General features: G+C 48.2%; 6 protein-coding genes and 1 long non-coding RNA gene across 23 annotated transcripts in view; 4 read left to right on the plus strand and 3 right to left on the minus strand.

Annotated features, from left to right (window-relative positions):
- Positions 1–47,912, plus strand: part of Cib4 (calcium and integrin binding family member 4) — a 63,299-nt gene extending 15,387 nt beyond the window's left edge. For both annotated transcript variants that reach the window (XM_001068424.6, XM_039113093.2), the window contains exons 4-7: positions 35,876–36,017; positions 45,276–45,385; positions 46,106–46,194; positions 47,718–47,912. In XM_001068424.6, the coding sequence (XP_001068424.2) occupies positions 35,876–36,017; positions 45,276–45,385; positions 46,106–46,194; positions 47,718–47,748 (372 nt within the window). In that variant the 3' untranslated portion in view covers positions 47,749–47,912. The remainder of the gene's footprint in view (positions 1–35,875; positions 36,018–45,275; positions 45,386–46,105; positions 46,195–47,717) is intronic.
- A 1,783-nt stretch (positions 47,913–49,695) lies between these two features.
- On the minus strand, positions 49,696–68,009 carry Cimip2c (ciliary microtubule inner protein 2C). Of its 3 annotated transcripts, NM_001109275.1 has the most exons (4): positions 67,868–68,009; positions 53,196–53,466; positions 51,714–51,826; positions 49,697–49,916 (listed from the first exon to the last, which is right to left on the minus strand). In NM_001109275.1, the coding sequence occupies exons 1-4, from the start codon at positions 67,939–67,941 to the stop codon at positions 49,772–49,774; spliced, it is 603 nt and encodes a 200-aa protein (NP_001102745.1). In that variant the 5' UTR covers positions 67,942–68,009; the 3' UTR covers positions 49,697–49,771. The 3 variants fall into 3 exon arrangements, with proteins under 3 accessions (XP_038968636.1, NP_001102745.1, XP_063118357.1); XM_039112708.2 differs by lacking the exon at positions 51,714–51,826 and having other exon boundaries at positions 49,696–49,916; positions 67,868–68,003; XM_063262287.1 differs by lacking the exon at positions 49,697–49,916 and having other exon boundaries at positions 51,748–51,870; positions 67,868–68,003.
- A 4,368-nt stretch (positions 68,010–72,377) lies between these two features.
- Otof (otoferlin) lies at positions 72,378–168,985 on the plus strand. 12 transcript variants are annotated; one of them, XM_039113005.2, is made up of 48 exons: positions 72,399–72,610; positions 93,455–93,513; positions 109,704–109,792; positions 115,967–116,066; positions 117,515–117,696; positions 122,716–122,760; positions 130,718–130,791; positions 132,001–132,127; positions 132,593–132,647; positions 137,889–138,020; positions 142,015–142,077; positions 142,514–142,598; positions 144,978–145,137; positions 146,606–146,792; positions 146,955–147,141; positions 148,845–149,068; positions 149,480–149,588; positions 150,041–150,221; positions 150,322–150,442; positions 150,885–150,985; positions 151,087–151,177; positions 151,291–151,407; positions 151,680–151,832; positions 152,110–152,299; positions 152,401–152,525; positions 152,867–153,001; positions 153,465–153,626; positions 153,787–153,906; positions 154,393–154,554; positions 154,679–154,841; positions 155,373–155,503; positions 156,566–156,595; positions 156,864–156,995; positions 157,366–157,432; positions 158,846–158,982; positions 159,079–159,213; positions 159,403–159,540; positions 159,816–159,943; positions 160,047–160,217; positions 160,828–160,988; positions 161,666–161,808; positions 162,117–162,205; positions 163,944–164,042; positions 164,183–164,424; positions 164,863–165,041; positions 165,141–165,241; positions 165,632–165,834; positions 167,996–168,133. In XM_039113005.2, exons 1-47 carry the CDS (start codon positions 72,532–72,534, stop codon positions 165,810–165,812), a joined length of 6,042 nt encoding a protein of 2,013 aa, XP_038968933.1. In that variant the 5' UTR covers positions 72,399–72,531; the 3' UTR covers positions 165,813–165,834; positions 167,996–168,133. The 12 variants fall into 12 exon arrangements, with proteins under 12 accessions (XP_063118623.1, XP_038968933.1, XP_038968934.1 ...); XM_039113006.2 differs by having other exon boundaries at positions 165,632–165,829; positions 167,996–168,132; XM_063262553.1 differs by lacking the exon at positions 167,996–168,133 and having other exon boundaries at positions 72,378–72,610; positions 165,632–166,254.
- Positions 168,986–169,357: 372 nt separating this feature from the next.
- Drc1 (dynein regulatory complex subunit 1) lies at positions 169,358–204,505 on the minus strand. 2 transcript variants are annotated; one of them, NM_001007009.1, is made up of 17 exons: positions 203,566–203,765; positions 194,780–194,867; positions 193,779–193,891; positions 190,506–190,689; positions 189,178–189,315; positions 187,696–187,782; positions 186,319–186,441; positions 180,527–180,666; positions 179,385–179,519; positions 178,661–178,896; positions 176,656–176,768; positions 175,588–175,677; positions 175,154–175,240; positions 172,472–172,743; positions 171,800–171,943; positions 171,356–171,458; positions 169,358–169,559 (listed from the first exon to the last, which is right to left on the minus strand). In NM_001007009.1, exons 1-17 carry the CDS (start codon positions 203,718–203,720, stop codon positions 169,503–169,505), a joined length of 2,265 nt encoding a protein of 754 aa, NP_001007010.1. In that variant the 5' UTR covers positions 203,721–203,765; the 3' UTR covers positions 169,358–169,502. The 2 variants fall into 2 exon arrangements, with proteins under 2 accessions (NP_001007010.1, XP_038968412.1); XM_039112484.2 differs by lacking the exons at positions 169,358–169,559; positions 171,356–171,458; positions 171,800–171,943; positions 172,472–172,743 and adding an exon at positions 174,579–175,102 and having other exon boundaries at positions 175,202–175,240; positions 203,566–204,505.
- A 12,975-nt stretch (positions 204,506–217,480) lies between these two features.
- On the minus strand, positions 217,481–255,679 carry Selenoi (selenoprotein I). The gene is made up of 10 exons (NM_001134754.1): positions 255,526–255,679; positions 239,856–239,924; positions 238,876–238,984; positions 235,120–235,194; positions 231,005–231,267; positions 229,456–229,564; positions 223,895–223,943; positions 221,504–221,684; positions 220,458–220,643; positions 217,481–218,897 (listed from the first exon to the last, which is right to left on the minus strand). The coding sequence occupies exons 1-10, from the start codon at positions 255,580–255,582 to the stop codon at positions 218,799–218,801; spliced, it is 1,197 nt and encodes a 398-aa protein (NP_001128226.2). The 5' UTR covers positions 255,583–255,679; the 3' UTR covers positions 217,481–218,798.
- A 190-nt stretch (positions 255,680–255,869) lies between these two features.
- On the plus strand, positions 255,870–266,507 carry LOC120103489 (uncharacterized). The gene is made up of 2 exons (XR_005505734.2): positions 255,870–256,015; positions 257,903–266,507. It is a non-coding gene; the product is annotated as an uncharacterized LOC120103489 (long non-coding RNA).
- Positions 266,508–277,526: 11,019 nt separating this feature from the next.
- Positions 277,527–286,826, plus strand: part of Adgrf3 (adhesion G protein-coupled receptor F3) — an 11,424-nt gene continuing 2,124 nt past the window's right edge. The window contains exons 1-10 of one of the 2 annotated variants that reach the window (NM_001414912.1): positions 277,527–277,632; positions 278,881–278,941; positions 279,301–279,441; positions 279,823–279,999; positions 280,472–280,690; positions 282,326–282,535; positions 283,204–283,347; positions 283,499–283,695; positions 284,244–284,423; positions 285,234–286,607. In NM_001414912.1, coding sequence (NP_001401841.1) covers positions 277,543–277,632; positions 278,881–278,941; positions 279,301–279,441; positions 279,823–279,999; positions 280,472–280,690; positions 282,326–282,535; positions 283,204–283,347; positions 283,499–283,695; positions 284,244–284,423; positions 285,234–286,607 — 2,793 coding nt within the window. In that variant the 5' untranslated portion in view covers positions 277,527–277,542. Of the gene's footprint in view, positions 277,633–278,689; positions 278,942–279,300; positions 279,442–279,822; positions 280,000–280,471; positions 280,691–282,325; positions 282,536–283,203; positions 283,348–283,498; positions 283,696–284,243; positions 284,424–285,233; positions 286,608–286,826 lie in introns of those variants that run through there. The other variant, NM_001106712.2, reaches the window with a different exon arrangement.

Genomic DNA, 286,826 nt, shown 5'->3' on the forward strand with positions numbered 1-286,826 from the left:
ACCGGGCTGAAACCTACACTCCATGTTCCCAGGACAGACAGGCAGGCAGGCAGATGTGTGCATGTACATACACACACACTGCTTTTGTAGTAAGACCTCAGTTTCTTCCTATGTAAAATGGGGGAGCAGTGGGGTGGCTTGGAGGCCCCTGGCTCCCAGCAGCCTGCATCTCTCAGCACTATCCCATGTCTCTCTGTTCCTTAGGGACAGTGGCTTGAGAAAAGACCCTTCTCTCCCCTAGGACAGCCTGGTCAGGCCCAGAGGTACACAAGAAAGATTCTCCCGTACTCTGAGGTTTTAATTAAAACTTGTCCATGGTTTGTGAGAGGCAGTGTTGGAGCGATTGCAGCCCTCAGACTGCCTTAGGCATCATTTGAACCTCGATGGAATAGTGATCTCAGTTGTCATTATGCAGTGAGGGCACGCCTTCCCTTATGTCTGGGACAGGATGGGCTCTGAGGGTCAACCTGTCACAGAGATGAGGCTCAGGGCCTGGGAGGAGAAACTGGCTACTGAGTGAAGATTTTTTTTAATCATTCAGCCAATGTTACATGGTCCCTCTTAAGTGGCAGTCCAAGCCCTTGGGTATAGAGCGGAGCGGGAAACCAACACGTGTGTGTGTGTGTGTGTGTGTGTGTGTGTGTGTGTGTGTGTGTGTGTGTGTGAGAAATACAAGAATGGAGAAGGTCAAAGAATGAGAAAGTATGGGCAGACGTAGAGCTGTCCAAGGACTGCATAAATTTTCAACAGTAACAAGAAGATAATTTCTGCACAAGGAATGATCTCCCTGCCACCAAAAAGGTCCAAGCAGGGCGTGCAGGAGGCCTCGGCAGGGGTATTCTGGCATATACGTGGTACCAAAGGGAGACTGGACTCGATGCTTCCCCGGATCTGTAGTTCTGGCTCTGGAGTAGGTCTTTTTCTTTGGGATCACATGCCACAGTGTGTCTCAGACTTTACTCCAAAACTGCAGTTTATTTTGAGCGAGGACTACAGATACCGACCTCCAACTTTTCCAAGTAAGGACATTTAAAAAATTATGTCAGCCATAATCACCATCGATTCACTTAAAACTTGTTAATTTTAGCCAGGCCTGATAATGCATGCTGTAATCCTAGCATTTGGAAGCTGGGAGCAGGGGGATGAGGGGTTCAAAACCATTCTGGGCTACATAAAACCCTGTCATAAAACAATGATACATTAAAAATAAATAAATTAATTCAAACACACATACAGACACACAGACACACACTTATACACACAGACACACATATACACAGATACACACATGTACAGAGACACACATAGACACACAGACACATACATACATACCCACACAGACACACATTCACACATACACACACATACAGACACACATACAGACACACATACAGACACACACACACATAGACATACACAGACACACACAGACATACACAGACACAGACACACATTCACATACATGCACATACATACACACACAGACAGACACACACATACAAAGACACAGACACACACACAGGCACACACATTCACATACATACACATATAGACACACATACAGAGACACACACATTCACAAACACATACACACACAGACACACATTCACATACACACACACATATAATACACATACACACAGACACACACAGACAGACACACACAGACAGATACACAGACACAGACACAGACACACAGACACACAGACACAGACACACAGACACACACACAGACACACACACACAGACACACACACACAGACACAGACACACACACACACACACACTTTTGGTCCTTATCCTCTCCACTATCAGTTGTCAGCTGCCATGTTACTGGCCTCAGGCTGGACCTAAGGCCTCACTCGAGTGCTTTACAGACTCCAGACTCTATCCGCTCTTGGACAGGCAGAAACCTTGCAGCCCAGGAGCCTTGAGACCCACTACCCAGAACCTTTTCTGAGACAGGCTTGGAGAAGGAGGCCTCAGGGAACTTTAGAGATAGGTCTGGCGTGGTTAGGGGACTTGGATGATCTCTAAATAATCCATTTTTGTGTTCTCACTTTGTGCTTCATCACGGAAAAAGCAGGCCTGTCCTTTAGAGAGCGAGGCATGAGAAGGTTCCGGGTAGCAGAGATAACGGGAAAGGCCTGTGGACAAAGGCGCCTACTGGTTGGGACACTGTGCCCCTTTTCCTGTGGGGTTTTGTGCTCTGTTTGTCTGCTGTATTTGATGTCTTTAAAAGTCAATTAGCTCAATGTTTCTCTTCCTGTAAATAACGAACTTGCTTTCTGTAAACACTGTGAGTGTGGCATGGTGTGACTCGGATTTCTGGTTTTCTGGTCCCCTGTCTTTGTGTCCACCTGGGTTGATGAGTGACAAAGCCTGAGAGAAAATAGAGTGGTCTTAAGGAAAAAAGGGGGCAAAGGCTTGCCCCCATCCAGGCCATCTCCAGCCTCTCTCTGCCCCACCCTACCTCCAAGTACAAAGAGACCTTTAGATTGCTCTACTGAAATCTCAGCCCTAGACTTCCTCTTAGAGGTGTTTAGCTCTCTGCCCTCCCCATGACATCCCCCCTCTGTCCCTCCTCTCATGACTTCCCAGTGTGGTGAGGGAACAAATTTAAGTAAAGGGCAAGTTGGTGTTACATAGTACGTTTTGTTTATTTTTTAATAAAGATACTTGCAGCAGGCGACTTTACTGAGAAATGAACTTTATTTAGTCCAGTCTTGGAAGCTGTAGGCTGCAGTGAGGGGCCATCCCGTGGCTGTGCACACCACAGCAGGGTCACAAGGATAACTCTCCTCCCTGCTCCTTTTTTAAAGCCACTAGAATTTACTTACAAGAGCCCCAACCGAGTGGGGCACTACCCACCAGATACCCAAGCAGAAATTTCCCAAAAGCCTCACTTTTGGGCACTGTAGTAAAATGAGATCCTTAACATAAGGATTTGAGGGATTGAACTCCTTTCCGTGAGCAGAGATGGGGGGCAATTGTATCCAGACCATCAGGAAGAGTTTCCACAGGATGGTTGTATAGGGTTGAATAGGGTTATTTCAAGCTGAGCTGTGAGGTGAGATGTGGAGAGTTTTCCTGTCTCCACAGTCTCCTTGTTACTGTTTTTCTGCGTATAATAATTGTTTTTGTTTAGTTTTCTTTGTACATATCATTAACTCACCGCCGGGGCTCCACCAATTGTCTAAGTCTCCGAGAGTGTTCAGAAGGGTGGGTTTTGTACGCTTCATTTTCTCAGGCAAGTTTTTCTGGCACCTTATAATTGCTGCGGTCGGGGCAAGGTTGCACTTTGAACTCAGAATGTGTCAGCATCGCAGGTGACATCGCTTCCCGATCCTTCCGAGTCTTCCCACATCTCCCTAGGATTGGGTGCTTCTCCCTTGACTCCCCTTGCTTTGGTGGGATCCATTTGTCAGTGGCTTTCTGAGGAAGAATACTGGGAGGTAAGTGCTTTGACCCCTCACGAGTCTGAGAACATCCTTCTTTTCCCTTCACACTCGACTGAGCATTTAGATGAAATTGGATTATAGATTGGAAACCATTTATCTTCAGGATTTGAAAAGTATCACTTGACTGCGTTTTTTGCTTTTACCGTTGTTAACGAGAAGTTCAAACCCTTTCTGTTTCCTTATTATATATGCGTGTGCGCATGCGTGTGTGTGTGTGTACATGTGTTAGTGTACATGTATTTGTGTGTGTGTCCTTTTACTGTTGTTAATGAGAAGTTCAAACCCTTTCTGTTTCCTCATTGTGTGTGTGAGTGTTTGTGTGTGTGTGTGTGCGCATGTGTGTGTGTGTGTGTGCGCGCGCGCGCGCACGTGTCCTTTTGTTGTTGTTTCTTTGTTTATGCTCACTTTCTTTCTGAAAGCTTGTCTCTCATTCATTGGCATCCTGTTGTCTGGGTTACAGGTGCACACAGCCATGCCTGGCTTTTTAACACAGGAGCTGGGAGGTCAATTTCAGGAAGACATGCTTGCAGAGCAAAGGACCCTTACCTACTAAACCATCTCTGAGCCTTACCTGGTTTGTGATAGTCTTTCGTTGGTCTGGTGCTTGTCCATGAGTCTGGGCTGACTGTCCAGCAATCTCCAGGGTCTGCCTGTCTCCATCTCCCCAGAGCTGACTACAAGCACAGACCACCATGTCTGGCTTTTTGACATGGCTTCCAAGACTCAAACTCAAGCCCTCAGGCTTCCTCTTTGGACATCTGCCGACTCTGCTGTCTCTCCAGCCCTTATCTCTTCTATCTGGGCTTCTTCGACTTCTATCTTTTTATTAAAGGAACTTTTCACTCTTCCTCTTAAGCATTTGACTTGCAGGAGCGCATTTGTGTTCACTACCCCCACCCCTCTCTCTTGAACCACACCCCCCTGCTTCTCCGTATCTCTGATCCTCCCTTGAAGAACTTTTTGCCATTTGCTGTCAGAGTCCTTGCCTTTCATGCCAGAGGCCTTCTTGGATATCTGGTAATCGTTTGCTCATAATGAAGTGTGTGAATGGTTGCCAAAAAAAATCTGTTTCAAAGCTTGAGCCCGTGGGTGGTGTCTGTCAATTGGAGTGCCAATGGGGAGTGAGCTGTAGGGGCCATTTTTTTTTTTTTTGAGGATTCCCTAGAAACACTGGAGCATTCTGTGAGCCAGCATCCTAGAGCCAAGTTGAGAAACGGGCTGCATGGGTCTGAGTTTAACATCCACTTATTTGCTCAGTTCTCAGTCCTTGGTGGTGTCTGGTGTCCCCCAGAAAGGTGCTAATTGGCTCTCACAGGAGAAAAGCTTCCCTATCTTTGATAAGACTGGAGGCAAAGTCCCTCGGCATGCATGCGGTGTAAAAGGCTCCCAAATTCTAGACATTCTGAAACCCTTGCCAGCAGCCTTCCATGCAAGCTGCCCCTAGTCACAGCACTACCAGGGCGTGCAGACCCAGAACCCATAGAACCCATAGAGAGCCAGCCATTGTCGCCTTTGATTGTAGGCTCAGGTCCTGATTTCTTGTCTCTCTCTAGCATTCACTCACAACCCATCCATCCCCTTCCCTGCAGGTGTGCCTGTTGAATGCCGTTCCCTGCTGGTGTTCAGTGTTTACTTGTATCTCCAAGAAATTTCTTTATTTCCACTGCAGTGAGTGCCAGAGGGCGTGAGGCTAGGTGCAAGTGTTCATTGCTCCTGGGTAAAATAGAGCATCACAAACACCAACCCTACTGTCACCCCGGCATCTCCCACACATGGCAGCTGTCATACCGACTTCTGTCTTCTCCTCGACCCTCCGCACCTGCCGAATGCCCCACTTTGATGTCCTCAGAGCCCCGTGCCTGTATGGTTCTCATTCCTACAGTCAGGAGGGCGCTGCTCAAAGTCCCTACAGAATGGTGCTGTCCTCTCCTCTGCTTTCACTACCAGAGGGGGGAGAAGCATGGATAAGAGACTCGTGTGCGTGTGTGTGTGCGTGCATGTGTGTGTATGTGTGTGTATATATGTGTTTGTGTGTGTATGCGTGTGTATATACGTGTTTGTGTGTGTGAATGTGTGTATGTCTGTGTGTGTATGTGTGTGTATATGTGTTTGTGTGTGTGTGTGAATGTGTATATGTCTGTGTGTGTATGTATTTGTGTGTGTGTGTGAATGTGTGTATGTGTGTGTGAATGTGTGTATGTCTGTGTGTGTATGTATTTGTGTGTGTGTGTGTGTGTGTGAATGTGTGTATGTGTGTGTGTGAATGTGTGTATGTCTGTGTGTGTGTATGTGTGTGTATATGTGTTTGTGTGTGTGAATGTGTATATGTCTGTGTGTGTGTATGTATTTGTGTGTGTGTGAATGTGTGTATGTGTGTGTGTGAATGTGTGTATGTCTGTGTGTGTGTATGTATTTGTGTGTGTGTGTGAATGTGTGTATGTGTGTGTGTGAATGTGTGTATGTCTGTGTGTGTATGTATTTGTGTGTGTGTATGTGTGTGTGAATGTGTGTATGTCTGTGTGTGTATGTATTTGTGTGTGTGTATGTGTGTGTGAATGTGTGTATGTCTGTGTGTGTATGTATTTGTGTGTGTATGTGTGTGTGTGAATGTGTGTATGTCTGTGTGTGTATGTGAATGTGTGTGTGTGTGTGAATGTGTGTATGTGTGTGTGTGTATGTATTTGTGTGTGTGTGTGTGTGTGAATGTGTGTATGTCTGTGTGTGTATGTATTTGTGTGTGTGTGTATGTGTGTGTGTGAATGTGTGTATGTCTGTGTGTGTATGTATTTGTGTGTGTGTGTGTGTGTGAATGTGTGTATGTCTGTGTGTGTATGTATTTGTGTGTGTATGTGTGTGTGAATGTGTGTATGTCTGTGTGTGTATGTATTTGTGTGTGTGTGTGTGTGAATGTGTGTATGTCTGTGTGTGTATGTATTTGTGTGTGTGTGTGTGTGTGTATATGTGTTTGTGTGTGTGTGTGAATGTGTGTATGTCTGTGTGTGTATGTATTTGTGTGTGTGTGTGAATGTGTGTATGTCTGTGTGTGTGTGTGAATGTGTGTGTGTGTGTGTGAATGTGTGTATGTCTGTGTGTGTATGTATTTGTGTGTGTGTGTGTGTGTGTGTATGTGTGTGTGTGAATGTGTGTATGTCTGTGTGTGTATGTATTTGTGTGTGTGTGTGTGTGAATGTGTGTATGTCTGTGTGTGTATGTATTTGTGTGTGTGTGTGTGTGTGTGTATATGTGTTTGTGTGTGTGTGTGAATGTGTGTATGTCTGTGTGTGTATGTATTTGTGTGTGTGTGTGAATGTGTGTATGTCTGTGTGTGTGTGTGAATGTGTGTGTGTGTGTGTGTGAATGTGTGTATGTCTGTGTGTGTATGTATTTGTGTGTGTGTGTGTGTGTGTGTATGTGTGTGTGTGAATGTGTGTATGTCTGTGTGTGTATGTATTTGTGTGTGTGTGTGTGTGTGAATGTGTGTATGTCTGTGTGTGAATGTGTGTATGTCTGTGTGTGTATGTATTTGTGTGTGTGTGTATGTGTGTGTGTGAATGTGTGTATGTCTGTGTGTGTATGTATTTGTGTGTGTGTGTGTGTGTGTGTGTGTGTGTACAGAATGCCTGGTACAGAGGCGTATGCATGTACCCTTCTCACCCCCTCACCTCAGCTCCTTTTGTTGGGGGGCTCTGGGCAGAGAACAGGGTGTAATAAGCCACTCCATCTTTGCAGAGCTCAGATTCTAGATCTTAGAGCCCAAACCTGGCGCCCCAGTGGTCTTATAACACCTCTTGTGGGTGTAGCTCCTCAGAGACAGCTCCAGTCAGACACACATCAGACAGACATTCTCCAACAGTGTTAGCTCTTTCATACCTCCTTGGGAGGTCACGGAAAAGATTTTCTGCGGGCTAGGTATGTCTCAGGGCAACATGCCCTGCCCACCAGGAAACCAGGGGAGCTCCTTAGTATGTCCTAGGGCCAGGCTGGGGCAGTGGGTGGGTACTTAGGGAACCTGTACGTAGACTTTCCTAGGTGCATCGTGCTCTGCTGGATGTTTATGCCAAGACAGGCTAAGGAAGAGTCTGTAAGTGGAAGCCTCACTCCATCCTGCTGAGTCCTGAGCCAGAAGGGGGTCTTTGGGTCCATTGGTTCCTTTCCCATGGGAGGTGGCACAGGTATATGAGTGATTTCTTCAGTCCTCTGGGGAAACTTCGGTTAGGAAGGAGACTGTGCCTGGATGCCAAGGGTCTCCCTGACCATTTGGCAATCGACTTGCTCACAGCCGTCTCGAGGCTGCCCCTGAGCTTGCACTAATGAGGAAGCCGAGGTTGGCAGATGAGAAGGGGCTCACAGGGTGTTGCCCCCTCTCCCTTCCTGAGGCTGAAGCCACGCTCTATGTTCTGAATTCCTCCAAACCCTGAGAAAAACATCATCAGAAGGTCCCTAGAGCTTACAGAACTTCCCAACACCCAGGACAACCCCTCGAGTGCCATTGAGTGATCTCGGTGGCAGCAGGAGGGGACAGCTGGGCCCGGGAATAATCCTCAGACTGTATTTAGGCCACTGTCCTGAGCCCCCGTCATCCCCAGCTATTTTTCCTGGCATGCTATAAAAAACATAAATTTAAAACAGCAAAGGATTTTATGGGTGCAAAAATCCCAGTGCCTAGCCGCACAGGCCTGCCCACTGCCCTGGGTCACATGGCTTGAGTTGTTCCATAGTCTGCCTTGTTGGAATCTCACTCTGTGAAGCCCCCGGGTGTCTCCCTATCCTAGAGACAAGGAAACTGAGCAGTCAAAAGCCCACCCCAATGCCACCCTGTCTGGAAAATGCACTTAAATCCAAGAATCCCATTTGCTTTATCTCCTATAGAAGGTGATACCAAGGTGAGCAGGTAAATAGATGTCAAGAGCAGAAATCAGGATGAGAAAGTTACTGGCCTGGGATAGACTCTGTAGGATGCAGTCTCATCCTCAGAGACACTTGTGTGTCTCTGCGTTGTTGGGGCTTCTATGTAGATCCCTGTGTGATAGCAGGGTCCCTCCTTGTCTTAGCACCCAGTCTCTCTGGCTCCTGGGGCAGGCCTGGGAATTGTCTGATTCTCAAGTCCCCAGACTGGGCTCCACCCCTAGTACCCAGACTTATGAGTGGGACAAATGTTCCACTGAGAAAAAAAGAGAGAACAAAGAGCCTGCTGGGCTCCCAGGCTCCCCCTGAAGCCCCACCTCTAGGGGCCTGAGGTCACTTGGAGCTTTTCACGAATCCAAGACAAGCAGCTGGATCTCAGAGATAAATAAATACTAAGGGTCGACCAGAGACCCATTGCCTCTCCAAATGGAACCCACAAGCTCAGTTCTCTGCTCCCTCAAGGGCTGCAAGGCACTGGTTCACTAGGCAGAGCTCAGGCCGGCTGGCTGCTCTGCCTGGCCCCCAGCAGTCCAGAAACTTGAGCTGCGCCCAGCAGGGTCTAGCACATACAGCACCTCGTTTCATCTACAAGGTAACTTTCAGACGGAAGTGGTACCCTCCTCTGCAGCTGGGAAGATCAAAGGGGTTGAGCAGCTCACCAGTTGGGAGGAGCACTGGAGTCAGCAGTCCCAGCCTCCAAGTCTTGCTCCCAAGGCCCCGCCCCGGCCCCAGTGGGAGGGTCCTGGCTCCGTGAAGTCGAGTCGGAGTTGGGAGGGCAATTTGGCAGCTGGCTCACTCCCTGCATTTTCAAGCATCATTAGATCTTTTTTTTTTCCTGACAACTTCATCAGTTAGCAGGGCTTGGAATTGGCAAAAATCCTTATTTAGACATTCAGCCAAAGAATTAAGGGGTTTGTTTCAGAAAAAGCTCAGTACTGTAGGAGGCCATCTCTGTTCTGGGCTGAGCAGCCGCAGAGGGGTGGGGTCTGACGCCCAGGCTTGGCCTTGTCACTGGGCACTCTGCAGTCTCAGGTACATCACTGGTTCCCCAGGCCTCAGTTTATTCATCTATCAAGTGGACCCACTCCCACCTCATGCCTGATAGCAAGAAAAACTTGGGGAAGGCAAAAGAAAGGGCTGGGTTCTAGTGTCAGCTTTTCTCAGCTGATTTTCCTCTGCTGGAGATGGGGGTTGCACAGAGATACCAAGGGACACTTTTCTCTCATTCCCCTGGGGGAGTTTGTGTCCTATAGGCAATGAGTGTCCCCAAGAAGAGAGTAATGGCTAGAAGTTCCCACAATCCACCTGGTGCAATTGCTCAATTTGTCTTTCCCCCATCTTGGGGCTGGAGTGGAGGGGTCAATGTCTTCAATTGCACAGGTTGGGCCATTTCCCGGTCTCCTTGAATGTGACATTTTATTCTAGCATCCATCCCCGGGGAATTACACGCTGTTACTGTCTCCAGAGACAGGTAAATTGGGGCATGGAGTCACTCAGGGATCTGCCCACAGCTACGCAGCTAGAATCTGGCAAAGACCAGAATTCAAATTAGAATGTGTGGTCAGGGTCTAACCATCCTTGCCTTTTCCCGCTTAACACTTCCTGGAGGATTTTCCCCAGCCAGGCCTTTAACTGATTCTATCGTGATTCATGATTCCTTAGTTCCCAAGGGCAGAACAGATCCTCCGTGCTGTGAAGGATTGCCTAAGAGGCTATTGGTATTACAGAAAAAAAAGCTTCCGGGCAAAGCACTGAACTTCTCAGTGTCCTTGCCTTTAAGACAGGAGAGATGCATCCTCTCTGTAGGTTCATGTAAGGACCCTGTCACTCTGCATATATTGCTGTGCTTGCTGCCCACCCCACACCCCCATGAAAGGTTCTGGAGTTATCTTGTGATAAACACTACTGGGAAGGCTAAAGGAACGGGAGGCTATGCAGAGGAAGGGTCGACCCAGGCTTCTGAGGTGGCAGGGGCACCCTGTGACCAGGCTGAGACAGGTATTGTGTGTGTGTGTGTGTATGTGTGTGTGCGTGTGTGTGTGTGTGTGTGTATGGAAGAGAGAGAGGCATGTGCTCAGCCTCTCTGTATTCTTCTATGTGTAAGTATGCCTCTCTGTGTATGCATGCTTCTCTGTGTATATATATATGTGTGTGTTGCCTCTGTATGTTTATTGCCTCTGTGTATATGTATATATGTATGTGTGCATGTGTATATATGTGTGCATGTGTATATGTGTATGTATGTGTGTATATGTGTATAGCCTGTGTATGTGTGCATGTGTATATATGTGTGCATGTGTATATATGTATGTATGTGCGCATGTGTATGTATGTGTGCATGTATATGCATGTGTGTGTATGTGCATGTTTGTATGTGTGTATATGTGTGTAGCCTGTGTATGTGTACTGCCTCTGTGTGTATGTGTGTGCATGTGTATGTGTATTGTCTCTGTGTGTATGTGTGTGCATGTGTATGTATGTGTATTTATGTGTGTGCTGCCCGTGTGCATGTACGATCTATGCAAACTCTCCTTCCTGTATGAAGACAACATACTCTCTTTACTGTAAGATTTCCCAGAAGTAGTGAGGGAAAAGGCAGTTAAGGGCCTAAGTGGGGGACCTATGGGCCAGGAGGCTTGCTTGTCCAGCACTCCAGACCTTGTCCTGCCCTCAGAGTACAAGATAAATAGGCCCCCTTCAGCTTTTCAAGAGTGCTAGTCCCCAGGGCCTTCTCAAACCGGGCTGGAGGCTATTCCCCTCATGTCTTTGCTGATAACTTCATCTGTGCTCCCAGAGACCTCAGACTGGTTTAAAAATAGAAAAAATAAACAACATTGTTCCTCATGCATCCCCCTTTCCCTTCAGGCTTGCTAACGAGGTGCTGGCTGGGCCTGCCAGGGCCCTGTTCCCAGGGTTTTTGACCCTCTGCCTGCTGCCACCTCCATGGGGAGTAGATGCCCTGCAGCATTGAAGGGCTTCACGGTGGCCTGAGCAGGATGTGAACAGGCAGGGACCACACTATCTGCCTTGTGTTGTTGGTCACATTGGCCCTACACAGAGGGAGGTGGGGACATCTCCCAGGTGTGGAGGGACGGCCTCAGCTATGAAGGGATGGACCTTCTGGGGGTTTCTCCCATTTTTGGCTCTAGCCACAGACCCTTTCAGCAGGCCCATAGCCCTCGGTTAAATACTGGCACTGCCTAAGATTTGCCAGAACTCGGGTTTGCCATTTTTGCATCCCGACTTTTTAACTGGCAACCCGTGTCACTCCTCAGTTTGCTGAAAAACAGACCACTAGGGAGGGGGCCCATCTCCTATTTCTCACAAAAGAATTGGAGAGAAGTAGGTTTTCCCAAAAAGTCACAAGGAGGGACTCAAAATTACAGTATCCTGCCAGACAAAAGACTTGGGACCATAACCGCATGATGTGCCTGATACCTGCAGGCAACCAGGCTCCTGGTGGGCACCTTGTCCTGGCAGTTGGAGCTGAGACTTGGAGCAAAGGTGATCTCTGAGTCCTGCACTCTGAGCCCAGCTAGGTTCTGGAAGGGAGGCCAGCCTTTCCCTCACTCTGCCTGAGGGCAAACGTCAGAGGTAGGTGGTGGCTCATCTAGAGTCAAGAGGACTGAATCAAGGACCTGTGACTACAGCACAGCTCCTTGGGTGGCAGAGAACATCCCCATCAGAAATGCCTTCTCTCTGGAGGTGGCCAAAGGGTTCTGCTTCATACTGTCCCCAACTGCTGTCTACCCAGAGCCTGTCTTTGTCCGGTCCCATAACTCCCATGAACTGATAACTACAGGGATTGGGGGGAGTGGAAAGTGGGGGGGACGGGGGCAGCCAGAGGAACAGCTGGCAAACATCTTCGGTGCATGGACTGGCTTCCTCTCTACAAAGCAGAGCCTCATCTCACAAGCTGCCCTTCCCTCCTCTTTGCCAGGCAAATGGGACGGGAAGAACTGCCCAGCAGATGATATGACCCATACTCCTCTCTTGAGTTCCCTCGTCCTTCCAAAGGCCCCTGAGTACCAGGGAGCCATGGGAAAATGAAAGGAGAGTGTGTGTTCCAGGATGGGCACTGAGTAGATCAGCAAAGGCCCAGTTAGGCTCCCGGGACACGGTGGAAAAACACATCAGAAATGCTAACTGGGTCCTCTCTGCCTTTTGTCTTGGAATGTCTCTGGAAAGGTAAAACCCAGATACCCTGAGTTGCAAATGACAGAAATGGGTTATGTTCCAATGACCTTCCCTTGTCACCGAACTCTCTTCTCAGCAGGACTCCAGTTCCAGCTGCCACCCTTACAAGGCTACTAGAATGTTTAGGGTCAAAGACTTCAGCCCTAGCAACTCTAACAAGCCAGGCTTGCCTGCCGCACCTCAATGTAGGGATTAAAGACACAAATAACAGTGAAAAACAGGGTAAGAAGACTTACTCAATGGAGCTGCATTAGGAAACAGAACAGTCTCTTAAGATTCAAGCTTAAACAAAGCAAGCGGCGTGGGTAACCAGGCAGGCATGGATCTGACCACGCTTGTTCCAGCTCCACCTTTTCTGCAAGATGATCAGATAAGTTGTCAAAACTGTAAAACCTCCTCCTAAAAGACAAGCTACCCTCTGTCTGGCACCAAGCCTTGGACATCCCCACACCCCATGATGCCTCCCTGGACAATTCTTACTTCCTAGGTTCTATTCTTTCAACAGTCTGAGAGCCAAAGGGAGGAGGCCAAGTGTCTCTCTTCAAAGCGTTCTGCCAGGATGGTTGGAACAGAAGGGGTCACCAGCCTGTTCCTCAGTCTGGGGTCCAGCCTTGCCTGAGCCAGGCCTTTGTTTACAATCAAACAAAGCCATAAACAACCATTAGGAAGGAAGTGGGCTTGCTTGCCCAGCTCACTTCCTTCACAGTGCTCTTGTTGTTGTTTTCTGGTTTGCTTTTTATTTATCATTAAGAGTAAAACACAGTTTAAAAAAAAAAAGCAAGCCATTCCTTGGCACCTACTACCACAACCTAAGTTTTCAATTTTATTTTCTCTTGCTGTCTCTCCCCCTGCCCAAGCTCTATTTTACATGGTAGATGCACTGAGATGCAATTTTATTTTGTGTTTTTTTTCTCCCCATTAGGCATAAATGCCTTTTTCATGTTGCTGAATAGCTGACGAGATTGTGGTCTGATGGCTGCATAATTGCATTGGGTTCTAATTGACCAAACAAACCTTCCCTCCATGGCGGAACAGTAACACTCTTTCCAGGGGTTAGTTATTTTTCTGCTACTATAAATAACATCACAGTAAACATTCTTATGTATTCTTTTCTTCATTTTGGGGGGAATTATTTTCTGAGTCTAGACATCCAGTTTCTCCTTGGAGGCAGTGAATAGCCAGGGCAGTCCACTCCAGAGATTAGAACAAAGTAGCCATTAAAATGAAAATTGTATTGACTGTGTAGCGACATGGGAAAACATTTGTGCCTTGCAGGGGATAGCTCGAAATGAAAAACCCGGGTGTTTAAATAGTCTCAACTCAAATCAACGTGAAAAGATAGAACCCTGCGACTAGAGACTTCTCTTTTCCAGTGGCCGTCACTGGGAAAGGTCACTCTGCAGGTGCTCTGTCAGTCCCTAGCTTTCTATTTGTTGTCTCTGATCCATTTTCTCCAAGCTTTCGTGGGGACCTGACAAACAAGTACATCCTCAGATGTGCTGTACTAACAAGACCCTAGCGTTAGGCTGGAGTCTGCAACTTCAACATCTCTTACAGTGTAGACACACACACACACACACACACACACACACACACACACACACACACACCCTCCGCCTAAACCTGCTATGCCACTGTCCAGCTAGTCCTGACGTAGAGGAAAAGATTCAGGAACCGTATGTCTGTATGGGACAGATTAGCTCAACTGCCCACTGCACCCAATGCTAGCACCCAGTGGACACTTGCCACTTCTTGCCTGGTTCTCCATGACTTGTTTTGAGACTCAGCTTGACACCTCCACACACCTTCCAGAACACGTTGGGAAAGCACAGGTCAGAGATTTTTTTTTTTTACATTCAAGATAATTACCCATAGCTACTCCAGGGTCACGGTAAAGCAATGGTGGGATGGCAGAGTTGGGCAGGGCCTGGGATGTAAACCTGCAAAGAGGTAGACTTTCTTTTTTTCCTTGTTGTCTTTCTTGGGCCAATGGGGGAATGGAGATGGCAAGTAGTTCAGAGTTCTGAACCAACAGCAGGCGTCTGGCTGGGCCCTTATGGGGCATACTGGTTTTCCGTTAACGACACAAGCAACAGTTATCTGAGAAGGGAGGCTCTCACTTGAGGAAAAAAAGCCTCTGAAAGCTTGGCCTGTATGTAAGCCTGTGGAACATTTTACTAATTAATGATCAAGTTGGTAGGCCCACCCCCTGGGCAGGTTGCCCTGGAGTGTGTAAGAAAGCAGACAGAGCAAGCCATGGGGAGCAAGCCAGTAAGCAGCACCCTTCCATGGCCTCTGCATTAGCTCCTGCCTCCGGGTTTCTGATTTCCCTGGATGACTGATGCTGTACAATGAAAGCAAACACTCCCCAGCCCCAAGTTGCTTTTGATCATGATATTTTGTCACAGCACTAGAAAACTAAGACACCAGCGACCAAGAACAACTTAGCGGGAGTGGGGTAATGTCCTCAGGGTAAGGAGAAAACGGATAAGAAGTTGGGGGCTTTGGTTGTTGTACTGAAAAGTCCTTTCTTAGGTTCATACCTTATGGTGTTTAGAGAGCCATGGAACAGGAGGCAAGGTGGAGAGGGGACTGGTGTGGGGGCAAACACCTATGGTCCTAGAACTTGGGAGGTGCAGGCAAGATCATGACACTCTCCAGAACATCTGAGGCTACATACCTAGGCCCAAGCCCTGCATGGTTTTATGAGACTTTGTTTCCAACACACACACACACACACACACACACACACACACACACACACACACACACACAAAATCAAACACAAATAAATACGGGCATCGGGAGTTTTGCATTTTTTTTTTAATTTGAGCTTTGTTTATTTTGGGGCAAGGTTCACATTGCAGGCCAGGCTGACTTCCAACTTTGTGAAGATTCTCCTGTGCCATCTTCCCAGGGGAGAGGATTATAGGCATGTGCCACCTTGGCTAGCGTACTTCCATTTTTATCTGTTGATTCACAGTGAGGGCAAATTAGATATTGCGATACAGACACATCTTACAGAGTTGGCAGTGACCGGGCTCTCAAGGTGCCCTGGGTCAGGTGATCCCCAACAGTTGCAAAGCAACAGCCGCTCCCATCCAGATGCTCCCAGAGGGTGCCTAGACCAGCTCTACCACTGCTAGTAGACCAACAACTCCCCAGGCAGCAAAAGGCCTGTTCTGGAAACTTCCTACGGGTCCTACGTCCAGACTGGCCTCAGGCAGCTGGCTTCCTCCTAGTATTTAAACAGACGGCTTGTGAACCGCAGGTGCAGAGTGCATCGTAAATGACTTTTATATTGGCCACCCTGGGCTTTGTTTGTATTTTCTCCAGAAACCCGGAGAAACTGCCATTAAGCTCTCAGCCCGTGCCATAGGAACTGGCCTCTTTCACCTCACCGTGCCACAGTGCTAACACTGAGAAGCGAACCCTACACCCAGAGTCGCAACCTGCTCTGAACAGGAACGGCAGAGGCGTGGAGTTGCAGTGGCTGTGAACCACTCTCCCACCAATACCTCACTTTGTGGGGTACACGGCTCGCCCTCCTCCTCGCCTTTCCTGTGTCTTCCTCTAGGGGGCGGGGCATGAGGAACAGGGATCGGGGGCTCTCGCTTCACCTTCTGTTCTTTCTGCCTCCACTTCACATTACTCCAAACAAACACTTGGCTTCTTAGCAGAGATTCATAAACACTGCCTTGACCAAGCCCTGCAGTAACCACTAACCCAGAAAGCTGGGGAGGGGTCGGGTGGCTGCAGAGCAGGCTCGCATCCATCCAACCCTCCCTTCCTCTCTCTCCTCTGCCTGGCCTCCTCAGCTCTGCCTCCTACAGAATCTTTGGGCCTCACACCCTCCTCTTAGGCAGTAGCTCTTGTCCCTGGGCAAGTCCTCTGAGCAGAAGGCTGTCTCACCCACAGAGCCCACCCTCCTAGGACCAATGGCTTCGATGTTGGTGGTAATTTTCTCCCCACGGTCCCCATAATGAGATAAAATGACAAAGCGATAGCGTTGAATTTGACAGCCATTCCCACAAACCCTGCACTTGTCTGGGGGTTCCAGGCAGAAGTGTCTTTGTCAGAAGGCAACCGATAGAAATGCATTTATTTACTAGATGTGGCAAACCTTGGGAGAAAGGAGGAGGAATGGCAGTTATTGGGTATGTTTGAAAGGGAGACAGTCTGTCAGAGGAGGAAGAAGCCATGGGGAGCAGGGTACCTATATGATATAGGCACGGTGCTTTTGTAAGGCCCCACTGTAGCCCCAAAGAGGAGAGAAAAGGGGGTATGGAGGGATGTCTGGGCTGGAGCCAGGTTTTCAGATGGGTGTCTGTTCTGCGCAGGGTGACTTTCCCCTGCCTGTAGCTCTGTCTCTCCTTGCTGGGTGGAAGGCTCTGCCCTGGTATCGGCAGGAACCACCATCCACGGAGACAACCCAAGGACATCCTTTGTCTTGCCTGCCATTTCCTGGTGTTGCGGTGATCACTAGGGCCTTCTGTGTTGTCTGATGGTTGGCCACATGGAGACTACCTAATGAAGGCGGGCAGAAGGACCGCTGTGGTTAAGGAATTGAGATTCCCATTAAAGCTCCCGTTTAGGCTCAGACCTGCCTGCACCAAGTGCATGCCTCTGCTCCGACTGCAGAAGGAAACAATACACAGACAGGTTTGAAACCCGGGAGCTGCATCTTGGCGTGCTGGCTTGGGTAGCAGGCTTGGCTGGAGCTCACACAAAAACAGTTCTGACTGTGGCAGGACGAACATGATACTGATGGGAGACTAGCCAAGTGGGCTGGGCTGATAATACATTATCAGCAGCCTGCCGGTACCAGACACAAATAGGGTCTCATTCAAACGGCATTAAAACCCACGAGCAAAGTTCTCAGACCCTTTTATAGATGGGGAAATGGAGAGGCCCTGTGGTCTACCCAAAGTCACACCGCTTGTTTTTGCTGTTTTTATTGTACAGAGTCTTGAATATTGTTTAATATGTTGTGTGACACTGTGGGGTTGATTCACTAAAAATGCTAATGAAAGCCATATATAGTGATGCATACCTATAATGGCGGGATTCAGGAGGCCGAGGCAGGAAGGCTGCAAGTTCCACCTTAGCCTGGACAACATAGGGAGACTTGGTCTCAAAACAAGGTAGTGTGCAAACAGACACTTAGCTATAATATGTGGAAGGCTTGTGCTCTGGTTTACAAGAGACGTTAATAATCAGGCAAAGGGGCACTAACTAGCTGATCTCTTTCTCTCTCTTTTTTTATTCTCTTGCCTGTTCAGGTTGTGCAAATAAAACAGTGAAACTGCGGAAGCTGGTCAAAAGCTGCAGCGTACTAAAATCTCATAGAGATCAAATTCAAAGTTATTATGGGGCTGGTGAGATGACCCAGTGGGTAGTGGGATGCTTGGAACTCACATAATAGAATCATGGGATTTATTCTTTGTCCTTCACATGTATGCAGTGTGTGTGTGTGTGTGTGTGTGTGTGTGTGTGTGTATGTGTGTAAAATAAACATAATGAAAGTTATAATCTGCTGGTCATGGTAGCGTACCAACCCTTGGGAGATAGGGTAGAGGCAAGAGGATCATAAATTTGAGGTCATCCTTAACTATGAGTATAACTTGAATAGTGAGTTCAAGGCCAGCCTGTGCTACATGAGAACCCAGGTTTTAAAATGTGATTTATTTATTTTTAATTTTGCGTGTATTGGTATTTTGCCTGCATGTATGTCTGAGTGAGGGCATCGGATCTCCTGGAACTAGAGTTACAGATGGTTGTGAGATGCCATATGGGTGCTGGGAATTGAACACTGGTCCTCTGAAAGAGCAGCCAGTGCTCTTAACCACTGAGGCATCTCTCCAACCACATGAGATCCTTTCTTTTTTTTAAAAAAAAAAAAATGTGGGCTTTTAAGAGACAGTCTGCTTCCAGAACCTCTGCTTGGTTCACTGTGCCCAAACCTTCCACAGCATGAGGTCCAGGTCCTAGACGGCCTCTGAAGATTCAAGCCCCTTGAGCTCTTCCTCAGGGAAGGTCTAGGGCAGGAAGATCTTCTGGAAGGTTCCTCGGGGAAGCATTAGATAGCTTTGGGCCTGGAATCTAGGCAGAGACTTGTCTGCTGGGACTGAGCCAGGCGCAGGCCTTGTGAGCCCACAGTTGTTTAATAATATTTAATGCTTTTACTGCCTAGCTTGCCTATTTGTTTCATCAGTGATCTGCCTCCAGCTGCCGGCAGGACACATCCCCAGCTCGTCCCTGCCAGCCCATCTGTCACCAGAAGACAGCTTCCACAGGACCTTTAAGAAGGATGAACTTTTGAGGCAGAGACTAGTGGGAATGGTGCCCCGGGGCCCCGGCCATAGAAGAAGCGTGTCCACCTGCCAAAGCGTCAACCTGGGAGTTCTCACCCCTACCCTCCACCCCTCTTCTCTCTCGTGTTCCCACTCCCACCCACCCTGAAACGGGCGCACGAAGTCACGCAGAGTAGTCAGGGCCTCTGAGGGACTTCAGGGTCCAAGTTCAGCCCTGCTATTGTTCCTTTCTCTGTAGCTTTGCTGTCCAGTATCACTGGGGGGAAGCCTGAAGTAGGAGAGAGCCCTCAGGCTCACTCTGTGGTCTCTCCTCTCCAGTGTCTCCAGGGATCTGACTGCGTCTCCCCCTCCCCCGACTGGCCTCAGTCCTTCCCTGATCTGTTTCTTCCTGGTCCTCCCTTCCAGGGCTGTTGGTCTGTCGTCCCTGTCAGCACACACTACACTGTCCTGGCTTGAACCATCATGCTTGACCGTGTGTGGTAGTCCTGGCTCGTCGTCGCCCACTGCCTTAACAATTTCAATTACCTATAGCCAACCGTGGCCTATCAAGGGTGGGATTTCTGTGGTCTGGAAGGAAATAGTTCCGTTTTGATTCATTTATCTTTTAAATTTTGTCTGTGTGTCTGTCTGTGCCCATGAGTGCAATTGTCCTCAGAGGCCTGAGGTGTTAGATGCCCCATGTCAGGAAAGTTGCAGTTAATTGTAGGTGCTGGGAACCAAACTCAGATCCCCTGCAAGAGAAACACATGCTCTTAACCCTTGACCCATCTCCCTGATGACCAGAAATAAATGGTTCTTATGTTTGAAAGAGCATGCCGTTTTTTTGAGTACCCCGATGGAATCTTGCTTTCCAGCTGGGGTCACAACTCTTCCCTATGCCCAGCGAATCCACCCTGTGTGTCCTACCCTCCTTCTGAACACCCAGGAGTGATCTCAGTTGTCTGAGCTACTTAGAGGTACCCTGGAGCTTGTGTAAGGCTGCAGGTCTATCTTAACTTTCCATTTCCCCTGAGGATAAAGGGCTATGGGGCCTGGTTTAGATGTCTCTTCCCATGTTCTGTGTTTCTGGAGAGACATCTGTAAGAATCAGTTCGGGGACTCACACACACATTTGCTACAAGGATATGAGTTCAGATTATGAGCTTTGCAACTTCATACCCACAGGTAAAGTGGCATTTTCACTAACACTGGCCTGTCTCCTGGGCCCCTGACAACTGACAATCCCAGCAGGGGATTCTGGGTAATGCCCCCCCACCCCCCCCATGTCCTGTTTAGGATTACAATTTTTGAGAAAATTTCTTGGGTTTACTTAAATATCCAAAGGTCTTAAAAACTCTGTACAAAAAACACCCGCAAGGCTCTTTAGGGCCGCAGCAGACAGCCAGGGTCTAGTTCTTCACGTGAGCCCTGCTTTCTTACTGTCACACAGCATGCTAATGTCTACCTGTCTACTGTCTGCATACAGCAGGCGCTCACTTGTTGGGTTTGGGAACTGACTGTGTGGTTCTGACCTAACACTGCCACCTTCTGGTGGAACTGCTCTGGTGCTGAAGGGCTGTTCCGAGTTCAGATCAGGAAGCTGGGATTCCTCCTGGGTAGAGGTTGTCAGAAGAGGAACTTCACACAGAAGGGTCCACGCAGCCCTTCTGCTTTCAGGGAGCGCAGAGCTCCATTGGCCTGTGACGCCCTTGTCACTACTTGTGCTATCAAGTTCCTCCATTCCTCTGGGACAGCTAACTCCCAGAAAGCAGATAGCTCATAAACTCTGCGGGGGATAGGTTCCAGCATCCACTGGCTGGTAGACTTGCACCCCTCCCCCTCTCCCCCCCTCCTCGTAGCCGTTTCTCCTCAAGGGGTGAAGGATCTTGTAAATCCTTATTTTAGTTATCCTTTTCCTTTTTCCTATAAGTGCTAACTTCCACATACGCACCGTTTTCACTAAAAACCCTCAACTTTTGATACGCTTTTGTTTTCATTTAGCTCAATGTGTGTTCTCTATTTTTTTTGTGGGTTTCCGAGTTGTTTAATCCAGTGTTGATTTCTAGTTATTTAGTTATGATTAAAGAACATAATTTGTGTGATTTATGTCCTTTTAAATTCGGTGACTTGCTTTTTAACTCAGAATCTGGTCTATTTTGTTCAATGTTCCAAATGTATTTGAAAAAAATGTATATTTGCTGTGAGAGAACATTCTAGAAAAATAACAATTACATCCTGTTGGTTGAGAGTCTAACCTTCATGACTTTGGGGACGTTTACCCCTTCTACTGTTAGGGTAATATTGACAGAGAAATGTTGACATTTCCAACTGTAATTGTATATTGTCTCTTTTCAAAGGATTTTTCATTCACTCATGTCCATATCATTCTGGTCTTCTTTACTCCTTTGCATAGATCCAACTTTCTTTCTGGTATTTTCCTTGTGCTTATTCTGTGGTACTTCCTGGAATGCCTTTTTCCAACTCTGGTCTGTTGCCACCAAGTTCTCTCAGCTTCGTTTGTTGGGAAAAAAATAACTCTCGTGCTTTCGTGGCTGGAGGACATCTTTGCTAGGTATAGAATATAGCAGGATAAGAACTTTATTTTTTTCCTTCAGAGAATTAAACAATGGTTTTCTTGTCGTCTAATCTGATCTGAAATCTGCTGTCATTGTATTTTTGTTCCAGCCTAGGTATTCCTTTTATCTCTGGAAAAAGGTTGGTTGTTTCATTTTGTTTTGATATATGTGGTTACAGTCTGCAAATAATTTCTTTTCTAATGTTTGTTTGTTTGCTTTGAGACAGAGATTCACTTTGTTGCCAGGCTGGTGTGAAACTCCCAGGGCTCAGGCAATCAATCTCCTGCTTTAGCCTCCCGAGTAGATGGCAGCTTCCTCCTTCTAGAACCTAGGTAGTGTGACTACCACTGTTACTTTACTGTCCGTGTCTGCCCTGTTATTTGAGTCACTGTGAACCCTGTTTCTATTACATTGTTTTTCTGCTAGTGTGACTCCCATCCAATGGCATTTTTACATGGCTTTTTTTTTTTTTCTTTTTAAAATTAAGTATGGTGAGTACCTAACGCTGAGGCTGCTGCTGCATTCTTGAGTTTGTTTTTCCAAATGTGGTTTGTTACTGCAACAGTTGCTCGTGGGATTTAGAAGGCTGGCTCTGTTCTCCTCTCACTCAACCTTCCCTGATGTCATTATCTTACAGGATCACGGTATACCTATCAAAATTAAGAAATTTGGAGCTTGGGAGGTAGGTCAGCAAAGTGTTTGCTGCTAGAACCTGAGTTCAATGCCCAGAGCCCACATTAAAAAAAAAAAAAAAAAAAAAAAGCCAGGCGCTCAGCCAGGCAGCATGTAAAGCAAGTCTACCAAAATCGGAATGGCATAGAGATTAGCATGTGGCTCCTGGGCAAACAGTGACACAGAAATATGTGAAGCAGGACATATTAACTTGTAATCCCAGGGCTGGGGAGGCAGAGATAGGCAGATCCCTGGAGTCCTAGCCTAAAGTCACACCTGCTTGGTTGGTATAGTCTAGGCCAATGAGAGACCCTGTCTCAAACAGACAAGGTTGATGGGCTAATGAGAGACTCTGTCTCAAACAGACAAGGTTGATAGGCCAGTGAGAGGCCCTGTCTCAAACAGACAAGGTTGATCGTACATGGGGACAACAGCTGAGGCTGTCCTCTGACCTTCACATACAGGCACACACATGTGTGAACAGTGTGCACCTGCAAACACATGAGTAAACACACACACCCTGAGGTTACCCATCAGTAGTTAGCTTTTGTCGCTCTCTACTTACTTACGGTAGATGTCACGGAGTTCGTGCTGATGCCTGTCTATCACACCTCGCCCCCTCGCTTACTCTGCACAGTAACTCATCCACCTGTGATTTATGTTTTGAACTCGGGCATGGTCTCAGAATCCCTGACCCCCATTACCCTGTGAGAAACTAACTCTCTGGATATCAGAGTATAGTGTGGATTTTTTTTTCTCTTTGCCTCTCCAGACCCCACCCAACTTGATCAGCGTTTCTGTTAGTCCGAGTTGTGGGCCACATTTTTGCAATGTTTTCATCTGATGCCGCCCTGGCCAGGCATCCCTCAGGAGCTCATTTTCATCCTGTTGCTAACTGCTTTTAATTTGCACCCAGCAAGAGCTCACTCCTGTGGTGTATGGTGCTGAGGCTCTGAAAAAAATGCATAGAGAGAAGGCTCCGGCGGTTGGGAGCAGGCAGGCACTGCTCTTGCAGAGGACCCTGGTTCTGTGTGCCCACAACCTATCTTAGGCAGCGGACACTTACGACTGACCCAGCACCTCCAGCCTGCACCATGTACACGTACCCACGAACAGACAGACAGACAGACACAATTAAAAACAAACTATTTATTTTAAAAATGCAAAAAGGCTGGATCTGCCCCCCTCAGTGGCACCATCAGTCCCTTCACCGTAAACCATTCCTTGTGAGGCCCAACCCCGCCCCTTAACGTTAGCGTCTGCTTCCCCAACCATTGGCTACCTCGAGCTCATCTGTTTTCTATGCCTATAATTCTGCGCTTTCCAGAACAGATTCCTACCAACATGTATTCCTTCTTCCTTCTACCTTCTTCACCCCCTTTCTTTTTTTTTTTTTTTTTTGGTTCTTTTTTTCGGAGCTGGGGACCGAACCCAGGGCCTTGCGCTTCCTAGGTAAGCGCTCTACCACTGAGCTAAATCCCCAGCCCCACCCCCTTTCTTTAATAGTTTTTTTGTTTTTGTTTTTGTTTTTTTTTGTTTTTTTTTTTTTGAGAGTGGGTCTCAGTAGCTCAGACTGGCCAGTTGAACTCTTAATCTTGCAGCTTCCGCATCCTGAGTGCTGGAGTTACAGGCGCTGTGCCAGGCTCAATATGTAGCCCTTTTAGTCTGATTTCCCTCGCTCAGCGAAATCCATTGAAGGATCGCTGGCATTGTGGCTTCTCCTTTCTCTGAGTCGCGTTCCGTCTTCCAGCGGCGTCTCAGCTTGTTTATCCATTCATCTCTTGAAGTGCATATTGATCGTTGCAGCTTGCCTTTTTATTCTCCTAATGATGTCTTTTGAACAATGTAATTTTTCAATTTTGGTATACTCAAATTTATGGAAGTCCCCCTATGGTTAGTGCTTTTGTGTGTTGTTAAACAATCTTTGCCTCAAGGTTAAGAAGATATTCTGGGTTTAAAAAAAAAGTTTCTGAAGTTAGACTACTAGTCCTATATTAGATTGTGGCTCAGCCTGGGATTGCTTTTGTGTTTTGTGTGAGGTAGGAATTGAAATTCATCATTCCCCAATGTCCCTGCCCACCAACCCAGCACCAGGGGCTGATACCTCCCCTTCTCTTGGATGCATAACAGTGCCTTTTCCACCATAGATAGGGGCACATCTGGTGTTGGAGTCTCTATTCCCACCTGGTTCATTTGTCCTTCATTAATCTCACACGGTCTCCGTCTCTGGTGCTCTAGTCCAGGTCTTCAAGCCTCGTAGGGTTGTCTTTGATGCTCTAAACTCTGCATCCCCACGGAGAGAATCAGCTTGTCAGTTTTCAGGAAAACAGCCACTGGAAGACTTTAACTGGAATTGCAGGAACGTCACGGATCAACTTGGGGAGAATAGGAATCTTATTATTGAGCCTTTCGACTCACGACTATGATATATATGAGAAAAAATGTTAAAGACACCAAGACTAGAGGTTCAGGTACACCCTTCTTTCAAGACCCGGGATCTGTCCACTCAAATGTGTGTGACCAAGTAGGACCTTACAAGCAGAGTTTCCTTCAGTGAGAGTCCTTTCCAGGAAAACTGAGTCCTCTATTCAAATCCGAGGGGTACTTCTCTCTGCCCGTCCTGACAGCTACTCCAGCCACTCCTGTCCTCAACAGGTGCACTCACATGTTTCAAACGTTTAAAAATGTTATCTGGACCCGTGAGTGTAGGTCCATGATCACAGCTGCCTGAAGACTGAAACAGGGGGGTCATAAGTTAAAGCTGCCTGGGCTACAGTGAGTTCAAGGCCAACCTGGGCCACCTATTGAGGCCATGTCTCAAAATAAAAGATTTTAACATTAGAAAAAAGAGGATTGGCATACGCCCTCGGGGTAGAGTACTTTCATCAGGCCCTAGGCTCAACCTCTACTACTATGGAAAAAAATGCTTATACATTAATAACACTTTTTTTTCTTGGTTCTTTTTTTCGGAGCTGGGGACCGAACCCAGGGCCTTGCGCTTCCTAGGTAAGCGCTCTACCACTGAGCTAAATCCCCAGCCCCTAATAACACTTTTATTTTTAGCATTTATTGGTTGTGTGTGTGCACGCACATACCACAGATGGAGCTTAGAGGACAACTTTTGGGGGTTCTTTCCTTTTACCATGTGGGTCCCAGGGATTGAAATTTTGTTATCTGGGTCTTGGGAGTGGTCTCCTGTAGTTGGCCTTAGACCTGCTTTTACCTGGTGAACTGTCACACAGCCAAATCATTTTAATAAGCGTTGACAACAGGTACTGTGAGCAAAAACAAAATAATATTCAGAAGTAGGCGTAGGGGAGTTGGTAACACGCTTACTACAAAAGCACACGGGTCTGAGTTTGGATCCCAGCACCAGGGTGTAAACGGCTCTGTGTCGGGAACACAGCTGTAGCTCCAGCTGATGCTGGACCAGGAGCCAGGCAGTGCCTGGAGCTCGGTGGCGACTCCGTCTACTCAGGCAGTGAGCTGCAGGCTCAGGGAGGGCTCTTGCAGAGGACCAGGTTAGGTTCCCAGCGCTCACAGGTAGATCACAACCGTTGTTAACTTCAGTTCCAGGCGATCCGATGCCCTCTTCTGGTCTCCCCAGGCTCCTACATACATGAGGTACAAACCATCCATAGGGAAGAACATATGTGAGGCAACACACATTAAACAAACAATAAATAATTCATAAAAAATAAGTTGATGAGGGCTGAGGAGATGGGTCTCTAGTTAAGAGCAACCCCCCCCACACACCACACACACACCACACACACACACCACAATACCACACACACACCACACACACACACACACATACACACCACACACACACACCACACACACCACAATACCACACACACACACCACACACACACCACACAATCACCACACACACACCACACAATCACCACACACACACCACACACTCACCACACACACACCACACATACCACACACACACCACACACACACCACAATACCACACACACACCACACACACACACACCCACATACAACCCACACACACACCACACACACCACACATAGCACACACACACCCCACATACAACCCCCCCACACCCACATACAACCCGCACACACACCACACACACCACACATAGCACACACACACACACACCACATACACACCACACACACACCCCCACATACAACCCACACACACACCACAAACACACCATACACACACCACAAACACACACATACAACCCACACACATACCACACACACCACACATACCACACACACACACCACAATACCACATACAACCCGCACACACACCACACACACCACACACACACACCACACACACACCACAATACCACACACACACATACAACCCACTCACATACCACACACACCACACATACCACACACACACACCACAATACCACATACAACCCGCACACACACCACACACACCACACACACACACAAACACACACACCACACACAATACCACACACACACCACACACACACACACATACAACCCACACACACACCACACACACCACACATACCACACACACACCACACACCACACACACACACACACACACCACACACACACCACAATACCATACACACACCACACACACACACACACACACACACACACACTATTTAAAATAGAGAGAAAATTTAAATGTATTTTTAAAGAGAAAATATCCATTGTTGATCTCCGACCCTCACATGAATATGCACACACGTGCAACCACACGTACACACGCAAAATTAGGTCAAAACAAAATTGAAACAAGGGATGTTCAAAATAGCCACCAGAAATTAAGATTTAAATAGCAATGAGAAAATTTAAGTGAAATAACATTGAGTTCTTTAAAAAAAAAAACCCACAAGGTCTTAAAAATCCAAGAACATCCATGAAGTCATCATTGAGTCAGTGGCATATTTTTATGAGCATTTTTTTCCAGCAACTGTAAAAATGCTCTTTTTGACTAAGCATTAACTGGAGAAATGGCGAGGGGATATTTTTAAGCTAAGTCCAAATATTTTCCCTCTGACTTTCATCTCCAAATCAAATCTCTTGTTCAATAACTTTGAGAGGATCTTTAAAAAAAAAGTTTAATTTTTCTTTTTTGGCAGGGACTGCAATCTTTTTTATCAACAAACTGTAGTTTCTGTTTCAAAATACCTCTGCCAGCGTGTGGGGTTGATTTCCATCTTCCTTGGTCTCCCCATGCGAAAAGGGGGAGACTGCACTGCGATACCTGTGTAAATGTCTGTGCTGACGTGTCTACACGCCCTGTGTTCAGAACGCCATCTCACTCCGGTACACATTGTTTTCAGAATGGAAGTATTACTTTGTCAATTGTTACCCCCCCCACCCCAAGACTGAAGACTTTTAAATGAGTGTGAAATTTAACCCAGGTGATAACTTCAGATGCACACCAAAATGAATGGGTTCGGGTTTCAGATTGTTAATGCTAATAGCATTAAAAAAAAAAAAATCTGATCCATGGTAAGCTAAAGGTCGGGGCCCTGACCTGGTTAAGAGTCCCTTCTGCAAGGCCTTCCTGGTTGTTCTTCTGTCTGCCCCAAGAGGGGTTGGGTGGAAGGATCCCTAGCCTTCAGTCATTAGCTCAAGGTAGAGAGCCTTCCGCATCCCCCAGGCACTGAGAAATCTCTCTGTGGGGCATCTCCATCAGACTATACCCGGAGCTGTGCAGATTCTCAGTGCTACCTCACTGCGGGATTTGTCTGGTACAGCAGCAGGCACGGGAGACTCTGCTGGGGCTGCTGGCGTTGTTGGGGTCGGAGCCTGGGCCCTGGCTCTGGGTCCTGAACATGGGGTTCAGGTTTAAATAGCAGGAGGTATGTGAAACTTAGCAGTCCTGGTCAGTGTGTGTCCCTGACTGTTACTGACCATTTGTCTTGGCTACAGGCTCGCCTTAAATGTGGGGTGACAAGTTGTCAGAGCCGGAAAAACTAACCTGGGAGACAGCTTCCTCCTCCGCTGGCCCCACCTTCACTTCTCTCACCTTTGGGATTCTTGAAGAAATTCCAAATCTTGGGGTCCATTTCTATCAATCCAATAGCCCAAAGGAGGGTCACCCATGTCTCTTTAGGCTGTCAGGCCTCAGCGATGACTGGGTTGACAGGCCCTGACTCTTTCTTAGAGGCTGCTCCGGTGACACCATCCTACCTCGGCTTGGCTGTCTCTGGAGAGCGGTGTCTCTTGCTTTGGGCTCAGGTTCCTCCCACAGCAGCCTGGTGGCCCCACCCGTCTCTCCTAGCTTCTCCCTCCTCCTCCTCCAGTTCTCACAGTAACTGGGGCTAGTCATTTCACTCCATTTCAGTCCAGCGTCCATTTTTTTTTTCACACTTTGTTAAGAAAATGGTTTTATTGAAAGTAAGAAGTTTTGGGGCTGGAAAGGTGGCTCAGTGGTTAAGAATTCTTGTCGCTCTTGCAGAGGACACGGGTTCATTCCTATTTCCCCACATGACAGCTAACGGTCCACGAGAGGGTGAGACAGTGCCCTCTTCTGCCCTCTGAGGGCAATGCATGCACAGGCAAGACTCACACATCAAATATAATAAAAAAAAATTACCCTCTGTGTGTGTGTGTGTGTGTGTGTGTGTGTGTGTGTGCATGCTTTAGTATGCATGTGGATATCCCGTGTGTGAGTGCATGCCTGTGTGTGTGAATGCTATAGTATGCATGTGGATATCCCGTGTGTGCATGTGTGTGTGTGTGCATGTGTGTGTGTGTGTGTGTGTGTGTGTGTGTGTGTGTGTGTGTGTGTAAGCTATAGTATGCTTGTGGAGATCAAAAGGCAATTTGTAGTTCTCTCCCGGGTCTTGGGAATCAAATTCAGGTCATGAGGCTTAGCAGTGAGCACTTTTATCTACTGAGCCACAGTATACCACCACCGCACACCGCCCCTCAGCCCTGCTAGCTTGCTCTTTAAAATCTTACTGTAATGCTTGGAAACAGAGCTATGTAGGGCGCTGGGTCTAGCTTGGTTGTTTTTTTTTTTAATTGACACACAATGTGCATATTTATGGGGTACAGCAAGTTTGCTTTATTTTTAATAGCTGTCATAACTGATTCACAGAGGAGAGGTGTATCATGGGGCGCATGCATTAACTCACGGCTCTCGGTTTTCATCCCCATCCAATTAAAGGCTTTTTATTGAACTGAGCTAGGAATCATGCGTCTTCTTTTATGGCAGCCCTCGGTTTTACAAGCTAATTGGAAAGCGTTACCTTTTTATATTTTTAAAATAAACAGACTCAACATCCGCCCACATTATTTGGGCAAATTTCAAACAGGTTAGGAAAAAAATCTGTTTCTAATATTTCCAGGTATGTCCATGTAAACACTTTTTTATAGAGCGATACCGCATGTTTGGCAGCAACAGCGTGGGGAAAACGCCACTTCAAAAGTCTCCCCAAGATGCCAGTTGTACAACGGAAAAGCGTTCGTGTTCCAATGAGTCACCTAATTTCTCTTGAGTAGGCAAATGAAGTTGCATTTCCTCTCGGTGAGCAACGGCTGTGTATAAGTTACAAATAGTATAAAATGTCATTAGCAAGATAATAGGTGGAAAATGCCAACCACCGCTTGACATCGTAATAGGTCAGCGCAGGCGAAACACTTGTTTGTGCAAGAAAAGCATGTAACCTGTCTACAGGTGCCTGGCTCGTTCGAGAGCGCCGTCTCAAGACAGCCAAGCTGGCCTCCCCGTGGTTGGAAAGATGATCAGCCCCTCCTCTCCCATCTCAGATCCTTGTCTATGTGTTGCCAGAAACGTCTGGAAAGGAAAATAAACCATCTCAATGACTCCTGCTGCAGTTCCCGAGCGTCTAGACAGACTATCCTGGTCACAGTAACCTGGAGAAAATCTCCTAGGAGATTAACACAGACTCGGCTTTTTTATTTGTTCCCCACCGGTCACGGACAGACTTTGCGTCAACGTTCATCATAAGTAGTGGTGTGGTGTGCGTGTGCCAGTTTGTGTGTGGGTGCATGTTCCTGTGCCTGTTTGCATGTGAGTGTGGGTAGGTCAGAGGTCAAGGTCAGGGGTCTTCCTCAATTACTTGCCATTCATTCATTCATTCATTCATTTTGAGACAGGGACTCTCATTGAGCTCAGAGCCCATCAATCTGGCTAGTGAACTCTAGGGACTCTCCTGTACCCAGCTCCCTAATGTTGGGATAACGAATGTGCTCTGCTACACCTGAATCCTCCCTCACGTGAGATCCAAACTGAGGTTCCCTGCATGGCAAGCGCTTTGCTAACCCAGTCACCTCTGTTCCCTCTGCTTTTGGGGGACGTTTGTCTTGTCTTGTTTTACATTCCCCCCTCCCAAACATAATATTTTGGTTGTGAGTCTAGCCTTTAATGGCTGAGCCCATAATGTTTTTATTGATTATTTGGGAATTTCATACAGTGTATCCAGATCACATTCACTTCCTACTCTTCCCAGGTCTACCCTCCTACCGTTTTCCCTCCCACCCACAAACGAAAAGAACAACAACAACAAGAAGCCAAAAAAAACAAAAAAAACAAAAAAACAAAAAAACAAAAAAACCCCACCAAGGCCAATTTGTGTTGCCCATATACTTAGAAAAATGAGAAATATTAAAGACTTGTATGGCAAGCACCCTACACACACAAAAGAAACAGACAGGAACAGACAGGGAGAGGGAGAGGGACAGGAAGCTATCCAGCAGGGGTGGAGGTGGGTGGGAAGGGAAGACTCCGTTTTCTCTAAGGGGTTAGCCACTGGGAGTTTGTTCTACTTTTTTTTTTTTTTAAAGATAGGTTTTGCTATATAATCCAGGTCATCCTTAAACTCATAGTGTCCCTTCCTCAACCTCCTACATGCTGGGTTTACAGGCCTGTACTACAAGATATGAGTAGAAATGGTATTTTTATTAAAACCTTACTTTATTATTCACTCTGTAACATCTTCCTCCTCTGGTGGACCAGAGACGCATGGCTGTTCCTGTGGTTCATTGTTAAAGGGAAATCTAGGAAGTCCAAATTAGAAATATCTGTAACAAAACCTTGGCAGCATGAGACCCCTCCCTCCTCTTCACCATCAGAAATACTTTCTCTGCTTTTTCCAAAGTTGTGTTGCATGCGCTATTATTCTTGCTGTCATCGACTGCCAACTTCTGGGTTTCCAGTCTAAGACAAGGGTGTGCATATTACAAGAATTCCTTTTCTGGGAAGATATAAATGTATGCATTCTCCTTATAAAGTCCCAGTGACAGGGCAAAGTACCTTCCCACCCAAGTCCAACCCAAGGAACCAATGAGCTTATAGGACAGACAGGGAATAGCCGAGGGGTTGCTTACAGGACCAGGAGTGACCCCTTCCATATTTGAAAGTCTTTACTCAGCGTGAGTGATGGCTCCCCATAGCCACACAGACCGTTCATTAACCTCCCCAGCTTTTGTACTCTAACACATCCCAAGACCCCTAGGTCATTCATAGTTAGGACAGAATTGCTGAGAAAAGTGATTGGAATCTCAGGGGAGGGTTCATGACTTACCCAATCTCTCCTTCTCTGAGGAAACATCTGTGGTCAATGGGCCCTATCATGATGGTTGATTGAAATCAGGCACCGCTGGTCTAATGAAGATAGTGACTGTTTTGCTTGGAGGATAGCACACTAAAGCCCCCAACCCTGTGTGTGTGTGTGTGTGTGTGTGTGTGTGTGTGTGAGAGAGAGAGAGAGAGAGAGAGAGAGAGACAGAGAGAGACAGAGAGAGACAGAGAGAGACAGAGACAGAGACAGAGAGAGACACAGAGACACAGAGAGACACAGAGAGACAGAGACAAATGGGGGAAGTGGGGAAGGGGAGGGAGAGGAGGAGGGAGAGCGAGAGGGAGAGATGGATGAAAGGGAGAGTGAACTGATCTTCCTAGTAACCTCTTCCTAGAGCCCTAACACCATCACCACCATCAAACCCATGAGTCCCAGCCAAGGCAGCAGTAGAGGAGGCCCCAGGGGAAGGAAGACTTCATCTCCTTCCCTAGCTGGGAATGTTGTTGGTGGAAAGCTCACTGGTCTGCCTTGCTCCGACTGAGCACAGGCACAGCATTGAAGGAAGGACTTCTTGTCTTGTCTGCCCGGATTCTCAAGCCTTCTCCATGTGACATAAAACTGAATTTCAAGTAGGAAAAGGTCTCAGTGCTGGCATTTTCTTGCTGTTCCCTTTTATCTGCGTTATAAACATTATCTTCAGTTGTAGATTCCTTGCAGGAGTCTTGTTAAGCCATATATCCATTTGCGAGAGGACTTAATGCAGTTAAAATTTGGTCACATAATTGATAAAGCCACTTAACTAGGGATTTGGGACATATTAGGAATTCAAGCCATCAGCATCAATTAGAGAGAGGGAGACCAGGTATTTCGGGGAAGAATTGGATGCTCCAGTCTGAAGCAAGCTTAGCTTTTTGAGTGGGTCAGTCTGGATTCCCTTGCATTATAGCCATTTCTGAAACACATATATGGTATATGAATGTATTTCTTTATAATACATTATATATGTGTATATATGTATTTGTATGTGTATGTATGTGTGTGCATATGTATGTGTGTATATATGTGTGGATGTACAGGTGTGTGTATGTATATGTATGTATATACAATGGACCCTTATAACCCGAAGTCCAAGATTAGGCTGTACACAGGTTGGTCTTTCTGAAGACTGGGAGGAAGGGCCAGTTCCAGCCTCTCCCTACCTTCTGTGGGGTCACTGGTGGTCTCTGGTGTTCCTTGACTTGTAGACGCTTCACCCTGATGTTTGCCTCCATCCCCATATGGTGTTTTCTGAGAACATGTATCTGGGTCCAGTTTCCCCTGTATAAGGACAGCGTTGTATGTCATGAGGGTCCCAACGCTTGTGATGTCACTTTAGAGAACTATGCCTGAAACTCTACCTCCAAATGAAGTCTTGATTGAGATACAGGGATTTACTGCTTTGACCCAGGAATATTGGGGGGCACAATTCACCTATAATATTGGCCTCCACTCAAACCTCCCAGATAGGACCTCAGAGGGTGAAAGCTTGTGTATAAGCACATACCATGCATGTGACACTCATTTGTCACAATTCTTAGAACGCTGGTCTTTGTTTTTGTTTTGTTTTTGAGACAGGTCTTGCTAGATGGCCCTGTCTGGCCTGGTACTCTGTAGTCAAGGCTGGCCTCTGATTCCCACATTCTCCTCCCTCTGCCTTCTGGGTGCTGGGATTACAAATGTATGCCACCATATTGGGCCCAAGTTTTTAGAACACTTAACGTGAGAGCTTCCCTCTTAGATATGCAAACGCTTGGTACAGATCTGGGAACCATGAGCACCACGTTGTGTAGCTGATTCTTCATCTTGCATGGATGAAATGCTACTGTTGTCACACATGAATCCATGTTTTGTAAGAACAACCCCAGGTGACTCGCATGCTTAGTAAAATTTGAGAACCACAGAGCCACCTAAAGGGACACACAATGTCTCATCTCAGAATCATTGATGAACAAAAGAGAACCACACATTTAAATGTATGACTGAGTTCTAGGAGGATTGAAAGAAAAAAATCTTAAATGTCGAAACTGGAGAAATGAAACCAGGGAGTTAAGCACTGGCTGGCCCAGTACAGTGTTAGAGAGCATGGGACAGAACAGAGCAAGTGGCTTTCAACTGTCCCAATGCTGTCCCAATACAGCTCCCCATGTTGCAGTGAGCCCCAACTATAAAATTATTCTCATTGCTATGTATGACTGTAATTTTGCAACTGTTATGAATCATTGTAATGTAAATATCTGTTTTTCGATGGTCTCAGGCAACCCACAGATTGAGAACCACTAGTATAAACCCTTAGTAGCTGTGTGTGTGTGTGTGTGTGTGTGTGTGTGTGTGTGTGTGTGTGTGTGTGTGTGTGTTTAAGAAGGGGTTAGAAGGGTGAGGACCTAACTCAGGGTGTCACATATTTGAGGCAAATGCCCACTGTTGTGCTTCATTTCCAGCCTAGGAACCTAACTTGAAATTTTCTCTACTGACTCTCGGCTGGTGCCCATCACAGATGACAGGCCGTTGCACTGCCAAAGCAGAGAGCCTAGGCTAAACCCCTTTGCATAAAACATGTAGCTCTGGAGAGATGCCTTATCATAGAAAAGGGAGCTAGAAACAAACCAGAGAACCACTTCATCTGATTAAAATATTGGAGGCCGGAGCTCTACTGTGCACACAGAGCTGCTCTGAGGGTTTACAGGGTCAGGTGGCTTAGTCGGGGTACATTTAAGAACAGGGATTTGAGGGAGGTATTAGGTATTAGGGTTTGTTTTGAAGTACAAGAGAGAGTTGGGAGTTTGATAAGGTTTGTTGTCAGGCAACTTGAGTACAGGGAGGGGTGGGGGCACTGAGCAACCGGAGAAAGGTGTCCTGGGAGCTGGGAATGGATTGGATGTCTAGAGAGTAAGCAGAGGCTATGTCAAAACAGAACTTGCTACTTTTAAAGTCGGCCAAGCACGCCTCCCTGTGGTTCCCCCTGAAATCTGTAGTGATTGGCTGTTACTATAATATAATACCTTCGGAGGCCATGTCAGAAAGTGATCGCACCGTTATAGTTTCAGCCCTTGGTCAACTGGCCCCACTGCTTTGGGGCCTATGGTGAGGCAACAGACATCCCTCCAATGTCCTCCCACCTTTTACTATGCCCCACCATTTAAAGCTTCTACGACCTCCTGGGGATCAAGCCTTTAACACACAGGCTTTGGGGGAGACAATGATATCCAAATGAGAGCAAACTCTAAGGAGATCTACCCCTCACTCAAAAGCCCTCACCACCTGCCCATTCCCAGGGCCTGGAAGAAGAGTTGCAAGCTGAAACAGCTAGCTGTGTCTGAGCTGGCAAATGGCTGCTGGGATGTCAAAAGCTTATGTGGAGGAGAGTCAGCATAGGAGGAGGCTCGTGTGCCGAGACCAGGGCCAGTTTGAGGAAACCAGAGTTGCTAAAATTGCATGGCTCTTGGTAATTTGGGAATCTAATTTGGGGTGTGTGTGTGTGTGTGTGTGTGTGTGTGTGTGTGTGTGTGTATGTGGCACGTGGCACTCGCATGCTTGGGAAAGGGTAGGGGAGTGGGGTGGAGATGTAGCCCAGGATGTCACAGATGCTAGCAAATGCCCAACTTCTGGGCTTCATTTCCAGCCTGAGACCCTAGTTTGAAAATGTCTCTGCTGACTCTGTGGGTAGTTAAGTAGCAACTAACAGCTCTCATTGGCTGAGTTATTTATCAGACGCCAGGTAATTTTCCTACTTATTCCTCATGGCAATCCTACAAGGTAGACATAATTATTATCCCTCTACTGCCGAGAGGTCTTTAACTCTGATAGGTAATGAATGACAGTTGTTCCCTAACTAATGACATAGCATTAAGCTTAGATCTACCGACTGCTACATCAATACGTTGATAGTGGGTAACTCTGGGGAGTCGATTATAGATTTTACTTTTTTACCCATTTCTGAACTTCTCAAAGTTGTAAATATAAAATGGAGGGAAATTCAGTAGCCATAAAAGAACTCAATTATGCAACCGAAACAGAAGCCATTGGAATGTGTGTGCAGAAGGAGGCATGTGTGAACAGAGAGATGTCAAGCAGGGCCCCCTTGTCCTGGGTGGTGTCCTCATCACACCTGGGGAGAGACAGGTGGGAGAGGCTCAGGGAGGCCACATCCTGACCCTCATAGACCTCATCTCCCCCACCCCTGCCATAGGTCAACCCTTTCAGAGACCGCATCTGCAGGGTCTTCTCCCACGATGACGTGTTCTCCTTTGAAGATGTGCTGGGTATGGCATCTGTCTTCAGTGAACAGGCCTGCCCCAGCCTGAAGATTGAATATGCCTTTCGCATCTATGGTAGGTACCTTGGTTGGGGTGATGGTGCCGAGTGGGGAGGAGAAAAGGGCCGAAGAGGACCTGCCGTGCCTGAAATCCAATCACTGATGGGGTGTGTGACTGGGATTTATTGGCTCTCAATGAGTCTATATCATGTTTCTTGAGTACTGTGAAATATCAAAACCGATTGAGAATCTCGGCTCTAATCAACAGAGGCTCCTCCCTCCATTTTGTCGGTTAAGTGGCCTTTCTTATTGCTGTGACCAACACGGCTGACAGGAAGCAGCTGAGGGGTGGGAGAATTTCTTTGGGCTCAGTTTGAAGGCATACAGGCCATTGTGGCAGGGACAGTGTGGTGGCTGGCAAGCAGCCCACAGGAGCTAGAATGTGCAGCTGCGATGCCTCACCTCCTTATGTGTTAGCAGAACGGCAATCAGAGATGACACAGGATGCCGGGTGGTACCATAAGCCTCCAGTCCTATCCACTTAAGCTGGGGACAAACTGTTCAAACACATGAACCTGGAAGGGTTACTTCAGGTTCAAATCATAATGCCATCCAAGGGTACTTGGAGTGGCTGGTTCGGCTGTTTAATGATTTCTCTCTGAGCAGGCCAGAGAGAAAAAGAAGACCCATGCAAAGGACTTGGGCTTGTCTGGCAGGAAGTTTGGATAGAACTGACAAGACTTGAACACTACAACCATCTCGGCACAGCGACTTCGTAGACTTGACCAAGTCATTTGGATTTCCTGAGAATCGCTTTTCTTATCTTGAAAGGAAAGATCATCTCTGAAGTGACTGGGATCTGCCCTTCATCTTGCAATGTCCCCTTAGCACACACAGTAAGATGCTCAGAGCTCTCGAAATCAGCCAAAACAAGAATGGAGGAAACCTTGAGACGCCCTCCACGTCTGTCTTTGAGGATATGGTGGTAACTCCTTTGCTGGCAGAGGCAGACTGGTGTGGGTCAGCACTGCCCTTGCTGTTTAAGTAGGCCGTGCAGCTTCTCCTGTCCTCAGACGTCAGTGAGCAGACTCAGGCAGGCTGAGGAAAGCCTAGACTTGCTAGGATTACCGGTGGCGTATGCCTGTAATCCTCACACTCAAGAGGCTGGGGCAGAAGACCACAGCTTTGAACTCAAACTGGGCTACATAGTTAAGACCTTGTCTTGGAGCCAGTGGCTAGTGCTACATATATACAGCTCAGTGGTAAAATGCTTGCCCAGGACAGGCAAGGCTCTGGACTTGACTCTCAAACTAAACAAACAAACAAACAACCCCAAATTCTCTGTAATTCGAAGAACCCGAATGTCAGGGTTGCAGTCTAAATTAAACCAAAAATGTCAGCACTGTTTTGGAGAAATATAACAGAACTCAGAGTCCCTACAACAAACATTTACAAGACTCCAAATGAAACCTTAAAAAAATGCCCTGAAATGTAAGAACATTCTTTTAAATCTTGCTGCAGCCTCCAGAACGGAGACTGACTCTGACATGACCCAGATACCGAAATCCACTGATAAAAAGTTTTAAAACAGCCATCGCAGCCGTCTTCAGTTCTTCAGAGAAAGAGAAGGCGACAAGGAGGAAAGAATGCAGGAGTGGAGAGGGGAAGGGAAGGAGGAGGAGGAAGATGAACTATAGCAATTGGCTTAGATGATTAGGGTGGCAGGCAAGCTCACATTCTGCTGTGAGACACCCAGGAAGGGTACGATTTAGTTCAGTCCAAAAGGACAAGACCCAAGAGTGCAGTTGACCAAGGACAGAGCAGAGAGAGAAGAGCCCTCCCTCCTCTGTCTTGTGTCCTAATGAGCCTTTGCTCAACTGGATGATACACCCATACCAACAAATGTGATTTTAGTTCTTACATCTATATTTATTTTTTGTTTGTTGTTTGTTTGGAGTGTGTGTGCATGTGTGTGTGTGTGTGTGTGTGTGTGTGTGTGTGTGAGAGAGAGAGAGAGAGAGAGAGAGAGAGAGAGAGACACGGGTGGGGGGCAGACAGACACACAGGTAGACAGACAGACATTGTGGTTAATTAGAGTTGCTTACATGATCATGGTTGAAGGGTTATTTACTGAAGCACGGGTAATTTACCAGTGTCTACACCATTGAAGAAAACTATCCCCTCTCCCCCATCTGTTAACTGTCAATAGCTCCTGACTCAGGGGCGAGGGGCGAGGCTTCAGGATGCTGCCCTCCCCCTCCCACACCACCAAGGGATCTCTCCTGCAGATCTGAATGTGACTTTCTTTTGCAGTTAACTGATTCAAATGCTAATCTGTTCCAGAAATTCTCTCACAGACACACCAGGAAATAACTTTTTTCTGCCTTTATCTGGGCGTTCCTCAGCCAAGCCAATTGACACCTAAGATTGACCATCACAATAACCATTTCCAGTAAGTGAAAGAGAATCTACACACACACACACACACACACACACACACAGAGAGAGAGAGAGAGAGAGAGAGAGAGAGAGAGAGAGAGAGAGAGAGAGAAGATGTGAAATCCCAGCAGAAAAAAAAATGCAGCTATGAGAAGGAATTAAATGGGTGGGGCCTGGTAGCTTCGCCTCATAATTCCAGCTGCTGGGGAAACTGAGGCCGAAGGATCACATGTTTAAGGTGTGCCTGGACTACAGAGGGAGTTCAAGGCTAGCCTGGGTATCTTGGCAAGTCTGTATTACAGCATTTATAAAAGTAAAGTGCTGGGATGTAGCTCAGTGGTCAAGCGCCCACTCAGCCTGCAGTAACCTTTAGGTTCATATCCCATTGCCAAATAAACCACAAACACAAAAACACATACAAGATCAAAAGCCAGTGGACGGCTCCGCTGGAGAATTGAGGAAACAGAGGAAAGGGTAGATCTGAAAACACACAAAGAAAAAAATCTGAATAACACAGAGGGCAAATATTGAGAGAATTACAGAACGGGGCCTCTGGGACATGCTGAGTTAGAAAGGTTGAAATGTACAACCAGTTGATCCAATTGGAGTCTTGAATGCAAAGGGTAAGAAAGATATTTGAAGAACTAATCACCCCCAGGTGTCTTAAATTTGGTACAAGACACAAATTCATAGTGCATGAATCCTGAGTCAAATGAAATCACAAACCCGTGTATGAGCTCAGCAGTCTCATCGGTCTGTGGGTCTCTGGGTGTGTCTGCCTGTCTGTGTCTGTCTGTATCTGTGTCTCTGTATGTGTCTGTGTCTAAGTCTTTGTGTGTGTCTGTGTGTCTCTATGTGTGTATGTGTCTGTCTCAGAGTATGTCTGTGTCTGTGTGTCTGTGTGTCTGCAAGCATCTATGTGTGTGTGTCTGCATCTGTGTGTGTCTACATCTGTGTGTGTGTCTTTGTTTCTTGTGTGTCTGTGTCTGTCTCAGAGTATGTCTGAGTCTGTGTGTCTGCATCTATGTGTGTGTGTCTGCATCTGTGTATGTCTACATCTGTGTGTGTGTGTGGGTGCACACACTCCTCTACAGCTTTCCCTTTCCTTATCCCCAAGCACCCCTAGGGAGTATTCTCTGGGTCCCAGGAGTCCTAGTTTGCTAGTCACTCCCATGGTTCTGTCAGATGTGGCAGCTGTGCTGACTGAAGTCCCTGTCAAGTTCTCTAGGACAAGACAGCTCCTCCAGCAGAACAGTGACCCAGCTCAGCCCTCTTATCTCAGCCAAGACTGAGTGGGTTGCAAGTCACAGAAACTTAGCTCGTGAAGCAACAGATAAAGGACAGTAGATCTTAGTCTGCCCAGCGTGGGTTAAGAAAAAATCACCCAAAGCTCATGGCTTCAGGTGCCACACTTCATGGTTTCAGGGTGCCTGCCAGGTAAGGGTTCAGGCTTAGCTTAATTGGGTCCTCTCGACTCTTCCCTTCTCCCCTTTCCTCCCTCCTCCTTCCTTCTCTTCCCTCCTCTTCCTCTTCCCCTTTCCTCCCCCTTACCTTTCCTCCCTCTTCCTCCTCCCTCCTCCCTCCTCCCTCCTCCTTCCTCCTCCTCCCTCCTCCTCCTTCTTCCTCCCTCCTCCTTCCTCCTCCTCCCTCCTTCTTCCTCCTCCTCCCTCTTTCTTTTCCCTCCTTCCTCCTCTTCCCTCCTCCTCCCTCTTTCTCTTCCCTCCTTCCTCCTTTCTTCCTCCTCCCCTTTCCTCCCTCCTCCTCCTCTTCCTATTTTTATTCTTTTTGTAATAGGGTCCCACTATATGGTCCTGGCTGGTCACCAGGCAGAAATCTACCTGCTTCTGTCACTCCAGAGCTGGAGTGGAAGTGTACATTACCACTTCCAGCAGGATCCCCTCTCTTAAAGTCTCTTAAAACAAGGCTCCAGTCAAAGTTCTCCCTAAGCTGCTTCTCCTCTGGAGAGCGCTGGCTGGGAAGCCCCTTCAGGCAACTGGCAGAGTACAGTTCTTGTTTCTTGGACCTCTGGCCTGGCTTCCTCCTGCCTAGGAGCTGGAGTCTGCCGTCAGCTTCCGAAAGCTACCCTTGGACCCTTGCCATACTGCCTTGCCAACATGACCACTTATCTTCAAAGAAAATGAGGGGGAATAGCCCTCGACTCATCTACTGTTAGAATGAAGTCTTCCATGGTATAATCTGACCATGAAAGTGCCGTCCATCCCATCACACACCTGCCAAACTCCGTTGGTTGGAAGCAGGTTAGTCTCCATCCAACCCAAACAGCACCAAGACGTGTAGATTATGGGGAGTAAAGGGGCAGGGCATGAGAAAGTGCACATGCCTGGCCTCATATTCACTTGAACTCCTGATCTCCCTGCCTCTAACTCCAGAGTTCTGGTATTATAGGCAAGTACATCAAACACAGCTCCAAACATCTGTCTCTGAGAGGTTTCTCTACTCACAAGTATGAAGTATGTCCACTATGGACCCCAGGAGAGAAATGAAGGCCTGGGATACAGCTAGGAAGCTGTCAGAAAGCTAGCTAGCTTCTCTGCATGGCTTCTAAGTAAACCTCTGTTTTCTCAGACCTGAGCGTCCTCGTCTGTGCCCACGGACTAAAGATAACTACCCTCGTGCCTACACGGCCTGCTGTTCAGACTCTGAGTAACAGGCACTGCTTCTCCCTTTCAGTCTCTCAGAAGGTGCTGAATGTCTCAGCCAAGCCAATGGTCTGATATTTTGGGTCAGTTACCTACAGCCAAAAGAAAAGCAGAGTCACATGAGTAAGCTGAGGCAAAGACACTTCTCAGGGACAGGAAAAGCTGGGCGCTGTGGCTCAAGCCTGTAATCTCAGGACTGGAGCAGGAAAGCTTCAAGAAGCAGGGGTTCAAGGTCATCCTTTTATGCATAGTGAGTTCAAGGCCAGCCTGAGATATGTGAGACGTCTTGACAAAAGAAAGGAAGAAAAGAAGGAAAAAGGGAAGGAAAAAGGAAGGAAGGAATTAAGGAGGGAAAGGAAGAAGGGTACTCTGCTTCTGTCCATGGTTTCCAGAGCCCAGGAAACAAAATCTCCAAACCCATCAGGGAGTAGATGCTCACATGGCATCCTCTAGACACAGGGACATCTTCGCTTAGCTTTAGAAATGAGAATGTTCAGTCCTCAGAGGTCAGAGTGAGTGATTGGGGCCAAGCTGGAGACCAGACACACATCCTACCACCACCATCACTGTCCCTGAATCTTCCTCCATTTATTTCCAAGCCCCCAAGGCACACAGTTACTTCCCTTTCCCAAGGATTTCCGAGCACAAAGACCAAACGCTCAACTTCTCCATGAAACACATTGATGTATTTACCTATTTAGGTATCCGGGACTCGTGTCCCAGGCTGCATCCGGTACACCCGGACAAGTCAAGGTTCTCTGTGTGATGATTTGTGAGTGTACACGGCTATCTGATCAGTGAGAGACAGACCAGGATCCGTGTGTCTAAAGCCTGGTACAGAGAGGCTGCTCTGTAAGTCTGAAGTGATGGTGGGTAAGGAAGGAAGAAGAGGAATGAAAAAGAAGAGTAAAGAGACAGACAGAAGAGAAGACTGTGTCAGCAATGGTCTTGGTCGTGATTCTCACAAGAATTCAAAGACTTCTCAATGCTCCTGACCTGATGGCTCTGAGCAAGACTCGGGGACCAGGCAAATCAGTGTTGCTAGGGAACATCCCAAACATGTAGACTCTCGGCCCTCTTACACCTTTGAATCAAATCTGCATCTTAGCAAGACACCCTCACCCCCAACCTCTGCCCCTAAAAAGTCTAGAAAGCCTTGTTTTAGTCTCCCCCGCCTCCCAAAGCTGACTGCACACTGAAATCACCTAGGAGGTAAAACAAAACAGGAAACAACTTGATCTAACGGTAGATCCTGGTCACTGGGCTTTTACAAAGCCCCCCTGGGTGTTTCTAATGGCAACAGATTTGGAAGCTCCTGCTCAGCTCACTGCCTCAGGCAGGACTGCTTCCAGCTACGGCTGGCAGTGTCTCTGGTTAAAAGTGAAGGTCCGTAGTCAGGCCGGTTCATAGCGGGAAAGGTGGCTCCAGAAAATACGCAAGGACCCAGAGTCCTTTAGGCTTCCTCTTCTGTAAAGTGTTGGTCTGAGACTTTTCCTATTGTCCTCAGGAGCACAAAATGGCTTCTGTGCCCACAGACTTCTCTCCTTTATTTTATCGGGGGTGGAGGGAGTGGTGTGTGGGGGTTGGGGATTGGGAGAAGGAAAAAAGATGAAATTTACATCCGAAGACACAAACAAGTCAACTCCTCGGCTCTCAAGCTTTCTTGGAACTCCACCAAGACCCTTCAGTTTATATATCACAGGCCAAAATGATGTCATACGGCCACCCATGGCTACGGCAGAGACAGGAAAGCCATGAATTTTCATCTGAACCCAGTGTCGCCTTGAACAAGAACGGTTTTAAAAACGGCTACTGGGTAAGACTGCAGAGGGGCTAGAGCATCTTGAGACATAGAACTCACTTCCAGGAAACAGTTCCATTTTGAGGGACATTCTCCCCCCACCCCATACTCCCCACCCCTGGGTGACCAATGCCACATCTCTTCCTAACAGGAAGATCTACTACTTGTCAGAGACCAACATCTGAGCCACACCTTCCTAAGACCTAACCCAATCACAGACATGCCAGAGGCTGGCTGAGACAGTGGAGGGAGCCTAGGGGAAATGTATTGAAAGCTTGCCCTTGGTCTGCAAGCAATGAGTGTTTTTTGCTTATAGCAGTTCTTTGAGGGAGCAGGTTTCAGAAAGAACTGGTGTCTGAGCCTTAACCATGCCATATGGTGTTGAGAAACAAGTGAGAGAAAGGCCCCACACCCACCCAGGTGGCCAATCACAGGCTGTGAGTTCCAAGACTGCTGGGTCAGCATGGAGGGCGGTCCAGCCAACGGACAGACTCCTGGCCCTAGCCCTCTCCCAGACTGCTCTGCCCTTGCACCCCCAAAGGACAGGAGCCATCCAGGACTACATTTACTCTAGCAAATTATTCTGTTTTCAGATGGCTTGGGACCAAAGCCATGTCATTTTCTGTAGTCTCCGCATGTGGGAGCCAGGCCAGCAGGATGCCCGGGGACACTGCAGGGGCTTGCAGACAGGCTGCAGAGCTTCTTACTGGCAGTGTGGTGTCACCGTGGCTGCTCCATGCTCCCTGTGCCTCCATGCCTTTCACCTGCTCCTCTGACTGACTTCCTGTGGTGTGCAGGAGTTAGGAAAGGAGAGCTGATCAGGGAGAGTACCCAAGAGCAGCTCCGACCAGAGCTCCAGCAAGAATCCAGTCAGAGAAGTAGTGTACCTTCCATATGTACAGCTTGCCTTTGGGGACAGACATTTCTTGGCTTTGCCATAGAAAGACTCTGGTACTAGCAGACTCTAGGACTCAGTTTCCCTAATAGCCCACTAGCTCTAGCTGCCATTCTTCAAAGTGGGATGTTAGAGTCTCTTGGGTTTTCATTTTTAGTTCTTAGCGATAAGCAAGTGATGGAGGATTAAGCTACAGCTAACAGGAACCTTCTGTGTTCCAGACTCAGGACAAGGGATGGTTAAGTATTTCCTATTTAACCTTCACATTATAGAGTTACGACTATTGTTCCCATGTTACAGACAGGGAAACTGAGGCTCAAATAACGAGCTGAGATGTTACACACACACACACACACACACACACACACACACACACAAACACAAACACACACACACACACACACAGAGAGAGAGAGAGAGAGAGAGAGAGAGAGAGAGAGAGAGAGAGAAGTTCACGGTGGCTCTAAGTCTCTGTGGCATTAGGGATCTAGGCTCCTCCTACCCATTCCTTTGCTTTTCATCCCCATGGTTACCTTATTGTCTCAAAGATCTTCCCAGAAGTCATTTTCCCTTCTGCTTTTATGCCATTCTTCAGATCTTAGCCATTTGGTCACCTCTTGCAGAAAGAGAGGCTGGGGAACACCGTGCTCCGTTGGGATAGATGGCTTTCTGTCATGAAGGCAGTTGTGCGTGGTAAACAGCACAGATTTCCTGTAGAGTCTGAATGGAAGGATTTAGTCATGACCGCCCATTGACTACCAAGGGCAAGTGGGCATTTGTACATCCATTTATTTTTGAGATTCTGCTCTGTGCTGGGCACTGTCCTCAGAATTAGGATGTTAAGCTATATGGAGTCTTACTCCAGCCTCTGGCCCTTTGAGGGTACAGTGGGAGTTCTTGAAGCCAACCCACTAGTGGTACAAGGTGTGAGAACTACCACGCCATTGATACGCACATGTACATTTACCATCACTACCAGCTGAGAAGCTGGGACCCATGTCCAGGTCACTCAGGCAGCTACAACACAGGGACAGAAGCCTGGGAAGATGCCCAAGGATTTGGGTTCCAAACCCAGGCCACCATCCACTCCTCTACTCCTTGCTCCTGGCCGCCAAATTACAACCTGGCTTCTGGGTTCTGAAATGGAGATCCCCATAGCATGAGATGTGGGGCCAGGTCAGTCTAGGTGGATTTGAACTTTGCTCTCCCATTCCCTGGTCCCATGGACAAGCCATATTGGAGTTGAACCTTGGTCTCCTCTTGGCAAAATAAGACAACAAAAAAAGTAGATGATGAGATGACTTAAAGCAAAATGCATTTGAGCACACAGTAGGCACGCAGCCAAATGCTTATAATTATTGCGATCACTATTGCCTTAGTACTGTCTACAGCTGGCCGTTCTTTGGCATGCTGAAGCCAGTTGGAGCTCCACGTCCCAGATTCTAGACCTACTTGTGGCAAGTGGGCCGTACTTGAGCTCTCAGAGGCTCATGGGAGTCGGTCCACCGGCCAGGGCCTCAGCCTCCATCCCTTCTGCAGATTTTAACGAGAACGGCTTCATCGACGAGGAAGACCTCCAGAAGATAGTACTAAGACTACTGAAAAGCGATGATGTGTCCGAGGACCTGCTGCAGGACGTCACTCACCACGTGTGTATCCAGAGGCTGAAGGGTGGGACCTGGGGCTCTGGCTGGTCACCCAAAGCCCCCGGATATCAGGCCATCTTCTTTGGAAGGGATCGTTCCAGAGTCCCCTGCAGCTGCTATGGGCATGGGTGGCACATGGTGCCCTGAGAAGTGGGCACACAGTGGAGAGAACTTTGTCTCAACTGTCTGTCCCTCCGATGAGAATTGTCTGTGTTCCCCAGAACAATGTATCCTGCCCTCCCACCCACATAGGGCACCAAGGATCTCAATGTCCTCTACTGCGTTACTCATTAGGAGGACAGTGCCCAGCTGTCCTAGGGACGAGGCATAGAGACAGCCCTGGAAACCTAAGATGGGGAACATGTGCTCTCAGGCTGTGAGAACCCCTGAGTATCTCAGGTCTGGATGGTCCCGCCTCCTGCTTGGCTCAGGCTTCTTACAATGCAGGGCCCATGTTAGTGTCTGACTGATGAATGGGGCCTACTGCTCTCCCTTTCACACTGGTACTAGAGGACCCCATGAGCAAAGTCCTTCCGGGAGAGAGCCCATGAATCCTCCTCCACCCCTACCTTAGCTCACACACCTTCACCTCTGTGAGGCAGGGGCCCTGAGACACCCTGACATGTGCTAGGTACTTCCTCTACACAGACCATTGTCTCCTTCCTCTTGAGGTCCATCTCCTGTCAGACCCAAGGCTCCTTTCAGACTCCTTTCTTCCTCCAGGTCCTGAGTGAGTCAGATCTGGACAATGACAACATGCTTTCCTTCTCCGAGTTCGAACATGCAATGGCCAAATCTCCGGATTTCATGAAGTAAGACATTCTTGAGGTCAAGGGTTTTCAGCAAAGGATCTCTAGTCTCCCCTGGACCAAGGGCTATCTCCGACTTCCCATGGAAGTCATGGGTTTCCGGGACTTTGCTGATTCTTTCAGAAATAGTAAAACTGAAGCTTCCAAGAAATCAGCTAACCTTGGAGAACCAAGACAGAGGTTGACAGGATTCCAGAGCTTGCAAACCATTTGTGGGGTTGGTGCAACCTCAGAGCCATTACCCCTGATGGCAGACATCTATGTGTATCTCTCATGCTGGCCTTCGGATCAGACCTGAGCATAGCCCACTATTACCCAGATACACTGGGAGATGACAAGAGAAATTGCCAGTCTTCTAGTTCCTTCCAGTTCAGGGTGAATGCATCATCTTCAGAGATGGTCCTCACTATGACCCAAAAGTCCCATAGAGTATGCCCGGTTGGCATCTGGTGACACTTGCCTTTGGCGCTTGTCCCTAACACTGCCCCTTGATCTCATAGGCCAGACAAGTTTGACGGTGAAGAAGGATGATGGCTCTTAAATATTTTACAAACCAACTCAAAACAGGACAGAACTGGGTCTAGCAGGAACCCTGGCTAATCTCTCTCTCTCTCTCTCTCTCTCTCTCTCTCTCTCTCTCTCTCTCTCTCTCTCTCTCTCCCTGACCCAGCTCTCCCTCCATTCATTTTTCTCCTACACACTTACCTCCCACTGCACGTCAGCAACCTCTGGGTTGTCAGACATGGCCTTCATGTGGCATGGCCTCCCAACAGCTTGTGTCTGTTTGATTTTGATTCAACTTCAGTTGAATTCAGCTCAATTCTGAATTCCCAAACGGGAATTGTGACTGGCCCAATGGGTCAGGTGTCTCCCTTCTTCCAACCACCTAGATAGACATGGCATCTCTAGATTCCAGGGCTGTGGCTAGGGTAGAACCTACAGATGCCATGTTTGAATCACCCCCATCAAAGGAAATCCCTCTCCATCCACAAGGGCATCACACAACATGGCCACTGGAATCCTATCTGCCCTGCAACTGTGTCTGAATCACTCCTGTTTCTTTGAGTAGGCTACCCTAAAATTCTGAAACCTTTGTGTTCTGGTGATGCTAAAAGAAGCTTAAAGAAAGTTTAGGAATTGGGGAAATAACTTAAACTCCTTGCTATGCAATCATGAAGACCGGAGTCTGATCTCTAGCATTAGTATTAGAAGCTAAGTAAGGTAGCATAAACTTGCAATACCAAGGCTAGGAAGGTCGAGACAGGAGAGTCCTTGGGCTCCCTGTCCCCAGCAAGAGACTTTGACTGAAAACAAAAACAAGGAGATGACACCTGACTGCTCTTTGGTCTCTACACGTGTACATATGTGTACATGCACCCTCATAGACACGCACATGTACACACACACACACACACACACACACACACACACACACACACATGAAGGTTTGAATTGGCTAGAACCATTGTCTACATACATGATAGGACGAGGTGGGGACCTCAGATGGCTCTGGGACTCTCTTTCAGCTCCTTTCGGATTCACTTCTGGGGGTGCTGATGTGAAGTCACCTGGTTCAGCAGCTTCAGGGAAGACTACCGGACACCCCTTCCCCGCCCCACCCCTGTATCCAGGCACTGTGGAATCTGATTTGAAGTATGACTCAACTCTGTCCCTCCTTCACCTCTAGAATATTGTTTACTAAATAAATATGTGTCTACCCATCTGTATCCACTGCTTTCTGAAAGCAGGGTCCTGCCCAGGGAGTTGGCGCTTCTTCTAGGGCTCAGATTTGCCAAAAACCCGGCAAGCTGGGATCTCAATCTTTTTGAGGACGGAGTTCAAACCTTGACCCATGTGAGGAGAAGACTAAGCCAAATGGAACAGAGTTCAGAAGGGAAAAATTTGTCCTTCCCTCCCCTGGAACCCACCCATGATCAGGATGCACACATAGCCATCATTCCAGCAGGCGCCTGGCTTCCTCCCATGGAGAAGACATCTTGGCCCTGCTTGCCACCCGTGGGCCCTGGGGATGGGACCATGTGTGACCAGCATTTAAGGCTTATTTGCTTTGCCATTCAGCCAAGCCCTGTAATGAGTTTGGCCACTCTGGGGATGCTTTAGGGTCCAGCTGTCTAGGGCCTCTGGAACACAGGAGAAGTTCATCATGGGAACCTGTGGGAGTTGCCAGATGGCTCTATCTGCCGGGCACAAGGCTTTTCTTATCTCTGTGGGCCTAAGGGGGTGGGGAGGGTTGGATAAGCACTGACTACACAGGAAGAGCTATTTTGCCATAGTGTGCACTCGAATCCTGTCTTTAGGTCTTGACTCCCCCATTCGGTGGCAATAGGGACCCATTACTCGACAGAGTCCCCTGGAGCTAATCCAGGATGGGTGGAATGTTGGGGCAGTGTAGTCCACTCCAGAACGATCTATAGGACTTTGTGTCCCACCCTCTGCCCTATCAAAGTTTCCCAGGATGTCTGAAGCAGTCATGCTGGGAGATCAGACTTTGACCCCTGAAGGTTGTCTAGCCTTATTTCGACCTTGGCACTCACTCCCTGAGATCATGCTAAAGAGTAGTTGAGTCCCAACTCACTACTCCAGCTCTTCAAGAAATAAGCTCAAGTACGTGTAGAGACCTCCGGTCAGTGCTGAATACAAGACATTGCCCGCTTCAAATGGCTGCCTCAAGAACTGACCTCGCCCACCCCTCTCCCCAAAACTGACCCTGCCCTCTCCCTTCTCCCAGCTGCTGCTGCTACCAGGCCCCTGGGATCACAAAGACTCCCTCTGTCTACACATGGGTGTGTGGTATTTGAGAAACCAGGACTGGGGAGCTCAAAAGACCTAGTTCAAATCTTGCCCATGCGATTTCCTTACTGTGCGCGCTTGGGTGACTTTCTCTGCATCCCAGAAGTTCCCTGACTTCATCAGTGAGGAGGGCGGATGATGCTTTCCTCACAACTTATCCCAATGATCAATTAAATGATGCCAAGACTCCAGGGAGAATTCTGGGTTATTTGGATTATCAATCAGATGGGACACCTAGGGAGTTAGTGATATACACCTTTGCAGTGCATGTGTGAGGGAGTTTCCAAAGATGATTAACTGAGGGTAGAACCCCCAACTCTGAATGTGAGTAACACCGTCCAGCAGTCTGAGGTCCCAGACTTGGTAACAGAACAGTCAGCTGAGCGCAAAATGAGGGAAAATGTTTGGGGGTCATGCCACCCACCTGGGTGTTCTCAATTGTACTAGTGAAAGAGGTCTCCATCCCCGAGTGGCCCACTCCGTCCCGAGTGGCCAGCTGCCTGGGTAGCCTTTTGAGCCTGACCGTTGTCATCCCCACCAGCCCCACCTGCCTTGACCTAGGTGCAGCTGGGTGGCCCACAGTGACTGGGTGCTGCTTCTTGGTTCGAATCCCTCGGGCTTAGTTAGCTTCTCCCCAGGCACTCAGGGCACCTTCATGCATGGTGACAGGATCCAACCGAGAGGCACACGGGATGGTTGTGGCTGAAGATTTTATTACAAGCAAGCCAGCCTGGTCAGACCAAGGTTTCCTGATGTCAGTCACCTGGTTTCAGGCTCTGAACTCGAAGTAAAGGTCCCGCCTTTGCCGCTCTTGAGCAGAAACTCTCTTCCCTGATGGGAAGGTCTGGTAGGTTCTCACATAGTCAGGGGATACTCTTAAAAGGTTCCACTTACTCTTCTCACTCAGAGGAGGCCTGAGGGTAAAGATGGGCCATCTAAGGCAGTGCACCCAGGAGGAGGGGAAGGGAGGAAGGGGGAAGGGGAGAGGGAGGGGGTGAGGAGGAGGGGGAGGGGGAGGAGGAGGAATGTTTGCCATAACCTCATGTACCCAATATAGCTTTGTGGCCCTGCAGCCATCAGCAGTGTGACATCTGCTGACTGAACAAGGACTCAGGAGAAAAGTGACTTAGATTCTGGTCCTCTCTCCTGCTGGAGACAAACCCATGTGACAGTGAACTGCTGCTACTGTTGTCCTCTTGGCTTTGTTTTGAGGAGTAAATGAAGCTCTGCATGTAAGGCACTTAGTGCATGGTAAGGAGTAACTCAGCCGTTACAGGAGATGCTGCTGGCTGCTGCTGCTGTTGCTGCTGCTGTGATAAAGATGGTGGTGGTGTTGGATGGTGCATGAGGTGGTGATGATGATGGTGAAGGTGATGAGATGATGATGGTTGTTAATTATGAAGATGGGTGAGCTAAGGGAGGTGATGATGATGGTGGTGATGATAATGATGGTGATGGTGGTGTTGTAATCCCAAAAGGCTAGAGACTCCCCAGGATACAGAGCTGATCACTGACCCTCCAAGCCACTTAAGATTAACTATCTGTCAGGCATGGCATGGTTAGTAGTGCAGACTACTGGGTCATTTGGAAAAGAGAGATACAAGGATCTGAAGATTCCAGAAGAGCCCATACGGTAAGATGCCAGGAGACCTGTCCCCAATAAAAGCTCAGGTTCAAGGGACCCACTGGCTCAGAACTGCTTTTATAGAGGGACAGTCAACCCAAAGGCTGAGCTGACTGCAACAAACATAGGTCTCTTCCCAGACAGGGTCTCCATCCAGCAGGCAACCAGCACAAGCTTCTGAGGTCCACACTGGACTCGGCTTACTGTCTTCTGTGTCTTACAGAGAGGCACTGAGACAATGTCAGCAAAGTCTATCAAACTGTGAGGAACAGCTGCTGTACCTACATCTGGATGCTGAGGCTGGGGCTCTTGAGGCAAGCAGGGGTTAAAGGTTAGAAACCCAAACCTGTCCATTGATCTCTTAAGTCTGCCCCCTTCCCAGACAGAAACAGGTAGGTTGCGAGAGTAGGGAGAGGAACAGGCTTGAGCTGGTCTCTAGCTAGGCACAGGTCACCTCCCTACCCAGTCATAAGACCCCTGGAAATAAACTTGTGAAACCTGTGCTTTGGTGGCAGGAGGGAGTGACGGTCTTTCCTTGGGGTGAGCAGAGGGGCTCTCCTGTAGCAGATGCCAGAGCTAGGCTGTAAGGCGTTTTCTTACTTTTTTATCCTGTCTAGTTAGACTTTTAAGATATTTCCAAGTCCCTGGTGCGGAATTAGGTTCCCAGCACATCCCAAGCTGGGTTCCCTAGGAGGGGAAGAGGTGTGGGTAGCAAGCTGATGACCCATCCCTAGTTCATGTAGTGTCCTATTCAGCCACCAGAGGGCAGCAGCGGCTCCAGCTTTGGGCTGGTGCAGCTTTGAGAAGGGTCTTTGCAGAGAAGGCAGCTGGCAGGTTCCCACAAGTCAAGGCTATGGAGTGTGCATCCGGTCAGGAAAACACTTCTTGATCCTCCCATGCGGGTTTCTGGCGTCTTCCCTCCCCCTGCCCCCAACTGCTGGACCTGGGCTCCTCTGTAATGGCAGGCACCAGTGGCTAGGTTAACTGTTTCTCAGGGTCATGGCTCCAGGGCTGGTGGTGGTTGGCAGAAGAGGTGCCCTGTGGGTGTGTGTTTGTTGATGGCAGAGAGGAAGAGAGGGACACTCACAGGTCGGTGGGTAGAGGGTACCGGTCTGGCTCCTTCACAGGCAGTACAAAGTAAGGAACACGGGGCACAGTGCCAGTCTTGTCTTGGTAGTACTTCCGCTGATGCTGGACTGTCTATAGCTCAGCAAAGAACACACAGTGGGTTGTTGCTGTGCCACCTGTTCCCAGATACGGCTGGCAAGGGGTGGAGCATCCCCATCCCACCCCAGTGTTCCTGGTTAGAGTCCGTTCCTCCGTCTATCAGGGATATTGGCATCACACAGCGGTTTTGCTACAGAGAGTAAACTGAGACCAAGCTGCTATGAGGTCTGAAATCCCAGCTTAAAATCTGCATGCCTAGACGCTGTCCATGCAAGCATGCTTATGCACACACATGTGCACACGAGCATGCTCTAAGCTCTGTTTCTCCCTCACTCCTGGAGCAGTGAGCCAACGTGGGGAGAAAGCCTGACACACACACACGGATATGGCCCCATGGCTTCCCAGAGCCTGAGACCATCTACTCATCCTGCCCTGGGGGAACTTCCCTCACTCAGGACAAGTCCCCTGCACTGACACCAGGCAGTGGCTGTGTCCTCCAGGGGCATAGCCAGTGAAGGGTGGGCTGACCCCTCATTCCCACAAGGAGACAGTGGGTAGGCATGCGCATGCTAACTCAGAGAAGCAAAAACACTGGGGTGTGTGTGTGACTGGGTCCCCCCATCTTCATCTTTCCATCATGTACAGTCGTGTACAGTGGGGCACACTCTTACAGGGATACTGGGAACAAGGGAACTTCAGCGGTGCCTTTGCGTATGGTTTCTCCTGGGGTTTGTTTTTGGCCTTTTCTTCATGTAAGAGGTAAGCGAGTATCCTTCCTGTGCTGGCTAGTTTTATGTCAGCTTGAATCATGCTAGAGTCATTTGGGAAAAGGGAACCTCTGTTGAGAAAATGTCTCCCCCAGACTGGCTTGTAGGCAAACCTGTGGGGCATTTTCTTGGTTGCTGATTGATGTGGGAGGGCCTGGATTGATGTGGATGCTACCATGTTTGGTAGGTGGTCCTGGATGTTGTAAAAAGACTGAGCAGCTGTGGGGAGCAAGCAGTGTTTCCCCACAGCCTCTGATCCAGTTCCAGCCTCTAAGTTCCTGTCTTAAGCTCCTGTCCCAACTTCCTTTTGTGGTGGACCGTGATGTAGAAGTGTACGCCGAAGAAATCCTTTCTGCCCCAAGTTGATTTTGGTTGTGGTTGTTTTATCAGAGAAATAAAATCTCCACCACAGAGCTATGGCGTCAAAAGACATTGGGGAGCAGAAGGAGGTGGGTAGGGGCCATCTCTGAAGGTTTCCCAGCTACACTGTCTGTGAGTGAGCAAGACAGAGCTGTGGAAATCCCTGCATACGAAGTCTCCCCTGGCCCCTGAAACTCTGGAAAAACAACCCCCTTCTCTGGCCACACAGGGCTTCCCAGGCTGGGACCAGGCAGGCGACCAGGCAGGCGGCTCACCTTGTAAAAGTGATTGAGCTCAGTGATTCGTCCGTTGTCCAGGTTGAATCGGCTGTAGGTGGGCTGGTGGAGCCAAAGATCCCAGTTCTGTGATTGATCAGTCAGCACCAGTGGGGAGTTAGGGGAGAAGATGGTGGGAAAGCGACCTCCACTGAGGAGCGCGTAGCTCTTCTCCAAGCCTGTTCTGCGGAGGTCTTGGAAGTACTTGAAGGTGGTGTTACCGTAAGAAGAGCCAAAGGAGGAAGCCACACCGGGGACATGGCCTTTATATCTGCAGGGACAGCGGGGAGGGGGTAGAGGAAGACACAACTTCATGACATCCATGGCTAGTTCCCAGGCAGGCCTCTGACGACTGAGGGTCCCCATGTCCCTCTGGCTGAGAAAGAGTCCTTAAAGAGCACCAGGATGCTTAGGTCTTTGGGGAAAGGTCACTCGAACAGGCCTCTGGGCCCCTGTGAACCTGAGTGAGCCTACGGGACCATCAGAGCTATGTGGGTCGTCTAGCTCCTCAGGGGCCGGCCAGAAGATTCTGGTGCTCTGTCCTCTGTGGTCATCTCATTGCCAGAGAAAGAGAGAATGGGAGAAGCTGGTGGAGTTTAGTGGTAAAACTCTGTGAATGCTTGGTTTTCTGCAGCACAGATCCAGATGAAAGTTCCTGCAGATGAAAGTTCCCTAAAGAAACTGCACTTCCAACTAAACTGTTTTCAAGGCCAAGGCAGTGACTGAACGTTGCAGGTCCTGAGCCTAATTGCATCCCGTCTTAGGCTATCTGTATCCCCCTAAACAGCTATATCTTGCTCAACTCTGTGTCTGACCTAATATCCAGTGACTAATAGGTAAAACCCTTTTGAATACATTAACTTGAAACCCTGTTTTCTACTAACCAAAAGGCTAAGTAAGAACACTGTCAGATAGCTTATGGAGCCTTTAACAGAGGAAACTTTGCTTCGAGCACCTACTCAATGTTCCCCCAATGTATTTTTAAAGTGTCTTGATTTATGACTTTGCTCTGTTACTATAAAAACTTCATCCAACAGTTACCACGTTGGAACAGAGAATTTGGGGTAGTTTAACTCTGCATTCCAGGCCCATAGACACTCATATTTGCCTCTACAATAAACGCTCTTCCTCTCCTTTGAGGTGAGAATTATGCTGTTGGTGGCAAAGGGTTTTGCTTTTTTTTAATTAAAAATTCTTTTTGAAATTTCATACAGGAGTACTGAATTTACATCAGTTCTATTCCTTCCCTTCCAACTCCTCTGAGATCCCTCCCACTCCTTCTCGAGATAAGTGTAGTTTTCTGGTTGACATTCCCATGGCCTCACAAGGTGCTTATTCACATCACACAGGGGCCTTGACCATGGGTCTGGGATGTTAAATGCCCTTGAACAACTCTTTAGATGCCAAGGAGGCTCAGCAAGAGGGACATAAGATGTGAAAGCAAAGTCTCCATGGCCCTTCTGAGATGGGAGAGCCTTGGCTACACGAGGCTAACAGAGGAAGGATACCCAGCAGTTTCAGACACAAACCAAATCTTTCCAGCCAACATAGGCACTCTTCCTCTCCACTCCTCGCCTTCCAACATCTGATTTCTCCTCCTGGCTGTTAGCACAGAGGACTTCTCCCCTCCACCCTGGAGATGTCACTTTTGAATATTCTGTACTTGTATCCACTTCCCTGACCATTCATTTGAATCTCTTCATCCTTCTCCATTCTTTCCCAGAGAGAGAGGGAGAGAGGGGGGGGAGGGAGAGGGAGAGGGAGAGGGAGAGGGAGGGAGAGGGAGAGAGAGAGAGAGAGAGAGAGAGAGAGAGAGAGAGAGAGAGAAAGAGAGAGAGAGAAAGAGAGAGAGAGAGAGGACACAGAGGAGACAGGGAAACAGAGACCAAGAGATGGAGGAAAAGAAGAGAGGTAGACAGACAGACAGACAGACAGACAGACAGGCAGGCAGGCAGGCAGGCAGGCAGGCAGGCAGGCAGGCAGAATGCAGGCATGTGTGGAGGCCAGAGGTGGCTCTTGGGCTCTACCATTGCTCTCCACCTGACTTTTTGAGACAGGGTTCTCTCACTGAATCTGGAGCTTACATGGTTAGATTTGCTGTCTAGTGAGCGCCATGGATCCTCTGGACTCCTGGTGCTCAAATTACTGGTGCGCCCTGCCGTACTTGGGTTTTTAACTTTATGTGGATGCTAGGCAACTGAACTCAGACCCTCAGCCCACCTCTGTCTTAGTAACTCACTGTCCTAAAGCTGTGAAGAGACACCATGGCCAAGGCACCTCTTATAAAAGGGAGCATTTAATTGGGGGCTTGCTTAGAGTTTCAGAAGATTAGCCCATTGTCATCATGGCAGGGAGCATGGCATGGCACAGAGAGCTATATACTGATCTGTAGACAGAAGAAGAAACAGTTGGCCTGGTGTGGGCTTTTAAAACCAGCTCCAGTGACACACTTCCTCACACCCACTCCAATAAGGCCACACCTCCTAATCCTTCTAATCCTTTTAAACAGTTTCACTCCTGGTGACTAAGCAGTCAAACCTATGAGCCTTTGGAAGCCATTCTTTTTTTTTTTCTTTTCTTTTCTTTTCTTTTTTTCAGGGGCTGGGGACTGAACCCAGGGCCTTGTGCTTGCTAGGCAAGCGCTCTACCACTGAGCTAAATCCCCAACCCCCTTGGAAGCCATTCTTACTCAAGCTACCACACTGTCTACTGTGTCTACCATAGACCTGCAGCCATACCACAACACAAAATAAATCTAGTCCAAAAGTCTGCATAATCTTTCAGTCTCAACAATGTTTAAAAGCACAAAGCTCAAGTCCCCGAGACTGAGACTAAAACGATCCCTTAATGATAATCTCTATAAAAGCAAAAGCAAAAAGCAGATCACACACTTTCAACATACAATGGCACAGAATACACATTACCACTCCAAACAGGAGGAAAGGGAACATAGTGAGGAAATCCTGGATTGAAGCAAGACCTAAAACCAGCAGGACAAACTCTAAATTCTGCATCTCTGTGTTTGATGTAAAAGCTCTCTTCAGATTCCAAGTCCTTCCAGCTTTGTTGATGGCAGCACACATTTCTCTCTTGGGATGGTTCTACTCCCTGTGAGCAGCTATCCTTGGTAAGTACCCCAAAGCTCTGGCATCTCTAACATCTTGAGGTCTCCAAAAGAATCCAGGCTATATTTCATGGCTTCACACAATGGTCTCTCTGGACTTCCATGCAGGGACACCCCTGACACACACCTGGCCTCAGTGGCTTTCCCTAGCTGCAGAGGGAAAGGTCACAACCTTTGTTGTGATAAAACCAGAACTGTGAAGCTGTCGACTTTGACTTACAGCCCTGGAGCTTGCTGCCCTTTGTTCAATTACATGTGCATCAGCTTTCCGTTGTTGATGGACTCCTTTACCGCTTAAGCTTTCTTTCGTTCCCTTTCACAGTCTTTTAAAGGTTGGGGCTCCGTGGGGGGTCTGTTCTGATTCACAGGCCTTCACCATAATCTAGCCTCAGAATCTTCAAGTACAGAGTGCTGCAAGGCCACCTGACATCCCAGGCCTATGGAGCCACTGCCATTCTATAGGTGACATGTCACCTCCCTCTCTGGGTTCTCTCTGTTATGCCTCCTCCTTTTCCTGAGTTCTTACCCTGTGTCTCCTGCAATCAGGATGTCAATCTGTCCATTTCACTCCCTCTGTCCTTCTCCTATTTCCTTTTGAGAAAGATCTCATTGTGTAACTCTGGCTGGATTGGAACTTACTATATAGATCAAGCTGGCCTCAAATTCAGAGCTCTGCCTGCCTCTACCTCCTCAGTGCCAAATGCATGTTACCACGCTCTGCCTCCGAGTGTTAATGGTCCCTTAGACTTGTCAGATACCATGCCTGAGGGCCTCCCTCTCCCCGCCCAGCTCTATCTGTTGCCTTTGTACCCTAATATTCCCTCCATCACCTGCATCTCTTTCTGTGCTGTTCAGAACGCTACAACTCTCCAAGCCTTCCACCAGATGGCGAGCTTCTCAGATGCAGAATGGGGCTGGGTTTTACTTATCTGAGCCGCTGGTTCTCCATAAGTGGTCTGGTATGTTGTGTGTGAGGAGAAAATAAATTGTTCATTAAACAGATAAAAAGATGAGCAGATAGTGCACCAGCAGCCATGGTGATGGGCGCAGTGGACCGTAGGTTGACAAACACCAGAGGGTCGGTGACCGAGTTCCAGGGACTCCTGTATATATGCCTTAAGACAACCACCCTCCATGAGAATTGATGTCCTACCACACGCCAGGTCAATCCCAGAGAAACCCTGATGGTACAAGGAACTATGGCTTGTCTGTTCCTACATTCCAGACACCCATCTTGTCCCAAGGGTTCTGTGTCTCCAGAGGCCTCCTTACCAACAGGCACAGGCCTAGAATTAGGTAGTAATAAATTATTTCCTTCTCTGTGGCTTCAGGGGGGAAAAGGCAAGAAAACCTTGTTGAGTAACAGACAGAGCTACTGGTTGATTTCCATTGTGGTGAAAATATCAGTCTCGTCCCTCTGGCTCCTGGTCTCGTCCCTCCCGCCAGTGGGCTTGGGATCTGATAGCAAGAATGCCGCCTGGGTCAGAGCAGGAAGTAAAGTAGCCACAGAGGAGGCCAGGCCACGAGACCCCATCACTGGCCTCACAGGTCTCTCCCTAGCTCCTTCACTCTGTCCTTTAACTTCATGGGATCTTGATACTTCTCCATCCGCTTCAGAGCTCTTTCTTCTGGGTTCTCCTGGACTTCCCGCTGACCGCCATGTCCCCTCTGATGTAGAGATTGAGAGCTCAGGAGTCTTTGTTGGCCTCTTCTGGGAGCATGGGTGGCCACTTTGGTCTCTCTCAGAAGACAGGCTCCTCCTCTGTACCGTGGCTTACTCCTCCTTGACCTGTAGTCCACCTTCTGTCTCCACTGTTTCTCTCAGATGAGCAGACAGTGTGTCTTCAGCAGGGATGATGTACACAGTTGGCTTCCTCCCTGCCATCTTCAGTGTCTCCTCCTCTCCTCACGTTTTCCCTGTGTGGGGAGATGCTGCCTCTCATATCCTACCCTTCCTCTGCCTTCATGTCTCTGTCTCTCGAAGGAATGACCCCCGAACTTCCGTCTTCCTCTCTTCAACCCTTGCTTTTCCTGTCGTCTCTCAGTGCCACCCACCCCATCCCACCACTGCTCCCTAAACCTCTACTGCTTTGATCAAGGCCATCTGGGGCCATCCGATGTCTTTGGCTCACACAGTCCCTCTGCTACATTTGGGCCAATGGCAATCCCTGTTAGGGAGGAAGCAACTCTGAGAAGCAGACACAGAGTTTCATGCTGTACGGGAAACCTCCCCAAAATACAGATTCAATAAACTGCAAAGTCCATCCCACTGGAGAGCTCCGGGTTCAAGAATCCACCCCAACAAGTACTGTGGAGAGCCAGTGAGATGGCTCAGTAAAGGCACTTACCACCAAGCCCAACACCCTGAGTTTAATGCTCAGAACCCACACAAAGGAGGGAAAGGACCACTCCCACTGGTCTCCCACATATGTGCAGCAGTGTCCACATATGTGTGCATGTACATACAGATACATTAAATAAATGCAATAAAAACATTTAAACGCCCCTCCACACACCACATCACATGTGGGAGTTGGAATGAAAATGGCTTCCATAGGCTCATGGGGATTGGCCTTGTTGGAAGAAGTGTGTCACTGGGAGTGGACTTTGAGGTTTCAGAAGCTCAAGTCAGGCCCAGTGGCTCACCCTCTTTGTTATAAATCAGGTGAGTTGAGTTAAACCAGGCTGCCTTTCAGCAACTCAGTTTGTATGCCCTTCCCGGGGGCAGCACTTTTCCACTGTCCTACCAGTTTCGTAGGAACATGAGCCATCTTTAAAGGGTCCCAGCCATCCCAGAGAGCTCTGTCTCCCTTCTTTCTCTGTCTCCTGCCCCCCCTCATGTCACCATTCCAAGACAGCCTTTTGCCCCACCCATGATAAACCTGCCTTAGATCTGTTGTGTGGTGTGATATCTTAGCAGCACACCTTGGCCCCAGCCCACCAAAGGTACCCCCAGTGCTTTATCCTAACACTCTTCCTGCTGCCCACCATCCAGATATAGGATGCTTAGCACCATGTCTGCCTGCACGATGCCCACCATGCTTCCTGACGTGATAACAATGGGCGGGACCTCTGAACTATAAACCAGCCCCCAACAAATGTTTTCTTTATAAGAGTTGTGGCTATTGGGTGTCTTCATAGCAGGAGAAACCCTAACAAGACTCCACACCACTACCAGAATGAATGAAGGGAGGGAGGAAAGGAGGAAGAAGGTAGGGCACCCTCTACAGGAGCGTGACCTGAGACTATCACCTCAGCCAAGTGGCCAGCCGCTCCTTCCCCTGCCTGAAGATGTAGAAAATACTCACCGGGCTCTCCCTAAAAGGAGTGTTCAATGACAAAACCCTGCCAACCACAGGGCGGTTCAAAGGGGAAACGGGATTCAGTCAGGGAGAGCGTCTGTGAGAGCGAGGGCTGCTGCTCTTCCAACCTACTTAAGAACACGACTAGGAATAGCAGCCAGGTGAGCGCTGCTTGCAGAGCAGAAGTGAATGTTATAAAACCTGTCAAGGCAAAAATAACTCGAGCAACGAAAAATGGACAGGTGGGTGGAGGGGAGGTGGGGGGCGCACTAAGAATGTCTCCCAGCAGTCAACCCATGACATGGAAGACGCAGATGCCACCGAGAGCACGTGGCAAAGTGACTCTCTCAGCCTTCCTTGGGAGCTTTCTCCCTGCCCTGCCCCCACACCCAGGGATCTCTGAAGGATTAATATCTTTTTATTCTGAGGGATTAATATCTTTTTATGAAGAGATGACATTTATCTAAAGTCTGCCAAGTCTTTTATTTCAGTTCCCTTCTCTTACATTCTAGTGAGATTAAATTTCACACTTTCATTTTGAAATAGTAAATAGGGTCTGATTGTATTTTTTTTTAATATAATTGCTTTTATAAGATTTCATGTCTGTCCTTTTTCTGGCCCTATTTTTAGACCTAAGGTGCGTTTCACCAAATGGTAACTTTGGGTGTTGGCTCTGGGAAGACTCACTGCTTTTTTTTTTTTCCTTTGTATATGCATCTAAGAGAGAGACAGAGAAGGAGAGACAGAGGGAGGTTAAAAGTCACTTTACTGTGAAGCCACTGTATGGCGGCACAATGCTAGGCTATGGGGACCATAAACTCCAACTCTCAAGCAGAAGTCATGGTGTCATGAGGTTGTGTCCTGTCTGCTGGGCCGGGTTGGTAACTAACAAATATCAGCTCTAACTCAAGTTGGATCATGGTCAGGGTTTTCATGAAAGGCCAAGGAGGAAGGCCCATTCTGTGGGTGTACTGGCCGAGCTCTGTGGAAGAGTTTCCTTTGGGAGTTGGGAGAAGGGCTTGGCTTTAGGAGAGCCACAAATCAGGAGATTGGAAAGGTCTGGTGGAGGGTCAGCCCTAGTCATGACTTATCTTGGTATTACCCATGGTTCTCTTTTCAAAGATTGACTCCTTTGGGGAAACTTCACTGTGAAAGACTTCCATCTCTCATGCCCTGATGATGCCTGGCTCCATCTCCAACCCTAACTACTCTGTCCATGATGTTCTTGCTCCACTTTCCACACAGAGAACCTGCCTGTTTCTTCTGCCCGGTGTTATAATTCTGCCCTGGCTAACACCACCCCCATCCAGAAAACAGCAGTCTGCTGTTTCTTCTCTATCACCTGCACCTGGATCCTGTTCATGCACTCCCCAAATCTTTCTTTCTACCACAACTATGCTCACACCAAGACCATCTCAAGTCTCCTAGAGTCTCTCTTCAGCCAAGTCCTGTCCCCACCTCTCTCCCCTCCCCCAGTCTCATCCCATGCACACCCCCCACACCCTTGCAGTAGCCTGTGTCCAGGTCAGAGCAACCTTGACACCATTACCTACTGCCCTCTAGACACCCAGGCCTAGCAGAGGTGCACACCACTTCCTCTGTCTGCAGGGCTGACCTTCTGCCCACCAGGGCATTTGCCTTCCACTCCCTTGGGAGGAGCCAGCACTCTGAGTTGGCCCCTAACCTCACCCTGTATCTGATGTGGATGTTTTGTGTTTGTTAACTTGTCACGGCTAATCATCTGGGAAGAGGGAGCTTCAACTGAAAGAATGCCTCCATCAGACTGCATGTGGGGGGATTTTCTTAATAAGTAATAGAAGAAAGGGAGCTGAGCAAGCGATGGGAGCAAGCCAGTAAGCCCAGTTTCTCTGTGGTCTTTGCTTTGGTCCTGCCTCCAGGCTCCTGTCCCTGCGTGAGTCCCCGCCTTGGCTTCCCTCAGTGATGGACTACGATTGGACCTGTAAGGCAAATGAACCTTTTCCTCCCCAAGCTGGTTCTGGTCAGTGTCTTATCACTTAAGAGAAGTTCGGAGGTTCGGAGGTTCGGAGCCCATGAAGCATTCCACCCACAGGGCGTTGGGCTTTTCAGAAGAAAAGAACACGGAAATGAGACTTATTCCTCTGACTCTTCTCTTGACACCCCCAAGCTCCCTGCATGCTCTTTCTGTGCTCCCTGCCTTCCCGCCCCCTCTGAATGCCAAGATATTTCCGTCTCAATAGAATAGAGGCCCCCACCTCCACAACTCTCCTCAGCTCTGCCTGGCTCCCCTTCTGAATTCTCATCTCTGCCAGGTGTATTCGTGTGCACTCGATCTCATTATTTAGCACTCAGGGGACACATCAAGAAGCCAGGCGTGTGTCCCTGGGTGTGTGGGCCTTCACAGACCCCACAGAGCTCCACAATAGAGCCTTCTGTTGCCCTGTGTGACCGAAGGGAATGGCAGGTTTTATAACAGGGCATCGGACAATAGCACACGCTCATCTCCTACCGAGTCCTTCTGTCCCTGTCTTTCATCAAGAGCCGTGTGTTTCTCCATCTACCCGTCACAAGCCAGGAGATGCTGAGCAGAGCTCTTGGGCCAAGACCACAGATGGATTCTAAGGCCCACTGTGGATCACTGTGTGCTGGTAGCAATCCTATTCCTGCCTCTTAAGAGCGCTGGCTGGCCCCATAGCTGACATTAAAATTAATTACCATGAGCATCAGGAATCCCTCGAGCAGCCTTATTAACTAATTAACTTGCTATGTTCCATGTGTTCCCAGTTCCTTTGCAGCCTCCTCTTCTATACCTTCCACTGAGGACAATATTGATGGCGTCCTCCCGCCCCTTCCCACACCCTGGCAGAACTGTGAGGCTCCCCACTGCCTGTGGCATTAAGAACAAAGCAGGCCAGCTTCTGGGGGTCGAGTTCCTGGCTGTGAACCTGTGTACAGAATACCATTCCAGGGGATGCCAAGTGTACTCCTTTTCTTAAACAACGCTATGAATTGAAAGCAGGGCCCCATGTCTGCTAGGCTCCTGCGCTTATCGTTTAGCTGCATTCCCAACCCAAGTACCTTCACTCCTGTGGAGCCTCTAGTGATTTACCCCTAGGCCATGCTCACCTAGGCTCATGCTCAGGGTGACTAACCTGTGCACATTCTATTGTATTTGGAGTGGTCTGAACCCTTGGAATATTTTCTCTATACTTGTTTGTGCTCCTGCCATTCCTGCTCAGTAGGTGATGTGTAAATATTTATTGGGTCAAATTGGCCTTCAGAGGCTCGTTTTTTTGTTTGTTTGTTTGTTTGTTTGTTTTTTGAAGAGCCCATCTTTTCCCTAGAAAAGGAGAACCTCAGATACAAAGCCCAGGTAATGCCCTGCCTTGTGTGAGAGTTATCTGCCAATTAAGAACCACCCCAGCTCTCTGAACAGCCTAGGGAAGAGGAGGAGGAAGAGGAGGAGGAGGAGGAGGAGGAGGTAGAAGAGGAGGAGGAGGAGGAGGTGGAAGAGGAGGAGGAGGAGGAGGTAGAAGAGGAGGAGGTGGAAGAGGAGGAGGAGGAGGAGGAGGAGGTAGAGGAGGAGGAGGAAGAAGAGGAGGAGGAGGAGGTGGAGGAGGAGGAGGTGGAGGAGGAGGAGATGGAGGAGGAGGAGAAGGAAGAGGAGGAAGAGGAGGAAGAGGAGGAGGAGGAGGTGGAGGAGGTGGAGGAGGAGGAGGAGGAGGTGGAGGAGGAGGAAAAGGAGGAGGTGGAGGAGGAGGAGGAGGAAATAGCCTTGGGGCAGAGGTGGTGAGAGAAGTAAAGGACCACCCCGGAACTAAGGTAGATGACTTGCCAGAGGACACTCACAATAGAACCTAGGAGGCCAGCATTGAGGTGGGACTTCCTGAAGGGGCAGAATCTACAGCAGGAAGGAAGTGGGGACTTACAGTCTGGTGCTTGAATGCCCTGTGCCCCCTGCTCCTGCAGCTGGAGTGCCACCTGTTCCTGCAGCTGGGGTGCCACCTGTTCCTGCAACCTGCAGCTGGGATGAGACTGACAGAAGATGGCTGCCTGTGAGCCTCAGTCAGATCCTGCAGTCTGCAACCCTGAGGCTGGAGCTGTCACACACAGGGCAAGGGTACACACCAACAGGAAGGTCCCACACCAGGAGATGCCTTTCTAAAAATGCTTAGACTGTCGCCTGCCCCTTCACTGAAGTCCTCCACACTGGAATCACCTGGGAGGGTTGGGAAAAACCTCATCCTTGTGCTTAGTCTGATCAATGGCGTCAGAACCTCTCTGCATAGTCCAAGGAAAAACACACACTAAAGCTCTCAGAGGATCTGACAGTGACACCCACATCCAGCTGAAACAGCCCTTGCTTTATACTCCATGGCGGAGTGGCCCACCTCGGAGGCAGCATCTCCCAAGCTCTGCCCAACCCCATCATGTCAACTCTTTCCCATCTCCTGCACCTGGCTCAAGAAGCCACAGGCCCCAGAGAGCTGGCAGGTGCAGGGAATGGGTCGCTGCTCAGGTGGCCTCGGAAGAATGGTTGCTAAAATTTCCAAAACGACTGTTATTTAAAAAGCTAGTATTAAAAGATAAATGAATAGATAGCTAGTATAAAAAATGGAGTTACTTAAACTTGCACTTAAACGAATGGTATGAAAAACTAAGTAAATAAGTGTGCAGAAGCCATTACCCCTGATCATATGGTCTGTACTTTCTCATTTCTATCTGTTAGATTTTACAGGAAGGATGCAGACAGAGCACTCTCTTTTCACGGAGGATTTATTTGCCAAGAGTATTTGACTCTTGCTATTCACTTTCTTCCTGTACCTACGAGCTGATGATGAAGTCTAACGTAAACTGTGTGCGAAAGACTAACAATAACTAGTGGTATAATGGACAATTGCAACACACCATAATTAACGTTATTTAAAGCTTATGAATTATTTAGCTCTGGAAGTTTCCATTCTTAATTTCAGACTGTGGTGGAACTTGGATGACTGAACTTGCTGGAAGACCCCCTCCTGTGTCACGGTGTGCCACCCGCCATGTGCTTTCCAAGGTTCATTGACATCTTAATAACCAGGAGGGTTTCTGTCACAGACCGGGGTAAACACGGCAAGTCCTCTAGAGTGAGCTTCGGAAGTGGCACGAGTGAACACACAAAACGCGTGGGTGGAGGGAGAGACCCAGGGAAGGTGCCACCCACCTGTGCTGATCTGCAGGCAGGCGGCAGACTCTGACAGGGACAGGTCTTATACCTCCAAAAGGCTTACGGTTCCAGGGCCTTGAACTCAAGAGTTCTTTGTCCGGTAAGTGTGACAAGGTGTAGTCAGATAGTGGGCCAGGTACATAAAGATATTATCTACAAAAGGTTCCTGAACAATGTGCCACTTAGGAACAGCAAGAAACAAAACAAGCCAACTTGATAGCTATCTGAACATTGTCATCATCATCAACATCGCCATCAACACCACTAACCATCGTTGTCATCATCATCATCGTCATCATCACCACCACCACCATCACCACCACCACCATCACCACCACCACCACCATCACCACCACCACCACCATCACCACCACCACCACCACCACCATCATCATTCTCATCTGGTGCTTCCCCTCCCCCAGCCCCCCAGAGCTTCAGGCTTTGAACACAGTAGTGGCCTAACTACCGATAACAGATAACAGTTACTAAGTACAGGGATTTGCACACATTGGATGATTTCCTTTCCTTTTAACCTGCACGCCATTATCTTCATTTACTTGATATCTAAGTAGAGCTTGTCAACAGAAAAGCAACGACAGGACCAGAACTCAAACCCAGGCAGGCTGGCTCCGGTGTCTGTCTCTCTCCCCATGCCCTGCAGAGTAAGGGGTACCTGTGCTGTGCTCCACCAGGACTCAGCGTAGATATTGGGATAGAGAAGAATGTTAAAGCCGAGAGGTCTTGTTGAGTAGCCCTGGGCAAGATGCTCGATCCTCCTCTTGGTTGCTATGAAGACCTTTTTATTTATTTATTTATTTTTAGGGGATGGTGCTGCGTGTGTATGGAGGTCAGAGGACAACTTTCCGGAGTGGATTATCTGTTCCTTTCACCGTGTGGGTGCCAGGTATTGAACTCAGATCGTCAAGTTCCCTTACCCACTGAGCCTATGGAAACCGTTCTACAGAGGACTCGTAAGGGACGTAGCACAGGGAGGACCTGGCACATGCTTGGTGGGGAGGATCATGGTGTTACTTCTGGGAACCAGGGACCTGGCTCTAGCCCAGCTCTCTAACAGTCACCAGCAGGAGGTCATGCATAGACCCCGTGACCTCCAAACCCACATCTGAAACTGCAGGGAGGTTGGCCGTGAAATCTGTGTGGTCCCAAGCAACCCAAACGTTCTCTGCCTGTAGATGAAACCACAAAGGGGATGTTTTAAGTGTCAGAAGAGACTGGCTGTTCCTTAAAATCTGTGATTAATGTTTGAAAAAGAACAGGAAAAAAATAATAATTATCCAAGTCAGGTAGGGAATCCTGGAGTCTTCCATTAAGTTAAGGAATTGCCACCGAGGTGGGAGAGACACCAGACGTCCTGATTCATTCCTCGCTGATGGAGACCTTTAAGGAAAGCATGTCTCTCCCAGAAAAGTCTTGACAGACATGGCTCAGCTGCTCTGCCCAGAAGAGGCCAGGCTGGACGCCTCCTTTATCATCCTTTACTGCTTCCAAAGGCATCATGGGTAGGATGCAGCACTCAAGGAAACTGTAGACTAACAAGCAAGCAGCCTGTTTAGAGAGGCACCGTGGGGGTTACCCTGAAATTACAGCCTCCAAAGCTTCTAGAGTGAAGGAATTGTGGGATAAGGCTGCTGGCACACCAGGGCTTGGCAGAAGAAGTTCTTCCAATAAAAACCAGTGGAGCAGTGGCTCTCAGCTTCCTAATGTTGCAGGCCTATAGCACAGTTCCTTGTGTTGTGCTGACCCCCACCATACAATTATTTTGTTGCTGTCTCCTAACTATATTTTTGCTACTGTTATGAATCATAATGTAAATATCTGATATGCAGGGTGTCTGACATGTGACCCCTGTGACCCCCTTTCACCCTCCCCAAAGGGATTGAGACCTACAAGTAGAGACCCACTGCTGTAGAGAGGTAAGAAAAAAAAAATAAAAGATCAATGTATAACGCCATACCTCATGACAGACAGCTAGAATGTGGGAAAACCACTGCTAGCCTTGGCCCCAAAGATGTTTGAACTAAATCTTAAGTGTTTACATGAGAGCCAGGCTGGGTGCCTTAAGCTTCTAATGCCAGCACTTGGGAGGACAAGGCAGGAACATCAAAAGTTCAAGGACCGTTTAGCTTACAGCCTGAGTTCAAGGTCAGCCCAGGTAACTTAGTGAGACTCTGTCTCAAAATGTAAAGAAAATCTGTTTCCGGGGGGATCCTGTAACACCGGCCGCACTCCCCAAGAGCACTCAATATCTTTTCCAAGTGAGGAAGGAGTGAATGGACAGCTGATCCAACGTGCCTGGCTGGCCTTGGGAAACTAATAGGCTTTGTAAACTAGTTTTGTCCCAAGGGTCCCATCCAGAGACAGGCCAGATGTTAGCCAGAGCCCCAAACTCTGGGGGCAACTATTCCACATGCACTGTTCCCGAAAACAATGGTGAAAACAATGGTAACATGAGAGCCCCTCTGTGCCCTGCTTCTTCTGCAGGAAAACAACTGAGTTTTATGTAAAATACACTGTGTTTGGTTGCTGCTGGTGGCTTTCATCCTGCAGCCTGCTCAGTTTGCAGAAGAAAGTATGTATAAAGCTCAGGTGGATAGTGTACACTACCAACTGTCACATAACTGCCCTGCCAGATTCTGCTAGGCATGCCCACCCAGTCAGTCCCTCCTTCAGTCAGCTTCCTGGAAAGCCAGGCACTCCCCTCCCCGCCCCCTCCTCACATTATTTCTCTGTGAGCCAGGAGGCTGCTTGCTCCAAACACACACATTTTCATATTCTCTTTCTCCTTCAGTCTGGCCCCATCCACAGCAGGTGGGCTAATTCTCAGCCATCCACTTCTCCAGCTCCACCACCTGCCTGCCAGTCTGCAGTTACAGCAGAAAGGCCATGAAAGCCAAGAAGGAAACATTGGCCAGGTGGGGTTCCTTGAAATCCCCAGACCCGGAGGGCGGAGCCTAGGCATTTGGGCACGTGTGTGCAGAAGAGAGGAGGGGGAGGGTTCTGACCCGCAAGTTCAGGTGTGTCAGGGTGCCTGGCGGCTTACCCGGGCATGAGGGCTGGTGGCACAAAGGTGGCATTGAATTCGGTCATTAAAGTGCCCGCGCTACGGAAGGCCATGGTGGATGCTGCGAGCCCCGGCGCGGTGGCTCGGCTCAGTCCTGCGGTAAACAGCCGGCCGGTCACCCGGCAACCACATGCCTGGCAACCCGAGTTCGTTCTGGGACAGTGAGTCCTCTTTGCTGTGTGCTCCCTAGACCTTCTCTGTCTCACAGCCCAGAGAAGACGCCGCCCCATCCTCACAAGGTTACTGTGTGGCTCCCCCAAGTGTCCCTGGCATCCAGCTTAGGTGTTCATATCTGCCGAGCTCAGAAATGGTGCAGAGATGAAAAAGCTGGACCAATCCTGAAGGGGCTCTGTGTGATCTTGTTTGAACCAAGAGGTCTCCCTCCATCTACGGAGCTCCAGGAAATGGCTTTAGTTCACTAACTTCCTCATTAGTCTCTCCTTTCTCCCTCTGAACATCCTTTCCCCACGTTCCTCAGAAAGGGTGAGCTGTGTTGGATAACTCTTGCCTATAATCCCATCGTCAGGGGCTGAGGCAGGAGGACTGTTAGTTTGAGGATAGCCCGAGCTATTTGGTGAGACACTTTCTGGAGAGAGGAGGGACAGGGGAAGGAGAAGGGAGGGGTGCCTGCGACAGTTTGAGTCTAGAATATCCCTCACATGCTCATATTTTGAGCCTTGTTTCTTGGTGGACGTTACCTTTAAGACAAAGACTCTTATAAGGAGATAGCCTTGGCTGGTGCCACCCTTGGAAAGTTATGTCTTGGTTGTGGCTTCAATCTGCCTTCTGGTCACTGAGATATGAACGGAGCTGTTTTCTCATGCCTTCCCACGTTGATGTATTGAAACCGTGAGTATTAAAACCGATATCTTAAATAAAGCTTGACTCCCTTAAGTTATTTTAGTGCACTGTTTTGTCCGAGTGGTGTGGAAGTAACTAGTACACTGTGTGGTTTACATTTGCCTCAAGTTCCTTCTGCCCTGAGATCTGTAGTGTAGGGTTTCCCTTCAGCCATCAAAGCCCTCAAGTCCACTTGAGGTTTGCTTTACATAAACTGGCTTCCTCCATGAGGTTTTTTCCACTCCCAGGCAAATCTAGGTCCTGTCAAGTGGCCAGCCAATATTAACCATCACGTGGTGGGTCTCTTCTCCTCGGCCATCCCACAGGGAGAGGCACTCCCTGAACAGCTGGACCCTGTAAATGGCAGCTGACGCAGACCACAGACGCTAATGAACTCACGGGATGCCGCGGCAATCAGAACTTGCCAGAGATGTCCTCTAACAGATGCCAGCGATTCTGGGCTGTGAGGAGCACGTGCTTGCAAGACACACACACACCCAATCAGAACGACCGAAGCTCAGCATGGCCAAGTAGCCACGGGTGTGACAGTGGCTACAAATCACTGAAGGAAATGTGCGGTCATAGCTACCGTTTCCCAAATTGCCCCGGGGGCACGCGTGCTGAGCTGAGAAAAATATTATGCCACGTTGTTTCTTTTTTTTTTTTTTTTTTTTGGTTCTTTTTTTCTATTTTTCAGAGCTGGGGACCGAACCCAGGGCCTTGCGCTTCCTAGGTAAGCGCTCTACCACTGAGCTAAATCCCCAGCCCCTCGTTGTTTCTAAAAGGTGACCCATGACTCTAAAGTGACGTGCTCCAGGAAGACTCTGAATGACCCTACCCTACAAGGTGAAGCACACACTTCCTATCCACTCATTGACCTCCCAGTTGGCCCAGTTTGAGGACGCATCGCCCTCCTACACCCGCTCTGGGCCACAAGCCCTCTCCATTTTCTACATGGACTCTGAATGGGAATGGCTTTGAGGAAGGTCAACGGGTGGAGTCACGCTATGCTAATTGGAATTGCTGTCCTCTTAGAGATGGGGAAACGAGTCTGGCAAAGCTTTTAGGGTTGCTTTGTAGGAGTTCCCTTCGACATGTGCAGGGGTGTAAGAGGCTCCATGAAATTCACCCTCCTTTAGAGTAGAGAATAACCAGGGATCCCTCGGGAAGGGAGTCTGCTAAGTAACACCGAGCCTTACAGACCAAGATGAATTTGCATAATTTTAAAGGGACACTAACCTTGTTTTTAAATTTTTTAAAGATATTTTCCTGCATTCGGTATATGCATTTTGGGGGAACTTTCTAACTCAGTATAGTTACAAATATATGTCATAAAGGTGAGCAGACACGGAGGAGAGAGAGGAGAAAGAAGATAAAGTACACAGTAAAAGAGAGCGAAAAGCCAGGAAATGATTAGGAAGCCAGGAAGGCTCTTGAATATCTGAGGTCACTCCACTAAGGGGGTTCCACGGGGTGACACCGTGCTATGAAAGTTTAGAACCTTCTCTCTTTAAACTTTCAAACCCTTTCATTCTATCTATCTATCTATCTATCTATCTATCTATCTATCTATCTATCTATCGTCTATCACCTATCATTTGTATGGAGAGGGCACATGTTCTCTCTCTCCCTCTCTCCCTCCCCCTCCTTTTTCTCTTTGTGGGGGAGAATGGGGGTACATGTACTGCAGCTCACAGAATATCAGTTTATCCCTTTCTACCACATGTGTCCCAGGGATCAAACTCCAGTCATCAGGTTGAGCAGCAGGAGCCCTCACTGCTGAGCCATCCGATCAGCTCAAAGCCTGTAGACTCTCCTGGACAGGCTCCTGAGCTTCCAAGCCCTGTCAGTATTAGTTGGACACCTTGCCACATCTTGAACACAAGACGTCCTATGAAGATTGGTGAAAGGGGTCAACAGGGGGAGATCTATGTGCAGCAACCCCAGGCCAGTGATACCTGGATCAGGAGCCGCTCAAAGGGGGTCCCAAAGCCCACCTGAGTGCGGATGCAGAGTCACTCCTGGGACTGAGTTCCTGATGAGCCAGCCTAGAAGGCAGGGGCAAGATGGAGGACACCCTGCCAATGATGGACACCCTGCCATCACTGCAAGAGCAATGATGTGTAGTCCCCAGGGTCAGGGAACCCAGCCCCTAGTGCCCCTTTCCCTACAAGCCCTTCCTGAAAGAGCAGACAGGCAGTCTTCTGTTGTTCCTTGGGTATCCCCCACAGATATCCCTCTGCAACCCCTAGCAGCTGGTTAGAGCAGCGAGCAAGATGGCTGTCCTCTCACCCGAAACTGCCCATCAACTGTATCACCTCCTCCAGTTCTTTGTCCCTGGCCTGGGATGGGTAGGTTGGTGTCCTGACTCTTGCACACTCTCTAGCTAACACAGAAGCCCCTGTGACCTCTCATTGGGGCATCTCTAGTCATGATCCTTCATTTCAGGACCAGCTGCCTGATATTCAAGACTGTGATCCTAGGACAGAGCACCAGAACCTAGCATCGCAGGGGCACAAACGGTGCAGGGCCAGGTGGTCAATCCATTGTTACTATTGTTACTAGGTGTGTGTGTGTGAGAGAGAGAGAGAGAGAGAGAGAGAGAGAGAGAGAGAGAGAGAGGGAGGGAGGTACAGGAGAGAGAGAAAATGTGTGTATGAGAGAGAGGGGGGGAGAGAGAGAGAGAGAGAGGTCTAGGCTATAGATGATTCTCCCTCCCTTTCTCCCCCACTTCCTCCCTCTCTCTTTCTCTCTCTCTCTGTGTCTAGATTCTAAGTAATCCCCTCTCTCTCTGCCTCTCTGCCTCTCTGTCTCTGTCTCTGTCTCTGTCTCTGTCTCTGTCTCTGTCTCTGTCTCTGTGTGTGTGTGTGTGTGTGTGTGTGTGTGTGAAGGTATATGGATGTGTTTGTGTTTATGCATGGAAGCTTGAGGTCAAGCTCAGTTGTCTTCCTTATTTATTTATTTATTTATTTGTTTATTTATTTGTTTATCCAACCTATTCACTTAAAGACAGGTCTCTTTACTGAACCTAGAGCTTAAAGATTCAGTTAGCTTGGCTGTATTAAACTCCAGGAATTCTCCTGTCTCCACCCTTCTGTCACCCCAGAACTGTGTTAGAATCCCTTGCCCCTGCACCCACCTTCAACATAGAAGTTCCTGGAATCGGAACTTAGGTCCTCATGCTCGTGTGGCAGACACTTTTCCAACTGAGGCTTCTCCCTCGCCCCTGGTTGAGGCACAACATGGTTTATCCAAAGCAGCCAGTCCCACCCATGTTCCCCAAGCCTTCTGAGCATCCACAACACTGGGGATTAGCTAGACAGAACAGGAGACACCATGGATACTACCCAAGAGACCACGAAGTTCCAGATCCCCATGAGAAGTGCCCTGACCCCACATTGCCCATCCTCATGTCCTTTGCACGCTGTTGGCTCTGAGTGGCCCAGCCTGCTCGACCCTGCCAAGTGGCAGGAGCTTCCATTCACAGAGCTGGGAGAAGACACCTGAAGCTGGACAGGTTTATCTGGTGCTGCTGAATAATGAATTCCTGGGCTACTGGCTGCACAACACACACACACACACACTACACACACATGCTGGGCTGACAACTCAAGAGGGGCGGGGCTGGCAGGGCTGCACGGCTCTGATGAGCTGAAGGAGCAGCTTGCTTTGGTTGCCTTGGTCTCTGTGGGCAGCAGGAGGAGGAGGCGGCAGCAGCCAGAGAAGAGGGAGGCGTGTGAACCACGCTCCGCCAGCAAGCTTCTTCCCGCTGCTCTGGCACTACCCAGGTTCTCTCCGCCAGTATGGCCCTGATCGTCCACCTCAAGACTGTTTCTGAGCTTCGAGGCAGAGCTGATCGGATCGCCAAAGTCACTTTCCGAGGTAAGGAAGCCCCTGTCTCAGGAGGACGCCAGTTCTGCAAGCTGGCTCAGCCCATGTTCTGTGAGTTGATAGGGGCGAGAGAAGACTGGGAGGAGGGGTAGCAGTCACAGTGGCTTCAAGGCTTTCTAAGAGTGGCCACCTGCCCCTGGCCTGACCAGCCTTTAGGCTTCCTATGGTTCCCCCCCTGGGCCAACATGCCAGTGTCCTGGCAGGGTATGGATTCAATGAGGCAGAAGTAAGGGTTTATCCCTGTGGTCTCACAAACCCAGGACTAAGGACCCAGCCCAGCGCCTTCCTGGGACCTTTACTACCACCACCCCAGCCTGGCTGCTGTCTGCTGAATAGGAGTCTATGCCTGAAAAGACCAGAGTGGCTGATAGAAACCATGGCAGCCAGTGGTACTCTACCCTCCAGTGTGATAAGGATACTCAGAGGCCTTTCTAGACCTTCTATGTTTCTAGACAGGGACATTACTCTGACCTCTCCTCTGTGGACTCCTCCTAGCCCCCTTCTGCATGCACGTGTGTATTATAATCTATTGTGTACCAAATCTGGGGACCAGAAATGTGAAGATGAGTGTGAGGCAGGCTCTGTCCTAAAGAGCCACATCTGGTCAGGTACGGGACGACACAGTTAGCAGGCACGCATGAGTGTGTGATGCAGAGCAGAAGGGGGCCTGATTACCCTGACCAAGACTGGGAGCTAGTAGAGAAGACTTCCAGGAGGAGGCAATGCTCAACTGCTGGCTGAGAGATCAGCAGAGGAAGCAAACAAAGAAAAGGATGGCATGAGAGGTATTGGGAAGAGCGTGCTCTGTGGCTGGGAACAGAGCTGGAGAAAGGAGACACGGAGACTATGTGAGCCAGAGCTCTGAGAGGGTGCAGAAGCTTGGCTTGGCTCCAATGAGCCAAGGAGCTGAAGCTGGGCTTCATCCAGGGCATCTGGTGGCCCCTGAGGATCAAGTAGAGAAATATAAGAGCCGGCTTATCTCTGTGCCCACCCACCTCTGCAAAATTCAACCTGCCTAGCCACTTGGACCAAAGTCAATGTGCCCCTCTCCAGTGTGGCGTCATCTCCCTCATAGAGGTCACAGGGAATGAACTATGGCCAAGGATGTACACTGTCCCTACAGTCTGCCAGGAGAGAGATACGAGACAGGGCAAGTCACTAGACATTCCAGTAGGAGCCTCCAGGCACCCTGCATCACCCACTCGGACCCTGGGCTTTCCACCTGAAGCTTGCTGTTCACAGAGCAGATGGAAGCCCCAGCTATGTCTATGGCGGGAGGAAGGCAGGCAGAAAGGATCAGAGAGTGGGCTGGACCACCTACTGCATTGCCTTGCCGGCCACCCCAGTGGCTGCTTTCTCTGCAGTAGCCTAGCTCTCCGTGTGCCACCTGCTGGCTTGTGCTGGCTTTAGAAAAATCCCTGTGCTCCACACACAGCCCTGGGCCTGATTCTTAGCCCTAGGATGCTTGGTGGCTACAGTCGTGACACCACAGACTGGACTGAGCAGGGCTTGTCTCCTTGCCAGAAAGAGAAACCAGGGTCCAGAGAGGTGGTCAGCGATCTAGTGAGGGAGAGGGACAGTGGCCCGAGTGTCAAGTCTTCATCCTGGCTACCCAGTCCTGTAATCTCTTTTGCCTTCTCCAGGGCCCACAAGGAGTGGGCATCCTGTCCATCAGAGAGTTATATTTTTTTCTTTTTCTCTTTGCAGGGGGCAGTGTTAGGCAATTGAACCCAGGGTCTCCCCCATACTAGATAAGCTCTCCACTGCTGAACCATACGTGTTCTTACCTCCTGTTTCTAGCCATCTACTCACTCTATAGCCCAGGCAGGCCTTGAACATGCACTCTTCCTGCTTCAGACTCTCGAGTAGCTCAGACTACAGGCTTGCCCCACCAGGGCCAGCTTTCACCTCTTCCTTTGAACCACCAGGCCAAACACCCAAGTATTAGGCTCCTTGTAATCCGTGCTCTCCTCATAGTCAGAGGTAGAGCTTCTGGAGCAAGAGGTGAGGGGCAGGCAGTAGGAACAAGAAAGATGCAGCCAGATTTCCAAAAAGAGAATGCTGAGACATTCACCAGGTGCACAGCAGGCAGTAACTACTGGCACCCCAAAAACACCAGCTAACACCACCATTTCTGAGGGAACTGACCAACAGCAGGACATGCTTTCCTGACATCAACAGTCCATGATCAAACCATACTGTTCTGGGGGGGGAATTAGAAAATAGAGCTTAATGCCCCTCCTCTCCAAAACTCTCCAATAAAACCGGCAGCAGATGGGGTGAGGGGCCAGCGTGGGACCTAAGGGTGAAGGAGAGGAAGGTCCTGCCCTGAGAAGTTGCAGAGAAACAAAGAGGCATGGACTCCACCCTGCCTCACCCAGCATGGGCCTCCCAGCAGCATATAGGATACAGTAGCCCATTGCACTGAGGGGCCTCCGGTCTGCCGGAGCCAGCTCAGGAGTAGGTCAGGTGCAGGATGCCCACTGGCTTCCAGTTTCTCTGTTCTTACTTCAAGTAATCACCAGAGCCACAGAATGCAGGGTGGGAGCTGTCTGTCTGTCTGTCTGTCTGTCTGTCTGTCTGTCTGTCTGTCTGTTTGCCTCTATGACTTCTGCTCAGCCCCCGTGATGCCCTGGCCCCCACTGCCAGATCCCAGTGGTACCTTGTCATCTCTACAGTTCTCCGCTGAGCCTTCTTGCCAAAACCCAAGGTTGAGAACCTTCCAGACTTTCACGTGTTCCCCTGGACTGCCTGCTGGTACAGGTCCTCTGTAGTTAAGGCTTCCTGTGGGGGTTCGTCTTTACACCCCTCCTCACACCCCAGCTTCCGTCCTACTACATTGAACGCTGATTCTCGAGGTGCCGAGTGTTTCCTGCTCGAGACTGTGTACTTCTTTGTTGTAGAATGAGCCCCATCCTCCGACTTACAAATGTCCATCTTGTGCATAGTTCAAGGCCCACCTCATGTGCCACCTCCTCCAGGAAGTCTTCCCCCTCCCTTCCATATCCTGTATACCCTCCTGGAGCTCTGCCATAGTTCCACTGTGTGCACAGTCACATTCTGTGAGCTCTGCTGCTTCCTGAGGATCCTCATGGCCGAGAGCAGATCTCAGCTGAGCTGCCAAGCAGCCACCATAAGAAATGACCTTCTTCTCTGAGGTCTCTGAGTTTTTTGGTTTATTTGTTGGTGTTTTGAGACAGGATCTCGTGTAGCCCAGGCTGGCCTTGAACTCACTGTAGCTGAGGATGAAAGAACTACAAGCATGCAGTACCGTGTACCACTCTTTTTACTGTTGGATGGGCTTAAAGTCTTCCACCATGGCCCCGTCACTGCTTGACTAAGTTCAATGTGTCACCAGAACTTTATGCTACAGAGAATACTCCGATGAAAAGAGGTCTCAGGGGCCAAGAGCTAAGAACACTAGCTCACCTTGCTTCTATCAGCCTCTAGCTCGGAGAAGCTTCAAGTTCCTTTAGCAAATGTTGGGGGTGGTCCAACCCAGTAACCATGTCACTCAGAGATGCAACAGTCAGGGAGTGCTTCCTGTAAGGGGAGGGAAGGTTGGCCTGTAAAAGCACTACATCTGCTTACATAGATACCGGAGACGTGAGGATGGGCTGTTGGAGAAAACTACTGTAGATGGAGGGACAGAGTGGATTCCCAGCCAGAAGAACAGCTGGGAGGCCAGACAGGTGGCTAGAGGCAGGGGAATGGAGGCGAGTGTGCCCGGAGGACAAGATTTACCCTAGAGGTTTTGTTATTTATTTGTTTTGTGATTATGACTTCTTTCTGGAACCATCTTTGCCATCCCCAGTAAGGGAGTTAGACTGTCCAAAGCCCCCATCCTCAATATTTCCCTGACTGCCTAGGCCATCCTAGCACCTCTGCTTTTGGAGAATGGGTGTTCCTCTTTCTGAAAGAAGAAGACAGAGGGGCTCCCCAAGAACAGCACCTGCATCCCATGTAGGTGTGGGCACAGTGCTGTACTTTGGACATAGATATAAGGAATGCAGTCCTAGCTTCCTTCCATTCCTCCAACACACCTGGGGACACCTGGGGATACCTGGGGGACACCTGGGGACACCTGGGAAACACCTGGGGGACACCTGGGAAACACCTGGGAGATACCTGGGAGACACCTGGGGAACACCTGGGGGATACCTGGGGGTCATCTGGGCAACACCTTCTTGCCTAAACCCCAGGGTGTTGAGAGCTTCTTCCTCCTCCTTCTACCTTTCCTCTTCTCCTCCCTCCTACCTCTCCCCCTTCCTCTTCTTCTTCCTCTCCTCCTCCTCCTCCCTCTCCCCCTCTTCCCCTGAGCAGATGCAAACCTGGTAGGGAGCAGATATTCCACCCAGAATGTTCCCTGGCCCTTTTGCTTTGATAGGAGAAGGTATTTTCATGCTATGAAAATGACTGTCGAATCATCTGCTACAAAGGCTTGCAGTGAACGCTGCTGGAAATGTACGGAGAGAAAGCAGACCTGCCAACAATTCCCCAGAGCCAAGGCTCACTTATCATGTCCATCTCTGCTGGCAACAAAAAAAAGCTACCTTCTCCTACCTACACCCACTCCTTGGTCAGACAAAAAAACACGGTAATAAAAGGCTTCAAATATATGCAAGAGGAGGGAGCATAGTCCCTTGCAGTTCTGACACCCTCTGCTCATGTCCCATCCTGGTCAAGATCTCCTTCTAATTCCTTTCAATTACCCTGAAAAAATCTATTATTTCATGTAGAAATATTCAAGCCATAGATATAAAAAACATATATTTTACTGTTCCTTAAAAATGAGCAATTTCTTTGCACTGCCAAGCACTCGGTCCACAGCAATTTCCTTTGTCTCCTCGATGTTGGGAATTGTTTTCCAGCTCAGGGAAAGCTGCTTCTGATGTGTCCTGTGAGTCAAGCAGTTAATCATCCGTTCACCCAGTCTTTCATTCATCCACAAACAGTATTTGAGAACCATCCATGTGCCAAACTCTGCTCTAGACCCTGGAGGGACAGCAAAGAGGGTGTCGAGGGGGGAAGGACAGCCCTGGCACCACCGCCGTGAGTGCGCAGAGGATTGCAGAAAAGGAAGCTCAGGTGCCAGGGTAGAGCACGGCCAGGGGGTCTGCTGCAGGAGATCGGCAGCTCTGACAAGGCAGGACAAAGGCTGGAGGTAGCACCCATCCAGCCACCCTGCAGCCAAAACGGGTGGGGCCTGGGGGATGTCAACGGAAGGAGGGCACGTGCTGCCAGGGAGCTGTCCCTGAGTGTGGGCCAGAGAATCTTGGCAGGGTCAAGCCTACAGAGTAGACTAGTGTGGGTTTGGGAAGATGACTCCCTGGTTACAGTGCTTGCCACATGAGAGTTCAGAGCTCCAGAACTCATGTTCGCAGGATACAGTGGCTGGCCTGCAATTCCACCCTGGGGTAGTAGAGGCAGGGACTCCCCACAGCAGGCTAGACATGGAGAGTAGTCATATGGACTTGACTAAAGATTATCTCAATGAATAAGGTGGGTGGCTGATACAGAATGAATCCTGGCAGCCTTGGGCCTCCCCAAGCAAGCACACGTGTGTTCACATTCATGAAAAATATACATGCATGTGAGAAAATGGAAAAAAGAGGAAAGAAAAAAAGACCGGTGCAGTGTAGTGTGCGGGAGTGAGCCAGGGCTCTAGGAGCTGGCCATGAGGCACCGAGGCTGGAAAACGGTTAACCGTGGGTTTTGGTGGCACACTGAAGCCTTCAAACTCTGTTTGCTAGGTGGATGTGGGGAGAATGTATGGAGCGGGGTTGTGGGAGGCTAAGATCTGGTTCAGGAAAAGAGCTTTCCATTTGGTTCCTGACTGCAGAGAGGAAGCTGGGGCAGGGTACAGCTAGGGATGGCTAGATGGAAAAAAGTGACCTGCTATTCAGAGAGGCAGCTCAGAGACGAGTAACTGAGAGGGAAGGAGAGGACACCTCTGGATAGAGGGCAGGTGTGGCTTGTTGACACAGGGATTGGGATTTTGAGATGCAGGGATCAATAAATTCAAATAAGACCAAGACCATCCCTGTCCTTGCCTCTTGGATGACCCTGCTAGAATTCAGATGTGGAGTCCCAGGCAAAAATGAGGAAATAATGTGGGGTAAAATGATACTTGGGACACATATACTTGCAACCATATACACACAGGTACTGCTCTGGGCAGTCTCCTCTGGCCTCCTGACTGAATACCGGCAGACATGGAGACGTCAGGCCAAACTTCTGAAACTGTGAGTGTCCGTGTGGGCACCCCCAGAACTGGAGCATTGACTTCCAGGAGCTGCTGGTCAGTCAGTGATGGGGGTCACTGTGTAGTCTGAGGGCAGGTGATGACCCCACCCCAAGAGACTGTAATGCCTTCCCAACTCTTTAAGTTTTTCAAGGTGTCCCTATATGCCATTCTTCAAGAAGGCACACCACTCCCTACCACATAGAGAAAGATAGAGACCCTGGATTCCCCATATCTTAGGGTTTCTATTACTGTAATGAAACACTATGGCCAAAAGGCAGGTTGGGGAGGAAAGGGTTTATTTGGCTTATACTTCCAAGATGCTGTTCATCACCAAAGGAAGTCAGGACAGGAACCTGGAGGCAGCAGCTGATGCAGAGGCCATGGAGGGGTGCTGCTTACTGCCTTGCTTCTCCTGGCTTATATATAAGTACACTGTAGGTATCTTCAGACACACCAGAAGAGGGCATCAGATCCCATTACAGATGGTCGTGAGCCACCATGTGGTGTCTGGGATTTGAACTCAGGACCTCTGGAAGAGCAGTCAGTGCTCTTAACCACTGAGTCATCTCTCCAGCCCCTGGCTTGCTTGCTTATAGAACCCAGCACCATCGGCCAAGGGGTGACACCACCCACAATGGGCTGGGCCTCTCCTATTGATCACTAATTAAGATCTTATGGAGGCATTATCTCAGTTAAGGTTTCCCTTCATTCGGATGACTCTAGAGTGTGTCGAGTTGACACAGAGCAGCCAGCACATCCTCTAAGGATGCTCCATTCTCAGATGGCTCAGCCTTGGTTTAGTCACCCACCTCAGGGAGCAGCAAACACCTCTAGAGCAAGGAGGCACGCCATCGCGTACGGCACAGGGAAAGGCAGTCATATGGCCACACAGACATGCAGACCTCACATTGAGCCATGTTTCACAGTTCTAGAAGAATCTCCTTCGACAGAAACCCTGTGATGTTCTCGCCCATTCATGCTTCCACTTTAATTATTCTTACTTCAGTATTTTTTGTGTGGAGGGGTGTTTTGTCTGTATGCGCATACCTGCTGAGGCCAGGAGAGGGTTTCAGCTTCAGTAGAGCTGGAGTTACGACACCGATGGTTGTGAGCTGCCACGTGGGTGTTGGGAATTGAGTCCCGGTCCTCTGGAAGAGCAGCTGGTGATCTTAACCACTGAGCCATCTCTCCTGCCCCTGCATCTTTTTTATGTGAAAGTTTAGCATAAAATTGGCATTGTGCTTGTAACAATGCTTTTACTCCATTTGAGAATGTGAACACAGCCATTCTCCCTTCGTGCCTTATATTCCTAGTACCTGGCACAGAATGGGTTCTCTGCACAGTTTGTGGCTTACTGGGGTTGCAAGCATTTCTGTCTGCCTCTCTATTGGGAGAATCTACCTCCCAGTATCTGCTAGCCCTGCCCTGGCCTGTAAGGCAGCAACTTCCTCCTTCTCTGACTCCATGATTCTGTCTGAAAATTGGGACCCAGTGACATCAGCACACGGAAGAAGATTTGAGCTGCATCCGAGAAATGGGCTTCAATAAGATCAAATATGGCTTAAGGTCCTTGCCCTGTGTCACCTCTCAATGAGCCCTGTCTGAGTCCGACTTTCTGGGTGTTAGCAGGGTGAGGAAGGGGAAATGGGGATGATCCTTGACTAGGAATAATGGGAAGTAAAAAAAATAGTGGCTGAGGGGCCTTTGCTTAGCTGAGAGTTGGAGCCCCAGGAAGTCTCCTGGGCTCAGCTCTGTGAGCAGCTGGACTTTAGGACACGATTTAAGGAGCTTGAGGACTATGTTTTTGGGGGGAGGGCAACTAATTTTGAGTTGAATTTCTTTGTTGTACTGTGCTCTCCCCTGCCAATAAGAAAGAAGAGTACTCTATCAACACCGATGGTTATTGTCAAAGGAAATTGCCAACAAGCAGATGAGAGAGTCATTAGGGAGATGGGGGACCTGACAACCCCTCCACCAACGTCACCCTAACAGGGTTTTCTGAGGTATTACGCCCAGAACTGAGGAACACACACTCATCTTAAATATCTAGGGTATTGTCGTCATCGTGACAGGCAACGTGCTGCAGGACTCAGGTGACGCCCGGGCCTGGGAGATGGCTCGGCAAACTTGGCAACCTGAGTTTGACCCACAGAGCCCACAAGGAGATTGAAGGAGAAAACCAACTCCATAATGTTGTCTTTTGCCTCCACATGTGTGTGTGGCATGTGCAAACACATACACATACCATACGTACATGTTGATAATTAAGGGAAAATTAATAGACTGGCATCCTGTACACTGACAGGGAGGTCCAACCTTTTGAAAATGGGATGTTGTCATCTACATATGTGTGCTGTATTCATAGCTACTAAGGAGCATGGACGGCCCATGGGCCTCAGGTTGGGCACATTAACACAGGGTATGTATGGTCTTTGACCATAATGAAATTCATTATAAAATCAATAGCATTGTGGTATCTTTTAAATTCCAGAGTATTTGAGAATTAAATAATGGTCTTCTTTCTAATCTGAGACAAAGAAGAACACAAATGAGCAATTAGGAACCATCAGTGACTGGGGCTGTAACACATACCTGGTTTGTGTGCAGCTCTGGGTTTGACACTTGCTTCCTCCCCACAAGCTCTAATTTTGCAAAAGCAGAGAAGGGTGCTGGATAAAGTGTGTGCTACACAAGTGTGAGGACTGAAGTTCAGATCCCCAGCGCCCACATAAAGCTGGGCAACCATAGAAGCCACCTGCAGTCTCAGTACTTGGGAGGTAGAGACGGAGTCCCTGGGAAAGCTGCATAGCAGAGTAACTGGATGCAATCAGCAAGCTCAGCTTCCAGGACAGGCCCTGAATCCTCACATAAAGTGGAGAGCAACTGAGGAAGCCACCAACCTCTGGCCTACACACCCGAACTCTCTCTCTCTCTCTCTCTCTCTCTCTCTCTCTCTCTCACACACACACACACACACACACACACACTTATACATACACATATACATACATGTTCACACACATACACAAACAGACTCACATGCATACACACACAGACACTCACACATAAATACACTAACATGCATACACACACATGCATATACACACTCTCAGACACACACTCTTAGAGACACTCATACACTCACACACACTCACATGCATACACACAAATACACTCACACACTCATACACATACTCACATGTATACACACACACACACACACACACACACACACACTTGTGTGTCTAATGGTTTTCATAAGCACAGATCTAAAATCCCTTAACAAAATATCAGCCAACAGAGAAGTAACAGATAAGGACAGTGCATCATGACACGCAAGTTTTATCCCAGGAAAACAAAGTTCTATTTAAAATTATAAAATCAAAGCATTTTACCGTGTAAGCAGAATAACTGAGAAAAGCTACATGGTTCTATCCACAGTTACATAAAAATCATTAGACAAAATTCAATATGCACTCAGCAAAGCAGGAATAGAGAAACTTGTTAATCAGATAAAGGACTGCCCCCTCCTATCCAGCTAACCTCACACTCCACAAACCTGAACATGGAAATTACAGGTGAAATAAAGTTGTTTCCCTTATTGCTCTGTTCGTTACTAAGTAGCATTTTAGCCAAAGCTATAAGACAGGAAAAACAAAACACACAGCTTGGGAAGGAAGAGGGGAAATTTTTTCATGAAGACCTTACTGGCTTGGATGGAAAAGCCCAAGAAACCTGTGTGAAAACTACTCCAATGAGTGCAATTTAGCAACTTTTTAGGACACGGGATTGAGACGTGCAAATATTTCTATAGAAACAACCAGCTGGAATGAAGAAATTAAAAAATAATTATGTTTACAATTGCATAAAGTATAAAATATTCAGAAATAAGTTTTGTCAAAAACGTTGGCATAAAAAATAAATAAGACACTGGAGAGAAACCAAAGGACATCAAATACAGAGCAAGCGTACTGGTCAGTGGGAGGAATGTTCATACTGTAAAGGCACCAGATCTCCATTAACTGCTCTGCAGAATGAGCCCGGTCCCAGCAAAAGCTACAGCAGGCTGTTTCGTAGACCAGAAGCGATTTTGAAACTGTGTGGGTGTGCCAAGGTTCTAGGATAGCTCAACCAACTTTGAAAATAGAGATGTCTGGGAGTCTCACTACTTGATTAAAAGTCTATAATGTCACAGGAACCAAGTCAGTGCAGCGTTAGCCCAAGACTAACTAATAGACAATGGGGTAGAATACAGCGTCCAGAAGTGGATCTCATGGGCATAAAAATGATTTGAAGTCAAGGTAATAGGTTTTTCAAAGAACTAGAGACATACCTGGGAAAGATGAACTTCACACTCCTCCATCACTCTACGCACAAAGAGGAATCTAAGACAGATTACTAAAGCTAAGCATTAAAGGGAGCAAGGGACCTGGGCAGAGTGGAGCACACCTTTATCCTGGCACTCTGGGGGCAGAGGCAGTTGGGTCTCCTTGAGTCTGAGGTCAGACTGATCTACGGAGTGAGCTCTGGGACAGTCAAGGCTGTATGGAGAGTTTCTGTTTCCAAAGATGAGGGAGGGGGAACGAGAGAGATGGCTCAGAGGTAAACAGTGTCTCTGGGTAAACGTGAAGAGCAGAGCTCAGATCTCCGCACCCATGTGACAAGGTTGGATGTAGTCTCACAGGCACCAGTAAGGAGCACAGAGGAGCAGAGACAGGAAGATGGGTGGAGCTTGCTGGCTGCCAATCTAGGGAAAACAAACAATCAAAAACCCCATGAACTGTAGGTTCATTGAGAGACCATGCTTCAAAAGAGTAACGTGGGAGGTGCTGGGCGGGGGGAACACGGTGCCGTTCTCAGGCCTCTGCACATGCACACAGGCGTGCAACACACACACACACACACACACAGGCATGTGCATACACCACACACATACATATAAAAATTAAAATAAAATTTAAAGCTAAATAACAAAAAGGCTGTAAGCGTCTAGAAGAACTTCTAAAATGCATTTGTTATATTCTTGGATTACACAAAAATTTCCTAAAGAAAATATAAAAACCGCCCGTTGTAAAATATGAACCTAATAAGTTAGGTCTTCTAATAATTAAAAATTCTTATTCATCATAAAATACAATTAAGCATACAGGAGGGCAAGGCGCACACAGGAAGAAAATATACACAGCAATAAAAAGTCAAATGGGCAAACTTTTTAAAGGGCTCCAGAGACTTGAGCAGATTCTCATAGAATAAGCCCCCAACCCAAAAATGGTAATAAGCGGCACTAAAAACAGTGAACTTCAAAGTTACGGGAGCTGCTGTCTGGAAGGCACAAATAACCAGAAAAGTAAAAGTCTCACACTAATCAAATGCTTATAGAATGTGACATAGCTGGATATTTTTATATTACTGATAAGTCTGGGAAATGCAGCCATCACTCAGAAAACTCCTTGGCAGTTTCTGATAAATGTAGCCATTGTGCCCCAATTCTGCTCCTAGGCATCTCCCCAAGAAAGATGAAATTACATGTCTACAAGAAGAGATGCTGTTTTTTTTTTTAATTTGGTTTTTGTTTTTAATCACAGCAGATTTACTGATATTAGCTGTCCCCGCTTGCTTTCTATTGCTGTGATAAGACACGGAACAAAGGCAGCATGTGGAGGAAAGGGCACGTTCGGCTTGTAAGTTACAGTCCGTTCTCGAGAGAAGCCAAGGCATGAATGCTGCTCAATGGCTTGCTCTTCGTGGCTTGCCGGGTCTGCTTTCCTACACACATCAGGCCCACGCAGAGGTGGCACCGCCCACAGTGGGCGGCACTCTCCCATAATGGTCTGCTTTCCTATACACATCAGGACCACACAGAAGTGGCACCGCCCACAGTGGGCGGGACTCTCCCGTAACAACTATTAATCAGGAAAATGCTGTATTCCCACAGGCCAAGCTGGTGGCGGTAATTCTTCAATCGAGGTTCCCTTTCCCCAGGAAATTCTAGTTTGACAACTTACGTCAATAAAACCAACAGAAGCAACCGTCTAGCACACAGAAGTGACCTAACTGTCTATCAACAGAACGCCCCAGCACACTGAGGTCTATCGATACTACAGAATATTATCCAACCATGAGAATGAATAGATTGTCCCACCATATGATGAGATCTATATGTGAGGGTTGAGAAGAATGATGGGAAAATGCATCTACATTGAACATGCCCTTGCCTCTGGTCAGAATTTCCTATGTAATATACTCTACTTACATTCGTAAGCATTTACATTCATTGTATGTATTATATGTGGTCTAGCAGTGGGAAGAACATGGAAAGGTGTGTGTGAATTAAATTCAAATGTTGTAAATCTCTGTGTACAAGGGACTCTAGCACCCATAGATTTCAATATCCATAGGGAACTGGTTCCAGGAGCCCTCAGACGCTGAGAACAGCTATACCGCTGTATGCACCAATATGAATGGGTCAGAAAAACATTGACTAAGAGAAGCTAGACACACAAAAAGCACATCTGGGGACTGGAGGAATAGCTTGGTTGGTAAAGCACTTACCCTGTAAGGACAAGGAACTGGTCTTAATCATGGTGGATTAAGTACTTGGTGGCAAGTACTTATAATTCCAGTGCTGGGAGGAATAGTCAGCCACTAGAGCCCTCTTCTCACACTCTAGGCTGATGAGAGATCCTGTCTCAAAGGACACAGTGAAAGGCACTCGAGGAACAACTGACAAGGTTGTTTCTCCTGACTATGTGTATACAGGCACATGCATGAACACACACACATGAACATGCACACACATGAACGTGCACATGCATGAACATGCACACAGGCACACACACACACACACACACACACACACACACACACACACACGGAAAAGCACCTTCTATAAAATACCATATGAATGATGTTTAGGGTGGGAAAAACTCTGTGGCAAGAGAGATGGTTCTGTGGTTAAGAGCACTTGTTGCTCTTGCAGAGGACCTGGATTTGGTTCCCAGCACCCACATGGTGGCTCACCCCCGTTCCATGGGATCTGATGTCATTCTTTGACCTCCAGGAGCATCAGGCATGCTTGCGGTGCATTTACATACATGCAGACCAAACTCTCACACACAAAATAAAAGTAAACTTTAAAAGATTATGATGGGATAAAAAAAAAAAGTCTTTGATGACAGAAATCAGAGCAGAGCAGTGGTTAAAAGCTGACATCTCCAGGTAGATATTATCTGGGAAGGGGGTCTGGGGAATATATTAAAGAACTGAAAACGCTCTATATCTTGACTGTGTAGTAATTAAACACTCATGAGCATTTATTAAGACTCATTAAAATATACCCTTAAGATCTGTGGATGTAAATTTTGCCTAGTTAAAAAAAATCATAATCACACTTAAAATACCTAAAACTTGAATAATATTACAGGTGAGTGAAAAATTGTTTCTAATTATATGCTGCTAAAATTACACCATAAATGTAATTCATAGTAGAGGAGACAACTTTTATATTTAGTACATGACTTAACGGCCTAAAGCAAAGACAGGGCTGTTCTGTGGAATGGTGGCTGTTTTCTGCCTAATAATAAAAGATGCACAAGTGCTGTTCTAAACACCACCCTCCACCCATTTCGTAGTGAGGAGACTGAGTCAGAGAGAAGTAACTAGGTTGGGGGTGTGGGGCTACCAAGTGGCAGAGCTGGCGTAAGAGCCACAGCTCCTTTCTACATAACACAGGACCAGAAAGATGGCCAAGCCTGTGAAGGCTCCTCTCTTCTGTGGCAAGCCTGGAGATAAGAATTCAGGTCCTAGAGTCCTTTTTTAAGGTGGGAGGAAAGAACCAACTCCACAAAGATATCTCCTGACCTCCACATGTACTCAACCCTCACCCAAGCAATCATCATGCTTTCGTACACAGTGATAATAAATAAAAACTTTCAAATATCTACATAATGGCCCTGTGCTTGTGAAGACTTGGTTTTATGCTCAGACGTGCTTCAAAGAAACCTCTTGCTGACTGCCTCAAGGTTCCAAGACGTTAAACTGGTCCAGCATGGTTATTCCCGGGTTAACCGAGATGATGATGCAGGGACCGTGTGTGGGTGGGACCCCCAGCTCCTGGGCTCTACCCAGGCCTACCCATCCTTGCTGAAGCCTTGCTCTCTCCATTGCATTCAGAGCTGTCATGCCCTGCTTCCTGCAGCTTGTGAATGCAGCTAGTCTTCGGGGGATGGAGGCTGACATGGAGTGGAGAGACTGAGGATGCCGCAGAGAGGTCTCAGGGCTGCTACGGAGTAACAGGAAGCGCATGACAGCAGGGGAGGAGAGGGGGCCTTGAGGAACTCCTCTGGGCCCATTTCCCGAAATGAACAGTGAAGTGTTGCTGATATTAAGTAATGCAAGAAAAGAATTAGGGCAGGACTGGATGGGAAAGTGTTCTGTTCAGTCTCTCATGGAGTAACAGTGACCTAAGGGCTAGTAGCTCTTAGCAAAACCAGGTTGAGGCTAGAATTTGTCTTGAGACTATTTTGCACTGTAGAAGGTGACTAACCCACCCTGGACTCAGCACCAGAACAACTCTTCCTCTTCCTCCTCCTCCTCCCCTCCTCTTTCTCCTCCTCCTCCTCTTCCTCCTTCTCTTCCTCCTCTTCCTCCTCCTCTTCCTCCTTCTCTTCCTCCTCTTCCTCCTCCTCTTCCTCCTCCTCCTCCTCTTTCTCCCCCTCCTCTTTCTCCTCCTCTTTCTCCTCCTCCTCTTTCTCCTCCTCCTCCTCTTCTTCCTTCTCTTCCTCCTCTTCCTCCTCCTCTTCCTCCTCTTCCCCCTCCTCTTCTTTTTCTTAATATAAGGTCTTCTGTAGCCTAGGTTAGCCTTGAACTTTCTATGTAACTGTGTCTGCTAGTTCTTGTCAACTTGACACAAACTAAAGTCACTTGGAAAAGGGGACCCTCAGTTAAGCAACGACCTCCATTAGATTGGCCTGTGGACATGACGGTGGGTGTTTCTTAGCTGATGATTGATGTGGGAAGGTCCAGGCTACTGTGGATGCTGCCATCCGGGGCAGGTAGTCCTGGGATGTATTAGAAAGCAAACTCTACAAGCCATGAGGAACAAACCAGTAAGCAGTATTCCTCCAAGGCCTCTGCTTCCGTTCCTGCCTCCCCCAGGTCCCTGCCTCCAGGGCCTGCCTCGGCTTCCCTCAGTAATGGAGTATGTACAGACATACACCAAACAAACTCCCTCCTCTTTTCTTTTCTTTTCTTTTTTTTTTTTTTTTCGGAGCTGGGGACCGAACCCAGGGCCTTGCGCTTGCTAGGCAAGCGCTCTACCACTGAGCTAAATCCCCAACCCCAAACTCCCTCCTCTACACGCTTCTTTTGTCCTATGTTTTATTCACAGCAAGGAAGAACCAAACTAAGACAGTAGCTTAAGGAAGACTTTGAACCCCTACTCCTCCTCGGGACCCTACTTAGTTCTTCCTTCAATGGCTACGTTCTGGGGACGGTATTTCTCCCACCACCATCAGGACTTAGCCCCTTCCTTAGCTCTATGTCCTTTGAAGATTTATATACATTCTTGCCTGGATTTCCCGCCTCACCGGCCAAACTCTTGGTGATCTAGAACCTGTTATTCTTCTGTTATTTGCATTCATGCCTGAGTAACAGCCGCCCTGCCTGGCTAGGCAGACTTCATTTCCCCCTCTTCTGTGCTCACACTTCATGCCGGCAGCCTAATTCTACCTTACGTAAAAGCTTCTCTGAGGCTGACACGTCTCTCCCTGTGGCTTGTAATAAGCTCCTAAAGATTCTAATTATCTCTGTTCAGCTTCGTTCCGTGAGGGCTGAATGGCATGGCCGACACAGGCTGGGGAGGGGAAGACCTCTCGTCGCCTGTGGAAATGAAGGAACTTACGGGCCATCAGCCCTCTGTGCCTGCTTTGTCTCAAAGGTCTGTCTCTAGCAGGACCAACTGGGAGAGAGAACTCAGTCTGTGCGGGTGGCGTATTTTGTGCTGTGAAATCACACCCCATAAGAAGCTAGGGCATCAGTGACCCTGCACATAATACAAGCCCTCGGCTCACCTGCATATAACAGGGTGACAGGGGGAGGGTATTTTTAAATGGCAAATTACATAAAGTTTCATTGTATTAAGATCCTGAACCCTCCGAGTCATGGGAATATCAGATAGTGTGGTCTTTAATGACATTCTGAGCTCAGCTCTACGTTGACTGGCAGGGGAGGGGACCGTTTCAAACCAAGCATCTCAGCCATCGGAGGGAGCGAGGGTGCTGTTCAATTTTCCATCTAACCTCCTTCTCACCTGACCCCTCTCCACTCAAGGAAACGGTGATTTTCTTTCAAGCTTTAGTCTCCAGATTCCCTGTGGCAAGAAAGGGGATTGGGCATTAGGAATTCTTAATGGTTTTGTTCGAGGCCATTTAAAAATGAAGCTGAAATGTCAGTCTCTAAGACTGGTGGTGGATAAAGTGGGCTCTAAGTGGAAATGAACTCGAGTAGGAAGAGGTTCACAGTCTCCAGCTTCCCCTAGGAAAGACAGGACTGCTTACTAAGTCTCCCAAAACGTAGCTCTTCCAAAGTGTGTTTTGTTTTCTCAGGGCGTCTCTCTCTGCACTGTTTCTGCATGATTTGTCTAAGCAAACATTTATTTATATTGGCATGAATATATTATAGGTATATGGAGGGAGAGAGAGTTCAGCTCCCTGTCTGAGACTATTCCTCACAGCTGCATCCCCAGAGCCCTAGACAATGAGGTTTTAGTGCATCTCCAAGTGGAGCTGAGCTGTGAGGTGTACACTCCACAGTGACTAATTTCACTGTGTTTCACGTCCCCTCCACAGGGCCATGAGAAGCAACAGAGGAATGTTTTATGCACATTCAAACCCAACAGCACCTCTTAGACCTCACCTGCCTCCCATGGCTGGGTTTCCCAGCTCTTCATTCCTGGAGACCCCAGAGCACAGCCATATCTGAGGCTCATTAAGACCTTATAGGATGAAAAGGCCTTTGATTATTCAGAGCAGTGGATCCTTGGGGAAGCCCAATGCACACCAGTGCTCACCTGATTCCGGAGTTAAATTGTGTGTGTATGGCCTGAGGGAGAAATTAGCAGAGGCTCGAAGCTCAGGTGTGATGGCTCATGCTTCCCTCCCCTCTGTTGGAGCTTTCTCTTCTCCATTTTTTCCCCTTTTGTTTTGTCCCTGGCTAGTGCTAAAGACTCTTCCCTGTCTTGTCTATTTCCCATCCATTTTCTGTGTATACAACTTCCCTGCGTTTCTGCAGTGCCGTCTTTATCTCAGATGCAACTAGGCAACCGTTTCTACATGTCTCTGCCCCTCGCACACATCACACACACACATTATGCACACATCACACACAATATCACACACACACTTAGTATATATCCCTACCCCCACACACATCACACACATATCATACATACATCACACACACACATCACACACACACTTAGTACATGTCCCTGCCCTCCCACACGTACATCATACATACATATTAAACACATACACATTAAACATATACACATTAAGCACACACACATACACACACACACACACACACACACAGAGTTGTTTATGTGAACCTAACTTCAAAACCCTGGCTTCCTGGTCAGGGGCCATCTCTCCCTCCTGTGTCATAAAAGCCATTCAGCCCCCAGAAATTTCTTATTAAACAGAATAGCCATTCTATTCTGAGCATGCTGGCTCACACCTGGAGGACAGTTGAGTTTTCAAAGCCAGGCTATAGTGCCACACTGTTTCAAAACCAACAGGATAAGGCCACTGAGACCAGAAAAATCAGAGTTCATTCCTAAGGGAACAAACCTGGCCAAGCCTGTTTGCTCGCCTCTCTCATCTGTGTCATGGTGAGGGTCAGAGGGCTTATCCCACCTTTCCTTGGCCCAGTGCTTGTCAAGAGGGTCTTTGAATCTTCTAAGAGAGGAGGGCACAGCATATTTCCCTAATACCAAATCACTTGGCCACCCAACCATGGCCACCAGCCCATACTAACTCCCAGACAGAACTGTGCTCAAATTGAGAAAAGACTTCCATAAGACAGACCACTGGTTGAAGTTGGTGAGGATTTAAATGTGTCTCTCTTTTGATTACAAAAGTAAAGTATAATCTTTAATTAGCCAGGGATACAAATCAGAGACAGTGTTTGTCTAGTATACATAAGGGCCTTGTTTCATTGTTAGTCACACACACACACACACACACACAGACACGGGCACAGACAGACACAGACACAGACACACACAGACACACATACAGACACAGACACACAGACACATAAAGACACACACACACTCACACACACACAGACACACAGACACACATAGAGACACAGACACAGACACACAGACACATAAAGACACACACACACTCACACACACAGAGACACACAGAGACACACACACAGACACAAGACACATACACACACACAAGACACATACAGACACACACACAAACACACACACAGACACATAAAGACACACACACACTCACACACACACAGACACACAGACACACATAGAGACACAGACACAGACACACAGACACATAAAGACACACACACACTCACACACACAGAGACACACAGAGACACACACACAGACACAAGACACATACACACACACAAGACACATACAGACACACGCACAAACACACACACAGACACACAGACACACAGACACACACACACACACACACACACACACACACACACACACACACAGAGCCAGAGGAGATGGCGCAAGCCTGACATCCCAGTATCTGGAAGACTCTGTCAAGTCTTGAGAGGTAAAGGTTAGCATGAGCTACAGATAGAGTCGGTCTTCAAGAAACAATAAAACAAGCAAACAGAAAGCTAAACAATTATAAGATCCATATATATATGTATATATACATATACACACATATATACGTGTATATACATATATATATACATGTATATATACATATAAATGTGCACACACACATACACATCAGTAAAGGCCCGAAGCATGTATATGCTTCACAGTATCTACCCCTTGCTCCACAGAGATGGTTGTTTAGCAATTGCGGTCTTTCTGCAAGAATATATGAAATATGTATGGAGTTGTTTTGCTTAAGAAACAATATCCTATCATAGTGCCACATTTTTTGAATAGTAAGTAATTGTTAAGTAATAATTTCACCATCTTCTACTTGGTTTCTTCCTGATAGAAATTACAACCCTTCTCATAGGATCCCATCCCATTCCAGAACAGTGTGCACCCTCCTTGTCTGTATCATTTTTATACCTCACACACTGTATGTTTTATATGATATTGACAGGTCAGTTCCAAGCCTGTGGCTTCCCCTTTCCAGTCCCCTGAGGGTGGGATCCTGTGGACATTGTCTGTCTTCTTACCTAGAGTCCCCATGATTCTGTACATCAAGTAGTCCACACTGTTTCTCAGCGTGCTTCAGACTAGTTGGTGCCTTCAGTCACTGCCAGCCCACGCCTCTCCACCTGCCCCTGCTCTCTCTTAATTCGATTCTTCCAGTAGCTTGGCCCAGTCTGGATAGGTCTGAAAAAAGATGATTTTGGCCTTTCCACTCAACAGCCCTCATCTGAGGAGGCAGTGTGGGATAGGGAGGGTGGTCTGAGACACCCATGTCCATTTCAAATAGTCTATTATATGAGCCAGCAGGAAGGCGGAGTCCACAGGCCAGGCAAGAAGGGCAGGGCACAGGCAAGAAGCTACCTGAGCCTGTCTTCTTTGCAAGGGGGCTGGGGCACAGAAGTGGGAAGGGAGACAGAGTGGGAGAAGGAGAGACTATGGCCATGGACGTAGTGGTTGTGTTACCATAGGCTGAAGGTTCTTTTCCTCAATTCAGACAGTAATCGTGAGCAGGCAACACAGCAGCTCCCCTAGTGTCTACAGCTCCTCAAGTCAACTGGTCTACCCCTCCACCTACAACTACCAGCTGGTTTGGGGGGACTCTTGGGTTTTCAGAGCTTGCGACTCCTCTAGCTCTCTATAGCTCACCACTGTGCTGCAACTGTCAGCTGCTCTCAGACCCCTGGTTACTGGCCACTTTCAGTACTGGCCATCTTTGGTGTAACCAGTCAAAGGTGCAATGAATGAGCTCAACCTGCCAGTAGAAATCGCCAACACACAAAGTAAAGCGGACTGAGAGAAAGGCCATCGGGCCAGGTGTGGTGGCACACAGCTTTAGCGGGAGGCAGAGGTGGTCGGTGCTGCTTACACAAAAAGGGAGGGCTCACACACGCATACTCGGAGTGCTTCTGGTTTACTACAGGCCTTTACAGAGTTGGGCCAGTCTTCCCAGACATAGTGGGTCCACCTGCTTGGGCTGGGCTGTCAGGTAGCTGGGTTGCTTGTGGACCCAACTATAAGAGATATTAAAGGATATTAAAGGAAAAGGTCAGACAAGAGGTTATGTGTAGGGACTCTCCTCATTCTGGAAGGAGCTGCATAACCATAGGGTCAAATGCTGCTCTGACACTCTCAAGGTGAGATGTGGCCCCAGCTCATTAGACAAGTCTGACTTTGGGATCTCCTCTCTCCACAGGACAGTCCTTCTATTCCCGGGTCCTGGAGAACTGCGAGGATGTGGCTGACTTCGATGAGGTAGGATATCTGAGTCCCTGTCCTCACGCCTCTCCAGCAAGCACTGCTCTCTGCCTTGCATGGCTCCCATGAAGCTTCATCGCTGAATGACTTTCTGGGAGGAGGTGGTGGGCGGCAGGGGAGGAGCCTCCACTCCGCAGAATCCCACGAAGTAACAGAACTGAGCAATGGCGGCCGCCAGGTCTGCGCCCGTCTGACCCCCTCTGACGCCTATAGAGAAAATACCCACCAGATTTCCAAACCTCAGGGTGAGTCTCTCTAGAGAATCAGTGGGGTTGCCATTAGGGTTTTTCCCCAGAGTCTCATGGAGGAAGTAGGCCACCAGAGCTTTAGCGATGCCCATCTCACACAAGACTCTCCCTTTCTAAGGACATTGGGGTACCTCTCCTGCCTATGTTCTTAGACACTTGCTTTCTGGGTGGGAGCATCAAAAGACACACACACACTCACACACAGTAATTCTCCCCTCCCCCAATCCCTGAAGTATTTGTTTGTTTTTTGTTTAACTATAGACTCAGATCACTGAGTATATTAACTATTCACTTCCGTTTATGTGGGTCATCTCATTGGCTCCTGGAAGCCACCCATGCCTTTTGGTATGAGTGTGTGTGTGTGTGTGTGTGTGTGTGTGTGTGTGTGTGTGTGTTCTTCCTGGTCCTCATTCTTTCCCCTCCACCCCACTTCTACTGTAGTCAACAAACGCCTCTTGGTGTTCTATACATTCTGGCAAGGTTTGGAATGCCGTAAGCATATGTTTGTTTACTTCAATGACAATGTGTTAAATATTTTTCTTTTCTATTTTTCACTATATACTCTTTCTAAGTCCCATCTGTGTTGCAAAGTGCTGCTTGGGACACAGCCAACAGTGGGTGACCAACCATTCTGGTCTGCCCGAGATGCAGAAGACTCCAGAGAAACAGACTTTCAGTACCAAAGCAGGGAGGTCTTGAGCAAGCCAGGATGCATTAGCTGGTCATGTGTCCTCTGCCAGGGTGGGTCCCTAGCTCACACCACTAGAAATACAGAAAATGGTCTCCATGCCTCACCTGAAACTGTGTGTCTCTCCAGGATGAGCACTAGAATCAGGAATCTCTGACTCAGAGGGTGACAGACACCTAATATGACCCAGTGCAGCCATGGCCTGCACTTCTGTCAGCAGAGAGTGACACTTCCTGAGCCCATGTCCTCATCTACAGTTGGGGTTTCTCTCTCAGGCCCCTGGTTTTCACCAGTCCAACAGACATTTCTTCTGCTTGCTAGGGGATATGAGCATCTTGTGATAATGCCGTTAGCCTCTCACTCTCCTCTTTTGCAAGCGGTTGCCTTCCTAGCCTTGTTTACCAGTTTGCTTGTTTATTTTTTCTTACTGATTTACAGATCTTCTTAGTATATTCTGGGTACCAATCCCTGTTGATTTTAGATGTTCAAAACGCCTGCCTCAGATGTAGCTCAATTGGTAGGGTGCCTGCCCAGTATGCACAGAGCCCTGGAGTCCATCCCGACATGTAATGAGATACTAAAAAGATAGAGAGGCGGGAGGACCAAGAAATTCAGGTCATCCTTAACTACAAATCAAGTTCAAGGCCAGCCTCAGCTAGATAAGATCCTGTGTAGAATGAGAGAGAGAGAGCGAGAGTGAGAGCGAAAGAGAGAGAGCGAGAAAGAGAGTGGGGGGGGGACCTTTCCCAGTCTATCAACTATCTATGAACTAGGTCTAAGGTCCAACTGTTGCTTTGTGGATTTCTCCCTGTTGCTCTGTGAGCTGTGGATTACTGTATTGTGAAACTGTGGTATTCATGGCTATATTCCATAATGGCTTTCTCTTGCTTGTCCCTCTCCTCACTTGGTAGCATAAGATTTCCCTTCTTGTCCCCCATGATGTTTTTGTATTAATTTCTATCTTATTGTGTACTAAGACTGATACCTAAGTGTTAGTGGCACATGATTGTAACCTAGTATTTGAGAGACTGAGGCAGGAGGACTACAAGTTTGAAGCCAATGCGGACTTCCTACACACACTGCAAATTTCATTTTATATTTCTATTATTTCTATACTCTCTTTTCGGTTTTTTAAATTTTCATTATGTCCATGTGTTTACGTTCAGATGGATCTTCTTAAGATTTTCAGATCTCTTTACCCAACTGAGTGTTTCTGGATTTTTTTTAAGGTTTGTTTTTTTTTATGTGTATGTTTACCTGAATATATGTATGTGTACCACATGCATGCAGTTCCCATAGAGACCAGAAGAGGGCGTTGGGTCCCCTGGAAATGTAGTTACAGATGTTGAGAGCCCCCATGTGGTTGCTGGTAGTAAGGCCTGGGTTCTCTGCAAGAGCACCAAATGCTTTTAATCTCTGAGCCATCTCTCCGGCCCTAGTGTTTTCTGTTTCATGAGTGACACTGTTTCCCCCTTTCCATTTATTTTTATGGCTACACCTGTCAGGTTTGTACCCATAGGTATCTTGCTTTAGATTTCCCGTTTCCCGTCCCTTTTGTCCACTCCTTATCAGCTTACCACTAGGCAGGTTTAGTTGAAAGGTTATAACCTTGGACGCAGTTCCCTTATACAATCAAATGTCCCTATCGATAACTTGCAGAAATCATTCTGAGTAGTTTCTCATTTGCATCAGTACTTCAGGGGTTCCTTGTGCCTCTCTGGTTCCTCCGCTTCACCCCGCCCTTCAAGCTGGCACTACAGTCTCTGTCAAACATTCTTTAACCTTGCCCAATCCAGACCCCTTTTCACCCAAGAAATGTTTATGCAGCCTCAAGCACATACTTATATAAAATAGAGTAGTTGCACAATAAAAGCACTCGCTGATAAATCATGAAAAAAAAAACTTTGAAAGTAAGACTTTGTGGGGACTGGAAAGATGACTCAGTGGTTAAGAGCACTGGCTACTCTTCCAGAGGAAGAGCCATGGCAGCTCACATCTGTCATTAACTCCTGATCCAGGGTATCAGCACCCTCACAGAGACATACATGCAGGCAAAACACCAATGCACATAAAATGAAAATTAAGATGAGTCTCTTTTATCCATATAATGTTACTATTTATTAAAGAGAAAAGCTAATTAACATGCTAATGAGATGGGTGTATTTGTTAGTCTAACACAACATCATCCAAAAATATGCTGTTTTGGTATGTTCTGAGGAATAACATGAAGAAAAATACTAAAAGTCTTTGCTTCCATGATTAAAACATTGTTTCTCTGAGAGCAGAAAACTTTGTATATACAGTAAAAACATTGCAATCTGTAGAGGGTCTCAGTCTGAAACAGTGTTTCGGACAGTGTTCATGAGCGCTGGGTGCTATGGTGACCTCTGTGTGTGTGTGTGTGTGTGTGTGTGTGTGTGTGTGTGTTTTCGACGTCAAGGCTGTAGGGAAGTCATGGGATGCAGCACAGAGCACTACTAGACACACCTCACATTCCCTATGTGTTTGGTTTTTTTTTTTTTTTTTTTTTTTTTTGGTTCTTTTTTTCGGAGCTGGGGACCGAACCCAGGGCCTTGCGCTTCCTAGGTAAGCGCTCTACCACTGAGCTAAATCCCCAGCCCATGTGTTTGGTTTTGAATCGACTTTGGTCACAGCCTGTTCAGAAACCTTGACTGATAACAATGTTTTTTATTCCCAGCTTCAGCTGTGGGACTCCCACAAAGGGTCCCAACCTCGGCTTGCCAATTTGGTTAGATTCTAGATTCTGGCCTCGAGGATTTGCGGTTTCTTTGACTTTTCTTTGCCTAGGCCTTCTTTTACTTTTAAAAGATGATTATTAGTCTTTTCTTTAAAAAAGAAAATCTCTGATTGCACTGGAGAGATGGATCAACAATTAAGAGAACTGACTGCTTATCCAAACGACCTAGGCTCAGTTCACAGCGCCCACGTGACAGCTCACAAATGTCTGTAGCTCCAGTTCTAGAGGGCCCAACACCCTCTTCCGGCCTCTGTGGGCATTGTGTGGGTGTGGTGCATAGACATCCAGACAGGCAAAACACCCATATTCCTAAAATTAAAAAATAAAATAAAAATATCTGATATCTTTATTTCTCAGATCTCTTGAAGGATCCCTTGGATCTTGGTCCTCTTTTTCTTTGAGCGTTTCATCCAAAGGAGTCATTCAGTCTTTTTGTGGTACTCCTTTCCAGGCCCAATGAATCTGAGAATATCTTTCTTACTTAATCAAATTTAAGAGTTCCACTAGATTGGGAATTCTAAGTTTAAGGGTTTTTTCCATAATTGAAAACGTATAATTCTATGCTATGGGTCAAAAGCCTGATGACAGATTCTTAGAGCTCTGTGGGCAATCTCCTTTTCCTACTTGAATCATGAATCTCATATCTCATATACATGTCCATATTGTTTTACCTTTGAGATATATATATATTACATATATATAACATGTATATTTGATACATAAATATATATTTGATATGTACATACACATGTGTGGGTGCGCATGGGTGTGTCTCCTTATAATTGAACCTAGAGACCTGCACACATTAATCAAGTTCCCTGTCTCTAAGCTACATCCCAGCCTGTCCTGGATAGTTTTTGTTTTTGATAGTTAGTTAGTTAGTTAGCTAGTTAGTTAGTTGGGAGGGGGGGTCACACACCAACATATGTGGAAGTCCAAGAAAGACTTGTAAGAGGCAGCTCTTTCCTTCTACCAGGTGGGTTTGGGGATTGAACTCAGGTCCCCAGTATTCACTGCAAGCTCCTTTATCCACTGAGTCGCCTCACAAGCCCCATGCCCTGGTTACTTTTCAATTTTATTACGATGGGTCTAGTTGTAGATTTTCCTTTTTGCTCCTACTTGGCAGGGTTTTGTGAGCTTTTACAAATCTATGGCTTTTTAACTTTTGTTTACTATTTTTTTAAGTCAGTCAGTTCCCCTGACTCTTTATTAAAGCTATTGTTCTCTCTTCTGAGACCTGAATCTCTGGACTTTCCTGTTGTCTGTCTTGATCCCTTCCCACTGTCTCCTGAGGAGATGCTTGCAGTCGGTCCTTCAGAGCACTATCTGTTCTCTGTGATGGTTCCTTGCCCTTACTCCTTATGGATAATGCATAGCCAGATGTCCGTGTACTTCCAACGCTGCTGTGATGGTAACAGCTCTCAGAGTGCTCTTTCTCTCACAGGAGATGTACTGTTCAAGTGCTTTGCACTCTGTGCACTGTCCCGGAATGGGCAGTTGAGAGGAAGACGCTTTGGTCTGAAAGGAGTGGACCCAAGTCACAACAGAGATGTGTAGACTCCTCACCAGAGTCAGGATTTCCTCTTGGAACCTCTGAGGAGAAACACCATTGGCCATTACTCTGAGATTCGAGAGACATGAGCTGCTGGCCTATCAACACCTACATGTATTATTTCCTGCTTCAGAAGGCTCTTGTCACAGCTTTATCAGAAATAAGATGACATCATAGCAAGCTTTTCCTCAGCCTTAGGTCTCATCCTTGCCCAGCTCCTCCCTTACCTCTTGCCTCACATTGGCAACCTCCAACAGCCACCAGCTCAAACAGCTTAGATGTCTCTGTCCTTTCTTCTGTCTGCTTGGAATCTCCCTGTCCCTCCTGCTACTGTAGCTTCTTCAAGGTTGACTTTGGAGGTAAGAATAACAGTCCTGAGACACCATCTTGGCTTAGGCCCTCAGAGCAGCCTGCCCTTCTTGGTATTTGCCTCTCATGTCTGGTTTTGTTTGTGCTGAGAAGGACCTCGTGGTAGACTTGTGGTCCAATTGATCCATGGGGCTGAGGAGTCACCCAAACCAGTTTTTTCCCTCCTCCTGGGCCAGTATCGTGTACGAGAACTGGGAGTTCAGACCCAGAGCTGGAGATGGGAAAAGCAGGGTCTCATCTTGTGCTTCGTCACCCCAGCCACAAGGGCACTGCCTGTCCACTCAGTGTGTCCCTCAATCCCAGGACAGCTGGATTCCTCACCAATACCGTTGGGTGTTCTGGTCTTGTTTTCCCTGTTTCCTTGCTGTCTGTGAAGCTTTTAACTTCACTTTACCTTCAGTTTCCACATTTGTCACACCATGCTGGGGACAGATATGCATTCTCTCTGGGAGACAACAAGCAGAATGAGGGGCACCTGTGATAAAGATACCCCACTGCATAAACGGCTCTCATGAGGCCTTGTTCCACTGCACATCTGTTGGCTCCCATCCCCACCTCCTTCACTCAGCCATGGGCTCCAGATCAGTTTCTCACAGGCCTGCCTTCCTGGGCCTATAGAAAGCACCTAACTCCCCCCTTTCAAGACTCCTAGGAGCCCTAACAACCCAAGTCCCAGGCAGTGAGCAACCTGATGCCCTTTCGAAGGACAATGCCACCCCTTTCCATGCCCTGCAACCCGGGACACCTGAGCCACAGATAATACCTGACATTCAAAGTTAATCACTGTGTCCTTCCTCTTTCCAGAGAAGCCCAACACGGATCAGGTGGAGGATGTCCTTGATGCCACCGGACATCTGCATGGGGCATATTCTGAGTGTCAGAGGGTCCCTGAGCTGGTGGGAGAATAAGGTTGTTCAATACAGGAACTTTATATAGGGCTGTCTCTGGGACAGTGTTCAGTGACCATGGGAAGAAGCAGAAGCCTGGGAGCTCTGGCAGACACTGATAGGATCAAGAGCCACCACCAGATGGGGAGAAGCTTGCTCACATTGCTACCTGGCCTTTAGGAGAGGGGGTGGTGGCCAGGAAATTCACAGCTATTACGTAATGGAGACCTACTGATATGTGTGGGGATGGGTCTAGGGGTGATACACTATCTGAGCCGTCCTCTTCCATCTACTCCACGTGATAACTGATGGATGATGACACTTAGTCCCAGAGAGTAGGTATCCCTTACAAGGTGACAGAATAGAAGTAGCCAAGCCAGGACTCTAAGTGAACACCAAGACTAGATCTGAGGACCTCTCTGGGTACACCAATAAAAACCCGTCCCAGGCCTTCAAGATTGTGGCTGGTTTGTTCACAGGAACTAGGCTTCTCGCCTTCCTCTAAAAGGGACCCATAGCCTGGCTATCACTAGTCACATCTCACAAGGCAGGAAGGACAACTCTTCGATCCCCAAAGAGCTCATGGAGATATTTCTGTGCCTCAGGTAGACAAATCCCACGTTCCTCTGGCTATTCCTGGTAGGACCTACCCATCAGTCATTCCAGAACAAGTCTGGGAAAGGTATTTTTATGAAGGGTCTCTTCTGTCTCTGTCTTCTGCCCACCACCTTTGGGAACTAGCTTAGAGAGAGAGAGATACATGGGAGTCTTAGAGTCAGGAGACTTGGGCTCTAATTCCCTCATGAAACAATGTTATGGGTCCTGGACTCATCTGTGAAATGAGGAGGGGGCATTCTCCTTGCAAATGAAATAAAGGCTTCTTCTCTAGGGTGAGGAATCCAATCAAGGGAGGGGCGCCTGCTTGATTAAGACACAGGTAAGAGAGCCATTTGGACTGAGCAACCTGAGTGGGCAGGAGGTAGCTGGTGAGAAAAACAATGCCCCTCCTACAGCGATGGAAACAGAGCCAGGTGGTGTCCCCTTTCCTAGGGGCTGGAACCCGAGATCCCTCATTGAGCTGGTGGCTCTGAAGAAGCTGAGGTGGGGGGCAATGCTGGGGGGGTGGGCTGAAGGAGCATGCCAAGTCTGTCTAAGCCCAGCCCAGTTTGGCTTTAACACAGGCACTGTTTGGACCCCACCCCATACCCTAACCCCTATGCCCTGCCACCCTCCAACCCCACCTCCCACCCATCCACCCATCCCTAAGTAGGTCCCGGCCTTCAAGATTCTGGCTGGCTTGTTCAAGTGAACCAGGCTTCCCTAGTGCCCAATGCTAAGACCTGAACGCTCAGTCTAAGGGGAGAGAGATTTGCCTGAGCACTCTGCTCTGTATGGCTGGCTCAAAGAACGGCATCCCCAGGTCACAAGGAGCCATGCCTGGAGTTGAATGCCAGTCTGTCTGATTCCAGGGCCAAGGGTGACTTGTAGGGTGGATAAGGATTCAGTGCTGCTCTCGGTGTTCAGTACATGCAAAAGTAGACCTGCGCCTCCCGAGTTCAGGTGAAGCGCCATGTTCGGCCTGGGGAATGGTTAAGCAGGGAACCTGGGCCTGTCTTCCCGCTTCTGCTTACCTGGAAGTCATAGGCTGAGTTCCGAGAGGGACAGAAATGTGCCTGTCTCTTCATCGTTGGCCTAACACAAAGCACTCAGAACACGGGGGGAAATGGATGCCTGCTAGTCTGGCTCCTGTAACTGCTAGCAGGCCTGGATCCAGATCTGGAGTGCTTAATGGAGCTAGCATTGTGCACAGACCTCTAGATCTAGGCTTTAAGATAGGCAGTAGGCAAGGCGCAGAGTACTTAAAGGCACCTTAGAGGTTTCTTTGTGGACCTCACTATTGTATACCAGTCAAAGTGGATTATGAGGGGAAGGGGCTCCCTGAGACTTCCAGAGGAACACAAACATAAAACTAGAACCCAGGTATTTCAGCCCCCAGGACATTTCTACTATACCCCAAATCTCTACAGGAAAAACTCAGCTCAAGCATGAGGGTCTGTGCCCTCTGAGGATGCTGCCTTCTGACAGGACATCCCACACCTGGTCAGGGGGCAAGCCAGGGATGACTCAGCTCATCCTCCCACAGATATCAGGGAACCCTGTGGAGTCCCAGATCCCTGAGGGCGATAGGATACAGAACTCCGTGGCCCGGCCACTACCAGGCAGGTTAGCCCAAGTCTGCAGATGGTGAACTGGGTCACAACCGGACACTCAAGTGCTCCTAAGGCTGTTCCAGAGAGAGATCACCTTTTCTTCCTCCACCACTAATAACCACCCCCCAGCTCCTGTAAACAGTCTCACTGCCTGCTGCTTCAGTTCACTTTGTCCTCAGAGCCATCTAGGTACATCTCCAGAACCTGGAAACACCCTTCACCCCAGCATCCCCGCATCCCTGCATCCCTGCATCCCTGCATCCCTTCACCCCTGCATCCCTGCATCTCTGCATCCCTTCACCCCTGCATCCCTGCATCCCTGCATCGCCGCATCTCTGCATCCCGCATCTCTGCATCCCTTCACCCCTTCACCCCTGCATCCCCGCATCTCTGCATCCCTTCACCCCTGCATCCCTGCATCTCTGCATCCCTTCACCCCTGCATCCCTTCATCCCTGCATCCCTTCACCCCTGCATCCCTTCACCCCTGCATCCCTGCATCCCTTCACCCCTGCATCCCTTCACCCCTGCATCCCTGCATCCCTGCATCCCTGCATCCCTGCATCCCTGCATCCCTTCACCCCTGCATCCCTGCATCCCTGCATCCCTTCACCCCTGCATCCCTGCATCCCTTCACCCCTGCATCCCTTCACCCCTGCATCCCTGCATCCCTTCACCCCTGCATCCCTTCACCCCTGCATCCCTGCATCCCCGCATCTCTGCATCCCGCATCTCTGCATCCCTTCACCCCTTCACCCCTGCATCCCCGCATCTCTGCATCCCTTCATCCCTGCATCCCTGCATTTGTGCATCCCTTCACCCCTGCATCCCTGCATCTCTGCATCCCTTCACCCCTGCATCCCTTCATCCCTGCATCCCTTCACCCCTGCATCCCTTCACCCCTGCATCCCTGCATCTCTGCATCCCTTCACCCCTGCATCTCTGCATCCCTTCACCCCTGCATCCCTTCACCCCTGTATCCCTGCATCCCACACAAAGTCACTCACAGTTCTGATACACAAAGAATGCTGAGCAAACATGTGCCCTTGAATGAGATGTGGTGGCCCGTGACATCTGGGAGACCAATGTTTGACTTAGCAGGGCCGGGGTCTCTGACTTGGGGGTCGAATGAAGCAGGATATTAGATAGTGAGTTGGATTTCATTGGCAACCACTTTTCCGGGCACTTCCAGATATAAAAGCCACCCCCCCTCACCTGCAAGGGCACAGGAAGAGACTTAGGCGAACGCTGCTGCCAAGCTGGGGAAGTGCCCTATGTGCCCAGAAGCCTCTGCAGCCCTCAAGTGTCTGTCGTCAAGAAGCCAAGTCTTGCCCAGATCCTGGAACAAACAGCAAAGCAATAGCAACTATAATAAATGGCCCATTAACTGAGCACTTCCTGTGTCCTGGCTGTCTCCCAAAAGCCTGGCCAGCCTCACAGCTCCTGCTACCACCTGACGGTGTCTGTGCTATAATCTCCTACTATTTGAGACTTGTTTGCTGACAGTCCACTGTGTACCAGACCATGTAAGAGAGTGTGGGGAAGCCCCGGTGAACCAGGCAGTCACCTGCGCTTCACCTCTGCTCCTGCTCTGACTGCTCTCACAGTGACCGTCATGGGAAGGAGGGGGAGCAGGAGACTGAGGCAGGGGCATGGAGCCCAGCCCTGCTGCTGGTGAGAAGTGATTTTCACCCAGACCTGACAAGGAGAATCACAGACAGAATGGGATCATGTCACAGCTATCTACTGCTGTGTAACAAGCCCCCAGGGACTGACAGCCTCTGTGCTTTACTGTGGCTTCTGATTCTGGCACTGCTGTCTTTGGGACGGCTGTGATAGTGTCCCGACATCCATCTGGGTCCTCTCTGTCTCCTCTGACCTCACATCCTCCAGGGCCTCCCTCTCCACAGGCTTCTCTTCCAACAGGATGGCCTGGACTTCTTCCTGTACCACTGACTTCTAAGATAATTAAGAATGGAAGCCTCCAGGTCTAGGTGCCACACAGCCTCACGTGGCCACCTTCTGTTGGTGAAAGGCAGCCATAGGCCAGCCTAGAATCAAGGAGTGGCATTGCAGACTCCCTCTTGTGAAAAGAGATGTCACGGAGAAAAAGGAGAGAGGGGGACTGGGAGCAGGCACCCCCAGATAACAGCAGAGCCATGCTTCTTCCCAAGTGTTTACCTTGTGCCTGAGCCAAGGTTAGGTGCTGTACCATCCATACTCTATATAAGGGTACTGGGATGTGTGGTAACTCGTCCAATTTCTCATAGTTGCTAAATATCGGCACCAGGGTTTGAGTCTGCACATTCTGCCTCTTGATTGATCTAATTAAAAAATCAATTAATAAGCTTCATTGCTGGGCAAATCCTGAATCTCTGTTTCCTTATCTGTGAAGTGGGGTTAAATTGTTAGTACACTATGTGTCAAGTGGTAGCAGCTGCCTGGTAGTTGGTCAGCACTTGATAAATAAATGGTTTTCCAGCTGTCAATCTAGAAGGACAATCAGAATTACAGCCCCACCCCCATGCCCCAAAACTCAGTCCTCTCTAATCACCCAGGAGACAGCCCAGTGCTGGGAAGTAAGACCTGAGCTAAGCTTGGAGACTGGAGCTTAATCCTGCCTCTGTCACCAATAAGCTGTGTGCCCTTGGATGCTTCTCCCTCAAGTCCTCTCCACTGAAGGGCATCTTTGCCATGATTCTAGAGAGCAATGGCCCGAGGTTTACTATCGAGATAGAAACTTTCCCTCAGAGCCCTTCCCTTCAGTCAGACACTTCAGGAGTTGAGTAGCATGGTCTGGTCACGGGGCATAGAGTGAATGATGGCTCCTGGGAACCCCTAAACCCCTAAACTCTTTCACCTTATCTGGCTATGTTCTCTGCATGTCTGTGTGCATCTCTGTCATGGGTACAAAGAGGGAAATGGCGGCCAAAGGGAGACATAGAGAAATGAAATCAGGATGAGGACAAGCAATAGAGGGGCAGAAGACATGGGGAGACCAAGGCAGATAAAGTGTGAGGGAGGCAGAGCAGGGCAGAGGAGGGCCAGGGAGACATATTGGCTACAACATGCACAGAGCCCCTCGGGGGTCGGGGGAGGGGAGAGACAAGCCTGAACGAATAATGACTTTCATTTCTGCCATGCTAGGTTCTCTCTCCACATAACATCCTGTCGCTAGTGTGATTTCATTTGGTCCTTGCAGCAGCCCTGTGAGATATATATTTGTCTCAGTCCATCTTCTGTGTGTGTAACAGAATAGCTGAGACGGGGTCATTTCTAAAGCATAGAGGATATATTTGGTTTGCTGTTCTTTTTTTTTTTTTTCTTTTCTTTTTTTCGGAGCTGGGGACCGAACCCAGGGCCTTGTGCTTGCTAGGCAAGCTCTCTACCACTGAGCTAAATCTCCAACCCCCGGTTTGCTGTTCTTAAGGTTGGAGGTCCAAGAGCATGGCACCAACATCTGTTCAGCATCTGGTGAGGGTCTCATTAATGCATCATAGTATGGCGTCTGATATCACACAGCGAGGTGGAATAAGCAAGTGCCACACAGGGCCTGGATCTCACATAGAGACTCTAGGCCCATCAGGACCAAAGCTGGGGACCAGGAGCCTCAAAAAATTTCCAGAAATCAGGCTAATGAGCAATCAGGAGTGAAAACCAATGAGAGATGGAGACGGAGAAAGGCAGAGACAAAGAAAGACAGAGACAGAGAGGCAGAGGCAGAGAGAGGCAGAGAGAGGCAGAGAGAGGCAGAGAGAGGCAGAGGCAGAGGCAGAAGCAGAGGCAGAGGCAGAGGCAGAGGCAGAGGCAGAGGCAGAGGCAGAGGCAGAGGCAGAGGCAGAGGCAGAGGCAGAGGCAGAGGCAGAGGCAGAGGCAGAGGCAGAGGCAGAGGCAGAGGCAGAGGAGCAGGCTGTTGTGTCCTGTCAGCTCTTATGACCTCACTGAACTGTACCTCAGTGGGGGACAAGCAGAAGCCAGCATGGTCTCTCTGTGAGTTTCCTATATCAGGCCTTCACTTCCTCCCCCGACCCTGCTGTTGCCACTGTGTCCATACATCCTTCTCTGAGATGCCATTTTCAGGGTCACTGCCAGTGTCCCCCACTCCTTTCTTACCAGTTCCAGGAGCCACTCACAACCCCCAATTGGAAGAAATACCCTGCCTGAGTCACCCCAAAACCACAGCCTCAGTGGGCCCCTCCATACTCTTCCTGGGCCCCTGGCTAATGAATGAATCATTTTACCTTTACCTTTACCTCCCTGTAGTCTTGTCTAAGTAACTCCATTGAGAAAACGACATGCTCTGTGGAGCCAAGTTGAGCTGAGCGCTGCAGGCCTCAGACAACAGGAGCCAAAGCTGTGCTGAAACAGGTCCTGAGGCTTCCAGGAGCCCCACCAACCTCCAGCCTCTCTCTGTCTCATGCTCACATCAGGGTCGCTGTTGCTGTGATGAAACACTGTGGCTAAAGCAACTCGGGGAGTAGAGGATTTATTTGGCTTCTGCTTTTACATCACTGGTCATCACTGAAGGATGTTGGGACAAGAAGGCAAACAGGGCAGGAACCTGGAGGCAGGAGCTGATGCAGAGGCCATGGAGGGGTGCTGCTTCCTGGCTTGCTCCCCATGGCTTGCTTAGCCTGCTTTCTTATAGAACTCAGGACCAACACAATGGGCTGCACCTTCCTCCATTGATCACTGATTAAGAAGATGCCCCACAGGCCTGCCTACAGCCCCATCTTATAGTTTCCTCCTCTTTGATGACTCTAGCTTGGGTCAAGTTGACATAAAGCTAACTAGCCCTCACAGTTTCCCCGCTGAGCAGCCAGGACGGCCCTGTAAGCCCCAACCTTAAAGTCCCCAGTGTGGGAGAAGGAAGGCCAGCTGGAACGGCAGGTAGGCTTACAGGGCCAGCTCTCAGAAGCCTCTGTTCAGCAGTGTCCACTCAGCCACCAGCAGAATTCCTCACTTCTCTGAGCCCCACTTCTCAGAGCCGTGGCTCCTCTACCCATGAAACCAGGCAGATACCGGCTTCCTGGTCTGTTGGAAAGACTAAATAAATTAACGTGGGAAAAGACTTCAGCCTGCTACATAACGTAAAGTTCTCTGTAAACAGCGATCGTCATTATTATCACTGTTATTCCTGGTCTGGAATGGGTAGGGAACATAGGACACTTTTCAGACTGAAGTCACTGCATTCCGCCTGGTCTGTCAAAGCCCCTGGGATCATCTCTCAATAGATAGGCAGCTCTTGGTGCCTGCTGGTCACTCTGCTAAGCCAAAGTCCAGCCAGATTGCAGGTGTGGCTCAGTCAGTAAGGTGCTCACCCAGCATGCACGACAGGGAGTTCAATCCCCAGCACCGAATAAAACAGATGGGATGGTGCAAGCCTGAAACCCAGCACTTAGGAGGTGGGGGATGTTCAAGTTCTGGGACAGCCTGGGATGGCAAACAAAGCAAATCCCAGAAGGATACAGATTCCAGCCCACACCAGTTTTCTCTGACCCTTTCCTCTGTCCTGGTTGTTCCCTTTCCCATAATGGTATGATCGCCCCGTGATCAGACAGGTGGCCTGAGAGGGAAGTGGGGCGTGCCACTGGTGGTGATGGAGACCGCAGGCCACAATGGGTTAGCACAAAGAGAAACAGATGTGTCTCGTGTCTCGGGAGGCAGGCTTTATTGATCAGCTCATTTAATTGGGAGTAACAAAGGCTATTTAAACCTTTAGGGAGTAGGTAGAGGCTTTCGGGGTGAGTGTACATCACTGGGCTGGGCCAGGGTCCTAGGATGCCTCATTTGCATAAGGAGGAATTCCAGGTGCTGCTGGACATGACCTTATAAGGGGGAAGAAAGTTTAACCTGGCTACCTGTGACCTCTTCCTGTGGGGCCAAGGTGGAGGCACTGGTCTATGTGAGCCAGGACATGCAGGGAGCAGGGGCGGGGAAGATCCGGACACAGACACGATCCTAGGACACGATCCTACTCCTGCAGACTCTGGTAGAGATTCCCAGGGTTTGGACACGACCTCAACCCCACTCTTACCCAGGCCTGCTCCCCACAACTCCATGACTCCCCGTCACACGCCACATGCTTCATGCTTCATGCACCAGACCTGGAGTGAGCGTGGGTCCCATCCCTCCAGCTTAACAGGGCATGGGGGTGTGGTCTCTGCAATGGATGCGGCTTGCCCTTGTTGTGAAACAAGTTCTGACCTGCTACGGATGCCGTCAGCATACAGGGGTCTGGGGAGGGGTGGTGGGGAGGCATCTACAAATGCGGGCTTCCTCGATTATGTTATATCATGAGATCTTCAAGAGACCTGAGCGGCCTATGTCATGGTAGCATCCCATCCTGGAGCCCTGGCTCTAACTCACCCTGTCTCCTGTTACTGGAGTGTCAGCCCTACAGCCTCCCTGGCTGGCAGCCTTTTGAGTGAGCATCTTCTTAGTGGCTTTGCCCAGTTTGGCCCACAGATAATAAATTCCATATTTACCAACAGAAGCAGGCCAGGCTGCTCCCTGCTCAGAAGGCAGGGTCTCTGGGGGTCAGGAGCAAAGACCAGGGAGCAAAACAGGCCATCTACTTACTGGCAGGCAGGTGTCCCTAGGAACCTGTATGTTCTTGAGGGTGATGGCTATAAGCTATTTCTGTAGGGAATATGACAAATGTACACAAGATGAAATTCTTTCTTTCTTTTTTTTTCTTCCCCAGTTGTTTTTGTTGTTCCTAAAAGGAGGAAGGCTAGGCAAGGACTGGAATGACAGAGCCTGGGGAATCCCTAAGAAGGTGCTGGGCTCTGCCCGTCATTGGCTTTCCCTAGAGAACAAATCCCTTTATGATCTGCACTGGGTTCTAGCTGCCACTCTTTGGCCATTAGGAAAGGACCCACTGAATTTCTAAGCCATCCTTATTATCGACTTAGAGACGTCTCCAGGGGTGTGAGCAGAGAAACAGTAAGTTGGGCACAGACAGTAGGTCTGACCCTTATAACACGAGAGAGCTGCCCCATGAGTCCCCACTGTTCACACCGTCACGATGGAGGGTGACCAGGGCAGAGCCTGGACAGATGCAAATGACTCACGAGAGCCGCAAAGCCAGGGCTCCAGTCAACTCATCCTGGAACCACCGGTGGTCTGTGTGTACTGGAGCCCAGCCACACCCTGGCCACACCACCCTCCTCTGCTCTCACAGGAGCTAGGAGGCAGTGGAAGGAGCACATGGCTGGCAGTCAGAAGTCCTTCTTAGGCTTAGGGCCCCCCCCCTTACCCTGTGACCTTGGCAGCCTGACAAACCTCTCTAGCACCGTCTTTGGAAGAGGAGTGGGTGAGAATATCCACCACACAAGGCAGCTATGGCAACTGAGTGAGAGTGTGGCTGCTTTGTCCCTGGGGATCCCATGGAAGGGGTCACCCTGGCTGTTAGGAGGCCCCAACTGCCTGCTATTTGCCCATAAGGCCACAGCTGTCCCTCTCTCTCCCCAGACATTCCGGTGGCCAGTGGCTAGCAGCATCGACAGGAATGAAGTGTTGGAGATTCAGATTTTCAACTACAGCAAAGTCTTCAGCAACAAGTAAGTGTGGGGCCTGCTGGGGGTCCAGCCTGATTCTTGGACACCTTCTCTTTGTAGGCTTAAAACAGAAACCCTGTACTCCAGGGCCATCTTTAAAGGCCTAAGAGGCCTTAAGCTGGTCTTTGCTCTCCTTTATGCTCCTTTCTGGGGTCTTCTAAGTACCCTGGTCCTTCCAGCCATTGCCAACCAAGAGCACCTCACCCTCCTGTGCACCCATCAATTCTCTCCCCATAAAACTCCATTTTGCTCTTTTTGATTCTTCCTCACTCATACTGGAAGATGGTAGTCCACCAGAGAAGTTAAAAGTCAGAGAGCTGTTATAGCCTGTGTCCCTGAGGATGACGTTTTACAGAGGCCATTCAGTGCTATGGTGTAGGAAGCAGACATGGTCTCAGACACTTGGTCCGATGACTTAGGGTGCGAGCCTGAGCAGGTTACATAACCCTTCTGAGTTCACTGTACTCACATGTGGAAAAGATAAGAGTTTGTCTCAAAACAGCTATGGGAATTAAATGAGATAGATCCATTCATTCATTCACTCAACGAACAGTTATGCTACGCAAACCATATGTCATGAACTGAACTAGGTACTAAAGAGAGAGATGCCTACCCTCGTGGAGCGTCCCTTCTGGGAATGACGTTCACCACACGAGTCTTATCCTACAAGCTGAGTGGTTGAAGTAGCCCCATTCTCTGTGGGTGACACACATTAGAAGGTGCTGGAATGGTGGCTAAACATAAGCAAAGTGAGACACACTGCCTCGGGCTCAAGAATTCATCGATCTTATGTTAACATGTAGTATGTAACGTGTAGGAGATCATGGCTGAACTGCAAGGTGTGAAAAAAGATGTGACAGTGCTAGCTCAATGGCGGCTTGGTAGGACTCAGCAGTGGGGAGGGAGGGTAGACATGGAGAGCGGACCTAACCCTCATGGCAAGTAGATGCAAGCCTCAAGAGGAAGTCGTAGGGTCGTTTAGCTACTCACCAACCTGCCCGTTCATCTCTTCATCCACTTTCATTCATCCACCCATCCCATCCCATCCCATTCACGCATCCTACCTACTCATAAACTCTCCCTATCCATTCATCCATTCATCCATTGAACCCATCCATCCATTCCACCTGTCCACCCTGTTCGCTCATCCATTGCCCTGCCCATCTCCTCACTCTCTGTGTTAGTCATGACCGTTGCTAAAACGGGGATCAAGGCAAGTCTCTGTCCTCAAGAAGTTGTTTGTCATGGGAAGAGGAGAGGCACACGAGGACCTGGCTGTGTTACTAGGAAAGCAGACAGGTGGAAGAGCGAGAACTCTCAGACATCCGTGCTGTCTCAGGATGGACTGAGTGCCCAATGCCTGAGGTGAGCCAAATAGATAAACCTTATAGAGCAGGTTTCAGGCCTGCTGGCAGGACCACAGAAAGTCTGGTTAGGGCACAGAGGCCAGAGACAGACTCTAGGAGAGCTGGGATAGGACGTATGTCCTCTACCTCCTCTTCTAACCCTCTGTAGCTGTCATATCACACGAATGCTCCGGAAGAAACTGAAGAGGTCGCTGAGTTGCTACAAAGGAGGCTGCCAGAGCAGACACCGAAGTGCAGAGAGCCTGGGCCCATCAGGACTTCTGCTGCAGACAAATTGAAAGACTTAGAAGTTTTAGGGAGCAATGGATAACCACACAGTGAATCTACCACACATTAAAGTTCATTTTAGGTCTTCCTAAATGCAAAACAGAGGGAAGAGAGAGAAAGTGTGACCTGTCTCCTTACTGTGCCCTCCCTTCCCCAACCCAAGAGAAAGCAGGCCTGGAGAAGGATGACGTAAAGATCATTCAAGCCACTACTGGGCAAGACTAGGATGTAAAGGCCCACCTCAGAATAAGGCGCTTGGAGTTAGGTGGGGGCTCAGGGCTTCCTACCCTTGGAGTTAGAGAAGAGGCCTACCTGGTTCTGTCCAGTGGTGTTAGGGGCTGCCAGGAGGTAGAGATGTGGGACAAGGGAGGAAAGGTCCTGGCCAGGGACCAAAGGTCCCCAAGTGTGCTTGGCCACCTAGAACCAGGGCTTCCTCCAAGAAACCTGAGACTTCCCTGAAAACATATCAGGATGAGATTGTATGTATCCCATGGAGCCTTACCAGGACTTTAAAGTGCAATGGCTCCCTCCACCAAGAATGCCAGATGCCCTAAATAATTCAGAAGCCAGGAGCACAGTGGCAGCCGGACTGTGCCCGGGGCACTTGACACCAGCTCCCAGGGGAAGACGATAAATTATTGACAGGATTCTGGTGCCCAGTTGCCGCTCTGCTGTGGCCAGGCTGTGAGCCCGTCTGCACCTGAGGCCTCCTCCCCACTGCCCACCTACCTGACAATTCTGGCTTCTCCCAGAATCCTCTGTGGGTCCTCCATGAGGGATGCCCTCCTAATGGGTGTGTTTCTAGGACCACATAAGGGACTTGTGGTCAGCCTGGGGAACAAGGCCTAGATAGATAGTGGGTTCCGAACAATCTTTACTGAGATATCAACCGTCTGTTTCAAAAGTTATTGTCTTATGACTTATGATCTTTTATTTATTCATGTTTATTATTTGAGGAAAGGGGAGTTGTTAGTCAGATGCGCGTGCATGCACACACACCACCACCACCACCCCCATTATTTTAATAGCTTTAAGGATCAGGGACAGCCTGGATCTGTTGCTAGAGCCCTTCCTTCAGAGAGGACCAGCCCTGGCTGAGCCCTCTAAATGCAGGCTACGCACAATGGTTAGAAGAGACAGTGAGGCAGAGGGCAGCAGCGATACAGAGCTGGATCCCCACACCAGCATCCAGGGGGATGGGTGGCACCAGAATCTTTTTTTTTTTTTTTTTTTTTTGAGCTGGGGACCAAACCCAGGGCCTTGCGCTTCCTAGGCAAGCACTCTACCGCTGAGCTAAATCCCCAACCCCACCAGAATCTTTGAGAGAAGAAAAAAAAACCATAAGACTTGCAGGGGTTGCAGAACCAGTTACCCCCACATAGCTACCCGGGAGGGGGGGTGGAGACCCCCTGAGGGACTGCTAGGTGAGGCCACATCTGACTCCAGAGCAGAACTCCTCCACTGTCTATGCCTCCTCCCTTAGGGAATGACAGGTCACATGTCCACAAAGCTTAGCCCAGGAGTAAGGAATGGGGGATTGGCCAGGAGAGCAGTTTGTTGCGTGTTGCAGGCAGTGGTGTGTGGTCTAGCAGCCAAAATGGATTGCAGTATTAATACTGGTGGTGCCAGTCTCCCTCGTGTCTGGAAGAAGCTTGAAAGCCTGGTAAAGGGTAAAGGGGGGTCCTTTCTCAAATTCACACTCTCCAAGCTCTCCTCCCAAGCCCCTCCCGAGTCTAGGATCTCAGACTGTAAGGGAAAAGAGATGTAGAAGACACCAGAGGCTCTCTGAGCAACTGCAGGGGAATGGCTCCCTCCTGCCCCCTGGGGAGTGTTTTGTAACATTGCAGCACCTCCTTCTGCTATTCTTGGGCATCTCAGATTGAGAACAAAAGAGCCTGTCAGCAAAAGCTCAGGGTAGGACAGATTCTCTGAGTGTCCCAAGTGACAGTAGCAGCACCACCCACCTGTGCTTGGAAGTGCATATACCCAGGGCCCTCCCACCACCACTTCCAGCCTGAAGGTGCAGCTTGCAGACTCGGCTGATTCCTCTAGGGACTACACCATTAGAATATTAAAATTGGGCTATGCCTGTTTGCCTTGTGGAAACTGGTAAATGCTGCAAATCAGCAGTGACAGAGGGTCTGTGAGGAGTTGGGGCGTCTCCAAGACCCCATTAATGCCACTGATGAACCAAAGCCCTCACAACGCCAGTGAATGCGTTCCCTCATGCCCACTGCTGACAGTTGTGATGTCATCAACTCGGAGTCCCACCCCTTCTCTTCATAAAGATAGAACAGAAACTCCCCAGCAATGGCTTGAGATCTCCTGGACCCCAGCGCAGTACTCAGTGCCCCGCTCCATGTGCATCTGCGAGGTGAGGAGAAGCCAAGATGGGACTGGGAGCTTCTACGGAGCTTCTCTAGGAAGAATCTCAAAGCTCCAATTTAGCACGGTGGACAGTTAGCCCTCAGGGAAGTATGTGACTCAATGAGGCCGTGAGCTTGGGAGGCAAGCACTTCACAGTCATCTCTCATGGCCGCTCTTCCACTGTGTGCTCCTGACACAGCTGACACGGCTGGGAGGACTGTGGAGGGGGAACATAGATATTCATGTGCATGTGTGCCCACGTGTAGACAAATGTATGCTTCTTCTTCCTCTCTCTCCGACTCCTTCCTCCCCACGTGTGCACACGTGTGCTCATGTTACACGGGTGTAGGCAAGACGTCAACATTGGGCGTCTCCCTCTATTTCTGTCCTCCTGGTTTCTTGAGACTGGGTTTCTCACTGAACCCGGGGCTCACTGATGGCTGACTGCCTGGCCAGTGATGAGCTCTGGGGCTCATTTATCTCCACCTCTCCATGCTGGAATTAGAGACAAGCACCACTGCTCCTGACCTTAGTAGGGAGGAGAGACAGACAGACAGACAGACAGAAAATAGATGCTAGGGATCTAAACTCGGGTCCTCATATTCATGAGACAAACATCTCACTAAACTATCTTCCTAGCCCCAGAATTTAAAAACAAATAAAAAAAACCAATGATGCCCCTCAGTATATTAATAAGTAATAAACAGGTCCATGTCAGTATTTATCTGGCAGTTCATCTCACTCATATTTGTCATTAATTAGTTGCATCCCTGTCCCCTTTCTTGCCCCCATCTTCCTCTACAAACTTCAAGCGTCCCCCAGACTGCTACCAAGTCTCACATACTGTCTATTCCTTGAGCTCCCTTTTCACTTCTGTGGAAAAGGCGTGTGTTCTCCGTGGGTCCAGGAGGATGCACTACAGGAAGAGGGCATCTCTCTGAGCACTCAGATGCCTTCCAGGCAACAGCCTTCCAGTCTCAGAGTGAGAAGGGATCCAGGCCAGTAAATATCCGGCACCCACCGCTGCTCAGACATTGAGGACCCTGGTGTGTGTGTTGGGGGTTGGGGGAGCTCCACATGGGGTCTAGATGGGGAATACACAAGCTGCTCTGTGAAGGACCACACATAACAATAGAAGCATCAGGTGGAGGGCACGTGTGTTGGGGACAAGCATGCCATTCATAAAGTGAAAATGAAATCATTAGCTTAGCTTAGAAGAAAACTAGGACGAGAGAGTGTAGGTGAGTTTCCCTGGGCAGATGCCACCCATGAAAGATCTAGTCTGGGTTTCTGGTGTGAAGACTGTCTCTGGAGCAACCCTGTGCTTGTCCCTGCTATGCAACTGAATTAGGGGGTTTCTGTGGTCACAGGAGCTTATGCACAGCAAATGTGAGGTGGGTGGGAGTGTGGTGGTGGTGGTGGTGGTGGTGGTGGTGGTGGTGGTGGTGGTGGTGGCGGTGGTGATGGTGGTGGTGGTGGTGGTAGTGATGGTGGTGGTGGTGATGGTGGTGGTAGTGATGGTGGTGGTGGTGGTGGTGGTGGTGGTGGTGGTGGTGGTGGTGGTGGTGGTGGTAGAGGCTTCTACTCCAGTCAGGAAGGAAAGCAAAGGAGTGCTTGTATAGCAGAGGTCTAGGCTGGGCTGGGCTCAATGGCAAAGCACTCACTTGCCCAGCATGATCCAGAGTTCAGCCTCCAACACACATACATACATACATACATAAATACATACATACATACATACATACATACATACATACATACATACACACACACATACACACACACACACACACACACACACACACACACACACGCCGATACTGCTGCCCCGCCATCATCATCAGAAGCCTCAATGCCTTCCCACCACCTTCCGTTATGGCCTCTGGAAGCTTCCTTACTGCAGGGGACCAGAGGCAGTCCCAGAGCTGAGTTCCCCATCTCTATCTGTGGACACCACTTAGAATGCTTTCTTCTTCAGAGTTTTCCAGGGGAACGGACCACACATAAGCCTCCATCTGCACTTGTAAGGGATCAGGTACTCTCATAACCTCAGGTGCCTGGCCTACCATCTCCTGTACCAGGCTAGGGTTTTCACATTTACCTCCGTCTCTTTGCCAGCTAGACACCGATATCAGCCTCGCTCTCACTCTGGAAACACCCTTTCTGCCGTTCACAGACTAATCGGGACCTTCCGCATGGTGCTGCAGAAGGTGGTGGAGGAGAATCGGGTAGAGGTGTCTGACACGCTGATCGATGACAACAATGCTATCATCAAGGTAGGTGTGTCAGACAGTCCCGGACTCCATCATCCAGTCACCTAGGGGCCTGCTGCATCTCCCACAGAGGCTCTAGAGCAATGGCTCTCAACCTTCCGATGCTGTGACCCTCCAATACAGTTCCTTATGTTGGGATCTCCAGTCATAAAACTATTCCCATTGCTACTTCACAACTGTATTGTTGCTACTTTTATGAATTGTAGTGTAAGTATCTTCCTATGGTCTTAGCAACCCGTGGGAAAGGGCCATTTGAAACCCTCCCCAGGGGTCACGGCCCACAAGTTGAGAACCACTGGTCTGCAGAATGTTCTATGAGTAACAAGGGAGCTGTCTGGTATGAAGCCTATAGTCTGGCTGGGTCTGTCCCAAGTGGCCACTCAGCTTTTCTCACAGTGATGGTGTCAAGTGAGGTTCGGAGGGTGCCATCTCCCCTTCGCTGATGTGTGTCTCCATTCGGATCCAGCTCAGGAGTGGACCGGAGGGGCCTCCTATCATCCAATGGCTACCTTGACCTTTGCCAGCCCTTCCAAGGCAGTAACTTTTATTGGATCAGGATCAGAAAATGTTTCTGCTCCGTTTGTCCATTTCTGCTCAAGTCAGCATGGGCACACATGTCTCCTCGTAGCCCTCCAGCTCCTCTGTGGGCACTCACAGACAGCTACCATGGTGGCCAAGAGCCTGACCCTTGGATAGGATTCTTGGTTAGACCTATATGGCATCTGCAAAGTGAGCAAAAGTATATGGGCCTCATAGGCTTGTTCTAAGGGGTCAAAGGGCATATGAAAAAAGTGAGTGCTCAATGGTGTACGAAGAGCTTTGATCATCTACCTTAATTTTACCCCATGCAGAGTAGTGCTGTGCGTTCTAGACATGATCCCTCCACCTGGGTGCTGTTTAACATCTGCACTTCACTTCCTCCAGAGGGAAAGCCAAGGCAACTCCCCAAGACTCCCCTCTCTAGGCTATCAGCTAAAGCATCAGAAGAGTTGAAGACGTGCCAACTGTACAGGGTTGTAGGAAGCCCAGGGCTGGGTCTTCTGTGAGAAGACATGCTCAGCTAACTGGGTCACTTTGCCAGAGAAGCCCCCTTCTCTGTACACAGCCCAGGTTCTAAGGATGAAGAGATGGCCTAGTCTCTGGGGACACCAAATGACTCTATCAATTATATATGTGGAGGATCCAGAGATCTCACACGCAGGCTGGAGACTAGAGATCTAGGGCAGCCTCTTGACTTAGGGTCCCTGGGAAGAGGAGAGCCGGGTACAACAGAATCAGGGGTCTTGTTGAACCAACCAGCTGACACCCATCTTCCTTAGCCTTATTTTCTCATCTGCAAACTCAGATGAGAAAGGTCCTCACCTAGTCTTCACAGGAAGCAAAAGTACCTCCCAGATGCCACCAGGGGACTGCTATTGCCGGCCCAGCTGCTCACTGTCCCCTCCCTTCAGACCAGCCTAAGCATGGAGGTCCGGTATCAAGCCGCAGATGGCACAGTAGGCCCTTGGGATGATGGAGACTTTCTGGGAGATGAATCCCTTCAGGAGGAAGAGAAAGACAGCCAGGAGACAGATGGTCTGCTACCTGGCTCCCGACCCAGCACCCGGACACCCGGCGAGAAGAGCTTTCGAAGGTAACAGGCTAGCCCCCTCTTCTACCCACTGCCCTCAAAAGGCCTGGGAAGTTGGTGCCTGGAGCCCATGCCCTGGAAGGCCTCCAGGCCTGGCTGTGCTCAGAGTGCAGGCCTGAGCTGTTATTTAAGGGTTGGAAATAGCATTTTTCACCTGGCTCCCAACCCAGAGGCTCTAGTCAGAAGGAGAGGCCAGGCTTGCTACAGCCCTGAGGAAAGAAAAGGTCTGAGAAAGAGAGTTCTAATATAAGGGGGAAACTGGATCTCCTGCCCTCATCAGAGAAATGGAAAAAGGAAACAAGGAGGCCTTGGTTTCTCTGTTCTAAGACCCAACAGTATCATCCAGGCCCAGGCAGTCTGACCTCTACCTTGGCCCAGTGAAAAGAACCCTAAGCCAGAGGCCTATTGTTTCCAGAGTTAGGCTAACAGTCCTTCTCAGATCCGGCCACTGCTCTGTTGTGGAAATTTTGTTAGGCTCTTCTGTGTCTTACGAGTGCCCTGCCCCTTACCGATGACAGAGGGCTTCGACTAGGCCTCACCTCCCCACACATAATACTTTCTTTTTTTGCCAGGGTTACTCGTAGCTCAGGGGCCAGAACTGAAGCCAGAGATCTCCCAAGCTTAGAGGTCTGAGTGTGTTTTGAGAATAAGGGTCCCTTGTGTCATTGCAAGCTTCCCCCTCCAGGTTCCTTCACAGGTTTCCTTGGCCCCAGCAATGTTCGCACAAGCTCCCCATTAGTGAGCTAGAATTGCAATAATTTTGTCAAACAGGATCCACCCCCCCCATCACCAGCCTAGCTCCCAAACACGAGTGTAAATGAATACCCAAGATTATACACTTCGGGACAGCCATGTGCCTGCCACATGAGTACCAGGTCCTTTAGTATAAGCCCAAACCTCAGTGTCAGAAGGTCACATAACTTCTCTCGGCCTAGCTACTAACCTGCAAAATGGAAGCCATCACCTCACTCCCTGCTCCAACCACCAACCTGTTGATGACCCAAGGGGCTATTGAAGGTTTTACATGAAGAGACAAGTGTTGCACATGCAAAGGCTGGTGAGAACAGGTTCTTCATCCTGGATGGTGCCAAACATCAGAAATAGGTCTAGAAATGCTAAGAGGAAAAAAAAGAGACTAGGTAGTCTATAACACAATGGCCACCACCTGCCACCATCTGCCCACACAAATGAAGAAGAACTGTGTGGGGCTGGCTCAGGGTGATGTCTGAGAAGCAGCCCCCTAGCCCCACTGTTGAGAAAGGAATCAGGTCTGAATCAGAAAAGCTAGGTCCATCTGGTCCACCCCAACTCTGCCCTCATCAGCTGGGAGTCAATAGCAAGAATAAATGAATTTAGAAAGTAGACATGCTGACTCTCCTCCGCTCTGGCCCGGGACAGCCATGAAAACAGCTTCCTCTGGGGGGCGGGGGGGGGGAGGCTATCCTCAGTAAAGAGCCAGTGGAGGCAGGATAGCATGCTGTAGTTCAGATAAAACAAGAAAGATACAAAGGTTACTTCTTAGATCCCCTCTCTTCTTAGAGAGTTCTGGTCCAGGCAGGTAGAGCTAAGAGACACTCGTGCATGTATGGTGTTCTCTCCTCTCCCCACCTCCCTGGACCTCTCCCAGGCCAGAAGAAAGAGTAGGGGGAAGGTTTCATCTTAGGGACTTGGAATTGAATAAGCACGCCTAGATCTCAGCAGGTACCACCGTCTGGACAAAGCAGCATATGAGGTCACGTTTCTTCCACAGCTGCCTCCTGGAGCTGCCAGTCTAGGCCTGGCATCACTTTGCAGATGGATGCTACCTCCTCCTCCTTTCCCCTGGACCTAGCCTTGTAGTCATCAGGTCTCCTCTGCTCACATGGTTTAATCTCCCCTGGTCCATCACGCACCATGCGAGTTTCTCTGCTCACTTCTCAAGTCTCTGCCGTCATCCAGGGGCCCTTTGTCTCTGCCCGCTCTTAACAAAATAACCCCAAGTAGGGGAGACGCCATCCAGAGGCAGCACAGCAGGGTGGAGAGAGTAGCACCCAAGTTTCAGCTCTGATGTTGGGAGACACATCTCCCCGACTGTAAGGTGGCTCACCCGTGCCCACAAGAGAGTTAGGAAGAGGTGAGGTACTTACTATACGTGAGTGATACCCACTGTAGGGAGGTTCTCAGCCAGTGTTGTCTCTTCAGACTCCATGTTACCCTGACCCCACCTGTTTCTCCTCTGAGCACTCACCTGCACTTCTGGTGCAGGCATTGTTCCCAATCCACTCTCATCTTTACCTATGCTAAGGGCTTTTCCAGTGATGCCCACCAGAGGTTCAGCTGTCCTGGGCAAGAACAGGAATCCGTCTGTCTGTCTGTCTGTCTGTCTGTCTGTCTGTCTCTCTCTCTCTCTCTCTCTCCACACACACACACACACACACACACACACACACACACACACGCACACATGCACACACGCACTCATACACATGCACTCATGCACATGCACTCGTGTACGCATGCACACATGCACTTGTACGTCTGCATGCATTTGCCTACACATGCATTCTCTGCTAGGTGTCAGGGAGTTCCCTGCCTCTGGACAGCAGCCTCCCTGGCTGGGAGTCACATCTCACAAAGGAGCCTTCAGCTCCAATTGTGTGGCTAATCAACACAGCCTTTTGTTTTCCCAGAGACCCTTTGTCCTCTGAGGCTCTCTTTCCATCTCATCTTCCCGACCTCCCTAGCCTTATAAGCTTCCACAGCCCCCAACACCTTCGGCTTCCTGGGCCCCTCTGGTGTCCCCTCTGATGTCTAGGTAATTACTATATCGTTTTCTTAGGGATAGGTTGTGACCAGGGCCATTTTTCTTGTCCTGCCTGTGGGCATCCTTCCACTCCAGTAGAAACCTGTAGGATCCAGGAAGCCCCTTTTGGTATCTCAAACAGAGATTAGCTGGCCATGTGTGCATTGTGGGGGCTCTGGGAGAGAGGTGCATATATGCATTAAGAGGTCTGCATCCGTGTGTACACGGTGCAATATATGCACCTGCCTCCCTTCACCAGGACGGAGCCCTGTGCTGCCATGGCTGCCAAGAAGCCAGGGGAACCAGAGTCACAGTCGTGCAGGAGTTTAGGAGTAAAACGGTTCTCAGGGTACTTCTCTCCTACCTGAGGTTGGGGCTCCCACCCTCAGCCCAAGGCTTCGTAACCCAAGTGAGACGTGCTCAACCCTAGTGCTGAGACGTGCCTGGGTCTCAGCGGGCCTTAGCATTCCCAGGAGGATGGTCCACTTTCCTCCTCCTGTCCGTGGATGCTTTTATCAGGGAGTGATGAGGAAGGAGCTAAGGAAGAGGAATTGTTCCGTGAGGCTGAAAGTGGTACTCAGAAGAGGATGCTGGCTGAGGGGCTGGATTCACACAACAGGCAGGAGGCACCAAAAGTACACTGCGAGCACTAGGAAGAAATCTAGGCGTATCTGGGGCTTCCCAGGATGTTCTGTGGCAATGCAGGCAAAAGATGAGGTCACTGTTTGCCAGCCCAGTGACTGGGCAGCCTGAGCCCCCATGACCTCCCATAAGGAGCAGGTGATGAGAAAGATGGCCGCTTCACGGGATGACAGGCTGACCACGGTGGTCAGCCAAAGGTCTGAGCATCTCTAGTCTCTAAGGATTGTACCAGCAGTAAGGGTGAATGCGGCAAAATCATGAGGTATTCCTCATAAAACAGCCCCTTCCCTGCTCCATTTCCCCTCTCAGAGGGTGGATGCCTTCAGACCTGAAGCATGGAGAGAGGGAGAGGGCACACACGGAAAGACATGACACCTCTGAGTTTAGAGCAAAGCTCGAGGGAAGGGGAAGAGGAGAGGGAGGCAGACAGACAGACGGTTCCCAGTTAATGTTCAGTATGCCAGTTCCTTGCCAACTCCAGGCCACACATGTCTCTTCTGTAGTCCATTGCAGAGACTGACATAGTTCCCAGGGTCACAGAAGTCTTTAAAAAAAACAAAAGCAGAAATGAACCCCTCAAACCTGGATTGTGTAGTCAGAAAGAAAAGGAACTCTCCTCAGACAAACATGAGAGTGGAGACCAGAAAACACGAGTGGAGTTTTAGTTCCCTAATAGCTTACCGAAACCCTAGCTTCGTTTGGGCAAACCCCAAAAGCCCTTGGGGGTCCCCAACAGTGGCCCTAGTTGGGCTGGGCTGTAGCAGAATTCACCCTCACTGCTGGTACAATCCTTAGAGACTAGAGATGCTCAGTCCCAGACCTAAGTCCCCCTTCCCTCTCTGCTCAGCGGTCTTGGCTGATCTGGGCAGCCAGAAACCTGGCAATTGTGGGGCTCTCTGAATCACAGACTAACTCACTTGCCTAACACAAAGGCTAGCCAGGCAAATCTAGACTTGGACGGTGACTATATAGAGGCTTTCAGGAGGCCTGAGCTCTCCATGGCCTCCCCTAGGCCAGGTCTGAGCCAGGAGAGAGTGTGAGCAGAGAATCATGAAGATTATTCCTTTTCTTCATGCCCATTGACTCAGCCCTGTGGAGGCTTTGGACAAACATTCCAGTTTCTGGAAACTTCTCTAAGGGAAGATGGGAGTATAGCTCTCCTGTACCTCTGAGCCCTGAATGGTGGCTTGGGTACAGCTCATCCCCTCTTGCCTTTGCCAACTTTCTTCTCAGTGGCTGAATGCCCCATCTTGTAGCACCCCGGTCCCCGTCTCTCAAATAGGTTCTCCCCACTGTGTCCCTGGAGCATGGACACAACAAACCCTTGGAGGGGCCCAAGGGAGGAAGTGAGGGAGGAAGAAATGTGGGGGACCCTACATCTCTGGAATCAGGCCTTCTCCTGGGATAAGAGGAGACTGGGAGGACCTGGGGCCATGACATGCCTACACCAAAGGCTTAGTCTTGAGAAGTAAGGAATCTGTGGGTTAGAGAAACCCCTGGGGAGGAACATGGGGTCAGCAGGGCCAGGGGCCAAGGTGAGGTCTCTGACCCCACTCTCACTTGCATCCCCTTGTCTCCTCATTTCTCCCCCTACTCAGCAAAGGCAAAGAGAAGACCAAGGGAGGCAGAGATGGCGAGCACAAGTAGGTGTCCCAGGCCAGGCCAAGGGCAGTGGTGTCGGCAACCTGCCACGGGGCTCCAGAGGGAGGGAACAGGCTCTCTGAGAGGGCCTAGGAGGGGCTGTCCTGGTGGAGCAGCAGAGGACATGCAGGGTGAAGGGGGGTCTTTGCACCAGACTATGGGAGAAGAGAACTGGAGGGGTGGTGAGAGCTGGGGAAGTGGCTGGATCTCTTCTTTCCCCTCTGGGTCCGTAGGAGTGATACTCCCTTCTTCTAGTGTCTTGTTCCTTCTCTACTCCACTGTACCTATAGGTCAGGCCCTTAAGCTTCCCTATGAGGGTGAATATAGCTAAAGAGTGGGGAGACAATCCCTAGGCACATGGTTGCATGGTGTGACCAAGACAGGAAGTACAAAGAACTGAGTAGAGATTAGCACTCTCTGGGAACCTCACCATCTCCATTCCCCCAAAGGACATTCTAGGGGAAGGAGGCATAGTGCTATCTGGTCACTAGGGCCTAGCAAGATTGGCCTGAGGTGATGGGCTTGTAGGCTCCTCAAAGCCACACTATGATCTGGAGACTCGAGTGTCACAGAAATTACAGTAGTTAGGTCTCCAGCTGATCACAGTACAAGGGAACTCTGACCTTTGTGTGTTGTGGCAGGTGTCACTTCCAGAGAACAAGGTCCAGCTAGGCAAAGACAAGAAATATAACTTCCTACCCAGAGTTTGCAATGGACCCAGGAAGTTAAAACTACCTAACTGGCCTCAAAACCCATGCCGAAAACCCAGAGATGTAGTCTATTTTCCGTCTTTAGAAACTGAGCTCCAGAGATATAAAGAGATTTGCTTAAAACTGTGGCCCCAATGCTTTAAAAAAAATAATTTACAGTTGTGTCTGTGGTAGTCTGAGCTGATCTGATGGACGTTGTCTGCATATGTTAAGACCCTGGGGAACTTGGAGCCTCATCCCTGTGTTGCCCAAATCATACCGAGTTCTAGCCATGCTTGAAATACTTGCACAAGTTATAACCATGACCACAGGGTCACAGAAGCAACGCGCTGTGTGTGGAGAGTGCCACAGGGAGAGACAGAGCGTTTTGCCAGCTTCTAAGAAGAGTACAGTGTGTGGCAGGGCTGAGAGAGAAAGAGAGCCTGGAATCTGAGTCCCACTGTGGGTAAGAGATGGTAGGGACACTGATCTGGGGACCTTTCTTAGTGAGAAGGCTCATGGCTCCAGGTTTCTCTGTGGCCACTTAGATGTCAAAGGCTTACCTAGGAGGCAGTTGCCTATCTTCTCTCCCTCAGTTCTCTCTGAGATTACCAGGCCTCAAGGCCCTTCCAGCTCCCAGTCTGTCAGACTGGCTTGATCCCTGTGAATGAAACTGGGGTAGACTGGCCTCACAAGGCAGGCCAGTGGCGGGTCCGCAGGACATGCGACCTCCCTGGCCCTACTCCATCTTGTTTCTTGCTGTCCCATTACCAAATGAGATTAAGTCAGCTAGGATGTAATATTAATTTAATGTGTCCGGGAACTGGGAATGGAATCTCTAAGATGTGATTAAGCAAATCGAAACTCTTTCAGCCTGAGGAAAGAACACTGTGAGAAGAACTTGCACATCATGGCAACCATGTAGCCAAGATGGTTGGTTTATACTTGTGCTGCAGGGAGATCAAAGGAAATAGATGTAAGACAGGCAGAGAAAAAGTAAGATTCGACCCAGAAAAGAACAGGCATCCCCCCAGGGGGCGATGGTAAATCTATTCTCATGTTAGTGCTTGACGAAGCTTTGCCAAAGAACTGGCAGCCAGGAGGAAAGGAGGGGCCAGATTCCCAGGCTCTCAGAGGTTGGGAGGAACGCCTGAGGGTCTCACAGCCCCTCTGGTACAGGAAAAACACATGTCCAAGTAGGCCAGATGGAGATGGTGTGGTCCCTCTATAAAGGTTCAGTCTGGGGCAGGGATGTAACTTAGATGTAGAGCCTTGCATGTGTGAGGCCCCAGGATTGATTCCCCAGCTCTAAAAATATAAATTAGGGCCTGGAGAGATAGCTCAGGGGTCAAGAGCACTTGCTGCTCTTCCTGAGGACCCAGGTTCAATTCCCAGTACCCACATGCAACGCAAAACTGTTGCAACTCCAGTTCCAGGAGCTCCAACACTCTCATGCAGAGACACACACACACAGAGACACACACACACAGACACAGACACACACAGACACAGACACACACACACAGACACACACACACTACAGACACACACAGCACAGACACACACACATACAGACACACACACACACACACTACAGACACAGACACAGACACACACACAGACACACACACAGACACACACACAGACACACACACACAGACACACACACAGACACACACACACAGACACACACACACAGACACACACACAGGCAAAACACAAATGCATATAAAATAAAATTTAATTATTTTTAAGTAATAAAGAATAAGTTAATAAATGTATGTATATATACATACATACATACATACATACATACACACACAAAAATAAAATTTAAGTCAGCCAGTCCTTCACCCATGCAGAAAGCTATTCAAAACAGACTGAAAATCAACACAGTTTCAAACACACTTAAAATTATACAGTTACCTGTAACCGCGGGGACAGGTGGCATCAATCCATACCCAAGCACTCAGGAGACAGAAGCAGGAAGATCAGGAGTTCAAGGCAAGCCTCAGCTTCATATTGAGTTAGAAACCAACCTGGTTGAACCTGTTTTTAAAAATATAGTAAAAGAGCTAATGAGACAGCTCAACAAGCAAGTTGGAGTCAAGCTGGATGCCCTGAGTTGGATCCCTGAACCCCACCTGGAGGGGAAAGAAAGCCAACTGGTCAACCATGTCCTCTGACTCCCATGGGTGCACACAGAGAAGAGGGAAGGACAGAGGAAAGAAGAGAAGGAAGAAAAAAGAAATGACGTGCCTGAGGCATGGAAAATGAAAGCAATGAGCCCAGTTGAGGCAGCCGAAAGTGCACCCTTAGATTAGAAAATCTGACTGCGTCAACAACGCAAAGAAACAATGTAGACCCTGCCTCTCACGCAGAGTTCACGAATCCCGATCACCTGAGACCTGAGCAGTGAGCCTTGATGTTTCCAGTCTAAAGTGCTTGTGGAGTAGAAGCCCTGGCTGGACAGCGAGTGGCTCCATCTCTAGTTGGTTTGCACCCACGCCTTCTAGGCCATGGCTTCCAGAATAATTCATAGAGCAAATCAGTGAAGCAGCCAGGCTGCTGGGTTTCCCTCGGTGCATGCCCCCAGGTCAGGATGAATATGCGGCCTCCATCCTAGAGCCCTGTGTGAGCTGTGGAGCTGTGACAGACTTCTAAAGCAAGCCATGGAACAAGATGAGGGAATTGTTCGGTGCATAAAGGAAGACATTACAGTGAACACACTAATTTCAAAGTCTTTTCTCGAGAGAACTCTCAGTCTAGCTATATCATTCTGACCATGGTGATCCAGGCACTGGAAGTCAATGGGAGTTTATTTCTTTATCTCCCCTACATGCCTAGTTGTCAGGGTTTGTTTGTTTGTTTGTTTGTATTTTTATGTGTGCGAGGTTTTTGTTGGGGATGTTTTGGTTTTGTTTCATTACCTTTGTTTGTTCATTTGTTCGTTTTGTGTGTGTGTGTGTGTGTGTGTGTGTGTGTGTGTGTGTGTGTGCGCGCGCACATATGTGCATAGGTGCCATGGCATTCATATGGAAATCAATCAGAGGGTAACTTATGGAAATCAGAGGGCACCTTGTGGTCCTCAGTTCTCTCCTTCCACCATGTGGGTCCCAGGGATTGAACTCGGGTCATCAGGCTTGGCAGCAAGCCCTTTTCCCGCTGTGCCAGCTCAGCAGCCCTTTGTTGTGGTTGGTTTTTTATAAAGCAGGTGTCAGTCAGCTCCAGCAATTGCTGGTGTGGCTATGGCCCAAATGCCAGGGTCATTTGTAGAATGGCGTATCACTTAGAAAAAGTCCCTTAGAGAAAAGCACTCACGCTCATACCTCCCGAGCATTCTGTGCCCATGAGTACGGATGTACTTGGCTGAAGGTTTCTCTTCACAGAGCTCACTGCTGGCTTGTTTCTGTGCCTGCTTCTCATTCCACCCTACCTTCTGTGGTTGTGGAACCCCATTAGAAGGGATGCAGAATTAAAAGTCTTAGAATAGAAACTGAAATCACAAGTTAATTTAAAAAAAATCTGTCTCCAGTATAAGTTGACAATCTTTAAAGCGCCCTGGTTAAACTAGTTTTAAAATTGTCCTTTCCCTTTACCCTTTGCCCTTTGCCCTTTGCCCTTTACCCTTTGCCTGGAGTGCTTTCCAGGGACTAGCACAGTTGAAAAGTCAATAGGGAATTCCCGATGCATCGACTGAGAAATCATGAAGGGCAGCAACAGCAATGGCATCCCTCTCTGCCTCCTCCAGCATAGAAGGTACCGCAGGCATGGAGCCTGGACTAAGGGCTGTGGAAACAGATAGTCAGATAGTGTCCATCACTGCACACATCAGCACTAGTCACCAAACAGACGCCATTTTGAGGCATCCCCAGGCACGCGGTGTTGCCTGCAAGTGTGTTGGCTATAGTGGTCGCATGACACAGTCTTAGGAGGAAGTTTTTCTCCTTTGAATTTTTTTCAAGGTACAGTCGAAGTGGCTGGGTTTAAGTATGGTCATTAAAAGTCTCTATTTTCACTCCCCAAAATGTTCGTACCAAAGAATAAAGTGGCATTTTAATTAAAGGCTTATAACTGGCCAAGAGGACTGCAGGTGTTGAACTTAGCTCCCTATATGGGACCAGCTTTAGAAAGCCACACAGTTCTTCTGGGCTTCTGGCAGCAGCCCCAATTCCAGCCCCAGACACTGCCAGCCTCTCCATGCAGGGCCTCTTCTGACCCACATAGCACTCAGATCCGCTGTCTCAGAACCCTTCCGCCAGGGGTGAGCAGGTCCATGGCTATGCCCTGGACCTGTATGAGTTGATTTACACAAAATCATGACTAGGACTTTAGGAATAGCCAAGAGCAGCTTATGCAAAGGCAAACATTGAGAGTCTTGTGTCTTCCATAACAGAACCCATAGGACAGTAAGCCCGGGAAGAAAAAAATCCCAAGGCTGTGACAGGGTAGGTGGCACAGCTGTGGAGACAGTGTGAGTGCCCATGTGAACCTGAGCCTAGGACTGCTGCAGGAGTCTGAGTGCAGCTGGTACCCTGCCCTTTAAGCCACTGGCTCGGGGGAAAGCCCCTGGGATACTTCAGGCAAAGCTAGGCAGGATGACCCCTTTCCTGCCTCCAAACAGCCCGTTTTTATGAATGAGGGCTCTGTGTAAATGGCAACCCATTCTGCAAATGGCACTGGCCCCCAAGCCACTGCCACAGCTGCCATTCCCCTGCTGCCCTTTTCCTAGTCTTCCTTTTGGTCACAATGAATTCATCAAGCTCAGAGAGGTCCTGACCATGGAGGCAGTGGTGGCCAGGACAGTGGAACTCCTGCAGGCCCTCAGACATGAACCTTCAGCCTCACGTGCTCCACTTACTATAGGATGCTAAGTTGACTTTCTACTTTCTCAGATTTAATTCTTCACTGGGTGAATAAAGACGTGTGTGTGTGTGTGTGTGTGTGTGTGTGTGTGTGTGTGTCTGTGTGTGTGTGTGTGTGTGTGAGAGAGAGAGAGAGAGAGAGAGACTGTGTGTGAATGTGTGTGTGAGTGTGTGAGAGAGTGTGTGTGAGAGTGTGTGAGAGTGTGTGTGTGTTGTGTGTGTGTCTGCATGCCTCTGTGTGTGTGCGCATGCGTGCATGCATGCATACATGTGTGTATGTCTGTGTCTGTGTCTGTGTCTGTGTATGTATGTCTCTGTGTATCTGTGTATGTATGTCTGTGTGTGTGTCTATGTCTTTGTGTGTGTGTGTGTGTGTGTGTGTGTGTGTGTGTGTCCCTGTCTCAAAAAGAGGTGTGAGGGTGGTTCAAGAGGTAAAGGCACCCACCACCAATGCTGAGAATCTTAGTTCCATCTCCAGGACCCTCATGGTGGAAGAAGAAAGCTGACACCCAAAAGTTGTCCCCTGAGCCATGGCATGCGTGTCCTCACACTCTCACTAAATAAATTAATAAGCAAATGCTAAATAAATGTAATTTTTAAAATGTAAATGCTTTAAATGGAATCAAAAGTTAAAAGTCAACTAACGTCCCACACAGTCTAGGCCCGGATCTCAGAAAACACCTTTGAGATGACTTCATCCTCATAGGCATTTTGTGGTCCGAGTCAATCGTTAAAACCACAGAAATGGTTCCGCAGGTGAGGGGCTTGGGGCCATAGCCCACTGGCTAATACGCTTGTCACACATGGCAGCCCATCTATAATCCCAGGACTCCAGAGGAGGAGACAGGGAGTGCACTGAGCAAGATGACCAACTAGACTAGCCTGGTCACTGAGCTCTAGGTTCAGCGAGAGACGCCATCTCGGTAAACAAAGAGGAGAGCAACTGAGAAAGACATCCGTTGTCAACCTCTGGCCTCCACATGTGCGTGCACACCTGAGTATCGACAGGAGTGTGGACGTGCACACACAGATGCACACCACACTTAAAAAAAAAAAAAGATTACCCGTTGAGAGAACAACAAAGAAGATACTTGAGACAAGTAATAATAATTCTAAAGACATTAGCTTTCTTTATAGAGTCTCTTCCTTCCCTTTCTTCATTTTTAAAATCTATAATACAAGGGGAAACAGGAAAATCAGGGTCGCCAGCCTCTTTGACCTGTGCCTAGGAGATCATGAAAATATCTATGAACTGACGGGATACGTCAAGAGTAGTCCCTGTCCACCCATCCAGCACAGGATACAGACGTATCTCATATCAGGGTTAAAGATAGAACCAGGTTTGAGGAATAACACTGATCTCCCAAGCCCAAGTAGAGGGGCTTGAGGTTTCCCAGCCATCACAAGGACAGAAAGGTTTTCTCCAACCTCACACTGTACAGCTTGCAGAGCAAGGGTCTGGGCGTCTTCGATGCCATGCCCAAGCCTCTGCAAACAGAGGCTGACCCACATCCAGAAGCAGGTGAGGAATGGGCCTGGAACCACCCCCACAGGAACCAGCAGTATGGCAGCCACACCCAGGAGGAGGAGAATGGGAAGCAAGGGAGTCAGATGTCCCTCTTATACAATATTAATGGGGTAATGGAATACTGCACTTCCCCACACGAATCCTACTCCTGGTCTTTCCTGGCTTTGGGGACCTCAGGATCGGCTGCAGGGACATCACTGAAGGGCTGTAAGGACCCCTACCCCCTTCCCTCAGCCCCATTGGCTGCAAGACCTTTTGCCTGGGCACACGGGCACACCACACCAGAGGAAGAGTTAGGGGCTAGGCAAGAGATGGTGGTCTGCCGTAGGAAGGCATAGACAGAGGGGCAACCAGGCTAAGAAAAAGAAAGACCCTTTTCACTGGGGACTCAGGAGACTCTCCTGTCACAGAGACTAGAGTAAGGCAGGCTCAAAGCCACCTGAGACCTGAATAGCTGCTATCCATGGCTCCCACCTCAGCCTCAGCCTCAGTCTGTCCCTCTGAGTCCCTGGACCTATGTATCTGTTCTGATGTTGTCTCTGGGCATCTGGGCTCTTTTCCTGTTAGCTCTCGTGGGGGTGCATTGGGGGGAAGAAAGCCGAGGGACCTTGCAGATCTCAGCTCTGAGAAGATAGGGCGTAGGCGAGAAGCTCACAGGCCACTTTCCTGGGGAGCTGGTGCCTGGGAGGAAGTGTCCTATGTCCTTTGGGGCTCATGGCCCCTAATTTGTATTGTATCTTGGGAAAAGTGAACGAGGGCAGGGGGCCCCATCTCCTTTTTCTCCGAGTCCCTCAGGGACTGCCTATTGTATGTTTGTGCTTTTCCTATGTGCATCTATCCCTGTCCCCACCTCACTGTGGGGGTCTCCCTTTTACAGAGCGGGAAGGAGTGTATTCTCGGCCATGAAACTCGGCAAGACTCGGTCCCACAAAGAGGAGCCCCAAAGACAAGGTAGGGAATGTGGTCCTGCCCATCAGAGCTGCAGCAACCACTTCTTTGAACTGTCACCATCATTTAAGCCCCGCCCACACTGGACACTCCCACAGCCACTCGGGCAGGGCTTGGACTGCCATTGGCTGGTCTGGAGGTTAGGGGAGGGACGCATAGGTCATTGAGCCTCTGCCAGATAGACGGGCTCCTTCCCCCTTCATTGAGTATTTAACTTCACATGAGCCCAGAGGTTTTTGTTTGGTTTGTTTTGGTTTTTTTTTTTTGTTTGTTTGTTTTAATTAAAAAAAAGATAGTACCAAGAAAGCATGCTGTGCTGTGCCTGGTGGCTGCAGCAGACCCATCTCAAAGAAAGACCACTGGGCCTGGTGACGGGGAGTCCCTCCCAAGAGAAGAGGCTGGAAGGGCATCTGACAGCCCTTAAGAGGAGGCAAGAGGACAGATGAACGATAAGGGGATGCGTGGGGTGGAGTGGGGAGATATATGCACCCAGCATCGGGGCTCTCCTATGTGGCCCTAGAACGTTCTCTTCCCCAGCCAGTTTTGGCTGCACTCTTCTTAGATGGAGGAGGTTTGCTGAAACCCAAACCTACCGTGTCCGGATGGCTTTTCCAAATCACGATCTCATCCCACGGGACTCACATACAGGGGTGTGGGCCTGAGTTCTGTACTCCACTGCGGCTGTCAAGAATAAGTCACTTCTCACACCTCAGGGATGAGGACGTGTGTGTGTGTGTGTGTGTGTGTGTGTGTGTGTGTGTGTGTGTGAGAGAGAGAGAGAGAGAGAGAGAGAGAGAGAGAGAGAGAGAGAGAGAGAGCGAGCGCCCAGGATGCATTCTTCTCTCTTCCACCAAGGATATTCAGAGCTTTAGAGACGAGAGTTAAGTAAGAGAATTACATTTGGCTAAGATTACAAAAGAAAGTAAGACTAGACACAATGGCAATTAAAATGTTCTAAGGAGTAAGGTTAGACCCTGGCACGGCCGTGCGCTTCTTTAATTCCAAGACTTGGGAGGCAGAGGCAGCTGGGTCTCTGTGAGTTTGAAGCTAGAATAGTCTACATAGAGAGACCCTGTGATAATTAAGAACATGAGGTGTATAGGTAGCCGTATTCCAAGCAAGTACCATCAAATAAACCAGAAATCAACTGTCCCTCCTAGGAGACAGTCCCTAGCCCTTCATCCACCCACCTGCCCTTCCTTTCTTCCCTAGATGAGCCAGCGGTGCTGGAGATGGAGGACCTGGACCACCTAGCCATCCGGCTGGGGGATGGGCTGGATCCTGACTCAGTGTCTCTAGCCTCGGTCACTGCTCTCACCAGCAATGTCTCCAACAAACGGTGAGCAGGCCAGAGGCCTACACCCCACCTGCCACTGCCTGCCACTATCCTGTCACCGCCCTGCCACCGTCCTGCTGAACAGGACCTGCTTACCAGGCTTGGGGGCAGAGAAGTCAGGGCCTATGAGTAGCTTCTCCCCAGCTTTATCCTTTCTTACTGTCTTTGGATGTCCTCTGAGCTGTCTCCCTGTAGAGGCAGGAGTGGATCAGGCTCTTGAGCTTCTGTGGGTGAAGGGACAGCACAGAGCTGACCAGTCCACAAGTGACTCTCTTCACCCAATGGTCATCTCCCTGTTATTTTTGTCTCTGCTTAGTCTTCTCTGTTGGTGCCATCGAGGACGTCCACCCTACACCCCCGTGCACCTCCAATTTTGTTGGCAGAATAGAGTATTTTTGAAGGTCACAGTTTTGTCCCTCTGGCCTTTCCATCCCTCACACCAACCTGACAGTGCATTCTTCTCCTTAGGTCTAAGCCAGATATTAAAATGGAACCGAGTGCTGGGAGACCCATGGATTACCAGGTAGGTGGACACCCGGATGTCTAGGCCTTACAGATTCTGCTGGAGTGTGGTGACCCAGCAGGATGAGCATGATAGACTCAGAGGTGAGAGCCAGGGCATCGTAGAGTCACATCTGAGTATATAGAGTCTCAAAGAAGGCCTCTGTCTGGGAGGCATTCCTAGAAGCATTAAGGCAAATGCAAACCAAAAGAAGATTGTGAGATCTCTGTTTGCACAGCTCAAAGCTCCCTGAAGATTCTGTGTCTGTTGTTGAAAATCCTAAGGAAAAGGGGGCCTGGAAAAACAATCACACACATACACACACACACACACACACACACACACACGAGTTTTGAAGAATGTTGGCTGCGTTTTTAAGTTGTTCCAGCTTATTTTAAAGCTGGAAGTAACATCGATCCTGTTTTTCTTCTTTTTTTTTTTCTTTTTTTTTTTTTTTTTTTTTTTTGGTTCTTTTTTCCGGAGCTGGGGACCGAACCCAGGGCCTTGCGCTTCCTAGGTAAGCGCTCTACCACTGAGCTAAATCCCCAGCCCCCTGTTTTTCTTCTTTTTTGTGTCTCTGTATCTTCTTAGATCAATAGTTCTTCGTTTCTGAAACCACATTTAAAAAGGCTCTGACCAGGAGGGTTGTAGATGTAGTCACAGTACAGGCAGAACAGGGGCTCAGCGGCCCTGGTGGCTGATGACACGGGTCCCAGTGGCTTCCGCTTTACAGGCCCAGACCCTTAATCTTGGCTTCTCTCCCAGCCTGAGATCAGAGCTGTGTAGAAGGGCTCACGATACACAGGTGTCCAAGCAGGAAGCCCCCAGTCCCTATGTACAAATGAGAAGAAAGGCGAGAGAAGGTTTCTCTCAAGACAGACGACCATGGCTCCAGACTCTCCCCTGACTGCCAACAGGACCCAGTTATAGGTCAGAAACTGTTGCGGGTACAGATGTATGTTCAATGTGCACTTCCCAGGCCCCATGCACACTACCCTTATGCATGAATAACCACACCTCACCTCCCTCAGGAGATGATATAAGGTCTAGATGACCCCCACTGAAAAATACGCTTGGTCGTGTTTCCTGAGGATTCACCTGTCTCCCTCAATGCTGATTTGGTTCCTTTCCCTCCACTTTCACAGTAAAACATGATCCAAGGGTTGCAGGGCCACAGATCACGGATGAAGGCCGGAGGCAGGCGGGGTTCAGAGCCACAGCAGTCAGAACTGCTTGTTCTCTGGAACAGTTGCTCCCTTCTGATTCCTTGGTTACTTAGCTCAGGACTCATATCTTCCTCCCTAACTGCTTCCTGTCAGGGAGGGACTTTTGTGTCCTAGGTCACATATTTCTCCCCCCAAATCTTCTAAACCTTCTGAACTGCACCAGCTAACCCATCTCACTCGGCATCGTGCGTCTCCATCCACAGCTTACCCGCACACGTCTCCGCTATGTAAGAGGGAGCTAAGAGGATTGAAACGCAAAGTATTTCCACTCCCAGCAAATACGATGTACAAACCAGTAAAACCAACAGCAGCTTCTCTCCTTTGAGGAACTTGGCTTTAAGTAATCAGAAAGACCTCACAGAGTGTGTGGCACTGGAGAGGGGAGAACCTAGCAGAACCCAGGTCCAGGTGGGAATCCCGAAAGCCAGACCGATTGTGAAGGTTACAAACCAGTGGAAGGAGGCCTGTGGGAAGAGAGCCCAGTGTGCAGTATGCTATGGACAATTTAGAACGAATGGAACATTACATTCTTCTTTCCTGATTATTGGCATCTTCAAAGGGGACAAACCACTGTTACCCGTGCCTGCATGGCCTCATATTGCCTCTCCACCCCACCTTCCATGACACCACCAGAGTGATCAGCCTATCTGGTCACGTCATACCTCTGGCCCTGGAGGCAAGGGGAGATGAGGAACCCTGCAGAACAGCAGTGCCAGGGGTGTGGGTGAGCATCCCTGTCCCCTCTCCCCTTTACCTCCCCCTGACATTCTGATGCACTCCTGGACAGAGGTCCCCAAAGCAGGTCACAGGGCACCATTATTTGTGTCCCTTCAGGATATTTGAGTAGTTTTACCCCCCCCCCGGTCCCCAGCTCCCCAGCACTGTTCCTTGCTTCGGAGAAGGCTCTTGGGAATTCTAGCCCTTGCCTCAGCAGGAGAGATGTTAGCCAGGGCTGCCAGCTGGTCCATGGTTCAGCTCCCTTTGCCCTCTTTGGGTTTTCATCCTGGAAACGCTGTGCATGAGAAGTTTCTTTGCTTTCCTGAAAATTTTCATTGGCTCTGTAGCCTCTGTTTTCATCCATAACTCGATGACCCATACAGATTCCAAATACAGAAGATGACCAGATTCTCACACACACACACACACACACACACACACACACACACACACACACACACACACACGAGGCAGCAGCGGGGGAGGCCTTCTGCCCCAATACCATACTCCTCACCTCTATCTCACACTCCCAGGCTTCCTCTGGGACCTCCATCATCCCGCAAAGCTCTTGCCCCTCCAACGTTTTTTCTCCCATCTCTTCGTTCCTTCCCGCCCTCTCTCTTCTCCTCAGTTCACCTCCCACACCTACTGTCAGCTCCTGACTGGGTCACTGCTGCTAGCTAAGCTTCCTGCAGAAGATAGGAAGATGAACCCTGAACAGAGGAAGGGACAAAAGATGGGATATGGCAAGTGCACGTGAAAACCAACCACCTTCTTGGCGTGGGGAATTTAATCACAGCTGGCACATCTGGCCAAAACCATGCTTGTCTGTTTCCCAGGCCTGAGTTATAGCAAACCTCTTCTTTCTGAGGGGGATGAGGGGTCCTAGTTACAGGAAAACAATAATTAAACTTTTAAACCATTTGCATAAAAAGGTTTATAGGGCTGGAGAGATGGCTCAGTGGTTAAGAGCACTGACTGCTCTTCCAGAGGACCTGAGTTCAAATCCCAGCACTCACGTGGCAGCTCACAACTGTCTGTAACCCACACAGACACACATGCAGTCAAAACACCAAGGCATATAAAATAAAGATAAATATTTTTTTTAAAAAAAAGGCTTCTGGAAGTTAAAACTCGATGCACTACTGTTGGAAGAACATTCCAGAAGGACTCCTAGTGTCTCTCCACAGTAAACTTCTTGGCACTAAGTTAATTAACCCTGTTTCCTTTTTGGTTCCCTGAAGAAATGGTGACTGTTGAGACTCTTTGAAGCGTGGATTCTAAGCGCTCACTGGCCCCTTTGGCCTCTCACACCCCGGAATAGAAATGGCTGTGTACATGCTTCAAGTGCTCCTTCAGAGCAGAATTGCTTCTGTGTTTCTGTGCTTTCTTGGTAGTGGTCTTTCTTGGTGTTAGGGTTTCTATTTTCCTAGCATCGTTTCTGATGCGAGGATTTTTCTTGGTCTTCGAGCTATTTATAAGACCTTGAAGAACACAGTAGACGGTAATTTTAGTAAGGATTCTTTCTATCTAAGAGGGGGGGATAATTCTCCTGAGGAAAATCATATTTAGAAGTTGCATCGAAGCATAACAACCGAAGGCCCAGATGAATGGCACCAACAGCTGCTCTTACAGCCCAGTTAGCTAGCAGGAAATGCTGACAGAGACAGGAGGCTTTGGGTGGAAAATACAAGTTCAAGCATCCTGCGGAGCAGCCTGAAACATCCACCAACCCTACCTCCTCAAGAGATGACCCGTGGGACAGGTAGCTTCTGACTAAGAGCCACTTACGACCCTGGCTCTCATTCCATGGAGTTTTCGCCTGTGTGGTGCTTCTGGACATGCATCGTCTCGTTTAACCCTCATGAGGCACAGTCTCATCTTAGAGCTGAGGATGTGCAGCTCAGTGAACCCACAGGACCCTCCACATCCATTCCTGCCCAGTCAAGGCTCAACCCCAAGACCAGCAACCCAAATCTGGGCCTGCCTAATGGGGGACTGACTATGGCCACCCTAATGGGGACTGACCCCACCAAACCCAAGGCACGAGCTAATGGCTTGAAATGAAGACTCAGGAAGAGTAACAGTTGCCTCAAAACTCACACTCCTTCCTACCCTTCCCCTCTCTTCCCTCCTTTCCCCCTCTCCCCTCCCTTTCCTGTCCTCTCTTTCTTTCTCTCTCTTTCCCTCATTCTCACTCTCTCTATATATATAGTCTTATATTTTCCAGTTTTATACGTGTACATATAAATACATTTTTACATATATGTGTCTTCATATACATCCTTTAACTATGCACATCTTTATATGTACATGCATATAAAGATATAACGTATCACTTATGTATATTATAAGCTAAAATATGTTTATACTAGTTTAAAATCTATGAACCAGTAATTGTTTACAGTAAGATCCCCGAGGAGCAGTGGGTTTATTCCAACCTCCCTTGTGCCGGTCCACAGGAGGTGTCCCTAAATATTTACTGACAGAATAGAAAGCTGAAACAGTGCTTCCCAGGGTACAAGATCCCAGCTAAAGGCTGCAGAACATCACAGTAGGATGCACACAACATCCCCTACACAGGCCAGAAGGCTAGGCTCTGGCAACTCAAAGAAATTCAGCAGGAGAGGGGACTGGAACATGGGAAAGCGCCCAGCTTCCAGAAAGCCAAGGACGTCTTAGAGGTTAGCAGCATAAACAAAAACCCTGGACAGGACCCAAAGCAAGTTCAGGGAGACTGGAGCAGCTTGGCGTGTTTCAGAGGGTGGGAAACAGGTGGTGCAGGCTTCGCTCCCCCAACCCCCAGCAGAGAGAGCCACAGCACTAGGGTGAACTCAGAACCCAAGAATCAACCAGAATTTTTAGGGGTATGTTGTCATCTTCTAAGTTCATAAAGAATCACTCAATCAAGTTACAGAAAGAAATCATGATGTTTTAGTATTAGTTTTCTGCTGGCAGGATGCCCCATCCATGGCTGTCCCCTGTGGTAGGCAGTTTAGGAAAACTGCTGCTGGACCTGTCCTCCACAGGTGAGACTGATCCATCCGGGGCATGGCCCAAGCATGAGCATCCGGTAATGCTTCTCCCTTGGGTGCTTCCGTAACACTGGCCTATGGGTTGCCAGCCCCCACACCTCTTAGTGCAGATATCCCAGGATCACCCAGGATATCAGGAGTCAACATGGAGTCTGGGGGCGCATCTCACTCCAAGCTGGACTGGCTCCTGCAGTTCCTAGCCCTGCTGCCCGCTGCCATGTTCCAGTAGACTAGACTAGGATGGCTGCAGTGCTCCATGTATCCCCCCTCTCTCCCTCCTGCAGGTCAGCATCACAGTGATTGAGGCTCGGCAGCTGGTGGGTTTGAACATGGACCCCGTGGTGTGCGTGGAGGTGGGCGATGACAAAAAATACACATCCATGAAGGAGTCCACAAACTGCCCTTACTACAACGAGGTCAGTGACCCGAGACTTAAGCTGGGAAAGGGGCCTCCTGACACGGGAACAGGAGCAACTGGGAGTTGGGAGGACAGAGCCACCAGCCCCAGGGTCTTGACGCAACCTTTTATAGCCCAGTGCTCTGCATACCACAACCTCTGCACCCCAGTATGGACCCCCGTCTGGCCTTGCTATGGCTGCAAGTCAACCATGAACTGCTAGCCACACCTGTGAACCCCTCACAGCAGTCATTGTCCAGGGCTGACCCTGAGGGTAGCCCAACTCACACCAGCCTGGCCCAAGTGCCACAGGTGCCGTGAATGCGTCCTTCAGGCACCTAATCTCTCCTGCACCTGTAGATACATCAATACCCATCTTAAGTGGATACTGTCACACGCTGAGACTCCAGGGCTTCCTTCCTACTATGCTCCCTTCTTGGTCTCCTGGGGCCCTAAAAGACTTCTGTCTAGAATATAACCTTGACTTCAGCAGTGAGAAAGAAAGTGACTGCTACTCCCTCCACTTGAGACCACACAGGGGTGAGGGATGAGGGACCTCACAGACTTTATAGTTTGATCTCCCCATCTAACAAAGAAGATAGCTTGAGGCTTCAGGTCAGAGAGAACTTTCCCACTTCCCTCAGGGAGCTGTTGATGGGATAAGGCCCATATTGACTACCGGGCTCCAGATGGAACCCCACCATGATTGGCTCTAGAAAGGTAGCCAGGCCTTCCCCAGTGCCTGAGCACATTTCAACTGTCTAAAAGCCTGGTGTCCCAGGGTTCCTGTCCTAGAGGGAGTACCCAGTCTATCTACCCCAGTGACATCAGTTAGCAAGGAGAGCCAGGCTAGCTCAATGGTGCATCTATGCCCTGTGCCCTGTAGTGTAGGAAGAGCCTCCAGATGAGCCCCTGCAGGACCCAGGAACACTTCTGCCTAAGCCTGAACAAACTCCTGTATCACCACGGCTTACTGTGTTCCAAGCTGGTGTCCCACTGGCCCCCAGGACAGGACATTACTGCTCAAGGGTCCTCCAGCTCTGGATGGAATCTAGATATCCAATCTAGACATCTCCGATTGTGTCAGAACACATTCCTGACTGGAAAGCCTCTGTTCTAGATAAATTCCATTTTCCTCTGAAGACTATGGCGACTGGGAAGTGGCTGTCTGAGGTTATTTGACAGTGGTTGACTTGGGGGTGTTCAACTTGCTTCAGATCTGTGTACCTCATGTTTCAGCCAACTTGCTTCCTCCTCCCAGTGTTGCTTCTCAGTTCTGTGGGGCCCTAGCAAACTCCTACTCTCTCTGTAGGGACCCAGCTCAAATGACTTTGCCACTGAATAGCCTACCCTCTCTGAGTCAGAGGTCAGCATCCTCTCTTTTGGAAAAGGTTAAGAAAGCCTAGTTTAGGGGAAAGAGACAGAAACAAAGTCAGGGCTACTTGGTTTTGTGCAAAAGACCACACCCATTACCAGGCTGAGACGGAAGATGGTCAGAGATGATCTGAGGGGAGGGAATGGTTTCCACTTGAGGTCTTAAACTGTGGTCGATCTTTCTCTCCCCGGGTGGATGAGAGGCTGCAGGTCTACCCCACCACTCTCCCAGCTCAGAGCCTGCAGATACATGGAAGGCTCAGTAACATTGTCAGTGGACTCTTACTGAAACGAGGGAGCATTTGCTGAGTGCCAGGTCACGGTGCACAGGGCAGCATGGGAGCTGCAGAAGCCACCCTCATGTCACCTTCCCCCACTCTCACACATCACCTTCGCCAACCCTCACACGTAACCTCCTAGCCACATGCTGGCCACATGTCCTAATTCTTTCAAATAATGCCACTCCCTATGAGGCTATGGGGGCCATTTTCATTCAAACCGCCACAAATAGACCTCCATGTATGAGTATGTATTGCTCTTGGGAAGTTCCCTAGGCTCTTGGCTCCACTAGAACAGCAGAGGCTGGTGGGAGCCATCAACCGACTTAGCAAGTCTCTAAGAAGTCCTAAGAAAGAATCGTGCTCAGAATTATGACTCCAGCCAGCTCAGAGCACAAGGGGTCCTGGCCCCCGTTAGCCAGCTCCTTCCATGGGCGTGGTCCAGTTCCCACGCACTTGCCCCTGTAGCTCATCAGCACAACATTAAGCCTGCCTGGAAATAGGAGGCTTTTGACGTTTGTCCTTCCGTAATAACCTGGCCCCACATAGACCAACATAAATCCCCTTCTCTATCTGCACACGTGGTCGACCTGGCCAGCTGGTGACCACTGTCCCTCCTCCCACGCAGTGTCCACCTCTCACCTTTGCTTCTATTTCCTCATCCCAAAGGATCCAGCCTTGTACTATGACCTACGACCCTCATTCTGCCTTTGCCTTTTTTTTTTCTGACTCGTTCCTTCTCCCTTGCCCATGTGGCACTTTGCTGCAGAATATCCTAAGTACAACCAGGACACCCCGTGCACACCCAAGGGCCCTTACCAAGCACACAGCCCAGTCCTCTCATTTTGATTTTACAACCATGCCTCCCTGCTTTTGTGTGGTCATGTCCATGGGATAGGACAGCCTGGTGGCCTAATGTCACTATTCCCATAACACAAGGGTGAACTGAGACTTGGGAAAGGAAGCAATGATCCAGCAGTTAACAGCTAGACATCACTGGCTTTATAGACAGCACATCAGCCCACAGGGCTTAAGTGTTAGCTGTAAAATAGGGATGTGGGGCTGGAGAGATGGCTCAGAGGTTAGGAGCACTGGCTGCTCTTCCAGAGGTCCCGAGTTCAATTCCCAGCAACCATCTATAATGAGATCTGGTGCCCTCTTCTGGCATGCAGGCAAAAAACAGTATACATAAGACAGGTAGGTAGGTAGATAGAAAGATAAAAAGATAGAAAGATAGATAGGTAGGTAGGTAGGTAGATAGATAGATAGATAGATAGATAGAAAGAAAGATGGATAGATATAGATAGATAGATAGATAGATAGATAGATAGATAGATAGATAGATAGACAGACAGATAACCATGTCACAGATTTAAACAGGCTATTGACAATGACTCTTGACTACAGCCAGAAACACCTGCTCTTGGGATATTTACTCTAACCAAAGCCCTGAGGTAACCTTAGATTCCTTCCCCTGTCCACAAGTTCATCAAAACAGCAGTTACGGGGTTGGGGATTTAGCTCAGTGGTAGAGCGCTTGCCTAGAAAGCGCAAGGCCCTGGGTTCGATGCCCAGCTCCGAAAAAAAGAACCAAAAAAAAAAAAAAAAAAAAAAAACAGCAGTTACCTTGCTCACTGCCGACACCCTTTCCCCATCCCGGTGCACCCAGGACAAGGATGTGGACCATGAGTGAGCATAGGGGCTCACAGCTGATGGGGACAGTCCACAGAGCCACACTGCAGTTCTCTTTTGTGGCCAAGGAAGCACTGTCTGTCTTGCCCTGAGTGCATCTTTTTGAGACGCCCTGTGTTTTTATCTTTTAACACTTCTTGGGTGTTAAGGTGTATTCCCCAGGGAGCACTGTGGTTTGGTAGCTACTTGTGTGCCCTTTCGCCCCATGGTGGACCTCACAGTCAGTAGCCTGCCTGGTGCTGTAACATGGTCGTTGATGTCCACACCCCTATTTAACGGTTCTCTGGGGGTTGTGCCAAAGAGCACGTGGCTAAGTCTATACTACTAGAAAAGGACAGAACTGGCTGAGAGCCCGGATTGGCTGGCTCCTTGGTCAGGGCTCTTCTACACAGAGCATATACACAAAGGGTACCCAACTTTTGACATTATAGTATGATATCATCTACAGATATGGGGGTCTCCTGCAGCATGAACACAGGTAGTGAATAGACTGTTCCAACCAATGGAAGTAGATGGGGTCCTGCTCCTCACCCATTCGGTCTCTCAGAAGCCAGTGGGTCACCACCACTGCCGTATGAGCTTTGAGACTCATGGTTAATGGGGGGTTCAGGCAGGCACTGCTCGGAAGGAGGGGCCGCGGTGACAGCACTCTGGTCTTTCTCCCCCTAGTACTTCGTCTTTGACTTCCACGTCTCTCCTGATGTCATGTTTGACAAGATCATCAAGATCTCGGTGAGTGGAGAGCCACTGCCACTGGCAGGCAGGGCCGCTGACTTAGGCAGGACCTCAGCACAGCCCTGTTATGCGCGGTTCATAACACGGCAGTGCCATGCCTGGGCGCGTGGCTCGCCAGATTCCTCTGTAGAATGTAAAACCTACTCACCCATATAACAGCAGTGGGAGGAGGGGGGACATGGTGTTGAGTCTCAGCAAAGCCGGCCCTGTTCCCGGCCAAATACCTTCCCACTTTACTAAGAAAGATGGACCTAACACCCTCTACCAATGGCCCTGCCCCTGCCCCTGCCCCTGCCCCTGCCCCTGCCCCTGCCCCTGCCCCTGCCCCTGCCCCTGCCCCTGCCCCTGCCCCTGCCCCTGCTCCTCCCACCCCCATCCCCAAAAGCTTCTCCCTACCCAGCCTGACTGGCTACTTGTGATTCTGTTCTGGAAGGTTATCCATTCTAAGAACCTGCTTCGAAGCGGCACTCTGGTGGGCTCCTTCAAAATGGATGTGGGGACCGTGTACTCCCAGCCTGGTGAGTGACCCCTGAAGAACAGGCCGGGGCATGCAGCTCCAGAAACAACGTATGAGGTCGTTCCTGCTACATTGGTCCCTGGCTCATTATAGACACAACCCACTGGCCACGAGTAGGCAACCACGGGTGTGGCAGTGAGGCAGGGTGCACTCTGCACACAGATGTACGTAGGAGCCGTGGGCGCCATGTCTAATAGGTGTTTGCTCATTGTGGAGGAAGGGATCTGGGAATAGCAGAACACTACGGAGAGGCAGCTTAAATCCACGAGGAACAGGAGAGCATCACCTCTCCTGTGTCGTGTGAGAGCAGTTATATAGAGGGCAGTGAGGGACCTGGAGGGGCCGTGCCACCCACTGCCTTTGGCTGGCACCCACTGAGCAGAAAAGACCTGGCCATCCTTACAAAGTCCCTGTCACCCCCTCGGACAGTTAAGAGGCCTGAGACTCACAGATGTTCCAAGGTTTGGCCTAGCTAATCGGCTAGTCACAGGGATACCAAGTGATACCACCCTAAATGTGGTGACAACCAATCCCAAGTGTAATGTGCAATTTTGGGGAACTCCGGGCCCTAAAATCGCTTTTCTCAAGGGACCCCAGTTCTCCTAGGAGCAACCATGGCAAGAGAAGCTGTGTCTGATTATAATTCCTCAGTCACCTATAGCCAGCGCCGTATAGAGTTAGCACAGTTCCCCCAAGTCACGGTCTAGAGCAGTAGTTATCAACCTGTTTGTTGGGACCCCTTGGGATTGAATGACCCTCTCGGAGAGGTCACCTCAGAAAACACAGACACTATGATTTGCAGCAGTAGCAAAATTATAGTTATAGAGTAGCAGTGGAAATCATTTTATGGTTGGGGGGTCACCACAACATGAGGAACCATGTTAGAGGGACACGGCATCAGAAAGGTTGGGAACCACTGGTCTAGAGGGCGTGTCACTACGTGGCCAACTTGGGAATATCCATGTCCCTGAAGTGAAACTTCTCAGAAGTCAATAATTACCCTGCAAGGGCCTTTGCTGGTGGCAATACAATTGCATTCCAAATTGTCACATTTGACCCTCATAAAGTAATTAAAGACATAGTTACATCCCCTTCCCACTTTACAGAGAAGCCAGTGACAGGAGAGAAATGGGAAGGGACTTAGAGGTGCCACTAAGAAACAGTTGGCACTCTCGTGGCCCTAATAACACTTGGGTGGTGCCCAGTGTATTAAGAAACGTAAGTCTAGGACTATGGATATGAAATCAAGGGTCAAAGCATTCCAGACATGTGAGGCCTAAAAAACACCCTATCTGTCAAGATAGACAGGTGGGCTGGGGGTGTAAGGAGAGAGACTCTCCATGTCCAAAACCACAGTGGGTGGGCGTAACTGGCAGAGAGAACTGAAGGCCTTTGTGGGCCTCAGATACAGTCTCTCCGCTATGATAACCTAACTCCAGACTTACTGTTCCTCACAAGTCTGCCTCTGTCCCTGGTAACCTCACAGAGGCATGGCCAAGTTTAGCTTGATTGAGAGTGCAGGAAATTGCTCAAGGTTGCCCTCTGCTGGAGGTAGGTTGTAGTTGCAGAGGCCAGAGCAGCTACCCTCTCCTTGGCCAGCTCTCCTCTGTCAAAGGAGTCAGAGCCTGGAAGAAGTGGCCACTGTGGAGCTGGCTCTCCCCTTGTTCTTGCTTCTCCAGCTGGAGATTGTAGCATCCAGACCTGAGGCCTCAGGGTGCACCCACACAAGTGCCCCTCAGCTGTGTCCCTGACGCTCATCCAGCCAGAACTGGGACACTCACACCCATGTTTTAGGCAATTCTATTTTATATATGTCAGACCCAAACCTGCCGCCTGTATTTTTGCCATCTAGACTCTTCAGCCATGTTTTTGGGCTTATCTTCCAATTGCTTTTATGTATAAAGGGAAAGTTCGTGTTGCCTGAATCTTGATCTTTCCTTGCCAAATCCACTCAGTTTGACCCAGCCATGGACATGCCTATCCATTCATACGAACATCCGCTCCTTTGTCCACAGCATAACAGACTCTGCTATCAGTATATCCACCTGGGGTTGGGGATTTAGCTCAGTGGTAGAGCGCTTGCCTAGGAAGCGCAAGGCCCTGGGTTCGGTCCCCAGCGCCGAAAAACAAAAAACAAAAAAAAAAACAAAAAAAAAATCAGTATATCCACCAATCATCTATCTGCCCATACATCCCCAAGGCCAGCGGGCAGCCACACTCAGTCCTTGTCCATCTCACTAGCTCCTTCCTACCTATATCTGCTTAGAGCCGTGAGGTCCTGGGAACCTATGGCACTCTCCTTCTGAGGCCACCAGCTCAGCAGAGGGGCCCCTGTGACTCCAAACACTAAGGTTTCCTGGCCTCTCATTTGACACTGCAGAACACCAGTTCCATCACAAATGGGCTATCCTGTCAGACCCCGATGACATCTCTGCCGGGCTGAAGGGCTATGTAAAGTGTGATGTCGCCGTGGTGGGCAAGGGAGACAACATCAAGACACCCCACAAGGCCAACGAGACAGATGAGGATGACATTGAAGGGTGAGGCTCCATCTTCCCCTAGAGACCTGCACACAACCCTTCCTTCCCACAAAGGAAGTTCCTGGAGTGGTCTGAACCCAGAATTCTTACCATCAGACCCCCTTACTTCCACTCTTCTCCTCTGGGGCCCAGGACAGTGTAGTCACCGGGTTAATGGAAGGTGGTACTTTGACAGCCAGACTTCCAACTGAGAAAGCTGGTGGGAAGAAACAATGCTGTCAACTAGGAGACCTCCCACTGCCAGGGCCTTGGACTCCTGTGCCATGCACTCAGGACAGCAGAGAGATGTCACCCAGGACACCAATCTTGGCTGCACATAATGGCTGCTAAGAAACACGCCGGGATATTGTCTGGGCTCCCAGGATGTGCCTGGATCCAGCGGGCCTGGTCTCCCAGGGGCTGGGAGAGGAGACCAGCTCCTGGGAAGTTCTTGTCTCAGGGAAGAAGGCGGCACAAAGCTATAAAAGTTAATGTCATGCTTAGCATCCCGCACTGCAGTTTATAAGGCACTGTAGCCTACGTGCTGCTTTCCTGAGACACGGCTGTATGTTACTGCCACCTTAACGAGGAGGAGACTGAAGCTTGATGAGACTGGAAGCCAGAATTCTAAGAATGGATAGGCGCCATGAAGCAGTGTCTTTAATCAAAGTCTGGGCCCTCTCAAACTTCACAGGTTATGCCAGGTCCTGGGGAGATGATGCAGCTGCTAAGGTGGTGTGTGTGTGTGTGTGTGTGTGTGTGTGTGTGTGTGTGTGTGTGTGTATGAGAGACAGACAGACACAGAGAGATGGACAGACACAGGGGCACAGAGACAGAGACAGACAGACAGAGACAAACACAGAGAGACAGACAGAAACAGAGAGACAAACACAGAAACAGAGACAGAGACAAAGAGACAGACACAGAAAGACAGACACAGAGAGACAGAGACAGAAACAGAGAGACAGAGACAGACAGACACAGCAAGACAGACACAGAGAGACAGAGACAGAAACAGAGAGACACAGACAGACAGACACAGCAAGACAGACAGACACAGAGAGACAGAGACAGAAACAGACACAGACAGACAGACACAGCAAGACAGACAGACACAGAGAGACAGAGACAGAAACAGACACAGACAGACAGACACAGCAAGACAGACAGACACAGAGAGACAGAGACAGAAACAGAGACACAGACAGACAGACACAGCAAGACAGACAGACACAGAGAGACAGAGACAGAGAGACGGACAGACACAGGGACAGAGAGACAGAGACAGAGAGACGGACCAGATTCAGAGAGACAGACAGACATGGGGACAGAGCGATCACATATGCAAGCGTGCACTTGCCTTGTCTCTTCTCCTGCGTGCCTGCCATCCCCTCCACCTCTCTCCCACCATGAATGATCCTTGCATAGAGGCAAAGAAGAGTCTCTGAGCCTGTCCACGGTGGAGACGATGTGCTGCCTGTGCTCACAGGAACTTGCTGCTCCCCGAGGGCGTGCCCCCAGAACGGCAGTGGGCCCGGTTCTACGTGAAAATTTACCGAGCAGAGGGACTGCCCCGGATGAACACAAGCCTCATGGCCAACGTAAAGAAGGCGTTCATCGGTGAGAACAAGGACCTCGTCGACCCCTACGTTCAAGTCTTCTTTGCTGGACAGAAGGTACTGGGGAGGGAGGGGGTGCTGAAGGCTGGTGCGATGGGCTTAAAGAAGAGGTGATGGATGGAAGGAAGGGGCAGACCAGGAGAAGTCTGAAACCTCCATCTGGGAAACACAGGCACGCACACACGCACTGACACACACGCTGTGACTTCATCCCACCAGGGCAAAACATCAGTGCAGAAGAGCAGCTATGAGCCGCTGTGGAATGAGCAGGTCGTCTTTACAGATCTGTTCCCCCCACTCTGCAAGCGCATGAAGGTGCAGATCCGAGACTCCGACAAGGTCAACGACGTGGCCATCGGCACCCACTTCATCGACCTGCGCAAGATTTCCAACGATGGAGACAAAGGTCAGTAGCAGAGCACAGATGTATCAGGGGGAGAATGGGGTATGATGGGAAAGAGGCCCCTTTACCTCACACCACCTCCGACCTCAGCCAGATAGGGCTTTTAAGGGTCTCATGTGTAGCCTCTGCCTCAAGGAAATAGGGCAGGGGACGTAATAATTGAAGATCGCTGGGAGCTGACTGGATTTAGCGATTAGCTGTTGCCTTCCCATGGGTTTTCCTGTTGACCAACTGAGCTATCGTACGGTGCACTGCACATGCTCTGTGTGCATAATCTCCGTATCTTTACTGTAACTGATGAGAGCAGTAGCACCTGTCTAGGGGCCTGTGGGGACTGACTGTAACCCAGAATCCAGGAACACGGTGAGACAAAATGCCATTCCCCCTAACGCCCCCGGGCAGACAGACATGGTACCAAGTGACCAGAGCAGCAGGCAGAAGAAACAAAAGCCCACAGTGCAGTCCCACATATAGAAGATACCCGGAGGAGGTGAATCCAGGCAGAAAATAGGCGTGTGCTTCCGGGAACAAACAGAGGGTGGTCGGAAGCACCTGCTCGGGGGTGTGGGGCTTCTTTAGGGTGGCCAGAAGTGCGATGGAACGTGACAATGGGCACACAACATGCTGAGCATACTCTAGCCACCCAAATGTGCACGTTGGATGCCACATTTTATATGTGAACCATATCTCATCTTTTTAATGCTGTGTTTTCAAAACTAACGGAAAATTAAATATAGGAGCTGGGGAGATGCTTCGTGGGGATCTGAGTTTAAAGTCTAGAACTGATGTTTAAAAAAAAAAAAAAGGCAGTCAGCAATGGAGTGACAGCACTTGTGAGCCTAGCACAAGGAGGCAGAAACAGACAGGTCTCTGCAGCTCCTCGAATCCCAGCCAGACTAGCTAGCTTCCAGGCCACTGGGAAACTCTGATTCAACCTTCCTGTGCACACAGGGCACCCCCACACGCACATCATAAATGTGTACCCACATATAATAAATAGTTTTGTTTGTTTGTTCATTTCTTACCATTACAGACCAGGCTAGCCTTGAACCCACAGAGATCAGCCTGCTAGAATTAAAGGTGTGTGTCCATATCCAGATTCTGACAAGAGTAACTGTTTAAAAGAAAGTACATAAAGAAGAATTAGATTCACATAAAAGCAAGATTTGTTAACTGGCCCAACAAGACTTAAGCGTGTGAGAAGAGACTTGTCAAAGACAGAGGACAAGGCTCCTCTCCGGACCCGGGTCCCGCTCAACCCACCATATTCACAGCCCAGGGTGCGTCTTCCTCAAGGAGCTGAGGACCCACAAATAACCAAGAGAACAGAGAGAGGAGGGAAGGTCCCCTAAGCAGGAGAGGTACGGTAGATGGACAGACTTCATCCAGAAACAAATCAAAATAGAGCAGGATCCATGTTGAGGAGTTCAGAAAGAACTGACCCCCGTCCACAAGTGGTGCCTACAGGAATCAGGGGGGAGCAGGAGCCTGGATTCCCCTCCTACACACCTCACCAGGGCCCCCACAGGGACTAAGGAGAAACCAGAAGGCACTCTATGTAGGTGTGAGTGAGAAGGCTGCCCACACCTGCCTGGTACCCAGGAGGCAAAGAGCCCTGAGCTCAGCACCCAGAGCTCACAAAGACCCCGCATCCTGAGTGAGCCTTGGATATGGCTGTGTCTCTACCTCTCTCCTCACTGCTCCAGGCTTCCTGCCTACGCTCGGCCCAGCCTGGGTGAACATGTACGGCTCCACACGCAACTACACGCTGCTGGACGAGCACCAGGACCTGAATGAGGGCCTGGGTGAGGGGGTGTCCTTCCGTGCCCGCCTCATGTTGGGACTGGCTGTGGAGATCCTAGACACCTCCAACCCAGAGCTCACCAGCTCCACCGAGGTGCAGGTGGAGCAGGCCACACCTGTCTCAGAGGTAAGGGCAAGGCTGGCCAGATGGCTCACACCACCCTCTCCCCAGCATGCAGCTGACTTCCTGTTTTTCCCCATTGCTATCCTGTCTACTCAGAGGCCCTATTTGACCCCTTGGCAAGGCCTCAGTCCCCATCTACTGCTGACCTATGCCCTACCCAGAGACCCCATTATAGCCACCAGTGACCGATGGCACCCACCCCTGCCCCTTTTCTCAGCCACGACCATCCTTGTATCTACAGAGCTAGCCATTCTCTGGGGAGCAAATAGGGCTTGAGTCCAGACTGCTTAGCCTCAAAGCTGGATAGGACCCATCCCAACTGTCAGCCAAGAGCCTATCTATGACATTAGGACCCTGACCCAGGCCTGTTGCCCCACAAAAGCTCAGCGTAGGGTTTAACTGCCTCCCCCACAGAGCTGCACAGGGAGAATGGAAGAATTTTTCCTATTTGGAGCCTTCCTGGAAGCCTCAATGATCGACCGGAAAAATGGGGACAAGCCAGTGACCTTTGAGGTGACCATAGGTGAGTACTGAGATCATAGGGAAGGTTTTGGGCTTCTGCTTGTCACTGTTGTCACTGTGCCCCATGCTACAGAGATCGGACAACATTGATATGTTTCCCACGACTGTCCTCAGACACCCACGAAGCAGCTCTGGTTCTTGGGAATGTACTTGACTATAAGAGAGGTCAACCTTCACTCTACTAAAGGGGCAGACTGGGACTAGAACATTAGAAGAAAGTAAGGGGACCCCCAGTACCCTATGGTCAAGAAAAGAGAGAAGAAATCTAGACCGTGCTCTGAACTGGGCACAGCCAACATCAGAGGTCGCCCTTATGGTTGACATGGGGCTCTTCCCTGGGTGGTGTTAACTGAGCCCTGTTCTCTGACTTTACCTCTCCGAGAGAAATACATGGAGGCAGAGTGGGTGAGGAAGGGGATATTGCAGGCCTCTCACAAGCCACTCTATGTCCAGGAAACTATGGCAATGAAGTCGATGGTACATCCCGGCCCCAGAGGCCTCGGCCCCGGAAGGAACCTGGGGATGAAGAAGAGGTAGACCTGATTCAGAACTCCAGTGACGACGAGGGTGATGAAGCCGGGGACCTGGCCTCAGTGTCCTCCACCCCACCTATGAGGCCCCAGATCACAGACAGGTGGGCCCTGCCACTTGCCCATCCTCAAGTGGCCTTGGCCCTTACCTCCTAGGGCCCTAGACCTCAACGTCCCTCAACCTCCCTCTGCATCCTGCCCTAGGAACTATTTCCACCTGCCCTACCTAGAGCGCAAGCCCTGCATCTACATCAAGAGCTGGTGGCCTGACCAGCGGCGCCGTCTCTACAACGCAAACATCATGGACCACATTGCTGACAAGCTGGTCAGCCAGGCTGCGGGTGACGGGATCTGGGAGAGTGGGTGCATGTAAAACACAGGCTGTGTCTCCAGAGGCTTGTCTTGAGATACAGAAAAGGGACACCCACAGGGTCCCAGAGCTCTGGAATAGCGTCTAAGGGTCCCCTCTAGGTCTGGGCTCTCAGAGGCAGCTGGGCAGGCTACTTCAGGTCTGCACAAGACCTCTCTCCAGTCCTGAGGTGTGCTCTGTCCACCATGGCCGTAGTGCTTCTTCCTGAAGGAGCTGAGGACTCCCAGCTAACCAAGAGTCCCTTATGTCTACAATAGACCCTGGGGGATTAGTGGCTCCTTTATTATGCATATAAACTGGCCCGCATTACTAGGTTCCTGGGGTGAACGGGAAAGATCTGGGGGAAGAGGAGGAGGAGGGCTAAGGCCCAGAATGCACTTGAAACCCTGCTCCACAGGAAGAAGGTCTGAATGATGTCCAGGAGATGATCAAAACGGAGAAGTCCTACCCGGAGCGACGCCTGCGGGGTGTGCTAGAGGAACTCAGCTGTGGCTGCCAGTGAGACCCACGAAGAGGGTAGGGTGGGACAGGGGACACTCAGGCCAGGGCAGGGCAGAGGGCGGCTAAGTCCTGTCTCTTCTATCCCAACCCCTCTGCAGCCGCTTCCTCTCCCTCTCGGACAAGGACCAGGGTCACTCGTCCCGCACCAGGCTGGATCGGGAGCGCCTCAAATCCTGTATGAGGGAGCTGGTGAGGTCACAGCAAGACCCCCCAATGAAGGAAGCCAATGAACAGGGGACGTCTGTCCTTGAGGTCAAGCTGACACCCAAAGCTGAGTGCTCCTCCCACACTCTTCCCAACAGGAGAGCATGGGACAACAAGCCAAGAGCCTGAGGGCTCAGGTGAAGCGACACACTGTACGGGACAAGCTGAGGTTATGCCAGAACTTCCTGCAGAAGCTACGCTTCCTAGCTGATGAGGTGTGTGACCTGAGAAGAGGGCGAGAGGGCAGGGCAGCTCATCCTGTCCAGATCCCCTAGGTGGCCTCTACTGACTGATAGCCAACTGTTGACAAGGTTGAGCCCAGTGGGAGAGAAAGGAAGACCCAAGATGAGGGTCCTTCCCTTTCACGCCCCCCAGCTTTTCCTCACCCAGGCCCAGCTCCCAGGAGTGGGGTGCAGCAGGCTCAGGTGTGGTAGCACTCTAGTGAGGCCGGGTCCCCTGGCTTGTGCCCCCCGGCCCTCTGCTGCAGCCCCAGCACAGCATCCCCGATGTGTTCATTTGGATGATGAGTAATAACAAACGTATCGCCTACGCCCGCGTGCCTTCCAAAGACCTTTTGTTCTCCATTGTGGAGGAGGAATTGGGCAAGGACTGCGCCAAGGTCAAGACCCTCTTCCTGAAGGTGCTACAGGGGATGAGCCTAGGGTGGGGTGGGTTCTCGAAGAGACTCCCCTGAGGCTGGCCTAAGAGGAGGAGGTGGAGCCCTTAATAGCAGGTTCTCGGAGGTCTGGAGCCCGCCTGTCCCCACCTGCCTTCCCCTCTTAGTCTTTCACACTCAGCTCTGTCCAGAGAGGGGGTAACTATAACTCTGTCTAACGCTTCAACACTGCCCTGGGCCTCCCTTACCCTGTGGGTCCTGGAAGTTCTCGGGCTCTTGGTGACCCTGAGCCTGCCCTTAGCTGCCAGGAAAGAGGGGCTTCGGCTCGGCAGGCTGGACAGTACAGGCCAAGCTGGAACTCTACCTGTGGCTGGGCCTCAGCAAGCAGAGAAAGGACTTCCTGTGTGGCCTGCCTTGTGGCTTCGAGGAGGTCAAGGCAGCCCAAGGCCTGGGTCTGCATTCCTTTCCGCCCATCAGCCTTGTCTACACCAGTGAGTGAGGCCTCCTCATCCTGGGTGGGCTACTCTCCCAGCTTAAACTCCCAGGGGACCACAGGGCCACATGGCATGGCTTAGCCCTCTCTTCCCCACAGAGAAGCAAACCTTCCAGCTCCGAGCCCACATGTATCAGGCCCGAAGCCTCTTCGCCGCTGACAGCACTGGGCTCTCTGATCCTTTTGCCCGAGTCTTCTTCATCAACCAGAGCCAGTGCACGGAGGTAAGGACCTGAGGGGGAGGCAGCTCTGGCTTTGGGGAGCACTGGGAGGCTTGCTAGTTCCCCAGACCTTCAGAGGGAAGCCCTTCAGGTAGCTGGCTAGGCTAATAGAGTCCACCAGCTTGGACTACGCCCACAAGGCAAGGGAGTCTTTAGTAGGGCCCTGGGAATAGACTTCATAGAAGCCCTGTGGCTTTGAGGAGGTTAAGGCAGCCCAAGGCCTGGGCCTGCACTCTTCTTTGGGGATTTCTGGAAAAGCAGGACATTCAGCCATTACTGTTTGTAGAGTTCCTGAATGGAAACAATATCCACCACTTGTTCCCCACCCCTCACCCCATGATCAGGTCCTAAACGAGACACTGTGTCCTACTTGGGACCAAATGCTGGTATTTGACAACCTGGAGCTGTACGGTGAAGCTCATGAGTTACGAGATGATCCCCCCATCATTGTCATTGAAATCTACGACCAGGACAGCATGGTACAGTGGGCACTGGCGCCAGTGACCTCTAGCAGACCCTCCCCTTTCTGGTTCCCTACCCTCCCCCGAAGCTCTATGCTGGCTGCCTCTGTGGCAACTGGGTTTGTGGGGAAAGTGGGCTACTCACCAAGTTTTCCAGGTGCCTCCTGCCCACCCACCACAGCCTGATCCTTCTCCAGAACCATGAGCCTCTTGGGGACCAGGTGCAAACCATGGTGTTTCCCATCTCCTGGATAAAACATGCTGAGGCCAAATCTTCCAGAGGTGTACCAGGAAGCCCTGTTGTCACAGTCCCACCCCCACCCCCAGGGCTCTGATCCCTCCCTGTACGAAATCACAATCAGTAGCAGTCTTTCCATGGAGGTTCTGGAGTAGGCAGGAAGGATCAGAAGGGCCAACGCTGCCTACAAGCCAACTCAACTGTTGGGGTGCCCAAGGGAACTCTAGAGTTTTGTTGTGCTAGGGCAAAGCTGACTTCATGGGCCGGACCTTTGCCAAGCCCCTGGTGAAGATGGCAGACGAGGCATATTGCCCGCCTCGCTTCCCGCCCCAGCTTGAGTACTACCAGATCTACCGAGGCAACGCCACGGCCGGAGACCTACTGGCTGCCTTTGAGCTGCTGCAGGTCAGGGGGCAAGCAAAGGGGGTCAGGGCTGAGAGTCAGATCTCAAGGGGCCTTGGGCTCTGTGGCCTGCCTGTCCCTTCTGTTCTCATGACACTAACTCACTGCGGAAAGGGCCCCCTCTCCCTGGGCTCGCCACTGAGTTTATGACCTCATTCCTCAGATTGGACCATCGGGGAAGGCTGACCTGCCACCCATCAATGGCCCAGTGGACATGGACAGAGGGCCCATCATGCCTGTGCCTGTGGGAATCCGGCCCGTGCTCAGCAAGTACAGAGTGGAGGTGAGTGAGGGCGCTGTGCCCCTCCCCGCCCCGTCCGTGACCTTCGCCCAAGGCCTGTTCCTCTCTCTCTTGCTACATAGAGGGCCACGAGCCATCAAACTCCTAGTCCCATAGGGATGCTTCTCAGTTTCAGAAAAAAAGATACCAAGGGTCCAGCGTGGAGGGGGCTTGTCTAAGGTCACTCCTTAGTCAGCAGCACTGACTCAGGTCCCAGCCCAGCCTAGGCTGTTTCGCTCTGACAGTCACATCACTGTGCCCAGAGCCGTTCTAAGCCCTCTTCCTTCCACAGTGATCTTTACTCTTAAAGACACTGCCTCAGCCTTCGGAGGGCACTCCCCTCATGCAGCCTCCTGGCGCTGTCTGCACTGTCCTCCCTGTGCCTGCCCACTGCCATCTAGCTTCTACTCCCACCCCTGTTCTCCTGGGTCACCCTTCCCAGCCACCACTGGCTCCCTCTACAGAACCACACTCTCCCTCCGCTATCAGGTGCTGTTCTGGGGCCTGAGGGACTTAAAGAGGGTGAACCTGGCCCAGGTGGACCGGCCACGGGTGGACATCGAGTGTGCGGGAAAAGGGGTACAATCGTCCCTGATCCACAATTATAAGAAGAACCCCAACTTCAACACCCTGGTCAAGTGGTTTGAAGTGGTGAGTGTAAGAGCTGACAGATCTGGGCAGGGCTAGGTATGACCAGCGAAGTTTGCCTTAGCTGGAGCCTCTTCGGGCCCTTTCTCTGAGGTGTAGACTGTAAACTGTCACCACCATCCCTCAGGACCTCCCAGAGAATGAGCTCCTGCACCCACCCTTGAACATCCGGGTGGTGGACTGCCGGGCCTTTGGACGATACACCCTGGTGGGCTCCCATGCAGTCAGCTCACTACGACGCTTCATCTACCGACCCCCGGACCGCTCGGCCGCCAACTGGAACACCACAGGTAGGGCCACCTAAAGCCCAGGTCTGGTTCTACTGGGCTCCTAGAAGGGTCCCATCTCATAATGCAGTTCAAGCACCCATCATGGTTTCTAGAGCATCTGTCTAAGGGGTAGCATGGCAGTGCGGTGGGGTTTGGGGATGATGGACTCCCTTGGGAACACAGAAGGCTGCACAGGGCTGCCCCTTACTCTGAGGCCCAGAGCCAGCACTGGACAGGCCCTCCGAAGGCTGAGGGCAGATGACGTCTTCCACCAGGTGCTGGAGGAGACCCAGTCCCTCCCCTGGAGACAGCCTCCTAGGCCTCACCTCCAGGTCTAGCCTCAGTTCTGCTGTCTGGATGCACAATGACCCACCCTTCTCTCTAGCTCATTTCGCTTCCTCAGGACCATCTTGTTCTTATATAAGTCCTGTCCCTCCTCTGCCCTGAGAAAGTTCCAGAGTCCACTGCAGATCACGCTCTTCCCTCCTTAATGCCTCTCACTGTGACTCTGTTCCTCCTCCTCTCTCTCTGTCTGTCTCTCTGTCTGTCCAGTCAGGCTTCTCCGGGGCTACCACATGCTGTGCAATGGGGGCCCCTCTTCTTGCCCCACAGGGGAGGTTGTAGTGAGCATGGAACCTGAAGTGCCAGTTAAGAAGCTGGAGACCCTGGTGAAGCTGGATGCGGTAAGGCGAGTGGCCGGCCCGATGCTGGCCGGAGACACGCAAGCACAGGTAGCACACTGGAGAGCCAGGCGGGCCTTCCTGGGAGTGCAGCACTGACTTGCCTCTCCGTGTAGCTGTCAGAAGCTAACTTTGATCACACAGCACTGTCTGCAGCAGGTACTAGGGGGTCGGGGAGCAGACAGTGTGCACAGGCGAGACATGGAATGGTAATGGGTAGCGTTGAGGTGGCAACCTGCATCATTTCACCTCAGAAGTGACCCCCAAGGTGATGGACCGCTTATGAGACAGGCGTCTTTTGTACGGAGGAGGGGAGGGCATTTTCCATGCCAAGTGCTGCCCCATGAGCCCAGGCTGGGGATTCCCATGATGAAGGACTTAGTCCTCTGGCTTCAGGATTGGGAGTGTCTACCTGATAGAAAAAGGCTGTAGTAGAGGGCGGGAGAGATCCGCCTCCAGCTGGCCATTCTGAGGTCCTGCCCAGAACCCTGAAAGGGCTCCCTTCCTCCTCCCTCCCACATTTCCAGCCTCCTGTTCACTGCGTCACTTGCCTCACACAGCCTGGGGCATTTCCCAGTTTCTGAGACCTGATCTAAAATGATCTTCCTTTGACCGGGCCAGTGAGTAGGCCTGGGGCTGCCAATGGTCTCTAGAAAGGACAGCATGAGACACTGGGTCCTGCAGCTCTTGGTGGTGCTGCAGCTCTTGGTGGCGCTGCCTAGAAAGCTCACTGCCAAGCTGCTTGGTTTTGAATATTCTGCTGCACGCCCCCCATCACCTCCCCAGTGAAGACTCACCAGCTGTTCATAGGTGACTCTAAGATACAGGCAGCCATGGGTCTAGTAAGCCAGAGGGAACAGCAAAGGGAGCCTCGAGTAGGCCCTTAGTCACATTCGCAGGTAGCCTGCCCTTCTGAATCTGAATGCCTTGTAGTCAAGGGCAAGGGGCTCACAGCTGTGTGCAGCCTTGTGGCTCCTGTCCTTTGGGCTGCCCTGCTTCCTGCCCCTTCCAGTTAGTTCTCAGTGGCTAATCCTGCCCTGTCTCCTTGGTTCTTTCCCTCTGCAGACTTCTGATGCTGTGGTCAAGGTGGATGTGGTAAGTGTGGGAACCATGCAAGGGCCTCGGGGTAGGAGAACCATTCCATTCACTGACACCGGTGCCGGGCCTGAAGGACTTTCCTGAGCCCAGCCATCCTTCCCTGAGTGACAGTCCTGCCTGGGCCTGTGGTTCACAGTGGCAGGCTGTGACTCCTCCCACAGTACTATGGTGGATGGAGGGGCCGTGGGTAGGAATCATTCAGAGTCTTGGAAAAGAATGGAGAGTAGGAGAAACTATGGGGTGGTCAACCTGGCCAACCCCCCAGGCTGAAGATGAGAAGGAAAGGAAGAAGAAGAAAAAGAAAGGCCCATCAGAGGAGGCAGAGGAGGAGGAACCCGATGAGAGCATGCTGGATTGGTGGTCCAAGTACTTTGCCTCCATTGACACAATGAAGGAGGTGAGGCCTGGGCAGAGTCGGGGGGTAAGGAGGAATGGAGGGGGTGGGCTGCAGCTGAACCAGCTGTACATCACACCCTCAGCTCCTACTCTAACCCTCAGAGTCAGTTCCCTGAGCCCTCCCTTCAGAGCCCTCCCTCCTCAGGTTGATGGGCAGTTCACCTCCTAGCTTAGCTGTGTGTTCCACAAAGATCTCTGACATTTTCATGATGAGCCAGGTACCATACCAGATGTTGTGTGAGCCCAAAGATAGGTGTCACAAAGACGCTGAGCAGCTCTAGTCTTGTGTCTAGAAGCTGAAGATGCCACGCCACAGGCTATGGAGACATCAGTAACTGGGAAGTCAGGAAAGCCCCTTCATGTTTTGGCAGCAACTTCGACAACATGAGACCTCTGGGATTGATTTGGAAGAGAAGGAAGAAATGGATAGCACTGAGGGTGAGCCCTGGACCCCCAGCATCCGGATCTCTAGATCCCTCCACCCGGAACAATACCTGCTCCTTCAGTGCTGGTCTGGGCTCCAAGGATCCAGCTAAGGACTGCTACAGCAGTTCCACTCTGCTCAGTTCAGCAACCATGGAGATCAATAGAACATCTGAGCTGGAAGAGACCTCCTAGTTTGTTCCACAGTTTCTGTAACCTCTCCCATGGAACTACATTAATACTATTCTGGAAGGGAAAGAAGATTCTGGGGACAGATCCATCTAGGAAATGCTGGTTTAAGTGCATTCCTTTGGTACACTTCTCAGAGCCTTTATATGAGTATTGTGATGCGAGTGTGTTTCTGTGTGTATCTTTGTGTGTGTGTGTGTCTCTGTGTGTGTGTGTGCATGTGTGTCTGTCTGTGTATGAGTATGTATATCTTTGTATCTATGTGTATCTGTGTCTGTCTGTATGAGTGTATGTCTATGTGTGACTTTGTGTGTGTCTCTGTTGTGTGCCTGTGTCTGTATGTGTGACTGTATGTCTGTGTATCTGCATATGTCTGTGTGTATGCCTATGTCTCTGTGTTACTGTGTATCTGTGTGTGATTGTGTGCCTGTGTGTCTGTGTGTGTCTGTGTGTTTATGACTGTGTGTCTATGTATGTGTATGTATCTATGAGCGTGTGTGTGTGTGTATGTGTGTGTGTGCATGTTGTGTGTGAAGGGAAGTGCTCATGTACCACATCATGGGCTCGGAGCTCAGAGGATAGCTTCATGTGTTTCTCCTCATCCTCCACCTTGCTTGAAACAGGCTCTCACTGCCTCTGTGTACACCTGACTAGCTGGCCTGGGGGCTTCCAGGAATTCTCCTGTCTCTACCTTCCATGTCCCCATAGGAGCTCTGGGATTATAATCACTAATGCTACCACCCAACTTTTACATGAATTCCAGGGGTTCAAACTCAGGTCCTCACACTTACATAGCTAGCTTTTTCACCTCTGCGCCATCTCCCCAAGCACTGGTGTTATCAATTTCAAAGAAAGATACTATGTAAATGTTTCCTTTTTGTCTAAGCATGCCAGTGGCACTTAGGCCTCAGATTCCACCAGATTCAGCTTGGGAAATGCTTGTAGGAAACAACCTTGTTAATATATACCTAGGGAACCAAGGGAGCAGACAGTGGACAGGTTCCTGACTCCAGATCCAAACCCTTCCCTACTCACTCTGCTAAGAGCAGACAATAGTCTGTGCCCCTGACTCGGGCATAACCCGCTGTCTGTACCTCCTCGTAGAATACATTGAGAGTCCAAAATTAAGTGGGGGAAAAGTGGTGGAGCCAGGTCTGGGGCTCAGACCTTCCTGCTCTGGCCCTTTCTGCCCCACACTGCCCTAGATTGACTAGAGCCTCCTTTTCTACTTTGGGCCAGGCCTGAAGGGGCCAGTGAAGAACAAGGAGAAGTCCAGAGCTGCAAAGGAGGAAAAAAAGAAGAAAAATCAGAACCCTGGCCCTGGCCAGGGATCGGAGGCTCCTGAGAAGAAGAAAGCCAAGATCGACGAGCTTAAGGTGGGGGGCTGGGAGTAGACCTTGTCCAGATGTAGGGTGGGAGGCAGCAGATGAGGCCAGATGCTGGCATGAGGCCTGACAGCCAGTCCTGCCCAGGTGTATCCCAAGGAGCTAGAGTCGGAGTTTGACAACTTTGAGGACTGGCTGCACACGTTCAACCTGTTACGGGGCAAGACTGGGGATGATGAGGATGGCTCCACAGAGGAAGAACGCATAGTAGGCCGATTCAAGGTCAGGCAAAGAGTGTGGCCCAGCCGTTGATCCCCCACAACCTCATTTCCCTACGTCCCTCATCACTGCCTCTAAAATCCTTGGACCTTCCATGGTCCAGCAACTGAAGTGTTACGGCCCTGTCACAGTGTGTGCCTCCACCGTAGGCTAGTTGGCAGCCTGACAACCCCACCTCATGCCTTGCTCCAGGGTTCCCTCTGTGTGTACAAAGTGCCACTCCCGGAGGATGTGTCTCGTGAAGCTGGCTACGATCCCACCTACGGAATGTTCCAGGGCATCCCAAGCAATGACCCCATTAATGTGCTGGTCCGAATCTATGTGGTCCGGGTAAGACTCCCTTTGCATCCCTTTCCTGCAGGCCTCCAGGCCTCCTGCTGGAGGGACTGCTCCAAGACATTAGAAGGATCCACTGGTCTAGTCCCCATACTTCTAGAGAGGAAGTCCAGCCTTGGCAACAAGAGCCAGCAACTTCCGTAGTGCCACACAGTGAGACTTCTGTCTCTAAACCAATGCCTCTGTCCCCACTTCTCAACATCATGGGTCCCTCAGGAATGGGACAAGGGCACCCAAGAGTCTGCTTAGGCACCACTTACCCTGCCTAGGCCACAGACCTGCACCCGGCTGACATCAATGGCAAAGCCGACCCCTATATCGCCATCAAGTTAGGCAAGACTGACATCCGAGACAAGGAGAACTACATCTCCAAGCAGCTCAACCCTGTCTTTGGAAAGTAAGGCCTCGAGCTGCCCTCTGTGCCCACATTGGCTCTTAGTCCAGTCTTCACCCCTTACCCGTCTCAACCTATACCCTCTTCTGAATACCCCCTCCAACAGGTCCTTTGACATTGAGGCCTCCTTCCCCATGGAGTCCATGCTGACAGTGGCTGTGTACGACTGGGATCTGGTGGGCACTGATGACCTCATCGGAGAAACCAAGATCGACCTGGAAAACCGCTTCTACAGCAAGCACCGTGCTACCTGCGGCATCGCGCAGACCTATTCCATGTGCGAAAACAGAGTGGGCCCAGTTGCTGGGGAGGGGCTGGGGACAGGCTGGGGGCAAGGATTGGGAAGGGACTGATGTCTGCTGCACGGCTGCATCTTAACACTAAGACAGGACTCTGAGTGGTAGTTTGGAAAGGTGACCATGCTAGGATTTTGGTCCTGGGACATGCCTTCACCCCACACACTCTGAGTGTAGCTTCAGGGGCCGGGCCTGAATATTCCAAGATAAGGCAGGGAAAGGATTCCAGGACAAAGGAGGCAGAATGGGGAAAAGAAGAAAGAGATGGGGCAGGGCTGGAAAGGCCTCTGCCTCTTACAGGCTGAGTGGCCCTGGTCAAGTCCCTTCCTTCTCTGGTTACCTGATACCTCACAAGGGCTCTTAAGGGATGATGGGGTGATGGTTGGTTGGGGAGCACCTAGATGTCAGAGCCAAAGCTCAAACTAGAAGGACCAGCCCCAGCAGTCCTAGTGTCTTGGGTGAACCTGGGGCTGCAGGAGGCCCATTGCTGATGTAGGCAACAGGCAATTGTGGAGAACTAGCTAGAAGGATCTGCCACCTGGGAGGACCCAGCCTGAACCACTTCATGCCTGTGTCTCTTCCCATTCACAGACATGGCTATAATATCTGGAGAGACCCCATGAAGCCCAGCCAGATCCTGACCCGCCTCTGCAAAGAGGGCAAAGTGGACGGCCCCCACTTTGGTCCCCATGGGAGAGTGAAGGTCGCCAACCGTGTCTTCACAGGGCCTTCAGAGATAGAGGATGAGAATGGTAAGGGACATTGGAAGCAGCTGGGAGGCTTCAGAGGCCATCAGAGAGCCACACTTTGCTATGGGGGACTTCCAGATGTCCTCTAGTGACCCTGTGCTCCATACCCCAGAGCCCCCACCAGCCTGCCCAGCCACTGCCCTAATGCTTTCTCCTGTATCTCACACACTGACTCCCCTCTTTCTCTCTCATTCGTCCCCCAATGGGCCAGGAAAATACCCCCACTTTACAGAAGAGCAAACTGGGACCCAAGTTCTAGTTTGGTGACTTGCCCAAGGTCATACATCTCTACAGAGGCAGAGCAATGATGTGGGCCCAGTCTCTCTGACTCCAAGCCCCACCCCACCTCCACCCACCCTGTTCCTCTCTCCCCATGAGACACTTCCCAGAGGCTAGAGAAGGAAGGGTCTGTGTTGGAGAACTTAGACCTCCACAGAAGTGGTTTCTCCTCCTTTGTCTATCCCTTTCACAACCCATCAGGGTTCTCTGTTCAACTTCCCTAAGCCTGGTAAGCCAGGGTCGTGGGTCTCTCTGGAGCCTGGGGTGTAGCTGAGACCTTGGCCTTCCTCAGTGTCTGTCTCCCTAGTAATAAAACAAAGGTAAGGTAGATAGGTCATGACTCAGGGCCCCCTGGTTCTGAAGAGGCCAGGTGTATGCACCTGATCTGCTGGCCTCCACAGGTCAGAGGAAGCCCACAGATGAGCACGTGGCACTGTCTGCTCTGAGACACTGGGAGGACATCCCCCGGGTGGGCTGCCGCCTTGTACCGGAGCACGTGGAGACCAGGCCGTTGCTCAACCCTGACAAGCCAGGCATTGAGCAGGTGATGTGCACGTGGCTGGAATCCTCAGGGTAGAAATGGAGTTCACAATATTCCCTGTGTCCCCACTGTATTCCCACGTACTGCCCCAATGAGGCCAACCTGAAGGGCAAGTGTGGTTCTGAGACCTACATCAGACTGTTGGCTCCCTGCCCCAGAAGCTGTTACTGGATATTGGTGACATTATAAGACATCCTAGCATCCAAAGCTAGAAATTGATGGCATGCACCTTTAGATAGGCCAGGAGAATGGAGCTCCTTGTGCAGAAGGAAAAGTCACTGAGACATCTGCCACACCCCTATTTTCCTCAGGGCCGCCTGGAGCTGTGGGTGGATATGTTCCCCATGGATATGCCGGCCCCTGGAACACCTCTGGATATCTCCCCCAGGAAACCCAAGAAGTGAGCTTTCTGGGCAAGGATACTATCCCCTAGCCCCACCTCAGCTACTTCCCACCACAGCCTAGATCTTCTTTCAGGTAGAAGGCAGCCTGAATGAGTCACTCTTCCCAGGGCCTTAGGTGTGGCCAGGCCCTTCTAGGGGAGAACCAGAACAGCCTATGACTTCTGGGGCCTTTCTGCTCTGCCCACAATGACTGAGATGACACACACCCCGGCACACTCTTACACGTGCTATCCCTCTCACAGACATATCCATCCCTCACAGCCACCTTCGCTCACACACACACACACACACACACACACACACACATACACACTCTCTCACACACACTCTCTCACATACATACACTCACACACTCTCTCACACACACTCTCACACACACACACACTCACACACACACTCTCACACACACTCTCACACACACACTCTCACACACACACTCACACACACACACAACACTCACACACACTCTCTCACACACACTCTCACACACACTCACACACTCATACTCACACACTCACACTCTCACACACACTCACACACACTCATACTCACACACACTCTCACACACTCACACACACACTCTCACACACACACACTTTCTCACACACACTCTCACGTGCGCGCGCACGCACACACACACACACACACACACACACACACACACACGCAATCCTACACAGAAGAACCCATCAGAGCCTGTTCTGCACCACTGTCATAACATTCTACCAGCCTTTCTTCCGGGTGACTGCCACAACATAGGGGACTGAATGCCTGAAAAGGACCAGAGGTGGTAGAGGAGGAAGTGCCAACCTGAAGCTAAGCCACCTGCCCCACCTAGGTGGTCTTGGCTCCTGGAGCTGAGTGTCCCCCTGAGTAAGGTGCCAGGATGGTCACTGCCTGCTGCATATCATCAGCCCCTGGATTTGGGGCCAACCCTCTGGGCATACAAAGCTGCCCGTGTTTGATTTCTTACTGGTTTTCTTTTCTGATAATACTGGGGATTGAACCCCGAGCCCCATGCACACTAGGCAGATACTCTACCCCTGAGCTACAACCCTTACCGTTTCTTGAGGACTTTTAAATAGGGATTGGGCCTGGTATTTCCATTTTACTCTGGCCACAAGCAAATGATGCAGCCAGCTCTGCCTGTAGCAACCTCCAGCCTGAGGCTAATGCTTTCTGTTCCAGGCTTGACCACGAAGGGGTAGACACAGCTCTATTGCAGAGAACCACATTCCCACACCTTCACCTCACTCAGAATGGTTGAAATGTAACCACCTCGTTTGCAATTTCAACTAAACTCAAAATGGACGTCCTGTTTAACACAAGGACATAAAGGAACCCAGAACCGTGGGCTTCCACTTTGGGCCACTGAGCTTAACTGGGAATTTCTTAGAAACAAAGCTCTGGCCTTTAGACACACACAGAATATACGACCTGCCTCATGGTAGCTGCTCCCTACATGGGGATAGCTGGGCATGGCCCCTCCTCTTCTTCCTCCCCATCTTAAGCCTCAAAGCCCCAGGAGTGTTCATGGGTGTCTGATCCAGACTGGCTGGTTTTCCCCTAACTGTTGGGCACTACTGAACAGAAACCTCCCTCTAGTCTCATCCCCAACTCTCCGAGCCACTCGAGTCTCCTGGGGCTTCTCTTGAGACCCAGTCCTGACCTGTCCCCAGAACCTGGGGCAAGCCCTACCCCAGGCTGCTGATGGGCCTCCCTGCACCTGTCCAGGTATGAGCTGCGCGTCATCGTGTGGAACACAGATGAGGTGGTCCTGGAAGACGACGATTTCTTCACGGGAGAGAAGTCCAGTGATATTTTTGTGAGGGGGTGGGTTGACAGTCACTGCCCTGGGCGAGGCTGAACCGGGCATGCCCCCTTTCCTGGAAGACTGGATAAGGGGGTCCTGGGGTGGGAAGAGGCCCTTGCAGTGTGGCCACAGAGCTGGAGCCGGTGACTCCTCCCAGCAGGTGGCTGAAGGGCCAGCAGGAGGACAAACAGGACACAGACGTACATTATCACTCCCTCACGGGTGAGGGCAACTTCAACTGGCGATACCTGTTCCCCTTCGACTACCTGGCGGCCGAAGAGAAGATCGTTATGTCCAAGAAGGAGTCCATGTTCTCCTGGGATGAGACGGAGTACAAGATACCTGCGCGGCTCACCCTGCAGATCTGGGACGCTGACCACTTCTCAGCCGATGACTTCCTGGGTGCAGAACCAAGAACGACCTGGGGCCTAGAGCTGAGGGGCAGGGGTGGGCAGGCTGAGTCCGTGGGAGGGGGTCACCTAGTCCTCAGAGCCAGAGATTCTCCAAGAATCTTCCCAGTTGCTTGTCAGGGTCATAACTGGAGCAACAAGGTGGGGTGGGCATACTAGGTGGTCGAGGTAAACACTGATGGGGAACTAGCAGGAATCACTAGGGAGGCAGATTTCTCTGGGTCTCAGATTGCACCGTCTTTATCTGCATCTGCAAGCCTGGGTTTTGGTAAGACATCAGTGGGTGATGCCCTAAAGCCAGGACGATGGTGACAGATGCCTAGAGACACTCTAAGAAAGAGCAAAACCAGAGCGGGAGTGGAAGAGGAGGAAGCAGGATAGTCCCCACCCCTGCCATGTCCACCGGAAACTGACTCCGATGTTACCGCAGGGGCCATCGAGCTGGACCTGAACCGGTTCCCGAGGGGCGCCAAGACAGCCAAGCAGTGCACCATGGAGATGGCCACCGGGGAGGTGGATGTGCCCCTGGTTTCCATCTTTAAACAGAAACGTGTCAAAGGCTGGTGGCCCCTCCTGGCCCGCAATGAGAATGATGAATTTGAACTCACGGTGGGTACAACTCCTGCTTGGGGTAAGACCTACATGGGCCAGACTGGGCTACCCAGCCCTGTGGTTCGGACACCAGAATTCTGCTGTTCTTTCCTTCAGGGCAAAGTAGAGGCAGAGTTACACCTCCTCACGGCAGAGGAGGCGGAGAAGAACCCGGTGGGCCTGGCTCGCAATGAACCTGACCCTCTAGAAAAACCCAAGTGAGTTCCTGCCTGCCGAGACCCCCAATCACACCATGGGAGCAGAAAAGAGAAGAGGCCCAGACCCTTCTGGTCTTCTTGCCCTTACTCCCTCCCGGCTCACAGCCCCATCATGGGGGAGCCCCTCCTTCAGCCCTGAAGCTACCTCTTCCCTCTAAACCAAAGAAAGCCCATGAGCAAAGAAGGCAGTTCCTTTCCAGGGGAGCCCAGCCACCAAGTCCAATAGTGATATGGGTTCCTCCTAGTTTTTTGACAAGGGCAATGCAAGCACGCCAAAGGTGGCTAGATTTGCTGCTGGCTGTAGGTGGGCTTCCCCGTGACTCTCTCGACAAGCCCCTTTCCACCCTCCTGTTGTTTCCTTGTGCTCATCTGCCCTTCCCAATGCTCCAGTCGGCCCGACACAAGCTTCATCTGGTTCTTGAACCCTCTCAAGTCTGCCCGCTACTTCCTGTGGCATACCTACCGCTGGCTGCTCCTCAAACTCCTGCTGCTCCTCCTCCTGCTGCTGCTGCTCGCCCTGTTTCTCTACTCTCTGCCTGGCTACCTGGCCAAGAAGATCCTTGGGGCCTGAGCCCTGCAGCCGCCTGGGTCTGGTACTTCTTCCTTCTGCCTCTAGACAAGGGCTGACCAGCACATAGGACTCACTTAACAAACACAGATACACATACGACTTCATATGCGAACGCACAGTGCACACATATATGGAAGTACACACACGCACCTAAGCATACACAGACGAACCCAGCACATATGTGCACCCACATAAACATGCATTGCAAACTTTCAAACTTTAAATCTCATCAGAACCAGAAATGGCTATTTTATAATTTTTATATTATTGGGTCAGAGAAGTGACATAGCTTGTTCAAGGTCACCTGGCTCTGCGGCACTGGGTCTCCAGCCTAGGTTGCCAAAGTGCCAGTCTAGTGTTTACCAGCTACAGGAGAATTATTTTCTGATTCTACTCCAGTTCCACAGGCGGAAGGAAGCTGAGACATGGACCGGATGATCCAGGGGGCGGGGCGGTCCGGTCCAGGGGGCGGGGCGGTCCAGAGGGCGGGGCGGTCCAGGGGGTGGGGTTTGGCGAGGGTTGTTCCGAAACAGTTCCTCCTCCTTGTGATAGAGGTCTCCCTGGGCACAGCTGGTTCCTACCCCCAGGACAACTTGTTCCACCAGGGAAAACAGTCAAGCTGCCATCAGCTGAGGACCATGTATGTACCCATAGGCTTTGAGATCTGCCAGCATGTTCTCAGTTCACTAATTCCCTAGGTCCAGGAAAAGGAATTCCTGTTAAACCATCTTACGAATGAAGAAACTGAGGCTCAAGGGGGTCTAACCTGCCCACAATATCAGGAGATAGAAATTCAGGCAACCTGGACCCACGTCCTTGCCCTGTTGCCCCTCTTAAATGGGGGTATGGCCCGCATCCTCTGAAAGATGATGGGGCAGTTGTTGGAAAAGTATATCCAGAGGCTGGGGAGATAGCTCAGTCAAAAGTGCGTGAGGCGGGGCTGGGGATTTAGCTCAGTGGTAGAGCGCTTACCTAGGAAGCGCAAGGCCCTGGGTTCGGTCCCCAGCTCCGGAAAAAAAAGAACCAAAAAAAAAAAAAAAAAGTGCGTGAGGACCCAAGTTCAAGTCTCTAGCACTCACAAAAAGAGCTTAGGCATGGCTGCATCTGAGCCTGGGACCCCAGCACTGTTACGGGTAAACATGGGAGGATTTCCCGGGCTTTTTGCCTGCCAGACTAGCTCCAGGTCAGGGAGAGACTCTAGCTTAAATAGAGTGCAACAGCAGGACCTTCTCTGTCCTCCTCTGGCCACTGTTGTGTACACAGCTGTGCTCACTGGCATGCACACACACACACACACACACACACACACACACACACCAGAGTATATCCAACACTTTAATTTTGTATTGTGACATTTTACGGAGCCTGCTGATCTTCTGACACAAACCTCAGACAGTAGAGGCTGACGAGGGGACTTTACCGAAGAACTCTGCAGAAAGCAGAGCAGGTTAGCACCCTGAGTTGGCAAGTCGTGGAGCGTGAAGCACGGCACTCAAGCTGCTCTGATGCTTGCTGCGGATAATATCTGTGGGTTTATCCTAAAGGGAAGGTTTGAGGGCCAGGGATGTGACTCAGTGGGCAGAACGCTTTCCCCGCATTTGTGAAGCCTTAGGTTCAATGGCCAGGGCTACATAAACCAGGGATAGGGACGCATGCCTGGAATCCCAGCCCTCAGCGGGTAGAAGCAGGCAGATAAGTAAAAAGTCATCCTTGGCTACATGGTGAATAAAAGGGCAGCCTAGGCTAATTAAGACCATGTTCCCAAAAAGGGAGGGAAGGAAGGGAGGAAGGGAGGGAGGGAGGGAGGGAGGAAGGAAGGAAGGAAGGAAGGAAGGAAGGAAGGAAGGGCAGAAGGAAGTTGAACAATTCTGATTTTCTGAGAATATGGGGAGACAGAAGACTGTGCGATGTACTATATACACGATCTCAGGAAGGACGTGTAGCCTGCAATACTAAAGTTTGTTTTAGTTCATCACTGTAAGCTATCGGGTTGAGTCCCTGACAAAACTGTCACCTAGGCTCAGGGCGGAGCTGAGGCAGCAGAGGTCTCCCAGAGAAGACAGGGTCTAGATGCTGGCAATCTGATAAAGGCTCCACCCCAGCTCTAGCACTCGCTACGGAAGGACAAAGAGATGGGAGCCCTGTGTGGGTAGCTTATGCTGATTGTCTTCTCCCCACCCTAGCCGACCCGACACGGCGTTCGTCTGGTTCCTGAACCCACTCAAATCTATCAAGTACCTCATTTGCACCCGGTACAAGTGGCTTATCATCAAGATTGTGCTGGCCCTGCTTGGGCTGCTCATGCTGGCCCTCTTCCTCTATAGCCTCCCAGGCTACATGGTCAAGAAGCTCCTAGGGGCATGAAGCGTGCCCACCCTAGCCCGCCCCAGCCCGCCCCAGCATCCCTCCAGGGGCTGCTGCGTTTGCCTTCCCTCACCTGGACTCTCTCCCAGCTCCCTGCGGAACCGACCACGCCTGGCAGCCTTGAGCAAGACGCTTGCTGGGCTTCCATCCCCACCCCATCCCCAAAGTGCTGCTTGCCTGAACTAGTCCCATGCCTGCCTGGGGTTTGGGGTACAGCTGACCTTCAGAACCAGATACTCTCTCGCCCCACTTTCTAAGGTACCAAGTTCCTCTGCCCAGCCCCAAGAGTGGTAGTGGCCCAACCCTCCCTTGTGCTCTCCAAATCGTGTGTTAAGGCTCCAGTGAAATGAACCAAGGAACATGGGGCAGTGTCCAAGGCTCCGATAAGTAGGAACACGTGTAAAGCACCAGAAATGCCAGCAGAGGCAGCACATCACTCTACAAAGCATCCTGACCAAGATGGCAGCGGTGGCCAGCTGCTCCTGCGCATGCTCTCCTCTTGGCTCCCCCTCCCCCCACAGCCACTTGGCCACGTAGCATCAGGCTCCTATCACCAGGGATGCCTCTGCCTCGGCCAGCCCAGCGCGTGCCAGCTAGTATGCAAGCTCCAAGAGTAAATCGGGTGTCCTTAGCCGCCCTGAATACTGCCCTGTCCTGCCTGCCGACGGCCACACCCGAGTGTACGCTGAGTGCTGCCCTCCTGCCTCTGCGGGTCTGCTGGCTGCTTTTCTTGAGTGTGATTTTTTCTCTCTCTCTCTCCCTCTCTCTCGCTCAATAAAATAAACTCTGAGACAGAAGTGGAGCAGAAAGGGATAGGTTTGTGGGGCGGGGGGATGGTGAAACTCTTGTGGGTAACCTCTTGTGAAGCAGCATTTAAGGTGGGCCTCAGGCACAGAGCTGCCAGCCTCGGCTGCAAACCGAAAAGTCTACCTCCACAGCCGAGAGCGCACACCATGGTAGACCCAGAGGCCCCAAAGCGTAGAGAACGTCCTTCAGTTGGGGGATGATGTGAAGTTATACAAAGCCCCAGTCTCTACCCATAGAGACCAGCATTTCCCCAAGGACAGAAAGGGAGCCTGGTGCTAGTCTCTCCCATCTGAGCCCAGGGACAAAGCTTTGTAATACTACTTAGGGCAGGACCACTGTCCGTGTCGACCTGGCCTCTTCCACAGCATTCAGTGTAAGCTTTCACAGACTTTATTAGAACTTCAGGGAGCAGCACTGCTTTGCTTTGGCAGCTAGATGCAGCTCAGGAGAATCCAGGGAGGGCCTGGCTCTCAGGCGACAGGTGCAGACTCTATGACACCAGGCTGTGCACAGCCTTCTCTATTTTGAGGGCATCCGGAAGCCCTGAGTTGGAGGGACCTGCAGTTCCAAATTTACCTGAAAATTAAAGGGTGAAGGTCATTTTCTTGCCTTCTGTGAGGGCTCACGTGCAGACGCTGACTCTCCCAGAGTCCAAGTCCCTGCAAAGGGACTTCTTCAAAGCTGAGACATGTTGGGGTCCCTGAAGGATGGCAGGGCTTCCCGTCTGCCTCCAGATAGTGCTCCCAGGAATACTCTTCATGCTCACCAATCATCCTCCTTAAATCCCCCCGCCCCATTGTTTTCTCAGTCTAGCCTTGCCCCTAGCCCTCGTCTCCTCCCTCTTGTACACAAAGGAATCCATAGACACAGAGGCCATATGTCCCCAAATGTCTGAGTCCTGTCACAGGCTAAGAAACCATCATGATATCAAGATTCACCCCATCCACCTTCCAGGTGTGACCTGGGACCTCAGATCAGCCTGGAGCAGTATGTCTTCTGTAGCTAGACAAGGGACTGGAGACTGTCATGACCACCTTGGCCCCAGCACCACCCTGAAGTATCCCACCACAGCTAGAGTGTGTACAGCCAGGTCACCCGGACTTTTCCTTCCTCCTCTGGCCAGTCCATGGTAACAAGTAACGGTTGTCACTGGAGCAGACACCTCTGACAGCACAGAATCTGCTCCCCACTCAAGGGGACCCTCAGTCATGGGGACCAAGGGGAAGCTCAGTGCTGTGAGATTCTCACCAAGTCTCCAAACTTGCTTCCCTCTGTGAACCAGGGAGGAGAGTTTCTGCCTAGCCCCTGGCAAGTTGTTAGAGCATTCAAGGGTGGGAAGGGGCCTTGGGGCCCAGAAGCTACTTCTGGACTTGGTATTGTTTTTAAAAAGAATTAATTCTGGCCAAGTATGGTGAAGAATGTGTTTGATCCCAACACTAAGGAGGCAAAGGTAGATGGATCTCTATGAGTTTGAGGCTAGCCTGGTCTACATAGTGAGTTCCAGGATAGCCAGGGCTATGTAAAGACATGCTATCTCATGAAAGAAAGAAAGAGAGAAAGAAAGAAAGAAAGAAAGAAAGAGAGAAAGAAAGAAAGAAAGAAAGAAAGAGTGAGGGAAAAAGAAAGAAAGAAAGAAAGAAAGAAAGAAAGAAAGAAGGAAAGAAAGAGAAGAAGGGAAGAGAAACAAACAAACCAACAAACAAGGATGGTTGTAAGCCAGCAAGGTTGCTTTGCAGGAAATGTGCTTGCATAGAAACCTGACATCCAGTCCTGTCTCTGGCACCCACATGGTGGAAGGAGAAGGCTATCTCCTCAAAGTTGTCTTCACGTGTGCCATGGCATGGGAGCACACACACAGACACACACACGCACTTAAAAAACTTAAGAATGGTTCAGGCATTGAACCTCTTGCTTGTCACTCCAGTACTTGCGAGACTAAAAAGAAAGTCCATGAGTTCGAGGCAGGCTTGCACTACAACGTGGGCAGCTCTCACGAAAGGGAGGAGGGAGACACAGACGTAGCTCAGTTTACAGAGCACCTGCCTGACGTGTGCAAAAGCCCTGGGTTTGCTCCCCAGCCGCACATACACGGGCCACATGCCTGCAATCCCAACTGTCCCAGGTGAAGGCAGAATATCAGAGGTGCAGGGTCCTCCTTGGCTACATCTTTGGTACAGAGTTTGAGGACAGCCTAGGCTACTTGACACATTAGATCAAAGAATTAAAGTTAAAAGCCAACAGAGTGGTCAGAGCTGAGTGACCCTGAGGCCGTGACCCCAGCAGGACAGTCTCAGTCCTTCTGGCCTTGCCAGCAGGTGTCCCCTCCTGAGCCGTGGTTTCTGACCTTAGTCTGCCCGTGCCCCAGCACCCACCTTGGCCTGGAGATACTGCTGCAGCAGGGACTGCATCTCTGCATTCTGCTGCTCCAGGGAGTCATTCTCCATCAGCAGCTTGGCCCTCTGGGTCAGCACAAGGCTAGGGGTGGGACATATAAAGCGCGTTAGCTAGAAGTCAGCCTGGTCTTCCTTCCTCTACTGATTAAAAGCCAGGCCCTTGGTGTTTCTGCTCTGGTGGCGAGCAGGGGAAGACCTGGGACACTTCCCTTCCTCCCAGGTTAACAGTGACAGACAAGGAGGATGGGAACACCACCCGCCACCCACGCCCTCTGCCCCCACTGCCACCCTGTACCACCTGCCACCACCCACTGCCATTCAGCCCCTTAGACTGTGTGAGCACAGGAGACACAGCTATGCCCCTGGACAGGATTGCCCCTACAGACCACCCAGCTCCCCATCCTTCCAAGCCCTGATGCTGACTAGTATTTCTCCAAGGCCTTGAACAGCGCATCCCAGAGGTTCTGCTTGGAGAAAGGGATAACCATAGCCAGCGATTCCCAGTACTCTGTGTCCTTCAAGTTATTTCGAGTATCTTTCTTCAATCTCTGTACTGGTCGAGCGTCCCTGGAAGTTAAAAGCAGTGGTGCCTGTTTCTACCTGCCACCCTAGTCCCCCAGGCAATACCAGTCACATTTGTGTGTGTACATGCCTGTGTCTATGTGTGTCTCTACGTTTATGTGTCTATGTATGTATATATGTTTGTATGTATGTGTATTTATGCATGTGTGTATGTGTGTATGCATGTGTATGTATGTGTGTATGTGTGTATGCATGTGTATGTATGTGTGTATGTGTGTATGCATGTGTATATATGTGCTTGTGTATGTATGCATGTGTATGTGTGTATATGTGTATGTATGTGTGTATAATTGTATATGTATATATGTGTGTATGCATGTGTGTATGCATGTATATATATATATGTATGTGTATACATGTGTATATATGTGTGTATGCATGTATATATGTGTGTATGTACGTGTGTGTCTATGTGGACAGCTATTTCTCCTCTGACTCAACACTGATTGTGTCCCAGCTTCCTAGTACCCACGTCCCCAGCAAGCCCTCCATCACCCCTGTACCACTGCTCACTTGGGCTTCTTCAGCCCCGTGACAAAGGCATCCAGAATCTTGAGAACATCATTGGGGTGGATGAACATGGGTGAAGACAAGTCCTCCTGTTCTACCAACTCCCTGCCCATAAGGCTTCCATTGTCACTTCCCTGCTGGTCCTCTAGCTCTGTGGGGTCTCCATCTGATTTGGATGCTGAACTTCTCCTGTCTGTCTGGGACATCAAGCTCATATGCTGCAGCGCTGACACCAGGCTTGTGCGCTCCGCATTGCTGTGAGTGGAGATGCTGACCTGGAGAGAGGCGCAGGGTTGACAGTGGTCTGGATGCACCCGACACACAGTGAGAAACGACAGAAGGGATTAGCCAAGTCTCCAAAAACCCTGCAGGATGCTGCGCTGGCCAGTTGTGTGCCAACCTGACACGAACTAGAGTCATCGGAGAGAAAGAAACCTAATGTGAGGAAATGCCTCCACGATATCCTGAGATCTCAGGATCTCGTGATCACGGTGAGACGGGCCTGCCTGTTACAGAGGGTACCATCCCTGGGCTGAGCAAGCCACGAGGAGCAGGTCAGTGAGCAGCATCCGTCTATGGCCTCTGCATCAGCTCCTGCCTCCACGTTCCTGCCCTGTTTGGGTTCCTGTCCTGTCTTCCTTCAGTGACAGACTACAGTGGGGAAGTGTAAACTGAATAAAGTCTTTCTCTCCAACTTGCTTTTTGGTCATGGTGCTTCATCCTAGCAATAGAAACCCTAAGAAAGACACATTTACATAAAGACCGAAGGCAGGTGAGTAAGGAGGGGCGCACTCTGGAGTAAGACCTGTGTTCCATCCCTAAATCCAGTTCACCGGTGCACTGTGCTGCTAGCCACGTTTCAGTGCGGTAAATAACCCCTTTGGCTCATACATAATATAAACTCAATTCTGCTGAAATTTCAAACTTAAATGTCTTCCTCCTGTCCCATCATGAGAGTACACCATGAATTATTAAATATATCCCTTCAGGATGGAATCTGCAGTTTCCAGTCTTCTATTTCAAATAATGCCCCAATGAAAAAGCTGTAATAAACATATAGTTTCAACCGCATTAAGAGAGTATCCAGGAGTATGCCTTAATTAAGACTAGACTGAGCCACATAAGAGCCTGTCTCAAAAATCAGAGGTGGGGGGGAGGGGGAAGGCAAGAGGGAGAGGGAGAGGGGAAGGAAGAAGGAATGAAGAAAGGAAAGAAGGAAGGAAGAAAGGAAGGGACAGAAGACAGAGACAGGCAGAAAGAACGAGATGGGGTGGGGGAGGAAGAGAAAGGAAGGAAGTCAACTGTTTTATCTACAGGAAAAAATCCCAGAAGAACTGTAAAATGGCTGATGCTGTCAAACTGTCCTCGCTGAGGGGACAGCCGTCACATTCCCACCAGGTTATGAGTGTGCCTGTGACAGCACATCCAGTATGTGTTAGCAGACACTGAGCTGTGCTGCCAACCCGACAGACAGATGTTGCTGTGTAGTCCTCACCTGTGCTCCCCTTTCTACAGAGAAAGCGGATCGCAGGTTAAAGGTCACCTTTACTAGCCGGGTGGTGGTGGTGCATGCTTTAATCCAAGCACTCAGGAAGCAGATCTCTGAGCCGGAGGCCATCCTGGTCTACAAATGGAGTTTCAGGACAGCCAGAGCTGCACAGAGAAACCCTGTCTCAGGCGGGGGTGAGGTGGAGGGAGGTTGCCTGTCCTAGCCCAAGTATGGAGATGCACACTTGTGATCCCCTTACTTAGGGTAGTGAGGGAGGAAGACTGTAAGAGTTTGAGGACTACCTCACTCTTTCCTTTGCACTATTGACCAACAGTTTTCTCATTGGCTTATGTGGGCTCTTTATATATTAAGGACACTGATCCTTAACCTGGTATTAATTGAAAATACTCTCCCTCAGACATCATGTATGCTTTAAGATCTTCCTGTCACCTCCTCCCATGTGATTCTAGGCCTACATCAGCACACACTGTTTACGTAGTGAAGTGAATCAAACCCAGGACTTCAGAGATGCTAGGCAAGTACCTTCCAAATAAGCTACACCCTAGCTCTTGTCCTACTCACCCCCCTTTCTGAAGGCTGCCAGGAAACTCACCCTGGGGCTAACAATACTAAAACCATTTTTATTTTCGATGTTTAACTTAAAAACTTAAAACGTTGAAAGTGACTCTCCACAAAGTTGTTCTTTGTGTCTCCTTCTGAAATTATTTACAACACAATATTCATGGTGTCACAAATGAGTCCTGCTTCCTAGGAAACTGTGATTGATCAGAATACCCAGAATGCAGTGCATTCATGTTTTACAGTGCTTAAAGCCTGGTTTTGAGGAAAACCCAGGAAAAGAGTCCTTGGATCTCAATATAGAACAACATCCCATCCCTCCCCCAGCCATTCTGCCCTTTGCAAATAGAAAAGACTAATAATGAAGCCAATACTATTAGCCATTCCTGGCATAGATGCTGTCAACTCCACCAGGTCCAGGATCAGTACTTAACTCCAGCATATCGCCTAAACAGCTACAAGAGAAGAAGATATGGTGGAGGGAGGTGCCAGCCACATCAGAACCCAGGGTCTGTGCCATAGACTGAGGCAGAGGAGAGAGCCAGGACCCCATGAGGAATCAAAACCTGTAGAGAAACGAAATGGAAGGAAACACTCTCCCCAGATTCCCATCTCACCTGGGCAGAGGACAAATGGTGGGCTTTGAATCTAAGGAAGAAGTTTACCATCTTGTACAAGTCATCCTCGCTCTCGATTCCCAGGGCCTGAGGAGAAAACAAGATGGCTACTCAGATGCCTCATCAAATAGGCTATGAACTCAGGCTGCTCGTAGATGCTCAGCAACTCTGAGCCAGAGACTCAGATGCTCCCCTCAGCATCTCTGGATGCTGAAGAGAGTCTAGGTAGCTGCCGTGAACAAAGCCCAGCGTCAGGAGGGCTCCGCACAGAGCACACCGCCAAGGCCAATTTGAAGTTGAAGGCAAGCAGTGAACCCAGGGAGGCCTAGGAGACTGGTACGGTCTTAGGGTTGAGGTAATATCGAAGAAAAATAGGCCCTGCCCCCACCCCACTCCCACACCCACACCCCATGTCCTCTCTGCCCAGTACTCACAGAAAAGATGGCATCCAACCTCAGCAGATAGCACTCACTCTTCTCCAGGGGGAGGAGCAGACTCAGTAGTTTGCTCTCTATGAGGAAACCCTGAGAAGAAGAGGAAGATGGTGTCCCCAGTCAGGGCCAGGCTTCAGGAACAAGGCATAGGGTCTGCAACCATCTACAATGTGAATCTCCAGGGACAGCACCACAGAGCACAACCTCTAACAGTGAGCTTTTGGGCGGTGGGGCCCTCGATGAAGGTCATCTTGAGAGACCTAAGCCGGTCTCTGGAAGCAAGACCAGAGACAGAGTTCGATCCCATTCTGGGTTTAGACCGCCCCCAACCCACCCACAAGCCACTGGTCAAGCTGAGTCTTCACCAGATTGAGCCTCAGTGCCCGCTGCACCCATACTCTCCCCCAAATAGTTACAGAGCAAGCACTGAAGAGGGAAGAGAGGGCTATGGAGATGTGAGTCGCATCAGAGCACATGCGTGGGACACAGATGGGGGAGGGGCGAGGAGAAGCCAAGTGCCACACTGAGCCGAGGAACTTGGGAAGGTCTCCAAGGACAGTTAGTTGGTCGTGCTGACTGGCTGTATTCCTTCTGCAGGAGTGGCTCCAGAAGCAACAAAGAAAATGTCCTTGACTGTCCCAGGACCACTGGGGCTGAGCTGTGTTTTAGTTCCTCTAGCACCTGGGAATAATGGCGTCTAAGAAGCACCCACAAGATGTTGCAGTAACCCAGATCCCGCTGAGCCAGCTCCAACACGCCGTGGCTCTCAGCTTGATCCGAGTTGCCAAGACAGTGGAAGTATTGTAGACCTGATACAGCTGGAGAAAGGCCACCGCAGGTGCGGCCACACGAATGGTAAACCTAGCAGATGAATTAGAGGCAGGCGAGGTAATACTGTCAACCAGCAATGCTCTCAGAAGGAGCTGGAGGTTCTTCCAGAGCACACTGGCTCACTGGGAGAGCAGCCATTGCTGGCCGGGCCTCGGCAAGCACTGCCTTGCAAGCTCACTCCCCAGCCCCCTCTCCGGGCAGGCCTGGCTCCAGGCTGCATGGCCGCAGAGGCCTTACCGACTCATCACACAGGAGCACCAAGATCTTTTTGGTAGTTTTTGCTGAAACTTGATTGGGCAGGTCCATGTAAGACTCGTCTTCGGACATGGCTGTCTCTGTCCCCTCATCTTCTACAAGTGGGTCAAGGAAAGAAAGGCATTAAGAGGATGACTTCCTGTCCTTGCGGACTTAGAAGCAGTCGGCAGCTTTCCCGGAGCAAATGGGCCTCTTGCTGCCTCTCTGTGGCCACCTATTTCTGAGTGCTGAACAAAGCCTGCCCTGTGGGAACCAGACTTGGGGATGGATCAAAGACTGCCTGGAGACAGTCCTAGCCAGCCAGGATGATGGATTCCCCAATTTCATCTACTGGAGGCCTCATGCTTAGAGTCCTACCATGAGCCAGGAAGTAAGAGGGGAGTTTGAACATATTTATTTGCCTTTGGGACACAGTTCTGGAGGCAGGTTACAAGATTTTGAAACTCACAGGGTTTAGAAGCATCCAAATAAAAGGACAAAATGGCTGCCTCTGAGAGAGGAACACTGACAACTGGACCACAACTTCTTTTAAAATTAAAAGAAAGGGACGGAGAGATGGCTCCGAAGTCAAGAGCACTTACTGCTCTTGCAGATCAGTTCCCCGAACCCACATCTGTCAGTCCACAGCCGCCTGTAACTCCAGCTCTAGGACACCCAACACCACCCTCTGGCCTCCCCGGGCTCACACATTCGGCATATACCCACACATAATTGATTGTAATTAAAGGGAAGAAAAAATAGAAAACAAAGAAAAAACATACAAGAAAACGAGAAACTACAATTTTAAAAATTAAAAAGAGGGGTTGGGGATTTAGCTCAGTGGTAAAGCACTTGCCTAGCGAGCACAAGGCCCTGGGTTTGGTCCCCAGCTCCGGAAAAAAAAAAATTAAAAAGACTTTACCCTATTAATTCTTTATCAGAAAATGGGAGCTCACATCATCCTGTAATGGCTGGTAAGATGTCTCAGTAACCAAAGATGCTTGCCACCAAGCCTGACAACCTAATCTAGATCCCTGGAACCCACATGGTGAATGGAGAGAACCAATCCCTGCAAGTTGTCCTCTGATCCATATATGTGCTGTGGTGTTGGCGTGCAAACACACACACACACACACACACACACACACACACACACACAAACAAATACTTTTAAAAGTCATGTATTGCCCAAGACTGAGAAAATGGGCTCTTGCTGCCTCTCTGTGGCCACCCATGAGTGAAAGTCTGCCGTGCGAGGATGGTTGTTCGAAAAGTAAAATAAGTCTATGAGCTGGCATATGCCTGCAATTCTAGAACTTGGAGCATCGGGAGTTCAAGGCCAGTCTTAGCTACTTGGAGTTTGAGAGGCCCTCTTGGGCCACACAAGAGACTCTGAGAGTCCAAGATAGCATACACTGCTGAGAATATGGAATGACCATGCCTCTGTGTAGTCATTTCCAACAAGATAACAAACCTACTTGTGGCGATCTGTCCCAACGATTTTCTAACAAAGAAAATGAAAAGACGAATCAGCAACACTTGTAATCCCCAGAGCAAACACAGGACTGGAAAGAGTCCAGGGATGATCAGAGCTGTCTGAGTGAGCTCAAGCCCGAGTCACCCAGTCCCATGCGGAAAGGAAGCCAGTCAATGGAACTGGAAATCAAGTGAGGGTTTAGCTGCACCACAGTGACTTCAGAACGTGCCTAACGTGTGTAAGGTGCTGGGTACCACAGACAAACAAAGGGGAGGAGGGAGAGTATGCTTTTATTTATTGTGTGTGGAGGTCAGAGGTCATCTTGCAGGAGTCGGTTCTCTTCTATCATGTGGCTTCTCGGGTTTGAACTCAAGATGTCAAGCTTGGTGGCAAGCTCCTTTACCAGCTGAGCCCTCTAGCTAGCTTAGTTCTGAGCACCTCTCCTGTTGTTCCCGTGCAACATGGGCGCACTGACCTATGTTCTCAGATGGCCCCTCCATGCTACGTCTCCACGACTCCGTTTCTAGTCACCTGACTGCAGCAGCAGTTCTTCTAGTATTTGTGTGACTGACTTCTGCTGCTGCTGCAGGGAGATCGGCCCCACATTATTCAGGAACCAGAAGTTGGGAATCTTCCAGGGCAACCCCAGGTGCTGGGAATGAATGATCTTGTCCACATCGAAGGCTCTTTGCGCCAGTTCCTTCGCCTCAGCTTCATTCATCAGCCAAATTTCCCGAAACTTATCCTGGTCAATGATGATGAAGTGTCTGTGAAGGGAAAGCATAGAGCATGGCCAGAAGACATCAACGATCCCCACCCACCCACCCATCCCCGCCTTCTCAGACCCATCCTGTGAGCTGTAGGTGTTCCCCACCCCCCAACCCCCACCCCCGCTGGATTGTTTTCTGCCACCTTTCCCAGCCTGCTGGCTGGCTCTCTGGCAGAGTGACCTTCCTATGACTTTAGCTTTGATGAGTGTCACTTTGTCACATGCTGGAGACTGGAGCAGTGGCATCCCAGTGCTCCCAGTTGTCAATAGGACCAGAACATGAGGAAGAAGTGCAGCTATCCCAACAAGGAATAAGATGGACAAGTGACACACGAGGGGGTCCGCAGACCTCTGGGCTGGCTCCAAAAGACCTGCTGAGTTCAAGTCTAGTGAAGTCATCGCTACTGAGCCCCTGCAGACTCGCCCTCCCAAGCCCCCACCCCCATTGCAAGACAGGTCCAAGGGCTCCATCCTCAGGACACCTACCTTATGGCTTTCTGTAGGTCCTTGAACTGCGTCACGAGCCGTTTGTAGTCTGAGGTCAGGGACTGGTTGTCCTCCTGAAACTGCTTTATCTGCTTGCTGTATTTTGTTCTCAGGTTGTTGAGGATATCGTGCAGGCTGATTGAGAGGAGGAAAGCAAAGTGGGGCGGCTAAGCCCACTGCATGAAGGTCCCCTCTCGCCGCCTGACTTTTTCTCCCCCTTCAGAAGAAAAAGGCATTTACCCGTGCCTGGGGGCTACCACAAAAGGTCCAGAAAGCAAGCCGGTCTACTCACTCACTCACTCACTCACCACCCACTCACACACTCACCACCCACTCACACTCACCACCCACTCACACTCACCACCCACTCACTCACCACCCGCCCACTCACCCACTCACTCACTCACCCACCCACTCACTCACTCACTCACTCACCCACTCACTCACTCACACACTCACTCACTCACACACTCACTCACTCACCCACCCACTCACTCACTCACCCACTCACTCACTCACACACTCACTCACTCACACACTCACCCACTCACTCACCCACCCACTCACTCACCCACCCACTCACTCACCCACTCACTCACTCACTCACACACTCACTCACCCACTCACTCACCCACCCACTCACTCACTCACCCACTCACTCACTCACCCACTCACTCACCCACTCACTCACCCACTCACTCACCCGCCCACTCACTCACCCACTCACTCACCCACTCACCCACTCACCCACTCACTCACTCACATACTCACTCACCCACTCACTCACTTACTCACCCACCCACTCACTCACCCACTCACTCACTCACTCACTCACTCACACACTCACTCACCCACTCACTCACTCACTCACACTCACTCACTCACTCACACACTCACTCACCCACTCACTCACACACTCACTCACCCACTCACTCACTCACTCACACACTCCCTCACCCACTCACCACCCGCCCACTCACAACCCACTCACTCACTCACCACCCGCCCACTCACCACCCACCCACTCACTCACACACTCACTCACCCACCCACTCACTCACACACTCACTCACTCACACACTCACCACCCGCCCACTCACTCACCCACTCACCACCCACCCACTCACCACCCGCCCACTCACCGGTTGAGTTTCCTCTTCTGCTGGGACTTGATCACCGTGCTCTCTTCGTCTCTCTTCTTCAGGACCTGGAAGTTGTACTCCAGCTTCTCCTGGTTTAGCTGGTAAGTTGCCTTCATCTGCTGCAGCTGCTGCTCAAGAATCTGGTGTAAATTTTAAAAGTAAATACACAACACACACACACACACACACGTACATACATGCATACATGCATGAACACACACATCTATACATGCATACCGAGTTGGCCCTAGTATAACATTCTATCCCAGAGGACCTTAACGGTTTGTCCAAATCATGTTCCAGTGGGACTTCGGGGACAGAAGCCTCAACCTGAATTAGCAATTCAACCATGAAGGGCTGGAGCAAAGGCTCAGAGGTTAAGGGCATTCGTGGCCGTCACTGAGGACTGAAAGCTGGGATTCCAACACATATGTTAGGAAGGGGATACAGTGTGTTCTTCTGGTCTCTGAAGGAACCTGCACACACATGTGCATACACGAAGACACAGACACAGACACAGACACACACACACACACACACACACACACACACACAAACATAATGAAAAGAAGAAGCAAAATAACAGGTAAACTACAGATCACTCCTGTGGCAGCTAACCCTGAATATTCAGAGAAAGGGGGCTTCCAGGATGTTCAAGTGCGATGAACCCTGGCTCCAAACCCATTAATGGTAATGAAAACTGTCTTTTAAAACACCATAAAATACCACCGCAGAAGCTTAAAATTTCCTCAGTTTTGCTCTGCAGAGCAGCAGGATCAGCGGAAAGCAACCAACCCATGTTCATTTAAAAGGACGGACATCGCTGTTGTGTGGGAGAAAGAATTCAGTCCTTTGTGGTGGAAGGCATGTTGGCGGGTAGCGCCATAGCAGTGCCATGGGGACCAGTCTGTTCACATTGCGCCGTGAGCAGGAAATGAGAAAGGGGACAGGTATCTCATGGGTCCACATCCACCAAGTGACCAATGTCAGATATCTTTCTAGGTGCTTCTGGGAAACCACTATTGTAGATCCCATCTAGGTCTAACACAGGTGAGCACACCCATGTTAACAAGTTTACAGTAAGCACAGGGTGTGGGGGACGGGAAGAATGCTCTCCTTCAATCAGAAACTCAGAAGCCCTCGACCTTGGCAACGGCCCTGGAAACAGCCCTGAGGGGGGCGTCACCTCATCTCTGCTGAGACCTGGGTGAGCACTAGCTGGCGGGCTGATACTGAGAGCTCCGAGCTCTGGGGAGGGGACGTGGTACAGGAGGAGGGAGGTGTGGAGAGAAACCACAAGCAAGACACCAGGCAAGGATAATTAGCAGTGAGGAGGGCAGTGCGGCTGAACCGAGTCAAGCTTATTCAGAACATCATTCAGAAGTCAAGAGAGTGTCTCTACAGCTGCTAAGCATGGGCGTCCCGACCCTGCAGAAAGGTTACTCTGCCAATTTGTGGGAAAATGGTAAGAGTGGTGCACACCTCCAATCAGAGCCTTCCATAGGCCCAGACAGAAGGGCTGTGAGTTCCAGGCCACCCTGGTCTACCTGGTGAAATCCTCAACAAATGTATTAATTTGCATGCAAGCAAGTGTTGTGAATGTGTGTGTGTTCACATGTGTGAGCAGGACTGTAATGCGTGTGGGTACCATGTATGAAGGTTGATGTCAGTCAGTCTCTTATTTTTTGAAACACTGAACTTGGAGCTCACTGACTAGGTGAGGCTGGCTGGCCAGTGAGCTACAGGAATCCCCTCGCCTCCACTACCCTGACACGGGATTTACAGTGACGCGCTACCATGGCAAAAGCAGATGCTAACACGCTCCTCTTCTGAGTAGAAGGGGCAATTTAACATGTGGTCTCCCCAAAGCCTCCCTCCTGTCTCTCTCAGCCAGACTGAGATTCCTTTCAAGGAATTTGGAGAAGGTGATTCCGGGCAAGTCTTCCTCAGGGAGAGCGAACTGGGAGGTGACAAAGGGAAGGGAAAGCCAAGAGGCTGAAATTCACATGCCTCAGCCTCCCAAGTGCTGTGATTATGGGCATGAGTCACCATGACAAACATAATCTCTACAAATACACCCCGAAAACTGAACCATGGGCCTATTACATGCTAGACAACCACTCCCTCACTGAACAGCCCAACATCCTGCTTGCCTGCTTCCCTTCTCTCCCCTCCTCTCCCTCCCCCCACCCCTCCCCCTCCTCTGCCTCCTGAGTGCTGGGATTGAAGGTGTGCACCACTACCACCCAGCACCTCTTTGTTTCTTAGACGTGAAGTGATTAGGTCCAAGGTTCTCAGTAACTGGCTTTGCCAAGAGCAATGTGTGGCCTGTGCCCCACAGGCGGGGAGCCCTGTCCCCACCACCTTGTCTTGTCAGAACTGAGCACCTTTCCAGAGCAGCCTCCGAGAAGACACTGAAGTGACGGGCGAGGAACTGCCAAGGGCTATATCTCCCCTTCCAACCATATCTAACATTTGATGTTGAGATTTCTAATGTGAACAAGGGCCCAAAGGATCCATGGGAGATTCTCAGGGCAGGACCAATTCAGGTGTGATGACCTCGAGTCTGTTCCCAGGGATGGTCCAGTGTGGTTCCAGAGAACAATTCTTTTTTTCTCTGATGGAAACCAGTCACGTTCCAAACATGACCATTTGGGGCATAGCCCAGGAGTCGGGATCAGAACCCAAGCTATATGAGCTCAGGGGCTGGCCAGGGACCAGTGAGGTAGCTTGTCACAGAAGTCCAGGAGAAAAGTCCCGTGTTGGCTAGGTTGACCACTCAGAGGGGAAGGTCTCCTGAGCCACTTGGAACTAGAGGTGACAGCAGTGGCTCTTCCGGACCTCTCTGGGACAAAGAGTGCATGAGTGTCTGAGTGGTGGTGTCCAGAGACCCCGGTGCTCCCCACAACTCTGCAGTGAGCCTGGATTGACAGGATAGCACTCTCCAAACCTCTCTAGCCACAGCATGTATTTACATCCATACTACGATGAGCATATGTGATTCTCACATGAACTCAATGTGAATACCATTTTTAAAGGAAGACTGCATTAAGAAATGTATTTTCCTATGTGCATTTACAAAATTATTTTGTCTTTGAATATGGTTGCCCCAGAGAGTGGCATTATTAGGAGGTGTGGCCTTGTTGGAGGAAGTTGTCACTGTGGGCATGGGCTTTAAGACCTTCATCCTAGCTGCCTGGAAGCCAGTCTTCTCCTATTGCCTTCTGAACAAGATGTTGAACTCTCAGCTCCTCCTGGGCCACGCCTGCCTAGATGCTGCCATTCTCCGGCCTTGATGATGATGGACTGAACCTCTGAACCTGTAAGTCAGCCCCAGTTAAATGCTGTCCCTATAAGAGTTGCGTTGGCTAGGGTGTCTGCTCACAGCAGTAAAACCCTAACTAAGACACCTTCCGTTTTTAAAAAATCCAGGACCTTGTATATACTAGGCCATCCTTTAAGATATATTTAAGGGATAATGAAAAGAAAGAGAAATAACTTCTGGAAGTCATTTCTGATCCTACATGTCCTCTGGTATCTATGCCTATACAATGATGTGCATGCGCGCGCGCGCACACACACACACACACACACACACACACACACACACACACACACGAACATTTCCAGTGCCACCTTTTTAATGTGTATGTGTGAGTGACTGCATGTATGTATATGCACCATGTGCAGGTAAAGGAAATTGTGAGCCACCAAGCCCAGGTTTTCCACAAGAGCAGCAAATGCTCTTAACCCCAGACCATCTCTACAGCGCCGGGCACCACATTGTTAGCATTGTGAATCACTTCCTGTCCCACACTTCACTGAATACGGTGCAGAGGCCTCGGAGCTGAAGGACTTGAGTCCGGTTTGCAATGTGGAAGAGTTTAGCAATATGCAAAGCCCCCAAGCAACCGGATATCAGCAGCCTGTGGTCTGATTGTTTTGATTTGCATCTCTTCTTGCACACGTGTTTGACTAGTGTTGGCTATTTTTGCTTCCTCTGTGGCAATGCCAGTGACAGGTGCCTTGGGCAAAGCCAGTGTCCTGAGCGTGTAACACCAGCCCTCTGGGTTTCACCAGATCTCAGATGCAAGGCAGCTCCCACTGGGGTCCCAGCGGCAATGCCATATGGAGGTTGTTAACAGTGTGGCCGGAGATCCCACAGGACTCACAGAAGCCGTGTCCCCCACAGTCCACGTCTGCAGGGCACAGTGACGGGTTACACAGCTGGTTGTTGGTCTCCTCTCTTTATGTTTATGACTGTCAATCAGCTCAGGTTTTAGTCTCAGCACAGTCATCCTTGATTGATAAATATTAATCATAGATTATTGTTGCTTATTTGCTTGTTTTCTGAGAAGGGTCTCATGTAGCCTAGACTGGCTTCAAATCCAGATGTAGCCAAAGATGACCTAGAACTGCTAATCCTATTGCTTCCATCTTGTAAACTCTCTGGGGTGCGAGCATGTTCTCCCGGGTGCAGGCATGAACTCTGGGGTGCAGGCAGGTACTCTGGGGTGTGGTCAGGTACTCTGGGGTGTGGTCAGGTACTCTGGGGTGCAGGCAGGTACTCTGGGGTGCAGGCAGGTACTCTGGGGTGTGGTCAGGTACTCTGGGGTGCAGGCAGGTACTCTGGGGTGCAGGCATGTACTCTGGGGTGCAGGCATGTACTCTGGGGTGCGAGCATGTTCTCTCAGGTGCAGGCAGGTACTCTGGGGTGCAGGCAGGTACTCTGGGGTGCAGGCAGGTACTCTGGGGTGCAGGCATGAACTCTGGAGTACAGGCAGGTACTCTGGGGTGCCAGCGTGTATCTTATCCTTGACTCCTTTCCCCAGACATGTATCATTTGCCACTATGCCTGGCACATATTCAGTGTTTCTGGTTAACATCCTTGTATTAAAGACGGCAGCTCTTATCGAGAGTTGGACTTACAATTTTAAATAAACATGGGCCAGCTGAGCCCAGTGGCATAGGCTACAACCTCAGCCACTCCAGAGGCTAAGGCAGGTGTGTCACAAAGCCAGACAGGTGACTTCGTGACCAGCCTAGGTAACTCAAGACTATCTCAAAAGTAAAAAGAAGGCTATGGATGAAGCTCAGTGGTACAGTGTCTGCTTAATGTGCGTGAGACCCCAAATCCAACCCCCAAAACAACAGATGATAGACGAGAGAGAAAGAGAGAGAGAGAGAGAGAGAGAGAGAGAGAGAGAGAGATGATAGAGCATGAGCAGTCTAGAACAAAACCACTTTTTTCATTCATTGAGAGTTAAGCTAAGTCAGGCATGGTAGCATCCAGTTTAGTCCCAGCCCTCAAGAGGCAGAAGCAGGCGAATTTCTGTGAATCTGAGGCCAGCAAGTTCCAGGACAACAAGGGCTACACAGATAAACACTGTTTCCAAAAAACAAATCATTTTTGAAAAGAGTTAAACTAAAGGGTTGGAGGGGGATGGTTCAGTGGTTAGAGCACTGTCTGGTTTTGCAGAGAACCTGTGTGTGTCCTAGTCCTAACACTCCCACGGTGGCTCACAACCACCTGCAACTCCCAGCACTTTGAAGCTAGAAGCAGAAAGATCAGGAGTTCAGGGTCATCCTTGGCTACACAGAGAGTTCAAGACCAACCTAAGCTACATTAGACCCTAACCCTGCCCACAAAGAGTAAAAATAAATAAAGGTAAAAGGAAGCAGTAAATACTATGTAGTGAGTGACTGCCTCTGAGACACTGGGTGCTGTAGCTAAGTTGAGACCCTTGGAGACAGCTGCCACCTGATCCCGGGTGAGGGGAGCAGTCCCTCACCTGTACGTCCTGCTCCAGCTTGATCTTGATCGAGTTGTACTCCTCGCAGTCCCAGACCCGCTGCCTGTTGAGCTGTTTCTCGTAGTCCTCCACCCTCTTCATGCGGTTGATGAGGTACTCCAGCTAAGGATGGCAGACCACAGGATTAGGGAGCCTCCTGCACAACTCTGTCCTCCAGAGAGCCCAACAAGCAGGCCAGTGAATGGCCCAGAAGTCTCATAGACAGCGATGGCATTCAAAGGCCTCAAGGCTTTGAGTTCTGGGAGCCTTAGCCAGGTTCTTATTGCAGAAACCACAGAGAGGCGCTCTGTCATGAAGGTAAACCGGGGCTGGCATGATGGCGCAGCTGTTAAGAGAGTAATGCTCTGCTAGGCCCCAAGTTCGGTTCCCAGCATCCACATGACTGTAACTCCAAGAGACCTATATACCTTCTTCTGTTTCTGTGGCTCCCACACCCTCACATAGGCTCACATACCTACACATTACAACAAAAACACAAAAGCAAAAGAACAGAGTTTAAAAGAAGTTAGACTCTCTTTATAACCTAGCCTAACGGCGATGATGATGATGTGTCTTACATCGTTTCTTTGTTCTTTGTACATATGAAATGAAGTAATGCAATATCCCCAGGATATTTCTTAAATATGTCTTAATACTGGATTGTACACACCTGCAACACCAACAATCAAGAGGCAGAAACACGTTCACAAGTTCAAGACCAGCCTGTTCTACACAGGGAGTTTCAGGCAAGACAAGACTACACAGTGAGACCATCTCAATAATAACAATAATAATAATAATAATAATAACAATAACAATAATAACAACGATAATAATATAATTAGGCAAAGTATGTTTTAAATGTTTCCCATAGGTGAGATAGCTCAGCTGGAAGAGTGCTCACTTAGCACAGAGGAAACCCTGGGTTGGGCCCTTGTACTTCATAAACTGGACGTAATGTTGCCTGGCTTCAGCACTCAGGGGATGCAGGCAAGGTCAAAAGGATCAAGGTCACCCTGAACATATAGAAAGTTTGAGGCCATCCTGAGCTATATGTGGCCATCCTGAGCTCTCTCAAAGAAAGAAGGAAAAAAATCAAAACACTTTCTTGGGCCACAAATGCTATGACTTTGGTGGATGCCGAGGGGACAGTGTGACAAAACGGTGGAAATCTCTGCAAGCTGCGAAATTGTTCTCTAACCCTCAGACACATCCAGACTTCAAACCCCCACCAATAACTATGAAGCTCAGAAAGGAGCGTGAGCCACACAGGTCCTACTCGAGACACTTGAGGTTCAAACTTAGCGGTATCTATCGTTACCCACAGGTTCACGGTTGCCCTGGACGCCCCCACCCACCCACTTGCCCACCCTTTACCTCCTTGGCATTGTGAGCCTGCAGGGCTCGCTCCCATTTCTTCTTATTAGTGGTTAGCAGTTCTTGTCGCTCTGACTCAAAGGCCTTCTGCAACAGGACAGGAAACAGCACTGTGTCTGTCCCCATTGTGGGGAGGGGGCCCCATCAGTACCAAGAACTTTTAGGTAACAACACAAGTGCCTTGTCACATTGACAAGCAAAGTCATGTACAAACATGAACTCCCCACGTGTCATGTGGTTGAATGGCTGCTGAAAGAGTTGCACAGAAGCTAACAAACGTATACTTCTCATAGGTTCTGAGAGGAAGCTTCCCAGAGTCCCACAGCTTAGTGCAGTCGCTCTCCACCTTCCTAATGCTGCGAGCCTTCAATTTCTCATGTTGTGGTGACCCCCAAACATAACATTATTTTATTGCTGCTTCACAACTGCTGTTTTGCTACTGTTGTGGATCATGATATAAATATCTGATATACGGGATATCTAATATTTGACTGCTATGAAAGGGTGGAGAGCCACTGGCTTAGTCTATCAGAGGCCTGGTACTGGTGACAGAAATCATCCTTAGCTGGCAGCCTCAGGGCAAGCCTTGGCAAGTACCTCAACGTTGACCAGCATTGCCGTGGCTGGGCCCCACGAAACAAAGACAACATGCGATTGAGAAGGCCTCCCACTGCAGAGGTGACTCCCATTGCCCAGGTGACATGACGATCAGGAGAAGGTCCAGCCCTCTTATATCTCTTCCATGTTTGGAAGCCCTAGAACCCAATCTTAATTTTGAAGGTGTCATTCAAATTCAAGGCACTCATCCTTGATCCCTAGCTGTCACTTCCTGTCCCTGTCCCCTCACATCACAGTGGGCCATGTGCCAGCGACAAACCGCTCCATTTGACTATGGGTCTGGAACGCTAACACCCCTCACTTATCCCCTGTGGCTCTATACTGGCAACCCGGTTGAACAGAGAGGCTCCAGAGAGATGGCTTTGGGCATGGCTCCTGGACAGTCTGAGACAGGGAAAGAGCCGTCCTGAGTGTGGGCAGCACATTAGATTAGGACCCTGACTAGAACAAGCTGGGGTCTGGTGGGATAAGGGGGAGAGGGACCCCCTTTAACTAGGCACACTCCTCTCTGCTTCTCATCTTCACAGTGTGAACTGCTTAGCCCCACGCCCTCTCCATCATGGCGGGCTGAGTCCTCTCAACCCATCAGCCACAGCGAGGCCTTTCCCCTTAATGTTTTCTCCCAGAGACTGCGCTTTCACAATACCAGCACCAGCCGAACTCGATACCTAGGAGTTTCTGTGTTTCGTTCTAGTCGTCTCCCATGAGACTGCAGGCTCTATTTTGTTCATGGCCGTCTCTGCTGCCCCTGGGACAGTGCCCTGCATACAGTAGACACTGGGCTACTGTTTAATAAATGAATGAATGAGCAAACAAACCCTAAAATCAGAGACAGAAATCAGAGGTGTCCCCAAGAGCCCTCACCTCGATGTAATTGAGCTCTTGACGGAAGTTCTTCATCACGCTCTTCACTTGCTCCTCCATCCTCTCCAGAAGCACGGTGATGTCTTCTGACTGTTTCTTCAAGTCCTTCACATACTGGTCATCCTTTATTTTTAACTCCTTGAGAAGAGAACAGGCAGAATTGTCAGAGACAGAGACAGAAGCAAGAAGCCCCAAGCACACACAACCGTCACCTCTCGTCCAAAGCTGTAAACACTAGGTATTAGGCCAGGCATAACGGCACGGATCTAGAGATGGGGAGCTTGTGAATGTGAGTGTCAGCCTTGGTTATTAAGTGAGTTCGAGGCCCCTCTAGGGTTCATAGTGAGCTCAAGGCCAGCCTGGCCTATATAGCAAGACTTAGTTACAAAGAAAAATCCAGGTGTGGTGGTATATACTTTTAAATCCCAGCGCTTGGCAGAGGGAGGCTGTGCATGGAAGCGCCTTGGCATGCTAGGCAAGCACTTTACCACTGAGTTACAACCCTAGTCTCAGCCAATAGTCTTCAACAAGCCTACACTGTGGTGAAAGTCCCCTCAATGCTATGGGAGCCAGCGGTCAGCAGAGCGCTCACTCGCCATGCAGGTGGCCCTAGGCTCGATCTGTGGCATCGCGTAAACCAAGTATAGTGACACACGCCTGCGATGTCAGTGCTTAGGAGGCCGAGGCAGGAGGGTTAGAAACTCAAGACCATCCTCCATTACAAGTACAGTTCAAGGCCAACCTGGTCCTTATGAGTCTGTGCCCAGAAACTGAAAATGAAAAAGAAGAAACAGCATTATTGAACTAGCTGGACAGTTCACACTGTACAATATAAAACAGCGCTCTCTCCTTTTGTCATAAAAAATTAACTCAGATGGAATAAAAACTTAAAAGCAAAGCCTAAAATAGCAAATGCCGGAAGAAAACAGGAAGTGCCTTGGGAGAGAAGACTTGCCGTGGGAACAAAATGAAAACCAGACAAGTGGGACTGTGCCAGACCCAACCTTCTGAGAGGTTAGAGACTCAGCCAACGGTGCACAGGGAATCTCTCAGAATGAGTCGGCAGCACTGGGAGCCATCTGCCTGAGAGAGCTGGTGTACATGTCCGCAAAGAGCTTCAACTTGGCATAAAAAAGGTCAACGCCCCAGCCCACCTGGCCTTGAACTTGCTATCCTCCTGCATCAGTCTCCCAAGTGCTGGGATTACAGGTGTATATCTCCATTCCTGGCTTGAGTCTTGTCACGTGCTAGGTGATAAAGGAAGGCAGGAAAAGCCCAGGACCGCCATGCCACACCCCCCTCGGCCAGGACGGAGGCTGGCCCCTTGCCTGCTGCAGCTCGCTGATCAGCTTGTTCTTGTCTTCTACGAGCCCAGCACAGTGCACCTGCTGGTTGTTGAGCATCTCCCACAGTTCCTGCGGAATCCGCTTCTGTCTGCCCTCTTCCCACTTCGACGTGATTTCATCAAATTTGTCCTGGCTGGTCTTAACTTCATTCTCCAACTTTTCCAGTCTGCAAGTAGAAGCATGCTGGGTGCTCTGGGTCCTGCCTTCCCGAGACGGCTTCTCCCAAGAGCATGGTACAGGCTCCAAGGTTCAGGCCCTTCCCTCAGACACTCACCCAGAGCAAAACCAAACTCTGGGGAAACTATTTTTAGCATAACTTTGTATTGCCTGTTATTTATTTATTTATTTATTTATTTATTTATTTATTTATTTAGTGTGTGTATGTGTGTGTGTGTGTGTGTGTGTCCATGCACATACATGTGCAGGCACATGTGTGTAGAGGACAACTTGAAGAAGTTAGTTCTCAAAGAAAAAAAAAAAAGTTTAAAAAAGGGGTTGGGGATTTAGCTCAGTGGTAGAGCGCTTGCCTAGCAAGCGCAAGGCCCTGGGTTCGGTTCCCAGCTCCGAAAAAAAAGAAAAAAAAATGTAAAAAAAGAAGTTAGTTCTCAGCTTCTATCACATGGGTCCCAGTGCTTCACCCCAAGTGATGTGCTTTCCGAGGAAGACCAACAGCAAGCCGACACAGCAGAGCACAGGCTACCATCCTTCCACATCCGGCTCCCAACCCCCAGCTCTTAATGCCCTGTACAAATCTACGCTGACGTCTGTGATGGCCAACGTTGTTCATCAGCTTGATAGGGTCTAGGGTCACAACAGAAGCAAGCCTTTGGGTGTGCCGTGAGGGCAAGTCACGATTAGGGCACCTGAGGTGAGAAAGCCTGGGCTGAATGAGTCAGGGTCTCTCTCTCTCGGTCTCTCTCTCTCTCTCTCTCTCTCTCTCTCTCTCTCTCTCTCTTTTCCTCTTTTGGCATCAGATGCGGTGTGAGCAGCCACCTCGAGCTCCTGCTGACATGGCTTCCGTGCCACCGTGGACAGTAACCCCAAACTGTGAGCCAAAAGAAGCCCTTCCTTAGCTAAGCCGACCCCGACTCACACAAAGCCTCTTCTTCATAAACTCCAACCTCCATCTAAAGAGCACAGGCCAGGAGGCCACGCCAAGCCAGCTGGGCCGGGCGGGAGGGTGACACACCGCGGTTATCACAGACAGCTCAGATTCAAATCCTGGCCTTACTGCGGTCAGACTCAAGGCCCATGGCCCCTGCGAGCTTCACTTTGCTCCTCTGTACAACGGAGAGACGAAGCATGACCTTTGTACACCTGTTGCTAGGATTAATAAAATGACAAACTGTGTGTGTTTGGGGGGGGGGGGCGGGGAGTCTCAGTACCTAGCAGCCTCATCACAAGTGGCACCTAAATTGTTTGTTTCGAGTCTCAGCTTTAGTTCCAGGCTGGCCTGGAACTCCATAGGCACCCGAGTGGCTTCACAACTGAGGCTACTCTCCTACCTCGACTTTCCAAGTGCTGAGATGAGTACAAGCACAGGCTACCACACCCAGCTCATAAATTCTTATGTATGTTTTATTAACAGTGGAGCCTCAGGCGTCGGACCATTCCTGCCCAGCTAGACTAATGGGATGTAAGAGGAGGAAATCAGGAATGCCTTTTTAGAAATTCCAAAGAGGCCCCATGTGGGGTACGCTGAGGATACGGCAGAGAAGAAGGCATCAGAGCTGAGAAGGGAGCTCTTCTGAAAATGGTGGCTAGGACCACACCAGCGAACACTGCTTACTCTATACAACTGTCACCAAACAAGACCACAACTTCTTTGTGTTTTGTTTTGGTTTTGGAGACAGGACTTCTCTGTGTAGCCCTGGCTGTCCTGGAACTCACTGTGTAGACCAGGCTGGACTCGAACTCACAGAGATCCTCCTGCCTCTGCCACCTGAGTGCTGGGATTAAAGGGATGCTCCACCACCGCCTGGCTACAAACTTCTTTAAAGCAGGAGCCACAACATGAATATGATCACGTCCTGTCCCTCCGCTATCCACCCAAGAGCACACAGGACCTATTACAATGATCCTTTCCTTTCTTTCTTTTCTTTTTTAAGATATGCTGCTATATATGTGCCTAACCCTGAGCTATCTGTTGGTCTGGTCATTTAATTGGTTTCTTGGTTGATTTGGGCCTCCCACTTCACCTCCAAATCTTCACTAGGCCTTTAAACAACGCCTCTAAATCTCAGCTACAGTGACATCATCTTATTGCATGATTCCAGGTAACAGTCCTGTATGCCAGAGAGCAGAAAACAAGCCACACTGTTTCCCAGTGCGTTTACCAAGACCAGAGAAGCTCAGATAAAAGGAAGAAAAACCCAGTGTTTTTCCTCACAAAGTGTCACTTTATCACTAAATATTTGGTTTATCTTTGACTTATCTGAGGCTGGAGTGGCCTCTGCGGATTAAACACTAGGGGGCGCTCCAAGCTCAGGTTTCCATCAATTCTGCTGCAGCTTTAGAGCCATAGAAAAGTTTGCTGACAGAAGCAAGCATTGACTTCCCCGCCCCCACCCCAGTCATCCCACATTCTGCCAGCAACTCCTACTCAACAGGATTCACCTGCAAGAGTCATTCCCAGGGTTGTCAGCAGCATCTAAGCCACACCTGTCACTCCCAGGCATGTTCCGGAGATTGCACACCTCTGCCTAAATGCCTTCGCAACAGCCTAAACCTTACTTGGCCTTCACAGTGCAACCCAAAATTCCTGCTGAGTTTTTCCCAACTTCTACAGAAAAGCCAAAAGCCTCCTCCTGTGACTTCCTACAATCCTGACATTGATCTCATTTTTACAACAGACCACAGTTAAGTGTTCCAAGTTATCAGAGGCAAGGGACTGGCTGTCCATTCACACCCACACAGCTTGGGACACTTGAGGGAGGGGAGGGAGGGGAGGAAGGAGAGGAGGGAGGGAGGGAGAGAAGGGAAAGGAGGGAGAGAAGGAGAGGAGAGGAGGGAGGGAGGGAGAGGATAGAGGAAGGGGGAGAGGGAGAGAAGGAGAGGAGGGAGAAGAGGGAGGGAGAGGAGGGAGAGGAGGAGAGAGGGAGAGAGGAGACTGGAAAAGGAGGACTATGGATTCATAAGGAACAGAAAGAGGATTCCATGAGACAATTTTTCGTTCAGGGTGGAAAATTTTCGTTCCAGGGACTTGGAGAGCTGAAGGGTGGCCACATCAGCACACGAATGTAGCCAATCCCTTACCGCTGCCGCTTTGTCTCCTCTTCCTCAACCCTCCTGTGGATCTCTCTTATGTCTGCAGCCACCTGAATATTTGTCACCAACTCAGTCCCACAGAGCAGGAGTTTAGTCAGTTTCTGGAAAACAAAGAGATGGCAATCTGTGAAGCTAGAACATTCTGGGCTGTGCGATGGCTCACTGTGTAAGTGTCCTTTGCTGCCAAGCCTGAAGACTTTAGTTCAACCCCGGGAGCTTACACTGTAGGAATCAACTGCCACTAATTGTCCTCTGACAGCCACATGCAATGTGGCATGCACAACCCGGGGCACACAAAATAAATAAAATGTAATTATAAAAAAATTAAGGCTGGGCATGGTAGTTTATGTCTTTAATAGTAGAACTCAGGTGGCAGAGGCAGGGGCAAGTGGATCTATGGTTTTAAGGCCAGCCTAGTCTTCACAGTGTTTTGTTTTGGACAGGATTACTCTGTGTAGCTCTGGCTATCCTGAACTCCCTTTGTAGACCAGGCTGGCCTTGAACTCACAGAGATCTGCCTGCCTCTGCCTCCCCAGTACTAGGACTAAAGGTGTGTACCATCGACCAGCCTTACACAGTGGATTCTAAGCCAGCTTGCCTTGGACTCCCCATCTCTGCCACCCTGCCCACCTTGCATTTACATGGGTTTGGGGATCGGAACTCCAGTACCTGTGCTTCTGACACAAGCACTTTGGCCGCTGAGTCACCCCCACCCAATTTCTCATTTGTTTGTTTTTGGGGCCAACTCATACTGTATCCTAGGCCAGTCTTGAGGCTGAGCACTCCTGCCCCTGTCTCTTGGGTCCCCATATTTATGCGCTGCCTTTTCTGGCAGGAGCCCACAGTCTGAAAGCTCACTCCTAGGGAACCCCAAAACAAGATAGACTCCAGTTCAGCCCCACTTAGAGAACGAAACACAGGTGTACTTCCTGCCTGCCTGACTATGAAGACCAGGCTAAGAGACTCCGCGGCCACCAGTCGGCTCATACCAGTCGGCTCTCTTCTTTCTGTTTGTAGCTCTTGCTTTGCTCCTCCTCACTCTCCTTCTTGCCATCCAAATACTCTCCCAGAGCTTCCCTGTGGCAGAAACAATGCGGTCATGAGGGCCGTACTCTGTGTTTAGACAACGCCTTTAACCCCAACACCAGGGAGGCAGAGGCAGGTGGATCTCTATGAGTTCCAGGCCAGCCTGGTCTACAAAGCCAGTTCCAGGACAGCCAGGGCTATTACAGAGAGAAACCTAATCTCAAAAAACCAAAAACCAAACCAACGAACCAAACAACAACAAAAACCCACACTAGAAGCAAATAAAGGAGAATGGAGAACCTCAGAATACAAAGCCATCTTTGAGTAAATCTAGTCAGGTGAAAAGGACTGGGAGCTATCAAGTCCCCTGATGGTTGGAGCCGTCAGTTTGACAGAATGCAAAATTACCTGGAACAGGGATCTGGACTGTGTGTGTGGCTGAGATGGGAAGACCCAGCACCCGCTGTGGAAGACATTTCCTGGCTGGGATCCTCTGTACAAGGCCCTTCACCTCCCACCCTGCTGAGAATTATGAGCTGACGTAAATTCTCTCCTTTTTTGCAGGAGCAGGAAAAGGAACCAGGTGTGGACACCGGCTGATGCCATCTGCCACATTTCCGGCCTTACTTTCCTCTGAATCCTGCCCTTGGGCTTCATATTGGATTCTAGAAGGGAGCATGTGTGCTTGGTAAATGGGCTTTCACAGACACTAAAACCAGCCCAGGGCAGCATGGACTTCCTTATCTTTGGCAGGCCCTGCCTCACTGACTGGGGCTGCGATAATGATCAACTGGAAAAGCTACAGCTTGAGAGCTGCCAGCTATGAAAGCACAAAACCCTCGGGTCAGAACAGATGGACCATCACTGTCTGTCAATTGACCTTCCCAATGGGCAGCCAGGCCGGTAGCTTCCAGACGCCTCAGCATAGACCCCAGGGAATCCAGGTGCATCACGTCTTAGGGTTTCTACTGCTGTGAGGAAACACTATGTCCAAAAAGCAAACTAGGGGGAGAAAGGGTTTAATCAGTTTAAGCTTCTAAGTCTTCATTGGCAAAGGAAGTCAGGACAGGGATTCAACCAGGGCAAGACCTGGAGGCAGGAGCTATTCAGAGGCCTTGGAGGGGTGCTGCTCACTTGTTTGCTCCATGGCCTACTCAGCCTGCTTTCTTACAGAACTACCAGCCCAGGGGTGGAACCACCCACAATGGGCTGGACCCTCCCCCATCAGTCACTAAGAAAATGCCCGGCAGCCCAATCTTAAGGAGGTGAAGTTTTCTTCCTTTTTGCAACAGGGCCTCACTGTGGAGCCCAGTCTGACTGACTGGCCTTAAGCTCTTAACCATTGAGCCATCTTTCCAACCCTTAAAAATCTTCTAAAATAATACGTCTTTTCTAAAACTACATTGTAGAGCTGGAGAGGCAGCTCGGTAGTCAGGAGTGCCCGTTGCTCTTCCAGAGGACCTGGGTTAGATTCCCAGCACCCGCATGACAGCTCACGACACCTAACCAATCTGGTTCCAGATATGCACAAGGGGTATATACACGTACGAAGCCAAAACACTGACAAAATAATTACATTACTTTTTGTTCCTCCACTGACAGGAAGACATGCTACATACGGTGTGCATGTGAAGTCTCAGCTTGGAGGAGTCATGCCTCTCCTACTTCCTGGGTACCGGGGACAGAGGTCACGATCAAAAGTGTCTTTACCCGATGAGCCATCCCGCCAGCCCTCAGATCTTTTGAAATACCAATTCCAACTCACACCAGCTCCTTCTGTAATTCTCTCCTGACTTTGGTTTTATCTGAGTTGGGGTCCTTGGAAGAAAAAAAGGAGACTGTTCTGGGCGGCCTCTGAGCCAGAGTGGGGCTGTGCCTGCCACAGCTGACAATGCAACAAACACAAAAGGAATAGCCTAAGAAAAGGGATTCAGGGCTGGGGAGATGGCTCAGCGGTTAAGAGCACTGACTGCTCTTCCAGAGGTCCTGAGTTCAAATCCCAGCAACCACATGGTGGCTCACAACCATCTGTAATGGGATCTGATGCCCTTTTCTGGTATGTCTGAAGACAGCGACAGTGTACTCACATGCACGAAATAAATAAGTCTTTTTTAAAAAGGAAGAAAAGGGATTCCGTTTCTGAGGATTTCTTAGTTTGTTTTACTTTGTCACTGCATAGCATTTACAAATGGCAATAAACAGGCACTTAGGACCTGGAGGATGGCTCGGCACTTAAGGGAGAGTCCTGAATCCTGCAGATTGTTGTCCATGTTTACAATGTTCTGTTGCAGACCTTCAAAGGTCACCCAAGCCTGCAGTGACCCTGGTTTTTGGGAAGAAGCCTCGTGGATAAGCATCCTTAAAACAAGGAGCCAACGCCAGGCAGCAGAGAGGACCAGCATCCACAGCGGGCATAGCCTCAGAGCAGGGTTATCTATCTCCTAGGAAGCAGAGGGCTTCGCTCAAGCCATATGGACTTCTTCCAAGAAAATGGCAGTAGGCCCCGGCTGGGGACAGGAGGCAGAGGCCTCCATTCATGCCCTTGGCCCACTGGGGCGGTTAGCTAGCCAGCCTCTCTGCTTCTTTCTTAGAAGTGTGTGGCAGCTCCATCCCTTATCCGCTCATCCTCAGAAGAGGACCTAATGGTAACAGATAATGCCAGGATGTGTCCAAGGACGAGCTGGCCGTCAAGTGGTGTGTCACACAGGGAAATTCCCTTAAACTGGGAAAAGGGAATTTAAAGCTATCCTTGTCGCTGACTCGCCAGAACCTTCTACTACCCAGCCTTTCCTACTGGCAGCAAACTGAGCCCACCCAAGTAGTGCCGGGCCTGCCTCCTCCATAACTTTCCTTCTGATTAAAACTCCTGCCTCAGCCTAGCTTCGTCGCCCCAGCACTTGGGAGGCTGAATCGGGATTACCGTGAGTTCCAGGACAGCCTGGGCTACAGAGTGTGACCCTGTGTCAACTATGACAGAAACTAACAGACCAACAACTTTTGCCTGTGCAAGCATTTGTTCACACTCAGTCTCTATGTCCGCAAACAGTAAAACGCGTGGCAGCCTCTAATGGGGTTTACAGTCTTCAGAGCCAAAGCTGAGATAATAAACTTGGGGTCTCTGGACTTCCTAGTGCAGTCATACTGGTTTTAACCCCTTCTCTCTGCCTCTTACCGCTAACTGCTCTCTCTTTAACTGGCATACTGGGCCTGGTGACCAGAGCCTAGCATGTTGGGGCTCCCAGCGATGGGTCTGAGCCCTAAAGCTGCAGTAAGAATAGTTCCTATTTTGATGAGAAAGTAAGACAAAGAGCTGTAAGTGCAAAGGCAGTGTGGGTTACACAGAGAGTGCCAGGCTGCCAGTGAGTTTGCCACACCCACGCTGCTAGCCCCTAAGAGGCCCTCCTCACTCCTAAGTGGTCAGATGGACTCCTAAGCAGCTTTTAAGTAAGAAGCTACCAGGATTCCAACATTCCATCAGGAAATAACCCTTCACTGGCTGAGCTCCGTCCACTGGGCTCAAATCCACCGAAGCCCAGTTTTGGAGATAAGAAAGCAGACAATCCCTCTGGACTCCCAAAACCCCTCTCAGCAGTGTCTGCTCACTCAATTTCCTATCTGAACTTACCCTTCGCTCCTCCGGAAAGAACACTGTTGTCTCCTTCTACTAAGACACTGCCAGGCTACGGTAGCTGTACTCTCATCCCCACCTCAAACTTCCTACCTTGGCTGTCAGTCCCTTAATTAATAACCAAGTCTGTCCAAATACTCCCAGCTATTCCGTGGGCCAGAGATTGGGGGTTCCGGAAGGAAAGTGATTTCGGTCCAGATCTGCTACAAATTCTCACCAAGTTTCTGTTTCAATCCCTTTGCTGCTTTAATTTCCCAACCTGGGCACTGTGCTGGCCAATATGGCGACCTTGGACCACACGTGTCTAATAGGCCTTTGAAATGAGGGGTGACCAGACTAACATGAGCTATGAGTTTAAAGCACACACTCAGGGCTGGAGAGATGGCTCAGAAGCTGACAACACTTGTTCTTGCAGAGGATCTGGGTTCAGGTCTCAGCACCCATATGCCATCCAACTGTTCACAACCCTGGTTCCAGGGATTTGATTCCCTCTTCTGATCTCCTGGGGCACAAGGCATGTGTGTGGTGCACATTCGTTCATTCAGGCAAAGTCAGCATACACATAAGATAAAATAAAGAAATCTAAAACAACAAAAAACAAAAACAAAAAACAAAAAACAAACAAAAAAACAAAAACAAAAACAAAAAAAAACCCAAAAGACAAAAACTACCCACTAGGGGCTGGGAAAACAAACAGGAGGACCTGCATTCGAACCTCCACACAGAAGCTGGACAGGGTAGAACTCTGTTAGCCTGTTTTATTATTCTTGGTTTTCTTGTGACTGGGTCTCTTTATGTAGCTCAGGATGGCCTGGAACTCTTGACCCATCTGCTTCAGCTTCCTAAGTATTTGTGGTACTGGCTCATTTTCTTCACTCAGAAAGTTTGTGGGCACTCCTCTGTTCTTGGTATTCTGAACTTTCGCAGTGACGTGCTTTGAAATGGACCCTTTCTTCTCCCGTGGAAAGGTGACTTGTACTCGCCTGATGTGATTGTCATCCCAGAGGCTTGCTGCTGAGTAAGCTCACCCTCTCTAGCTCTCTCTGAGCTCTGGCTGGCTGGTTTAACTCAGCCAAACGCCTCTCCAAGCTGATTGATTCTATCTGGCTTCTCTCAGCTTCTCACTGAATTGCTCTGCCTGGCCTCAAACTAACTCTGGCGATTCATTCTAATCTTTTGTTTGACTTAGTCTCTGGCTTCAGCTGCCTCTGCTGCCCTGTACTGAACTGCGTGAACTCACACCAAACTCAACTCCACTGCGCTGCGCTGCACTCACTGTGCTGACTCCCACCTGACTGACTCTCTCTTTTCTTGCACTGCTTTTGAATAGTTTCTCTTTCCTGTGCCATTATTTTGAGAGTTGGGCGTATCCTACCTCTGACTCATCCTGTCAAATCTTTCTCTGATTCACCACTTTGTCTGCCCTTCGATTAGACATCACTTTCAAACATGGCTGTTTCCTTCTACAAAACTAAGTTTACCTTAAAGATGTGTACTAAGGTTGTGTCTGTATTCCAGCCAGAGGGATAAGTGTGCCGCATGTCTGGACCCTAGCTGCATCACACAGACCTAGGTCTTTGGATATGCTCCCTTGCCAGAACAGCCACATTGCTAGATTAAAAATCCCTCTACACTTCCCTCCCTTTCCTCCCTCCCTTCCTCCCTCCCTTCCTCCTTCCCTCCTTTTTCTTCTTTTTTTCCCCCTTTCTCCGCTCTCCCTTCCATTCCCCTCCTTCCTCTTGTGCTGGGAATTGGCACATGAAAGATCACTGAGACACACACCTCCCTTTACCTGGAGTAGGCCCATTTCCTCCATTGTGCTGAACAGTTTATTATTATTATTATTATTATTATTATTATTACAGGTGTTTTGTCTACATGTATGTCTGTGTACCATGTGCCTGCTTAGTGTCCACAGAAGCTAGAAGAGAGCATTGGATCCCCTGGAACTGGAGTTAGAGACAGTTGTGAACTTCTAGGGGGTATTAAAAACCAAACCCAGGGGGCTGGGGATTTAGCTCAGTGGTAGAGCGCTTACCTAGGAAGCGCAAGGCCCTGGGTTCGGTCCCCAGTTCCGAAAAAAAAGAACCAAAAAAAAAAAAAAAAACCAAACCCAGTTCCTCTGAAAGACCGGTCACTGCTCTTAACCGCTAAGCCACTTCTCCAGGCCTCTTTCATGTTTTTTTTTGTCTTGTTTTTGAGACAAGGTTTCATTATGCTGCCCTGGCTGGCCTCAAACTCCTTATTTTGACCAGCCGGCCTCAAACTCAGAGATGCCTGCCTTCTTCTGCCTCCCAAGAGCTAGGGCTATAGGAAAATGCCACCATATCTAATGACTCCTATCTTTTTAAAAAATATTTACCTATTATTCATTTGCGTGTGTGCGCGCGCGCATGTGCACTCAAACCATGACCCCCCCACACACACACACACAGAGGTCACACTGTCTTCTGCTCAAAAAAGCCAATCAGAAGTATCTATCAGATTCAACTTCAAATTTTATCCTGAGTTCATCTGCTTCTCTCTAGATCATTGCCACAGAGTTCAGGCCAATCCCGAGCCTCACCAGAACCAGAGTAACTGTCTTCTCCCCACCCAGGTCTCCTCAGCCACACCTCCTCCAGCCCCAGTGAGCTGAGTAATTTGAACATGAAAGCGACCCCCTACCCATCAAGAAAGTGGCCTTAATTTTTTTTCTTTTTTCTTTTTTTTTCCCCTGAGCTGAGGACCAAACCCAGGGCCTTGCTCTACCACTGAGCTAAATCCCCAACCCCTGTGGCCTTAATTTTGATCAGACATTATCATAGACTTTATCACACCCAATAAATGTCCCCCGATCCCAACCCCCACACCCCTACAAGACCGAGTTTCTCTGTGTAGCCCTGGCTGTCCTGGAACTCTCTCTTGTAGTCCAGACTGGCCTCCAACTCAGAGATCCTCCTGCCTCTGCCTCCCAAGTGCTGGGATTAAAGGTGTGTGCCATCACGCCTGACAATAAATGTCTCACTATAACCTAGCTCAGTGCCTCCTTTTGAAGCTGGTTCCTGCTTCCTGTCCGGGCCGCCATTGGAGAGCAGCAGCCATGGCCCTGCGCTACCCCATGACCGTGGGCCTCAACAAGGGCTACAGGTGATGGAAGAATATCAGCAAGCCAAGACACAAACGATGCTGCAGGCGCCTCACCTTGCACACCAAGTTCATGAGGGACATGATCCGGGAGGTGTGCGGCTTTGCGCCCTACGAGTGGCGCGCCATGGAGTTGTTCAAAGTGTCCAAGGGCAAGCGCGCACTCAAGTTCATCAAGAAGAGGGTAGGCGGGGTTGGGGATTTAGCTCAGTGGTAGAGCGCTTGCCTAGCAAGCGCAAGGCCCTGGGTCCCCAGCTCCGAAAAAAAAGAAGAAGAAAACAAAAAAAAAAAAAAAAAAAAAAAAAAAAAGAAGAGGGTAGGCATGCACATCCGCGCTGAGAGAAAGCTGAGTCACCTGCTGGCAGCCATGAGGAAGGCGGTGGTCAAGAAGGATTAATGAACCCTCCCCCATTCTTACAAAAGAAGGAGGGGGAGGAGGAGGAGGGGGAGGAGGAGGAGGGGGAGGAGGAGGAGAAGGAGGGGGGGGAGGAGGAGGGGGAGGAGGAGGAGAAGGAGGGGGAACAGCAGCAGCTGGTTCCTTCTCAAGCTGGCTTCAGGTCCCTCACCTAATTTCCCTTTGCTGTCCTTGTCATAGCTCATAGTCATAATGACACTTACTTAACCTATACTTTAATTTGTCTTCTCTCCCTCATTAGAATATGAACTTCCTGCACATCAACTCAATTCCCAGTCTTCTTGTTAAAGGCCACATTCACCGACCACTTTGGAGATGGATAAATGTGGCATCATTTGGAGCCAAGTAGAAGGACAGACAAGAGTCCAGTTCACCTGTCAGCCAAAGACAGCAGCAACAGACAAGCAAACCAAGGATGCTTCCACCTTGCCCAGTTCCTGAACCATCCCCAGTTCTCATCCCAGAATCTCCTAACTAAAGAGCTGGCAGGGATCCCAGGAGGAAGAGCATGGAACAGAATGGCAGATACATAGTGTAATGACGCTCCTAACCCTTCCCCAAGGGGACTGATGGCCATCAGGGAAACGCTGGGGAAGGAGATACCCAGACAGTGTTAGGATGATTAAAAACAGATCTGAGTTACCACGATACTTAGACATGCTAACCAGATCATGGCTTGCCCAACCAGAATGGAGGCACCCAGACCCCCAAAACTAAAAATGGAGTGAATGGCTTAGAAGTTGAAGAACTGTCCCATGAAGTCTGGTGACCAATGAACAAGAGTTCTCATCTTGTGGAAGCCAAATGGATGTCTTTTAAGCTGCGCCTAAGTTAATAAAGACACCAAGGCCTAGGGAGTATGGTGGGGATGCAAGTGTGGTGGCCCCCACAACACCCCCTCCTAACTCAGGTCTGGCACTTGCAATACCTGGAGGGAGTCTAGACAACGGTCTTTGGTTTCTGCAAGCACAAACAAGCAGCTGCCCATCTTTGCTAGACTATCGTGGCCTTAGGCCCAGTGAGTGTGGCCACTAATTGAAATGAAAACTTTTACTCTTATTTTATTTTTATTTTGAGGCATCAAGTCCTTCCTATGTAGTCCAGGTTAGCCCTGACCTCAAAGAGATCTGCCCTGCCTCTGCCTTTTGAGTACTGGGATTAAAGGCATAAACCACTAAACCAGGCTTTGTTCTGCTTAATTTTTTTTTTTAATTTCAAAATGGATCAAGGCGTTCACCTTTGCGTGAAACATACAACCACACATGCTCACTGGCTGTGGTAATTGTCCTGACCTTTGTTATAAGGTATTCTCAGTAGATTGGAGATAACCGACTCTTTGACAGTTCACGGTCCATTACATCAGGTCACAAACTATAGCCTCTGGACTAAAGCTGACCTAGAACTTTTTATTTTTATTTTTAAATATTAGGACAAGGTCCTGCTGTGTAGCCCTAGCTGTCCCAAAACTCACTGCCTGAATGTTGTAAAAGAAACGTTTTCCTGCTCACACCCAGGGAATACACACACACTGAGCGTGGCACTCGGCACTCCCCATCCCACCATCCTGCCACCGAGCTCACCGCCTTCTGGCTTCCTGGCGGGCAGCGATGCGAAGGCGCCGGGCCTGGATTCGCTCCTGCGGGTTATCGGAATTCACCGAGGGCCCGAGAATTGGGGCAGCTAAGTGTTCTTCCCCATTCTGCTCTAGGACCCCAATGCTTCCTGATGGATTCATGGCGGCGACCCACTGGCAGCTCCGCCTGGACCAGCAGCCCGGTTGCTAGGAACAAGCCGTTGCCAAGGGAAAGCAGTCACCTGACCCATCGCTGGCTAGCTGTCGCGAGGGCGCTCGGGTCCAGCTTCTTGGTAACGCACTAAGAATTGTATATTTTAATCCCAGATGTGGACTTTATTCCCCTTGCCTGAAGTTGGTTTGGAAGGGTTGACCTGACTCCACGAAGGCAGCTAGAACAAGCCGCACCTCATCTCTTTCCGAAAGCCCAATTTAGTATCCACTTCCCGAATGAACATTCCTAAAAGGCACTTTTCCTCCAAAATAACTGAGTACCTGCAACATGAAAAGCATTGCACTAAAGCTAGGAACAGTCTTCCTTTCCTCAAGCACAGTGGGAGACCACCTCAGCCCGTTGCGTTTTTTGGAAGTGTGAATCCAAGTACGTTCATCTTCTGTAGCCAGGAGGGTGCAGGAGAATGGTTCGGAAGGAAGTAACCCAGGACACCACCGCTCTCTTAAAGCATCTGTCTGCAGCGGGTGGCTGGGGGGAAGACATTATTCCTTAGGTACCCTGTGCCCCTTGTCAACAAAAATAATGTTCTGGGGCCAGAGAGATGGCTCGGCAGTTAATGTTTCTTGCCAAATAGAGTTCAATCCTTTAGGCCCACACTGTGGAAAAAGAGGCAGTTCTGACATGTTGTCCTCTGACTGTCATGCTGCAGTGGCACATGAGCAGACAAAAACATACATGTAAAAAGTGTTCTCATTAAAAATTAAAACCATGAATACATAGGCGAATGCCAGCAGCAATCCACTGAACTGAGATCGGGACCCCCGTTGAAGGAATCAGAGAAAGGACTGGAAGAGCTTGAAGGGGCTCGAGACCCCATATAAACAACAATGCCAAGCAACCAGATCTTCCAGGACTAAGCCACTACCTAAGACTATACATGGACTGACCCTGGACTCTGACCCCATAGGTAGCAATGAATATCCTAGTAAGAGCACCAGTGGAAGGGGAAGCCCTGGGTCCTGCTAAGACTGAACCCCCAGTGAACTAGACTGTTAGGGGGAGGGCGGTAATGGGGGGAGGATGGGGAGGGGAAGCACATATAGAAGGGGAGGGGGAGGGGCTAGGGGGATGTTGGCCCAGAAACAGGGAAGGGGATAATAATCGAAATGTAAATAAGAAATACTGAAGTTAATAAAGATAAAAAAAATTAAAACCATGCCTGTGGGCTTATGGTATGGCCCAATGGTAAAGAATTTGCCTACACCAGCAAGTGGGTCGGTTCGTGGAAGCACTATGGGCAGGACACACAAAACAAAACAAAAACCCCTCTCCTGTAACCCTGGCACTGAGGAATGTGGTCCAGGTCATCCTGGGCTTCAGAATGAGGCCTATCTCTAAACAAAAGGAATTAAAATAAGAAGTGTAAAGCCCTACACAGTAACAGCAACAACAACAACAACCACTTTACCCAGAAGTGCAGACATGGTGGTTCATAATCAGCCCTCTGGGAGGCTGAGATAGGAAGACTATAGCCTGGGCTACATTTTCAAGACACTATCCCAAAATCAAACCACTCAAGAGTTTTATTTTGTAGCACTGGAGACTGAACCTGGGGACTCATACCCGCTAGATATTCCTTGGCTTAGTGCTGATGAGGGGGTTTCATGTCTCAGGGAAACTGCAATGCAAGAGCGGGTGAGCTGTGTAAAACCTAATGCTTCACAATGGGAAGGCCCAGAAAACGCACCCTTCCCTAATCCTGTAAGATGCAAAATGGTGAGAGGGGCTCCACACATTTGAAGAGCTTTGTTGTCTTTGCCCCTTCGTGTGTGCTAGACCTCAGGGCTGGAGATGCTGCTGCTCAATTGAACGAATTAAAGGCAATGGGTTTAATTGGGCACTGAGGTAGTAGGGGCCAGTAGCAGCAAGGAGTCACCAGAAGCAAGATGATTGTAGTTATATGGGCAGAGTAGACAAAACAATGTTCATAATGGTATAACTCCTAATGGTCAGCAGAGACAAGATGCATTTTATAACAGCATGACCATGACTCATACAGACCTTCGGTACCGGCTAGTCATGGTGTTTCCACACGTCTCCTGGTACGCAGCTATTGACCTAGCGAATTCCTTCTTCTCAGTACCTGTCCATAAAGACCACCAGAAGCAATTTGTTTTTGGTTAGCAAAACTAGCAATATACCTTTACAATTTTGCCTCAGTGATATATTAGCTCTCCTGCCCTGTGTCATAACTTAGTTAGAAGTGATTTTTAAAATTATTTATTAAATGTGTGTGAGTATACTGTAAGCTGTCTTCAGACCCACCAGAAGAGGGCATCAGCTCCCACTATAGGTGGTTGTGAATCACCACGTGGTTGCTGGGATTTGAACTCAGGACCTCTGGAAGAGCAGTCAGTGCTCTTAACCACTGAGCCATCTCTCTAAACCTAGAAGGGATCTTGGTTGTTTCACACTGGTGCACTACATTGATGGCACCGGGCTGATTCATTGGTAACACATAAGCATATCAGAGGAGGGGAAATAAATCCAACCAAAATTCAAAGGCCTTTTACCTCAGTGAAATTCTTAAGAGTCCAAATGGAAGTGGTATATATGTGACCGGGCCCAAGCGGGTCCTGAAGGCACAAGCAAGTTACATGAAGAAGTTGCCCAAACGCCTATGGTCTCTACTCCTGTTACGATGCCATCTGCTGCCAAGCATGCGCCTATAGCCTGTTGCGATGTTCCCTATGATGGCTGACTGAAGAAGAGGAGACTAGGGGCTGGTTTAGTGACGGCTCTACACGTTATGCAGGCTCCACCCAGAAGTGGACAGTTGCAGCCTTACAACCCCTTTCCAGGACAACCCTGAAAGATACTGTTAAAAGGGGAATCTTCATGGTGGGCAGAACTTAAGGCAGTACGCATGGATTACAGTTTGTTTGGAAGAAAAAAATTGGCCAGATGTACAATTATTCACCGACTCCTGGGCTGTACCCAACAGATTGGCTGGATGGTCAGGGCCTTGGGAAGATCATGATTGGAAAATTGGTGAGAAAGACATCTGGGGAAGAAGTGTGTGGAGAGATCTCTCCGAACGGGCATAGAAAGTGAAGGTCTTTGTACGCCATGTAGACGCTCATCAAAAGACAACTTCGGACAGACATTCGGTAGTCCATTAGATAGGCTGTTCTGTTCTCTGGAGGGTCAGCCATTCCCCAGCCATTCCTGTCACTGCCCAATGGGCACATGCACAAGGGTCACAGTGGCAGAGATGGGGAGCATGCATGAGCTCAACAACATGGACTTCCGCTCGCCAAGGCTGACCTGGCCACGGCTGCTGCTGAATGCCACATCTGTCCATAGCAGAGACCAACCGCGCTACTCCCCAGGGTGACCAGCCAGCAACGGAGTGGCAGGGTGACCACACTGGACACTTTCCCTGTGGAAAGGATATTTTGCCCTTACTGGAGTATATCTTTATTCTAGTTATGGATTTGCCTTTCCTGCACATAATGGTCTGCCAAAACCACCCTGGGTGGACTTACAGAATGCCTTATCCACCAACATGGTATTCCACGCAGTACTGCTTCTGATCAAGGAACTCATTTCACAGCCAGAGAAGTATGGCAGTGGGCCCATGATCATGGAACCCATTGGCTGTACCGTGTTCCTGAAGCAGCTGCTCTGATAGAAAGAGGGAATGGCCTTTTGAAGACACGATTAGCGCTCCAATCAGATGGCAACTGCCTGGAGGGCTGGGGCAGGGGTCTTCAGAAGGCAGTAAATGCTGGGAACAGCATAGGATGACAGGGACTGCCAGCAGTAGGCCCGTGGCAGCTCCTTGTAAAGAAGGTAGTGTCTGGGACCCTGAGAAGCAGGAGACACATCCCTCCAGGGGACCCGCCATCTGAAATAAGAGGCTGCCAGCAGTAGGCCGGGACGGAGACATCTCAGTAGCCCACAGCAGCTCTTTGTAAAAAGTTTGTTCTCATTTCTCCTAACCTTAGCCCTGGACAACGGCTGTATAGATTTCATTTGTGCATGACTGCCTTTCATTTGTGCAGTTGGCCTTGTTGTACATAATTATTCTATTATATCTGACTTTCCTTCTTCTTTCTCCTTCTGCTCTGGTGAATTCTGTGAAACTAGATGTTCCTTGATGTTATGATTCTTAAACAATTGGAAACTGAGGCATAGGGCACGGCCCAGCACAGCCCTAATGGCCCAGGTACATGCCGTGTGTTCTCATCTTGGAAACAATGTAATAACTGCACAATAGTAGCTCCAGATTAATGCTTGACTTTCAAAGAAACTTTAAAGAAATTTTTAGAAAATTAATTAGAGGGGTTGGGGATTTAGCTCAGTGGTAGAGCGCTTGCCTAGGAAGCGCAGGCCCTGGGTTCAGTCCCCAGCTCCGAAAAAAAGAAAAAAAAATTAATTAGAGCCAACATTGGGACCTTAAGAAAGGAAACAGTTATTGAATTGAAGTTAGGAAATAAGTTTTACATAACATTTGAGACTGGTTTCTGGATAAGGAAGTATAGAATGCATAAAATTATATACTAGAGGGGCTGGGGATTTAGCTCAGTGGTAGAGCGCTTACCTAGGAAGCGCAAGGCCCTGGGTTCGGTCCCCAGCTCCGAAAAAAAAAGAACCAAAAAAAAAAAAATTATATACTAGTAAAACTAAGTCAAAATACGGAGACTCTTACGAGAGTCATTGTGTGCAAGGAACAGAAAGCTAGCAGAACTACTGAGTTAAGGGTTAACTTGATTCTTTCTGGCCACAGCCTGGCAGCTTTGCCCATGTCATTTATCATTAGAGCTTCACAGGCAAATGTAAGTAGCTGACCTCGGAGCTCTGAGCTCTGAAGCATAATAAGTTAAAAGTGAAAGTTTAATGATAAGTTTGCAATTGTTATTATTTTGGCCACAGGTCTGGGAATAGCGGAAGCTTGAAACTTTGGGGAAACAATTGTAATTCTTTTTTTTTTTTTCTTTTTTTCGGAACTGGGGACCGAACCCAGAGCCTTGCGCTTGCTAGGCAAGCGCTCTACCACTGAGCTAAATCCCCAGCCCCACAATTGTAATTCTTAATTCTTTGTAGGATGTGGTTATTCTTTTGAATTTGATTTGGCAATGATTATACAATGTCTTTTTTCTACCTGCCTTTGGATTATCAATAAAAGACTGGGGCAAGAGAAAGGCTAGAGAGTGAATGAGGGAGCGAATGAGAGAGCAAGTCTGAGAACAAATGTGAGAGTGAACGAGCATGAGAAGAGCATGTGCAGAGTGAGTGAAGAGAGAATGTGAGGTGCGTATGAAGAGTGTGTGTGTGAGTGAAAGGAGAGTGCACGTGGTGTGTGTGAGATGTGTGTGAGGTGTGTGGAAGAGTGTGTGTGACTATGAAAGGGTAATGAACAGAGGTATGCATGAGTGTGGGAGTTCGAGAAAAGAAAAGCACAATAAAAAAAAGCAGAGTGTGCAAGAGAACGCAGTGTGTGCGGCCTCGAGCTGTGAGTGAGGAGGGGAGATGGGGGTGGGGAGGGAAAGGGAGAGGGAGAGAAAGGAGAGAGGGAGGGAGAGAAACTTTTAAGCTTTGAAATTGTCTGTCAGTTTGTACCCAAAAAGTAGTCTGTGTATATTTATTATGTGCCTTCCAGATATCCCTGCTTCCAGTTGAGAACTCCGATCCTGTGCTGAGGCTGGACCCCGGCAAGTATATGCTTTGAATCAGTGTCTGATAATATGGTGTGGTTTCTCCCATAGCCAGGATCCAGACATTCAGGAATCAAGGGGTAGAGAACGCTGCACTATCACTCCTAGGGACCCTCTAGGGAATTTTTTGCTTCCTTTTCCCACAACCCTAAATTCTGCTGGCCTAGAAGTTTTGGTGTCAGAGGATAGAGTGTTCCTGCCAAGAGCCACAACAAACCTTCCATTGAACTGGAGGCTCAGACTTCCCCCTGGTCACTTTAGGCTTTTAATGCTCTTAAACCAACAGGGCTAAGAAAGAAATAACAGTGTTTGGAGGGGTGAGGGATCCGAGTTGCCATTGGGAAGTTGGATTGCCTTTTCACAATGGAGGCTAGAAGGATTACGTCTGAGGTACAGGAAATCCTTCACGTTATCTCTTGGTACTAAACCGTCCTGTGATTAAAGTCCATGAGGAGTTACAACAGCTCAATCCAGGCAGGACGGCAAAGGACGCAGGCCCAGGAATGAAGACATGGGCCACTTCTCCAGGGAGCGCCAAGACCCTGTGAGGTGTTTGCGGAGGGTGGAGGAAATACAGAAAGGGTGGTAGAGGAAGGAAGTTATAAATACCGTCTAGGCCATGTGACCAGTTGCAGAAACAAAGATTGTAACTGACATGTGTGCTTCTGTTTGCATTTTGCCAAGAAATGCTTTTGAGCAGATGGGTTTTTTTCCCCAATTTCTTTTTTTTTTCCGGAGCTGGGAACTGAACCCAGGGCCTTGCGCTTGCTAGGCAAGCGCTCTACCACTGAGCTAAATCCCCAACCCCCTTTCCCCAATTTCTTTAACATCAATTAAGAGAATGTCAATGGTTATCATATTTAAGTTTGAGACACTAAAAGGATGTCCCTGAGAGATGCCACCAACTCTAAATTTACAATGTGTATGCAGTTATATGAGGGACAGTTGTGTTAGGCATTATTATGACCTGGTTGCTTTCATTTGGACATGAGATAGGATTTGTGTCACATTGACAAGGGGTGGATTTAATAAACTTTCGGGATCAAGAAATGGAGGGCACACCCGTGACCCAGATCTTAAGGCTGGACGACTCAAGTTTTTGTTCCAAGTATTGAGACACACCTTTAGTCTGGACCAGTTTCTGCTGGAAGCCCTTATAAGGACATGGAAGAAGGAAGGTTTTACTCTCTGCCTGCTTGCCCTCACCTTGCTAGAACATCCATTAGAGCCTACTTCGGGATCCTAGCTTATACAGAAAACAAGCTGAGATGCCCAGTCTTGTGGGACTGAGTGACAACTAGATTCTCGGATTTTTCTTCACAGCCAGTCATTGTTAGTAGAACTGCAGCCTGTAAGTCACTCCAATAAATTCTATATATGTATGTGTTTATACACATATTTAAACATATGGAGAAAAATGTCTCTATCTCTATTTATAGTATATATAGAGAAAATAGATTCACGATTCATCCCACAGTATTTGTGCATATATATATATACATATACATATATATATCTTTATCTATCTATATCTCTCTATATTTAGATAGAGAAAGGAAAGAGGAGGGAGAGAGGGAAAGGGAGGGGGAGGGGGACAGGGAGAGGAGGAAGGGAGGGAAAGCAAGATTCACTCCCCGAGTCCTTCCTATGGCTCTAGAGAACCCTAACTCCCAGGTTTTTTTTTTTTGTTTTTTTGTTTTTTTTTTTTTTTTTTTTTTTTTGCTGTTTGGCCATTGACAACTTTTAGATCTCATTCCTTTCTTCTCCATATTTGGGACAGCTGTTTTAAAACGGAAGTTGGAGGTACACATTGGTCATAATTCCACATCTGTATGCTCATACTAAATTACCTTATTGGAGTTTGGGGAGGCCAGAAAACCCATCACACCCTTAGAATCTTCTTGGTTTATTTGTATATCCCAATCTATGTAAATTTTTTTAAATCTTTTAAAAATTTTTTTACTTGTTCACTTCTGCTCACTGCTCCCCTCCCATAATCCTTCCCCCAACCCCCTTCCCCTTCTCCTCTGAGCAGGTTGGGGCTCCCACCTTGGTGTCCCTCCCACCTTGGTACTTTGAGTCTCTGCGAAGCTAGGTGCTTCTTCTCCCACTGAGGCTGGACCTAGGCCTCCCCGCTCATACATAGCAGATGTGTAATTTGTGTAAATCTTACCAATTAGATTTCCAGAAGGGAATCTTTATCCAATTTTAATAGTTTTTTTTTTTAAACTTCCTTAATATCTTTAAAGTAGGAAGGGGGTGGGGTGGGGTGGAGAGATAGATGGCTCAGTGGTTATGAACACTGACTGCTCTTCCAGAGGTCCTGAGTTCAAACCACATGGTAGCTCACAACCATCTGTAATGGGATCGGATGCCCTCTTCTGGTGTGTCTGAAGACAGAGACCGTGTATGTGCTCGCATACATAAGATAAATGTATCTTTGAAAAAAAAAAAAAGTATGAGTGGACCAGAAGATGCTCAGGGGGTAAAAGTGCTTGCATGCCACCAAGCCCGGCCACCTGAGTTCCAACCATGGGACTCCCATAGCAGAAAAAGAACAAAGGCCACAGATTGTCCTGCCACCAACCGGTGGGCAGTGGCACAACTCTGCTGTCAATAAATGGATCTTTTTTTTTTTTTGGTTCTTTTTTTTTCCCAGAGCTGGGGACCGAATCCAGGGCCTTGCGCTTCCTAGGCAAGCACTCTACCACTGAGCTAAATCCCCAACCCCCAATAAATGGATCTTTAAAACTTAAGTGTGAGGCAAGGAGCCGGAGGAGCCATATCAGAGTTTGGACAAAAACCGAAAGGTTTGTTTTTTTAACTTAAACTAGAGGGTGGGGGGGGGGTGTAGATCAGCTGGTAGAGAGCCTGCCTGGCAAACATGAAATTCTAGGTTCGAGTCCCCGCACTGGCTGTGGTGACACATGCTTATGATCTTAGTGCCCAGCAAGTAAGGCCAAGAGGCTCTGAAGTTCAGTCATCTTCAGCTACAAGGTATTTGAGGCCAGCCTGGGCTACATGAGACCCTGTCTTTAAAAAGTTAATAAAGATGGTAAAATGATTAGAAAAACCAAGTGTGGTTATTATTTCCACACTTTCCCCAAGCAATCAAGTGTTGCCATCCCCTGTCTGGTACTGAAAGTCACACCAGGATGGTCTTCGGAAGCAAGCTGATCTTTTTACACCCAATCAGCAATCACCAGAGCGACAACCCCCTTCGTAGGGCAAGCAACGTGGTTCAGCTGGATCCCCAGCACACCCTAAACCAGGCCTGGTGGAAGGCCAGTAAGGGCAGGAAGAACAAGATCAGAAAGCAAAGGTCATCTCGGGACCAATGCAGCTAAATAACTCTTATCTAAAAAAACAAAAACAAAAACAAACAAACAAAACCCCAAACCAAACAAGACCCATACTCTTGTGCTTTAATGCATGACTGGCTCTGCACTGAGCAGCTTTCTGTTACAGTGCCTCCCCCTCTGCATCTACCAAGGACCAAAAGAGACAACTTGAAAACAATTAAAAGGATTTAAAAATTATTTATTTTTTTATTACAATAAATATTTATCAATAAAGAATTAAACCATTGAAAACTAAAACCTACTGCCTTAAAGTTGGAGTCCATAGCAGCAGACACAAACATAAAATCCAGTTGAAAGGTCAAGGGTCAAGGTTTCTAGACTCCGGTGACAACAGTCAGGTCCTGATTATATGGACTAATGACGGGGAACGGTAACACAGAGAATGCAGAACCCACACTCAAACGACCCAGAGTATGCTACTATACATCCAACCACAAGACTTGGAACATTCCGGTGAAGTGAAGCAGGCTCAGAGCTCTGCTTCAGCAAGATCAAGTATCTCCCAGATGGCGTCCGCAAGCACACCGCTCCCAAAGCTCCTCCCAGCCGAAAGAGGGCCTGGGAGACCCAGAAACCTCAACCCCAAAGATAATAGCCAGCATTCTCGAAACCAGTCTTTCTGGCTCCAAGTTCCCTGGTGAAAGGGACGTGGAACTGGATATACTTGGAGGGCTTTCTCAGGGCCGAGATAACCTGGAGGGGAAGGATCACGGTTCCAGGGGGGACGTGGCTTTAGATGTGGGCCATGGGCACACCGAGCCCACACAAAGCAACAGGTTAATGAGGGTTGCCACCTGGCTGAGAATCAAGGGCAAACTCTATTAGATCCCATATCATAGATACATACGGAGAACAGGTGTACACAGTGAACGTGTAAACACAGAGCACATGGGACCAGAGGAAATAAATGCTAAATTAACACGGCAAGTCCTATACAGGCCAACTACAACTGAAGCACTCGAAAGGGGAAGGATCTTATGTCCTCTTTTTCTTCCTCTCTGGTATCTTTCTCATTCTTTGCGGCAAACACACCCCACCTGCTCTAGTGACGGTTTTTAAGTATCTGGGAAGAAATTTTACTCTTGCTTCAGAAGACTACAGAGAGTCTACCCATAAAGGCACCAAATTAAACTCTCAGCCACACAGACCCTGCTGCCTGTTCAAAGCATAGGTCATAAAATCTCACTCAAGAAAGCAGGACTGTATTTTCTTCGGCTGTCACCCACTTAATGCTCCATGAGGCAAGAAGGGCAAGAGCACGTGGCTTCCCATGTACCTTGGTCATTACTGTCTTCCATTCTGCCCAAAAAGGGGGGATTTTTTTTTGTTTGTTTGTTTGTTTTGTTCTTTTTTTCGGAGCTGGGGAGCGAACCCAGGGCCTTGCGCTTCCTAGGCGAGTGCTCTACCATTGAGCTAAATCCCCAGCCCCGGGATTTTTTTTTTAAACTGAAATTCTGAGTTCAATGCTGAATTCTGCTCCCTTGGGACATTTTGAAATGAGCTAACCATTGGGCATAACTGAGTCTTTGTCTCTGGAATGGCTGCTCTGATAAGGCTATCTGAATGTTAACATGGGACAGCAGAGTGGGCGAGCAGCTCTGATGCTCACTACTATAGAGTTACAGAAATCTCTACAGGTGAGCGCTGCAGTCAAGGATGCTTACCAAGAATATCACAATCGAGAATCCATGGAGGATTATTTCTGTTTACAAAGAAACCCACTCCAGCTCTTATTTTGTTACCCAAAGAAACTGCTTAAAAGATCTTAGCTAGCATGATAGAAAACATCCGCGGTACTTGGTCATTCCCTGGCCTCACCACTATCTTTGACTTCCATTTTAGTGCTACTGAAAGGGCACTCACTGGTCCTATTTTAGACTCTCAGTGGCCACGGTCCAACTACCATAAAAGCAGCTGGACTCCCTGACTCCATCCAGCTCTCTAAGAATGATCTTCTGAAAGGCAAGACAAGAATCTAAAAGCCCCGAACAACCTTTCTGCTCTGCCCAATGGTATCTGCCTAGAGACAAGCCCTGTCAGTTACTCCAAAATCTGTCCTGGGAACCTGGCCTTCCTCACGGAATGAACAAAACTCCTTGCTCAAGCTGCTTGTGGGAGGGGACTAAATGTCACAATCCCTTCTGCTACCCTAAACGTGAGCTCAGCAGATATCTATAAAAAGAATATATCCCTGCTTAAAAGGCAGTAGATAGTAACTAGCGAGCAAAGCATGTGACAACATGCAGGTTAGAAAGTAAGTTACACTTAGTTTGTAAAACACTGGAAATAAATCAGCTAGCAAGTCCAATCCCCACAGCCCATCACAGACACATCACTGTCTCTCTCTCTCTCTGGAAAAGTTAGACCACCATGATTTACCACATACCCTGAGGTTACTGCCTGTTGTGATGTCAGCCATTTGTCTCACTGTCAAAGACAATTTAGAAACAAAAACAAACAAAACACCTAATATATACAAAAGCCATTGGGTTACATAGGAAAGGAAAAGGAAAATTTACACTAGTTTTTCAAATTCGTAGAGCATCATGCATCTAAGTTTAGCAGCGATTAACCACTTTACTGTTTAGGACTGTCGCTTTAAATGCAAAGGGCGTCAGTGCATTGTGCTAGGTTAAGATTCTTTCTGGAAGGCTGTCACAGAGCAGCAAACTACGATAAGATCACTCACCCACAGTGAGTGTTCAAGACAGGGCATGCTGCTTAAAATGACATTTCATTGGACAAAGAAAACTCTGGCCTGACATCACAGAGTTCCTAAAGAGGGCTTGATCAAATCCAGAAGTCAGTCATGAAGACAGCATCCGGACACAAGCATCTCCACAACCAATTCCATCTCTCTATCTGTTTCTGGCTAATTTGGAGACCCAGAGTTAAAGCTGCAGACCTCAGGTTAACCTTCTCTAGGGTTGTTCCCAGTCCTTCACCAGCCAAGATATTAAAGGCATTCACCATATCAACATGGCAACATCTGGCTGCAACCAAGCCAGGACACAGTGAGCTGTTTCTGTCCTAGGTGTTGGCTCACTGTGAGGAGTTACAAGTTGATTTCAAGTTACATTTTAAAGAGACAAAGGAGTCCTGGACTTAAACACCTCCAAATGACCTATTTACTCTCCATAGTTCATGGAATTGACGTTGGTTTCAGGAAGCAAGGTCCCTTCCTACCCCTTCTGATTACAACATATTCCCTTAATATAATTTAGCGTGTGTTAACCTCAGATGCACACCTCTCTTCCACCGCCTCAGGAGCGAGCAAACGGCCTATTAGCAGTGCTAATAAACCATGTACAACATCTCCTGTTCGAAATTGGAATTGGAAGTATTTCAATCATAAACACTGAAATGCCAAGTGAACGGTTATATTTTTACTTCAAAGTTACTCTGTTGCTCTGAAACCTATAAACTCTATTAGTATTTTTTGAAGCAAAGACAGTGATTATGACAATTTCAAACAGTGAACTGCGATAGGATATAAGTATCATTGAAAGGTCAGGCGGCAGCCTCTATCCAAGTATTATTAATGTTGTATCCCACACCCTCTCAAATACAGGGATGTTATTTTCTGAAAAGCCTGAATGGGCTTTTTCATACCATAACCTGAAAAGAAACTTCTGACTGACAGTGTCTGTCTGTAGTGTGGGTGGATCCAGCAGCATTGAAATGCAAATGCATGGCCTGGGTCAGGCCCTTTATTCCTCAAGTACTGAGAGGAAAGTGCTTATGCTCCCAAAAGCCTGCAGTACCTTTTACATTGGGAAAGTGTACAGGAAGGGGGTGACCGACACACAGAGCTCCTGACAGTCAAGCCCTGCCTCTGCTACGACAAATGGGCCCATCAAGATGGCCGTCAGGACGCAGGACGTGAGCAGCCAGGAGGGATGTGAGGCCACAGGATTCTGAGACATGGCTCACTTCCACTCCCCCTTGACAGCGGCCTCCGCTTCTATTCGACAGTGTCGACAAAACTAACCAGAAACAGAATTCCTCACTATCACAGAGGCAGGTTTAAAAAAAAAAAACAAAAGGCACAAAACATTTTTTTTAAATCTACTTGATGCAATAAAGACAACACACATTTTGGAGAGAAAAAAAAAAGCCCCAAAATTATAGGACATGATTCTTCAGTCTACTGTACAAGGTGAAGAAAGCCTGTGGTCCAAATTCATTATTTTATAAATATTTATCGGTCATTTTCCTTTATACAAATGAATATTCTTGTGTACAAGGTCAAGAAAACAGTAGAATGATTAGCCAAGCACCTTCTAACAAGTCAGGCAGAACACGAGGTGCACAGACCAGTTATCATCACATAACTGGCTCACCTTCCCGCCTCCATGATGGTAATCGATTAACCAGCATTTTCCACATCAACTTCTCATCAAGTTTTGCTTCCATTGTTTTGTTTCAGAGAATGTCCCCAACACATGTAAGCCTTAGCACAGGTCTGTAAGCCAGCTCCTCCACTCACTTCCAACAGCCTGGATGCCAATGATTACAATTTCAAAATGTTTCCGTGAAGTATCAATGGTTTTGGTTTTGTTTGCTTTTTTTGTTGTTGTTGTTGTTTTTTTTAAACAAAGCAGCAGAGGAATGAGTTCAACAAAGGAATGAGCTACAACATTTAAGGATGGTTACATTCATAGATAAATAAGAGTTACGAATTTAATTACATATCAACACAGCGGTGCCTATGTTATCCAAGTGCAACCTGTCCAAAAAAAAGGGTTTAAGACACACTCTTCATTTAAGCACAAACTTCATTCAGTGGAAAATAAAATCAGCAAGTAAATTTCACCACCACCAAACTAAATAAAGACAAAGTCCAAAGGAAGGAAATATCCACATTCATAAAAAGGTGTGATTTATAAATAACCACAATACAGCGGAAGGGATTTTTTTATGTTGTCAGTAAACCTCAAAAGTTATTTTGAGTCATATTAAGGGAGTAAATACTCAGTAAGGCATATATATCAAAAGTTTTCTTCAAATAGGGAGGTGGGTAGTTAGGAGAAATAGACTATCTCTCTGTTTTATTCTGTGTAAGAATAAAAACCACAGCACCTCACCCCCAGGAGAGAATGAAAGTAAGAAAAGACTGGGCAGACAGGGTTAGGATACTAACTGTGGGAGTTCTGAGACTCCTAACTCCAGCTTAAATTTCCTCTCACAAGGTACTTTATCTATATCCTCACAAGTGAGTGTGCAAGATTGGGACTGTCGTATGTATTCTTAGAAATCACAGCTCATAGGCACCCAATCCCAGCAATGCACTGCTGACAGAGAACCTGCCCCAGTGAGACAATGAAATATGCCACATTGGCCAGCTGTGGTTACAACCCGCTCTCTGCTAAGCAACAGCAGAGCATTTCACTCTAGAAGAAGATTAATCACTTGTCAGGATTCAGCTACAGCAAGAGGCAGGAATACTCGACGATCGCCACGGCAGGGGAAGGCGAGTCACTGGAGAACAACCAGGGTTTGGCAACTGTACACTGTTCTGGAGTCCCTGGCATCTCTGGCTGAAGAGACTTTTTTGACGATTTCTACATTAAATTTGGGCTATCATTCCCACAGCTATAGACCTGCCATAAATTATCAGATGCTAAGAAAGGCTGTGGCTATCTGAATGTTATTAGTGTTCCTGAATCATCTGGGGACTTTAAACATAAAAGTAAATCATCTTCAACTCTGTAGGAGTCAAAATGTATGGACTCATGAATCTAGGAACATTTAGCTGGTTTAATGTACACTGTGCTTAACCAAATGTCTCGTGGTTCTGTAAAAAAATAAAATAAAATAAGCTGGGAGTTAGAAAGTCTGAAATTCCACAAGCTCAGACCATGCTTTGTTCTTCCGTCCACATAGCGCACACTGAGATCCCATGTCTGTCAAGCAGATCCGTTTAGGTCAATGGTGATGGATGAAGTATTTACACGCATCTATTTACAGTACTTCCTCAAGATTACGGACCGATACTCTTCTCTTCCAGTCCTAGTCAATCTGAGTTTGGTTTCCTCAATGAAAAAGGATAAATCTGAAAATGTCGGCTCAGCTGCTTTACCTACAGAAAACCAGAACACAAGACAGTGACAAGCATGGACCAAATCTGCTGGGAACATGTGAGAGAATTCACCTCTGCAGACAGTAACTTACTGCCACAAATAAAACAGTTCTGGGGGACCAGATTCTAGTCCTCCTGTGAGCCTTCTAGAACAGACAAATAACACACTCAAAACTACTGCAAACTACAGGTTTACCTGACTGAGACCAGCTAGGTCAGGTATAGAAAATGACTATCTTGGTCCCTGAGAGTCCGTATTTAGCCTCTTATAAAAACTCTGCTGGGCAGTGCTTTCTAGCCTGGATAAAGCCTGTGGATCTGAAGGCCACATTTGCTGGTATATCACCGGTAGGAGACAGTTCTTTGGTACTTCTCATTTAAATGTTAGTAGTTCAAGTCAAGATTTTGATTTAGCTCAGTGGTAAAGCGCTTGCCTAGCAAGTGCAAGGCCCTGGGTTCAGTCCCCAGCTCCAAAAAAAAAAAAAAAAAAAAAAAATTTATGTATCAAACTGCACAAAGTCAGACAAAAAAAGATGCTCTTTCTGTTTGCATGCTTATTTTCCAGGTTTCTTAAAATTTGTTTTTTTAAGTTTAATTATTTATGCCTATGGGTGTTAGCTGTGTGTGTGTGTGTGTGTGTGTGTGTGTGTGTGTTCACATGTGTTCAGTGCCCATAAAGGCCAGAAGAGGGCATCTGACCCCCTGGAACTGGAGTTACAGATGGCTGTGAGCCTTCATGTGGGTGCTGGGAATCACACCCAATGAAGAGTGGCCAGGGCTCTTAACCACTGGGCCTGTTCCCCTGCTCCCCATTTTCTTTTTACATTTACTTATTTGGGGGCAGGGGCCACATGTCTGCCAAGACACGGATGTGGAGGTCAGAGGACAAAGCACAGGGACTAGTTCTCTCCTTCCACGGGGAGATGCTAAGATTACACTTGGGCAGGCACAACTGGGAGCAAGTAGCCACTTTATGGGCCCCATGAGAACTTTATTTTTATGTATTATTGTTGTGTATGTGTATGGTACACGTGTGTTATGTCACACACGTGGATGTGTGGAGATGAGAGGACAACTCTGGGAAGTTAGCTCTCCCCATCTTTATCCCTTTCTTTCCTGAGTTGCTTTCGGTTAGGGTGTGTGCTCACAGTAATGGAAACCCTAAGCTACTGACTGCCCTATAACAGCTCTCACAGGATCAGGAAGACAGAGGAGTGTTGCAAACCAAAGTTATCTGTTTTCCCCAAATTAACTCAGGACTAGGATCAAAGAAGCAGAGAAACAGAAACTAATGGGATTATCTGGTCTCACAGAAAGAACAGAACTGTTTTCTCAATTAAAAAAAAACTTACACAATGAGTTAGAATAAGAACTAACACCCCATAACCACTCAGTTAAAAGCCACTCATGGTTGCTATAACATAAGCACCATCACCCTTGCCTTACGCTTGCCCTCCACCTTCCCAGTGCTACACTGAGCAACCCTCTGGCAGTTCCCCACCGCGTGCTTCCTCCTTCTGTATTCCCAAGAGCAGTTCTGCCCTGCCCTCCATCACTCACCACTTGTACTCCATAATGGATGTGAGCCAGAGTGAAGGCAGCAGTGAGTGTGTAAAGGAGAACACTCTCAAGGCGGGAGGTTGTTGTGCCTACGATCACAGTTGCCACGACCAAGAAGAGAGGAAGCAGCAACCAGTTCAAAGTTGGGCACCGTGTGCTGCTCATTTGGCAAACGATTAGCTGACACTTGGGAGAAGCAAGAAGAGGGGAGGAAAAGAGGGAGTACTAATTAGCAAAGCACTTTTAAAGCTAGCCACCTCCACATTTAAAGAGCTTTCAGAATGTATCAATTTTCAACAGTTCTCAATTGCTCAAGGCCCTAACTGGCCCCTGGCCCCACCCTTAAAGCACAGATCTTGGGATCATATCAGAAGAGACTAAGACAATGTAGTAAGGACATCTGGCTAATCTCCACTTCAACTTGACTAGATCTAGAATCATCTTAGAAACACACTCGGGGCTTATCTGTGGAGGAGGTTCCAGAGGTTTAAATGAGGAGAGAAAACCCACTCTGTATGAGGGCAGCACTACCATGCGCTGGAGTCCTGGACTGAATGAGAGAAAGAAGTGAGCAGAGCAGTCCCATTGCTGCTTCCTCACTGGAGATGCCATGTGGCCAACCATGTGACCTGCCACCACATGCCGTGGTCAACTGTCTCCCTTCTAAAGCAGACGTCAAAGTGAACTCCCGTACATTGCTTCTAATACAGATGTTAATAGGAGTTCTTTTTTCACAACACAGAAACAGCTGAGGTAAAAAGAAGTATCTCCCAATTTTAAAAGTCTATGCTATGTAAAGAACAATTTCAAAACAGCCTCCTAAGCCTCGACACAACTAGGTTTCTTCATGGTGGTAAAGAAGAAACACAATCTCCAACCTCCGACCTCCAACCAGCAACGAACACCATTCAAAGCTGCTTTGATTCTTCTTTGTTTTGCTATTTTGGTTTTCTGAGATGGTCTCACGTAGCCCAAGCTGACCCCAAATTACAGCGAAGCTATCATTTCTGGCTTATATGATGCTAAAAAAAAAAAAAAAGTCTTACTGTGATATTGGCAAAAGCTGTTCCGACCATGAAGTAGAATATTCTAGGGTGCATTTCTAAAATATCTGAAGGTGACCGGAGGATCCACACTGTCGACAGAGTGAAGAGCAGGCATGGAGAGAAGAAGGGGACCATGGCTTCATAGATGGAATTGTGCTTCAGAGAGTTGCTTTTATAGCTTCTGAAAAATCAATACAGAACATTACATGTAGGACAGACATATTGTGGAGAGCTTTTGGGGTGGATTCTAGAAACTTCTAGGAATTTGACATTGGGCCAGGACAAAGTAGGCTTCAGGCAAGAATCTGACTTTGGGCTAGGACAGGGAAGTAGGCTCAGGTATCTTGGCCATCCCGATAAGGCCTTAGACATGGTGATCATGGGACTTTGTTTAATGCCTTGCTTGTTCCTTAACCTAGAACTGACCTTTTACTTGCATGTAGTTAAAATGTTATAAAAGCAGACTTCGGAAAAAATAAACCTGCTTCAGCCTCAGAACTGGCTGGGGTCATGCTACATACAGTGTTGTCTGATCGTCTTTTTGTCTTTTTAATTCCCGCTCCCTCCCTGGAGAACCCGTTGACTGTCTGAGCTGGCTTGGTCAGCATATGCCTGATACTTATCACCAGACTCTGCCCACAAGCATCCTTACTGTATATCCACAATCTTACCGAATGCACAGAGAACAGTGTCATTAGCCCCACTTTAAAGAAGGTTAAGTTAGAATGAAATACTCTAAATTTATTATTGCTACCAGTTCTGACCCCATCAATCCTCCCCGATTCTATTTCCTCCCCACTTCCTCCTCCCTTTCTCTACAAGGTCTCACCATGTAGCCCTGGCTGGCCTGGAACTCACTCTGGATCCACCTGCCTCTGTCTCCAGAGTGCTGGGATTAAAGTAATGTACTATCACTCCCCACTCTTTCTACTTACTTTTTAAATAGCTGTGTTAAGAATAGACGGATGGGGCTGGAGAGAAGGGTTAGAGCAGCAGTTCTCAACCTGTGGCTTACGACCCCTCTGGAGACTGAACAACCCTTTCTCAGGGGTCACATATCAGATATCCTCCATGTTAGATATTTACATTACAACTCCTTAACAGTAGCAAGATCACAGCTATGAAGGAGCAACAATATAATTTTATGGCTGGGGGGGGGGGTCACTACACATGAAGACCGGTATTAAAGCAGCTTAAAAGTTAAAAAGTTCCCACTGTTCTTCCAGAGATCCCAGGTTTGGTTCGCAGCACCTACATGGAGGCTCACACCCATCTGCAACTCCAGGAGATCTGGTCTCTGTGGACAACAGCATGCATGCAAGCAAAATACCCATCAAATAAAATAAGGAAAAAATTAGAGTGACACAGAATTTAGATATATTTCACAGAAAAGACCCTGAAGGGAGTCTGCCAGCACATCCTGGTATCTCTATGCACACTGGGAGTCATCTAACATGTTTGCTCATCTGAACAGGGCTCCAAATTCTAGTCTTCGTTTTGTTATTGGTCACATTATTTTGGACAGTTTGGTCCAAAGCCTCATCTACAAGAAGAGAAGAAAGTGACTTAAATGATTAATATGACTTGCAAACTGTAGTAAATGTTTACTTTTTAAGACAGTATCTTACTACGCACTGTTGGCAGACCTGGTACTCAGTACACAGCCCAGGCTGGCCTCGGCCTCCACAGTGCTGAGATTAACAGTGTATACCACTTCTATAAATGGCCACCAGCCTCAACGGAAGCTACGTAGAGCTTGTCTTGACATGGGTAAAATTCTGCAGACAGGGCTAAGTGCTAAGGACTAAGTAGGAAAAACAAAACAGCAGCAGAGGAAACAGCCAAAGCAAAACAACTGAGGCGTGAGAGAACAAAATATATTTTGACAAAACAAAGCAAGTGAGGGAAGCCAGCAAAGATGGGGTGTGGAAAAGTCAGAACTGGAACTCCTCTACCCTACAGCAGAAACCATCCACAAAGGCAGGACGTCTACACAGCCTCTGAAGTGGGAAGGTAGGTCAGCATAGAGTTTGATGGTAACCTACATAGAAGGGTTATGATCTCATTATCTAAATCCTTCATTAAAAGAATTTGAGCAAATCAGTATTAACAAGAATACATATCGATTCATTTAAAGGAGGGACAAACTTGAAGACTGCTGAGCCCAAAACCTTAACAAAAGAACTGACCATTTTATTAGTATAAATGAATTGACATTAGCCAATGGAGATAACCTCAATTATCCTATCAATTATCACTCTGGATCTGAACTACAGGCTTTTAAACCATTTCAAAATGTCCACATTACAAAAAGCAAACAGCTCTTTAAATTGCTAAAGATTTTCTTCTCTTTTGTTTCTCCACAACTCAAAAAAGAAAAAAAAAACTTACCTATAAAAGTTTAATAAACTCATTGGAAGAGTCACACACAATGCACATCCTAAAAGGAAGAATATTTAAATTATTATGAATTATCCCAGAGTGACTATTTTAAATTAGCGCATCCATGCAGAATGCCCAGGGGTTTCAGAGCCAGCGGCCTTCAGACTCAAGCTTATCTCTAAGGCAGAACTACTTTTATAAAGGCATTGTAAGTGAAGAGCGAGCCCCAGCTGGGTCAATCTGCAGACTGGAACCTGCCTGGCTTTGATCTCTGCATCAAGAGGTCATAGAACCACAACACTGGGCAACTCAACCTTTCCATGCCTGGTTTTCCTTATTTTGTAGGAGAAAAGTAGTGGTCCCAACTGCACCGTCCCAGCTGAAAACTGCATGGATCATGTGAAGACACTGGGACAGCACCAGGCAGAATCTACGTGAACCCCAAAGCAGGCGGGGCAGACGACACTGGGATCTGCTGCTTCCTGTTTGTCTTTAATCTTCCTAGCCTCTCCAGTTTCTTTCCTCCCCGCCCTGTACATGCCATGCTCACTTTCCCACAAGCCTACAGTGACATGCGGCTGTTCTAAGAAACCCTGCCTCTGTTGCCGGGCCACTGTGGCCCAGCTTACCCTGTCACATTTTGTTATTTGCTACCGTCTAGTACTTTCAGTTCTTAGCATCCACCCGCTCTTCCTGTCCTCAGAAACTATACTCTTGAGACCACCAAGATTCCCACTGGTGAGTTTTGTGTCACTTCTGACTTTGAAGGTGACTTGGTTCACTCCTGGGTGACTGTGGCTCCTCCTGCATTGTTCGGGGACACCCGGCCTGCTTATGCTTTTCTTTGCCTAAACTAGGTGTTTTCCACTTCATGGGCCCTTGCTTCTAAGTAGCACACATGGGGGTTACACCGGCCAAGAATACTGGAGACTTTCCGCTATCTTGCTTCTACACAAGAATGAGTTTTACTCTATTATTAGTTAGAGATTTCAGGATACTGAAACTTATTGTAGGTAAGAAGTTTCTGGGAAAGCGAAAGTTATGCCATTGGTTTCTGATGTAACCTATGTTTATCGTTACCCTGACTACCAGTTTGTGTTGTGTAGTTTTTTTTCTGCTTATAAGCAAGGGCTTTTTGCTTGATTAAATGAGACTTGATCAGAATACTGTCTTGTCTCCATTTCTCGCGCCTCTTGTCCCATCCATCCCACCCCCTCTCCGGGGTCTCTGCTGATGTTCCCGCGGGCTGGGACAGTGCATGTCATTAGTTGGACATTCCAGTCCAAGAATGAATTCATGTTCATGACCGGCTCTGCTGGCCACAAGTCACTTTTATCTCAGTGGCTCCCATACTAGAATTATAGGGTGCTCCACCACACCCAACTGAGGATCTTTATCTTAACAGCCAACCACAGCATCTGAAGGTGGGCAGCCACATCCTCCAAGCTGCAGAGCCCAGCTGAGTGGAAATGGTGGGATGACTTTTCTAGTGTTTTGCAGTCCTGGGGAGGGAAAATCCAGCGCACACACTAGCAAGCGCTCCATCTGATCCCCTACTTTGGCCTTCCAGTATGCTTAACAACACCGAGAGGTGTGACTCCCTGATCCTCTCCTTCAATCTCTGAGCCAAAGACCTTACAGTTTTCAGTGTCCTTCCCTTGTCTGCTTCCCTGTTCCATAACATCATTACCTGTCTACTCCAGACTCCTGCTGACCATACTGGGTTAAGGGTCACATAGACTTGTGATCTTATAAGGGATCAAAGTTAGAAAAATATTCCTGTGAAACAATGCCTAATAAATGAATGAATGAATAAACAAATAAAAACCTAGTTCTAAAATGCTGGTCAAAAAGACACTGAAAGATGAATCTGGCCAGTATCATATGTCAAAAGAAATGTTAAGCATTAGTGTACATAAAACTCCAAAACGTAGGCTGAGGCAAAGGAGAAGGTGAGATTTTGGCCAACCTGCACTACATAGAAAGTTCCAGATCAGGCTGGGCTAAACAGCAAACTATCTCAATGATTAATACATAAATAATTTAAAATTAATTTTTCTACTTCCAAACCCAAACCAGACTATTTGAGAGGACAGGGAACTGTCAGAGGAAAGGAGGGTCTGTTGTACTTCTCACAGCTCTTTTTTTTTTTTTTTTTTTTTTCCGGAGCTGGGGACCGAACCCAGGGCCTTGTGCTTGCTAGGCAAGCGCTCTACCACTGAGCTAAATCCCCAACCCCTTCTCACAGCTCTTAGTGCTGAGTCATTCCACACTAAGCAGGGGCTTACAGGAGAGCAGGTGCTAAATTAAGTAACACAGAAACCCGCAGCTCCACGTCACTGGAACAAAGGTTGAGACAAATTTGCTATCAAGTACAATGAGGCATTATCTCAGTGGTGAGAGAAAAACAGCTCTAAGCACGGTAAGCATGTAGATACTCTATGTTCTGTTTAAGTTATCAAAGGAAAAAATTCTTTATTTCTTCTCCAAGTGGAATGATCCTATGTTCTTAAAGATTTATCTATATAAATCTTCCATCACGTATACAACAGTGACAGAATCCATTTATGTAGACCTGCTTTTCATAGTGCTATAATTTTAAGTCAGACTTTAAAATACAGAGAATAAAACAGATACAGAAAAATCGAAGAACACATTTAAAAAATAAGTGAAATGAAATATAACCTAAGGGTAAGGTGGCTACAAAAACAAAACAAACAAAAACCTTATTTCACATTTCTAACTTACTACCAAAATGTGAGGCTAGACATGGCTCAGCGGTTGGGAGCACTGTCTATTCTTCTTGAGGACCTGGGTTCAGTTCCCAGCACCTATATGGTAGCTAATAACCATCTGTAACTCCAGTTCCAGGGGACCTGACATCATCTTTGACCTTTGTGGTGCACAGATATATGTGCAAGCAAAACATTCATATGCATAGAATTAAAAAACAAAATAAGCCATCAACACAGGGCTAAAAGATGACTCAACAGTTAAGAGAACTAGCTACTCTTACAGGGACCCAGGTTCAGTTCCCAGCACCCACGTGGTGGCTTACAACTGTCTGTAACCCCAGATCCGGAAATCCAATGCCCTTCCTTGTCCTCCATAGGCACAAGGTATATACATGGTACACAGGCATGTAAACAAAACACCCATAAAACAAAACACCCATAAAAACAAACAACAAAGAGCTCCACCAAGTTTAAGTATCTAGTTTAAAAAGACAAATGAGAAGGCTAAGCAACCCAAAGGATTAATGTACCCAAAACACAAGTGCCTCTAAGAATAAAGGAGGTGATCAATAATTCTATTGGGGAAACAGGCTAGAGAATATAAACCACACAGAAAAGCGAACACCATGGCTGTTAAGCCTGGGTGAGTTCATCGTGAGAGGGGCAGGTTGAAACTTTACAAGTGTATCATTCAGGGTAACGAGTGTGACAATATATCACGACGGTAAAACTATAAATAAACAAGCATTTCTACAATCGCTCACAGGCATACCAAGTTAACACTGTGGAAGTGTTCAGTACAGCACTGTGCCATCTGTCCTTCTCTAACTCTTCCACTTCTAGGAATCTCCTCCACACCAGCCCAGAAGACACACGCACAGACTACACTACAATAATGTGTACAACAGCAAAAGCATGGAGACAATCTAAACAATGGCTGAAAGTATAGGGGAGCTGGAAGACACAGAAAACCCTTATATACTATTGTGGATACCATCAAGTGGGGGGCAACAACAAAGAAGTGAGAAAATGAATGAAGCATGCCTTTACTAACAATAAAGAAATAATGAAAACCTAAGGCATAAATTACAAGCTAAGAACAGGGTTGGAGAGATGGCTTAGTGAGTAAAAGTACTTTCCCACCAGCCAAGTCTGACAACCAGAGCCCCACCCTCTGATCCCACAAGAAGAATTGTTCACTGACCTATACACGCATGCATGTGCACGTGCATAGAGAGGGGGGGAGGGAGAGGGAGAGACGCACACACAAGTAAATAAATAACCAGCAAAAATGACTGAGGGAAAAGAATAGGTAGAATAAAAACTATACTTCTTTTGAATATATGGCTTTATAGATTTTACTTTGTAATCATGAACACTTTCTACACTATAAAGAAAAAATTTAAAAGAAAAGCCAATGCTTATAAGCTGAAGTAAAATACAAATGTATGTATCTGAAAATGACTTCACAACACAAAGTGGTACCTTTATCATCAGATGCCATTCGGAGCCATCATTTTGAATGTATGTGTTATTTTTATCACAAGAGCAACTTTAGTCCCCTACTTGTCTGCCGAATGAAGGGCTATAAACTAAGACCATTAACATCTAGTCCTACTAGGTGAAGAACACACATTAAGTTGGAATTGACATACAATATCTGAGCCCTCTCATCACTATTTATATCAGAGACAACTAGATGGCATTGTGGCCATGTTAACCTTCGATTTAGCCAAAGAGGGTGTCTGTAGGGCAGCTGACCAGAACAGGAAAGCAGTAAAAAGCAAAGGATTCCAGGTTATTATTTTAGGGGTCCTAGAAAAAGTACTAAAGACCTAAGGAAAATAAAAGGCATACTTGAAGGCTAGTGATCGGTTGCTTCATCTAAATACAACCCTCCCTACTGCTGGTGCCCTTGTTAAAGAGTAGACTAGAAAAGGCTTAGAAACTGATGGCTACTGTAGTAGGCACAGCCTTTCTGTGGTTCTAGACCACACACTTAGGAACCACACTGTTTTAGCTACCAAATGTTTATTTGTATGGAGTGGTTTTGTCTTATGTTGTTTTTTAAAACCTTGGAAAATTCACCTTTCCCCTACCATTAGTGAGTCTCTCAGTCAGGCAGCTTCTCCTATCAAGTGTAAAAAAGAAATATATAAACATCTACTGTATGGGATTTTAAAAATGTAAACCATGTGCTTTAATAGATATTTAAACCAGACATGGGGACATGGATCTTTAATCCCAGCTCTTGGGAGTTGTGAACAGGAGGATCAGGAATTCAAGACCATCCTTGATTACATAATATCCAGCCTCTAAAAAAAAGGGGGAGGGGGTAGCCCTAGCTGAGGTGATGGTGGGAAGAGGCTCTGCGACAGGAGGGCTAACAGAGTTAGAGACAGGTGGGATGGCTTCTGTTTACAACAGACAGGACATAAAAATGGTTACCACAACCAAAACTCTTCAGTGTTCAGTGACATAAGACAGAAGGAATCCATCCAAGAGGAAGAGAGACTTAATCTTTCAGGCAGACAGGTCACCAAGTCTCCATGTCTATTACAGTCTTCCAAATCAACAATCTTCAACTTGAGGTAGGTGTGAAATGTCCACTAAATGTAGACTCTCCAATACAGGCTAGACTGAACCAAGTAATAAGTTTACAAAGCTAAAACAAAAGCCCCCTTGTTTCTGCTAACATTCTGGGGGACACTGTACAGGTGGTAGGGTTGCTCTGCTTGCTGGAGAACAAGGGAGAGAAGAACCACTCGCCACAGTCAGACCCGGGCCTTTATAACAAAGTGATGTTAAAACAGGCTTCCACATGGAGCTTCTTACCAATAATCATTGCAGTGAATAGGTCTCTATATAAGAAATTAAACAGGAAAGGTTCATACCAGGCCTCAACTCCCACAACCGCAGTCACTATGTAGACAAAAGAAATAGTCTGGAAGGGAAGCAGACAGAACAGAGGCATTAACAGCTGAAAACACAAGGAGCCAGCAATGCTCTATATACATCATTAAGTCTCATCAAAGTGATTTCTAAAAATAAAAAAGAGCTGAAATGTGCTATATAGCAAATCTTCCTGCCTGTAAGAGACTTTTCCCCTCCAGTATTAGCATCAAATAGTTACTATATAGGCAACGCGGGCAACTCGTCAGCATTTGGAACCTTTCTAAAGCAGTCCACAAACTGGTTAAGTCATAGGACAACTGGATTTGCTCAGGTAACCAGTCTCCATTAGCAAACATTCTCCACCTTCTGAGTTCTTCATTGGCGCCTCATGGCAAATGGAGAAATGACAACAGCAGAAGCTGAGACTCTGGGCAGAGAGACAGCTCTCTCTGCTCACTGAGGTGGTGAGGGAAATAAAAGCCAACAGTGCGTCAGATACGCGTGCCTTCCTCCAAGTAAACCATATTTAATAGCACAACGCTATTACATTTTAATGTAGGAATGGCATTGTAATTATGATACTTTTAAAGCTCTAATCACTTAGCAATAAATGACAAAGCAGTTAACCACATGTCCTGTAAAAGACTTAGGAAAACATGGATAACATACATGAAGCTAGAGGCCATGTGTTGGGAACTGCTAAAGCTAAGCGGCAGGTACACCGAGGGTTTGCTGTCATGTTTCAGTTTTGTGTACTTTGGAGTCAGTGATGCGGGGAACAGAACCTATGGACCTGTCCATGTTAGGCAGGTGCTCTAGCACAGTATTACGTCTCCATCCCCAGCCTCCTTCCAGGAAAAGAACATAGTAAATAAAGCAATCTTCCTTTTTTTAAATTTGTATTAAAATAAATTTGTTTTTAATGTTTGTGGTTCTTTTGTTTGCTTGGTTTCATTTTGTTTTTATTTATTTATTTCTTTTTTTTTTTTTTTTTTCGGAGCTGGGGACCGAACCCAGGGCCTTGTGCTTGTTAGGCAAGCGCTCTACCACTGAGCCAAATCCCCAACCCCTCATTTTGTTTTTAGAGACAGGGATTCTCTGTGTAGCCCTGGCTGTCCTGGAACTTACTCCATAGACCATGCTGGCCTCAAACTTAAGAGATCCGCCTGCCTCTGCCTCCAGAGCACTAGGATTAAGGGTGTGTGCCACCACACCCAGTTGTATGTGTGTTTTGCTTGCAAGTATATCTGTGCACCACTCAAGTACTTGGTGCCCAGGGAGGCCAAAAGAAGGCATCATCCCCTAGAACTGAAGTTATAGACAGCTATAAGCTGTCAGGTACTTGCTCAGAAGTGGACCCGTGCTCTTAACTACTAAACCACCTCTCCAGCCCCACACATCACTTCTAATTTAAAAAGCCCAACAGCAGTGAAAGGGTTACTATAAACTTCAAAGCATGCGGACAATATAGGGCAGAATACGTACTCACCACTTGGCTAATGTCATATCCCCATGGCAGGAAAAGAACGCCTGTGTTATATTTCTCCCAGTGAGACAGGATAAAAGAAAACAAAACCACCCACAGCAGGAGGTAAAGAACAAAAACACTGACGCCAGTCGGTCCTCGTCCAAAGATAGAGTACACAGTCACAACGAAATAAACGCATGCCCAACTGTCCAGGCCGTGGTCAAACAGCTCCCCTAATGGGGTGCTGGAATTAGTTCTACGAGCTTGTTTTCCATCTACTCCATCTGCAACAAAACATACAGCAAAGGAAGAGTCAATATCTGACCAGCACAGAGAACGTCAACTTTAGGAAACTGGTGGGAAAAGCAAAACGGGCAATAGGATGTCCTGTCCCTACCGCCAGTACCAGCCAGGACTCTAGAATCCAGTCTTTAATCTTCCAGCTAAAACACTTCAGAAATAAAATATGTAACTTCTTGTTTTAAAATTTTTTTTACAATGATTGTGTGTGTGTGTGTGTGTGTGTGTGTGTGTGTGTGTGTGTGTGTGTGTGTCCCCACCACATATGTGCAGAAGTCCATGAAGGCAGGAAGAGGGCACCGAATTCCCAGGAGCTGGGATTACGAAGCAGCTTGAGCCACTTGCTATGGGTGCTGACAACAGGACTCTGGCTCTCTGGAAGGTCAACAGCACTCTTAAACCACTGAGCCTTCTGTCCCCCAGCCCTACAACTTCTTAATGTGGCATCTAAAAACCCATGACACATTACTCTGACAAACATTCTAGCTGACTCCAAACTCTTCCAAGCTGGACATGGACTCTCAAGCTCTCAGACCTCTCATTACAATTATCTAACCGACTACTTGTTCCAGAAGCCACAGTACTCAGTGACCACACTTGTGCCTCCTCTGTGACACAGTCCCTTGTTCACACATCTAGTCTTCCTCTCTTTTAAGTGCATTTAGAATAAGCACGCAGCACGGTAGTTAAACAATTCTAGGATAAATCTGCTGAGCTTTTACAGGCACTCCCCTATTCATCAGGAGAGACAGCTTAGCGGTTAGGAACACTGGCTGCTCTTCCAGAGGATTCATGTTTGATTCCCAACACTCGGATGGTGACTTTGAACCATCTGTAATTCTAGTTCCAGTCACCAGGCACACACATACTTGGTATATAGACATATATGCAGACAAAATATCCCGAATATGTAAAATTAAAATAAATAACTATGGTTGTATCACAAACCATGAAAGAGTCTAGAAGACAAGGGCTCCCTTCAGATAACGTGGACTGGCCTTTAGAACAGATGAAATATGAGTGGGAACTTAAGGGCTGAGTTGGATTTCAGCAGGTAAGAGATACAGGAGTGTGCCATTTCAAGAAGAGAGGTGCTCCCAGCAATGCTCACAGAGATGGAAAACCACAGTGCATCCTAGAAGCCTCGAGATGTCAAAGAGGACAAGTCGTGCTCAGAAAATCCAAGCTATAGGTTGATTACAAGCCAGTATGTGCAGGCAGTATCAGAAAGCTAATAGAGGAGCCGGGGAAATGGTCTAGCATTCACTGCTCCTGCAGAGGACCCAGGCTCAGGTTCTAGCATTCACACGGCAGTTCACCTTTATCTGGCCTCCTGGGACACCTCACACGCACACAGTGCACACGTATGCATGCAGGTAAAATGCTCATACATTTAAAAAGAGAGTAAAACACCACATTTGGCTCATTATTAAAAACAAAAAACTCCAAGAGAGATTCAAGCCATCTCAAAAGTTTAGTGACTGGAGGAGCTACTAAAAGATGTATGACTATATAAGAGAGAAGCCACACTTTCCGAAGGTTTGCTGCAGCACTGAGAATGGCAGGCTGGAGACAGGGCCCTAGTCAGTCAGCCTAGACAGACAGAGGATAAGGGGAATGAAATGCTGGTGGCAAAGGAACATTAACAAAGAAGGACGGAAAGCTGGTGTGGAAGTGCAGAGCTCACGCAGGCAATAAAAGCAGGAGGAGCTCAAGGTGGTGGCCACGCTGAGCCACAGTGAAAGCCTCAAAGAAAATCAAACAAGTAAAACTGAGAGAATATGTAAGAAAGCACGACTCAAGAAGACGACTGCCCAAGATTCCAGCCTGGGTAACAGAAACAAAATGATCTTACAAAGAGGGAAGGCCAACCAGCAGGAGTGGTGGGGTACACAGGGCTGAGAGTTTTTCCTGCTGCTATGTTGCTGAAATATTTCCAAAAACAACAAACAAACAAACAAACAAACAAACACCTTTCTCCTATTCACTGGCTTAACAATTTTCTATTTTCTGTGCAACTCTTATATGGTTAAACCATCAAATCCACAAAATACATATTAATTAGAATTTGCACATTTTTTCAGTGACTTCACTCCAGCTCCCTTTGTTGGCTCTGAGTATATTTCTTTTTTTTTTTTTTAAAGATTTATTTATTTATTATATATAAGTACACTGTAGCTGTCTTCAGACACACCAGAAGAGGGCATCAGATCTCCTTACAGATGGTTGTGAGCCACCATGTGGTTGCTGGGAATTGAACTCATGACCTCTGGAAGAGCAGTCGGGTGCTCTTAACCGCTGAGCCATCTCTCCAGCCCCCTGAGTATATTTCAGAATGTAATTTTTTTCTCAGAATGGTGACTTGTAAGATTATTATTATGAAGGACATGCTCAACCCTACAGAAATTACTATAGTGCCAAGTAAGTTAATATTTTGTAATCCTAGCATAGTTGCACTTAAGTATTATAAACTGCTTCCTATTCTTTCATGACCAGCTCTGCAACAAACTGCTTATGCACTAGTGAACCACGGGTCTATGAGAACACATCATTTTTATATGAAAATTCTTAAACAACTTGAAATTCAGGTCTGCTATTTTACATATATTTTTCTTTTCTTTTCTTTTTTTTTTTTTTTTTTCCGGAGCTGGGGACCGAACCCAGGGCCTTGTGCTTGCTAGGCAAGCGCTCTACCACGGAGCTAAATCCCCAACCCTATTTTACATATATTTGAAAACCAAATACTAGACTGCTGTTTTGTGCCAAGCCATGTTCTAGAAACGTAGGGTGCAGCAGTAGATAAGAATACTCACTCTTAAAGATTTAATATTTTAGCTAGCCCAGCAGAGGGGAAAGGATGAAGGACACAGGACAAGCCCCATAGATGCTCCGGCTGCAAAGCACTCTTGGCAGAACGAGCCAAGCAGGCCTCACGCAGATGGATGGCCCTGACCTCTTTCCCAAGTGAGACCAGCCCTCCTTATCTGTCCCCACATATTCTATCATGGCCCTCTCAGCACCCATCAACCATTTTCTATGCCAAATTCCTTGTCCAACTTAAAGCAACAATCATGTCTTACTCCAAAAGCTGATAAGTCGTGTGGTAAGGGCCAAACAACAGATTCTTTAGGCTTTGTGGGGCATATCCTTCCTTTGTGGGACTGTTCCACTTCTCAACTGGATTTTTACTGCAGGAAGGCAGCCATAGGCAGCCCATGAGAAATGAACTCACTGTGCTCCATAAAGCTGTGCTGTGGAGAGTGAGCTATCTTCAGGAGTGGCCTTGGTAGGCTGCCTGTGCCAATGGAGGCCCTACCCACACCTATGCACATGCGGCAGCGCTAACTGCGCTCAGTGGGTTATAAAGGAAAAGAGGCCTGAAGTGGGGAAGAAGATGTGGACGGTGGTCCAAAAGAGTTGAGCAGTGTGTGCGCGTGTGGTGGGGAGTACAATCTAAACATACTATACATGTGGATGAAATTACTAAAGAATTTTTAACATTTTCTTAAACAACAATAACACACACACACACAAACACACACACACACAAACACACACACAGAGGCACATGCACACGCACATGCACACGCACACTCACCCACCCACCAGGATTTGGTTACCAGCAGTCATCTGCCAATCCCTACTTTATCCTGAAGCCCTAGCAGCAAGCGTCAGCACTTTTCAGATTCAAAAATAGAAACCTATCAATTGGAAGACGACATTAATAGACTGTAGTTAAACATGAGTTAAGCACAGGAGAAAACGTTAACTTAGTGAGTGTCTCGTCTTGCTGACATGCCGGCCACTGATTAAACGACGACTTGCCAGTTTCTTACCTAGAGTGTAGGCAACGAAGTTGAGGATGCCCACAACGATCCAGACCCAATCAGGTACATGCTTATGACCTGGCGCTGCAAAGGAAAGTAACCAAGATTTTAACACAGTCTAACTACAACAGCCTCACCACCTTACTGCTGCTACCAGCAAGAAATGTGGCTACCTTTTAATGAGAGGTTAAGTTACTTGAAATGTATTCTGATTATAGAACTAAAATACTAAAATTGAGCAGTAAACTCCACCAAAACCAAAGTAACTCCCTGGCAACTCACTAACAGTCAGTGAGGAGGTCTGAATATGCTTGGCCCACGGGAAGTGGCACTCTTCTCAGGTGTGGCTTGGTTGGAAGAGGTGTAGCCTTGGTAGAGGAAGTTATCACTGTGGAGGTGGGACTCTGAGGTCTCATACATATCCTCGAGTCTGGCCAGTGTGATCCAGACCATCCTCCTGCCTCCTGAAGCACCAAGTCTGCTGGCAAGATGCTATGCTTCCCGCCATGATGATGAATTCAATCTCTGAACCTGTAAGCCAGTCCCAACTAAATGTTTGCCCTTATAAGAGTTGCCTTGGTCATGGTGTCCCTTCACAGCAATGAAATGCTAACTAAGACAGTATCCACATTGTATTTCTATTACAGTTCAAGACTGAGTGTGGTGGTATGCGCCTTTAACCCTAGCCCTCCAGAAACAGGGCCAGCTTGGCCTGTGTATTGAATTCTAAGACAGCCAAAGCTAGAAAGATCCGGTCTCAAATAAAACAAAACTTTACTTATGGAATCAAAATAGAAAATAATGTATGAGAGACTTAAAAAATGAACTCACAGATGTGGTGATACACATCTGTGATCTTCTGGGAGGTTGATGAAGAGGGTGACAAGTTAGAGGGTAGACTACAGAGTCTGACCTACATAGCAAGATCTCATCTTAAATAATCTTAAGCGTAATCAGAGAAAATATATCCTTAGTTACAAGATAATTAATATATAGTGAAAATTTGATGTATGTATATTATAAACATAATATATATAAAAAACATTTCCATTCTCAAAAAAAAAGTTCTCTCTCACATATAGAATCTAACCAGTAATACATGTATATATGTAAACAAATGTACAAGTGAGTACAATATTTATAAAGGGAAAAGAAAGGCTAAGTGTTAGGCAATGAGACATGAGTTATGAGAGAGGGTATAGATCTAATTGTTTTTCTAGTTCTCTCATGTTTTTGGTTTGGGCGGTAGATAGGTACATAAATATATTTGGCACTCAAAGTGCAAGTTGAATGCAATACCCCACAGTTCTCATTCTAAATGCCTGTTCTTTGAGTTGAATAGACTTTGGGTCTGTTTAATTTAGATATGTGATATCTTTATTTAGTCGGAAGTTGTTTTTAATACTCATAAAATTAAAAAATAAAAATACATGTTTGGGGTATCCTTAGTATTAAAATACAAAAAACAATTTTGCAAACTTAGGCAAATTTAGTATACAAAAGATTTTACCTTTCTTAAAGACTAAAGCAGAGCGGGGAAATGTCTGTGGTTAAGATCATTGGCTGCTCTTCCAAAGGACCTGGGCTTAAGAATAGCACCCACATGGCAGCTCAGAACAATTCTCTCATTTCAGGGTATCCACACCCTCACACAGACATACACGCAGGCAAAACATTAATGCATATAAAATAAAAAAACAAAGAAATGTCCACGCTAACGAGATGGATATGCTTGTTTATTTTCACATAAAGAACTGAAGATGGCCAAGTCTTTGATATTATAGAGAGTATAGAGCATTTTCAACATTTTTCATGGTCAATCTGAATTTTAATTTTATAAGTGTCAATTCTGGGAACATTGTTTCACATAAATGTGAACAGAAAATACCAAAAGTCTGTTAGGCCCATTTCAGAAATTGTTGGAATTCTGTCCTAATCCCGAGGCAAAATTCATTTCTTTCTTTTTTTTTTTTCAAATGAGATTCAAGCCAGCAAATTGAACAGCAACTTTTAAAGATTTAGTTTGCTAAAGCGTGTGCATGCGTGCGTGCGGATACATGTGCATGAACACCAGAGGGGTCTGATCCCCCAAGATGGATATACAGGTTGATCACCAAGATTGCCTAACATGGTGCTGAAATCGAACCCAAGTCCTCAGCAGGAGCAAAACGTTCTAACCACTGAGCCATCTGTCCAGTTTACAAAGGGTCACAGTTTGTTATTCTTTATTTTCTTGATGAAGGGTCTCGTGTAGCCCATACTGGCCCCCAAAGGCTGACTGTGAACTTCTGACCCTCCTGCTTTCACCTTGCGAGTGCTGGAGTTACAGACATACACCACCACACCCACTTTATGCTGTGCTGGGCTAGGGCTGGACTAGGGCTTTCTGCATGCTAGGCCTGCTTTAGATATCACTGTTATATCTCCTGCTCCTAACATCTTTTAAGAAAAGGAGGGTCTCACTGTCTGGTTCTAGCTGGTCCACCTGCCTCTGCCTCCCAAACATTAGAATTAAAGGCTCATACCACCATGTCCGTCCTAAACATCAATTTTAAATTAAAAATGTTAACACAATCCAATCCAAAGACATCCCAATTTAATACTTACATGATGAGGATACATAAGAAAATGTTACGTCTGTTTTTCATTTAGAGTCATTACAGGTACGAGCAGCACATTTCATACATTCAGAAAAAGGGTTACATTTCATAACGTAAAGCAGCCGGAGGCAGAGCCGAGTGTTTGGGGCACTGCTCGTAAGCAGGTGTGACGTCACGCACGCCGGTGAGTGCAGCCTGAGACTCACTTACTACTTGTCTGACTGTTTTTAGTGGTTGAGTGCTCACACACATTTCACTGCTGCCAAGTTTTCTGTGACCCTCCGACATTCAGGAATGTGCCTCCATGTGGGGTCCCAACTCAGTTCTAACAAGCCATATTCTAGACAGATTCCAAAAGTATTTTAGGAATGGTCAGGTACAGGACTTAGCACTCAGGCCTGTAGTTCCGGCTACTCAGAGGATTCTACACTTGAGGCCAACCGAGGCAACTTAGTAAAACCCCACCTCAAAATAAAATGTAAAGAATGGGCTGAGTTTCTAGCTCAGTGGTATAGTGTATGCCTAGTGTGTAAGATCATATAAAAAACAAACAAACAAGCAAACAAGGTCCAACTAAGAACCATTTGAGAGGAAATCAGGAGTCATCTAAAGGGAAGAAATAAAATGGAGAAACTGCATTCCCTTTAGAATAGAAGCAGCTTTTCTTTTCTGTGATGGAGATGGGAGATGCTCGTTCCTGGCATTTTTAGGCATGGTGGGCCCTACTTAGTACTAAATTTTAAATAGTTTTAAATCCTAAATCTCTGTCTATATGTAAATCTTTATTACTCTGGTGAACTTCTGCTATATGCAAAGCTGGCCCTGAAACCCTGACTCTCCAACTCGCACATGCAAAGTGCTAGATTACAAGTGTGCATCAGCATACCTGGCCTCTAATTACTCACAGCCAAAGCCTCGCAGCGTTTTAGGAAGCATATCTAAATCTAACAGGTAAGTTGCTACTGTAATTCTAAAACTTAAAGGAAACATATGTAACTTAAAAAAACATAATTTAGTTTATATGTAATTTCAACATCTTATATAACATTTTAACATCAAAACTTTCAGAAACATAAACATATTTGAGTCAGAAACTAACTAAGCACATCTCATTTTTGCTACTCAAAACATTTTAAATTATGTATTAAGATAGTAAAATTCTTACCTGAAGCATAGAAGTCAGGGTCGAAGTATGTCAGGAGTAGGAAATTGAACACAAGCAGCATAAAGCCAGAAAAGGTTATAAGATTGGGAGCCAGCCAAGTGGGAAATACCTGTTTTATTTTCCAAAATAGTTATAAATTAAAGAATGCTCTGTTCAACAAACATCACAACATACAAATTTAAGTCACAAGAAGCTATCGGTCTAAAAGACTATATGCAGGAGTTATGTCTATATGCAGGAGTTATGTCTACTAAAATGTAAATAGTAACTCCAGTTGTTAGACGAGTGCCTTTCTCTTCCTGTCTCCCATCTTTAAATGATTCTTTAATACACAAACCTTTGTAATGATAGCATTCAGTTAATTTTGTATAATAATGATCCACCACAGTGTATACATTTAGATTTCATAGGCAGCTACACCAAAGAGTTGACTGGGGGAAGGGGAAGGCTGGCACCTCTAATGCAGCTTATTAAAAGCACTGTTGGCCTGCAAGCACAAACCTGCAATCTCAGTTACTCAGGATAATGAGGCAGGAGGATTGCAAGTCCAAAGCAATCCAGTGAGTCCCTGTTTTAAAAAGTAAAAGGGGCTAGAGAGTTGGCTCAGTGGTTAAGAGCACTTGTTCCTCCAAAGGACCCAAGTCTAATTCCCAGTACCACATAGTGTGGCTCACAACTGTCTCTAACGCCAGTTCTAGCTCATCTGATGCCCTCTGCTGATCACACACATGGTACAGACATGCATGCAGGCTAACACTCATACACATAAAATAATAAAGTCTAAAACAAATTTTTCACAAAGTAGAAGAAGGCTGAGGATACAGTTCTTTGTGGATCACCTGGAGGCATGCATGAGGCCCCGGGTTCAAAAAGCAGAACAGCAAAACATAAACCTGAGTGGAAGCAGTTAAGACCCTGTAAGATGGGCTAAAATACTAAAACCTCATTTAATCAAAAATGCACGCCATTAACAATCTTACCTTCACTATAGTGTTCCAAAATGGGTGCATGACATACAGAGAGAGTGGGTTGGTATCCAAAGCGCTGTACTGTTAAGAAACAAAACATCTCAGAATTAACCATTAATTACTAACAAATATAATAGTATTCCTTAATAAAAACAAGTATAAAATAACCCTGGAGAGCACATCTATTTCTATGCTATGCCCTTCCGGATAACAAGACTAGATTGAAATATACATGGGGCAAGACTGCTAAACGAAAGGAAAGAGCCGCAGGCCAAGTAGAGGACATCCAGGCATGGAGTTAATCCTACAGTGGCTGTTTCCGTCAAACACAGTCCAATCGCCAGGATCATCACTGGCTCATCTTTCCCCATCTCAATCAACTTTATAATGTCGCAATGTTTCAGCTAAGGCATTATACCATGGACCGAGGACACAGCTGTGTGGTAGAGCACTAAGATTAGGGATTGGCACTGGAGAAAACGTTTAAGGGGAAAAAAAAAGAAACATGTCCTACTTCAGTTGTTACAGTTATTACACAAGAGAGGTAATGCGCGTACTGTCCAGGTTAAACAAAGACTGGACACTTTCTCAATCGCCTACACCCCTGATTTTTGAGACAGGGTTTCTCTGTGTAGCCCTGGTTGTCCTATAACTCACTTTGTAGACCAGGCTGACCTCAAACTCAGAGATCTACCTGCCTCTGTGTGGGATTAAAGGCATGCACCTCACGGTTTTCCTACACCCCACCCCACCCCTCCCCCACCCCACAGTGGTCTAGTTGTTGTGGACAACTCTGAGTGACCTTCCTGCCTTATTCGCCTGTAGATGACATGTGACAGCCCTGATCTCAGAGGCTACCACAAGGATTTGACAAGATGACCATACATGCACCAGTAACTCAAATGTCTACAATAGACTCTGTGTGTTTTCTTCCACTTCTCTAACAATTTCACGTAAACTAGAGTATCTATCTGGGACAAAACCTGACACAAAACAAGAAGAAGATAGTAGAGATGTGCTCTGCTTGTACTGGCCAGAACTGTACCTCAGGGCTATCACCAGACTCCCAGGAGGTCTACTTAAGCCTACCTATGTTGTCTTACTGTAACTTTCAGCAAGCTGTGCTGTGACAAGGCTTGCTCTTTCCGCTGCACAGCAGACATCACCACACAGAAGTGTCACAGGAAGAAGGCCCCTCCCCTGATGGCTCCCCGGGCCTCCAGACCTAAGCACATGGACCTCTACACAGATGACTCAAAAGGAGTGTCCTGGCTTCCACTTAACAGTGTGTACCCATGCCATGTGGTGGAAACAGGCGACCTGAAAAACTGGAAGAGCAGTCATTTCCAGCCCACCCTCTGCAGAGAAGCACAATCGCAGTAAGAACTGAAGTGACCCATAGGTAGCAATGAATATCCTAGTAAGAGCACCAGTGGAAGGGGAAGCCCTGGGTCCTGCTAAGACTGAACCCACAGTGAACTAGTCTATGGGGGGAGGGCGGCAATGGGGGGAGGGTTGGGAGGGGAACACCCATAAGGAAGGGGAGGGGGGAGGGGGATGTTTGCCCGGAAACCGGGAAAGGGAATAACACTCGAAATGTATATAAGAAATACTCAAGTTAATAAAAAAAAAAAAAAAAAAAAAAAAAGAACTGAAGTGAGAAGGAGACAGCGGGAGGTGCAGCATGAGCATCTAATGGGCACAACATCCAAAGTTGTCATTCAAACAACATCATCATTCAAAATCGTTCAGTCATTAACTCTAAGTCATTTTGAATTAGATCCAAAACAAAACTTTAGTTGATGATATTTCAGGGTGAAAAGCTTTTCATAGTCTGATATTTTAAACCTCTATCTCAGAAGTCCAGAATATAAAATAAACACAGAAAGAGACATTTTTACCCTATAGGATTCTAATTTGACACTGAGTAGTGGCCAATGAGGTTAAGTAAATCATAGCAAGAAGATATTGTGAGGTTCTAAGGCAGCAAACAGTAACCCTACATCAGCCACATATCATTAAAATGAATTCTTACAGTCCTGTGAGTCAGGAAGAATGACAAAACCTCATCATGAGGGGAAAATCAATATAAACTATTAAAGGTGCTAAGCTGGACGCGGTGTTTGTTTGCTCTTGTTTGTTAAGTACACTTTGACTTTGCACTGGGATGTTTTGGTATACCCCAGAGAATGTGAACCTGGTGTCTATCCCAGGGAACATCTCGCATGGCTTACTTGGACTCCACAGCCGATGAGCCTGAAAAAGCACTTAAGAGCCTCAGGGTGAGAGGCACTTTCCAAGCAAACTGTCCAGAGGTGGACACACTCAGCACGTCTGGCCCTCAGTACGGCCGTCTTGGTTATACGGCTCTTTAGTGCTTCCAGTCACCAAGAGCAAAACAAACCTCACCACTTCCAGAAAGAAAAGGTCTGGGTCTGAGGCTAACCAGCTTTCCAGACACAAATAAATCCTCTTCAACCCCAGCCCCTCAATCCTGTGTTTCATTTTACTCTACAAAGTTAAACAGAGGAGGGCCTAAAAAGAACTGGCAATAGCGCTCCCTGTCACAGCAACCTCTCCCTTCATGTGTCCCCCATACTCCTGCTGTGACTCTTCTCCAAACACTTTGAGTGTTTGCACCTGGGTGTAGCTCATTAGACCAGGGCTGGAGGGCTCTAGTTATGGGTCACATAATAAACATCTAGGCTTTGAAGGCTGAATGGTCTCTGCACAAACCTGCCACCCTGCCATTTAAAGACAGGCAGTCACTCAAGAACATGAAGAGACAAGCACGGCCACGTTCTGACAAAGCTTGCTAGGAGACTCTGCAAGGTCACAACAGACACGCCAATCTGCTGTTACTCCAACACAGAGCCTCACTGAGGGCCAAGGGAATGGAACAGTGATGAGTAGGAAGGAAGCATGACCAGAATCGTCCAGTTCTCAACATGGCAGGCTCCTCAGACAGTGGATCGTCTGGTCACAAACTCACACCACAGGCTTCAGATTATACCTTCATAGTCGCCTGGCCCCTCAGGACTGTCCTGTATGGGCCACTGGGCCACCCTGCTCTATAATGAGGCTAGCTGTCGGAAGCTAAGCATAGGACTACCCTGGCCCTTTTAACACTTCATCTTGCTAAATAAAGTCAATCCATTTCCACACTTCCCAGATAGAATTTTCTTTTAATCTAGATTAAACTGCCAGAGAAAGCACATGTGCCTCCAAAACCCTCATCGTATAAATCTAGCCATGCTAATAACACCATTCCTCAGGTCTCATCAGAATGCCAGCTGAGGTAAAACGTGCAGGCCACTCCCTCGGGGTGGCTATGCATTAATTACTACAGCTCATCATTTGCGTTTGAAATGACTCTGTGATGTCATCTAAGTTACTATACCTGTCTCGCAGAAAGAAACTTTCACAGTCCAAGTGAAATCCACAAGTACTGGAAGCAATGTCTTGCCAAATAGCCTCAATCAAAAGCTTTTTTAAAATTTCAATCCGAGTCAGGAAACAGAGGAGAATTCACTCTCCCCTCATCCACGGGCTACAATATTTACGAATACCTGTGCTTTCTGATAGAAGAGGCTGCGCTACACCACTGGCAGCAAAGTAGTAAAACTCAATTTCCTGGGCTCACCAGTCTATGAGACGGGCCAAAAGGAAGAACGCATATCATGTGCATATCATGAGACAAGATAAGAGAAATCATGAACAACATTAACCATGTCGTGGAAAAAGTGGGCAGGCCAAGCGGACAGAAATGGAACAAGCACTATGGGGAGGAAAGCCAAGCCTGGAAGTGCTGCCTGCCACGCCAAGAAATACCAAGAGCCACTGAGGCACAGAGACTCCCCTAGTGTTTTTTAGAGACAGTGTAGCCCTGCCAGGACCTTGGTATTCCGGACTTTCTATAACTATGAGAAAATAAATTTCTGTTGTTTAAGGCCACCTACTGTACTACATGCAGCTCTCGAAATCAATGACTATGTGACTATACTCCCACTACTTAGAGTTGTCAGCCTGTGTCCTAGAAGGTCATCAGTGTATGGGACACAGGATCAAGGAAAAGAAGCCAGGCCTGAAAGAGAGTATGTTTCTACAGGATCCAGCACATGGATGAAGCTCAAAAAAGAGGCCACAGGCTAGAGAGATGGCTCCATGGTTAAAAGCATGTATTGCTCTTGCAGAGGACAAGAGTTTGGGTCCCAACACCCTCATCAAGTGATCCACGACCACCTGCAACTCAAGTTCCAGGCGATCCAATGCCTGTGCTCTCTCACGCATAGGCACGGGCATATACAAATAATCAACACTAAATATTTTTAAAAGAAGTCATAATAGTAGTTTGGTGAGAGGAATAGAGATCATTTTGGATCACTGTTTAAGACTCATGAACTTGGGTTGGAGAGATGGCTCAGTGGTTAAGAGCACTGACTGCTCTTCCAGAGGTCCTGAGTTCAAATCCCAGCAACCACATGGTGGCTCACAACCATCTGTAATGAGATCGGACGCCCTCTTCTGGTATGTTTGAAGACAGTGTACTTATATATAATAAATAAATCTTTAAAAAAAAAAGACTCATGAACTTACACACTTAAGATCTGTGTCTGTATATTGTTCACACCCTAGGAGGGAGAAGAGATCCTGGGAGATGGTGCTGGTTCAGCAGGGTGAGGTACTCGCCACTAAGCCTGACTACAGGTTTGATCCCTGGAATCCCCATGATGGGGGAGGAAAAAAGAGACCAGGAGGTGGGGGGGAGGGAGAGAGGGGAAAGAGAAAACAAGAACACAGATGTCCAACATCTCCAAGATGCCCTCTGATCTCTTGTGCATTATCTTACTAGGAATTACATTTAACAAAAGACCCCTGCTTACCGAGCTGATATATAAACATCATATTGTAAAGCACATTTAAAATTAGGTACAGTGACTCACATCTGTAATCCCTAGTGCTCGGGAGGCCAACGTAGAAGGATCACAAGCCTAGACCAGTCTGAGCTACACAGTGAGAAACCCTTCCTTAAAAACAAAACATGTACTAGCTTATTTGTGAGAATCCATAAAATGTGACTTACATATATGAGTGGCGGTTTATGAACCGTATTTACTGCTGTTACCATTTTAGATGTAAGCAAACTCATAATAATTCCAAGATTTCTGAACTCAAAATTGCCCATGCTGCTTTGTTTGTTTGTTTGTTTTTCAAGACAGGGTTTCTCTGTGTAATCACCCTTGGCTGTCCTAGAACTCTCTGTAGACCAGGCTGGCCTCAACTCACAGAAATCCGTCTACCTCTTCCTCCTAAGTGCTGGGATTGAAGGTGTGCCCCACCATGCCCAAAGGGTAAAAAGCAAGATAGTTCATAATTAGATTTCTGTTTAAATTAAAATTATTACTTCCATCACTTAAGCATAGCATATAATACAAATGGTCCTAATTGTTAAAAACTATTCTTCAAAAGAAATTCAAAGAGCTGCTTTCCATATACAAACTTGGGACTCAGTGCCTGAATAGAACAAAAAAGGTTGACAGCACAGAAGTTTCTAAATTTGATCCTTTATACTTCCAGCACAGTAGGCGTGCAATAAACACATGTAAAGTCTGCACACATGAACAAGCAAATGTGTTTTACTCTTTGCATTCACTGGAAGATGACCTCATTATCCCGTGAGCGAATACTGTAAAGTGATATAATAATGTTAATTGCCGTGTGACAGAAAGCTAGAATCCCCTGGGCCTCACTCTAAACACGTGGGTTTTCTGTTACCTAAGGTGGGAAAACATCCTGGGCAGGGAATCCTGAACTCTACGCAGAGCAGAGAAAGCCAGCGGCCTCGGGAGCAGAACAGCACTTAAACTTCTTCTTTTCCTGGGTATCGGTCTGAGGTGAGCAACTGCTTCAAACCCTGCTGCCCTGACTGCCCTGCAGTAAGGATTATCTGTCCCAATCTTACAGATAGGAGGCTATAAAATTCCGATTAGCACAGCTAACAAATGGGAAGGTCTAAGTTATAAATCATAAGTCCAATAAGACTAAGTTATCTTAGAACACTCTAATGAAACTGATCACTTTGCTTTAAGCCAGACTATACTGTCCTGACATGACCATTAACTTCTAGATCAGCAATTCTCAACTAGTGAGCTGCAACCCCTTTGGGAGTGAATGACTGCATATCAGATATCCTGCCTATCAGACATTTACATTACAATTCATAACAGTAGCAAAATTACAGTTATGAAGTAGCAACAAAAATAACTTAATTGTATAGTTGGAGTCACCACGATGTGACAAACTATATAAAGGGTTACAGCATTGGGGAAGTTGAGAACCACTGTCCTAGTTGGTGCACTAAAACTGCAAGCTCTCCCGGCATAGATTTTTCTCTCCCTGTGTTCAGAACACAAATCTCAGGGTAAGTCCCAGTGAGTTACAGCTTTCTATCTCTTTTTTGGTTCATTCTGCTTCCCTGAGGATAGAACCTTGGGCTGCTTCTAACTAACAGAACACAGCAAGGATGATAGATGTCACTATTTTTCCTAAGATGTATCACAGAGCACAAGTGTAAAAGCCAGAAGTCAGAGGTCAACCTCTGACCCTATGCCTCTGGAGCCATCACCCACCTTTGTTGTCTTGAGATAGTCTCTGCAGGAACCTGGCTCACAGGCTAGGCTAAAGATGGATGGCTGGTGAGCCCCAGGGACCCATCTATCTCTGCCCCCTGATACTAGGGTGACAATCAGGTGTGGCCATGCCCAGCTTTCTTATTTGAGTTCTGGGAATCTGAACTTCTATCTTCATGAATTTCCTCAACCACCTTGGGAGCTTGAGAAGTCTGGTGGCACTCTCAGTGCTTGGGAGGCACAGGCAGAAAGATCTCTAGTAAGAGGCCAGCCTGGGCAACCTTAGAAACAACAGAGCTGGGGATGTAGAGCAGCAGCAGAGCACTTGCTGAGTGCGGCCTTCAACACCACAAGGGAAAGAGAAAGAAAGAAAAATGACAGCTATTTGAAGCTTAAAAGCTAATATATGCACATTAGAGTAAGATAACTTCTCTTTCATATCCATTTCTTATACTAGAATTGAGTATTTCTTTGATGCAGGGCAGTGTGGGTCTCAAACTGGACCCAAATTATTAGCACCCATCAAACCCACAGCATCGACATCCCGGGAGTGGGACCAGGGACTCAAGGTGTGCACCAGCACATCTGGCCAGAATCGGCCGACTAACAAGCCCTTCTGAAGGGTTTCCTGAGCTGAACGATAAGCCACTGTCAGGAATTTTGTGGTCAACACAGACAAAAAAGCAAAGTATAATAAGGTTTATAAAAATAAATCATTAAGTATCCATTAGAAAGCTACTAAATGCAAGAAAGCAAACACTGTGCCACAACTAAGATGGGAAATACTAACTCCACTTCAAACGCATCTTAAGAGGGGGAGGAGGAGGTTATTAAGATTCTTACGTGTTTTTTATGACTATGAGACTTTAAGGACCACACCCACAGATATGACTCAAAAATCTCACTTCAGTGAGTACAGCCATTTTATATCTGCTAGCAAGTCAGAGCAGACTGGAGGATCACAGTCAGGAGAGACGTGCAGCCACAATGACAAGTCCACCTCAGTAAAGGAACAGAATTACTTGTTGAATTATCATATCATATCATATCATATCATATCATATCATATCAAGCATATGATAAATACATAAGGCCCCTTTGTATTCTTGAAGATTCTTTGTTGTTGTTGTTGATTCTGTGGAGTTTATTGTCCTGTTCTCTCTTACGCTTTTTTACACTCCAGATTTTATTCCCTTCCCAGTCCACCCTCCAACTGTTCCACATCCCATACCTCTCTTTCCCCCAGCCACCTCCCTGAGGGTGTCCCCACCCTACCAGACCTCTAAACTTAATACTGCCTGTTGTATTATATCTATAAAACCAGATGCCTATCATCCCAGCACCTAGGAAACGGGCTGAGCCCTTCCACATCCATCAGTAATCAGGAAAATGCCCTAGAGATCTTTGCCTACAGGCCAACTGGATGAAATGTTTTCCCAACTGAGGCTACCTCTTCCTAGATGACTCTAGTTTTGTGTCAAGTTGACAAAAACTAACGAACAAGCACAAAGAGGTGTGGGTGAAGCTTGGGACCTTGGGCTTTTAAACAGGATCATGTCCCCTAAGCTGAGCTCCTGCTGAGATCATCCTGCCTCTGCCTACCAAGTACTGAATTAAAGGAATGTGCTACCGTGCTTCAGTATATTTGTCCTGGGATTGGAATTATACTTCAGTTTATAAAGTGCACAAGGACCTGAGTTGCATTTCCAGCACCCATATAAGAAAGCTGGGTGTGGCGACACATAAATGTTATCTGGTGTACCGTCAGGGTGGGATGAGAGGGTGTGTCTGTATGTTATATCCTCCTTAATGCTATAAGCAGGGACACGTGAACAGCAGGTTTTATTCTTCATTTACCTAACATTAAGCACTACACACTGGGCACTTGGCAAATATTAACTCATTCAACTTTGAAAACAATCCTGTGAGGTAAAACCTATGGATCTCACAGATAAGAAAAGCTAGAGCTCAGACCACCTGACCGTGATCACACACAACAGGATGTGTGTACTTTTTACTTAAACATCACTCCCCAAACTGTTTAATAAAAACATTTTCATTCTCAGAGCTGTGAATGAAATGTCCCTTTTATCCAGTTTCCCTTTCTGTGTCTTCAGTCAACTGTAGAGAATATTAAATGAAAAACTCAAGAAATAAACAATTCTTAAGTTTTAAAACTTAATGCTGTTCAGAGTATCAATGAAATCCTGTCCCTGCCCAGCAAGGTAGAGACATGACTGTCCCATTGTCCTGCACATCCACGTCTTACAGACTACCACCCATCAGTCATTCAGTAGGGGCCAAGGAGTCACACTGTTTCTGTTCAAATCTCCTTCCCCAGTGCCTGTCACTCACCTCACGCGGCTCACCACTAGCCACTGTAAGCCATGTGGTCACCAGAAGGCTAGAGTAAGTATTTTGGCAAAAATCAAGAGAGACCATGTTAGTGGAACTTTATTAGAATATACTGCTACTGTTATTAATTGCTTGCTGTGCCTAAGTTACAAATTAAACTTTATCATAGGCTTGCTTGTATCTCTAGTAAAATTACATGACAAACGAAGTTCTGTTACCTCAAGGTTCAGGTATCCACTAAGCGTCTGGATTATATCCCCTGCACATATGAGGGGACTACAAGACTCAACTAAAAGCAATCCTAGCACAAAGCCCACCGGTGCCAGCTCTGGTTTCCACGTCCACTTTCTCATCTGCAAACCATTAGATACATATATCCAGTAAAGCACATTACTAAAGGTTACTCCAGTCTTACAGATTTGTACATAAGAACCAGTACCAATAAGGAACAGCTTACACTTTGTTGCAAGGTTTAAGAGGTGGCATGGCATGAGGAACACAAACTCCAAATCCAACTGTCTGGTATCAGATTTCAACCCACAGTACTGTGGTAGAGCCCTGGGTGTTTCCTCCACACAGCACTTGAATACATGCAACTCTCCCTCTCCTGAACGTCTCTCCCCTGCTCAGACAGAATTTCCCCATCTACCTCCTTTTGTTTCTTCAGGACTCCTTTCTCTTCTAACTTCAGGCTATAACTCAAGAGACATTTGAAAGGCAAAGGAGGAAGGAGGGAGAGAGGAAGGAAGGGAAAAGGCAATGACTAAACTTGAGACATGGTCTTGTCATGTTGTCTTGGTGGCTTTAAATCCCAGCCCCAGCCTTCTGAGTGCTGCAGTCACATGGATGCCTTGTCACACTTGGCACTGTATATCTTTACCTAAAACTCCTAGAGTATCTCCAAGGCTTACCACTGTACTCACTAGGAATAACTCTATCAAGGCAACTAAGGTAGCACTGCTGATGGGTCATTCTTGAGTGACAGCTGACAGCTAGATATGCTGTATTTACATGTAAGATTATACTGTGGCCAGTCTGCAGTCCCAATAAATGGAAACCAAAAGTCAATAATTTCCCATATTATTTCTACTGAGGCTCAGGAAACACCCCAGTCTTTGAAATTACAGAAACTGCCTCTACCAGAGGACAACTCATTCATAAACTATAGTTGGTGTTCTGTTTCCTTGTTTTGTTTTTTTTTTTTTTTGTTTGTTTTGTTTTGTTTTTGAGACAATGTCTTCCTATGTAGCCTAGGCTGGCCTCAAATTCTTGCTAATTCTGTCTTTGCCTTTGGAGTACTGAGATTTTAGGCATGTGTTACAATGTCCATCTTGAGAGTTCTTTGGAACAAGAAGTTTTGTTTTGTTTTTTTTCTCCTAAACCACAGACTATACTTTCATCCAACAAGAAACGCCCAACCCAAAGAGTTACTATAACGTCATGGGGCTGTTCTCTGAGCACTTGGGAGGGGCAAGCAGAAAGACCAGGTATTCCAGGGCATCCTCAGCTACCTACGATTTTGAACTAGATTGGTCTCCAAGAGACCCCATTACACACAGACACACAGACACACACGGGGGGTTTGGGGGGGGAAAAGGGAGGGAGGGAGGGAGAGAGAGAGACATACATAAAAGGGGGAAATTTTAAAAAGAACTTTACAATATTACAATATGGTGCTTCACAAACCCTGCCTCACATGGCAGCAAGCTCCCTCTACCTAGTCGACCTACCTACCAGATCCTGAGTCATCCCTGGGCTTCTTTTCACCTTTTATGTGCCTTACCCTGCCCCCAATACCACCCCGGGCTACTCAGTCACCATGTTCTGTCAGTCTTTTTTTTTTTTTTTTTTTTTTCTTTTTTTTTTTTTCAGAGCTGGGGACCGAACCCAGGGCCTTGTGGTTGCTAGGCAAGCGCTCTACCACTGAGCTAAATCCCCAACCCCTCTGTCAGTCTTAAATGAGGGATAGAGAAGATCAAATGAACAGAGATACATGGGCAGGAGGGAAATAGCAAACTGTACATACTGTATGTATGTATGTATGCATGTATGCATGTATGTATATATGTATGATTTTTGGAGGCTTTCCCACTGTGTTCTTGTTGTCTGAGACTTAAGTCTCACAGTGCCCAGAATGGTCTGAAACTTGCTGCCCTTGATCTTCCTGTCACCACCTCAAAAAATGTTAAGAGTCATGGAAGTGTCTGCCTCTTCCTCACCCATGTACTTTCCTTTTTAAGACAGAGTTTCACTATGTATTCTTGATTATCCTGGAGTTCACTATGTAGATCAGGCTTGCTCTAACTCACTGGAACTAACCTGCCTTTGTCTCGCTGGTCTGGATTACAGATGTGTGCAATCACATCAGCCATATACCTTTAAAAAAAGAAGTTAAGGGGTTGGGGATTTAGCTCAGTGGTAGAGCGCTTGCCTAGCAAGCGCAAGGCCCTGGGTTTGGTCCCCAGCTCCAAAAAAAAGAAAAAAAAAAAAAAAAAAACAAAAGAAGTTAAGCACTACTAACCCTGAATTATAAGAGGAAGTTCAAGGACAGTGGTATTGCCCAATTTTTTGAAAGAGCATCCAGAAATATGGACTTTCATGGGAAAGATTAATTTTTAAACAAGTAAGGGTCGAATTCAAATGTATCTTGCTAGATAAATTCAGTATGAGTTTTCCAGTTATGACCTCTATCTTCAGATTCTCCTCGGGGTTGGGGATTTAGCTCAGTGGTAGAGCGCTTGTCTAGCGAGCGCAAGGCCCTGGGTTTGGTCCCCAGCCCCGGAAAAAAAGAAAAAAAAAAAAAAAAAAGATTCTCCTCTCCCTTGTGAGGTATGGCAGCTCATGCCCATACCCTAGAGCAAGGGAGATCCGACATTGGCGGGGAGCTGGACCACAGATCACGCGTCAGAGAGAGGGAAGGACACAGGGGAGGAAAGAGGATCTCTGCTCCCTTGGGGGACACGGTGGTGCCAGGCCTGTCATCTTAACACTCTGGGTACAGAAGCAAGAGATCATGAGTTTCAGGCACAGTGGGACAAACACAGATACACACCGAAAGACACACAGAATCTATTCCCTCTTTTCTGACCCACTGCCATAATATTCAGGTCTTCAATGTTCCCTAGGGTAGAGACTGATTGATTGACTGGCATCAGAATCACTTGGTGGGGAGTAACAATCCCCCAACACACACCTCAAATGATTCCAATGCCCATAAATGTGGGCCACAGACGAAAATTCCTCCCACTCTGCTAGGAGCCTGTCTTCCTCTCCAGTCTCACCGGCCACGCCACCACTACCATTATACTCAAACACCTTATTTTGTGGTTCTCAGAAATGCTCTCAGGCCTGTCTCTGCATCTCACCACGCCTTTTCCCTCTTCATTCTCTACTCAGGCTTCATTTTTCCAGCCCAGCCTTGCCTTCACCTCCATCACCTTGGAAGTCTTCCTCAGATATAACATCCACTCTCACCCCATCGGTGTGTCCTGCCTCCTGGCCTTTTCCACAGCACCTAGAACTTCAATCCGCACTCACTAATTATAAAGGTTTGTTTACTCATCCCTATCTGCCACCAAACAAGGCTCTTTGAAGTCAGGAATTTCACCTTAGCTTAATTTTGCAACCCAAGTGCTATGCCTGATAAGCAGATCTTCCATAAATGCTTGCCTTTAACACAGTATGATCCTGTGAGACAGAAGGCCAGTTTGGATTCTGGTTCTCAAAAATTACTATCAAGATGTAAATACAATCTCTCTTTAAAGCTCAACGGTTACAGTAATAAGTTCACAATAGCTACAATCCCTGTATCAGGTTGTTGTCATCAGCCCCATTCATTAACTACCCAACAGCAGAAACCAGTTCCTGAAATCTTACTCTTGAAAGTAAACAAAGTACTTAACTCTTTCCCCTCTAAAGCAAAAGGATACAATGTGACACAAGCTGCAACACTGTAAATTAAGACTATGCCTTCCCTCAGTCTGACTAAGCAAACCACAACAGTTCAACCCATTAAAGCATGGAGTCCTTCAGCAATAAGTATCTGTCCATTATGAACAAGAGGAAAATGGAAAAATAGTGAGGAGCGATAAACCTCACAAAGGTGGGACACTTCAACACAACTGTCTGAGCTCCTCATTAAACAACAGAGCAGAGCAACTGCACTTCTAAATTTTCTCGGCATATTCAAAGTGAACATTCAAAAGAAGTCTTCCAGCACCCCCACTTAGAGCTCCTTTTACCTGACTTAAAATACCTTCTATTCCTTTCCATTTTCATTCCTTCAGTATTTACTGGGCAGCTCTTCAGCTCAGTATGCTGTAGAGACACTGATTATGTTGAACGAGACAGCTTATCAGCCCTGCCCATCTAGAGCTCCTGCCCTAACACAAGCAATTATTAAACCAACTACTGAATAGGACTGTTGCTAGGCACTTCACCAGAAGACATAAGTATTAAGAGAGTATTGAATTGGGGTTGGGGGATTTAGCTCAGTGGTAGAGCGCTTGCCTAGCAAACACAAGGCCCTGGGTTCGGTCCCCAGCTCCGGAAAAAAAGAAAAAGAAAAAAAAAAAAAAAAAGAGAGAGAGTATTGAATTGAATCCACCCCAGGCTTTCTTCTGTACTAGAAATCACCCCTTTCTCACTACAGAAACCTAATTACCTCTCTACGTGCACCCCTCTCAGCAGCTACTCTACGAAAGTGCCAGGTTTCCACACGTAGCTCTCAAATGTACCTCTAGGGAAAAATAAAGAAATTAAATTGGTTCAAAAGTAATTTTTTCTACCAGCTGTTAAAGGAGTATCATTTTTTCCCTCTATATCTTTTTGCTCTGTTATAAAAGGTCACACCCGAGAATAAAGACCTCTTTAAGTATTTTGATTGCATGCTTGGGGGTGGTGTCTTAATTCATTATAAAGCATGTACTCTCTGAAGACCACACAATGAGAAGGCAGTGAGAAAGAAAGAATCTCTGTGTGCAATTCACGTGCCAACAAAACTGACCACACAGATTTTTCCCTTTGGGTGCCTCTGAATGTGGCATTAATTATGGGATTAATATGAATGTGGTATAGCATCCAGCAAAAAGCCTTCTAGAATGTTGTTAAGGTTATATATTTGTATTTGATTTTTGGATCCCGCCTCCAAAAAAAAAAAAAAAAAAAAAGCCTCCTCGGAACTAGAATAACATCAACAAACTATTTTAGTGAGCACTGGGGCGCTTGCTAAATTGACCTTTGTTTTCCAGGATGAGAGGAAACCTGTTGTCAAACACCGGAGCTGGGTCAGATAAGGGATAGCCACAGAAAAAACCATATTGAAATGTCTGATAAAATAGGACTCCTATCTAGCTAAAAACATAAAGTCAGAGAAGACTGTAAGGAAAACAGGGCTCACTAAATAAAACCACTGTTTTATTTCAACACTCAAGTTCGAAGAAAGTATTTTGCCTACCAATCTTTGCAGTTGTGCAGCACAGATAACCAAGAGGGCGGTGCAAACACACAGGAGGTATCTGGGTTAACAGTCTTCTGACCCAAGTTACTAAGAGAGCTCTGCAACTTCTTCCCAGCCACAGTTTTAAGACAAGTCACCACCTCAATTAAGAAATGGTATGGTCCAACACTGCTCCAAAGAAGAATATCCTAGGGTCTTCTAAAGCTCCTGGGGTCTTTTCTATTCCAGTTAAACGAAATGAAGACTTCCTCCTCCTCCCCTCCAAATATTAATTCATTGCACAAATGTTTGCAGGTTGACTACTGTGCACTGTTGCAGTATCCTTCGACCATGCTGGCCCACAGAACCAGGCTCATCATTTGGACATTCTACTCGACATGCACACTAATTTCATAAAGGAACAGATTGCCCTCAGGAAAGATTTAGCAAAGATGAGACACTAAATCTCATTATTTCACGTTAAGATGATTGGTTGGCCAGTAGTTCCTTGGTGGTGACACGAAATCTGGATGAAAACTGCCAGCATTTCCTGGGGGCTTATACCTTGCCAGACTCTTTTCAACCCCTTTCAATACATTAAGCACTACAGAAACTCACACTTAGGCTAAAGTGCCTAAGAGAGAGGCTGAATGGGGTTTCAACGACTCGTCCAAAGCCAAAAAGAGAAACTTGACTTTGGCATCGGGTTTCTATGTATTCGAAAGCCCGCGCGCTCTTTGCACTATACAGTTCCTTCTAGTGCACAACGTCTCAGCCTGTAGCGCCAGCGCTACGAGCTTCAGTGAAAGCCTTATTCCAGGTTTAGGGTGGGGTGCATCTGCATTAAGGCCTGGAGAGGTCACTTCCATCCGCTGAAAAACCATCCAGATCTCTTAAATTGTAATCATTTAGAGGTATGTGGGAAGTTCATTCAAACGAAGATCAAAAGGGAACGACATCCTCCCTGGGAAAGGCTGAAAACCCGCCGCAGTGACAAGTAATAAGGAAAAGGAGAGAAAGGAATTCCCTCATCCCACTCTCTAAGGAAAAGGCAGTCTCCCGCGGGGTGCCGAGATCGAACGGCGGGCCTAGGATGCTCCCATGCTCCCCGACCGCGAGCCTCCCCAGGATCCCCTTCAACAACGCCCGCTGGCGCGCCACGCGGCAGGCACAAGGTGACACGGACCGCGCCGGCCCCTCAGCCGCCAGGGCGCGGCCGGGGCACGGGGGAGAGGGACGACCACCCGCTCGCCTTCTCTACCTTATACTTGTCAAAGCCCGCCAGCTGCTCTGGGCTCACGTATTCGTAGCCAGCCATGATGACCCGAAAACTGAACGCCCACTCCGCAGCGGCAGCGACACTGCTCGACAGGGTAAGGAAACAGGAGCAGCGCACGGCGATGTGCAGGGTTAGGAAAGCCTGGGCTGGTAAAGAAGGTAGAGGCGCGCTCCGCCCACCGCGCACGCGTAGCCCGCCCAGTGCGCAAGCGCAGCCCTCGAGGCTCCCGCGGGTAGGGACACCGCCCCTCACGCGGTCCGCCCCCAGCACCGCCTTCACCCAATCGGAACAGGATAGCCAACGCCAAGTCCCGCCCCCCCACTGTCTTCGTCGCTTCATTTGCCAGAGTCAAAATAGGTGAACTGAAGTAAGAGGAGAGGTGAAAGGTCAACTTCCCAGCAGCCTTTGTTCTTGTCTCTGATATTGGAACCCTGAGTGACTGTGTGGGACGCTCTCTAATTTTGTGGCCAGGGTGAGTGTGTACGGGGGAGTTCGGGAGGAAGGGCGGAGCCAGGTGCGTGCCAGGGCGGGCTGTGAGCGCCTGGAACTTCGTGATCCTGAAATGATGATGCCGGACGAACGGGAGACTGGGAGTGGTCCAATAAAGGGACTTGAAAATATGTCCTTTCTGACCCATGATGCTTGTTGTGTACCTTGGACTGCCTCGTCAAATTCCACTGGTTCAATCGGTGCGAATTCCAATTGCTTAAGTCTTTTCTGGATTCCCCCATAAAACCATTGATCTCAATCTCGACGGGGCCCTGTGTTTACAAGGAGTGGTTTTACAACTAGGGCCCAGTGCACTATAGAAAGAACACGTCACCAGTGGTTAATATGTATCAGGTAGTAGGAAATGTTTAATAATAATTGCTACTTTTATTGAGTGCCTTACATGCAGAGAACTTTGCATACATCATCGCCAACCTTTTCTCCACTTCCCATAGCACAAAGCCCGGAGTTGTTTATTCTCCAGTACCAGCAAGAAGAAATTCAGATTACATCACCTCTCCAGAAATACTTATTTGGTGGAAATGGTTAACCCAATTAGAAATATAGTCCTATTAAGAACACTGCATCAATGATTCCACCAGTCTCCCTAGTTCCCTGGAATAAGAGCGATTAATTTGAAATCTCTTATGTTCCTTGGAGTCATTCACTTAACAAATTCTTATTAGGACCTAGGATATGCCAAGCACTGTGTCTGGCTATACGGGGTGAGTGTGGGCAGGGTTGTCATCAGGATCTCATACTAGTTCCCAGTTAGCCTGGAACTAACTATACAACCCAGACTAACCTCAGATTCATGACAATATTATCAATATCAAGTGTTAAGGCTGTAAGTGTGAACCACTACACCCATCTCTAAAATGTACAATTCTTAATGAGAGGCATATAAAGTGCCTATTAAATCAAGATAAAATCTTTGCTATATATTTCTTCTAGTCAATATAAATATGACAAAAAGGATCTTGTCATCAAATTTCTTTTTTTTTTTTTTTTTGGTTCTTTTTTTTGGAGCTGGGGCCTTGCGAACCCAGGGCCTTGCGCTTCCTAGGCAAGCGCTCTACCACTGAGCTAAATCCAACCCCATCAAATTTCTTTTAATATGAGCCTTGTACAATTCAATCTAAAAGACAAACCATACTTAACATATTTTAACTATTTGTGGAAAAACATTGGAAACTGACATGATAGGCCTGGAGAGGTGGCTCAGCCATGAAAAGCAGTGACTGGAGATCCTGAGTTCAATCCCAGCACCCACACGGTGGCTCACAACCATCAGTTGCAGTGGACCTGACGTCTTCTGGCCTCCAAGGGACATGATGTGGGGACATACAGGCAAATACCCACCCATACATGTAAAATAAAAATTAATTTTTAAAAAAATTATATGAGTACAAACTAATAATAGTACGTGAGCTTACAGTTCTTTTTTTAATTTTAATTCTTTTATTCACTTTACATTCGGATCACAGCCCCCCTCCCTCCTCTCTTCCCAGTCCCAGCCTTACAAATCCCTTCGCCCGTTACCCCTAACCCTTCTCTGAGGACTCCCCTTGGGTACCACCCCACCCTGGATCATCTAGTCCCAGTGAACTGTGGTTGTTAATCACGATATAAGGAAGAAACTCAATGTGACTCCCCGCTCCCCCAAGAGCTGAGTGTGGTGGTGCAGCCCTACAACCCCAGCTTTCTGGAAAGCTGAGGCATGAGAATCACTGTAGCCAATGTTGAGCTTACACTCACGATCCTCCTGCCTCAAAAGCAATTAAGAAATACTTTTTAAAGAACAATTTTGAATTTTTTAAAGGACTCTTGTTATCTTTAATTATATGTGTGGTATGTGTATGTGAGTTAGGTGCCTGAGGAGACCGGAGGCATCCAGTCCCCGTGGAGCTGGAGTTACAGGCAATTGTAAGCCTCAGGACATCGGCACCGAGGAGAAACCCTGGACTTCTCTACATAGCTGTGAGCACTCTTAACGACTGAGCCACCTCTCCAGCCCTACAGCTTTAAGTTTTACTGAGGGGAGTAGTTGCAGTTTCTGCCTCTCCTTTGTGGATGGTTGTTACATCGTAGAAACAATTATAAATCCTGAGAAGATCTTAAACAGAAAGAATACAGAACTTTTGTCTGTACTTCATCCCCTTACACTTGTTATCTGAGGGATCTTCAACACTTCAATTCCACTTTGCCCCAGTTTTCTATTTTATTTCATTTTATCGATAACATGTATTTTGGTGGGGTTGGGGGGAGCATGGGCAGGTCAGAAGACAACTTTCCACAGTTGATTTTCTCTTCCCAACTTGTGAATCTGGGGGATCTAACAAGTTATCAGGCTTGGCCCCAAGTGCCTTTATCCTTTGAGCCATCTTGCTAGGGTCTCTGTTTTAGAAAAAAGAAAAAGAAAAAAGATGTTAGACTTCGCTAAAAATCTTACTTCACCTCTGAAATCCAGTGAAACTCTATCCTTTAACTTCTCAAATGGAATCGACTCATCTGGGAAAGATGTGTAACCCGCAGCTACTACACAGATGGTATGAAATGGCGTGGCCTTCTGAGGTTAGATTAAAACCAGGCAAGCTTAGGAAATGACTTACCAGAGTCCTGTGAACCACAGCTCCTGTGCTCTAGAAAATGCCTAGAGAGAGAAAAGTGTTAAGACAAAATTGCCTCTAAAAACCATTGTCCTGTCTCCTCTTCTGAACTCCATTCATAGGGGCTTTTACACTCAAAGCCACCCAGAGCAGCCAGGCGCTATCTTATGTCTGCCTGGGTGTTCAGCTCCCTGAATCTCTCCCCAGCAAGCCTTAGCTGTGAGTGGTTTATTGTTGTCTTGCCTCCCTGTCTGTCACCTCATCCACTGAGCTTTACCTCTTCTGCCTTCCTTTCTGTATCCTCCCCACCCCTCCAGCATGGAGACTGAACCGAAGGCTTTGCTTGTACTAGGCAAACATATGCAACTCATGCCCTTGGGAAATCAAACATACTACAAAAGAGTGGTAGTCACAGAGAATATCAGTTCATGCTAGAAAAAACGTTACCTTTGTCACGTAACTTGAAAAGAACTTAATTCTTGTAGTTTCTGTTTAGTCAGGAGAAAGAATGTGGGAAGAATATGTCACATATGTGAGAGTAGCTGGTATGTTAAAGAACTAGTATAGTTAATAACACCAATAAAAGTTATTGAAGTCATAAAAATGAATAAAATCTTCCCATGAAAGTTTTTAAAAGGTATGATGGCTTCATTCCCATTTTTCAATAAAAATAAGACCAGATGTGGTAGCTCGTGCCTGCAACCCCAGCATTTTGGAAAGTAAGTAGAAGAATTGTACGTTTGACGCTAGCCTAAGCTACAATGTGAGACCTTGTTTTGTTTTTTGTTTGTTTGGTTCTCCTCCCCGCCCCCAGAGCTGAGGACTGAACCCAGGGCTAAATCCCCAACCCCTTGTTTGTTTGTTTTAAGAATTAATTTAAATAAATGAAAATAGGCCTGAGGTATAAGTCAGTGGTAGAGTGTGGATGTTTCATAGGCATGAAGCTCTGGTTTTAATATTAATCCATCACAAAAATAACAATATAATAATAAAAATAAGATCTTATAAGTTTGACAGTCCTTGGCTGGGGCACAGCACTCAGCCCCAAATGCTAGGGGCTCTGTGTTCAATCCCCAGTACCCTAACACACACACCACCAGCACCACCAATTCTCAGAGCAATCGGGATCACTAGGCCACCCTAACAACACTGAACCAGAAGCAGATGGCTGCCCCAGGCATACAGACTAGAACAGGGAGAAGTCATGTATTTATTTTGTCTCCAAATCACTCAATTTGTCTGTAGTAAAACTTGTACTTTAAGTTGGATTCGTTTTCACTGGACCACACAAGTTACCTTGATAAGGTGTTAGAAAACACAATACAGTTGCAGTGCTGCTGTCAGACCCAGGGCCTCACACACATCAGGCAAGCACTCTGTCGCTGAGCAGTATTAGCAGACCTGTAAACCAGCTTCTAATCAAGACCAAGGCATGCCCGGGAAGGGACTTGGAAAGAGTTGAACAGACATTTTCTTTATTGTTTCTTAAAAATGAAATGTTGGCTGTAATAAACCTTCTCAAGTAGGATTTTTGCCTGCTTGGCTTTTTCCCCCTCCTTTTTAGTTTTCAATAATCTTCCTACATAAGAATGTGTAGGAAACCCCAAATGGGTGGTCATTTATAACCCCGTACAGTGCAAAGTGTACTGAGAGTCGGCATGGACTAGCACCTGCTACTCTGGGTTGGTGGTGCTGTTCGATTTCCCCATACTCACCAGCTGCCCAGTGACATGAGGGCCAGTTTTGTTTCCCCAGACATTGAACACTAAAGCAATACTGTGAGTAACCATTCAAACAAAAAACAGGTGATGTGACAATTCAAAGGGAAGCAGAGGCCCAGACTGATAATTGATAGTTGTCAACTGGCTGAGGGCCCTTTGCCCAGACAGAAGCAGATGAAGAGAAACACCTGTACAGTTCCTTCTTGGCACTGTCCCTAACTTGAAGCAACAGTGAGCTACAGGAGATGGCCATAAGCAATAATAAGCAGGAAATAGTCTGTTCCTGGCTTTTGTGCAGGGAACCTTAGGTACTGTAACCTTAAACCTACAGTGACCAATGTTAAGTTTTGGTGCAGGTCCAAAAAGGTTTTGGGGATTCCTAGCTATTAATGGCGCCTTTTTAACAGCTTTAAGACTTAAGGCATTGAGTTGTGGTCTCACCATGTAGCTCAGGTTAGTGGGAGGTTGGTGGGGGGAGAGCTCACCATGTAGCTCAGGCTAGCCTAGGTCTTGTTATGCCTCAAACTCAATCCTGCGCAGACTCCTGAGTGCTGGGGTTGTAAGTGCACCCCACATGCCCTGCTGTGCTTCCCATCTTCCTCAGCTCTCAAGCCTTTTCACTTCAGTTGTTGCCAACTGTTTCTAATCTAACTGCTCTCTGGAGCTGTTCAGCACCCTCTCATAGCCATTGCCACTTCTGCCACCGTGTCTGCGCTGGCATTGCCCTGACTCCATTACCACCACCTCAGCTATCACCACTGCTGCCTCCATGTCAGCCCACTCTACTGAAGACAAAGATCCGAAGTAACCAGAAAAGGCAACGTGGGAGAAACCTGTTCCTGGGCCTCGTGTTGTGACACATAGCAAGGAAGACAGTGTCCAGCCAGCTCCCAGAGCAAACCGGTCAGCTTGCTTGAACACCTAGAAGAGGAGTAGCAGTATTTGTGCCAATACAGTAGACCGTGGTGGAAATGGAGGACTGTGTGCACACTAATCATGGCATTGTTCTGGAACCTGTCACAGAAGACCCTCTGCTCTGCCCCAAGGGGAGATGCTTGCCTTTTGACCTGGATGGTGGTTACAGAATCATCTAGATTTCACCAAGACTTGGGAGGACAGAAAAATCTAACATAAGTTGTTTGAAACAGGCATGCCCGGGGTTCTTCAGGTTGCTGTTGGCTTCCTCAAGTGCTAGTCTGAGGACAGTCAGTTGGCTGCTTGTGCTCTGAAGCATCTACGGCACAAAGCTAATAGGTCAGTTAGGAGGTCATGCTGTCTATCTCTAAAATTCTTGCTTCTTTACGGGAAAATTAAATACAAGGGCACTTACAATAAGGGAGCCTTAACATCAGTGGTGATTCTTTATAGTTTCCAAGAGTGTTTAACCTGCCCAGAGCCCCCAAATCGGTCTCAGTATGACAGCCATAGATAGAGGAATTTCCTTTACATACTACATACTTACCATACTTCTTGTTCGAAAGATGGACAATTGTTTCTTGCAATCATTACTGATGAGGATGGCCATTAGATAAACTAATCTCAGTCAGGGAGATGACTCAGCTCTGTAAAAGCATTTACCATGCAAGTTGACCTGAACACATGGTAGAAGGAGAGAATTGTCTCCCAAAAGTTATCCTCTCAGCATACACACACTCCTGTGCTCATATCATACATAGACACAATAATAACATGGAATTCTAACAACCAATCTCAGACAAAGCTGTATACAGGAGGGTTTGGTCTTCAGCTGTTTAGAAATGCTCAGGTAACTGGGCGGCTGCATGTTATGAACAAAGAAGTAACTGATACCCCTGTGCCCTCTCCCCTCTCCCGCATCTTCCTCCCCATTTTAGCTGCACCCAGATGGAGTCAAAACAGACCTTTCAGATGAGCCGTGCATGGCACCTTGCATCTTTCAGCCCTGGGGTGCCTTTCCCTTTATTTCTGATTCCAAACCTTACTCCCATCTAACAGCAGCCTTCAGATAGAGCCACCCATCACCACTATCAGTCAGTTTACTTTTCTGTGTTTTTTGTCCTCCTGAGCCTTTGGACGGTTGGCTCAGTGGTCCTTTGGTTTAGGGTTAGTCAAGTGTAGCAGGAGAGCAGGGAGTTTTTTGGTTTTTTTTGTTTTTGTTTTTGTTCTTGTTTTTTTTTTTTTTGGTTCTTTTTTTCAGAGCTGGGGACCGAACCCAGGGCCTTGCGCTTCCTAGGCAAGCGCTCTACCACTGAGCTAAATCCCCAGCCCCGAGAGCAGGGAGTTTTGCCATGGACTCCTTTCTCTAGCATTCCTGAAAGGGCCAGGGCAACAATTGAAGCCAGAAGACTTTTAACAAATAGCCACTAAGCAAAGCTCTGAAATAGCTCTGTTTGGACCCAAGACTATGGAGCTTGCTTAACCAGAATGAAAGTTTGGACTGTGTCTTCGTTAGGGTTTTACTGCTGTGAAGAGACACCATGACCAAGGCAACTCTTTTAAAGGACATCATTGGATTGGGACTGGCTTACAGGTCCTTAGATTCAGTCCATTACCATCATGGCAGGAAGCATGGCAGCACAGCATCCAGACAGGCATGGTGCTGAGGAGCTGAGTCTCCCAGGCAGCGAGGACAAGGGTCTCAAAGTCTATCCTCACAGTGACATACGTCTTCCAACAAGGCCTCATCTCCTAATAGTGCCACTCCCTAGGCCAAGCATATTCAAATCACCACAGACTGGCTTTACACTTAGGAAATAAGATTTAAAAATATGAAACAATGTGTAAAGGTAAGGACTTCGTGATTCTTTCATGTATCTTCCTTGAATAGTAACCATGCGCTAGCTACAAATAGCCCAAAGACTGTGAAGAGATACAAAGTAAAGTGATAAATGGTCCCAGCAGTGAGTTATTACTGTATCCTGGGAAGAGCCAGTACCATCCTTCATCCCAGATTCTCTTCTCCATCCTTCCCCTCCCCTCCCCTCCTGAGAAAGAGCAAGATACACATTCTTGGACAGAGAATTACCTTGAAGATAGGAACCAGGACCATGATTTGAGAAGATTTTGAATCAATAACATCCTCTAGGTGTTAACTTTAATATTTTGGTGACTATTCTAGAATATGGGATACAGAGATAACTTTAAATTATAAATGAGGGCTGGAGAGATGGCTCAGTAGTCAAGACTGCTCTTGCAGAGAACCTAAGTCTAATTATCACAATCTACTTCAGATGGCTCACCACCTCCTGTAACCCCAGTTCCAGGGGAGCTGATACTTTTAGCCCCTGCAGGTTACACACACACACACACACACACACACACACACACACACACACACACACACTTGATTAAAAATCTTGAAATTTTTAATGAATTTATTAATGATCCTTAGCCCTTCATATTGTCATATCAATAGATACAAACTACAAGAAAACACACTATAAGCCTGGTGCAGTAGTACATAACTAATTCCAGCAGTCAGTGAGCTGAGGCAGAAGAGTTACAACTTCGAGGTCAGCCAGGGCTTCATAGAGTGACCCTGTCTCAAAAACACAAAAGCAACAACAAAACCCTCACTTTGAAAGAAAAGCAAATGACAGCTAAGCATGGTGGCTCATTCCTGCATTAAGGCTAAAGCATAAGTTAAAGACCAAGGCTATAGTATGACACTCAAAAACAAACAAATTACTCAAAACTTAGTAACCTATATAGACCCGTGGGTCAGCCATTTGAGATGAACTTAGTGGAGCAGTTCTGGTAACCAACACACACACCACATACTGAACACATACATATACACTGTACAGGCACACACTGTACACTCACACTGCACACATGCACATATGAGCACACGTGTGTGCTCCCAACCTCCCTGGAATATGGAATTATTCACTAGTCTCCAGACAACCCAGATTCTGTGTATGACAGATTCATTCATTTATGACTGATTAGCTCTGTCTGAGCCTTCAAGTTTCATCTTGTCCTTTTTCTTCCACAAAACTCTTGATGCTGTTTTTTAAGACTTTGTCTGTGTAGCTCTGGCTGTCCTGGAACGTTTTACTCTCTCTATGGGTCAAGTTGTTCTCAAACTCAGAGAACCACCCACTTCTGCCAGCTGAGTTCTGGGATAAAGGTGTGCTCACCACTGTAGGCCCAAAGTTAAGCAAACAGTCACGGTTTCACTGTATAGCCCTGGTTAACCTCAAACTCACAGCCATCCCACCTCTGCTTCTCAAAAACTCCAAGAAAACTCTTGTGTGCGTGTCTCATTCCTCACCCTTCATCACCTAGACTTGTCCGTCTGTCTTCCCATGGTGTCTCATGCTTGCCAACTTTGCCCTTCTTGTCTGTGGAAAAAGCCACATCAAATACTCCTGTACCCTGCACAGTGTCTAGTAGCCAAGAGGCCTCAATAAGCTTTCACTGAGATAAGATGAATCACAAGGGAATGAAGAAATGCATGTTGCTGACGTCAGCAGGTGCTAAAGCAGTATTCATACCCATTCATAGTCACTTTGGAACAATATAACGTTGTGAAATAACCCAAGTGGGGGAAAACATTGCAAAAATGAAGGGGAACCCGTGACAGCGTTGGATGTACTCTGATACACTGATGGGAACCCCAGACAGAATCAGGAAACGGGCGGCCACCTGAAGGATGAGGACATGGTAGAGAGGGGGGATTTCAGCTTCAGCCCGAGATTCCATCAGGGGAGGAAGTACACGTTCACCCCCACCGGCCAGTGCCTCCATCAGCCATATCAACACAATGAAACTCCTTTTAAAATCACAACAGCTGAGTCTGGGAAGCTTCCAAAGGCTACAGCCTCGAGGAGGTTCCTGAAGTGGGTATACCCAAGGAGGAGAGAGGAGCACCTACGCCTTCCCACATTACTTGGCTTCTGTGTCTCTTTATGACACGAATATGACAAGAAGTGGATAAAAGGAACCAAGTGATTCTCTGAGTTGTACAAATATCCCTGGCAAGTTAATTGAGTCCAAGGAAGAGATCATGGGAAACTTGGATAGCCAGTTGTTCAAAAGCACAAGTGAACAACCTGGGGCCTGAGGTTGGCTTCAGGAGTGGGCATCTGCCCATCTGATGTCAGAAGTGTAGGTTGTTGAGAGGGTAGGAAAAATTACTGTTTTCTCCACAGCATGACAGTCAGCCATTTTTTTTTTATAACTTCAGAAGCCAGAAGCAATCAAATGCCCAGTTAAGTGAAAACCTAACTTATAGTGAACTAATGGTAAAGGTAGATAAATTAGGGGCAGGGACAGGTAATAAGCAGTTCTATGTATTTACTGGGGAAATGTCTGCCTCCAAATTGGGGTGATGCCTGCAACCCAGAGAATACACATGCAAGTCCAGTGTGATGAGCAGAATGAGCTTATTAAGGCTTGCCTACGGAGTGGCAGACAACTACCCGTTCACAGGGAGGCCACACCTCCCACTCACCTGATTTCTCATTTTTGAGGTTCTAAGCAGAAAGCAAAATTTGTACAAACCTGGGCTTTGATCGCCATCTAGTGTTAGAATAGCCAATGTGCCTACAAGCTCACACCTAGAACAAACTAGGAAATGTATGTTTATGTTTATGTTCCTTTGTTATTATTGTTATCATATTTATGTGTGTGCGTGCACGTTCACGTGTGTGTTCGCAGGCCTGGAACAACATTCAGACATGAATGTTAAAGAGCAGCTTGTAAGACTTCTTTCCTTGCAACATGAGGGCCAAGGGATTGAACTCAGATCATCAAGCTTGAACTACAAGCACCTTTCCTTGTGGAGCCATTTTGCTGGCCAAACCTCTTACTAAGGTTTCTACTGCTCTCAACACATGCTCCCTAATCATGGGAGCTATGGTTTGATTGATCAACTGTAATCTAAATAGGGTTCAGCTTCCAGAGTCTACACAAGTTTGGTAAGAATGGAGAAAACTTGGAGTAAGAAATGTAAAGTGGGGGGCTGGAGAGATGGCTCAGTGGTTAAGAGCACCCGACTGCTCTTCCAGAGATCATGAGTTCAATTCCCAGCAACCACATGGTGGCTCACAACCATCTGTAAAGAGATCTGATGCCCTCTTCTGGTGTATCTGAAGACAGCTACAGTGTACTTATATATAATAAATGAATAAATCTTAAAAAAAAAAAAAAGAAATGTAAAGTGGTGTCTATAGGGAAATGTTTACTAATTCCTCAAAAATGTAAGCATAGGATTTCCTTATGATCCTTCAGTTCTGTTCCTCGCTACACACTCCAGAACATGTCACAACTGCCCAGAGCCTGGTGCCTTGAAATCTGAAGCTCCATGAGACAGCCCTCAGAACTCGGGTCCCTCCTTATATCTCCCATCCCAGTGCTGACAGGGTCCTTCTACAAAACCCCCTACCTGCCTGATGTCCAGGCCTGCCCAAAAAGAAGCAGACACCACCATTCCTTCTCAGACCTTCTATTAACTAAACTCAAATCAAAAGAAGAAGGATTCAGGTTTGCCAGCACACTGGAGAACCTTAGATAGAGCACTGTCCTCTGTTTTGGTCTCAGAATCATTAACAAATCATTGTCCATTCTAAATAACAGATTTTCTCTGAGACCATCATGTTCTCCAAGGCCTAAAATCATGTACTGCTCTCCTGACATTCTCTACCCGTCTCTCACCTATAAAAAGACAAGTTTGTAAACTTGTGAGCACACTGGCCCAGGAGATAAATCACACATCTGGAGTTTTTTCATTTAGTAAATGTTTGCAGATAAATCTGCTTGCTTGTTTGCTTGATTATGATATAAGTTCTTTCTACATAGCTCTGACTCCCCCAAAACTTAACATGTACCCCCTGCTAGGCCTCTAACTCATAGAGATCTACCTGTCTTTGCTTTACCCCAGAGTGCTTGGATAAAAAGTGTGTGCCGCCATGCCCATATAGATTATAAATCTTAATACCTTGTCTCCTGTATAACCTTTGTCACTTTGTCCTGGGGAGCCTTCAAAAGTTAAAGGGAAGGCAGACATGGTGGTGCATTCCTGTCACCCCAGTATTTGGGAAGCTGGAACAGGAGGATTGATCCCAAGGTCAGCCTGGGCTACTGAGTGAGCTCCTGTCCCACAAAGAAACAAAGAAAACGGAAAGCAAGCAAAGGAACAAACAACAATAATAAAAGCCACAGGAAAAATAAATGCAAACAAGCACCAAGTCTTGAAGTCAATCTCTGTACTGCCCTCTCTATACAGGCACTGCCCTTTAAATTTTGTGGCCCCGCAGTAAAGACTTCCTTTAGAAAGTCAGGCCTGGGAATGTGTTAGGAACAATATTCAGGTTTATCAGGGGAAGGGGACACGGGACATTGGAATCAAGGCCTCCTATAGTGAAGAAATTGCAGTGACACAAAATACACCTTGGACATGTATGCATGCGTGCGCACGCATGTGCACACACACTTTGTTTCATAGGTATCTACCTAGTTTCCTGGCACATAGCTCCTAAAACCTTAGGAATCACCACAGAGGTGCATGTCCTTTTATATGCTACTGAGAGGACAGGTAGAGCTCCTGCGTAGTAGCCTTGGTGTGACCAGCTGCTTACCAGGGGGAACCAGCTCTATAATTAGAAGCGTGGAAATGTTAACCCTGCTCCCTGCCCAACCAGGATTACGGAGAGGAGTTGGGGTTTCAGAAAATAATAATCAATCATGCAGACATGATACAGTCTCCACACACATCCCAAAGCTGGGAAATCCGCAGTACTTCTGGGTTTGAGTGCATGTCACAAGAAGGCGTTAAACAAGCCCATTTTCACATGCCTCGAGACATGCCCGTCTTCCACCTGGCTGTGGCGCTTCTCAAGGACACTGGGGCGTGTCACCCATGAAAAGACCAATTTTTGTAGTTTCTTTTGAGATACACTCTTGCTTTATAGCCCAGGCTGGTCTCAAACTTGTGGTTCTCCTGCCTCAGACATGTCAAGTGGCTAGCATGATGGGTGTATGATGTCGCACCTGTCCAGAGCCACTTTTGATCCTTCCTCCTGTGGCCCAGGCTGGGTGGATAACTGGTGGTTGAGGTTTAGGAAAGCAGCCTTAAAGACAACTTCCTTTATGGACCCTGTTTTGAGACTGAGAGGTTGTAAATGGAACAATAGCAAATGCTTCTAGGACCTAACAGGGCTCTTGGGGATGATGGGAAAAGTAGATTATTAATCCATTGTGTGGACTATGGGGGTATCTTAGTTAGGGTCTTACCGCTGTGAACAGACACCATGACTGTTGTGGTAAATAACAAAAAGGCACGCATTGTGATGGGTTCCAGCGCAAACCGCTCCATGCTTTCTCTCCCCGGCTCTCTCTGACCCGGGCGGTCCACACATGAGCCATTCACTCACAGCTCCCTTGGTGGGTTGTTACCAACACCAGGCACGTACATCCCCATTCCACGGCGGGCTTGGTACGTCTGCCACCACACATTCTCTTGAACTCGATTAAGTCCCCACATGAAAGAACACACCACGCCTCTGATCCAATTGGTAAGATATAATTTGCCCATCACAGCACAAAATCCTGTACACACCCATCCCTTAAAAATATTCATATCAACCTGTACCTATGCGCAGAAAGAATCTTAGCATCTGCCACCATGTTCTCCCAGCTCCCTCTCACTCCAGCCCCCTCTCTCCTGCTTCTCCCTCCCTTCTAAAACCTCTGTTCCTGCCTCCCCTCCTTCTCGTCCAAACCTCGTTTTATCTTGTCTGCCTTCTCCTGCATAATGACATCAACCTACACATTACCCTTTCTGTCTAATTAAAAAAAAAAAACTCCTCTCAAATGTAAGCTGAGCACAACTATTATCATTTTGTAATTTAAAAGTATAAAATATACCTAACATCCATTCCAACATTTTATCAGTTAAACAGAACGTTTAGTTGTCTAAGCCAGCTTAAGAAAGGCTTAAAATCCATGTTATGTCCTGGCTGGCTTGTATACTATCTGATAACTATCCAAACATGTATTCTCAAAGTTAAACAGCCTGAGAAGGCTCTGAGACTATAACTAGTTTCAACCCCGTCAGAAATCGGAGAACAACCAATATATCCTTAAATACAGGAAGCCTAACATGGGGCTTCCAGAACTGAGGCAGGTTGTAGAGACAATCTTCTATTTGCACAGTGCCCTGTTAGGAACACGTGAGAGCAAGTCTTCAGCCTTCTGGCCTAGATCACCTAACATACTTTTGATACGCAGAATTATGAAGGGCTGATCATTCTGAATCAGCAGAGATTATCGGCCAACCATTCTGTCCTTTCTCTGGACAGTATTTTGTCTGTAGATGAACTGAGGCAATTCTTGCCTAGTGGCTGTCTCGCCCAGAGGTGGAGATGTTCAATCTCTTCTTTGAATCCACCAAGGGGGAGCTGTTAGGAGCAGACATGTCTCAACAAAAGATAAATACCATTAAATGTCTTATTTTGTGGATTTCTGACGTTTTTGAAAACCATCTATCTATATAAAGTAATCTGGACTGTTGTCTGTTAACTACTGTCAGCTGTTTCTGATGAGAATATTTTGAAAACACCCTAACAGTAAACTATGAGCCATGAATTTGTTATTTGGCTTTTAATTCACATGTTTAATCATCTCAGATTAGTTTTTTAATAGCAGTAAAGAACTGGGTATGAGCCTTGTATACTTAAAATGTGTTGTATAGGCACAGTGCCTATATATGAGAGTAATGATATTAAGTTTAAACCGATAAGAAATTCATCTCAAAGAAAGTCTAAACTTCTATGAAATAAATTCTGTACCAATGTAAAAGATTATAGCTTTAGCTTAGCTAAATAAGGATTTCTACTAAATGAGATTTTGGCTGTACAATCAATTTGAGCTAATTCATCTCTGTTAAATTATGACCATTTCTAAATTCTCTAGAAAGACAACCATAGAATAACCACGTTTAGCCTCCCAAAGTTTAGGGAATCTGGACAAAGACTCTTCAATAACTTCTTCAAGCTGTATGTGGGCGTTGAGATATCCTTGGGGGTAGGGAAAATGGAACAATCGTTGTTGCCTGATGTCTGTCTTGACTGGACCCAGCTGAAAGCCCTTGAGATCAGGAATCAAAGCAGCCAGTTTAGCATTCTGATGATGAGCCTCACGGAGCCGTACATTCTGCAATATATAAATCTCAAAACAAAATTTTAGTATCAAGATATCTTTTTGTTTGATTCTCTTGAATTTAGTTTTTCTCTCTAAATATTGTGCCTTTAGTCTGTAACCAGAAAAGCTTGTATCTTGTACTCTCTCACACAGAAATAATATAACCATAAAACTCAAAATCACACCCATTATGAAAATTAAAACAATTTTTAAAAAATGAAGTAAGCTAAACAATACTGTATGAGCCTGCTTAGGCTTCTCTAATCTGTCATGCCAGGAAATCAACCCAAAGTCCCCGTGGAGCCTACGTTAAGAGAATATGAGCCTCCTTTTGTGGTAAATATCAAAAATAACCACAAGCCCTCGCTGGCCGGCATCGTTGAGCCATATGGCCTTTTTGGGGTAATTCATAAAACAATTTAATCACCTTTTTATTAATACCAATACCATTAAGAAGTAGCAACTTGTCAAACTAAGATTTTAGCCCAAAACACATCTATCTGTTAAGCTCTCTACCTGGAGTGTCAGACTTTTATTATTAATAACTTCTATAATCTATGTCTGTATTCACTCTGCCTGGTGCACAGACTTCTATTGTATAATAACTTTTCTTTTCTTTTCTTTTCTTTTTTCTTTTTCTTTTTTTTCCGGAGCTAGAGACCGAACCCAGGGCCTTGTGCTTGCTAGGCAAGCGCTCTACCACTGAGCTAAATCCCCAACCCCGTATAATAACTTTTATAACTGGAAAATATCACCACTCTCTACTTGGAGGTAGTGACTAATCTTCCCTATCCAAGGAAAATCCCCACGTGACTCAGATAAACTCAGTACTCTCTCCTTCTAACTATAAAAACAAATTTAACCACGTTTCCATTACTACTTGTCATTAAGAAGCAGCCAACTTGTCAAACCAGAATTTTAACCCAAAATTCCCATGGAGTCCACATTAGAGAGAATCTGAGTATCTGGTAGACCGAAATATTACCTTCTATCTGTTAAGCTCTCTACCTGGAGTGTCAGACTTTTATTTATTTATAACTCCTATGATATATGTCTGTATTCACTCTGCCTGGTGTTACAGACTTTTATTTATTTCTACCTAGTTCCAAAGCATGGGCGAAATTTCCCATGTGATTTGGATAAATCCTGTATATAAGTATTTGAAAAGCAAATAAACCAGCCTTTAGTCATACTCTAATCAACATCCACTCTTTAGCTCTCTGTGGCTTTGGAGCACTCTCTGTACTTTTCACAGCAGGGGACCTGCCAGCAGACTGCCTCTGTTTCTATTGTTTAAGATCCCCCCACTACCCCCTCACTCCCCTCATTCCCACTTCCCACCCCCCCTACTCCCCACTCCCCCCCACCCCACTCCCACCACACTCTATCGACATCACATGACTCAACATGGCGCTGGTCCCCTCTTACTTAGAAAATAAAACTTTCTCAGGCTGAAAAACTTCAATTTTTAGTGAATTCTTGCGTAACATGTTGGTTCACCACTTATGACCAAGGCAACTCTTATAAGGACACATTTAAGTGGGGCTGGCTCACAGGTTCAGAGGTTCAGTCCATTATCATCAAGGCAGGAGCATGGCAGCGTCCAGGCAGGCATAACACAGGAGGAACTTAGAGTTCAGCATCTTGTTCCAAAGGTAAACAGGAGAAGACTGGTTTCCAGGCAGCTAGGAGACCCACTTCCATACCCACAGTGTACAGGTGTCCTCCAACAAGGCCACACCTCCACACAGTACAACTCCCTGGGCCAAACATATTCAGACCATCACAGGGAGCTTTGCTTGTTTGCTTGTTTGTTTGTTTGGTTGGTTGGTTGTTTTACTTGTGATTTAGCTAAACTCTATGAGACAAATTCTCCCTTTTTTGTCTCTCAACTAAAGCTGGTCAGTCCATGCTGTCTTAAGTCCTCCACCTTCTGTCCTTCCAATTTCTTGCTTGTGTTTTGTCTGTTGATTGTCTGTGTTGATCACACAGTCAAGGCTGGCCTGGAACTTCTGATTCTCCTGTCATTCCCAGCCCTCTGAGATGGCAGATATGTATCCCAGGACTGACTTTCCACCTCTTTCTCATGCCAGAGTGAACAATACGAAGGGCTGCTCCAGCTCTGGCCACTCCGCCCACTTCCCTAAACTGTTCCTCTCCCAACATCTCCATCACAATCCTACTGAAAGGACTGATGCCATGGGAGGGGCTCTTCTCCAACCAGTGGGAACCAGACTGGGTCTCCTAGGATCAGATGCATTGAAAGGCATGCACACATTAGCTATGGTGTAAAGCAGCTGAAGTCACCCTGTGTTTGGGGGAGGGGAAGGATCCTCAGCACAGGGGTGTCTTCCTCCATTCTCATTTTTGAGATCTGTATGGTTTGGGTCACCAGAGCTGCTTAGTTTTTTGTCTACTTGACGTAAGCTACACTCATCTGGAAGAAGAAAACCTCAGTTGAGAAAATGCTCTTATCACACTGGTCCAAGGGAAGTTTGTGGGACTTTTTTTTTTTTTTTAATTTATATGTTTACAGCCTTCTGCCTGTGTGTATGTCCGCAGGCCAGAGGAGGGCACCAGATCTCATTGTAGATAGTTATGAGCCACCATGGGGTTGCTGAGAATTGAACTCAGGACTCTGGAAGAGCAGCAATCGCTCTTTACCTCTGACCCATCTCTTCATCCTGGGACTTTTTTTTTAATGATTGACATGGGAGGGCCTAGCCTAGTGGTGGCACCACTCCTAGGAAGGTTGTATTAAAAAAGAAGCTGGACAAGCCAGGAGGGACAGGGTGGTAAGCAGCACTCCTCCATGGCCTCTGCTTCAGTTCCTGACTTCCCTCAGTGATGGCCTGCGATTGGGAGTGTAAGGTAAATACCCCCCACCCCATTTGTTTCTGGTCGTGGCATTTATCACAGCAGTGGAAACACATAAATAAGCTCCTCCACTGACTGACAGACTGACTGGCCAATGAGCTCCCTGGGACTCTTGTCTGTCTGCCCACATCAGAATCATAGACACAGGCTGCCTTGCTCGGCTCTTTACATGGGTGCTGAGGACCTGAACTAAGGTCTCCATGCTCCGCAGCAAGTGCCTTACCCACTGGGCCGTCTCTCCCGCCCTAACATGTTGTTTTTAAATAGTAACCCAAGACAGCAATATGGCCTAGTGGGTAAAGGTGCTTGCTGCTTGTCAAGATGACTGACGGCCTCAATTTCATCCCCAGAACCCATGTGAAGGAGGAAGGAGAGAACTTCTCTACAAAGTTCCCCTCTGGGGGTTGGGGATTTAGCTCAGTGGTAGATCGCTTGCCTAACAAGCGTAAGGCCCGGGGTTTGGTACTCAGTTCCCAAAAAAAAAAAAAAAAAAAAAAAAAAAGTTCTCCTCCTCTGGCTTACATACATGCCCATAATAATGCTAAACATTCTTTAAATTTTAAAGAAATATTTTACCAATTGAAACAAAAGGATCAGACATCTATATCTTGAAAGATCTGTGCACATCAAGGGCGGGGGGGGGGGGAAGGGGTTAGGGTTCAGAGTCCTAGAACCCTTGTAAATGCCAGGCTGACAGGTAACTTATCTGTAATTCCAGTACTGGAAGACAAAGAAATAGGATCCTCAGAGCAAGCTCACTAGCTAGACTGGCCTTTTCTGCAAACTCTGGGTTTGATTAGAGACCCTGCCTCAAAAGAAGGAAATGGAAGAACAATCAAGAAAGCTTTCCAACATCAACTTTGGGCTTCCACATGCATGCATACAAACATGCTTACACACACACATGTGCCCACACATGTGGAAACATGCATATACTCATACACATACACTTGCATGCATATCGAGAATTCTTTACTTCGTTAGCCCATTAATAGATCAGGTGGCTTCCTTTGTTTGGTGTTTATTTTTTTTTTAGTTCTTTTCTCCATCTTACTGGGTTGCCCTGGCTAGGCAGAACTCACTGGTAAACCAAGCTGGCCTCAACTTCATGGCAGTCCTCTACTCTGCTTGCCCAGTGCTGGGATTGTAAGCATGCACCACCGAGCCCAGCCAAAATTCTTTACGGATTCTAGACACCATTCTCCAGTCTAGTGAGCCACCGTGTGGTGGCTGGGAATTGAACTCTGGACCTCTGGAAGAGTAGCCAATGCTCTTAACTGCTAAGCCATCTCTCCAGCCCCCCAGTCTAGTGAACAGCTAGCTGGCAAACATTTCCTTTCACCCTCGGAGCTGCCTCTTCACTCTGGTTGTTCTTTTTCAGTGCAGAAGCTTTTCAAGGTCCTGTAATACATTGGTTTTCAACCTGTGGATCTCAAACCCTTTGGGAGTCAAATGACCTTTTCACAGGAGTCTCCTAAGACCATCAGAAAATTTCACTCTGATTCTGAACAGTTATAAAGTAGCAATGAAGCTACTTTATGGTTGGGGTCACCACAACATGAGGAACTGTATTAGAGGCCAAAGCATTAGAACGTTGACAACCACTGCCATAATACTACCTGTCATTGGTGTAGCTGCTGTGGAAATCAGTATGGCCATGCCCCCAAAAGCTAAAACTGGAGCTGCCACAGACCCGGCTGTCATACTCTTGGATATACATATAGGTGAAGGACTCTGTGTCAACACTCCACAGGGAAACTGTGTGCCCTTGTCAACTGTTGCAGTATTCACTGTAGAGTAAAAAATGGCACCAGCTTACTTGACCATCTCGGATAAAGAAAACGTAGTGCATGGACAGAAAGAAGTCATGACATTTACAGAAAAGTAGGTGGAACAGGAGGTCACGGCAAAATAAACCAGATTCAGAGTGACAGAGGCTGTATGTTTTCTCTGGTGCAGACTTGTGTGTGTGTGTGTGTGTGTGTGTGTGTGTGTGTGTGTGTGTGTGTAGTGGGGGATTAAAAAGAGACTATGAAAGAGGAGGAAGAGACCTTTAGAGAGGAAGGGTGAGAGAAGAGGACAGCAGAACCGCCTGCGTCATGCTGGGTGTGGTGTATTCCTTTAATCTCTTCACTAGGAAGCAGAGGCAGATAAGCCCCGGGAGGTCAAGGCGAGCCTGATCTATGAGACCCTGTCTCAAAAGGAAAAAAATCAATAGATAAGACATGAAATTAGAAAGGGGCTATTCGGGGTTGGGGATTTAGCTCAGTGGTATTGCGCTTGCCTAGCAAGCACAAGGCCCTGGGTTCGGTCCCCAGCTCCGAAAAAAAAGAAAAAAAAAAAAAAAAAAAAAAAAAGAAAGGGGCTATTTGTGAGGAAGACAGTGACCAGCAAGAAGGTAAGGGGTGGGACGGGGGAGGATAGGAATGAATAGAAACAAAATATCAGGGTAAATATGTATGAAAATACCATGATGAAATCCATGTCTCTGTGCCCATATCTATCACAAGTGTGCACACGCATGCACACACGCACGCACACACACACAAAAACACACGGGATCAAACTTCTCTATCAGGGGAAAAAAATCAAAAGATGACTCAAATCTCTCTGTGAATCCAAACCGTGACTAGAAAGGCTCCTCCCCCCCCCCTTAGTTTACCGGCCTCCATATTAACCATAACAGGCAGTCAGAGGAACTCAGCATCCGTATATCCAGCACCAGGAGTTAATGGTGTCAACTGTCTGCCAAATGTAGTTAGGAGCTTTTGGCTTGTTCATCACGGCTCCTCGCCATCTCTCCGGTCTTTGGTCCCCAGAGCTGATCTCCATTGCTAATGAGTTACTAGTGAGTTGATGGGTATGTCATGGTGTTAGGTATTTGGGTACACTGCTTCAGTACGTAACTGAGGACAGATTTCGGTGCATTCTCTAGCTAGCAGGAAGTTTCCATTTATAACTTACAAGTTTCTCAAATGTTTTCGTTTTTAAAGGCTTTTCCCCCTTTGTTTTTCATTTTATGTGTGTGTGTGTGTTATCTATGCACCACATACATGTAGTACTTGAAGAGGCCAAAAGAGGGCACCAGATCCTCTGGGACTGGAATTACAGATGCTTGTGAGCTGCCATGTGGGTCCCTGGAGCCTCTGGAGGAACAGCCACTGGTCCTGACTACAGAGCCATATCTTCAAGCCAAAATGTTTTAATTTTTGTCAACAGCCTTTAATTGCAGCACCCGGAGACAGAGGCAAGCAAGTCTCTGTGAGTCAAAGCCAGCATGGTCTGTAAGTTCAAGGCCAGCCTGATTCATAGTGAATTCTAGGATAGTAAGATCCTACCTCAAAAAGGAAAGCGTTTGGCCCTCTGGCTCTCTAGTCTCTCAAGATGCCCTCTTATACCATGCTCCTGCCATGTGTGAAAACCCTCAAAACATGCAACCCCTTAACACCCAAAACAGTAAACCAAGTAAGTTTCTATTTGTTACAGAATCCAGTCTGCCAGTTTGGTGGTACACATCTTTGCCTCCAGCGCTGGGGAGGCAGAGGCAGGTGGGCCTCTGAGTTTAAAGCCAGCCCAGTCTACAGAGTGAGTTCCAGAACATCCAGGGCTACACAGAGAAACCTTGTCTTGTAAAACAAAACAAAACAAAACAAAAAATTACCCAGTCTGAGGTATTCTGACATACCAGCACAGGAGACCCAGGCAAGGTGTTTGACGGAACAAGGGTTGGTTTTCTCCTTCCACCATGTAGGTTCCAGGGACCAGTTCAGATTGTGGAGCTTGGCAGCAAGCTCCTTTACCCTCTGAGCCATCTCGATGACCCCTTTATGGTCTTTTCTGACCTTGGTTTTAGTTTTGAAGGTCTAACTTCCTGGAGGCTTCAAAGTTTCCTAGACCCTAAGGGTCATGCCTGTGACTTGTTGTTTCTGTGACTTGGCACTGGTGTCCTCTCCTCCTGGAGAGCGCAGGGGAAGCAGGGCACATTCCTCTCACAGGATCATGTGGGGTCCAGGTGGCCCCAGCGACCTGGAAGCACATCTGTCTGACTGAATCACAGACTGTGGCCCTTGCTCTGTAAACTCAGCCAGGCTCCCCCTAGCCTTTCCTCCCTCCCTCTGGGGGAGGGAATTTGCATCATGAAACAGCTGCAGGGCTTTTAGGGACTGCTGCGTCAAGCCATGTCCTCTCTAGCTCTCTCCCAGCTGCTCCTGGCCATGACCCTTACCCTGCTGGAGTTGGAGTCAACATTTGTCCCCACAGCCCAGTCGGTAAGTACTGGGGTGAGGGCCCTGGGGAGACAAGTTGTGAGGGACCACAAGGTGTGGGATAAAAGGATAGGTGGAAGGAAGGGACCCCCAAGAAGGCGGTCTTCCTGCTCAGCGTGAGGGGACACTTCCATGGCTTTTCCTGAGTCCTCAGGACGTCCTATGGCACCTGCTGCTCTTTGGATACAGGCTCTTCTGGTCATGCTAGCAATTTAAAGAGAAATGAGAAGAAAACCTTTGCAGATCTGGAAGGTTACTGGCAGAGAGGATGGGAAAGAGTCTGAGGAGAAGCGGTCAAGCCTAGGCTTGCCTTTTATGACCCATTTTCTCCCTGGAAGGGGCAATATCGTTATTTATTTATTTATTTATTTATTTATTTATTTATTTATTTATTTATTTATTTATTTATTTATCTATATCTCCAAATCCATTGTAATCCCCAGATCTAAATCCCTCTCTGTAGCTTTCTCTGTCTTACCTATAGCCTATCCTTGTCTACATCTGTTTGTTATATCCGTACCTAGGGGCCCTCCTAGTGTTTGTGCACTTTCTTGTTTTTATTTCCTGTGTGGTTCTGCTGCGTTGCCCAGGATGCTCTTGAACTCTTACACTTAAGTAAGTGATACTCCTCCTCCCTTACCTTAAGGGCTGGGATTACAGGCATGGACCACCGTGCCTGGCTTCCTTTTGGTTTTATTATCTATATTTTGGAAGTGATTGTTGTTAGTTTTGTTTTTGTTTTGTTTTGTTTTTTAAATAAAGATTCACTTTGTAGCCCAGGCTGACCTTGAACTTGTTATAGTCTTCTTGCTTCAGGCTCCTGGGTTCTGGGATTGCAAGTGTGGGCTGCCACCTGGTGTTAGGTGCACATGTACATGATTTTGAGAGGAGAGAGTGGGTTATTCTGCAAGATCCTTGCCTCCTAGACTCAGCCATTTCAATTAGCCTAGAGGCCCAGGGACAGGTAAATTCAGGAAGGAGCTAAGCAAAGCATGTTGACTCCCAGGGTGTGCCTGGTTCCTGGTTTTGGGTGAGGCTGCTGGCCCTGACAGGGTCCCTGGAATTGTGCCCCTGTCCCCCATTTCTGAATGACCCCTTTTCCCTCCAGATACTTACATTTGACCTCTGACCTAAAGAAGAGCTTCTGAGAGACCAAGTCACACCAGAATAGCCAGGCTGCCCGTGAGGTAGCCTGGGAGGAACTTGGGACCAGCCTCTCTCCTCAGAGGTCTCTTCCCTGTCTTTTCCTAGGAGCTCAGTCTGTCTGGAGGGAAATCTGTGCAGCAACTGAACCAGTTCAGTCGAGTAGGGGGTGAGTGGAGGGGCTGGTGGGGCAGGGGTATCAAGGAAGGGTAAAGGAAGAAACAGGAGGGGGTACAGTGAGGCAGGCAGAGAGAAGACAAGCTCTGGGAGGGCCTACTCCAGTTCTTCAACTGTGAGGCCTAGAAAGACACATGCACTTGGCAATGACAACTTGGAACCATAGACCAAAGTGCATCCCCAACTAGGGTGGGAGATGTCATTGTCCTGCAGCCTCTGTGCACCTAGGCGGGCTGTGGGAGATGGCGTCTGCCTCTGCCCCCAGAAATGACCACCTGAGTATATTAAGGCAAAAGGGGACTAGCTTGGGGCCTCACTGCCTCTTCTCTGATGTCCCCTTTGCTTCTATAGAATCAGTGCTGGTCACCAGCTATGTCCATCTGGAATTTTCCAACAGAGCCTTGCCGCCAAAGCTCTCTGAGAACTTCACACTTCCTACTGTCTTGGCATTCTTTTCCTCCAGAATGATCACTGCCCTTGTCCTCACAACAGGTAGCAGTTGCATGGGGCTCTCTGTGGACAGCACACAGATTCCCAACTCTCTAGCTAGGCAGCTTGCCCAAGATGCAGCGGGCTCTCCTATTCCCTACGTCATTGTCCCTGGCCCATGACCATCCTCATCTCCTTACCCAACCGACCTGTCCCTTCCTGTTCATGTCCCCATATTCTAATTTGAGCAGAGAATACAGGAGGCAGGCAGAGTGTGAGGAACATTACCAGGGTGTCCTTGCCAGGCACGGCCTGCTTTACTCAGTCCAGGTTGCAAAGGAAGTCCCCTTGGGTGGGTAAGCCTGATCTCCTGGGACTTCAGGATTAGTGTCATCCAGCCCTGAGACTTCATTTTCTTAGCCAGCCTGCCTCTCTCGGTCACAGAGTGTCATGTCGACCACAGCGGGACTAGCTTCTGCACTTGCCACCCTGACTACCAATGGAACACCACACTTTGCTCCCTTTACCCCAACTGCTGTGGCCACAGGTCAGAGAGAGATTCCTGTGAATGTCTCAGCTTCCACGGTCCAGTTCCTGGCTATTGTCAGTTGCTGCCACCTGGTAAGGAGGGTGAGGAACTTGGACACTAGTATCTGGATTGTTGCGGTGTTTGTTTGTCTGGCTGGTTTCTGCCTGTACTTTGGACCTGTGTTTCTGGTCCAAACCCAGCTGTTCTTCCGGCTGGGGGAAAAAGTCAACTATTCAGCAAGACCCTGGACCTGGGCTTGGGACTTGAAAAATGAAACTGATGACAGCAGCTCTGGGGACACGTGGACAAGGGGACCTTCTCTGAAGCAGCTTCAGGAGCCCCAAGTCCCTGGAAAGTGGAAGTCATAAGCCAGAGAGTTTGCCACTCTCATTCTCAGTGGGAGGGTCTTCCAGGCTGGGGTGTAGCAGTCACAGTCAGATACCTGAGCATGGCCATGAAGGTAGTTATGCGGGGAGGCATGTGGAGAGTCAGGCCTCAGAAGGTGGGGAAGAGGGGTTGCTAGCTAAGGCCCTTCTCTAGCCCCTGTCTCTCCCCTCCCTATAGTTCCTGCGAACCTGACACTGGACTCACAGCTACAAATGCATAGGAACACCCTGAACCTCATTCTCCTCAAGAAAGAGAAGGCTACAAACCTGAGATGGTACTTGAGACAGTCAGAGAACCACAGACCCATCTTACTATGGCCAGGGACCAATGTGTTCCAGACGTCCAATGAGAGCCAGGCTGGTCTTCAAATCGCCCACATGTCCCGTCACTGGACAGGTAACCCTCAACTGTTTCTTCTCTCTCCTCTCCCACGGGGTTCCTGAGACAGAGTCATTTCTCTCTGTAGCCCAGAACCTCACTCTATCTCAGGCTAGCCTTAACCTCACAGCAATCCTCTTGCCTCCAGCTCGCCAAGCACTGAGGTCACAGGCATGAACTACCCACTTCTTTCTCTGCCTCTCTTCACCTCTCCCTCCATTTTCTTTCCCTTTTCTTCCTTTTCTCCCTCCATTCACCCCTTTTTAGCCTTTTTCCATCTTTCCATTCGCTGGGAAAGCAAAGACTCATAGTATGGGTCAGCAACAGCCAACTGTTCACACTGTAATCTGGGGGTTCCTAAAACCCTTTCAGAGCATCACAACAACTCAATGTTGTCCTGATACATGACAATGTAAACACACACACACACACACACACACACACACACACACACACGAGGTGATGTCACTTGGCTCTCTCAGGAATGGGTGGTGACATCTAGTGCTGCCTCTAAGAATCAGAGCAGCTGGCCTTCTTTCAGATGTTAAAGTGGCTGTGCCTGGGCCGCACTGGTTGGCAGCAATGGCTTCAATTCCTGACACCTCATAAACCAGGTATATTCTCAGCATTTGGGAGGCGGAGGCAGGAGGATGAGATGCTCCTGGTCATGCTCCCTACCAGCAGCTACATGAAACCTCCTGATAGCCGGGGGAAAAAAAAGAAAGAAAGAGAGAGAGAGAGAGAGAGAGAGAGAGAGAGAGAGGAAGGAAGGAAGGAAGGAAGAAAGAAAGAAAGAAAGAAAGAAAGAAAGAAAGAAAGAAAGAAAGAAAGGGAAAAGAGCCCAGAAGATATGGCATCAAACAAAGAAATCCTGCCTCAGCGAGGTGGAAGATAAAAACCCACACCTGAGACTGCCCTCTGACACCCCCCCACATGCTGTGGCACATCCCCACACGCAGACATCCTTGTGCACGTGTGTGCATGCACATGCACACAGACATACAAACACAAGTGCAAAACTGTCAATCTTCTGATCGTTACTGCTCTTCAGAACAAAATACTCCTGGCTAAAAACGTTTATCATATGGGGGATGTTAAAAACCCAGACCACTCAGTTCCGACTGAGAAAAGACTGGTGCTTGTCTAAAGCAGTGGTTCTCAATCTTCCAGATGCTGCTACCCTTTAATTCAGTTCCTCGTGTGGTGGTGACCCCCACCATAAAATTATTTTCACTGGTACTGCATAACTGTAATTTTGCTACTGTTATGAACCATAATGTAAATATCTGTGTTTTCTAATGACCTTAGGTGACCCCTGTGAAAGGGTCATTTGATCCCCCCCACAAGGGGTCTCGGCCGACAGGTTGAGAAACATCGGTGCAGATCCTGACCGACTGGGTAGCATTATGGGGGTAGGGGCTCACTTTAGAATCCAGCAGCACTGGCTAAAATGGACAAGCCAGGAGCATCTTTTATAGATCTCTCTTCTAGGGGCAAGGGAGTATCTTCCAAAAGGGCTATCCTGGGACCTTATGGCTGAGAGTAAGGTCCTGGCACAGAGAGGGCCTGGGGCTGTGACTTAGGAAGTGGTGGAGAGCTAGCCTACAGGCAGACCTGGGTGAGCCACCAGGTCCAGTGGGTATACCTCTGCAGGTGAGTATGAAAGCATCTTCGAGGCCCAGGGATTCAGGCGGAGGCTGCGGCAGGTGGTGAAGATGCCCTTGGAGGAGAAAGACGTGGTTCGCCTCCCAGAGGAGCTGTCCATCTCCTGTGCTGCCTCCACTGGCTTCCAGCTGAGGTGCTGCATCCCGCTTACCAACATGGCCTACACTGCTACCTGGAGTCCTGGGGAGGACAGCCAAGGTAGGAGACTACCAGAGATGAGTGAAGGAGCTGGCCCCTCCAGGCAGCACGGGCTACAGATGGGCATTGGGCAGTCATGTTCATCAGAGCACTCCCTGCTTGATAATAGAGCCTTTCCATCACACACTGCCCCCTCGACTCCTGCAGTAAACTCCATGACGTCGGTTTAATAATATCCTGTCTTTAAAAAGGAGGAACCCAGGGTGGGGATGAAGGGTGGGGGTCTGGAGAGATGGCTCAGCAGGCAAGAGCACTGGATGCTCTTCCAGAGGACCTGAGATCAGTTCCCAACACCCATGCCAGTAACTCTAGCCCAGGGGACCTGAAGCTCGCCCGTGAGCTCACCTGTGCACACATGTATATCTCTACACAAGGTTACATAACTGTGCACAAAGTTAAAACCAGAACGAATCTTTTTAAAATGCCACATGAAGAGCGAGAACAAATACTTTAAATTAGGTTGAAACTGAGTCCCGGACTAGAGACCCAATAGGACGCACTTCAGCAAAACCCGAATTCTGAACCCGTAGCTGGATGCTGCCATACCACCCAGCTTGCCCTCAGTCTTTGTCCTCGAAGATCACTCTGATGTGGTCTTTTAGGGCCTGCTTAGCCCCCACCGGCTTCAGCCAGGGATGGCTCACTTTTCTCCTCTCTCCTGCCCTCAGCCTCCTTGCAAAACATGCCGGATTCCCAGTGCTTTGTGCTTGCCGTACGACACTGCCCAGCAGCCAATACCACATATACCTGCACCCTTCAGAGTCAGAGCCTGGCTCCCCTCGTGGCTCCTGTCTCCATCACGATCATCCAGGGTATGTGGGCCTCGGGTCCTGTAGGCTTGTTCTTGAAACACAGGGCCTCCCCTTTGCCGTCTCTCTGCCTCGAGCAGCCTGCATAGGTTCCGGCTGAAACAAAAGCTCCAGCTGTATGGTGGCTGCTGAGCCCTCACCCGTTCTTCTTCAGATGGAGACACTACCTGCCCTGAGGACTTCTCGGTGGTTGCCTGGAATGTCACCAAGGCTGGCTTCATGGCACAGGCCCCATGTCCTATGAATAAGACGGGTGTGGTAAAGAGACTCTGTGGATCCAATGGCATCTGGGGACCAGTCCAGGACAGCTGCACAGAAGCAAAAATCCTAGACCTGTATTCTAAAGCCAAGGTAAAGCTGACTCTCCCTGCAAACTACACCTGCCTTACTGCACCTGCCTGCCTACCTGTCTGTCTGCCCGCCTGTCTGTCTGTCTGCCTGCCTACTTGACTGCCCACCTGTCTGGCTGCCTACCTTACTGCCCACCTGTCTGTCTGCCTACTTGACTGCCCATCTGTCTGTCTGCCTGCCTGCCTTCCCTCCCTCCCTCCCTCCATGCCTTTCCATCTCCTCCCCTCAGAATTCAGATTCTGATGCCAGCTGCTAGCTTACATGTTGTTCAGCCTCTCTCACCTGAACCCCTCGCAGACCTAGAAAGGAAGAGTGGGTCCTCCAGGAACAATGGGTGTGTGTGGGGGGGGGTATTTGTTTCAAACCACAGTCCCACCAAGTAATATCTGTCCTTTTAACTTCAGTATCTGCTCCTTCTGTCTGGCCATGTACTCCCTCTTCTTCCTGCTCCTCTGACGGGTGCAGAGCGGAGGGGCAAGGAGCTGTCCCGGGGTCCATTCCTGGTGAGGATTTTCATGCCACCCGTTTCCCGCTGTCCTTTCTGTCAGCTGCTGCTGGAAGGCCAGGGGAAGCCTAATGAGCAGGTGCCACGGATCTTGAGGGAGCTGCAAAGGCAGGTGGGGGTGGTCAGCACCCCGTCTGACCTACGGGAAATGCTGCACACTGTGACCTTACTTGCCAAGGTAGTAGCCGAGACAAGCACGGAGCTTACAGACAGAGCTCTGAAGGTAAGGTCTCAGAGCCATAGTGGGCGCCTACTGGGTGGTACAGGTGGAAGCTCTTTCGTGATGAACATTTCTGCCCTCTGACATCGTGGGCAGCCCAACAGGGACCTTCTTAGAGCCAGGGTTCCTGCTTTCTCTGTTCTTATAAACATCTCCAAAGCCATGGAGAACAAAGAAAGCCTGCTGCTGGGAGGCCAGAAGGGGTGGGGAGGCATGAGCTTCAGAGACACACGTGGGTACACAGCATGGGAACATCACACACACACACAGACACACACAGAGAGAGATATACACGAACACACCATATAGGATAACCCAGTACTCACAGAGACACTCGGGCACACTTGTCATTGCTGTACCCAGACAAATCAAGAATAAGTAGCAGGAACAGCACCACACACCTTTCCCGTCAGCCTCTAAACTGCAGAGACCACTTGGCCACTCAGACCTCAGGTGGCTCTCGACTTCAGCATAGAGTACTCCCTGACACTCGCCACCACTAGCCACTCCCAGCTTTGCAGAGCTGGACAAGTTGCGGAATTGAAGAAGGACCTTTGTAGGACCTGGGAGGTCCAAGGGATGCAAGGGGCAGAAGAGGCATCGGGTGGAGGATGTGGGTGTAGATTTGGAGACCATGAACCCGAGGCCCCTGTAGCTGGTGAACAGTGCTCCATCCGTCCCACTAGAAGGCCTCCCCACAGACCTGTCCTGTCTCCTTTTCTTGCCACTCTGGGTCTTGCCATGGAAGGAAGGGTGGGGTCTGTAGGTCCTAATGCCCCTGTGTCACACCGCTCCCACTGTTGGTCACTGCAGGACCTCCTGACTACCACAGACAAGATTCTAGATGTGAACATCAGCTCTCTGTGGACTCTGGCTCGGGCCCAGGAGCCCTCTATGGGCTCAGATTTCCTGAAGGCTGTGGAGACCTTGGTCCACAGTGTGAGCCCACAACAGCATCCTTTTTCCTTCAGTTCATCTAATGTGTTACTGCAGAGCCAGCTCCTCAGACACTCCTCTCCTCTTGGCTACCAAATGCCCTCCGCCCCGCCCCTCCTGCAGGCACGGATTCCATGGCATTCACTGGCCCCATTGGTCCTTAATGGAACTAACGTCAGAATTACTAGCCTAGCACTGCAAAAGCTGGACTCCCGGCTGCCCTCCAACTATAGACAAGGGCTGCGGGACACCTCATACGCCACTCCAGGGATGATTCTTGTGATCTCCATCACAGCAGATGGCCAGGACTTCACGCAGGCAGAGGTTATCATGGACTTTGAAGACATGAACGGAACCCTGCACTGTGTCTTCTGGGACCACAATGCCTTCCAGGGCCGGGGAGGTTGGTCAGATGAAGGGTGTGAGCTACAGGCAGCCAATGCAAGCGCCGTTCAGTGCGTCTGCCGGCACCTCACAGCCTTTTCTATCCTCATGTCCCAACACGCTGTCCCAGAAGACCCCCTCCTGGACCTGCTGAGCCAGGTGGGTGTCGGGGCCTCCATCCTGGCTCTGCTCGTCTGCCTGGTTATTTACCGGCTGGTGTGGAGAGTGGTGGTCCGGAACAAAGTTGCCTTCTTCCGACACACCGCCCTGTTCAACATGGTGATCTGCTTGCTGGTCGCAGACACATGTTTCCTGGGGAACCCATGGCTTCCGTCAGGGTACCACAGCCTGGTCTGCCTGGCCACTGCTTTCCTGTGTCACTTCTTCTACCTGGCCACCTTTTTCTGGATGCTGGCACAGGCCCTGGTGCTGGCCCACCAGCTGCTTTTTGTCTTCCACCAGCTGTCCAAGCCCTTGGTTCTCTCGATGATGTCGATCCTGGGCTACCTGTGCCCACTGGGGTTTGCAGGTGTCACCCTGGGCCTCTACTTGCCTCAAAGGAAATACCTGCGGGAGGGGAAATGCTTGCTGAGCGGAGATGGCGTCTCGCTGCACGCCTTCAGCGAGCCGGTGCTGGCCATCGTTAGTGTCAACGGGCTGGTCCTTGTCATTGCTGTGCTGAAGCTGCTGAGACCTTCGCTGTCAGAGGGGCCTGCAGTGGAGAAGCGCCAAGCTCTTGTGGGAGTGCTTAAAGCCCTGCTTATCCTCACGCCCATCTTTGGCCTGACTTGGGGACTGGGCGTGACCACTCTGTTTGAAGGCTCCTTGGTCTTTCACTACATCTTTGTCATTCTCAACAGCCTCCAGGTAGGTGCCCAGGGCGGAGTGGCTATACCAGCTGGCCTTTTACATGTCTAAGTCACTGCCAATCACCAGGCTCACCAGTCTTAGAAGGACCAAATATAGATCCCAGCTCCTAAGAAAGGCACGTGAGAGTCAGCAAGATGGCTCGGCAGGTAAAGGTACCTGCTGCCAAGTCTGAGCTTGATCCCTGGACCCCAGACGGTGGAAGGAAAGGACTGGCTC

The sequence above is a fragment of the Rattus norvegicus genome, chromosome 6 (genome assembly GCF_036323735.1).
Source record: "Rattus norvegicus strain BN/NHsdMcwi chromosome 6, GRCr8, whole genome shotgun sequence".
NCBI classification, from domain to species: Eukaryota; Metazoa; Chordata; class Mammalia; order Rodentia; family Muridae; genus Rattus; species Rattus norvegicus.

What these genes read in the sequence shown, in the direction of transcription:
- Cimip2c (NM_001109275.1), bottom strand. Translation starts at nt 67,941, where the DNA reads ATGGCCTTCCGTAGCGCGGGCACTTTAATGACCGAATTCAATGCCACC. An exon ending in CCACCAGCCCTCATGCCCGG is followed by an intron (nt 53,467 to 67,867) that starts GTAAGCCGCCAG and finishes CTGTCCCTGCAG; the next exon opens with ATATAAAGGCCATGTCCCCG. An exon ending in TACCCTCTACCCACCGACCT is followed by an intron (nt 49,917 to 51,713) that starts GTGAGTGTCCCT and finishes CTTTACCCTCAG; the next exon opens with GCCTCCTCTGAGTGAGAAGA.
- Otof (XM_063262553.1), top strand. Translation starts at nt 72,532, where the DNA reads ATGGCCCTGATCGTCCACCTCAAGACTGTTTCTGAGCTTCGAGGCAGA. An exon ending in ACAACAATGCTATCATCAAG is followed by an intron (nt 116,067 to 117,514) that starts GTAGGTGTGTCA and finishes CCCTCCCTTCAG; the next exon opens with ACCAGCCTAAGCATGGAGGT. An exon ending in GACCCTCTAGAAAAACCCAA is followed by an intron (nt 165,242 to 165,631) that starts GTGAGTTCCTGC and finishes CCAATGCTCCAG; the next exon opens with TCGGCCCGACACAAGCTTCA.
- Drc1 (NM_001007009.1), bottom strand. Translation starts at nt 203,720, where the DNA reads ATGAATCCATCAGGAAGCATTGGGGTCCTAGAGCAGAATGGGGAAGAA. An exon ending in AGAACTGCTGCTGCAGTCAG is followed by an intron (nt 176,769 to 178,660) that starts GTGACTAGAAAC and finishes ACCCACTTGTAG; the next exon opens with AAGATGAGGGGACAGAGACA. An exon ending in ACGGGGCTGAAGAAGCCCAA is followed by an intron (nt 171,944 to 172,471) that starts GTGAGCAGTGGT and finishes TTTAACTTCCAG; the next exon opens with GGACGCTCGACCAGTACAGA.